Source organism: Hemicordylus capensis, chromosome 2 (assembly GCF_027244095.1).
Source record: "Hemicordylus capensis ecotype Gifberg chromosome 2, rHemCap1.1.pri, whole genome shotgun sequence".
Lineage (NCBI taxonomy): Eukaryota > Metazoa > Chordata > Lepidosauria > Squamata > Cordylidae > Hemicordylus > Hemicordylus capensis.
The window spans coordinates 154,177,864-154,455,416 of record NC_069658.1 but is presented as its reverse complement, the minus strand read 5'-3'; the positions used below and the strand labels follow the sequence as shown (position 1 = coordinate 154,455,416).

The window sequence follows — 277,553 nt, the reverse complement described above, 5'->3', positions numbered from 1 at the left end:
GCCACAGTGGACCTTTGGTTATTGCACCTCTGCCGTCGTCGCTGGCTCCGTTGTATGAATGTGAGAGTTGAAGAGAGTGGGTGTCCGAGCAGAGGGGTGTGTGTGTGTGTGTGTGTGTGTGTGTGTGTGTGTGTGTGTGAGAGAGAGAGAGAGAGAGAGAGAGAGAGAGAGAGAGAGAGAGAGAGAGAGAGAGAGAGAGAGAGAGAGATTTGTTTGGGATAGGGAGGGAGAGGTGTGGCTGGTTGGTTTAAATTTCTGGTAGTTTTTAGTTTTTGCTTCTCTGGTTGAATTAGATTTAATTAGATTGGAGTTAGATTTAGTTACGTCTGTGTTGGGTTTCAAAGTATTAATTGGAGAGGGAGGGATTGGGAGGGGTTGGTGTTAGTCTTGGTTTCGTTCTGGTTGTTTTTGTTTATGCTGTTCTCTTTGAGTTAGGTTGAGTTAGGCTGAGTGTTGGTCAGGTATTAGTCTTAGTGTTAGGTTTGAAATCCTTCATTGAGGAAGAACCACGATCCTACTGATCATGTTTATTGCTTTAATTATTCCATTCCATTCCATTTATAAGTCACCTAATACCCTTATCTCAAGGCAGTGTACAAAACTGAAAACAATAAACAAATGTCAATAAAAGCAATTCAACCAATTTTAAAATATCAAACTTTTTAAAATGGTTTTAAAAAACACTTTAAAAGATAGTTTTAGCAAAAGGCCTGAGAAAACAGGTGTGCCTTAAGTGATTGTTTGAAGGCAGCCAGAGATGCAGGAGCTCTTATATGGACAGGGAGCCCATTCCAAAGCCCTGGGTCAGCCACAGTCCTACATTGCCACCAAACAAGCCAGTGGCAGCTATAACTGAACCTCCCCTTGAGTTCATGGCAAAGAAAGTAGGTTTTCACAACAGTGTCTCCATTTGGGTTCTCGCCCTGCCATTCAGATCAGTCCGAGGGGGCTCCTCCTTGGCCATCCAGGGCAGGGTCCTCCAAATATGGGGCCCATCCAGGAGCGCTCTTGGTGTTTCAGGGCAAGCAGCCTCCCTGCTCCAGCACCCACCCCCTTCTTGAGTCTTTTCTAAGGTGTTAAGCCTGTCCTTGGAGGGAAGGGTCTGCACGGCCCCCGCTGCCCCCGAGGGTTTGGGGATCTAATTTCTGCACTTCCTTCAGCCCTGAGATAACCTTTTGGAGATGGGCTGGCCATTGCTGTTCACAGGATCCCAGAAGGGGTTGTACACAAGCAGGCAGCCTGCTGCCCACCGGATTCCTGACCAAGGAGTCAGGAATCTGACTAAAGATTTTATTTATTCATTTACTTACTTACTTACTTATTGTTAAATTTATATACCACCTTTCATTAAAACAATCCCACAGCGGTTTACAGCAAAATTTAAAAACAAGATTGTAAAAAAGACACAATTAAAATATTAAGCTAAAAATATAAAATAAATCTCATTAAAAATTTAAAACACAAGCGTAAAAGCAATACAGAGTACAAAGAACAGCAGCAGAGGCCATCATAGAAAAGCCTGGGTAAAAAGCCATGATTTAACAATCTTTCTAAATGCTGTGATGGAGACTGAGGAGTGGATACCCACTAGGAGAGCATTCCAGAGTCTGGGGGCAGCAACAGAGAAGGCCCTGTCCCATGCGCAGGACAACCTAGCCTCCCTCATTGTTGGCACCTGAAGCAGAGCCCCCTCAGATGACCTTGTCAAGCAGGCAGAAACCCTTGGGAGCAGGCAGTCCCTCAGGTATCCTGGGCCCAAACCGTCAAGGGCTTTAAAGGCCAAAACCAGCACCTTGAATTGGACCCGGAAACAAACTGGTAGCCAGTGTAGCTCTTTCAAAATGGGTGTGATGTGCTCCCACTGGGCAGCTCCAGATAAAACCCTAGCTGCCGCATTTTGCACTAGCTGCAGTTTCTGGATATTCTTCAAGGGCAACCCCATACAGAGCGCGTTACAGTAATCCAGGCATGACGTGACTAAGGCATGGGTAACCATGGCCAGATCTGCGTTCTCGAGAAATGGATGCAGCTGGTGCACTAGCCGAAACCGTGCAAAGGCACCCCTGGCCACCGCCTAAACCTGAGCTTCCAAAAGCAGAGCCAGATCCAGTAATACCCCCAAGCTGCGTACTTGCTCCTTCAAGGGGAGTGCAACTCCACCCAGAAACGGTAAAATCTCCTCATCCCAACTGGCTCTCCTACTGACCAACATTACCTCCGTCTTGTCTGGATCCAATTTCAGTTTATTAGCCCACATCCAACCTATCACGGCCTCCAGTCCCCGATTCAGGACATCCACCGCCTCCCTAGGATCAGGCGACAAGGAGAGATAGAGCTGAGTGTCATCCGCATATTGCTGACAACTCAGTCCAAATCCCCGGATGACCTCTCCCAGCAGTTTCATGTAGATGTTAAACAGCATGGGGGACAAGACCGAACCCTGCGGGACCCCAATGGCCAAGGAGCCGAGCAGTAGTCCCCCAGCACCACCTTCTGGACCCTCCCCCCAAGAAAGGACCGGAACCACTGCAACACAGTACCTCCGATTCCCATACTCAAGAGGCGGCCCAGAAGGATACCATGGTCGATGGTATCGAATGCCGCCGAGAGGTCCAACAGAACCAACAGGGACACACTCCACCTGTCTAGTTCCCAGCGTAGATCATCCACTAGAGTGACCAAGGCAGTCTCAGTCCCATATCCAGGGCAGAAGCCAGATTGAAAAGGGTCCAGCTAATCCATATCATCCAAGACCCTCTGCAGCTGGGACACCATCACACGCTCTATCACCTTGAAGGGTGATAGATTGAAGGGTGCTTTAATCTAGGAATTAACTGAAGAGTGCTAGTCATGTTTAGCTTCCCTGCAATTCCCCTCCTGGCTGCTCTGCAGGGGTTCCCCTCCCCTGGACTCCCTCCCCCCACCCAACATTTCTGCCCAAGGGACTCGTTCTCACCATCTCCCTGCTCTCTTCTAGGCTGGGCAGGATCCGAGCCTTCCTGGCCAAAGGGACAGGTAGAGTGGCCCCCCTAGATGTCCCAGGGAAGCCTGCAGCCTCCCAGCCAGCTGCCGGCCCATGGTACTTTTGTGGGTAGAAGAACCGGGTGGCCCCTGCTCCCACCCTACTTTCTCCCTCACTGTCCCCAGCCGGGGAGAGCAGTAAGCCAGGACCTTCAGAGCCCCCTGTGCAGGATGCTTAAGGTTAGGAGGTGCCCCAGTTTCCAGGGGATTTGGGGGTCAGGGAGGTGGGGGGAGAAGGTGAGGGTGGTGGCCTGGCTGGAAAGACTCACGATTCTGTCTTCTCCAACTCTTCCCCACTCTGCAGCTTTAACACTCTGCCACCTGATTAATGCCAGGCTCCAGCAGGTGAATCGGGCAAAAACACTGTGAAGGCGCAGAGAAGGCATGGAACCACCCTCACCCAGAATGTCCCCTGGGAAGCCCAGAACCTTGTCCAGGGTACTGAAAAATGGCGGGATGGCAGCCTCTCATAAAAGGGGGCCTGCCTTGTCCGTTCCAGAGAAGGGAGGGAGAAATGCTGTGCAACCAAACATCCCCATGCTTGCCCCTTTCAGAACTGGAGGGCCTGTATCAGCTGCCTCATGGCCCTCATCCAGGCCTGTCAGGAAGCCCTCTGGAGAAGGGAGTGATGCCTTCCCTTCTCCAAAGGACTTGCAGACCAGGCCATGCTGGTGAGTCATTTGGGGCAGGGACATCTGGGACAAAGGGACTGGCTGGGAGGTGTGGATGGGGTGAGCGGAGTGGAGGCAGCCCTTGGAACAGGGCAGTGGGCAGATCTGGGCAGGACTAGGGAAGCCCACCAGGGGCTCTGGGGTGACTCCATCCTGCTCTCTGTTCCATCCCAGGAGGAGATGGACTATATTTGGGAAGGCCCCGTGCCCCCCTCCACCTCATCTCCCTTCTGCGATGGAACATCCCTGAAGAGGCCATCACCGTCTTGAGGTACATGATGGGCAGGCTAGGTCTGGAAGAGGAGGGGAGTGGTGTGGACCGTGGTGGGATCCCCCAGAGAATTTCAGGGAGGCCAAGAAGAGTCCGGGGGGCGGGGGAAGAGGCAGGAGGAAGCCCAGGGGCCAAGCCGGGGGAGGGACCAGCCTCTTGGCCACATCCTTAGGCATCAGGAAAAGGACTGGTGAGGCCCAGAGAGGAGCTTTCTCCACCCTTCAGTAATGCCCCCCCCCCGGGCTTTTGAGAAGTTGGCCTCCCACCTCAGGACAGACAACTTGAGTTCCACAGGATCCAGCTTTCTTCTCCTGCCTTGTGTGCTGGGGAAACCTCAGATCAGGGGGCGGGGGTGATACCTTTCCCCTCCTGTGCCAATTTTTTGATGGCATTCTCTCCCCCACACCCTTCCTGCCTGCCCGCCCGCCCACCTAGGCAGAGTCTCTGGCTGGGCCTGTGTTTCTTCAGTAGGGGAGCCTGCATAGCCCTGTGATGAAGACAGGCGCCTTGAGCCCCCATGAGGGAAAAGGACAGACAGGATGCTTGGGAGGCCCAGAGGAGCCTTTCCCCCTCCCTGAGAAGGGGCTGGGAAGCCCCTCAGGCCACAAGCAGGCAGCCACACTCTGGCTCTCTTTCTCCATTTCAGAGTCTGTTTCTGCCCCCTGAAAAGGTCCTACCGAATATGCTCAGAGGACTGCTGTCCCCAAAGCCCTGCCTGCCTCACCTCATCCAGGTTGCAGATGTAAGTGGAAGAGAGGGTGGTGTCTTCATGCTAAGGAGAGATGGCCCCATGGCCAGGCCAGGGGGTCAGAAGTTAGGGTCTCTTGCCTTGTCCTGCCCTGCTGGGTTAGTGTTGGGCATGTCAGTGGGAGAGGCCTTGACTCCCTCCCGGTGGGAGGCATTCATAAGTGAAGCCCCCTTACGGCACCCTGAGGTGCTGCTGTAGCAGCAACATTGGAGAGAAGTACCCCTCTCGGTCTTTCTCCATCTTGGGGCCCAGCTGTCAGCAGCCTGGCGAGGGGGCTGCTGGTGTGAGGATTTTGCCCAGGGCTGTGGCATTCGGAGGGACTGTATGCACCCCAAAAGAAGCCACCACCATATAATAGCCTAAAAAGTTATGCTTTAGAAGTATGCATGAACTTTGGAAAATTATCAATGCTATGGATGGTGGAAGTATGCAATACCTTCAAACACCATGGAATAAGAAGACAATATAAAGAAAAACATTTAATAAACACTAATAAGAACATTTAACATGAAAGACAATGTTTTTCATTGTTACATGTATTTACTTTTGTAATATTTGTTGCTCACATTGATGGGTTAAATGAAATTGCTTATTTGATGTTTTCTTTATATTATCTTTTTATTCCATGGTGTTTGCATACTTCCACCATCCATAGACTTGATAATTTTCCAGAGTCCGTGCATACTTTTGAAGCATGTCTTTTAGGCTATTATATGGTGGTGGGTTCGTCGGGTCCATTTGCATACTTGGCTGAACCCACCCATGTCCTCTTCAGCTTTTCATTTGGAGTGACTGTTTCATCCTACAGGCCATTGGTGTGGAGATGTATAGCGAGGATGAGCGGGAGGTGGCAGTGGTGGAAAAGGCTGGCCTTTCCCTCCTGAACCTGGCTATTGGGACCCCCTTCCACTTCAAGGTAAGTCTCCCCATGCTAGCTTGGCTCTGCTCCAGCATCCCCCAGCTCCCCTCCTCCAGGTTTCAGGGTCCCCAGAAGAGCTCTGACAGGCCTTCTTTTCTTCCTCTCTCAGGCAGATACAATAAAACCACTGCTCCTGTTGGTGATTTGCCAGGTGGGGAGGATGACAGCCCAGGCCAAGGGCGATGGCAGCAATTCCTCCAGTGAAGGTAACATCCATCCCCAAGCAAATGGGTACCCAGCCATACATAGAGAGCTCCCTCCCTGCTCTGGGCCATGGTGACTCCCACTCTATGCCCGCCATGGGTCTCTGAGGAGACCACGTCCTTCCTCTCCCTGGCCTCCAAGTGCCTTCCCCAGAGCCAGGGCCTGGACATCCCAATTCCACTCCAGGGAAACATGGACTTCCTGAGGAAGGCCTTGCTGCCAAACTGCAGCTGGGGAAGCCATCTCTGCTGCTCCCGCTTGGGAATTCCCATCCAGAAGCCTCCTCCTTTTCTTGGGGACAGGCAGAACCCTCTGCTCCTTTCCAAAGTCAAGCTGGGTTGTAATTAATTCTCTTGTCTTCTCCCCAAACCTGAGAGCTCTTCCAGCGAGCTCTCAAATTCTGGGGCGACAGAGGGCAACTAGCAGGCTTTGCGGCCAAATTCAGGTGGGGAAGCCGTTTCTCCTGTTCCCTTTGGGAGCATGTGGATTGGCAATTGGACAGTTGGTTTTGGAGGGAAGAGAGATTTTTTTAAAATGGAGGGAATTTTAAGTTGAACAGATTGGTTGAGTTGAAAAACTGTTGGGCCAGGAAAGTATATATAGAGAGAGTTTCAGAGAGTTACAGACACAGTTGAGTGAAGTCAAGTCAGAGGAAGAGTCCTGGAAGACAGTCACAGTTGAGCTTGGAAGCTTTGAGAGAAAAGGTCCAGATGGAGGAGTCAACAGTGAGCACTGGGCAGTCAAGAGTCAGAAGTCAGCAATCAAGAGTAAGCCGTCAGCGAGAAGTCTGGAGGAGGATCTGTCTGCAGTGGAGTTGGTCCATATTCAGTGAAGTTGGCAGGAAAACCCCTCTGAAGACAAGAGCTGAAATAACAGAAGAGCCAGGTTGCATTGAGCCCCAGACCTGTGCTGAGACCAGGGCATTTTCCAGATTGCCCACTCTTCAGTGGTAGTTTACTTCGGTTTGGCAGGCAGTATCAGCATGAAACTGTAAATAAATGTTGTTGCGCAAAGCCACCAGTAGGGGGGAGCAGTCTTTTCTAGCTTGCACAAACCATCCTGCAATAGGAACATTGTTGTTTTTTAAATAACATTTCAGTACTGTAACACAAAAATAAAACCTGAAAGAAGGCATTGGAAATGTGAACAGCACCTTGCTGACAGCACAGGGACTGCAATGTTGACACACAGGCAGTATGGAAACACACTTAACGGACATGTAGTGATACTGCTGGAGAGTGTAATCTGGAAAGTTCCCAGCAAAAGAGACTGCCCAGAAAGTCAGACGCTAAGAAAGTAGAAAATACAGAGAACTCTGTGTAGGGGCCAGTGTTGGGTAAGGTAGTGAATAGGGGTGTGCACGGAACTGGCTGGTCTGGTTCGGTTTGAGTCCGAACTGATCCCAAACTGGACCAGGCCAGTTCAGTCCGGCACCCCCTTGAAACCACCCCACCCCCCGGTCCAGGGTTCATGAATTTATTTTTTTTAAAAAAAAAAAATTTACACTTAACCCCTTCGGGGGAGTTGTATGAGGTGGCGGGAGGGTCCATGGAGGTTCCCCCTCCCCCCGATGGCCTCACTTATTCCAGAATGACCAAAGCCACGCAGAGGCCTATTGCGCAGGTGTGGCAGCCTCCAAAATGGCCGCCATGCAGAGAAGGCCAAAAACCAGCCAAATAAGGGAGGCCAGTGGGAGGAGGGGGAACCTCTGCAGACGCCCTGCTACCTCGGACAACTCCCCTGGAGGGGGTAAGTGTAAAAAAATTAAACTTAAAAAAATCACGAACCCCCAGGGGGTTCAGTCCAGGGGTCGGACCGAACAGGGGGTAGTTCGGTTTTACCCCAACAGTGGAACCGAATCAGTTTGACTTCAAACGTGTTCAACGTCGAATCTGTTTGCACATCCCTATTAGCAGATGTGGTTTTTCCAGCCTTTTATTTCCCCTGGTATGTTCTCTTGGTAACTGTTTTGAGTTTACATTTTTTGCTGTAAAAGTAGTGTTTTAATTGAACTGATTTTTTAAAAAGTAAACTTGCTTATTCTATAAAGATTAGAAGCTTGTTTATTTGTCTCCACCCCACGCCCATGAGCCTTCCCACTCTACTGCAGGTTTTTGGTTTTTTGTTTTACTTTGGGTAATTTTTGACAAAGGCTGTTCTAGTGGACCCAGCCATACAAAAATTCTATTTGGTGGCTGCAGCAAAATGTTCGGAGGAATAGGCTGTTATTCCTCCACAGAAGTCATCGAAACCAAACCTCATCCCAACTGAGGAAACAAGATTTTTAAAATGTGTTAGAAAAGAAAGTTTTACTGAGGGATTCAGTTTGACCACCCATTAAGCAACACTTAGCTGGTTAGATTACTGAGTTCAAAGTCCTTGATTTAGTAAAGTTATACACCTGATTAATCTGGGAGTAGAGATTTTAAAATGTGAATCCTAAAGACAGTGACCAGGGAGCAATAATAAACGTAACAATAAATTTTATTTCTTAGCTGCCGCATAACAAATTGTTCTCTGAGTGGCTCACAATACAGCATTCAAACACGAAATAAAAACACATCATCATGCATTAAACCATAATAGACCAAAAGGGCAGGGCAGGGCGGGGGAGAAATGACGAAATACAATACGAAGCAATTTACAAACTCTTTTAAAATCAGTTTAAAAATCTGGGGAGGATTCACTGGAGCAAACCCCATTGAATAGAAGTAGGATGAAGGAAGAGGCACAAGACTTTTTACAGAATGAACCGGATCTCAGGGATACTAGAGAGATGGGATCACCCTGCCTTCAAGTCACAGGCAATTTATGGAACCTTTTCCCCACTCAAAAACTAGTGCCTGAAGTTTTTGTTCGGGGGGGGGAGGGGAAAGGGGAAAAAAAAAACACCCTGAGGGGTTCACCCTTGTTTGTGGCATAATGGCACGGAAGAGGTTTCTTTCTTTCTTTTTTCCTCTTACACACACACACACACACACACACACTTACTTTTATTGTTAATGCCGCAGCTGAGAAAGTTTCTGAAGGAATGAGAGAGCTGGTCTTGTAGCAAGCATGAATTGTCCCCTTTGCTAAGCAGGGTCCATCCTGGTTTGCATTTGAATGGGAGACTTCATGCATGAGCACCGTAAGGTAGAGGATAGGGCTGCTCTGGGAAGAGCATGTTTGCATGCAGAAGGTTCCAAGTTCCTTCCCTGGTAGCATCTCCAAGACAAGGCTGGGAGAGTTTCCTGTCTGCAACCTTGGAGAAGCTGCTGCCAGTCTGTGTAGACAATCCTGAGCTAGACGGACCAAGGGTCTGACTCTTTATATGGCAGCTACCCATGTTCCTATGAGAAGCATCCTGATCCAGAACAAGCTGAAGGGCCGGGCAGAAGGCTGTCCAGAATGCAGATTTCAAAATATGCATCCCAACCAGTGCTGAATCTCGTATATTGAGCCTAAAGTCCTAGCTAGTGAAAAGCTGTAAGATGTCTATGGGCATCATTCCCACGAGGTCTAGAAACGTGGCTTGCTGTTTCCAAATATGAAAGTGTAGGGAGGAAGCTGGACCACATTCTGTCTCGGTTGGAGGGAATTCCATCAGCAGATTGTTCCTTACAGCAAAAGCCATGAATCTATTATTTATTCACAGTCACTGGAAGCTGGACCACATCCCACAACTTCATTTGCAATGTACGCACAGCCCTCAGGTCAGATGCCGCTTCTGATTGGGATTAGAAATATTCATACTTGCTACCACAAGAACAGTTCAGAATAGACCATAGGAACATGGGAAGCTGCCACAAACTGAGTCAGACCATTGGTCCATCTAGCTCAGTATTGTCTTCACAGACTGGCAGCGGCTTCTCCAAGGTTGCAGGCAGGAATCTCTCTCACTCTGTCTTGGAGATGCCAGGGAGGGAACTTGAAACCTTCTGCTGTTCCCTGAGCGGCTCCGTCCCTTAAGAGGAATGTCTTACAAATAGCTCTTAGTCTGCCATTCATATGCAACCAGAGTGGACCCTGCTTAACTAAGGGGATGTCATGCTTGCTACCACAAGACCAGCAATCCTCTTCCTAACATAGTAGGAAGCTATTGAGTCAAAACTTTCGTCCTCTGAGCTCAGCATTGTCTACTCTGACTGGCAGCAGCTTTCCAAAGTTCCAGGAAGCTGTCTCTCCCAGCCCTACCTGGATAAGCTGCCAGGGAGTGAACCTGGGACTTTCTGCATGCAAAGCAGCTTAGCTTACAGCCCCATCCCCAAAGAAGCTGCTTTCTACTGGTCCATCTGCTGTCGCTCAGCATTGTCTGCACTGACTGGCAGTGACTTCTCCATAGTTTAAGTTAAGAGTCTCTTTCAGGCATCTGAAGATCAGAGGCGTAACCAGGGAAAATAGCGCCTAGGGCAAGCACTGAAATTGCATCCTTGTCCAAACAGGAATGATGGGACTTGTAGTCAGCAATATCTGGAAATCCCTGTTAAAAGGAACACTGTACCATCTAGAGTAGAACACTGTACCATCTAGACATGGTTGTTGATCAAAACCTGAAAACATGAGCCATCTCTGTAAAAGACTTAGAACAGCAGTCAGGAGTTATGTGAGGATTCCAAGTGTCATTTTCTCTGTCTCATCTCATGCTTTTTAAAAAACATGACTTTGTCCTAGACTAGAGGATCATCTGCCCAAATAGCCACTAGCAAAATAGGGGAAGAAGAAGGTGGTGGGGTGTGTGTGTGTGTGTGTGTGTGTGTGTGTGTGTGTGTGTGTTATAAACCAGTGAATGATTCCTGCCAGCCTTTGTCTTATGATGACTGTTGGCTCATGATGGGGTATGTGTGCATTCACCACACTAGTGCTTACTTTGACACCAGGAGGGAGGAGGATACGATAGTTTGCCACACTAGATAGAGGCATTTGCAACAGGAGCAGACAGCCAAGTTCTGCCAGGGCCAAAACCAGCCCCTGCCCAACTAAGAAATCATTGTAATTTGCCTCTTCCCATCACAAGCAGTGTGCTGTTCTTTTATTATTAACTCTAAATCTCAGATATCCCAGTCATGGATGGAAAATTCAAGGTCAGTTTACAAGAGACACATTTTCTACATGGAAGTTTCTTCTGTGCAGGTGTTGTGCAGAAACCCATGTGTAGTGACCGCCAGGGGCATAGCAAGATTGGAATGGGCCCAGAGATGAGATTTTAAAATGGGCCACCAGCCCCTCAATGTCCAGGGCCTCCACGCACACCAGGCCCCCAAGGATTTAAGTCTGATATTTCAAAATAAGTATGCTGCCTGGAAATACATTTCACTGAATACACACATGCACACTTCACAATATATAGTGATATACATTGAGTACTATACATTTGTGCTACTTTTAATGCCTAGAACACACCAGAAACACTAATTATTAAAATGGCCCCCTTGCTGCAGATTAGCAAAGGAGACTTTCAACCATGCAGGGTGAGCCTATGTTTGTTTTCTCAGAATTCTTGAACAAATTCAGTAAAGTTTGATTCCAGGAGGTTTTTCACATGAGGCTTTTAAAGCCCTTTAACACACATCTCCTCTGGAATGGAGGTTCTGCATTCACATGTTGGCCAGATGTACCCTGAAGTCCTGTGAGTTATTGGAGAGCAGTTCACACACAAGAAAAATAAAATAAAATAAAATAAAATAAAATAAAAGCACAACACATGCTTCACAGTTCTCACTCAGACCTTCTGGGTTGCAAAACAACTTCAACATAAGTGCATTTATACATGAATGAATGAATGAATATAATATTGTTTGTTCCAGAAGTTTTTGTAATTTTCTGCCATGAAACAAGCAACAGGCCTTTTTAGATAGTAAAAAGCCAGAAATTTAAAGCCAGAAATTTTTCAATCTGTTTTAAATTAAATATTCAGAGACTTCTCAGTCTCCCCCCCTCCGCATATCAAAGCCCTATGGCAAGCAGATCCCTATATACCTGTGGTGGGGGGAGGGTAACCACAAAAAGGAATTCACTGTCTACCTTGCAAAAGCTGTGCTGGATGGTCTGGGCAGAGAGTCTGCTGCAGAGAACTCTTCCATCCTGCCTCCTTCCTGGCTTGCGGGGGAATGCCAAGTTCAGGCTTCAGGGAGGCCTACATAGGCATCTCTGGAAGCCCCGCCCACCCACTGATCAGCTGAGAGGCAAGGAGAGAAGAAGAGCTCTGTGCAGTTTGCGGGCCGCTTGGATCCTAGGCCAGAGCCGGAGGGCAAGGCAAGCAGGATGGCAAGTGGCTGAGGGGCCCTGGGGCCGGGCCGGTGGGCAATGGGGTGGGGGTGGCAGGAACTGGTGTGGCGCCCCCTCCTCAGTGGCACCTAGGGCACGTGCCCCGGCTGCCACCCCAAGTTCCACCCTTGAATGCAGGTGGTGTGCCTTTCTCTTGACAAGATGCATCCTTTCTTGCCTCGTTGCAGGCACTGTCATGGTTAGGTGTGCAGTGGCTTGTGATATCCATGTTGAGATCTGATTTGGCAATTTTGCTGAGCCAAGGCAAAGGGATGTGTATTAGTTGCTAGGCAACAGTAAGGGACTTTCAGCTGCTGATTTGTTGGCTCCCTGACCCCTGGGCCAAATATCCCATTTACTTTTGGAGTTGGCCCTGGGCTGGCATATATTGATACAGCTATGAACTATTCCCTATCAGAAGAAAAGAGAGAGAGAGAGAAACTATTTGCTAAATGTGCTTTCAAAATTCAGCCATCTGGTCTTGGCAAAATAAGGAAATTCTATAAAAGTAGTTCCATTTTTATTAAGGGGCATCCAAAACAGTCATATCTCCTGGAGCTGTTTATTTCCCTTAAGTTAAAACAATTAGTAGACTAAATGTTGGTCACTCTGGCCAGGAAATTGAATCCTTTTAAGAAAATTAATGTATGACCATCCAGTTAGCATAATGTTAATAAAATGTAATAATGGTGTCAGGATTACAGAAACTCTCTCTTCACTTTTAAAAGGAAACTGACCTTGAAGATTGGATGATATTCCTGACTCATTGCCAGAGTATCAAGCTTGTTGCCTAGAGCTGTCTGAATCAGGCGCACCATTTGTCTGAAATCACCTCTTTGCATTACTGCATTCATGGGCACAGCACTCCCATGGTGATGTGTTGTTCTAGGTGCAAACATTCAGCTCAATGTATCCCATTAAGAAGGCATCTTCTGTTGATTCTAATGATTCTTCTCAGTGCATGCACAATGAGCCTCAAGAGCAAACATATTCTTGTCCTTACACTTGACCATCTTTAAGGGCTGTTAGAGATGGTCAAAGACAGGCATTCGACCACTAAGTGGTCCCTGCATTGCTGTCTTATTTAATTGTCATATCAAATCTAACATCTGCAGTGACAAGTGCTGTCTTTCAGGCTTTCCTTCTCTCTTCTCCAGCAGAAAAACAGCCTGGAAACTAGAGGTTTGCATTGCTGATCCTGCATTTGGGAGGAGGCCTGCTATGTAGGGGGCCTCTTCATTCTCTTTCCCTGAAGTATTAGCAGGGATGGATTGCCCTGGGTGGAGGTCTGATACAGAGCTCTCATGATATAAAGGTTGTCTCCTTGGGTTCTTCTGCCAGAGTACAAGCAAGGCTGGAAGTTCCTGGGAGGTGGCCTGATATGGAGGCTGCCTTTTTTTGGTTCTTTCCTGTCATGCTCTACAGAGAGCCACCCCCACAGCTTTTCTTCCTGAAAAGGAAATGGAGGTGCCACCTCCTAGCTGTTCCCCCAGGGCCAAATCAGTCACTCAGTTTGACTCCGCCTGGATCTAAGCCTCCAGCTGCTGCTTTGGCTCTTGGTGGAAAATAAGAGGGCTGGAGAATAACATTTGGCCTCGAACTTGGGCCTTCCAGCTGTTGTTTGATTACAGCTCCCATAGTCCCCAGTAGTCGCAGTAGCCAATAGTCAGGGTTGTTGGGAACTGTAGCCAAACAGCAGCTGGAGGGCTGGAGTTGTGCAGCCCTGCCCTAAATCAAGCTTCCTCTTCCGCATCACCATTCCATCCTCTTCCACACTGGGCAGATCTCTCTTCAGGGCCAAAATCCAGCCTCCTAGCCATACACGTTAGGGCAGACAAGCTCTGTATGAGCCTCCTGGCAAGGAACTGTCTACCTTGAGCTACATCTTGAACTTCTCAAACATCTCTTGGCCCTGAGTGGACTGGCCAAGAGAATCTTTTCTGTAGCTGAGTTTGACCCAGAGGCGTAACTATAGGGGGGGCAGGGGGGGCACGTGCCCCGGGTGCCATCTTTTTGGGTCACGTGGGGGGCACCGCCATGACCCTTTTAAAAAAAAAATTGTTAATACACATTTCTCCTGCTCAGTGCAGCAGCGCTGCAGCAGTCAAGGGAGCGTGTCGGCGCCCCCTCCCCCACTAGCGGTCCCTTCCACGCCGCCCGTGCCCCCCCCCCATTGCTTTGCTGGTGGCCAGTCAGTGGCCTGGCTTGGCGGTGGCGGGCGCCGCGGTGGGCGCCTTTAATGCTGCTCACTGCGCCTGCCCACCCGTGCCCCCCCCATTGCTTTGCTTGCGGCCAGTCAGTGGCCTGGCTTGGCGGCGGGCGCTGTGGCAGGCGCCTTTCATGCTGCTCACTGTGCCTACCCTTGGCTGAGGCTCGCTCGCTCCGTCGCTCGCTTAGTCTGGAACAGCCAGAAAGAGGCCCTCTAGTGGCTTGCCAGCCAGAGGGTCTCTAGTCAGTGACGTACGCGCTACTCGGCTGGCGTGCCGAGTCGCACTGCGCATGCGTGCGGTGCATCCGTCCTCCTCTGTTCGCCTGCACGTGGTGGCGCAGTCGCCGTCGCGGAGGAAAGCGTCGTTGCTGGGGCTGGGGCTGCACTGCAGCAGGCGCAGGCAGGATGACGAGGACACACACGGACACCCGGCACGGAAGTAAGGATTCGGCAGCGGGCGGGTGGAAGCAGCAGACCAAGTGTCAGGGTGAGAATGAGTTGCAAAAACTACAGAAGCCACATGTGGGGGGGAAAACATATTAAAGAATCAGGCTTTTATTCAGCTGCCCAGCTATGGTCTCAGGTGCCTAACAGGTGTTAATGTTTGCATTATACGCTCCTCTCTCCGCCCCAAAAGAAAGAAAAACAATCATAAAGATTCTTTGGCACTCAATCTTAAATGCATGCATGTATATGGAACTGAGAGTCAATTCCCACAGCCTGGGTAGTACAGCAGTGTGAGTTGACTCAAGCAGTGTAACATAGCTGCCTGTGCATTGTTACAAGGTGTTTCAAGAGAGTTTTACCATGAGTTCTGCTTGCTGGCATGCTTGTTTTTGCACTGTGAAAGCTTGCCTTGTGATCTCAGTTTACGCTGAAGTGCTCCTATAACAGCTCCATCTCAGAAAAACCTGCACTGTTAGCTTTAACAAGTGCCTGTGGTATCCTGCTAAAGACACAAAGTTTGGCAAGAAAAATGGGGGAGGGGGTTATACAGGTGAAACTCGGAAAATTAGACTATCGTGCAAAAGTCCATTAATTTCAGTAATTCAAATTAAAAGGTGAAACTGATATATGAGACAGACGCATTACATGCAAAGCGAGATAAGTCAAGCCTTAATTTGTTATAATTGTGATGATCATGGCGTACAGCTCATGAAAACCCCAAATCCACAATCTCAGAAAATTAGAATATTACATGGAACCAATAAGACAAGGATTGAAGAATAGAACAGTATCGGACCTCTGAAAAGTATACAGTGTACTGTGCTTGATTGGCCAGCAAACTCGCCTGACCTGACCCCATAGAGAATCTATGGGGCATTGCCAAGAGAAGGATGAGAGACATGAGACCAAACAATGCAGAATTGCTGAAGGCCGCTAATGAAGCATCCTGGTCTTCCATAATACCTCATCAGTGCCACAGGCTGATAGCATCCATGCCACGCCGCATTGAGGCAGTAATTGCTGCAAAAGGGGCCCAAACCAAGTACTGAATACATATGCATGCTTATACATGTGTGTGCAGGAGGAGGATACTTAACTTGCAACGGGGATGGGGGAGGCTCCAGCAAGGGGAGCGGGCTCCAAAGGACTTTAGGTCCAGGCTCCAAAATTACCACAAGACCTCTCCTCCCTTGTGCCCTGTGACACCCCCACACACACACACATACACCAGAAATTGAGAAGTCTACGCCCCTGCTGTAGGCCTTTCCCTGCTGACCAGCCAAGGCTTTGTTCATCAGCAAGGAGCTTCCTTTCCCTTCTCTGCTCTGAGTGAGGGACAGGAAAGAAGTACTTAGCTGGAGAACAAAGTGCTGGCTGGCCAGCTGAGACAGGCTAACGGGTCACAGGTCCATGCCCTGGTGTTGGCCATGCCTCCTACATTGCTGTGCTTCTGATGCCGGTGCAAGGGGGGTGGCAGGTGCAGGCACCTGGTCCAGGGTCACTAGCAGCCTGACCTACAACCCTGGTACTACCCCATTAAAGGGGTGATAATCTTCCTGCAATCTCCCTTCATGAAGCCTGGACAAGCAACCTGGAGCATCCCTCATCCCATGAGTTGTCTGGCTGTTCTTTCTCCATGTTTGCTTTTCTGCAGAGGTGCACCTAGGTAATTTTGGAGCCTAGATCTAAAGGCCTTTGGAGGGGGGGCCCTTGATGGAGCCTCCCCCATCCCTGCTGCAAGTTAAGCATCATCCTCCTGCACACACATGCACACCATGATACACGCAGTATTTTTCAACACATGGTTTCTTGAGATCACAAACAGCAACTGAACTCACAAGGATGTAAAAATTAGGGATGTGCACGAACCGGTCCAGAAGCCATGTTGGAGGCCTCCGAACCGGTTTGGAACTGGGCCGGTCCGGCGGTCCGGCACTGAGGGGGGTCGAACTTTAAGGGCGGGGGGTAGTACTTACCCCTCCCGCCGCTCTTCCCCCTCCGACGCTGTATTTAGAAGTGAAGTTTTGGGGGCGGCAGCGTTCCTCCCTGCCGCCCCTGCTCCCTTCGTTGCCAGGAAGTAGTGTAAATAGCAGCACGCATGCGCCCGTCGCGGCGTGCCGCATACGTCACACACAGCGTGCGTATGACGTATGCGGCATGCGCATGCACGGCGGCGACAGGCGCACACGTGCCGCGACGGGTGCATGCATGCTGCTATTTACACTACTTCCTGGCAACGACGGGGGCAGGGGCGGCAGGGAGGAATGCTGCCGCCCCCAAAACTTCACTTCTAAATACAGCGCCGGAGGGGGAAGAGCAGCGGGAGGGGTAAGTACTACCCCCCACCCTTAAAGTTAGACCCCCCTCAGTGCCAGACCGTGCCTCCGTGGTTCCGTGCACACCACTAGTAAAAATATAAAACAGGTATATTTATGCAAATATGCATTAGCAGAAACACTTCAGCATACAACTTCACATATCCCCATCCCACATATTTCTTTCCCCACTCCCCGCTGTGTCTCTAAAGCACCCGACATGGGTTATAACCACACTTGGCTGCCCAGCACAGTGTGGGCCAGTGGCAAGCACACCACTCAGGACAGTTTAAATAGGATATGGGGGGTCCAGGCTGTGTGGAGGCCCCGGACTTCGGCCCCCAAATCCAGGAGTAAGAGCCCCACTGTTTCTGCCTACCCTGCTACCTTAAATCCTGATTGCATGTGTATTTCCCTAGGCAGCAATACAGTAACTGCCTACAGACATATGCATGCAGTCAGGGTTGAAGGTGGCTGAGGAGGAAAATGAAGGTGGAGAAGGAATGGCAGGACAACATTGAGGGATGGAGGATCTTAAGATGTTTGTCTAGGGCTCCAGGTGTAAAAGGACATTTCAGGAAGGCTAGAGCTACTAAGGTTCTGACAAACAAAGCTGGAAGTGGAATGCTGATCAGGGACAGGGAGGGTTATGGAATGAGATGTGCAGACCTCCACCAGCCTTTCTCAGTACATCTGGGTACACTGCCCATGAAAAACAGTCTGAAGAAGAAGAATTATTTATATACCTCACTTCAACCACAGTTCTTAAAGGGGTTTACATCGAAAAATAAATATTACATAAATAAGATGGTCGCCTGTCCCCAGAAGCCTCACAATCTAAAAAGAAACACCTGACAGATGCTAGCAAAAGCCACTGGAGGGATGGTGTGCTGGGGTTGGATAGGACCAGTTGCTCTCCCCCTGCTAAATATTTAAGAGAATCTCCCCTTTAAAACGGTGCCGCTTTGCAGTTAGCAGACTCAGCCAGTGCAGATATATATTGTTTTTTTTAATCCACATGCATTACATATGCTTCAATAGCCACTAGGGGGCACCCTACACCTTTTAGATACAAAACAAAGTGGACTCTGAAGACAGTTTTATGGCCACAAGCCAGTAACAGCATTTCAGAAGTACAGGAAATTAACCCTCGCTGCAACTGAGAGTATTTTAAAATATAAACAGGGCTCTCATAATAACTATGCTGGGGAGAAGCAGTCTTCTGCTTTGTAGAATGCTAGCTAAGACTATGAGCCAGGAAGTCCCTGATACTCAAATCTCACCTCCCTCCTGAATACGGAGTGGTTGTAGGCCATTGACCAGACGTTGGCCGCATATACATGAAACGTGGAACCGGAAGTTACCGAACCCGCGGTTAATTTTTCAAACCATGCATCGCATTGCAGACGTTCATCCAAGCGTGGTCCAGCAACCTCCATTTTCAGGGCAAGGGAGCCCCTCCCTATTCCTGGTCCACCAAGGCCACATCCCAGCAAGCTCCATAGCACTCACGTCGCCAGACTGTGGGCAAGGCATCAGCACATCTCCCGGGTGGCAGCCCTTGGCCATGATCTGGAAGGGGGGCATGCTAAGCACAATCATGCCTTTTCAGAATGGTCCTCTGGCCCTTAGCAGGGAAAGGGCATTTGAATCCCTTTAAATGCCATGCCATGTGAGCCCTTCATCTGACAGTAACTGCACCACTGCCTTTGTAAGAGCCCCAAAACAAAACTGTCTTTCACAAGCATAATTGGGGGGGGGGGTGGATCTTGGGGGGGGGGCACTGTTTTCCTGTTACTCAGGAAAGGGAAGGGAACATGATGACTTCCTAGGAGGGGATATGTACATGAGGGAGGGCAAAGGATCCTGGGGTCTGGCCCATTGTGACCAAGGGCGCGAGGGCTCACCCTGGCCAAGCTGTCCATGCAAATCAGACCACACTCCTACCCCTGTGGCGGCTTGCCACAGGTGGACTAGCACTCTCATGAGAGGGCCAGTCTACCTGGGAGGATCTTCGCCTCGACAACCTTCTGTCTTCTGTCAGACTGCACACTCATGAGTTGAGCTAACCCCCAAAGGGGGGTCCGCTTGCACGGGAGCCCTGTTCTCTCTGGTTATTGATAGAACTGTTGCAAACTTGCAAAGAGACACCACCACCCCTCCAGGGAAGTCTTTGATGCACCCAAAGGAGATTTTGATGGAGAGGAGATTTTTTAGGAGAGGAGAGCTGGTCTTGTGGTAGCAAGCATGACTTGTCCCCATAGCTAAGCATGGTCTGCCCTGGTTGCATATGAATAGGAGACTTGATGTGTGAGCACTGCAAGATATTCCCCTCAGGGGATGAAGCCGCTCTGGGAAGAGCAGAAGGTTTCAAGTTCCCTCCCTGGCTTCTCCAAGATAGGGCTGAGAGAGAGTCCTGCCTGCAACCTTGGAGAAGCTGCTGCCAGTCTGTGAAGACAATACTGAGCTAGATAGACCAATGGTCTGACTCAGTATATGGCAGCTTCCTATCTTCCTATGTTCCTATGCTCCGTGTGTCCGGGAGTAGCCAGGTGGACAGACTGGGGAAACACTGGGACCGGGGATGGATCTTTATTCTCATGCAAATTTCCTGGTTTTAAACTGGTGTTGTGTCATATGCAGATCTGCTGCCATGGGGAATCACAGGAGAGGGCAGTCCCAATTTCCAGCAACACCAGGAGAGTGGGGTTGCCGTTCCAGGCAAAAACAAAGATGGACATGTTCAAATGGGCAGGCGGCCTGGCAGAGGGCACGCTTTCTTCAAGTTTCTTCAACTGTTTTACCAAGAGAGGGAGAGGTGTTGCCGGGCTACCCACCTCTGCGGTTTGCTTGTGTAGAACAACCTAGCTGGGTGGCATCTGCCGTCCAGCCCCCATGTGGGTCTCCATGGCCTGAACTCTTGTGAGAGAGCAGCGGTCCATGGGAGAAGGGGATGTCATCACACATTATTAGCAGTTGGACTCAACACCCCTGTCCCCACAGACAGTTCTTCTTATGAGTTGTGAAGGGGTATCCCCATGGCCTCACACTCTCATGAGTGAGTGGTCCACTCAGGAACAGCATCCATCCTCAGCACAGAGGAGGAATCTCCCCGGCCAATGTTGGCAATGATGATCCTGCTGCCCAGCCCTTCTTATGAGTAATCCTAGGGAACCACACACATTCCCCCAAGGGGCTGCCCCCGCTTTCCCAGCATCACTGTACAAAATATAGACCTTAGCCATTCAAGAATTCCTGGTTGGGGTTGCCTTATAAACGCGACCCATATGTCGCTGTCCCAGCACGTGAGTTTGTGCTTGTGTGCGTACCTCTTTGTTGCTTCATTTTCAGAGAGCAAAGCACTTGGTGCCCGTCTTCCCATCCTGACCCCTTTCTCTCCTAATTGCCAGGAGGGCAAAGGACAGGGTGGGAAGAGGGCATGCCACTGTGTGATTTTGAAGATTGACAGGCTGACAAGCTTGGGGTGGGTTATGGGGGCATCCTTGTTGCTGGGCAACTGCTTTATTGGATCGGAGACAAGGGGCGGGGCACATGTTCAGAGAGGTGTTCAGCAAGAAGTGCCACAGGCATAGAGCAGGTGCAGTCCCAAGCGGGTCTGCATTGCTGCATTGTAATCATGACAACATCCACATTTGGACATAACACTGCTACTGAAAAACCTCAGGCCACAGTGGCAAAACTTACTACAAACTGAAGGTTCAAAAGGAGTCCAGCAAGGCAAACCTCAGGTCCCTTTTGCCATAAAACCACTCCGGAGATGCTGTTTCTGTGCTTGCCCAGTGTCTGGAGGCTGTCAGGGTCTTCATGGGCCAAAACAAGCTCAGACTTAATCCTTCCAGGATGGAGTTACTTTTGCTTTCTCCTCAATCTGGCCAGTTGCTGAGTCTGAGTCTCACCCTGGATGGGGTTGCGCTGTCCCTGAAGGAGGTGGTCTGTGACTTGGGGGTCCTCTTGGACCCGTGGCTCCTGCTTGAACAGCAGGTGGAGGCCGTGGCCAGAGGTCCCTTTGCCCAGCTTCAGCTGGTCTGCCAGTTGCGGCCCTATCTCAACCGGCAGGCCCTGGCAACAATAACTCATGGCCTTGTCATCTCTCGATTGGATTACTGTAATGAGCTCTACCTGGGGTTGCCTTGAAGATAAGCTGTAAGCTTCAGTTGGTCCAGAATGTATGTGGTGGCCCACCTGCTTATGGGTGCTAGGATGATAGTGTGACACTTCTCTTGCAGTCACTGCAGCAGGTTACCTATTTGCTTCCAGGTCCAATTCAAAGTGCTGGTTCTTACCTTTAAAACTCTTCAGGGCTTAGCACCTGTTTACCTTAAGGACTCTCATGGCCAGTCCTGTCCCGTCATGTGAGATCTTCTCAGGTTGCCCTTCTTTTGGTCCCTGGTTGCAGAGAGGTCCATAGTACTAGGGCCCATGGAAGGCTTTTTCTGTTGCTGCCCCTTCATTTTGGAATTCTCTTTTTTCCCCCCCAGATTTGGTCTGCCTCCTCCCTTTCAGCCTTTAAAACCTTGCTGAAGACATTTCTTTTCCGTCAGACATTTGCCCTTTAAATCTTTTTTTTTTTTAAATTCTCTGAAGCTGTTCTTGTTTTGTACACCATCATGAGTCTGTGGATTGGGCAGTATATTAAGTATTTGTATAAAACATAAAACATAACATAGCAAAACATAAACACCGTGGTTGCCCACATTCAGACGTAAAGGAGTCCCAACCTCTGCCCCATTTAATTGCAGTTTTGCATTACATGCGAATGTGGCCATTGACTTAGTATACATCTGGGTAGTGTGCTGCCTTGCTCCCTTTCCCCTCCACCCCATGACTTGTAGCAAAATAATGTAATAAATGACAAACTGTTAAAAAAAAAAAAAGCCAGTGTAATGTATAAGAGTGCTGCACTCTGGGGCAGAAAGACCAAGATTCAAATCTCTGCTCAGCCATCAAATGCACTAGGTGACCTTAGACCAGGCATTATCTCTTAGGCAAGCCTTCCTGACTGGAAGCTACCATGAGACAAATGCATACTGAGCTTCTTGGAGGAGGGCTGGAATGCAAGAGAGATAAAAGAAAATGTACTTGTGTTTGGTATGTGATAGCGGGACCAATGGGTGTGCCCTAACAGATCTTGAAAGCAATCACTACCCTGTCTATACACACGAGAGCAGATCCTGTCTGTTGCTGCTACTGACAGCCCTATGCAGTCTATAAATCAACACCCAGTGGAAGAGCTTTCTATTCGGTAGGAGAGAAATGTGTTTGCTGATCATCTGGTGTGGAGCTCTTTGTCTGTTGTCAGCGAGTAAGTTAGTCTGGCTGTCTTGATACCCTTGTTTGGGTACCTGTGGGATTTGTCAGAGAGTATTTTCTCTTCCAGGCAGTGCAGTGACACTTGCTTTCTTTCCTTTTTGCCATTTGCACAGCAGGACACACACAGGCCCAAATTGACCAGACCCAGAGCCTGGTGGTCAAGGAACAAGAAGATGTCATCCTGACATGCATGAACAGTAACGATCAGATGTACATGTACTGGTATAGGTGGAGCCAGGGAGAGGGACTGCAGTTGATTCACTATTCGCTTGGAAAAGGAGTGGTACAAAACAAATTCAAGGCGACCCGTAATGACAATGTCTTCAATTTGACCATCTTGTCTGTCACAGAAGAGGATGCTGCCACCTATTTTTGTGCTACCGCTGCAGGCACAGCACTTCTGAGTCACCTCCTCTCTTTACAAAAACATCCCCTACCAAGTGCGGTATTTTCTGCAAAAAGAAATCCATATCCGAGCAGCAAGAGTGGGGGCCAGACCAAGAAAATGGCTGACAGTGAAGGGCCACATAGTCTCCTTTTGAAGCCTACGAAAGGGTGGAATGGGCAGTTTCAGATATGAGTATGGCGAGAAAGAGTTTTCAGTGTGCGTACCTTGAGATTCTACAGGGTATTGTAAAATAATAATTATTATTATTATTATTTCTTGTTTACACAGTCAGACAGGTGTTATTGACTGGTTTGTTTTATCCAGACATCGAGTCCTTCCCAAGGACCTGGGATGGCTGAATTTTATCATCAATACTGTTGGTTATTATAGATATCGTCGCAGAATGTAGGCTGTTCCCAGTAAAGCTGCTTTTTGTAACTGGCTGATGGTGATTTCTGTGGCCCCTATGGTGTTGAGGTGCTCTTCAAGGTCTTTTGGAACTGCACCCAGGGCGCCAATGGCCACTGGGATTATTTTGGTCTTTTTCTGCCACAGCCTTTCCATTTCCATTTGTAGATCTTTGTATTTGGTGATTTTTCCTATTTCTTTTTCTTCTATTCTGCTATCCCCTGGTATTGCTATGTCGATTATTTTAACTTTTCTTTCTTTCTTCTCAACTACAGTTATATCTGGTGTATTGTGTGGCAGATGTTTGTCTGTTTGTAGTCGGAAGTCCTATAATATTTTTACATCTTCATTTTCTTCAACTTTTTCAATTTTATGGTCCCACCAATTTTTGGCTACAGGTAGCTTGTATTTTTTGCAGATGTTCCAGTGTATCATCCCTGCTACCTTGTCATGCCTTTATTTGTAGTCAGTCTGTGCGATCTTTTTACAACAGCTGATTAGGTGGTCCACGGTTTCATCTGCTTCTTTACAAAGGCGGCACTTGCTGTTTGTTGTGGATTTTTTGACTTTTGCTCTTATTGCATTTGTTCTTAGTGCCTGTTCTTGTGCAGCCAGTATTAAACCCTCTGTTTCTTTCTTCAAGCAACCATTCTTAAGCCATTGCCAGGTCTTGGTGATGTCTGATTTTCCACTTATATTGTGCAAATATTGACCATGCAGGGGCTTATTTCTCCATTTTCCTGCTCGGTTCCTGACTTGTTCTTTCTTGTAGGCCTGCTTTGTTTCATTGGTGTTGAATAGTTTTGCGTTATTGACCATTTGAAGTGCATCTTCTTCACAATATAAGGGAAGTTACAAGTCTCTGATTAAAGCCAAAAAGGAGGCCCTGAAAGAAAGACAATGGTCAGAACTTATAACGGCCTTTAATAAAAAGGATGAAGCCAGTTTTTGGCGCTTAGTATCCAGGGTTAATTCGTTCCCCAGACAAATTCCAGTGCCAGAGGAAAGATGGGTAAATCATTTCACCAAAATCTATGCTGCCCCACAAGCACACTTAACCTTTCCATCTCGGCCCAGCATCCCCCCGGAGGAATTGCCTGTATGGCCTCCAGTTACCACTGAAGAAGTGGAGAATCTGATTGGACAGCTAAAGAGAGGCAAATCTCCAGGTAAAGACTACATTCCCCCCGATTTCTTAAGGGCCAATGTTAGCTGGTGGGCTCCGCTCTTAGCCTCCATATTCACTCATATAGACCGAACAATAAATGTGCCCAATGGCTGGGGACAGGCAATTGTCGTTCCAATTCACAAAAAAGGCCCGTCTGATGACCCATCGAATTATAGACCCATAAGTCTATTAAGCGTAATTGGTAAGCTATACGCTAAACATCTAAACTCAAAATTGTTGGACTGGATGGAGAAAGAAAACATCCTAGAACAAGAACAAGCGGGGTTCAGAAAAGGAAGATCTGTGATGGATCACTGTTTGATCCTCCAGAGTTTAATAGAGAAATACGTTGAGGGCAGAAAGGCGCCGTTATATGTCGGCTTTATAGACTTTAAGAGTGCCTTTGACTCAATATCCAGGGATGCTCTGTGGGAGAAATTTGCAAACTCTTCTATCGACAAGAGATTGCTATCTCTAATATATAAACTCTACGAGAACACGAGTCTGAGAGTAAAATGTGACCACAATGGCCAATTATCCAGAGAGATCCCTGTAGAAAGGGGGGGTCCGGCAGGGATGCATACTAGCCCCAGCTCTTTTCAATTTCTATGTAAATGGTCTAATCACCTGTCTACGGCAAGTTGAAACTCACGCGCCAAAGATAGGGGACAGGTGTTTACCTATCCTGATGTATGCAGATGACACAGCCTTATTGTCACAGACCAGAGTTGGTCTAAAAAGAGCGTTAGAATGCTTGAGTTTGTTCTGCAATGAGGAATTTCTGGAAATTAACTACACCAAAACTAAAATCGTGAGATTTGCAAAGAAGCAACGGGTTTTTAGATGGTCCATAGCTGGTGCCAGAGTGGAGCAGGTGAAGTCTTACAGATACCTGGGGGTGGTGTTCCAGTTTAATGGTGGTACCTCTACTCACACCAGTGCCGCTAAATTGAATGCCACTCGATCTTCCATGGCAATCAGGAAATTTTTCTGGGCACAAGGTGGTGACTATATTCCGGCAGCTAATAAAGCCTTTCAGGCTAAAGTGATACCTCAGCTGCTATATGGGATTCAGGTTAGACCACCAAAAGACTTACAAGCTTTAGAAAAAGTACAATCGGGCTTTCTGAGATCACTACTGGGGGTACCAAAATGTGTCCCGAACTCCTTAATACGGCTGGAGATTGGGCTATGGAAATTGGAGACCAGGGCCTGGCTGCTCATAATCCTGTATTGGATTAAGACTTATCTTTACCCGGCAGGACTTATACCTCATCTCCTTGCCGCTACCCCACAACCCCGTTGGTGTATGATGGTTGAGGAAAGACTCCGGAAGATGGGCTTCTGCCCAGTACAATTGTTAGAACAGGGCGAGTCAACAGCAAGATCCCTAGTCAAACAAAGGCTTAGGGACATAAATTTCCAGGAGGAAAGGGCCTCCGTAAATAGGCCGCTACAATTCCTAAGCACTAAGAAAGACTGGGTCACAGCCTCTTATTTCTATAGAATCTATTCACCAAAGCTGCGCTGGGCGTTTACAAGAGCTCGCTTGAATGCTTTACCCTCAGCGATGCTAGTAGGGAAATTTGAGAGAAAACCCTATGAGGAGAGACTATGCCTTTGCGGAGCTGCTCCCGAAACACTGACGCATTTACTGTTACACTGCCCACTTTATACAGATGAAAGAGATTTATTTTTATCTCAGTATCTGAAAGATCTCCAAAGCCACTCAGTGGAGACAATTCTTATATGCTTATTAGAAGACAGGGACCCAACAATATCCCTGGCGGTTGCTAAATTTTGTTACACATTGACCAAACTAAGAGAAGCTAGAGCACAGCAATTGGTTACTGTCAAAGATTCCTGATTTTATATATTTGATGACATTTTAGACTTTGTTTCCATTATTTTCTTTTTACTGTGTATATTCTGTGTATATTGATGTTAGATCTAAGATCGTAAATAAACAACAACAACAACAACCATTTGAAGTGCATCTTCTTCACTGTCCTTGATATAGTCTTCAAGGCCTCTTTTCTCCTCCTCTGCTGTTTGATGGGCTTGCAGCATTCCTCTTCCACCTGAGCTGCGAGGGAGGTATAGCCTATCGACATCACTGCGGGGGTGCAGAGCATGACTGATGGTCATGATTTTCCTGATCTTACGATTCAGCGTCTCTAGCTCTGCCTGGGTCCAGTCTATTATTCCTGCAGTGTATCTGATAACAGGTATAGCCCAGGTGTTTATGGCTTGTATGGTGTTCCCGCCATTGAGTTTGGACTTGAGGATTTTTCTAACGCTCCTGATGTATTCACTTCCAATTTTTCTTTTAACTTCAGTGTGTGCAATGTTATCAGCCTGGAGAATGCCCAAGTATTTGTAAGGTTCTTTCTCTTCCAGGTTCTTGATCTTGCTTCCATTGGGCAGTTCTATTCCTTCTGTTTTTCTTATTTTCCCTCTGTTCATTATTAATGCAGCACACTTGTCTAGTCCAAACTCCATTGCTATATCGCTACTGAATATACGGACAGTGTTTATCAGTGATTCGATTTCTGACTGGGACTTTCCATACAACTTCAGATTGTCCATGTACAGCAGATGGTTGATTTGACTTGATGTTTTAGATGTTTGGTATCCGAGGCCTGTTTTGTTGAGTATTTGTGAAAGTGGGGTCATGGCGATTACAAACAACAGAGGGGATAGTGAGTCCCCTTGGAAAATGCCTCTTCTAATGCTAACCTGTCCAAGTGTCTCACCATTGATTATTAACTGTGTACTCCACATGCTCATTGCTTTTTAAAAATAAATATCTGAATGTTTTTGCTGACACCAGTTGTTTCTAAACATTTTAGTATCCATGTGTGAGGCAATGAATCAAAGGCTTTCTTGTAGTCAATCCATGCAACAGTTAGATTGGCGTGGTTGTGGGGCTTGTGTGCTCTGAGGAAGGTGAGAGCTATGCCAGTGGTCCAACCATACTGGACAGGTCTCACCAGAGGAGCCAGACAAAGAGTGCCTCTCCCATCAACAATATGGTGAGACGTAACTTTAATAAATCTATACCGGATCGGTCGTCGCCCGGGTCAACAAGGATCGCACCAGGTGCTATAGTTCCTGGACATCTGGTGGCAAGTTGGCAACAGGACTCAGGATCTTCGGTTAAGCAACCAGGGCTGAAGACAGCAAAGTTACTGGAAGAAACATCGCTTAACCGAAAAAAAATATGAAAAATGCCAACAAGGAAATAATAATAATAATAATAATAATAATAATAATAATAATAATAATAATAATTATTATTATTATTATTATTATTATTATTATTATTATTATTGGGAAGGACTCGATGTCTGGATAAAACAAACCAGTCAATAACACCTGTATGACTATGTAAACAAGGAACAACAACAACAACAATAATAATTTTCTTTCTTTTTTTAGTCAGTTGCGTCATATCCACTACAGAACTCATGTATCACAACAAAAACTATTTCCATGAGGTAAAATGCATAACCTTGCTGAAGTAAGCGAACAAGTTAATACTTCAAGATCTTCATTTTAAATCCTTGAAGTTTTTCAAGGCATCCAAATAATACTCTTCTGGGAATCTTAGGAAGTTCATACTCAGTTATATCATTTACTGGTGTCAGAATTACCTGACATTTCCCCCCTACATTTGGACATAGGATAAATACCAGTTTTGGAAGTTCAACATTTTCATCCAACAGTTTTCAAAATGAGTGTGTGTGCCTTAATCACAAAGGAGATAAATATCACTGGTATCACAATTTAATGAAGCTTAAAGACTTACATAAATAATATTTCTGCCATGTTTTCCCATAGCTACATCAATTTGTCATCTGAGACAAGCTCACCAAAATCTGTTTTCCATTTTTAGACAAAATGTATTTTTTTGTCCAGAGCTATAATTAAACAAAACAATACCAATTATTAATGAGTCCTTTCAGTCTGAGAGGCAGTGTTAGTTCTTCTGCCAACATTGTAGCACTCAATTCCCCATATGTTTGGATCAAAGACCCTACAAGATTCCTAATTTGGAAGTACTGAAACCACATGGGGTTCTGCTCTTCCTTTCCATTTTCTCTACCACATGCCCTGTTGAATTGACCTTAAGGGAAAACACAGAGGAAAGAAAAATGTTGAGTTTTGTTTTGTTCAAATGTTATGTGAAAATATAATTAAGTGCAAACAGGATGTTCACCTGCTTGCATATAGCAGAATATTGAAGAAAGAGTTCATTCTACCAGAGTTTTAAAATTTCAAGTGCTCAAGTCCTTCCTACATATTAACCTGTGATGACTTGTTTTTATGAGAACTTTGCAAAGCTCACAGCATGCTTAAAATCTATGAATGAATGAATGGCAGCATTCGCACGTGACGCGGAACCATGGGTCCAATGGACCCGAAGTTCCTCTCCACCCTCTCGATCCAAATTTGGACATAATGGAGAATTATCTCTCTGCAGTCAGTGAGATTGCAGAGAGGAGGGGGAACTGGCTGTGTGGTTTTCCTTCTCAACTGAAGGACAGCCCGCATAGCTAGTCACAGCTGAGTTGAGGGAGGCTGCATCCAACCTCGGATTGCGGTGACAAAACTCACTAAAACCCGAGGGTTCAATGTGGCATTAGAAATCTGAAACTGCGGGTTCGTCACAGCACTAAACAGCATTTGCACGCATTTAGACATAACACTTTGGGAACCTCTGGCCCATTCAACAGTGGTTCTACATTACATGCGAATGCAGCCAATGAGTGTGTATAGGGTAAGTCCAATGCAACCTGACATGCTTCCTTTCTCACTTTACTGCCCCTTTATCTGCATGGCCTCCCCAATTCTCCCAATACTTTCCTAAAACATTGGTGACAGACCTATTGCTTTGGTTTAAAAAAATAAAAAACATTTGCCGTCCCTAGTCCAAGTTTCAATGGCACAATACCTAGGACTTCCCTGGTTCTAAGCTCATACTCGTAAGCCTAGTTCTCACTGAAGTGGTAAACCTGTGTCTGGGATACTCCATATCACTTAAAGCTGCAGGTGGGCTATTTCCCTGCACAAAGAATATGACCATATGCCAGCATAACCTTCTTCCTAATGTGCCAGTTTACAGTGTGAAGGGAGGGCTGGGTTTGTTGTTTTGCTTTTTTGTTTTTGTTGGTCTAGGGAGCATTCAGACATGTAGCCTGTAATTCCCAGGCACAGGTTTACCACCTAAGAAGTAGGCCTGTGGATGTTAGGAAGGAATTGAGCAATGATACAGCGACACCCAAAAAGTCATACTATGGTAGTGTTTAAGTGGGCTGGTTTCCTTTCTTCATTGCAATGTTGCCAGTTGTCTTACCATGTTTGCATTAAGTCCTATAAGTCCTCACTGCTCTCTCTTTAATTGCAAAGATGGCAGCCTTGGCACTTTTAGGCCCGTTGGCTGCAGAGCAAACACTGTCCTAAATGGGCCTTTGCGTATTACGCTTTTAACATGTACATCTAAGATTTTTAAAATTGTGCCCTTGAGTAACTTACTGAACATAATGACAAATATTATTTACATCTCCCTTGTAATGTCTCGTGAAATAAATTGACTCTGCCAGAAATGTTTGGAGGTCTTCTCCTCCCATATTGTGAACCTTACATAATATGCATTGAATTAATACTTAAAATTAAAGGGGATGGTGGCGGGGGGAGCAGTTCTGTATTCACTATTTTGTAATCCTGTTTTTTTTAAAAAAAACAAAACCCCATGCTATTTTGTAAAGGGTGGACAGTTTCTTGCTGGCTAAACATTTATAGCAGTTATATTATTGTATGTGTGCTATGTGTGCTACCCCTGCTAACTGGGCAAAGAGGCACTTTTTGATGTGGTGATTCTCTTTATTTAGTAGGGGGAGAGTAACTGGCCCTCTCCACCCTCAGCACAGTGCCTCCAGTGACTGTTGCTGGTGTCTATCTTATGATTCTTTTTAGATTGGGAGCCCTTTGGAGACAAGGATCCATTTTATGTATTTATTATTTGTGTAAACCGCCCTGAGCCATTTTTGGAAGGGCGGTATAGAAATTGAATGAATGAATGAATGAATGAATGTTTCCATTTTAATATTTCAATTGATACAAAATTGTGTTCTATATGCTGCAGAATCGGTGTTTTGTTATTTTTAATTCAGAAAACGAATACGTCCAGCATTGCCAGAACTTTCCAATCCACTGCAAGCATCAGCCATTTATTTGGGGCAGGACAAGGAAATGCTGAACATAATAACACACATGCATCTTACACGTACGCTCATCAGAAAACTGGCTGTGGCCCTGTTGAACATATGCTCAGCAAGCCCGGGATCATTGTGTCTTAAGCAGGTTGTGGGTGAGGAGCCATAAGTGCACAGCAGAGCTTGCTGTTGTGTGTGTGCAAAGTCCCAGCCCCAGGTCAGGGGGAGTCAATGTCACCCTGGAACCTAAAGGTAGATCACAGGACAGGGAAGCCTTTAACCGAAAGCCCTCATGGCTTGCTACAGAGCAGGGCAGCACATTCCAAACAGGGAAGCATTCCCTCTTCTTGCCCCAGTAGCTATTGGCACTAGGGTCCTAATGCTAGGTTTAGCAAAGAGGCATCTTTTAAATTAGTGACACCCTGGAATTCAGCAGGAGGCTTTACAGACAGGGCTGTTATTCCAAATCTCCTTCAGAAAAGACTGTGTGCGTTCACACACCAGCCAAACTTACCCTGAAGTCCCTTTGAGATTTCTTGGACCCACTCCACACACAAATTGGGCTTTGTCTTGCAATTTCTAGCTTATCTCGAGTTATTTCTGGGTTTTTTAAATGCTGGTTTTAAGCTACTTTTTCTGAAAAAAAAGGAGCAAATAGGGAGAGGCACTGAAGTAGAATCATTAGCATGATAAGAGAGATACTCTCTTTAGAAATGTAGGTATAGCTCTATAGAATCTCTCCCCCCCTCCCGCTCCAATTGGCTAGAAGGAAAACGTGGAGGCATGTGATGTGAGCTTGCACCAAAACAAAAACCGAGAGCAGAGGGGAGGGGCTCCTTCCCTCAATGCCGCGAGTATAATTTGAAGTGGCTTTGTTCAAAATTTACTCTGCAGCATGAAGCCATGTGTGAATAACTCCCAGGGGGAGAGCAAGTGTCCTGATTCTGCCCAACATAGCATCCCTCCCAGTGACTGTTCCTGGTGTCTCTTTCTAGATTGTGACAGGGAACCATCATCTCATTCCTTTTGCTATTTAAAGCAGTGTGTGTGTGTGTGTGTGTGTGTGTGTGTGCCTGAAAAGCCACATATAAATGATCTAAAAGTAACTATGAGTGGTTTGTGGCTCAAACCTGGATGTTACTTGTGTAACTTGCTGCATTAAGTGCAGTATGACATCTTGCTCCAACAACTGGCAGACTTCTGAAAGATGAAGTGAAGAAATCAGTGTGCAGCAGCATGTCCCACAGCAACCTAGATTTAAATCTCCACTTAGCCACTGTCACTCACAGGGTGCCTTTGGGCCAGCCACTCGCCTTCCACCTACTAGTCTTAGGAACATAGGAAGCTGCCTTATCCTGAGTCAGACCCTTGGTGCATCTAGCTCAGTATTGTATACACAGACTGGCAGCAGCTTCTCCAAGGTTACAGGCAGGAGTCTCAGCCTTATCCTGGAGATGCCAGGGAGGGAACTTGGAACCTTCTGCATGCAAGCATGCAGGCACTCTTCCCAGAGTAGCTTCATCCCCTGAGGGGAATATCTTACAGGGCTCACTCATGTAGTCTCCCATTTAAATGCAAACCAGGGTAGACCCTGCTTAGCAAAGGGGACAAGGCATGCTTGCTACCACAAGACCAGCTCTCCTCCTCAAGAGAGAGTTCTTCAAAGAGTTGCTGGGAGGCCAAAATGGTACAGTGGTACCCCAAGTATGTTGTCCTGAGCTTCTTGGGCGGAAAAAAATGCATAATAAATCACGGGTGCTTTGCCAAGCATTTCCACTGCTGTGCACTCCACACCTGTACCCTGTGCTGAGTGTTTCCTCTTTTAGGTTTTATTTCTAATCGCTTTGGTCAAGGACAATGGAATAAATGAAAAAGGGCATTTTGAGATGGCATGATGGGGGCACATGATTCTCATAGGGCCATTCAGACTTTTTGGACATCCTTTACAGCCGTAAAAGTTGCAGCAGGGGATGGGTGGGTTAGGGGATGCCACTGCAATCTCTAGACCATTCAATGCCACTTAACTATGAAATGGGAGAAGGGAGCAGATGCAGAAACACCTTGTTTTTTTCTCTGCTTCTCAAAACAGGTCAACAGTGACGTACAAAGTACACCCACAAACTTTCCATCCGAAATGTGGTGCGCTGGCCACAACCGGTGCACCTGCAACATTAACCAACAGCTTTCTGCTGATATAGAAGACTCTGTGATAGCATCAGGCACTGAAACCACCGCTGTAGGTGTGACATGTGTGCATGCTGCTATTTCTAACCATAGCAGGAAGGGGGATAGCAGATCATCTCACCTCCATATGCTAATGAAACAGGCATGGCAGTAACTGTTGCTCAAACGATACTGTGGCACAAGCAAATGTCAAGCCACATCCTGTTGTGTGTGAAATGCCTCCTTTGCTCTATTTCTTAAAGACAGAGTCCTGAAGTTAGTTAAATATGTGACCTAACTTCACATATGTGACCTAACTTCAGACAACTTCAGGAGCAGATCGTCCTGGAATGTCCTTCTCCCATAACTATTGCTTCTGATTTCTTGATCTACCCAGCTCCTCTGGTTTCAGGTTAATGCTCTCTCTGGCCAGAATGAATATGTGCAAGTATTCAAAACTTGGCAAATATCCCAACTTTGCCACAAATTTTTAGCGGGGGAAAAAATCCAAATTCAAAATTCACACTCTCATGTTGAGGGTGACATTTTACCTCAGAATTTGACATTTTGGTACTTTAGACTAGTTGGTAGTTGCTAACTGTTTTGGTAAGCATGAAATATGCACAATCTCATAAGCTGCTAGCTTTCAAAAACCAGGCCATGCCATCTATCAAATACAGTCAAATACTAAATATTATTGCTTGCCAGCTATAAAATATGGCTCCTGCATACAAAAGATTCCCTATACAGAAAACCAGTTCACCCTTCTCCTTGACATGCTAGTTTTCTATATGCATGACATCTTTTTTCAGTCAGGAGGTGTGGCCAGCCATGTGAGGAGGCAGAAATAAGAGCAATAAAGTACCCTAACATACTCTGCAGGTCCCCGAGCAATGCCCCCTCACCCCAATTCTGACAATTTCCCACAAAATATTGCAGGAATATATATATATATATATATATAGAGAGAGAGAGAGAGAGAGAGAGAGGGAGAGAGAGAGAGAGAGAGAGAGAGAGAGAGAGCACACCACAAAATGGCCCTGTTCAGCAAAATGGTGACTGGAAATGACAATATATTTCTGGCCACTAGTGTCCACAGATAGGCGAATTTGCACTATTTTTAGAACTGTGTATAACGAGGTTCGGTGTACATGGGCCGACTACAGATATGCAAAACCTTGGGTGCTGGGACCATGGATAACGAGGGCCACCTGTACTCTTGGTCTTATAGTGCAATGATTTTAAAAATAAAGATGGTTTTCACTATTAGACCGCAGTAACAGGAATATTCTTCAGCACACTCTGGTGAAATCTGTTGCGAAAGAAATTTGCCCCATAATAAATACTAGTCTGCAACATTACATTACCTGTGCCATGAACTTTTATGTCTCAACAGCTCAAAAAAGAAACACAAGAAACTCAGTTAAAAAAAACGTGCTGTGACTTTATTAAAGGGGGACATGGAAGAGAATCAAAGAAAGGTAATGGAGGATAATCCAGTCATAATTAAACACTTTACATCCCATTAAATTCAATGGAAGAGTTAACAACATTATTAAAATTGTAATCCTGTGAATATTTACCTGGGAGTAAGTCCCACTGAACCTTGTGGGACTCACTTCTGAATAAACACACATCCTGTGGTCTCGGACTGAAAGCAACAGTAGTATAAGGTGAGGCTGCAGTTCTAAACATACTTGCTTCTAAGAAAATACAGTTAAAATGAAAAAGAAACACCAAAGCCCCCCTAAGATGCTTTGCAATTTTACTAAAATATAGCATTTAAGAGAATCAAAGAGGGGAATTCTTCAACGACTAAGCACAACTACTTTTACAAAACAGCCAAAATGCTACTCTGAACTTTTGAGGGACAAAGCATGCGTTCTTCTTTCTTCATGAAGTTCACCCAACTCAAGTGATGGAGATGTTTTCAGTCAAAGGCCTTCTCATGCTTCAGCTTTCATGGGAAAGGAAAGAGAGCAGAGCAGACTGTTAGTCCTGGGCTAACTGTCTTAACCTTAGCATTAGACGTCAGATGTGTGGCTACCGTGGAGCACGTGGGGATGAGTGTCCTTAGGCCACCGTGACCTGCCCCCACTTTCCCCACACACCTCCGGGGGTTTGCCAGACGCTCGTATTCCCCCACTCTGCCCACACCCATAGCCATGATGGGGACGCTGCCCTTTTGATGCTTTCATTCAGTGCTTTATGCACATGCTGTTGGGGCTGGGTCAAGGTGCATGCTTTCTCGACTCAGAGCAGAGAAACCAATCCAATCCAAACAGTGCACGAACAAAGTGCCGAGTGAAAACAACAAAAGGGCAACACACCTGTCTTGTGACTGGTGGCCATGCCCCCTTGCATATGATGTCATAGGTAGGGGGTGTGCTTGCGCACATGCACAGCAACACAGGGGAGGGGGCCACCAGTAAAAGCTGGTCCCATGGCCACCAGTGAGGCCCCTATGTCCCTGCTAGACAACAAAGCAACAATTAAAGACCCAAAGGGCAAGTTTCCCACAGGAAATCTCCCCTTTGAAATACAAAGGAAGACTGCAGGACTCTGGTACCTTCATGCAAAACAGGAAATGTAAGGAGACTCAGCAGCATGCCATGGTAGGGGCAGAGAGAAAAGCTGCACCTTCTGAGCAGTGTTCCCTGTAACAGGGGTCCCCAGATGTTGTTGACTACAACTCCCATCTTCCCCAGCTGCAGTGGCCTTGGGCTGGGGATAATGGAAGTTGTAGTCAGCAACATCTGGACATCTCTGTTACAGAGAACACTGTTTCTGAGATTCCCTCTTTAACACAACCATGAAAAGTACAGGAATCCAAGTCATCATCCCTGAACTGTTCAGAGTCTTGCTTGGTAAATTTCACACACATCAGAGTGGACCATGTTTATTTTAGTAGAAATAAATGGGGGTGGGGGGGTGGGGGATGGATCATTCAAGACTGAAGTCAACCTGCCATAGGTGGATAACACTTGATTAATCAACACAATAGTCCTATTTTGGACATCATTTTGGGGGGGGGGGGAATCAACAACCTCTAACATAGTCATCCCACAGAAGTCCTACCCTGGCATATCACTCACACACCCCACCTGCACTCTTCAGGTTTACGGCACCAAGTGGCATAACTGTGACAGCAGGCATTTCCGTGATTGACATGCTTGGGCCCCCAAGCCTGCTGACCATGGAAACACCATCATCACGGTTAGGGTGTTTGCCTCTTCAGATGAATGCTGCCCTAACTATGAAGAACCGGGAGTGGGGGACTTCACAGTGCTTTGGCGTGGCTGTTCTTGCACACAGCCTTTTAAAAATAATGTCCAGATAGGACTAATGACCTGCAGAAGAGGCTGACTCTACACAAGAGACAGGAAGTGACAGGAAGATGAGATGGTAGAATAGAATGTACTGCTTTGGACTGGGCGGGGGGGAGATACTACTATTGAATGCCTCCCCCAGTGTTGTAGTAGTAGTAGTAGTAGTAGTAGTAATGATGATGATGATGATAATAATAATAATAATAATAATAATAATAATAATAATAATAATAAACAGACTGACTACAAACAAAGGCATGACAAAGTAGCAGGGATGATACACTGGAACATCTGCAAAAAATACAAGCTACCTGTAGTCAAACATTGGTGGGACCATAAAATTGAAAAAGTTGAAGAAAATGAAGATGTAAAAATATTATGGGAATTCTGACTACAGACAGACAAACATCTGCCACACAATACACCAGATATAACTGTAGTCGAGAAGAAAGAAAAATAAGTCAAAATAATCGACATAGCAATACCAGGGGATAGCAGAATAGAAGAAAAAGAAATAGAAAAAATCACCAAATACAAAGATCTACAAATTGAAATTGAAAGGCTGTGGCAGAAGAAGACCAAAATAATCCCAGTGATAATTGGCCAATTACAAAAAGCAGCTTTACTTGGAACAGCCTATATTCTGCGACGATATCTATAACAATTGACAATAAAATTCTGGCATCCCAGGTCCTTGGGAAGGACCTGAGGTCTGGATAAAACAAACCAGTCAATAACACCTGTCTGACTGTGTAAACAAGAAATAATAATAAAAACGCCCTGCATATCAAAAACTAGGACAAGAGAAAGATTTTATCCCAGCCTTGTGCTGTTTTCCCATTTGTAGGGGCTCAGGAAAATATGAAAATGCACTGTACATTACCTTTTTTCTTAGCATCAAGCCCATCACAAATGCCCCATAAAGAGCACTTTTCGAAATGAGAAGAATATAAATCAGTTTCCCAAGATTGCTGTCTCTGAGATACGGCACTAAAAATCAAGGGTAGGAAGGAAATATAAGTGATCACAGGATAAATAACTTCTCTGCATCATGGCTGTAGTCAGGGGGAGGTCAGTGGACATACTTCTCTGCCCTACCTAAGAAAGTTTCAAACAAGCTTTTGAGAGCCCAATTACACAGTACAGAAACAAGTTTAACAGGTGCCCTTATCAAAGAGGTATATCCCACTTCTGGAGGGATGTACTGGGAGCAGAGAAGCCCCACGGAGGGGGTGTTTAACTCATTCCCTTCAGGCTGCTGTTCTGCTCCAAGCTGGTGCACGGCTACCCCCAACATCCCATCCCATCACTACAATGGTCCAAACAGATGCTCTGCCCTTGCAAGCATGGTTCATCCGCCCCTCCTATGCGAAGCCACCTAATGATGCAGTGCGGAAATGACTTGATTAGCAAGCCAGAAGTTGCCGGTTCGAATCCCTGCTGGTATTTTTCCCAGACTATGGGAAATACCTATATCGGTCGGCAATGATATAGGAAGATGCTGAAAGGCATCATCTCACATGGCGTGGGATATGGCAATTGTAAACCCCTCCTGTATTCTACCAAAGAGAACTACAGGGCTCTGTGGTTGCCAGGAGTAGACAGCGACTCGATGGCACACTTAGTATTTAAATTCCATAGGTGGGGCAGTACTACTAGTATTTAAATACTGCTAGTATTTAAATTGCATGTGAATCCCCCCCCTCCACATAATGACGCATCTGTTGGATGGCACAGCAGGAGGGCCAGTGAAGCATGTACACTCTCGTCCTTTATTACAGGGGCTCTCAAACCGTGGGCCAGGATCCCTCAGGGGGTCCACAAGCAATTTTAAAGGGGGTCAGGAGGGAGCTGTGGGGAGACAGGGACCATTCATGACATTTCTGGGGCATAGGAATGATCACGGGGTAGCAGACAGGGAGGCAGGAGCCGACAATGATCTCGTTCCTCACAAAGGCACGGGCAGGCACAGCAGTGGTGCTTCTTTGGCCGACGAGCTAGAAGAGAGTTATTTATCAGAAGAGGTGCTCTCGTGACTGTCTCCCAAGATGGAACTCTCTTCTGGCCTACCTACCAATGGAGCGCCAGTGCTGTGCCTGCCCTTGGCTTGATGAGCAGCAGAGGAACTGGATGGTTGATCATGGCTCCTGTTTCCCTGTCTGCCCACCTCAGAGACATCACAGCAGCTCCTCAGAGACATCAAGGCGCTTTCCAGATTAGCCGTTCAACAGCATCAAAATGCTTCTGTTCAGAAAAAATCGCATTCAAAACATAAACAATGTTGGGGGGGGGCAGTCTCGCGAAAACAAACAACCCGAAAACAGCAACTTTTTAACACCAAATATACGACGCCATAGCACTATATTGCAGTGATTAAATTCGAAACAAGGCGTTGGAAATATGAATGGCACCCTGCTGTCAGCGTAGGGACTGCGGTGTCACAACACAGGAGTGTGGAAGCAAACTTCAGAGATATGTCATGAACAGGTTGCAGGGTCTAATCTGGAAAGCGCCCAGAGCAGCTCCTCAAAATCACCTGAAGTTCCCAACAATGTCTGTTCCTGAATTTTGGAACAGTGTGCAAGCAAATACAGCTTCCTTTTGCAACACCTTTCTTGTGCGAATAGAGCTTTCAGTAGTGACCACTATAAGGAGCAAATAAGGTGTAGTGGTTAGAGTGCTGGACTAGGACTGGGGAGACCCGAGTTCAAATCCCCGGTCAGCCATGAGACTTGCTGGGAGACTCTGGGCCAGTCACTTCGCTCTCAGCCTAACCTACTTCACAGGGTTTTTGTGAGGAGAAACCGAAGTATGTAGTACACCGCTCTGGGCTCCTTGGAGAAAGAACAGGATATAAAATGTAAAAAACAAACAAAACAAACAAATACGGATCCAAAATAAACTTGGAGGCCAAATATAATGCCCAGGTTTGAAAAACTAAGCAGAAGCAAGTAGGCTCATCCTTCTCACACAAAAGGTAAAAGTGCATTGGGGGTGGGGGTGTCACATTTTTTGTTTATTTTATTTTATTTATTTTATTTATTTTTACATTTTATATCCCGCTCTTCCTCCAAGGAGCCCAAAGCGGTGTACTACATACTTGAGTTTCTCTTTCACAACAACCCTGTGAAGTGGGTTAGGCTGAGAGAGACGTGACTGGCCCAGAGTCACTCAGCTGCATAAAATGCATTGTCTGAATTGGCCTAATGACTCCTAAACCAATTTAAGTCTGTGATGTAGATATACCCCACCTTGATGTTCACTCCCATTTGGCTGTTTCTGGGGGTTAAACTAAACACGAGTGCAAATGCATGCTGCACAGGTGTGCTCCACACCGGAAGCACCTACTGCAAAAGGCAGCTGTGCAGGGCAATCCTTGGGACTGCAGTGTGTGTGTGTGTGTGTGTGTGTGTGTGTGTATGGGGTGGGATTCATTCTTTCTCCTTGCACCTCCTCCTTGATTCAGATTCTGGAGCAGAACTAAAAATTACCACTGGTCTCTACTCATGTGTCAGTGCATAAGAAACTACAGACACAAATCTGCAATTCTAAACATATTGACTAGGAAGTTGAGTTCAACTGGATTACTTCTGAATGAACATGCTTATCGTTAGATAGACAAATGGATTTCCATAGAACACAGACTTGGAAAGAGTAGTTGATTTTGGCTTACCTTGTCCTGGTTTACCGCCACCAACTGCTGAAAGCAAAGGGGAATAATACCTATTAGCTAGTATTTACTTATTTATATATTTATATTTATTTGACATATGTGCATACAGCCCAAAACTTACGTCTTGTCATGGCATGGGAGCAGTAATGATGCAATGATGTTTTTGGACTATGCCTGAGGTTCTAAGATGGAACATGCCTCAAAAGCAAGACTCAAAAAGACTAACAAAATTAGTTCTGAACAGCACCAGGGGCTGTGTACTAAGGAAAAATAAGACTTCAGTGACATGTAAAATAGCAGCCAAAATGCTCATTGCAAAAAAAGAATTAGCAGTTTTTGACTGTAAACTATTCCTCCTACAAAATGAGGAACAGACGTTTGCTTTGAAGATTGATTTGAGGGGGTTTGACTTGTATGCTGATATGTAAATCACTTCACTTGCTCATACACATTTAGGCAGGTCAACGTCATTCTGAAATTTGTAGAAAAGTGGCAAACTCTGGAAATCAGAGCAACACAACAGAAGGCATCCAGAAGCAGCTTTTTTCCAATGTGATAAGTTAAATATGTTAGTCCATGTTACTAGTAAAAATGTCTTGGAGGATGAATATGTAATGAATACAAACTGAATGTATGCAAGAGGGTTTTTCTAAAAAAAAGTTGATTTTGTTTCTCTAAAAAATACTTTAACAAAAATAGTCAGGGCTGCATGTGTGCTGCCGTTCCATAGACAGGACTGCATATGAGAAGCAAAATGTGGTGGTGCTGATGGCAGATTTCAGATCCTTAACAATTGCTGAGTTTTTTGGGGGGTGGGGAACAAGCTTCTGTAATGACAAACTTGAAAGTTTGTGGACAATACCTGGTGAAATCTCAGAATTCGGCAGTGACTGAATAAAGTTTCTAGTTGTTGACAGGGGGCTTCAGTGCACTATATGGCTCATAGTTTCTACAGATAACAATCAGGAGCAGAATAAATTGTGCAAAAACAAGAGGAAATTGTGCTAATTGGGTCAGTTTCAGCAGCTTGCAGAGTTCACTGTTCTTTGGCATAGAATTTGGGTAACTCTGGTAGAGCATTTTGAGTTTTTAAAATCTTTATAAATATAAATCATAATTCCATTAGCATGTTTTGACATGATTAGCAAACTGTACTTTCAACCCTGCCAATCCCTTTCCTGCTTTTATATATAAATATAAAAGCGCTAAATAAATATAAGTGGTATATAAATGTTTGTTGTTGTTTAAGCTTTCCATAAGAGCTGTCACAGACTATAGTTCTTGCATTCCAAAGCAATTTGACTCCACTGCAAGTTTAAGACTATCCATTTAGTTTTCGATGGGGACAATGGGGTAAAAAAAAACAACACCCTGCTAACTGGGCAAAGAGGTACCTTTTAATGTGGTGATTCTCCGTACAGAAATAAGTGTAACAGGTGCCCTTATCAAAGAGGTATATCCCACTTCTGGAGGGATATACTGGGAGCAGAGAAGCCTCATGGAGGGGGTGTTTAACTCATTCCCTTCAGGCTGCTGTTCTGCTCCAAGCTGGTGCACAGCTACCACCAACATCCCACCCTATCACTACAATGGTCCAAACAGATGCTCTGCCCTTGCAAGCATGGTTCATCCGCCCCTCCTATGCGAAGCCACCTATTGGCACAGTGGGGAAATGACTTGATTAGCAAGCCAGAGGTTGCCCGTTCGAATCCCTGCTGGTATTTTTCCCAGACTATGGGAAACACCTATATCGGGCAGTAACAATATAGGAAGTTTCCCACTGCTAGCCTGGCAAAGAGGCACCTTTTAACGTGGTGATCCTCTTTATTTAGCAGGGGGAGAGTAACTGGCCCTTTCCACCCCCAGCACAGTACCTCCAGTGATTGTTGCTGGTGTCTGTCTTACATTTCTTTTAGATTGTGAGCCCTTTTGGGACAGGGATCCATCTTATTTATTTATTATTTCTCTGTGTAAAATGCTTTAGAAACTTTTGTTCAAAAGTGGTATATAAATATTTGTTGTTGTTATTGTTTTAACTCACCTTCACCCTGTATAGTAGCACTATAGGGTGTTTTTTTGTTTTCGTCATAGAAGTCAACGGTGCACTGGAATTCATTCGCTGAATTCTGCCAGTCTGCCTTAATGATTCTTAAACGGCTGATCAGCGAGTATGTCTTCATGGTCTCACTATATTTGACAAGAGTGGGGTTCTCTGTCTTTACCCCTTCTCTTATGTTTTTGCCATTCTTGGACCAGGTAAGATTAACATGATCTGGGTAGAAGCCGCTGGCTAAACACACAATTGTGGCCTTTTGATGATCTTTGAGTTCCTTCTTGGATGGGGCAAATATGGTCACTTTGGGGGGTAAAACCTCTTGGCCCTTTTCTGAAAAAGAAAGTACATGGCACACAGAGATCAGACTGTTCCTTTTCCTAGTGTTTGCTCGCATATGCAGGTTTGTCAACTGATGACTGCACCATCAAGTGACGACTTAGAAGTGTGAAAATGGGCTGTCTTGGTTCTAGCATCACAGGCAGGTCTTTCCTCCCTCCTAATGTCACCTCAGATGCAACGCTTTGTGAGTTCATACATTCAGCTGCCAGTTCGTACACTCAACATTCAATGTTGAGTAATCAAGTGATGTACATTCATGTGTGAAGCAGTCCTTACAGAAGCCCTGATCATATTACATGACTCCCGCAGAGAATCAATGATGCAGTGCACAAGACTGCACCCATCACTCCCGATTTCCACACATTGGTTGTTCCTTTATCCACCGAGCTTATGAATGCACGTAGGCTTTGGACAGAAGACCTGATCATCTTGAAGAGGTCAGGCCCAGGGAGAGAGGGTGGGTTCCTGCTCCTCTCCCCTCCACACTTGGATTCTCCCAGGTCATGCCATCTGAACAGGGTTTAATTCTACAAAGTTCTATTCATATGATTCTCTGAACCCCTGCTAACTTGGCAGAGGCACCTTTTTAACATGGTGATTCTCTTTATTTAGCAGGGGGAGAGCAACTGGCCCTATCCACCCACAGCACAGTACCCCTCCAGTGACGGTTGCTGGTGTCTATCTTATATTTCTTTTTAGATAGATTGTGAGCCCTTTTGGGACAGGGATCCATCTTATTTATTTATTATTTCTCTGTGTATACCATTTTGAACACTTTTGTTAAAATGTGTATATAAATATTTGTTGTTGTTGTTTATGGACACATGCCTAACAAATGGTATTGTCAGCACTATAATTCCTCTCCCCTCCACACTTCCTCTCTTCACACACTTCCCACACAATTCCTCTCTCCCCACTTCCTCCCTCCTCTCTCTCCACACTCCCTCTCTCCTCTCGTCACACACTCCTCCCCTCCACACTGCCTCCCTTCCACACTTCCTCTCTTCCCCCTCCCTCCACACTTGGATTCTCCCAGGTCATGCCATCTGAACAGGGTTTAATTCTACAAAGTTCTATTCATATGATTCTCTCTTTATGGACACATGCCTAACAAATTGTATTGTCAGCACTATAAGTAAAGCACAAATTTTAAACTGTAAAAACCTTTCTGGACACATTCATACAGTGGTCCACATAGTGTGCAGTGATATGAGGGCAGGAAGAGGGCACCCTCATAGAGAGGCTGGAGAGTAACTTTGGCGAAGGCTTGTTCTGCAGCCCACTGAATCCAGTGCACATGAGAGGGTATGGAGAAGTGATTTTCACTCCTCTCCCCATCCTGCACAAGCCCCCTTTTTTTGTTTTCACAAATATATCTTTAAGGGCTGTGTGACCTTCAGGGACATATTTATGCAAGCTAACAGGAGGGAGGGGAGAGAAGCAAAATCACTTCCCCTTCCCCCTCTGCATGCACCAGGGTGTAGAACAAGCCTTTGCCGCAGCTACTCTTCAGCCTCTCCGCAAGGGCAGAGCCTTTCTTCCACCCTCATATCACTGTACAATATGTAGGCCAGTATGTTTTTAAGGGTACACCTAAAAATGTAAAGTCTGAATGCCACAAATGTATTTATAAATAGTATATCATACATACACTTGACAGGGAGCTGGGATTGTACATCATATGTACACTTGTTAGGGAGTTGCAATGTCCAGTGAGGGCAAACTTCTTTGCTGCTGCCTAACGTATTAAATGACCCACCTATTTAATTCTCCAACATACAGAGCTAATTCTACTTACATCCAGCTATTATTGAAATTCTTCTCTCTTTCTATACAAGGAGGTGACAAATGGTGAACCTTAATTTTCACTGTGCTCTTGTGAAGTTGCATTTATGAAGCTGTGAAGTTGCAATCCATTTATGGATTGTTCATTTTTTGGCTTCTCAACCTATCATGGCGATGTTTATCCCTATATTTGTGCAGGTGGAATTGCGTTAAGACAAACTTCAATAAATCCTACTTTCAATTCCAAAAATATGTGGGGGGGGGTGGGTCGGGTCATTTTCAGAGACCATTGGTTCAGTTAGTCCAGTACTGCTAATGTAATAGGCAGGTGTCTCCAAGACTTCAGGGGCAGAAGTGGGTTTTTCCTTGTTACCTGAGAGTCTATTAGCTGGTGACACCAGAGACTGAATCTAGGCTGGGGCCTTCTCCATACAAAGGATGTAGTAGTCTACCACTAAGCCATGGGTTTCCCATGGTGCTATGTTACTCCTGGAGGCAGCAAAGAGCTAATGTACCTTTAAAAAAAAGATGAAGGCTGAATTCTGTAGGGTATTAGTCATGTTTATTCTAAACATAGAAATTACTGAGTAGGTAACATGCAGTTCAGTCTAGTCAACTTTACTAAGAAACAAGTTATTTCAATGGAATTTAGACCCAAGCGAGTGTGTATAGGAACATAGGAAGCGGCCATATACCAAGTCAGACCATTGGTCCAACTAGCTCAGTGTTGCCTACACAGATGGGCAGCGGCTTCTCCAAGGCTGCAGACAAGAGTCTCTCTCAGTCCTAGCTTAGAGATGCTACCAGGGAGGTAACTTAAGACTTTCTGCATGCAAGCAGGCAGGTGCTCTTCCCAGAGCAGCCCCATCCCCTAAGGGGAAGATTTTACAGTGCTCCCATGTAGTCTCTCATTTAAATGCACACTGGGGTAGAACCTGCTTAGCAAAGGGGACAATTCATGCTTGCTACCACAAGACCAACTCTCCTGGTTTATAGGACTATAGACTAAAAGGCTTCAATGACCATTCGGCATTAGTGGTCTATTTCCAGAAATGCACCTGGGCCACTTAATGGCGCAGTGGGAAAATGACTTAACTAGCAAGCCAGAGGTTGCCGGTTCGAATCCCCGCTGGTATATTCCCCAGACTATGGGAAACACTTATATCGGGCAGCAGCGATATAGGAAGATGCTGAAAGGCATAGTGCACAGGAGGAGGCAATGGTAAACCCCTCCTGTATTCTACCAAAGACAACCACAGGGCTCTGTGGTCGCCAGGAGTCGACACTGACTTGATGGCAGACTTTAATTTTGGAGCCTGGACCTAAAAGCCTTTGGAGGCCCCCTTCCCCTGCAAATTAAGCATGTAATTCTAGGCTGGGCGACCACACTACCTGGGACAGACTAGAGAGGATTTGGGGGGCCCAGGGGCTGTGGAGGCCCTGGATTTCAGCCCAGAAGTCCAAGGGTAAGAGCACCACTGTCTATTTCCAACTCTGTATGTAATAAGTCAGTAACAACAACAAAAAACCCACTATAATGGGCAAGAAGGATAGACTGTCCATCATTTGGCAAGTTCAAAGTCTCTCCCTCTTCTCTCCACCATATGAACCATTTTTTAATATTGTTCATTTGAATACAGACCATAGTGTCTAAAGACTGCTTCTGTAACAGCAGTTATCAATGAGAGAGAAAATACTTCAAGAAGTTGCTTCAGGTTTCCCAAAATCACCCACATGCCCCTTTTCAAGTTGCAAATAATGAGAATGGTGGTAATACTTGGATTTTGGCCAGATTTTTGCAGTTTTACTTGACACTTGCATTACTTAAGGCTAGAGACAGGAACATGCTAAACATCTGGTGCAGCTACTGGTTTGTTAAACACATACTTGCCTTGTTTGCCTATAAAGCGGGCGAGGGAGGGTGTCCTACTTTTACACCAAAAGGAGCACGTGGGGGTTGGGAGCAGAATCTGTCTCTCTTTCTTGCTGTACTCAGCTGTTTTTAAGCAGTTTCCCCCGAGAGGTGCTCTTACACCTGGACTTCCAGGCCGAAATCCAGGGCCTCCACACCCCCTGGGGACCCCCAAATCCTCTTTATTCTGTCACAGAATAATATTCTGTTTCCCCTCCCAACACACTCCTTTTGAAGACGACCCCATTATCCACTCCTGTGGAGCTGTCATTAAAGGCTGGCATCATTGGACAGCTGCCACAGGCGGGTTAGGAGCACAGGAAGCTGCCATGGACTACATCTGACCATTGTTCCACCTGGCTCAGTATTGTCTGCACCAGGCCTGCTCAGCTTTGTCCCCCCCCCAGCTGATTCTGGACTACAACCCCCATAATCCCCAGCCACAGTGGCCAATAGCCAGGGATTATGGGAGTTGTAGGCCAACATCTCCAGTAAGGCTGAAAATGAACAGCCCTGGTCTACACTGACTGGCAGCAACTCTCCCAAGTTTCAGGCAGGAGTTTTTCTCAACCCTACCTGGAGATGCTTGGGAGGGGAGTGAACCCAAGACCTTCAGCATGTAAAGCGGATGCACCGTCATTGAGCTCTAACCCACCCCCCATTCTGACTGAAGCTATCCTTGGAGACATTTCCCTCAATACTTCTCATCATATCAAGCCGTTAACATCTCCATGATTCTTCCTTTCAATAGTCACCTGGAGACTGATGCCAAATCCTGGAGGGGCAGCAACATGGCTGTGCTTAAGGGCAGGGTGAGAGTGGGCAGGACCCACTCTTTGAACCCCCATTAAAATTACCTAGGAGGGGGACCTGCTCTGGCTGATTTTCCCCATGCCCAGCACCCTGCCAGGGCTCTCTAAGCACAGCCCTGGCTATCAACCCTATGCCACAGGCCCAGGGCCCTCAGAAGGACCCATTGCTGATCCCCAAGACCACATCTCTGTCCCTAGCCTTCATGGACAGAAATTTCCCATGATCTCCTGGAACATAGGAAGCTGCCGTATACTGAGTCAGACCCTTGGTCCATCTAGCTCAGTACTGTCTTCACAGATTGGCAGTGGCTTCTCCAAGGTTGCAGGCAGGAATCTCTCTCAGCCCTACCTTGGAGATGCAGCCAGGGAGGGAACTTGGAACCTTCTGCTCTTCCCAGAGCGGCTCCATCCCCTGAGGGGAAGATCTTGCAGTGCTCACACATCAAGTCTCCCATTCGTATGCAACCAGGGTGGACCCTGCTTAGCTAAGGGGACAAGTCATGCTTGCTACCACAAGACCAGCTCTGCTACCCAGAACCAGTTTCCCACCCTTGCTTTATCAGCAGACAGAGCAACTACATGTTTACCAACATATTCCTTTGCCCCAAATATCTGGTTTGGCCCACAGATAATGGTCTGTGGGCCAGACCAGATAGTCTCTTCAAGAGAACTAAAATCTGGTAGGATGTTACCCTTTGTGTATACACACATTTCTTTTCCCCATAGTTGCCTCAGGTCAAACCGGTTTTGCAAGGTTTTGAAACAATACAAAATCTGCTTCCCAGAGGCGAAAATGTACACACTAAAAGAAGTGCTCCCTATTTCAACAAACTTCCAACTCTCTGAAAAAGGCTGTCATCACTCTCCAGTCTTGGACTGCTATTTAAATTGCCTGCTTCTCTCCCTGGACACAATCCAGCCACTACTGAACACTTCTAATGACCATTCTATCCAGTTGGAGAAATTAAACCACATACTAAATCCATAGAGTTTAAAGTGCTTAACTAGATTGTACCTGTTGTTAACAAATTGCTCTTTTTCTCATCTTGGGGGGGGGGGATTAACTCAGAGAATCTTTAGTAACTCAGAGATTCCAGTGTCTTATCATATGCTTTGTCTATCTCAGTTCTGGAATTACTCTTAAATGACACAAACAAGATAAAACCCAACCTTACAACCACTCCCAACCCCACCCAGATATCTTAAGAGAAGCATGCAGATGAGTCGCCCCCACCCCGCGTGCACACACACACACATTTCTAGTGAAAATCCTACCTAGGACAGTGAGTCTGGTTCCAGTCCCGAAGTACTGCTCATATCCAGAGCACAAAGGCACAAAGCTGTACGAAAATCCCCCTCCCCTTTTCTCTTAATCTGGATAGCAAACTGCAGATTCCAAACTTTGCCAAGTAGCTTCACACTTAAGACCACATTTCTATGGCAGTCTAGTGGAATTTCCTTGAAAAGATTTACAAATCTGGGTCATCCTATTAAACTAGAACAAGAAAAGCAACTATAGAACCCATGGCTGAGTCTGAACTCCACCACTCCAAGAGGTACCGCCTCCTCCTTCCCTGAATTGCCAACCTAGAGGGGTGAATCCACTTAGACGTGATGGTGGCATGGCCCTGATCCACCACCTCACCCTATCCTCAAAGGTCTAGTTGTCATGGAGGTGATAGACCTGTATCTGGGGTGGACCACTTCAGATGGGGTCAGGGGCATAGCTATGGGAGAGGGAACCCGTGTTCACCCCTCTCCCTGGCAGCCCCTCAGAGTGAGGAAGATAATGAAGAAAATAGGGAGGGGTGGGGCAGGTTCCTTGAACCCATCCGCTCAATTATAGCTACATCCCTGGATGGGGTTCACATGACTGAATGCTCCTCTGAGTTAAGCAAAAGCATCAATCTCTTCCCAGTGAAACCAACAGGGCTTAAATGTGCTTTGCCTTGCCTGGATGGTGTTTTCTGTATTTAGGACTGGCTGTTAATTATACAAACATATGTGAATCAGAACCGAAGAACCTTAGACAATTTCAGCAAGCCACTAAAAACCAGGCTGGAAACTGCTCGTGATTTCATCTAAGACTCCCGCATCCTCACTACAAATGAGGATTTTGTGTATGGATCTAAGTGTATGGATCCTACAAATGAGGATCTGACTAGAGTCCCTGAGAACACTAGACTTTGTGAATGCAAAATGCAGCTATTCCATCCTGAAGTACGATATAAGTTTTATCTCCTTAAATGTTCCAATGCTAAATCCTTCAGACAGAAGAATACCTCTTTATTTTTCTCATTTTTTGGACAAAACTACATTAAGCCCATCATTAGTACTTATAGATTTAACTTTTCTTTTTTTAAAAAAGTACCTAAGGGTGCAGACAGAGGTAAAACTTGAGGAGCAACTCTTAGATTTTTAGATTTTTATTTTTAGCATGAGATGAAATACACTTTTAGGGGAAAGACATGGGTGTAGTGAAGAAGAGAGATATGGGCTACTAGGTTTGGTGCGGAGCAGGGGGCTTTGGTTCATTATTAGGTTTGGTAAAATGCTTGGGGAGGATCTGTGCCCCTAGCGCCATTTTGGGAAGGAGGGACCCAATCCAGATCGGGACTGTGCAGGGGCATCTTAACCTTTTGCCTCTGTCTCTCTGCAGCTGCTATTTCTGAAAGAAAAGTTAAGCCCATCTGTGCTAATGACAGGCTTAACGTAATGCCGACTGTGGTTCTTTCTCTCTGTATTATCTGTAGATTAGTCCTGTTGTGCTCAGTGTCTCTTAGATTTGCAACAATCACATTTTCAGCACACATACACACCCTGTTTTGGTCTGTCTTTCCTTTACTAACCCTATGCCCTGCCCGGGTTCCATTTGCTCATCTCTCTCTTACCTAGGACAGCAAGCCGTGTTCCTTGTCCAAAGTGAAGGTCTCTTCCAGAGCACAGCATAACTTCCCTGTAGGCAAACCTCCTCTGCTAAGAACCTAAAGGCACATCTTCCAAAACACACACACACACACACACACACACACACACACACACACACACACACCAAGGGCCACCTCTGGATTCGTCTGTTTCATCTATTCCTGCACTTGTGCCCCCTTCCAATTATGAACTGCGGGAAGCTCTGCCTCCATCTGCTCTATCTACCTGGCAACCATTGATTAACTCTGCCATAGCTTGCCCTCCACTGCCTTCTGAAGCTGGATGTGTGGGAGATTTTCTCCTGGGGCAAATAGCAGCTGCAGCCCCACATCCCCCAATCTAGCTCAGGATCTCAGCAAGGGCAAAACGTCAAAAGCCAACCTGATGAGGGAGAAGGGCAGCTCTCATCCAGACCATGGCTGCTATTTACATTTTAAAAAAACAACAGTCATGCCCCCATCATGGAATAGGTGCATCATCTAGATTGGTCTAGTAAACCCAAGCCAGACCTAGAGATTGGAATGGGATATTAAAAATGAAATGTAGAAATCTTAACCTTGCTTTCCCCCTTGTAGCACTAATTTGGGGGCTGCAAAGAAGAACTAGCAAGTCTTTTTATTACTAATACAGTTCCATCCACTTTATATAAAATGAGGGGACTGGTCCGTGTTCCACGTGACTTACAATCTAACTACAGACACAAGGGAGACGGCCCATTTCCCACCCCACCCCTGCAGATTCTCCCCTGCAAGTTCCCACTGCTTTTAAAGTGCCCCTTGCTCCCAGGCCCCAAAACTAAGTGAGCTTGACTAAGGGGGGAATGGCCTAGGCCAGTAGTTCCCAACCTGGGTTCCTCCAGATGCTGACGAACTACAACTCCCATCATTCCCAGATACCTGGGGGTGATGGGAGTTGTAGTTCAGCAACATCTGAAGGAAGCCAGGTTGGGAACCACTGGCCTAGGGAAACTTTCAGGGCAGCTTCAGTGGGTGTGGGAAGCATGACTTCCACCCATCCTCCTTGGAAAATGCTCCCTATCCCCACATTCCCATTAGCTCAGCAAGGGCAGGATTGGGACTCCATGCATGCCAAGATGATGTTTAGTCCTGCATTGACCCTGAATATTTTCTGAGAATGTTTGCTCTCACAATAGATCTGGTTGTACACGGTTCAGGACATCTGCACTTCAACACGTTCATCACCACTGACAACCTCGATGGGCAGTTGGGTGATGCCGGTGGTGCAAAGGACGCAATGCACTGACATGTTGTTTCCATGCGTGTGCACTTGCATGCATGTGCATTAGAGTCAAGATGCATCTCCCCCACACCACCCATGCCTTTCAGAGATTTGACTCCTAAAGACCAGGAGGCAGAAGACAGACACTTTTGAAAAGGTACCTCCATCTCCTCAAAAGACAGAGCTTTTCTAGGGACAGGTGCCAGAAAACAGGAACAGCTCAAATGTATATGGATTTCTCTTCCCCAAATGTACATTTAGATTTTTGCCCAGAATCTTTGGGCGGGATCCAGACTAAGTCATGACAAAGCACCACTAAAATGAATGAAACATGCCTATCTGAAGCGCCATTAATTTCAATGGGACATAGGATCCTGTCTAGCGAATACATGAGAGAAACGCCAAGAAAATGCATGGAGCCATTTAGTAACAGAACTGAAGTCTGTCACCTGGAAGAGCCCACAAAGTATGTCATACTTTTAGCATCCCTTTTCACACACGATTTAGTTACACATCAACCAGTTTTTTTAAAAAAAGAAAATCAATACCGAATCCCTCCCTTATTACAGATTTGCTACCCATTCCTTCCTCGATGTCTTGTGGGCTCTTCCTCTCCTAAATATCCTAGTATGAAACCTTTCCTTCCCAAAAGCAGGACCCCTCCATGACTTCCCACCTCTTGCTTTCTATATAGTCAGCTCTGTTGATGAACAACTAATTCAAGGTTTCCACCACATGTAAAAAATTTCTTTTCTTTCTCTACTGACCTTGCATACTCTAGGATTTTAGAAACCAACACAGCATGGGGAAGAATGGGCTATGAGCTGGGAATCCTTGGACCCAAGCTCCCCACTGTCATGAACTCCTTGGGTGGTCTTAAGCAAGCCCTTATTCTGTCCCAGCCTTAGCTCCAAGTACACTACACTGTCCTACCTTGCAGCGTGGTTGTTATAGTAGCAAGAATACTGAGATCACAAGCATTCATCTTCAGCCCCTGAAATGTGCTAACATATGGTCATCATTCCAGAATATCTTACCTAGTACAGTCAGCCGTGTTCCTTGTCCAAAGTTCAGGCTATCAGAGGTACACAGTATATCATCCCTGTAAGTGAACCTGTTCTGGGAAGAGCTTCTGAACTGCTCAGAAGGGGTCTACTCCTCCCCTTTATTATCTATACAAGCTATTTCTGAGCCTTAAGCCTCCCTGTCATCTAAACTTGTGTCTCCCTCCAGGGTTGTAAAGGAGATGTGAGCCATTTCTTTTGCTATAATGAATGAGCCATAGACTTAATCGCATTCTTACTGAAGCTATTCATATTCAGTTCTGCATACTTCTTGAACTGTAATCTAGTTTGCATGATCTGTGAAACCAGTCCACAGAATAAGGCAACCTTGGGGCTAGTCCGCACCATAACTAAAGCCATGGGCATATACAGACTTTTAGAGACCAAAATAAACTAGCAGCTTGTGTTTACTTGGAATTAATTCTCATTCATTTCAATGGGACCTACTTCCAAGTAAATATGTTTCGAAAGAAGAGGGAGATTTCAGAGCTTGCTTCCATGGCAAAAATTTGTCAAACACAAAAAGTAGACCATTATTTTCATCCCACCCCCATGTTGCCAGCTCCTCCAGCTTACCTAAAACAGTAACTCGAGTTCCTTGGCCAAAGTTCAATGGGGAATTGTAATTGCACAGTGTGAAAACGTACTACCAAAGGGAATGTATCTCGTCAAAGACTAGGGTGACTGTCAAAGAGAGTGTGTCGGCTGTATCCTGCTACCATGAGCTTCCTCCTTAACTTTTTATCTGGCTAGCCACAGCTGGGAAGAGAATGCTGGGCTACACAGACCTTGCAGAATCCAGCAAGGCAACACTTCACTCGGGGCGTAACTAGGGGAGAGGGGGCCCATGTTTGCCCTCTCCCCGATGGCCCTTTGGAGTGAGGGAGATATTGGAGAAAATAGGGAGGGTTGGAGCTGGGGGACTCTCAGGAGCTCAGGGCCCCAGTTTCTTTGAACCCATCCACTCAATTATAGCTACACCTCTGACTTCAGTTCAAAATGCTTAGAACTTAAAAACTTGTTCTTCTCACAATGTATTTTTGTGTGCTCACAAGAATTAATTAATTAATTATTCTTCCTTCATGGTGTGCATATGTGGTTCCTTCCCTGTTATTCCCACAGCAACCTTGTGAGGTGGATTAGTCTGTGACATGAAATCATCATCATCATCATCATCATCAAAATAATAATAATAATAATTTTATTTTATTTTATATTTATTTTAAGATCACAAAGCTCCTTGGGCCTAAGGTCACCCAGTGAGCTTTGTGGTTCAGGGGGGCTTTGAACCCAGCACCCTCCCCCAGGGTACAAAGCTCTACTCAATACTCCACAAGCTGGCTCCCAATTGTTCTAGCATACACACCAGCATGGCCATACGTAATGTGTGAACCAGATTATCATAGGTTTAAACAGCCACAATCCCCATGTCCACAGCACCTATCCCATGATCATGGGATTTGCTGGTAGTCTATATTATTTCCTGGCTCACAGAGGTGAGGAATGTTTCTGAAAAATATACAGATTCTAATAGGATCTGCTACAATATTCAGCCGCTGATTATGCTGTTAGACCATTTTGACCACCCATCTACTAAGGCCGACACATTTACAGCTGTCCTCTTTCTCTTCCTCCCTCTCTATGATTATTAAAATTACCCTTGGCCAATTGGGGCTTTAACCTTTGCTCTGTACTTGAATGTCAGATTGCTTGCAAAAATGAAAACATTCCAATATAATCAGCAGTTTAATTACTATAAGACATAGTATGACAACTTGTATTCATATAACAACATGGAGCCAAAGGAATTGCCAATTTTCAGTACAGAAATTCATTAGAAAATGTATTTTCTTACCTAAAACAGACAGCCTGGTTCCTGCTCCAAAGAATACCTGCCCAGTGTTCACACAGCCAGCTGGCTCATGAAATAAACCCCCTGAGACTGCCAGCAAGGAAGCTAATGATTTCCTTTTCTATCTACTACAGTTAAAAAGCCCTTTAATCAACAGATTCCCTCATCATCACCACCACAACTTAATCTTACCCAATGTTGATACAACATGAAAAGAAATAAGGCCTTCTGTTAGAAGGCAGGGACATTGTTCGATTCCTCCTGTTCTGTTGCAAAAATTTCGTTACAGAGCACACTATATCTAAAGCAACTGTTTCATGGCAATATTTATCTCTGTGCTTTCATTTCTTTAGACTGCAAGGCAAATGAGCAGTGAATTGAGAGATCACCTACGTGCTCCCCACCCAAGCATGCAGTTTGCCTCCCTGTAAAGACTGTGATTAAAACACTTAGGACTGGACAATCCAAATGTGCAATATAGCCATCATTTGTTGATGGCAGTATCTAGTGAGGACTTGTATGAGTATGGATAGACCATCACAGATCTTGTGCCGCAGAGAGACATTTCATATAATTTGACTCCATGTCTTATTACAGAATTTCCATATCACCTTGCAGACGATGCTTTCCAGTGAAGTCAGTCCACACATCCAACAAGGTAGACAAAGGGTTCAACCCACACCTCCCAACATGCTGTGCTTTAGATCTCCCCCACCCTCACTTTTATAGTAAGTTGGCAAATATGTATTAGGTCATACAGCCATCACACCTGTCCCTCAGCTACCAGCCACCCAGTGAACAGAAAGTAAGTGTTGGTGAACCAAATGATGGTACACAAACCCATTCCCTACAATGAAAAGTCTTCTTTGAGACATTCCTATGTACATTACTCTTTGTCAGGCTACTCAGCATGACTGAAATAGTTTATTCAAGGCTCATTATGGACATTTTATGTGAAGTTAACTTTGAACTCAAGAGTTCATCCTTGGGCAAAACATCTGTGAGTTCTGAAGGAAGCTAGCTGAGTTTTGATGAGACTAGCTGAATTTCCCATTAGTTTTTCAAGAGTTCCACACACCCCTAAATTGCGCCTGGATTTCACTCAAAGCAAAAAATAAAGTGAATTTGGAGATTCCTCCTCAGGCAAAACATCTAATAATATTCAAGGGATTCCAAAAGAAGTTTGGACAAGACTCACAAAACTTCTTGGAGGGGATAGTGGTGACTTCCATGTCTCTAGTTCACTTTAGATAACTGTTAAATGAGCATCTTCATTCTAGGATCCCCTCACCCGGCAAGAGTCCCAACCCAATGTAACAACTTCATTGTGATTGAAAACACAAAAACCATCGTTTCCCCTTACCAAGTACTGTGAGTCGTGTTCCCTTTCCGAAGTGAACTTCAGAGTAGGAACACAGTGACAGAACCATCACTTAAAAACAATGGTGTTTTCTCAAATGGATGTGGCATCTCCTGGTATTTTCTTCCTTTTCTGGCCTCTCTCACTAGGATTACCTTCAGGCAGCCTGTGGGCCAAATCCACCACCCACCTCCCTTCTTAGGATTTCTGTGTGCCTCCTCAGCTGCCAACCAAACCATGGAAGAGGAATGAGGGAGAAGCAATGACTGTGGAAACAGGACTTGTTTGTCAGCTACTTTGAGGGATGGGGGACTGAAGTCTTATCTCATCCCCATCTCCATTTCAGTGTCCTTCTGGCACAGCTAATTGCTGGCTTTAACTCTAACAGAATGAAGTGGCAGCCCATCCATTTGGGTAAGTCCAGAATTTTGAATGTGCAATTCAGATTCCAGATCAAGACACCTTTTCTTCCTTACACCCACTATCAGACTGGATCCTGGCATGCAACCGGAGGGCCCTATTTATTTGGGTGGTCCAGGCACACATTTTTAGTATTTCATTCATTGCTGCAGGCTGGTTGCCTCTGTGCACAACCCACTGGGAAGTTCTCCTGAGTAAGCTTGTTGAAATGAATGGTAGCTGCTCAAGAGCACCATCGTGCTCATTCATTTTAATGGAGCTCATCCAGGAGAACTTCCCAGTGAATTGTGCTCATGATGAACATAATAATTATCTTCGGAAAACTTACCTAGCACTGTCAGCCGGGTTCCCTGGCCAAAGAACTGTTCTGTGTTTGACACAGTGTAAACAAGGGTTACAAGAATAGATTTCCCAGGACACTTTCCCTCCAAGATCCCTTCTAGCTCTAACTTTCTTGGACTCTAGAGAGATATTGCAGAAGATTCTTGTGCTGAACAAGGTGCTGGACTAGGCAACCTCCAAGGGATCTCCCAAATCTAAAATTATATGATTCTATAAATTATCTAGATAAGACAAATGATTTGGGAACTCGTAGATGAGTTATTTGATTCTATACAAGCCAACACACATATCAGCAAAGTTTTCAAAAAATGACGGGGCTTTTGGCAGGAGAAGAATGTATGTAGTTAATCAGAGGTGCCCATTGCTTCAGGGGCATCCTTCAGAAGATTTCTCTCTCCTTTTCTCCAGAACCTCATTATTTAAACTCTAGATCTAATGTAATTTCAGCTGGACCGCTCTCTGTTTTTCCATAACAACTGCACTTCCCAGGGTTCACTGTGGGGAGGGGATGACTATTACATCAGTTCAAGACATTCTAGAGAGTTTACTTACCTAGGACAGTGAGTCGGGTCCCTTCTCCAAAATGCACAGGATTGTTAGTACACAGTGGTCCCAGGCTTGGTAAAATCATTCACAGCTTGTTCCATAGAACCTTTTGAGAGTAGGATTGTCACAATTCTGTTCCCTCCAGGAGAGACTCCTAATGTGGGCAAGGTTTACTGTGAGGGGAAAGACTGTTACCAAGTGTAGAGTCAAATGAATACTAACTATATGATAGCCACTTAAAACTGCCTGGGCTGAACCTGAAAGCTTTAGGCTCTGTGAGCAACTGCCCTGTGTGGCAGGCTGCGAGAATTGCATGATGGCCACATTCACACATAACACCAAGCTGGAGTTGAATGGGGCAGAGGTTGGAATTGGTGTACGTCTGAATGTGTGAAGCAATGGTTTTGTAACGAAAGTTATCTGCGGTTCCAATTTGATCTTTTGGTTTGTAGTGAGTTTTGCTGCTCCAACCTGAGGTTTGAAAGTGGCAGTGTTATGTCCGAATGTGGACGCCACAATAACCGTGCTTTTGTGCTGTTTCTGGAAGTAGAATCATAGAGAGAGTGGCCCAGACCCACTCAAGAATGCACCCTCTACATGCCTGCCATACTTTTTGCTGGAGCCTCTCTCACTGAGAACTTGACCCGCCCGCTGTCCCCGTGCTCATCAAGTATTGCCCGGCAACAAAGAGGCCATGTTGTCCCATCCCAAGCATCTAAGCCTGTCAAAGGAAGAAGTCATATGGGGGGATGCCCACTTTCCACTGTGTCAATGACAAGATGGGCACTATGTGTTTTGGTCTCCAGAAATGAATCAATAAAAAAGTATGTTCACAAGTACATGCAGTTGTAGTGGCACCATGAACCAGGCAACCTGATTAGATCACTACAAAGATAACATATTGCAGAGCAGGGTCGGGTTTAAAAGGCAGTCTCACCCAGAAATTCTTGAATGGCTCTGCTCTATTTTTTGTACAATAAAGTTGGGGAAGGGGGTCACAGCCCCTTCCCCTTGGGGAAAAGGATGCAGCCTCTGGTGTTACTCATGAGAAGAACCATCCAGCAGGAGCAGTACTGCTCCAGTCACAGGAGAGATTCTTCCTGTGTGAAGATGACGGATGCTGCTCCGGAGCAGTCCACTCTCTCATGAGAGTGAAAGCCATGGAGAGATCCATGCACTATTCACGAGAAGAACCGTCCTGGGGTACACAGGGATGGGGCTGGATAATTAATAATGTGCGATGATGCCCCTTCTTCCAAGGACCGTTCATGAGAGTGAAAGGCCATGGAGACATGCATGTGGGCAGACGGCAGCTGCCACCCAATCTGGTTGCTTGACTCAAGCAAGCCGTGGGGACTGGAACCCCCTGCAACCCATTTCCCTGTCTTGGCAACTGCCATGAAGAAGCAGTCCTAGCAGTCCCTCTGTCCATTGAGTCGTCCTTTGGCATATATTCATGTTTGTTTTTGCTGGTACAGCCACCCTACCTTCCTGGGATCACTGATAATCAGGGCTCCCCTCTCCCACAATTCTGTGCAGTAGCCAATGTGCATATGCTTTAATGCTGGTCCAAATCAAGAAGTTTGAATGAGAATAACAATCTATCCCCGGTTCTGGTGTTTCCTTAGTCTGTCCACCTGGTACCGCCCGGATACATGGAACAGCCACTACTCCTTGAGAGTATAAAAGGTTTGCCTAGAGAGGAGGGAGTCATGGTGTACAAGTTCTATTATTTACCAGAGAGAATGGGCACCCCACACAAGTGGGGGAGCCCTTGATTTGGATGGCCTACCTCATGAAAGTGCAGTCCAATGGAGGCCCAAAGCTCACTGAGCCTCTGGTCCTCTCTAGTGGTCTGGCCCTCTCATGAGAGGGTTAATCCCCAGGCGGCAAGCTGACACAGGAGCAGGAGTGTGCTTGGGTCCAGGAACTGAGGATGCTGCATTCAACAGCATTCTTAGCCACAGTGGACCAGACTCCAGGATCCTTTGCCCTCCTTCATATACATATTCCATCCTAGGAAGTCATCATGATACCTTCCTGGAGTAACAGAAAAACAGTGGCCCCCTGGCATCCCCCGTTGCCAGTAATTGTGGGTGAGACTATTTGGCTGCAGGGCTCTTACAAGAGTGGCGGTGCAATTGCTGTCAGCTGAAGGGCTTAAATGCCATTTAAACGGATTTAAATGCCCTTTCCCTGCCGAGGGAAAGTGATCCATTCCCAAAAGGCATGATCACACATGGCACACCCCCTTGAAGATCGTGGCCAATAGCTGCCGTCCTGCAGATTTCCGTCGCCTTGCACACAGTCTGGCGATACGAGCACTATGGAGCTTGCTGCAATGCAGCCTCGGCAGATCAGGCAAAGGTAGTGGCTCCCCTGGCTTGAAACCAGAAGTTGCTGGGCTACAGTTGGACGAATCTCTGTGATGCAATTCACAGTTACAAAAATTAACCTCCGGTTTGTCTACCTGTTTGCCATTACATGCAAACGTGGCCTACCATTGGACTCAAAGGCTCTCAGGCCCAGGACTGGCCACTATATCCTTCTGAAATAGATGGCGTAAAAAAGACTTCTTGCTTGGGTAGGACTTTGCCTGAGTAACACATTCTCCTTGGATGACTGTTTGTGATGCCTGACTTGACCTCTCTGCTCTGATTCCTGGCTTGTGCTTCAGACCTGGCTTGATTTCTTGGCCCTCATCTTGCCTTTCAGTCCTGACTCCCAGTTTGCTTCCTCAGCTCTCATTCCGGGCCCTGCTCCTACTTGCCTCTCAGTCCTGGCTCCTGATCCTGACTTTCAGCTTCTGTCCTGATCCCTATATCGGCTCCTTGATCCCGGTTCCTTGCATTCTCCACCCCCAACCCCACCTCGTCCTAGCTTCTGCCTGGACTCCCCTTGGGCTACAACCTATGGTCCAACCCTGACAGTTGACTAGGCCAATTACAATCAAGTAATGGAGCGCCATCATGGATGCTTTGTCCAGTTATATGGCAGCTCCAGACTTGACCCAACTCCTCCAGTTACTGCAGACCCTGGTGGCATTTATTTATTTATTTATTTTATTTTATTTTATTTATTTATTTATTTATTTATTTAATGTTTGTTGACATTTTGTATTTTACATACACCTTTCCCTGTTTCCCCTGCACTCGCCCCAGCCTCAAGCCCAACCTTCCTTCCCCTAGCCAGCCTTTGCATACTGCTCTGGCTGGGGGGAGGTGGGAAAAGAAAGGAGAGATAGAGGGAAAGAGAAAGGAGGAGAGGGGGACCAGGAGGGAAGGGAGAGCGGAAGAGAAAGAGATACACACCGTTGCACCAACAGATGTGGGTAAATCAGAAAGGGTGTTTGGGGTTGGTTTTTTGTTTGTGTGTTTTAATTATTCCAAGAATAGTTCAGTAAAGTTATCCCATATTTCTGACCATTTATCCAGTTTATTTACTTTTATGGGGGCCCATTTTTCATGTGCTGCTAACTCGAGCAAGTCATACACCCATTCCTCACTCCTAGGAGGAGTGGGAAATTTCCATCACCACAGTATTAAACTCCTGGCTACCAGTAAGCTTCTCCATAGCCATTGCTTAGGACCTGGTTTTAGTCCCCACTTGGTTGGGATATACCCCAGTACTGCATTCAGCAACTTCAGTGCAAGGGATGAATCCATCACTAAATTGTGAACTGAATCCATCACGCAGAGCCAGCGTGGTGTAGTGGTTAGAGTGCTGGACTAGGACAGGGAAGACCCGAGTTCCAATCCCCATTCAGCCATGATACCTGCTGGGTGACTCTGGGCCAGTCACTTCTCTCTCAGCCTAACCTACTTCACAGGCTTGTTGTGAGGAGAAACCTAAGTATGGAGTACACCGCTCTGGGCTCCTTGGAGGAAGAGTGGTGTGTGTGTGTGTGTGTGTGTGTGTGTGTGTGTATACATATATATACGCCCTAAAAATAATCTTCTGTTGGATAAGGTGCAATTTAAGATCCATTGAGCTACCTTTAACACTACCCCAAATATCCTGCCATTGTGCTGGTGACTGAAGTATACCTTTCAAGCCGAGACTGAAGCAGGGAGATTAGTCACTGTGGCACTCACACCATCAGGATCAGCGATGCAGGGGCATGGCTGCCTCCATGCGAAGCTGTGAGGGTCCCTCAATCAGTGCCAATTACTTTTCCAGATGTGCCCCCAAGCCTACCCAAAGAACACAGTTGGTATGTCTTATGGTGAACATAAGAGACTTATGTTCATTTTTGGAAGGGTGGCATATAAATCAAATAAATAAAATAATATTTTATTTATTTTTATTTATTTAAAATATTTCTATATCACCCAAAACTTGCATCTCTGGGTGGTTTACAATTAAAGTCATTTAAAACATCAAATCAATTATCGATTAAAATCATTTAAAACATTAAAAACATTTAAAACCCAGTAGTAAAATTGTAAAACTATAAATCTAATTAAAAGCCTGGGTGAATAAATGTGTCTTCAGTACCTTTTTAAAAGTTGTCAGAGATGGGGAGACTCTTATTTCAACAGGGAGCCCATTCCAAAGTCCAGGGACAGAGAAGGCCCGTCCCTGAGTAGCCACCAGATGAGTTGGCGGCAACTGCAGACGAACTTCTCCAGATGATCTTAACAGGCAGTGGGGCTCATGGTGAAGAAGACGTTCTCTTAAATAACCAGGGCCTAAGCTGTTTAGGGCTTTATAGGTAATAACCAGCACCTTGTATTTTGCCTGCAAATGTATTGGCAGCCAGTGTAGTGCTTTCTAGCCATTTTAAATTTTTATTGGTTTTTACAATAACTTTTACATTTCAAATTACATTCATTTATCTAATTCTACATAAATAATTATTGACTTCCTGCTTGCCTATCTGCACAGTTCACAACTATACATATAAACCATTGCTATAATAATTCAAAACATACATAGTCACAATGCTACTCGATTTTACCCAACCCAACCTGCTGTTATTACTATATTTCAAACCCTACTGAAAAGTCCATATTGGAAAAATAATTCTTTAAGTAAAGCAAAAATAGTTCCCAATCTCCTTTAAAACATTCCAAATTTTCGTCTCTTATAAGTGCTGTAAGCTTTGCCATCTCAGCATATTCCAAAATTTTTATCAACCAGTCTTCTTTTGAGGGCATTTTAGTGTCTTTCCATTTCTGCGCATATACTATCCTGGCCTCCATGGTTGCATACATTAAAAATTTGAAATTTCTTCTGGAGAACTCTCCTTGAGTTATTCCCAGCAGGAAGGATTCTGGCCTCTTAGGAAATGTCTCTTTAAAGATTTTCTTCAACTCATTATATATCATATCCCCAAAAGCCTTTGCCTTCCCACATGACCACCACATATGGAAAAAATGTCCTTCATATTGTCCACATTTCCAACATTTGTTTGAAACATTTTTATACATTAATGCTAATTTTTTCGGTGTCAGATACCACCTATACATCATCTTATAATAATTTTCTTTTAAAGTATACCATGCAGTGAACTTTAAATCAGTTTTCCATAATTTTTCACAAGCAGCCATATCTATATTATGACCCACATCCTGAGCCCATTTTATCATAGTCGTTTTAACCACTTCATCTCTTGTCTCCTCCAAAAGCAACAACTTATACATCTTAGAGACTAATTTTTCATCATTTTCACACAGCTCCTTCTCAAATCTCGACATTTGATCCACAAACCCAACCTTAAGATCCTTTTTATAAATTTCATTTAGCTGATGATACTGAAACCAATTACTAACCAAGTTTTGTACTTCATTTAAATTTTTTTCATTTACAGCCCTTTTCTTGCAAACATAACAAATCCCTATAAAGTACCCCATTCAGTTTGCATATTTGTCTCTTTACATGCCAGAGCCTCAATCGGGGATGCCCATAGTGGAGTTTTACACTCCAACCATTTTTTACATTTTACCTATACTCCCATCAGACTCCTTCTTACATAATGATTAAGAAAGTCTTTATGCACTTTGCTTTCATCATACCACAAATATGAGTGCCAGCCAAACATTCTATCGAATCCTTCCAAATCAAGTATTCTGGGATTTCTTAATGTTATCCATTCCTTCAACCACGTCAAACAAACAGCATCAAAATACAACCTTAGATCAGGCAGGGTAAGACCACTTCTTTCTTTCGCATCTGTTACATTTTTAAATTTAATTCTTAGTCTTTTCCCTTGCCAAACAAACTTAGTTATGTCTTTTTGCCATTGCTTGAAACAACAGGTTAGCATATTAATTATAGGAAGTCTGAAAAAGAAACAGCATTTTAGGTGAAACATTCATCTTCACAACTGAGATTCTTCCCATTAAGGATAAGTTTATTCTAGTCCATCTTTGCAAATCAATTAGTACTGTATTCCATATTTTAATATAATTATTTGAAAACAGCAAAGAGTTTTTATTTGTCAACCAGATGCCCAAATATTTGATTTTCTTCTACACTTTCAATTCACTTATCTCATAAAGGACTGGGTCTCATGATCAGTGAGACCCGGTTTTGTCCGGTGAGCGGGCGGGGAGCCCTGGGCAGCCGGATCGGCTGCCCACACGATGCCCAGCCCCGAGACAGAGCTGGTGGGGGGTGGGGGGAGCGGGGGCCGCACAGCCTCCGCAAACCCCAGTATACCCTGCGAGAGCGTGCAGGGCATACTGGGGAGACCCCCAAGCTGGGAGGCTGCTTTTAAGCCTCCCGGCCCTGGCCGGGGGTCTACTCATGAGTAGGCGCGGCGCGAAGGTGCGCTGCGGCTACTCACGATCACAAAAAGCAAGTTTGCAGGAGCGCTCGCTCAGCAAACCTGCTTTTTGCCAGGGGTTCTCGAGCGGGTTAGCCACTCCAGAACCACCGGGCTCGGCTGCGAGCCCGGTGGTTCTGACAACCATGAGTTCATGAGAATAGCCCCAAAGTCTATCATTTGATTTCTGATCCATATTTTTTGTCAACACCTTCGTTTTACTCGTATTAATACAAAACCCAGCCAATTGGCCAAATTGTTCTATTTTTTTCCAAGAGCCTTCCAACCTTTCCTAATGGATTTTCTAGAAAAAACACCACATCATCTGTGAAGGCTCTGAGTTTATACTCCTGTTTCCCTATTTTCGGGCCTTGTATTTGATCATCTTCTCTAATGTTTCTACAAAGCACTTCCAGAATTAATATAAAAAGGTCAGTGTAGTTCTTTCAACACAGGATATTCTAGTCTCTCCTAGATGACCCAGAGACCCACCTCGCTGCCACATTGTGAACCAACTGCAATTTCCAGACCACGTACAATGGCAGCCCCACATAGTGCACACAGCAGTAATCTAGCCTAGATTACTGCAATCTAGCCACCGTTTTGAGGTCATTCATCATTATAATAAATAAACATGTTCTCAGGAGTTGCCCTAGCATGGGCCTCTCCATTACTAGAAGCAAATGATGCTGTACTGAGAGATGTCAATCCTTTGTGTGGGCTCTGACAAGTTTCTTTGGGGACTCCAAACATACACATATAGTCTTACAAGCACATCACCAAGACATGTCTCTCAGTATCTGGCATAACTGTGCTGCCTGGTGGCTGGTAGGAAATTAACAATGCTGCACAATGCTTACATTTCTGAGCCCTGCACAATGCTTACAGGACTGAGCCCTGCTATTAAAGACGAGCTTCTCCAAGTGGCCGTGTCTGCTGCATTAGATGAATTAATAGAACTCTGCATCCAGATTGATAGTTGCTTGGCAGAACAGGCCCAAGAAAGGTGAGGAGGAGGACCACAGCTCTTGCCCTCGTCCAGGGCTTCCAACCTAGGGACTTTCCTTATGTCACAACCTGAGCCAATAAAAGAGGATAATTCCCAGACTCCTCTCACTGAGAAATGCCAGAGACAAGTCCACAAACGTTGTCTTTACTGCATCCAATAACAGCACTTTGCAGTGACTCTCCAGAGCAAACACAAAGTTTCAACCTGGGATGTGCACGAAATGGATTTTGCTATTTGTTTCGAGCTCGAAACGAATTGCAAAATCCTTGAATCAATTCATTGAAGCTGGTTGTTTTGAAGAATCAACCTCAAAACACTCAAAACATTTCAAGTACCATTTTGAGGCCTGTTTTTCCAGGGAGAGCTGGTCTACCAATTGGGGTTGGCAGGAAGACCAGTCCTCTGAAGCAGACCAATGTGCTAACTCCAGAGCTGGTCTAACCACTGACCCCAACAGTAGACCAGTTCTCCCAGGGAATACAGGGCTGTTCTTTGGGGGAGAGCTGGTCTACCGATTGGAGCTGGTGAGTAGATCAGCCCTCTGCTCCGGACTTGGGGCATCAGCCCACCTTGGAGGACCAGTCTACCTGCCAACCCCAATTGGTAGACCAACTCTTCCCAGAAAAACAGGCCTCAAAATGGTGCTCAAAACAATTGAAATGTTTCAAGTTGAATGGGATCTATTTTGTTTCGAGCTCATAACACTCAAAATGGCTCATTTTGAGCTTGAATAGATTCAAGCTTGACTCGATCTGCACATATCTGTGCATCTCCATTTCTTGATGCTGCTCCAGATTCTCCATCCTAGGAAAGTACTGATACCTGTGGCGGCGGCAATGACTAATTCCACAGCACCTTCCAGCTCCATGTAGTCTTTTTAACACGTGGGTTCTTGAGGGCACAAACAGCATCTGAACTCACAATAATGTAAGAATGTAAAACAGGTATATTTATGCAAATACTGTATGCATTAGCAGAAATATTTCAACATGCAACTGAACATATTCTCATCCCACATATTTCTTTCCCCACTCCCCCCTCTGTCTCTAAAGGAGAGGTCACGCTCGGCCGCCCAGCACAGGGTCACAATCCCGCTTGGCACGGCGCAGGGCCCACACCACCCAGGACAGACGAAAGAGGATTTGGGGACCCCCAGGGAGTGTAGAGGCACTGAACCTTCACCTGGAGGTCTAGGGGGAAGAGTGCCGCTGCCCACCACCACCACCACCAGAAAGCACCTCATTTTGCCATTGGGAATAAAGTTTGTCTCTCCATGGAGTACCTCTGGTCCACTCAGTCCTCTGCTAAGCTTGATCACTAATATTGGAGGCCCTTCACCATCCTCCAGCAGATCATCACATCCAAAATGGACCTTCCCAACATCATGGAAATCTACCTAGTTTCCATGTCTCCCAAATGAAGCCACTTTGTCAACCCATTCTTGGCAGTAATGTTGGGTGACAGCTTAAGTTGGTGGTGCACTAGAACATTTTCTGCCATGTGGCTCAAAAACAATAATTTTGAAAAGCTCCACACACTTGGAGCCTGCAATTTCTTTTCTTCAGACTGAGAATACAGATGGTCTGATGATGCATCATTCTAACTATATGGACTTATTATCTTTCTCTTATTACTAAAAAGATATCGAAACATTGCTGTTCTTTTGCAGCTATTTCATTGCCAGCTTTCTCTGACTTTGTTCCTCAACCATGGAGGGGGGAGGGAAGGAGGGGGGAGGGAAGGAGGGAGCTGGTTCCGTTACCAGTCTTGGTAGTGCACAGGAACCAAAAGGTTGAGGTTGATAGTGCACGTGCACTGCCAGATACTACGGTAACCACACCCATGTTTCTTTGGTCACAATTCTCCACAGCCCCTTTCAGTGCAGATCCAGGGCCATGAGGAATGTCATGTCTAGTGTATGGCAGAAGTCCATAGCAAGCTACATTACCTTGTTGACTGATGGAGCTTAAGGTCTCTCCTGGGAAGCAGAAGGACATATCTATATCCAGAAGAGCATATCCAGCTAAGGTCTATGCCTTTTATTATGCCTACCTTGCCCAGTGTGTGACGGAGGAACTGGAATACTCTCAGGAACTGTTTGAGCTGAGAGCCTTGGGCTCTGTGAACAGCTGTGGCAGGTTACCAGAATTGCAACATCATTGCTAGCATGAAGGGCTCTAGGTTTCTGGGCTGGCACTACCCAGTCAGGCTGCCCATTGGATCCTTCTGGTAGGATTATAAAAGGCTTCTTGCTTGGGATAGGACTTTGCCTGAGTAACAAGGGCTCCTTGGTTCTGATGTCTTATTGCCTGGGATTCCTGGCTTGACTTCTTGATTCTGACTCTTGGTTCAGTTCCTTGGTCCTGGTTCCCGGCTTGACTCCTGGTTCCTAGTTTGTCCCCTCTCTAGTCCTGACTCTGGACTCTCCTGCAGTTACTGCCTGCCGCTTAGCCCTGAACCCCCTGTGACAACTACAATTGTATAGTTAGATGGTTGCTTGAATCACTCTAAGCAACATAATGGGGATAGTGGTGGCCTTCCCTTTTCTTTATCCGGTGAGCCAAATAAAAAGGTTGATGGGTGCTATCCTGTCATGAGAAATCCCATAAACGGAACCAGCCAAGAACTGACCTTATGCACGAGGTGACTTCAGTTGATGGATTCTGCTCTGCAACTAGAGTGCATACAGTACTGACAGTATCACATGAGTCATTCCATGTTGCCCTTGCCTTTTTCCTTTTGTAAAGTTTATTTTAGGGATGTGCAAACCGGCTCGACATCAAACAGGTTTGACGTTGAGCCGGTTCAGTTTGATGGTCCAGGGTCGAACCGAATCGCCCCCTGTTTAGTCCAACCCCAAACCAAACACCCCCTGACTGTTTGGGGGTTCACGGACTTTTTTAAAAAACTATTTTTTTAAATGTCACTTAACCCCTCCGGGGGAGTTGTTAGAGGCAGTGGGGGGGGGGTCCGCAGAGGTTCCCCCTCTCCTGCTGGCCTCAATGCAGCCCGAACCGGCCCATTTGGCCGGCTCTTCAGCATGTTCGGGCCTTCCCCCTTGGCACAGAGGCCATTTTGGAGGCCGCCACGCCTGCGCAATTAGCCTTTGAGGCTGCATTGAGGCCGGCAGGGGGAGGGGAAACTCCACAGACTCCCCATCACCTCCAACAACCCCTGGAGGGGGTAAGTGGCATTTTAAAAAAAACAGTTAAAAAACAAAAGGTCCGCGAACCCACCTGGACCGAACCGAACCTGGGGGGAGTTTGAGGGGCTGCCGGACCGAACTGGTCCAGTCAGGTTCGAGACTGGTCCAGACTCAAACTGAACCGGGCCAGCCAGTTCCGTGCACATCCCTAGTTTATTTTTAAGAGAAGGAAATCGACAGCCTGAGGAAAATGGAGAGAAGCAGCAAAAGAAGGGGGTGGGGCAGGGGAGAAAGGCAGGCATCTAAATTATTTTGAGCCACCTTACTTTGACTTGAATGTGGAATATCAACTTTGGTAATAAAAATAAATAAATAAAATATATGTTGAAATGTTACAGTTGAAATCCATATTGTAAGGAAAGGCGGGTCCTGGGTCTAAGAAAACGGTGAAAATCCTGCCTGGTTGTCTATACCAGGAGATTCTGGCTATATCCTATTAGCTAAGCCACTGTGGGTTTTTGTAAAGGCCTCTCGGAGAAATGTATCATTGTGGCCCCCTGTCCCCACAATGATTTAGACTCATACAGAAATGGCTTTTCTGTGCACTCTGCCGCAGGAATCGGCAGCAGAACAAGGGCTTGTGTTTCAACTGACTTCAGGAAAAGTGGTAAGATTGGTGGGAGCAATCAAAGACTTCTAAACAGATGGCAGCAGCTCACAGAGAGGCTTTTCTACTCAGGAAGCCACAGTGGCCTCCATTTCCTACTGCTCTGCCAAACTGGTATCTGAAATTGAGTTTCGGAAAATCTGCAAGCGACCTGTGAGTGGCAAACAACTACACAGACAGAGATCTCACCCTACATACAGAAATGCAATTAATTAATCAATCAATCAATTAATTCAATTGATAGAAATGTAATAAAGATAGATAGATAGATAGATAGATAGATAGATAGATAGATAGATAGATAGATAGATAGATAGATAGATAGATAGATACTTCCTCTTAAGAAAGATGTAAATCTCTAGAGAGAAGGTGCACACAACAAACCTCCATCCTGCAAAAGAAACACAATTAAGAGAGCTAGTGTAGTGTGCAGAGACAAAATTGAGTCCCAGCTATGAGGTAGGGATTATCCTCTGTTCCAGTTTTACCTTCTTAGGCAAGCCACTGTTCTCTCAGCCCCAGCCACTCATCTGCAATGTGGAAAGAATAATGCTGGCTTCCCCTACAGGGTTGTTATAAAGGTTAGTAAGGTAATATATGTGAAGTACTTTGAATGCTCAAAAGCACTATAGAACTGTTGCGAGCACTGAACACTCAATGCATTTTTTCCGGGAAGCAAAATATTTGTTCTCCCATACAAGCCAGCTTGCCTTCTTGGATGAGTAGAATACACAATGATTGCTGCTCATCATCTCGTAAGAAGCACTTTTATTTGGTGTGAAATCGCGTTTGCTAATACTGAAACTAACCTGTGATTTCCCTGTGGATGTGGGAGGAGCTATGATCTTGTGCTAGTTCCGTCCTCATTTGTGGCACTGTTTACACAAGTGAGTAGTTATTTCCACATGCAGCAACACATGAACGGACACACAGCAATCACACAAAACTACAGAATAGGGACATGGGCATTCTGGGCACATTCGGACAATAATGAAGGTTTGTGGATGGTAGGCCCTCTTTGTTTCACAGGGCATTGATCAAGTCTGAGCTACTATTGATAACGCGAGTTTTTTCATGTAGGGACATAGTTTTAAAGCAGTGTGTCTCATCTGGAAGTGTCGTCACTGTATTCAGTAAAAGCACAGCCAGAGCAAGCTCCGAAAAGACATTTCTGCAAGCCAGTTGTGGAGGGTACTGCTTGGCTAACCTCGTGTAATGTCATCTCCCCCTACACCCAGAGAAGTTTTATTCTTGTAAATACTAGCATTCTTAACAGGGTGGATAATGAACACAGAAACACACCAAGAATAGTTTTTTGTTTTGTTTTTCCCCCTTTTCTTTTTAAAAGGCAGACAGCCTGCCTGAAATGATGGAGCGTGGGAGAGACAGACTGATAGCTGAACCAGCACTGATCTTCCTTGTGTGTGTCTTTCTCTTGTTTAAATTGCGAAGCTGGGCTCTCACCGTAGAACCCATTGTGACCGCTCTTTAAACGCTACATGTGTCTTCACCATTACTGGCATTAGAAATGCAGACCCCATAGCCCTGTTCTTGTGGGGAGTTCCTGGAGGTTTGCAGCACTGTGGGTTAGAGGCGCAGAAGTACAAAGCAGTGTCCTCGGGCATCAGCTTGGTTATCTGCAGCGAGCAGTGCTTGTCTTGGTCATGTTCTATTTTGAACCTTGGGTCGTCAAACTCCTCTTCAAGCGCAGGGGCTGAATTCCCTTTCATTATGCTGCCAATGAGTTCCAGCTTTCCTTGTGCTTTCTTCTGCCGGTACCAATACATCCAGTTGTGATTTGTGTTGTTCTGGTAGCATTGTATTTTGCCCATGTCTTCTTCAGGCTGCCGTATCACCCACCGGGGCATTTGGGAGAGCAGCACACGCTCTTCTTCACAAGGAACTAACAGAAAGAGAGAGGAGGGGAAGCCAATGGACAGGTTTAGGAGGCTGGTAGGTACACAGTACACAGTAGCATAATGACCAGAATCAAAAGCTGGTAGATGTCAATAAGCAAGACAATCTAACTTCTTTTTGGAAACTCATCATTTCTAGCTTTATCAGTCTGATTTAATTGCCGTTTGCTAAGACTAGTCAACTCACCAGCAGATTGGAAGAGTTACTGCCCATAATGTTTACATACATCTGACTTTCTCCTCAGGTAAACAGGTTTTGTGGATTTCAAAAAACCTGCAAAACCTGTTTAATCAGAGATGACAGTAGGATCAAAGAAATTATGTGGGAAATAGCGCCTCTCTCAAACTACTTCTTTTAAAAGTTATCATTTGTCTCCAGTCTATTTTTGTTTCTGTTTTTTCTTTTACTTACGTAGAGGAATGGAGGACCACAAAAGGAACAGGTACAGTTGAGACATCATTTGCTCTGTTCAAAGTGTCCATCTGGATGACAATGAAGGAGGTGAACTGCTGATAATGATCACTAAGCAAATGATGTCAGGTGCTTCACATTTCCTATACTCTCAGACTGGTTAATGATAGCTCAGCTCCTACCCTTATATAGCTTCTCAGAGTATGAATCACAACGTTAAAAGGTCTCTCTCTTTCTCTTAAAAAAATTGAAAAGGGGTTGCACATTCTGTTGCTTCTCTGATAATAATGCCCAGTATCGATAGGAACTCATTTGGAGTATTTAAAGTGTTGCATGCACAATACATCTTTACAACAGCCCTCTAAGGTTGACTGCTATTATCATTCCCATACAGCAGATATGGGATTGAGGCCAAGAGAGTAACTGAAGCTATTCACATGATGGGACGAAATCAGGCTAGCCTTCGCTAGCCCGATCTCATCCCAACATGGGAACCACCGGGCTTGGCTGCGAGCCCCGTGGTTCCTGAGCGGGTAACCCGCTCAAGTAGCCTGCTCCTCAAACCGGGTTTGCAGAGCTAGTGCTTCGCAAACCTGGTTTTTGGGATCATGAGTAGCTCCGGCACGGCTCCACGCTGTGGCTACTCATGAGTAGATGCCCAGTGGGAAGCTGAAAAGCAGCCTCCCGGCTCAGGGATCTCTCCAGTATGCCCTGCGCACTCACACAGGGCATACTGGAGCTTCTGGGGACCACTCGGCCCCCAATCCTCCCAGCCCCTGCCGGCTCTGTCATGGAGCCGACAGTCGTGTGGGCAGCTGATCCGGCTGCCCAGGGCTCCCGCCTTGCTCGTCTGCGGGGAGACCGGGCTTAGCCCACTCTCCCCGCAAACCCAGTCAAAGCGAGTCTCACTGCTTAGACCTGCCTCAGTGTTTGCCTAGGGTCACCTCGTAAGTTCATGGCTGGTGGCCTAGTTTACAGTTGCCCCACTAAGGGCCAAATGACACCATTGCTTCAACCACTGTGCTTAACACAGAAAAATACCTTCTATGACAAAAAGCAGCCATGGGAGAGAGCCCAAGTCTGATTGGGGCCATGGTGTGCAGCAAGGGGGAAAGGGTTAACTCTTTCCCCTCATGCCATTCTCCCACCACAGTGGTGATGTGCGGCAGACCATAACTGCAGGGGCAAATAGTAAGAAAAGTGCACAAATCAATTTTTTTGATTCCATTTGTGCCCAAAACAAATCACCCCTGATTTGTTTTGTGCCCAAATCTATCCCCCCCATCACCCCAGATTCAATTTGAATTTGCTTTGATTTGATTTGGATTCGGATCAATTTGGACCACTTAACAAGGTCCTAGGGGCACCAAATTTGGGTGGTAGGTGGGTCCCTACCACCCAGATTTTAAGGCAGTGGGAACTTGGTAGATTTTTAATGAATTATTTTAGTTTTTACTGGTTTTGAACTTTCCCATCATAGGAAATAATGGGGATTCGACATTGCCATATCCTAACCCTAACACGGATCTCCAGCTTTCATTAAAAAAAATTAAAAAAATCTAAGCTCTAGCCCTTGAAGAAGTGGAGTTATGGAGCAAAATGTGTGGTCATTATTTTTCAAGTGTTCAGATTCTTTGGTGTATAATAACTTTTGCTCATAATGAATCCCTATGAGGATTGATTGCACACCTCCATTTCTTCTGTTCATTTTGACTGTCACTGGACAGTGCCAACTGTCAACGGCCATGTGCCAACTACACCCCGCATCCACCCCCACCTTCAATGCAGTGGAGTACTCATTTTAATTTTTAGGACTATTGAAATGTTTGGATTCTTTGGTGTATAATAACGTTTCCTCATAATGAATCCCTATGATAATTCATTATATGACTTCATTTCTTCTGTTCATTTTGACTATCACTGGACAGTGCCAACTGTCAACTGCCATGTGCCAACTACACCCCGCCACCCCCCCCCCCCCACAGACACACACTGGGATACTCAATTTAATTTTTAGATATTTTTAAAAATGTTTAGATTCTTTTGTGTCTTCATTACACACCTTCATTTCTTCTGTTCATTTTGACCCCACTGCTTTGCAGTTGGGGGTGGGGAATTAGTGGCATCCCATGTTCCAACTACTCCCCAACCCACAAGCTGCTGGGGACTCAGTTTATATTTTAGGCATTTTTGAGGTGTTTAGACTCATTGGTGTGTAATGAATCCTTATAGGGATTCATTATGAGGAAAGGTTATTAGACACCAAAGAGCCTAAACACTTGGAAAAAAACTTAGAACATAAACTGAGTAGTACCCCACTGCCTTGCGGGTGGGAGTGGGGTGTAGTTGGCACATGGCAGTTGACAGTTGGCACTGTCATTGGAGGACAGCTGGTCTTGTGGTAGCAACATGACTTGTCCCCTTAGCTAAGCAAGGTCTGCCCTGGTTACAAATGAATGGGAGACTAGAAGTGTGAACACTGTAAGATATTCCCCTCAAGGGATGGAGGTGCTCTGGGAAGAGCATCAGAAGATTCCAAGTTCTTTCCCTGGCATCTTCAAGATAGGGCTGAGAGAGATTCCTGCCTGCAACCTTGGAGAAGCTGCTGCCAGTCTGTGAAGACAATACTGAGCTAGATAGACCAATGGTCAGACTCAGTATATGGCAGCTTCCTATGTTCCTATGTTCCACTGTCCAAATGACAGTCAAAATGAACAGAAGAAATGAAAGTGTGTAATGAATCCTCATAGGGATTCATTGCAGGAAAGTTATTATACACCAAAGAATCGAAACACTTGAAAAATAGTGACCACACATTTTGCTCCATAACTCCACTTCTACAAGGCTAGAGCTTAACTTTAAAAAAATAAATAAATCTGGGAATACACGGAAATTAAGAGGAGGGATCCGAATCTCAAATCAATTCAAATTGAATCAGGCATGATTCGATTTGGATCCGAATCTATCCAATGGACCACAGGGGTGATTTGTTTTGTCTCCAAATCACTTGAATCAGCTTGATTAGGATACAAATTGATTTGTACTGAATCAATTTGCATATCCCTACAAATAGTCATTTCAGGAAGGGGTGGCTTTCAGCAGGACAAGACCATCAGGGGGACCTCCATCGTCCCAATAAGAATGGCTTCCCTGGTGCAGCTGCTTTTTGTCAAAGAAGTAGAGTTTCTAGGTTTAAGCAAGCCTCTTTAAAATGCATTTAAGTCAACAGGAGGTTTGGTCATCTCCTAATGCCTAGTTCTCACTGAGGTAATAAACCTGAGTCTGGTTTCACCCTGTCGTGCTAGTTTGTGTGTGTGCAGGGATTGAGGATACGAAGGAACATTCACAGTCACAAAAGCCTCCATCTAGCTACACACCAGCATACATACACAAAGGATTTCGTCAGAGGATGAAGCAAATGTATTTGTTACTGCATATACTGCCATCTGCTGCCATACTGAGACCTCTACCATTTTGATTGCTTTAAGGATGGCTTCAAAAGGGGCTTAGACAAATTCATGGAGGACAAGTCTATCAATGACTACTAGTCTGGTGGCTACATGCCACCTCCAGCCTCAGAGGCAAGATGCCTTTAAGTACCAGTTGCAGGGGAGCAACAACAGGAGAGAGGGCATGGCCTCACCTCTTGCCTGTGGGCTTCTCAGAGGCATCTGGTGGGCCACCGTGTGAAACAGGTTGCTGGTCTAGTTAGGCCTTGGGTCTGATCGAGCAGGGCTGTTCTTGTGATGCAACCAACAGATAGTAGGCCTAATTCATCCTTCAACAGGGGTTTAGAGAAAGACGTGAGATCACCCCATGCTCCAAACCTGTGATGTTATCAACCACCACAACAAATATTTATATAACACTTTGCAACAAAAGTTCCCAAAGTGGCTTACACAGAGAAATAATAAAAAAGTAAGATGGCTCCCTGTCCCCAAAGGGCTCACAATCTAAAAAAGAAACGTAAGATAGACACCAGCAACAGTCACTGGAGGCACTGTGCTGGGGGTGGATAGGGCCAGTTACTTCCCCCCTGCTAAGTAAAGAGAATCACCACTTTAAAAAGTTGCCTCTTTGCTCAATCAGCAGGGGTTACTGCTGGAGGCAGCAAAGAGCTAATGGACCTTTAAAAAGAAAAGAAAAGATGAAGGTTGAATTCTGTAGCGTTTTAAAAATGTATTCATCATGCTTATTCTAAACATAGAAATTACTGTCTAGATAACATGCAGCTCAATCTAGTCAACCTTACTCAGAAGTAAATCTTAGTTATGTCAATGGAAATTTTGTCCCAAGCGAGTGTGTATAGGACTACAGACTAAGAGGCTAAGAGACTAGCAGTCTGCAGTCACTGGCTGACATCCTGAACAATGGACGTCATTGTAAACCGCCCAGAGACACACGTTTTGGGCGGTATAGGAATATGTTAAATAAATAAATAAATAAATAAATAAATAAATAAATAAATGTGTGTGCTTTGAGCCCTTGCGGGCATTCAGTAATAGCCCCCATACTACTCCCCTAGGCCTCTAGCACACGTGCTGTTACAGAAGAGGGCTAAGAAACTGGAGTGCTTCTTCTTCCTGCCCACTGGAACTGCTCTGTAACTTCAGAAACCCGTTGCCGATCTTCAGTGATGTGTTTCTGATCCTACGGAGCAGTTTCAGGTGGGGAAATGGAACTGGAAGAAGAGCTCAGCGTGCACGTATGCACACCCACACTGTGCTTTCAGGGGCCCACCTAGGAAATTTCGGTGTCTGGACCTGAAGGGCTTCGGAGCCCACCCACCTCCGACCACCACATTTTAAAAAAAAAAAAGTTGGAGGGTTTTTTAAAGTTCTTTTAAAAGGGAACCTGCATTTTTTTGAAGGCATCCCATGGACGGCCTCCCCAGAAGCTGAATCACGGCGCCAAAAACTCCAATAATTGTAGCCACCATTGTGCGCGGCTGAGGAGTGGGGGGTGAGCTGAGCAGGCCTCCCCCACTCCCATGATGTCGGCAGCGAGTGAAACAGAAGTGGCCCTTGGGCCCGACTGTTCGGCCCAGCAGCCCGTGAGAACTGTGAGGTACTCCAGTGCGCCTGCGCAGTTGGAATAGAGGGTCGCAAGATCCAAACTCACGGACTTGCGGTACTCTATTCTAACTGCGCAGGTGCAATGGAGTACTTCACAGTTCTCAAGGGCCGCAGAGCCAAATGGTCAGACCCTGCTCCATCTGCCGCCACCACGGGTGGCTCAGTTCACTCCCCACACCTTGGCCGTGCACATGACAGCTAGAATTATTGACATTTTGGGCACTGCAATTCGGCGCCATGGGGCAGCAGCAGGGCGGGCACAGGGTGGGGTGGTGGCAGGAGGCCCCCCCCAGGCCTTTTGAGGCCACCCTGGCCCTTGGAGGCCATGGACCGGGGCCCCAAGGTCTGGGGTAAGAGCACCTCTGTGTGCTTTTAGGAATTTGGCACAACCCACTTTCTAACAAACTGGTTGTGCTGTTGTAATGCATAGTTAGAGTCTTCACATAATTGTCCATTATTAAAGATTCACATGTTTGTACTGGTGGAAGGGCACATATCACATTTTGTTCAGTTGTACAATCTGCCCTAGATTAAATGGAAGGGGAAATGGTTCTGCATGGTTTTTTTTTTTTTTTTAACCAGAAGCTGTCTGTGCATAGGACTGATTGGCTGAAACTAGTGAAGCCCACTTCTCCCTTCCTCTCTACAGAAATTTTTCAGCATTAAACATTGATTCTGTTTTTTGAGAGAAAGGGGATGGGAGAGAATAAATGTACATGTAACACTTTATAAATAAAAATGCAACCATCCTAAAGAGGGGCAAGTTAGATGTCACTGGTCAGTCCCTCTGCTGATTATATTTTAAAGGCTGAAGGAAGCCAAGCTCACCCCTCGGCAGGAAGGAGGAAGCATGTCGTATGCAATTTGTATGCAGAGTCTGTGGTGGGTTTTGCTTTTCAAAAAGTAATTCTTGATACTTCCAGTAGGGGGAAACCGTCAACTGTGATAGATTTGAATGTGCTGATTGAAATTTTGCAGGATGTTCACAGAGAACCTTTCCAAATGGTATTTATAACAGCTTGATTTTTGGCTTTCATGAGCAATATTGCTAGATGGCCAGACGACACGTAGCCCTTACCACATTTTTTGCTGATGAATCGCTTCCAAATTTGTGAGAGATGCTACACCTTCTCAGACTACTTTTCTACTATCTTGAACAGGGGAAAATAATGCAGGAGGAAGAATAATGTCTGCACAGATTCCACACTAGCCTTCTAGGCTTTGCCTGTGGGTAATGAGTGACACATGGGTAGTCTGGTGTTGAAAGTTGCCACCTCACATGCCCCCTCATTTCTGTACCTGAGCACAACTATTGCAGATCGCTACGCAATTACACACAGTTCTTTTTCAGTCCACAAGTCATTAAGGTGTTCTTCATCAATCCCCAGCTATTTGGCACTCTTTAAAAAATACACTCTCTTGAATTTTGCCCAGAAATGTATCAGCAGCCACTGTAGTTCTTTCAACACAGGAGTAATATGGTATCTCCAGAGAGGAGAGCTGGTCTTGTGGTAGCAAGCATGACTTGTCCCCATAGCTAAGCAGGGTCTGCCCTGGTTGCATATGAATGGGAGACTAGAAGTGTGGGCACTGTAAGATATTCCCCTCAGGGGATGGAGCCGCTCTGGGAATAGGAGCAGGTTTCAAGTTCCCTCCCTGGCTTCTCCAAGATAGGGCTGAGAGAGATTCCTGCCTGCAACCTTGGAGAAGCCTCTGCCAGTCTGTGAAGACAATACTGAGCTAGATAGACCAATGGCCTGACTCAGTATATGGCAGTTTCCTATGTTCCTATATGATCCAGAGACCAGCCTAGCCCCCACATTCTGAACCAACTGCAGTTTCTGGACTATGTACAAAGGCAGTCCCACATAGAGCGCATTGTAGTAATCCAGCCTAGAGGTTACCAGCATATGTACCACCATTTTGAGGTCGTTCATCTCAAGAAATGGACACAGCTGGTGTATCAGACAAAGCTGATAAAAAGCACCTCTGGCCACCACATCAACCTGGGACACCAGGGAGAGTTTTGTGTCCAGAAGCACCCCCAGACTGTGTACCTGTTCCTTCCAGGGGAGTGTGACCCCATTCAGAACCGGCAGATCAAAATAGTCTTGCAATTTCCAACCCTGCACAATAAGTACCTCCTCCTTATCTGGATTGAGTCTCAGTTTGTTATCCCTCATCCAGCCCATTACTTCCTCCAGGCAGGCATTTAGGGAGGTTATGCCTTCTCCTTACGGTTGACATGGAGAAATAGATTTGGGTGTCAAAAGAATATTGATAACACCTGGCCTGCACCAAATCTCCTGATGATATCTCCCAGCGGTTTCATTTAGATGTTAAACAATATCAGAGACAATATGGAGCCCTGAGGGACACCATAGGAAAGTTCAGATTTTGAAGAACAACAGTTTCCAAGACACACCATTTGGAATTTGCCTGTGAGGTAGGAGCAGAACCACTGCAAAGCAGTGCCTCCCACCCTCAATCCCCTTAGATGTTCCAGAAGGATACTATGGTCAATAGTAGCGAAAACCGCCAAGAGTTCCAAAAGGACCAACAGAGTCACACTCCCTCTGTCAATTCCCAATTGGAGATCATCCATCAGGCCGACCAAGCCAGTCTACACCGCATAGCATGCCTGAAAACCAGTTTGAAATGGGTCTAGATAATTAGTTTCCTCCAAGACCGCCTGGAGCTGGGAGGCCATCACCTTCTCGATCACCTTGCCCAGCCATGGAAGGTTAGAGACAGGCCTGTAGTTGCTTAACTCTGAGGGATCCAAGGCAGGCTTCTTCGGAAGCAGTCTAATGATTGCCTCCTTTAGACAAGGAGACATCCTGCCCTCCCTCAGAGATGCTTTTATAATCTCTACCAGGCCCTCTTCAACTGCCTCCCTGCCATATAGTATAAGCCATGTCAGGCAAGGATCAAGAGGGCAGGTGGTAGGTCACATGAATCCGAGCAACTTGTTCACATCCTCAGGAGTCATAAACTGAAATTGATTCATCACATGAGAAGAGCTGCTGGACACCTCGTCATCAGACTCTGTAACAATTGTGGAGTTTGAATCCAAGTCAGCCCGAATACAAGAGATTTTGTCCACACAAAAACTCATTTAAAACATCACAGCGAGTAATTGTTGGTTCCAAGTACTGATTCAAGGGGGAAGGGGCGCACATTAGCCCCTTCACAAGCCTGAACAACTCCGCCGGACATGAACTTGCGGATGCGATATGGGAGGAAAAGAATAGCTTCTTTGCTGCACCTGAGCATAGATCTTCAAATGTGCTCTATGTAGCAATCTGTCAGATTCGAATTGAGTCTTTTCCCACTTGCGTTCTAGTCGTCTACCTCACCGCTTCAGCCACCATAGTTCTTCCGTATACCAAGGGGCTAGTTTCAAAGCGGGTTGGAGAGGACACTTGGTAGTGCTTGTGTTCACTGCCCTGGTGAGTTGATTATTCCAATTCTCCACTAGAGTGTCGACAGGGTCACCAGCAGAGCCAACACCAAATCCCTCCAAGGCCTCTTGGAATCCTATTGGATGAAATAACGTTCTTGGGCAGACCATTCTGATTGGCCCCTGCGGAGGTGAGATGTGGTCATAAGTCCAACCTTAACCAGATGGTGGTCCATTCATGACAATGGGGAAATCACAGAAGTCCCCATCCATGGAACACCATCCTGTTCAGAGTGAAAGACCAGATCAAGCGTGTGACCAGCAATATGTGTCGGTTCCAAGACCACTTGGGATAGGCCCATAGTTGTCATGGCCGCTATGAACTCCTGAGCCGTCCCAGACAAATTGGTCCCAAAGTGAACATTGAAGTCCCGCAGCACCACAAGCCTGGGAGACTCCAATGCCAAACTCAAGACCAAGTCCATCAGCTCAGTTACTGGCGATCAGTACACCAACAGAAGTCCCAGTCTATCCCTGGTCCCCAAACTTAGGTACACACATTCAATGTCGTCAGACACTTTGACAGGGAGCCCGGCAAGGGAGATATTGTTCTTATAGACCACAGCCACTCCACCTCCCACCCACTTCCCCTCCCCTGCTCCTCAACAGAGTACTCTGGAGGGAGAAGCTGGGACCAGACTGGGCCACCAGCCTCACCCAACCAAGTCTTTGTAATACATACCAGATCTGCCCCTTCATCCAGAATCAGATCATGTATGAATTCAGATTTATTCTGGACCGAACTGGCATTACAAAGGAGCAAGATGAGGCTCTGTGGGTGGTTAGCATTGCTTTCCAAGGTCAAAGAGCTGGCAGAACAGCCAGAAGGGGAAACAGCAATTAAGTTTCTGATTTCCCTTCCCCTGCAACAGCCTGCTGACCTCTCAACGTTACTTCTTCTATTCCCCACCACCACTGGAATAGCTGCCCCATAATCAGTGGATACACCCCCTGTCTCCCCATCTCCAGACAAACTCAGCCAGAATTTCAAACAGAAGCCCATTTAAAAAGCTACCTACCTTTATACACCATGACGGATCCTGAGCCAGACAGCCTGGCCTTCACCCTCATTATCCCCCGAAGTGCCTCCCCCAAAGGGGCGACAGGCCGTGTTCCTATAAAGGCCCAGAGCAGGGGAGGTGATACCAGGAACTGCTGAGTCACTCACCCCAGCCCCAGTCCTGCACACACTCTCCACAGACGTTCAGCAGGGGCAGCGGGCCGCAGTCCAACAGGGGAGGCAAGGATCAGGCAGGTGACAGCAGAAGGAGCCAACAGAGCCACACACAGAGTCTCTCACACCGGGCAGTACTGAATGGAAAGCAGATGGACTCTTCCTTTGCTCTGCTGGGCCTCTAGCTAGTGAGAAGCACCTCAGGCATGGAACGGATGTGATCCTGGAATGTCTGTGCCGCCGTCTCTATGATTGCACTACCATCTACCCTAGTCCTTCTCCCTATCATGCCCTCATTTGCAGACTTTCCCAATGGATATTACAGAGGGTATCATTGTTAGTGGCCAGTGACTGAAGTGGTCTCCAACTGTATCTCAGTCTATCCAAGAGCAGTTATTTAGCCCTCGTTTGATGGATCTGCAGGGTTCGGTTTTGTCCCCCATGCTGTTCAACATCTACATGAAACCACAGGAAGAGTTCATCCTGGGACTTGGACTAAGTTGTCAGCAATATGCAGATGATACTCAGCTCTATCTCTTCTGGTAGATGTCCTGGATCAGGGGCTGGAGGCAGTGATGGGTTGGATGTGGGCTAATAAACTGAGGTTGAATCTGGGCAAAACGGAGGTGCTGTTGGTCAGTAGGAGAAACAATTGGAATTTTACTGGTTCTGGATGGGGTTGCACACCCCTTGAAAGAGCAGGTTCACAGCTTGGGTGTATTGCTGGACCCGGCTCTGCTTTTGGAAGTTCAGGTGGAGGAGTGGCCAGGGGTGCCGTTGCACAGCTTTGAAAAGTGTGCCAGCTGCATCCCTTTCTCAAGAAGGCACATCTGGCCACTGCTACCCACGCCTTAGTCACATCACAGCTGGATTACTGTAATGTGTTCTACGTGGGGCTGCCCTTGAAGAATATTTGGAAACTGTAGCTAGTACAAAATGTGGCAGCTAGGATTTTATCCCATGTTGAAAGAGCTTCATTGGCTGCCAATTTGTTTCTGGGTCCCATTCAAGGTGTTGGTTTTGACCTTTAAAGCCGTTAACAGTTTGGGCCTGGGATACCTGAGGAACTACCTGTTACCAAGGGTTCCTGCTCACTTGACAAGGTCATTGGTGGGGGGTCTGCTCCACATGCCAATGGAAGAGGCTTGGCAGTTGTACACATGGGTCAGGGCCTTCTAATTTATTGCCCCCAAACTTTGGAACTCTCCCAGTGGGCATTCGCTCCTCAGTCTCCATCACACTTTTTAGAAAACAAGTGAAATCTTGGCTTTTTACTCAGGTTTTTATATGAGTCTTGCTTTTGTTGCTGCTGCTTTCTATTTTATGGTTATATTGTGCATGTTTTTAAAACTTTTAATTAGATTTATATTTTTATATTGCAACTTTAATATGTTTATTGTGTAACTTTTATAGGCTTATATTGCTTTAAATGTTTTGTAAACTCCCTTTGGGATTGTTTTAATGAAAGGTGATATAAACATTTAACAATAAACTAAAATAAACTTCCATTCTTCATCAAGAACAGGCTGGGTTTAGAAAGGTGCATAGAAAAAGACCAGATTTTTGTGTTGCATCATTTGATACAGAAGTTTATAAACGGGCCTCTCAAAAAATTGTGTGCAGCTTTTATAGATATATCCTCGCCTTTGATTTGATAGATAGGCATCATCTTTGGGATAAACTTGCCCAAACTAACATAGACAAGAAATTACTCCTGTTGATATATAATTCATGTTGGGGATTATATACTGATACTAAAATGAGGGTTAGAGTTGGTTATGAGGTGGCACTTACAGATGAAATGCAGACAGCTCGAGGAGTTAAACAAGGCTTTTTGCTAGCCTCTTTCTTATTTAATCACTATATAAACAATCTTGTTACTGAATTGACCTATTTGGATGTTCCCCTCCATCTGTGCAGGGTAGAAAGATGTCTGTTTTAATGTATGTTGATGATATGTTGCTATTATCTCTAAGGTTGGGTTGAAGAGAATGTTAAATAAATTTGATGAATACTGTCAAAATCAATTTCTTACAGTTAACTATTCTAAAACAAAGGTGATGGTATTCAGTAAATGTCCAGTCAGGTATAAATGGAATATGGGCATACATGAAATAGAACAAACATCCTCCTTCAAATATCTGGGTATCTGGGTATCTATTTAGATGAGTCAGGCACATGGAAAACACAGTTGTAAACTATAAAATTGACAGCTCTGAAGTCAAGTAGAGCTGTCTTGAAGTTTCACTGTTTTAGAGGAGGCAGATAAATAGTTCCAGCCATAAAAATCTTTGTTGGAAAAGTTATTGCCTAAATTTTATATGGGATTGAAATCTGGGGTCAAAATCCAAATGTTTTAATAGAGCTGGAGGTCTGCCAAAATAAGTTCCTGAGGACTGTTTTGTCATTACAATTTAGCTGCATTTCTTAGAACTGAGACTGGTCTTCCTTCAGTAGAAGCTAGAGCCATAAAGTTGGTTTTAATGTACTATGTGATAGTATTTGGAAATGCCTGAATATTGCCTTTCCAAACTCTGTTTTAGTGAGAAAAGGAAGAAAGCTTGGAAGAAAGGTAAAATTTTGTTTGGATTTGTTACACTCCAAAGGTATGTCACATGATTGTTTTAATAATCTTGGAAATGAAAACATGTTAAGATAATGGCTTTATGGGCTAGATACCCATCAGGATATGGAATTAATCAGGACTTCAAAATTTTCTTATTGGTATTTTTTATTTAAAATTAATCATGAGTGTGCTCATTATTGGCAAGGTCTTTCTCTTGCTTCATTAAGAATTGCATTTACAGAACTCTGATTTCAAACTATACCCTCTTCTTTTTAGATGGAAGATTGAGGCAAATTCCTAAAGAATTACAGTTTTGTCTTTGTGGCATTTTTGAAGTTGAGGACATAGAGCATTATGTATTCTATTGCTCCCTTTATTAGATAATACTAGAGAAAGATTTTTTTGGACAAATCTACTATTCAGTTTGTAATAAAAATGCTAAGGAGACAATTTGGTGGTTGTTGGCTGATGTTGACCCATATATTACATAGCAAACTGCTTTATTTGCAAAAGTGGCTAAGTGCATTGCATTTCTGGAAAATACTTCTGTAAATTGTAAAGGAGATTTTTAAACTGCTTTGTAAAGTCTTATAGTCATATACAATAAACTGAATGGGTGTGGGTATATATATTATACAGAAATACACTGAAAAATTGTCTTTTGTCATTTCCCCTGGGATTTAGGGTCATAGGGTCCCTCTTTGGAATCTGGAGACATACTAAAATCTTCAATTTTTTTCCATTGTTTCCTATGGGCAAATGCTGCTTTTGTTCCAGGGGAGGAAAAAAAAAATGATGTCAAAAGGGACCAAGAAGTCCATATACAGTGGTCCCTCTACTTACGAAATTAATCCGTTCCGAATGCACATTTGTAAGTCGAAAAGTTCGTAAGTCGAAAAGCGGTTTCCCATAGGAATGCATTGGGAACGGATTAATGCGTTCCGGAGCCTAGAAAAAAGACCCAGACCCCCAGTAAGGCTTGCAAACTGCACAGGAACATTTCTTTTCAAGAATAAACAGGCAGTAAACAGGCAGGCAAGTCAAGGAAACCGCATGTAAAATTCGTAAATCGAGGAAACTCCATCTAAAAATTGGTAAGTCGAAAAAAACGCATCTAAAACCGGATCTAAAACTGCCGTTTGTAACTCGAAAAATACTTATGTCGAGTAGTTCGTAAGTCGATGGACCACTGTACATTTAATATGTTGCTTTTTCTATTCTAACATGACTTCTGATTGCCTTTAGAAAAGATACCCCATGTAAACACAGGAACAGAAACAATTTAGAATTAGAATTTCGCCTCATGCCCCCCACCACCCCGGGTTTGTAGTCCAGGTCACACATCCCAGGCCTAGTAAAGTGTATCCGCCATCATTCTTGGACCTTGCCTAAAGCCCATGAGGTCTGAGATAATCATAAAAAAACAATACATGAAACAGGATTTCTTGTTAGTTAGTATAGATTTAATTCTTTTGTATATGGATATTTTCTATTAAGATGGATTAGATGAGATGAAGAATGTTGAAACCAGAGGAGAAATAGCTGTTTCAGTTAGCTGCAACTGTTTCATGGATCCAGTCGACATAGTTGCAGACCTTGGTGTAGACCCCAGGGTAACCAGCCTGAGCACAACCAATTCCCCATGAAACGACACCCTGGAGCTCCCCATTGCATACCACTGGGCCACCAGAATCTCCCTGTGAGATAAGAGGGTTAGGGAGAAAAGACACAGAGCATTTCAGATAGGCTACCAGCTGCTTTGCTTTGGCTTGGCTTCAATTCCCTCCCTGCTCCCCACCACTTCCCATATTCCTCCGTCACCAAGGTTATTTCCATACGAGGGCTTTTTCATCTGAGCTTCCACAACTTGTACAAGGGGCCTCATGTAAAGTCCCAGCTGGATGTCTATCCCTAGCAATCCTTGCAGTAGCTCATCCTGCTATTTTCTGTCCACATCAGGGGTGGAGCATTGGCTAACATCATAGGTTTGGGTACCTTGCACTGAAGCTTAGTTTTTATCAAAAATATTAAATACTGTCTTGTACACTTATGGTTTAGTTCACTTCTGGCTTATTCAAGCTCTGCAACATCCCCACCATCACTTTCTGCTCCTGTGGAGCTAGGAATAAAAGGAATCATGTATGGATGTACTTTTGATTTCTCCTTGTTTTCTTAATATGAAATTCCTGTCAAGAAATCACTTCCTGAGATCACACTGAATTGTTCCTCTGTCCTCCTGCCCAAAACGACTTGGCTGCAATCCTATTTATACTTTCCTGGAAGTAAATCCCATTGAACTTAGTGGGACTTACTTATAAACATGCCTCTGTTCTGCTGTTGAGATCACAATTTCCTCCTTTTAATTTTTTGAAGTTAAATGGCTGGTTTTTTTAGTCTTTCCATTACTGGAGGGCACAATATAGTGCAAATGATGCTTTTTAATAAACATGTGGTGTACACACAATAGGTAAGCAGAGGAGTAGAAGGAGATGGATCACCTGTCCTTGCCTCTTTCCTCGATGCTTCAGCCATAGGCTATAATGGAAAATCATTAAAATGTTTCTATCTAGGTTTATTTCCTGTCAGAATGGGATAAAATTTGCAGGAATCGTAGGCCTTTGTGGGGCCATTATACCATGTAAATCTCATGCAAGCCATCCTGGGCTTTGTCTGAACATACAGTTTAGAGTTTTGAGGCTTGAAATGAGCCATTTAGATCCCAATCACAGCAAGACAGGGACAATTAAACAGTTGCTGATGTCCCTTTGAAGTGATTTAGATTGTTCCCTGGTTGCAACATAGACTCAAGAGCAGCAGCCACAATCATTTGGAGGGACAAAGTGGGGAGGGGAGAAGTCGCCTTTCCCTAAAAGCTAAAGAAGAGTATAATTGTGCGGGGGGTGGGGGGTGGGAGGCAATACAAATAGTAAAAATAATAAAGGGGGGGGCTGAAACATCATAATATCAAACGTCCTTTATTTATTTATTTTTTAAAAGGCTGAACAAAGTGAGAACTGAAAGAAAAGTGTGTTCAGGTGCAGAAATGAGGGGGCATGCGGGGGCATTTGGGAGCTAATTCTCCCATACATCATCACCTGCACAGGTAATCATTCCTCTACAGGTTGCACTATTGTCAGTCTACACCTTTTTCTCCCCATGTAAAATGTTCCACTTCCATAATCAAGTTAGAAAAAAAGTATTAATGAAATACATAGAGGCAGGTGTGAAGATCAGAATTGGGCCCAATCCCGGCGCTATCTCGGCTTGAAGCCCAGGAATTTATCCCAGGCTTTAACCTGGATTTAAGGGTGCAAGTGCACTCTTAACCCCAGATTCAGGGTTGTGTATGTGTTTGGGCTGCAAATAGCCTGAGCACACACAGAGTCAGGCACCTGTAGTGCCCGATTCAGGGGAGAATCCCCATTGCATTGTGATATATTTATCATTATTATTTCTTGTTTACACAGTCAGGCAGGTGTTATTGACTGGTTTCTTTTATCCAGACATCGAGTCCTTCCCAAGGACCTGGGATGCCAGAATTTTATTGTCAATGGTTATAGATATCGTCGCAGAATATAGGCTGTTCCCAGTAAAGCTGCTTTTTGTAACTGGCTGATGGTGATTTCTGTGGCCCCTATGGTGTTGAGGTGCTCTTCAAGGTCTTTTGGAACTGCACCCAGGGCGCCAATTACCACTGGGATTATTTGGGTCTTCTTCTGCCACAGCCTTTCAATTTCCATTTGTAGATCTTTGTATTTGGTGATTTTTTCTATTTCTTTTTTTCCTATTCTGCTATCCCCTGGTATTGCTATGTCGATTATTTTGACTTGTTTTTCTTTTTTCTCGACTACAGTTATATCTGGTGTATTGTGTGGCAGATGTTTGTCTGTTTGTAGTCGGATGTTGTTGTTGTTGTTGTTATTATTATTATTAATAATAATTTTATATTTTATATCCCAATCTTCCTCCAAGGAGCCCGGAGTGTTGTACTACATACTTCTGTTTCTCCTCACAACAGCCCTGTGAAGTAGGCTAGGCTGAGAGAGAAGTGACTGGCCCAGAGTCACCCAACAAGTATCATGGCTGAGTGGGGATTTGAACTCGGGTGTCCCCGGTCCTAGTCCAGCACTCTAACCACTACATCACGCTGGTAAATAATAAAAATAATAGAAATAATATATCTGGAGGCCAGGCATCCTTCCCCGGCTTCCTTGCTGCTGCGCTGCCTGCTGTGAGCATGGAACAGGTGCTTGTCTGTGAGCATGGTAGTGAGCAGGGTTTCAGCCCTGATCATGTTGGGGAAAGCAGGAGTGATCCTGCCTTTCCCCACCATCCGTCTCTGTCTCCGAATAAAGAAGTTGTGTGCACAACCTCATAATGTTTCATGGTTTAGTAGACAGGCCATGCAAGGAAGCTACAGAAAGTGCAAAATGTCATCTGGATCATCCACAAAATTGCTTGTAAGAACGTACAGTTATGTTGGAATAAATCACTGTTTGGATAAAGACCCAAGTCACATCACTTCTACCTATAGCTTAGTGAAAACCCACCAGTTCCTCCCTATTCCCTTGGCTAATTAATTAATTAATATATTTTCTTGCTCAGCAGACCACGTGATCACTCCTCAAATCCTTCCGCTGGCTTCTCTTTCCCTTCTTTATCTAGCACAAAAATGCAGAGCAAGTACCCAGAAGTCTTGGTCTAATAGTGGAACTGAAGGCAAATTTCTCACCTGGCAGGAGTCTTTGCCACCCTCTAAATATCCAACACAGATCATATTGTTAGTGATCTGCCCTGGGTATGACTCTTCACATTCAGCATCACTTAGAATTGGAGCATTCAGGCACTGCAGAAGGTCAGGATAGTTGACTGGAAAGAAAACAAGAAAGAAAAAGAATAAAAGTTAACTTTGAAATAATCCAATGGTTTGGATATATCATCTTCTATAAAAAGATATTGGGGCTTCACTAGTATCACAATTACTAGGGTGCTTCTGCAATGGACAGAAAGCTTAAATTTGATACACACGTAGTCGGACACTCCCTACGAGCTTCACACTAGTTGTTTTCTCTGTATTTTTTTATCGACTTCAGATCAAATTTGAGCGGAACCACATGCTGCCGAACCGGTTTGGTCAAACCAACTGGCCGGTCTGGTCCATTCTACTGATTAAGTTCAGCAGTTTGGGTGGCTAACAGTTGCAAAGGGGAATCCAGTGGGGATTCCCTTTTACAAGTACAGGGGTGGGGGACCCTAGCAATGAAGGGCTGGCCAGGCTTGGGCGGCAGGAAAGAGGTAGTTAGATTATTACCCAGCCAGCATGGCTGTCGGTGCCACCGCTCATCCCCTACCATCCAAACAATATCATAAATAGCCTATTCCATTCCAATGCTATTCAAATTGTACACCTCTATTTGTTTCTGATTTATAGTGATATCTTTGTCTTCTTCTTCTTATTTATTTATTTATTTATTTACACAGTCAGACAGGTGTTATTGACTGTTTGTTTTATCCAGACATCGAGTCCTTCCCAAGGACCTGGGATGGCTGAATTTTATTGTCAATGTTGTTGTTGTTGTTGTTGTTATTATTATTACATTTATATCCCACTCTTCCTCCAAGGTGCCCAGAGCGGTGTACTACATACTTGAGTTTCTCTTTCACAACAACCCTGCGAAGTAGGTTAGGCTGAGAGAGAAGTGACTGGCCCAGAGTCACCCAGCTACTTTCATGGCTGAATGGTGATTTGAACTCTGAGAATCCCAAGATTTCTGAGAATCCCACTCTTCCTCCAAGGTGCCCAGAGCGGTGTACTACATACCTGAGTTTCTCTTTTCACAACAACCCTGCGAAGTAGGTTAGGCTGAGAGAGAAGTGACTGGCCCAGAGTCACCCAGCTAGTTTCATGGCTGAATGGGGATTTGAACTCGGATCTCCCCGGTCCTAGTCCAGCACTCTAACCACTACACCACGCTGGCTCTTATTTAATGCAGTTACAGTGCTAGTCTGTTGCATTTAAACAAGCAAAATGCTATTGAGAGACATCTGGCAGAAGATCTTCAAGGCAGTTGGTAACATGGCAGGTGAGGCCCCACCATTTCCTGGCTGCACTGCCAATGAGATCCCTTTCCCCCATTACTTTTAAATGCTGCTCCAATAAGGGCTGAACCAAATCCTGCAGTGGGTGGTGGAAGCAGACTGACAAGTCCATGGTGCTATAATGTAGAGGGAGGGAGGGAGGGAGGGAGAAGCTCCCCTTTCCACAGCATCTTATCCAGGTCTGAGGGGGCATATGAATGCTGTGGGCCCCCTCTTCTGTGTGGGGGACATGTCAGTGGTGATACCATTATGGCAGCAGCTGCTTCTCCTGCCTTCAAACCAAGAAAGGTGGGGGAATGATGCAGCACCAGCAAATGGGAAATGGGGAAAAAGGAAGGAATGCTGTGCTGGACTGACGGAATAATATTCATACTCACCGCCACTGCTGAGTGTGTTGCCCCACCCTGAGATCAGGCAGTCAGTACCAGCAGCTGCACACCCAGAGGGCAGTTGGATGGTGTCAGTACGAGCGTTCAGTTCAGCTGTGGAGGCCAGTTTGATGAGCATAATATCATTATCCAAGAGCCAAGAGTTGTATTTTGGATGCCGAATGACTTTTTCAGAGTTGATGAATTGCTCGCCTCCTTCAATTTCCTCAATGTTGTGCTCTCCAAGCCTCACTTGGATGCGGCTGCAAAACCAACCATGCAACACAGTATTCAGTGGGCTGCGTGGTGCCAAATGTCAAATTAAACAAGCAGTGTGGTCTTCCCATGCCACCACAGGAGGGATCAAATCAACATCACCTTTAAAAATGTAAATGGGGAGTTTGCAACTGCTTTAGATCATGCCATAAACCTTCAGGATTCTACAGATACTTATGGATGGGGTTTTTATTCTGGGATTGGCACACCTTGTTCACCAACTCTTTATGGGGAGATTTAACAATGTTGTCACTCATTCATGGTTCACTTGTTTTTCCTCCAAGTTTAAATAATCACATTTATTAACTAAGCAAATCCTACTCTTTTGGTCTGTACAGCTATGCACTACCTATTAGTGTCAACAGGATGTAGTGCAATGAATGCACACCCCCACACACTATTATTATTTCTTGTTTACACCGTCAGACAGGTGTTATTGACTGGTTTGTTTTATCCAGACACCGAGGTCCTTCCCAAGGAGCTGGGATGGCTGAATTTTTTAATCAATATTGTTGTTATTATTATAGATATTGTCAGGGGCTTATCTAGGGTAGGGCAGGCAGGGCACATGCCCCGGGCACCACTTGAAGGGGGGCACCATTTTTAATTTTTTTTTTTAAAAAAATGGCCACCGAAAACAAAATGGCCACTGTGCATGCTCAAATGGCCTCTGTGAGGCCCTAGGCCATGCCAGGCCTTGCAGAGGCCATTTGAGCATGCGTGGCAGCTATTTTGCTTTCAGCACATGCTCAAATGGTCCCTGCGAGGCCCTAGAGGCCAGTAGGGGGAGGGGGAAGCTTTGCAGACACCCCCCTTGGCCTTTGGGAAGCCCGCCAATGAGGCCACAGGTAAAAATGTTTTTTTTAAAAATTCAATATAATATAAGTCACTGTACACATATTTAGTTTGGCACTATGTACAGAGAATCAGGGCTTGTGAATACTGAGCTGAAGCTTATGAGCTGCGATTGTATTCATTTGCTCTTACTTTGCTTCTTGTGATGAGTGAGTTAAATGTGATGTTTTCATAATATGGCTATTAATAGTGAATTTGTCTTTGAATCAGTGTGAAATCCTGAGTATTAAGGGCCACTGGGAGTTTCTTGCTCTCTTTCTCTCATTTTAATTGTCTTTCTGAAATACTAGAATATATTCCAAGCAGTGACACAGTTTAATCTGAATATCCTTTATTTTCAGAGTATCTGGGAAAAGTCCAATTCTCCATTTATTTTAAAAACTTATGTATTTGTGATACTACAAGAGCCCCTGGTGGCGCAGTGGTAAAACTGCCGCCCTGCAACCAGAAGGTTACAAATTCGATCCTGACCAGGGGCTCAAGGTTGACTCAGCCTTCCATCCTTCCGAGGTCGGTAAAATGAGTACCCAGAATGTTGGGGGCAATATGCTAAAATCATTGTAAACCGCTTAGAGAGCTCCGGCTATAGAGCGGTATATAAATGTAAGTGCTATTGCTATTGCTATTGCTACAATGCAAAGTAGAGAATTAGACAGGCACTTCTGTTTAGTTTTCCAAATACACTTCCACATAGTATTTGGGTATTTCATGAGCCCCAGCATACTGAAATTTGTAGTTTTGGAGCATTTTTTGGTCTGGCTTTGTCTACTACTAAATAGTTTTTGAAATATTAAAAGATTAACGAATTTGACTTGTATTTTTGAGCTGATATTATGGTAAAGTTATCTGAAAGATGGGTGTCAGATGTTTGGACAGGGGGCGCAATTTCAGTGCTTGCCCTAGGCGCTATTTTCTCTAGATATGCCTCTGGATATTGTAGCAAAATATAGGCTGTTCCCAGTAAAGTAGCTTTTTGAAATTGGCTGGTGGTGATTTCTATGGCCCCTACGGTGTTGAGGTGCTCTTCAAGGTCTTTTGGAATTGCACCTAGGGTGCCAGTTACTACTGGGATTATTTTGGTCTTCTTCTGCCACAGTCTTTCAATTTCAATTTGAAGAACTTTGTATTTTGTTATTTTTTCTATTTCTTTTTCTTCTATTCTGCTATCACCTGGTATTGCTATGTCGATTATTTTGACTTGTTTTTCTTTCTTCTCAACTGTATTATAAATATAGTTATATCTGGTGTATTGTGTGACACTCATTATTATTTCTTGTTTACACAGTCAGACAGGTGTTATTGACTGGTTTGTTTTATCCGGTGTGCTGGGGCTGAATAGGGCCAGTTGCTCTCTCCCTGCTTAATATAAAAAGGACCACCACATTGAAAAGTGTCTCTTTGCCCAGTTAGCATCTATTTCCAGCCTCAGGTTATTCTCTGCAGCACGACCCAAATACTTGCTTGTGTGTCAGAGGGGGAGAAGATAAGCCAGGATCATCTTCTTTGTGAGATTGGCAACACACACAGCGGGGCCACTTAGCAGCTGCAAAATAGGAGGCTATCAGAGGATGAGTGTGTTCCTTCTTAGCCACCTCAATCCACATTCTTACTCAGTATTTACAAAGTCCATCTCTGCTGAAATGGTATGAACTTAGGAGCATAGGAAGCTGCCATATACTGAGTCAGACCATTGGTCCATCTAGCTCAGTCTTGTCTACCCAGGCTGGCAGTGGCTTCTCCAAGGTTGCAGGCAGGAGTCTCTCTCAGCCGTATCTTGGAGATGCCATGGAGGGAACTTGGAACCTTCTGCATGTAAGCAGGCAGGTGTTCTTCCCAGGACGGCCGCATCTCCCGAGGGGAATATCTTACATTGCTCATATAAGTTTCTCATCATAGAAACTTTGATAAAAGTTTTGATTAAGTTTTGAAACTTTGATGAAACTATGTTCTATCATAGAACATAGATGAAAGTTTTTCATCATAGTTTCTCATTCAAATGCAAACCAGGGCAGACCCTGCTCAGCCAAAGGGATAATTCACGTTTGCTACCACAAGACCAGCTCTCATCCCTTGTGGGACCTCAGCTGCTTGTGGCCGGACAAACACTGCAGTGGAGAAAGAAGTATCATTCACTCACCTTTTGTAACAATGAGCAGCTGACACAACCCATTGGTCACTGATGAGGGAGCCTCCGCAGAAGTGGTAGCCAGAATTCAGTGACACCTGGTAGGGGACAGAGCCTTCCTGGCAGGTATATCCTCCGACAATCTTGTCATCATCGTCAAAGGGGGCGGCAGCTGACAAAAACAGGGAGATCAAAATGCATTTTTAAAAGTGCAAAAAGCTTAGATTCTCCAAAATGGAACCCCAAATGAAATACAACAGCCTGATTTATTTACATGTTCTGTTTTAACACTGTACACAGGTACATATCTGTACATAGGAAAAGTTGTTGACTTGTTACGTTGAACACAGGTACAGTAGCAGACTTCCTATTGAAGCCACTTTGAATTACACTCGCGGCATTGAGGGAAGCAGCCCCTCCCCTCTGCTCTCGGTTTTGGTTTTTGCAAGATCACATAGCATGATTCCATGTTTTCCTTCTAGTCAGTGGGGATGGGGGAAGAGAGAGAGATTACTAAAGAGCTACATCTGCATTTCTAAAGAGAATATCCCTCTTATCATGCTAATGATTCTACATCAGTGCCTCTCCCTATTTGCTCCGGCGTTTTCAGAAAATAGCTTAAAATCGGCATTTTAAAAAACCAGAAATACACTAAGAGAAGCTAGACTCCGGAAAGCAAAGTCCGATTTGTGTGTGGAGTGGGTCCAAGGATCTCAAAGGGACTTTGGGGTAAGTTTGGCTGGTGTGTGAACGCACACACTCTCTTCTGAAGGAGATTTGGGGTAGAAGCCCTTTCTGTAAAGCCTCCAGGTGGATCTAAAAGTATCTGCTAATATCAAAGTGGTCATTATTCATAAATGTCATGCCTTGAAGTCAGAGTGCCATTTAGGAAAGGGGAAGTAGTCCCTGTTTCTTTCTGCTTCACACCGCATACAACTATCCTTCAGGAACACCTATATCCCTGGTAAGCTCACTGGTCCAACACATTGAGACCGACTTCCCATTGAGGTCGTCAACCTGTGTTGGGTCTGTACCACTTGAAATTGCAGTTGGTGACTCACATGATTGAATGCTCCTCTGACTTAAAAAGTTCCTTCCGCATTGAAAACTAGGTGTCAGTAGGAATTGCTCTAACTGAGCCTTCTTCCTGACATGCTGGTTTTCTATGTGCATGGAATTATTGTTCTTGTAAAAAGAAGCCCTCAATCATGTGAGCCCCCTTCAGACCTCTTCTACCTCATTCCCCTGGCATTCCACTGCAAGTGTTTACCTTTCCTAGAAGATTGTAAAAAGAATCAAATATATGTTTTAAAAACCGCACCTGCTGCTCCCAGGAAAGCAAAGATCAAAAGGAATTTCATGGTGTCTTTGTCGATGGACTTGTCCGTTGAAATAGGACTTTCTGAGGATATCTCCCCTTATTTATACCTTCCCCAGGACATTATCTCCACAGCTCAAGGTTCCACAGCTCCTCAGTTCCCAGGATCTTGCTTAAGCCTCAGGAAACATTGTTTATCAAGTACCCAGCATGATAACATGGCTCCAAGTGCCTCACCTGTGAAGTGAATCATTTTAGCAATGGAAAGAATAAACTGATAGCAGTGTGTTATTCTGCCAATGTGTTGTCCTGTCTTGAACCCCATTTCTGTCATCTTGCAACCTCACTAGAGCTCCTGTTCTAAAAGGACTCTCCTTCAGCCAGCCCTTGTGAACGTAGCATTTTAGATGTAGCATTTCAAAAACTCAAGAAATTAAGCGATTGGCAAATATCATGCCCATTCACAGTTGGGCCAAAGTGGGAAGGCAGAGCAGTGCTATACTCTGCCAACACAGTTCTTGAATTTTAATAAAATAACAGAACTTATCTCCACCAATATTTCCCCAAGAATACCTGGGAAGGACAGGGGAAATTTTGGACCCCAAGCTGTGTGACCTCTTGGACTCTGTATATCATGCACAGAAATTCACTGAGGAAAGAAAACAAGAGCTGACCTAGGAATGGAGGGACGTTCAGGCAATGGCACCTCAGTTTGCAGAAGACATTGGCTGATTCTTTCAAACAGGTTTCAGTATTGTTGGGAGGTAACTAAGGCTTCCCTGGAGAACCTTGTTCATTCTCCTTGGTTAGGTCATTCAAAGCCTTAGTTACCTCCCAACAGTATGCAAGAAGAGGTTTGTTCGGCCTAATACTTCTCACTGAGGCGGTAAGCCTGTATTTGAGCCATACCATTTCAGACTGTGGGTGAGTTCAGACATAAGGGAAGCAAGTAAGTAGGGTGCGGGGGGGGGAATCACCAATTCACAGTGAACACATGCTCCCACTTCTGTATTAGGGGTGTGCACGGAACCGCCACACTGCGGTCCAGCACTGGGGTGGGGGGTAGCTTTAAGAGCGGCGGGAGGGTTTACTTACCCCTCCCGCCGCTTTCCTGCTCTGACGCTGTAATGTAATGAGTAATTGGGGCGGCAGGATACCTCCCTGCCGCCCCTTCCCCGATCTTGCTCTACAAAAACTCCCAGTAATCCTTTGCGCGTGCGCACGTCAGTGACATGAAGGATTACTGGGAGTTTTTGTAGAGCAAGATCGGGGAAGGGGCGGCAGGGAGGTATCCTGCCACCCCAATTACTCATTACATTACGGCGCCAGAGCGGGAAAGTGGCGGGAGGGGTGAGTAAACCCTCCCACCGCTCTTAAAGCGACCCCCCACCCCCGGACCGAACCACCCAGGTCCGAACCGGTCCAGGCCCATCCCTATTCTGTATCATATGAGCCAGCCAGTGTTGGGTAGAGAATGTAGATTCCCCTCTTCTTCCCAACATTCATCGTTCAGCACTTGAAGTTGAGCAGATAATGTTGGGCAGGGGAGGGGGCTCGACATTCTCCACGCGGCACTGGCAAGTTCACATGACATGGAAGCAGCAATAGTACCAATTTTCTGCTAGTTACATTTCACTATTATGTCTGAATCCACCCTGCAAGGGGTGGTTCATATGATTAAGTTCCCCCATACAAAAATAATCTCCTCATAAACCTCAGGCATTATAAAATTGCCTTGCTGTAGGTTTTAGACATTATAAAATTGCCCTGCTACAGCAAATAGACAGTTCTGGGGCAAAGAGCTGCTGGGGAGGGCAATTTTTTTTGTCAGGAGAACAGCACAGAAGGAGAGTGCTGCTCACGTCATGAATCCATGTTATGCTGTACAATATACAACAAAATGGTGGTGGTGGTGGTGGTGGTGGGATGGAGGATTATTCTACCCCAGCTAGGGTGACAAAAATGCTTTGTTCCTACCTTGAGCTGAGCAAAATTTTCCAGAGATCAATTTTCTCTTTCTTGTTAGTCTATATATAAAACTAGTTCAACTTTCACTGAGGTCTCCTGGCTCTGTCAATTCCAGATGTTTCTTTCCCAGAGTTGCTTCTATAAGAACAGCCCTGCTGGATCAGGTCCAAGGCCTATCTAGTCCAGTATCGTGTTTCACACATGGCTCACCAGGTGCCTCTGAGACGCCCACAGGCAAGAAGTGAGGGCATGCCCTCTCTCCTGCAACTGTCATTTAGGGGCATCTTGCCTCTGAGGCTGGAGGTGACCTGTAGCCACTAGACTTCTAGTAGCCACCTGTCCCCCCATGAATTTGTATAAGTCCCTTTTAAAGCCACCCAAGTTAGTGGCCATTACCACATCCCATGGTAGAGGATTCCATAAATTATTAGGCACTATGTGAAAAAGTACTTCCTTTTGTTGGTCCCAAATTTCCTGGCCATCAGTTTCATGGGATGATCCCTGGCTCTAGTGTTGTGAGAGAGGGAGAAAAAAATTCTCTCTGACCACTCTCTCTACTCCATTCATAATTTTTATGCACCTCTAATATGTCTCCCCATAGTCGCCTCTTTTCCAATCTAAAAAGCCCCAGATGCTGTAGCCTTTACTCATGAGGAAGGTGCTCCAGGCCTCTGAACATCTTGATTGCTTTCTTCTAGGGATGTGCCTGAATTGTTTCGGTGCCTCTTTGAAGAGGCGCCAAAATGATTCGGCTCCCTGCCGCCAAAACGTTTCGGCACAGGGAAAGGGGTTCCTTTAAGAAGGGGTGGGCAGGTCCTACCTGCCCATCCCCCAAGACTCTGCCATCCCGTGGGCCCCCCCCCCCATCGCAGTACTGTTCCCATCCAGGCTTCTCTGTGAAAGCAGCAGCTTGTGCCGCTTGTGCCGCTTGCCCCTTTAAAGTGCCGTGCCATGGCGACAAGATGCTTCCCCCAGCATCCCTCGCACCACACTGGCATTCAAATGGCATCGACACATGGTTTAAAGGGGCAAACAGCACAGGCTGCCGCTTTCACGGAGAAGCTTGGATGGGAACAGTGCCGTGATGGTGTGGCACAAGGCGATGGAGGCTTGGGGGACAGGCAGGTAGGACCTGCCTGCCTCCTCTTAAGGGAACCCCTCTTCGCCCTTGGGATGGTGCTGAAGCAGTTCGGTGCACATCCCTACCTTCTTCTGCACCTTTTCCAGTTCTATAATGTCCTTCTTAAGATACGCTAACCAGAACTATATTTAGTAGTCCAAATGTGATCACACCATAGTTTTGTAGAAGGGCATTATAATATTAGCATTTTTATTTTCAATCGCCTTCCTAATGTCCCTTAGCATAGAGTTTGCCTTTTTTTTTTTTAAACAACTGAGTCGACACTTTCAACAAGCTGTCCACTATGACCCCAAGATCTCTCTCCTGGTCAGTCACTGACAGCGCAGACCCCATCAGTGTATATGTGAAGTTGGGGAGTTTGCCCCAATATACATCACTTTACACTTTACAAAATGGCATTTGCCATTTTGTCGCCCACTGCCCCAATTTGGAGAGATCCTTTTGGTTAAAGAGCACTGGTCCTAGTACAGATCCCTGGGGGACCCAGCTTCTTACTTCCCTCCATTGTGGAAATGGTCCATTTATTCCCACCCTCTGTTTCCTGTCCTTCAACCAGATACTGATCCACACATGAACCTGTCCCCTTGTCCCATGACTGCTAAGTTTACTCAAGAGCCTTTGCTGGGTATTTTCTCAAGCTTTTTGGAAGTCCAAATATACTATGTCAACCAGATCACCTTGATCTACATGCCTGTTGACCCTCTCAAAGAATTCCAAAAGGTTAGTGAGGCAAGACTTCTCCTTGCATGCTGGTTCTCCTGGTGCAGTGCATTGAAGGATACTGGAGGACTTCCTCCTCCTGCTCCCTGCTCACGTGCAGCATGAGTGACAGAGCCTGACGGGGAAAATAAATTGTGGGGGGGGGACTCAGGGAGGCAGGCAGGAAACTGTCTTTCCTCCAGCCCTGGTCCCACCAACTGTTTTGGTCATGTGTATGACCTTAAGTATTGCTCCCTGGTCCAATACTTGTGCGTTTAGTTTTTCTTACTCAAATACAAGAATTTATATTTGTCTCTCTTGAAACAGCCTCTTAAATCTGGGATGGGACAACAGGAAACATATTAGTACCTTGAAAGGAGATGGGGTATCTGGTCTTCTGCCTAGTTTTTAGGCTCTTTAAATATCATGTGCTCTCTCGCTGTCCTATTCTCTCTTGCCCCCTCTCTTGCCCACTCTTCATTCAAAGAGCTCAGAATGATAGTTTAGAGTGACAGGGGAAGGGAAATCAGTAATTTAATAACTGCTTCCACTTCCAACTGCCTTGTCAACTCTCAGGCCTTGGGGAGTAGCTCCAATTACCCACAGAGTCTGGCCTTGCTCCTCGGCAATGCCAGGTCATTTCAGAATAAGACTGAATTCATCCATGATTTGATCATGGATGAGGGAGCTGGCCTGGCATGTATAACTGAGACCTGGCTGGGGAGGGCTAGTGGTCCAGTATGGGCTCAGCTTCTCCCACCAGATTACTCTGTTGTGGAACAAGCTAGAGGAAGTGGGCGGTGGGGTGGAGTGGCTGTGGTCCATAAGGATACCATTTCCCTTACCAGGACTCCTGTGAGATAGTTGACTTATACTGAGTGTGTATTTTTGAGGCTGGGAACTAGGGACAGATTGGGGATTCGGTGTAGCATCCACCCCACTGCCCAACTGACTCCATAACTGAGCTGATGGAGATGGTCACAGAGTTGGTGTTGGAGCCTCCTAGACTTTTGGTGCTGGGGGACTTCAATATCCACTTTGGAGCTGGCTTGTCTGGTGCGGCTCAGGAGTTCATAGTGGCCATGACAACTATGGGTCTATCCCAGTTAGTTTCTGAAACAACTCATGTTGCCGGCCACGCACTTGATTTGGTCTTTTGTTCGGATCAGGGCATGTTCCATGAGTGGGGGATCTGGTGGTTTCCCCATTGTCATGGACGGACCACTACGTGGTTAAGGTTGGTTTCACAGTCACAATCCACCCCTGCAGGGGTGGTGGACCTATTAGGATGGTCCGTCCAAAAAGGCTACAGCAGAAAAAAGATTTTGGTCTGCGTGCATTGCATTCACAGCTTTGCGTTCAGCAGAGATATCCCAGTTTGTGAAGAGTTTAATTTCTGCTCCTTCTGTGTTAAACCAGTACCCAGAAACATACTGCTGTGATGTTTTAATGGGTTCTTTGCAGACAAAATCTCCTGTATCCAGGCCAACTTGACTACTTTTGCAGGGTCTATGAAGGAGGTCTCCAGCAATCCCTCTTGCAGGATTAGATTCAATCAGTTTCAATCTGTGACTCCTGAAGATGTGGACAAGATGCTATGGGCTGTGCAGGCTACCACTTGTTCTCTGGATCCTTGCCAGACTTGGCTGCTTCTATCTAGCAGGGAGATTGTTGGAGGTGGCCTAGTCAATATCATAAATGCATCACTGAGGGAGGGTAGAGTGCCTCCTTGTTTGAAGGAGGCAATGGTTAGACTGCTTCTTAAGAAGCTTTGTATGGACCCCTTCGCGATGGATAGTTATAAGCCAGTCTCCAATCTCCCTTAGTGATTGAGAGGGTGGTGGCCAACCAGGTCCAGGCAGTTTTGGAGGAAACTGATTATCTAGACCCATTTAAAACTGGCTTTAGAGCTGGCAATGGGGTTGAGACAAACTTGGCCAGCCTGATGGATGACCTTTACCGGGGAATCGACAGAGAATGTGACTCTGCTGGTTCTTTTGGATCTTTCGGTGGCATTCAGTACCATTGACCATGATATCCCCGGTGGGATATCAAGAGCCCCTGGTGGCGCAGTGGTAAAACTGCCGCCCTGTCACCAGAAGGTTACAAGTTCGATCCTGACCAGGGGCTCAAGGTTGACTCAGCCTTCCATCCTTCCGAGGTCGGTAAAATGAGTACCCAGAATGTTGGGGGGCAATATGCTAAATCATTGTAAACTGCTTAGAGAGCTCCGGCTAGAGAGCGGTATATAAATGTAAGTGCTATTGCTATTGCTATTGCTATATCCTTCTGGATCACCTGGTGGCGTTAGGGATAGGGGGCACTGCTTTGCAGTGGTTCTGCTCCTATCTCTTGGATAGATTCCAAATGGTGGAGCTTGGTGACAGTTGCTCTTCAGTACAGAAGCTCTTATATAGAGTCCCTCAGGGCTCCATTCTGTCACCAATGCTTTTTAAGATGTACATGGAACCGGCATGTTCCCTTCCCCCCGCCCCGCTTTTTCCGCGTATGCCGAGGTCAGGTGTCTTTTTCCCAACTGCGGATACATGAATCCTCAGATGTGGAATCCATGGGTAACGAGGTCCATTTGTATACGCTCTCCTGTGAAAGCTCATAAAGTGACTGTGTTTCAGTTCGAGTTCCCAATGAGAATCACACCCAGCTTGACATCCAACGATGACCAGCTAATATACAGTCTCTGGTTCTGATCGTGGTTGAACATTTGGCAGGCTACAAGCACCCAGCCGACACTGGAGCTGGCACAGGATCGCTTTACTGGCTTTCACGGGAGCACGCACACCTCTGCCTCCTGACTTTCCACAGCATAACTTACACAATTGGTAACAAGCATGACTTGTCTCCTTTGCTAAGCAGGGTCTGCCCTGGTTGCATATGAATGGGAGACTACATGCGTGAGCACTGTAAGATATTCCCCTCAGGGGGTGGGGCCGCTCTGGGAAGAGCACCTGCATGCTTGCATGCAGAAGGTTCCAAGTTTCCTCCCTGGCATCTCCAAGATAGGGGTGAGGGATATTCCTCCCTGCCACCTGGGAGAAGCCACTACCAGTCTGTGTAGACAATACTGAGCTAGATGGACCAATGGTCTGACTTGGTATATGGCAGCTTCATATGTTCCTATGTTCTAGGCCTACAGGTTCCATTGATCAACTACATACAGCAGTGTGGAGAGTTGATTGCCCTCCTGCCCTGCTTGTGGAACTCCCAGAAACACCTGACGGCTGAAAACAATATGCTGGACTAGATGGACCCTTCAACTGATCCACCAGGGCAATTCTTATGTCCTTATGGAGGATTCGAGATGCTATTTAGATTTGGCTTAATTTTATGTAATGGCTGTACAACAGTCATGATGCATGGTATAATGTCGATGTTTGTTGCAGTTTTTCCAACACAAAAAACAAAATATGGAGAAGGATTATTCACATGTGGAAATTTAATGGCTTCTGGGGGGAAAGATAGCACATCATATCTGTCTTTACTTGTCTTGTTTCATATTTCATAGTCATGCTGGATCATAGGGGAGAAAAGGAAAATATTCCAAGAAAAGCGAATTGATGGTGGATATCTCAGTTGGCTGCAATTGTTTCTTGGATCCAGTCAACATAGTTGCAGACCTTGGTGTAGACGCCAGGGTAACCAGCCATAGCACAACCGATTCCCCATGAAACAACACCCTGGAGCTCCCCGTTGCATTCTACAGGTCCACCAGAATCCCCCTGTGGAGAAAGGAGATGGTTAGCCTTAATATGCAGATTGGTAGTCTCGATTTCAGGATATCGGCTCTATTTGGATTTAACTAATAATAATAAACTCAATCTTTAATCCAACCAAGGCTATTTTGTTGTTATTGTTGTTGGGAGGGAGGTTTTGTTAGGAAGGAGATTGTTAGCACAAATATCATGTTCAACACTTCTCAGACCTAACTGGCACTGCTCACCTAGAAGGGACAAGTTTAAGTTCCAGATAGTCACATCAAATCTATGTCTCTGTCCCTTCCTCGGATACGGAAATTTCTCCCAAGCCCTCTTCAGATGTTATTGAACTAGGTACATTATACCTAGATCAAGGGGAAACGGGAGCCTGCTTACTGCTTGCTTATGAGCGCTCGCTCTGCAAACCTGGTTTTAGGGGTGGGCTACTGGGAGCCACCAGGCTCGCCTGCAAGCCCGGTGGCTCCCATGATCAGGCAAAATTGGGCTAGGCTCTCCTAGCCCGATTTTGCCTGATTGTGAGAATAGCCTCAGGGAGTTATTCACACATGGCTTCATGCTGTGTGGTAAATGTTGAGCGAAGCGACTTCGAATTACACTCGCAGCATTGAGGGAAGCAGCCCCTCCCCTCTGCTCTCGGTTTTTGTTTTTGCAAGTTCACATGGCACGCGTCTGTGTTTTCCTTCTAGCCATTTGGCGGGGGGAGATTACTAAAGAGCTATATCTGCATTTCTAGAGAGTATTCCTTGTATTATGCTAATGATTCTATGTCAATGCCTCTCCCTATTTGCTCCGGTGCTTTCAGAAAAAGTAGCTTAAAACCAGCATTTTAAAAACCCGGAAATACATTGAGATAAACTAGAAAAGCCCGATTTCTGTGTGGAGTGGGTCCAAGGATCTCGAAGGGACCGGGGTGAGTTTGGCTGGTGTGTTGAGCAGGCCTGCACTACACCATGCTGGCTCACATGACAATTAAGCTTTCCGAATCATGGCAACCTGTTGAATTCTAGTAACCTCCTGGATCTGATACATCCCAAAGCAGTTCTTTCAGAAGTATCTGCAGGCCACTCTATCAGCTAAACTTGTCATGCCTTTTTACCCATCCTGCCTTTCAGTATCCACTTGAAATCTTTCCCTTTCGCTGTGAAGTTTGTTCAGAGCAAACTTCAATATAAACTAGTCACATCAAGGAGGCGCACCTATGTCAGTCTCTCCACTTCCACCTGCTGCTTAATGCCCTCGTTATGTCACGTCTTATGCTCCAACATGGCACTCTTTTGCTAAGCGTATTCTTTGTACTTCAAGGCGTCATTTTCTGTGATTCATTCTCCACGTGGTTCTTCTGACACAGGAACGAATACAGCACAGCTCTGTCAAAACAGAAGAAAGTCAGGAAAAAAGAACCTCACCTCACAGGAATCTTTGCCACCTTCCAGGTAACCCACACACATCATATTGGAAGTGATGCTTCCAGGCAGGGCGCCCTTGCACTCAGCATCTGATAGCACCGGAGCATCCAAGCACTGGAGGAGCGATGGGAAGTTTTCTGTCACAAGAGGGGGAAAGAACATTAAGGAATGTCGCTATCAGCCTAGAAATCAGAAAGAAATTAAAGCTATTGGTCTACTGCATCTGGTGGTCTACTACTACTACTACTACTACTGTTTATAGACCACTCTTCAACCAAAGTTCTCAAAGTGGTTTACACATAAAAATAAATAATACATGAATAAAATGGTCCCCTGTCCCCAAAGGGCTCACAATCTAAAAAGAAACCTAAGGAAGATACCAGCAACAGCCACTGGAGGGATGCTGTGCTGGGGCTGGATAGGGCCAGTTGCTCCCATGCTAAATGTAAGAGAATCACCACTTGAAAAGGTGTCTATTTGCTCAGTTAGCAGGGGTAAGGTAAAGTGTGCCATCAAGTCGATTTTGACTCCTAGTGCCCACAGAGCCCTGTGGTTGTCTTTGGTAGAATACAGGAGGGGTTTACCATTGCCTCCTCCCACACAGTATGAGTTGATGCCTTTCAGCATCTTCCTGTGTCTCTGCTGCCCGATATAGTACCAGCGGGCATTCGAACTGGTAAACTTTCTGCTTGTTCATCAAGCATTTCCCCGCTGAACCACTTAAGGTGACTTTAGCAGGGGTAGCAGATGCAAAAAAAGAAAAAAGAAAAAAGATAATGTGATGAGCCCTTTTGGGACAGGGGACCATCGATATATTTAATTCTCTTAGGCACTCCTGTCGTTAATCCCATGCATGGCAGCTCTCGTGAGAATGCTGCCGATTAGCTGCCGACGGGGGACCGTGGGGGAGGGGGAGAAGCGGCTACCCAGAAAATAGCCAGCCGTGGAGGGAAGTGGCAGCCCGATGAATGGCCGGCTACTGGGGGGAGCAGGGAGAAGATGTGCGGCTGGCTGACAGGTGAGTGGCCCTGGCAAGCGGCCAGCCAGAGCGGCCACAACTGACGAGCGGGCCCAGCAGATGGGCAGCCACAAATGGCAGCCGCTAACAGCAGGTGGGCCTGGCAGGCGGGCGGCCAGAGTGGCTGCAACCAGTGGGCAGGCCTGGCGGGCAGAGTAGCTGTAGCGGCCATGACCAGCGAGCGGGTCCACAGACAGGAGGCCATGACCGATGGGCGGGCGGGCGGAGCGGCAAATGGCGGGCGGCCGAAGCAGCCGCGAATGGCAAATGGGCCCGGCAGGTGAGAGGATGCAGTGGCTGTGGGGGGGGGGAGAAGAAGAGGGGCAGCTGGGAAGAAGGCGGTGGTGGTGGCAAGCAAAAAAGTGATGGGGGGACTAGGGGCGCTGATGCTCTGTGCCGGATCAGCTAGTTTTATTTATTTTATTATTTTTTATGTAAATTGCTTTGAGAACTTTTGTTGAAAAGTGTATAAATATATATAAATATAATATAAATATTTGTTGTTGTTGTTGTTGTTGTAGCAGACACCTCTCCTGGGATCATGCCACTGCCGATAAGGGAGCTATGATATGGCAGGATATTTCCCCAATTATTATTTTTTTAAAAAAAAAAATCTCCATGCACATAAAAAAATTGCATGTAAGAGAAATGGGTTCTAGCCTAATCTTCTCCCTAACATACTACATGTCTATAATTAAGCAAGTCTGTTTTATATGGTGAGGCATTCAAATATGTCATTCCTCCATTGCATTCTGAAATTGTATACTATCGATTGTGAAACCACAAGAAAGGAAGTATTAAGCACACACGCACACAGAGCCATTCCTCCTGGAAGCAGCCTTCTGCAGTGACTTCTCATTTTTTTAAAAAAGTTGGGAGCCTGATGTACATTATCTCCCATGTAATGTCTAGTCTGGCTTCAAATCTCTGCAAAAAGTTGGGGGGGAGGGGCGCAGGCACTCTGTGCTTTGAGCCTGAAATGCTTCCATACTCACCTCCATTACTGAGGGTGTTGCCCCATCCTGAGATCAGACACTCGGTCCCAGCAGTCACACATTTGGAAGGCAAGGAAATGGCTCGAACCCTGGAGTTCAGCGTGGCAGGGGTAGCCAGCTTGATGAGCATAATGTCATTGTCCATGGAACTTGGGTTGAAGTGAGGATGGGGGATTTGCTTCCCAGCTGCAATAAACTCCTCAGTTCCTTCCAGAACATCTATGTTGTTCTCCCCAAGCCGCACCTGGATGCTGAAGCTGGAAAGATGTCGACATGGCACACAGTGAGTGACAGGGATAACTGCATGTCAGGTCGCCAGCTGTGGAGTTCTCTGCTTGAGTTCCACATTTTAAATCTAAATAATGAAATGCAATCCAGTTGATTCATGGTCACCAGATACAATGTCCCAGAAAAGCCACAGAGACTCTTGGATGGACATATCCAGTAGGAGGAGGAGAAGCAGCAGCTGGTGCTGGTGCTGCTCACGACTGTCTGACATCTCTGAGCAGCTGCAAGCAGTGGCAGCCCATGAACAGGCCGCTGGGGGGGGGCGGTGGGAGGCACCTTTAAGAGTCAATAAATCTGGTGCTTAACCTCCACTCCTGCCGCACCTGAATGCTGTTAGGCAAAGCAGCATGTCGCCCAGCAGCCCCTGCGGTGGGGAATCGCCTCCTCCACTCACCTGGCTTCCACGGAGCCGAGCCCCCGCCAGCGGCCAGGTGAGTGGCGGAGGTGATTCCCTGCCGCAGTTGCTGCTGGGCGACATGCTGCTTCGCCAAACAGCGTTCAGGTGTGCGGCTGCGGAGGTCAGCACTTAATTTATTTACTTTTAAAGGTGCCTCCCGCTGCGGCCCCCAGCGGCGTGTTCATGGGCCTCCACTGCTCCAGTGGCTGCTAGTGTCTACCTTGTGTTTCTTTTTAGATTGTCAGCCCAGGGAACTATCTTATTATCTATCTATCTATCTATCTATCTATCTATCTATCTATCTATCTATCTATCTGAACCACTTGGTTTACACAAAGTGCTTCATTTACATAAACAGTTGAAAAGTGCTATACAAATATTCATAGCAATAATAATAATTAAAATCATCATCATCATCATCATCATCATCATCATCATCATCATCATCATCCTAACATCCTCCCAGTGCATTCCTTTATCCTATGGAGGGGAGATTCATCAAAACCACATTGCACACAATCCAAATAATAACTCAAGTTAGTATTTGGGTCACATATAGAGTAATGATTCAGATAAACCACCTTCCCCATAGAAAAAAGGAACATGCCTGGAGGACATCAAGATTACAAAAGTCATCAGGACGGGTGCACTTTTGGCATATCCCCCTTTTAATCTTGTGGGCCAGAAAAATCACATCCAAATTGGCCCAGGATGTAGGAATGCCCCACCCCAGAAGATGGAGCATTTGACATTGAAGTCCACGCCTGCAATCCAAAGCAGTACAAGTAAGACACAGCTAAATTGGACCCGTGGTTCCGTGTTATGTGTAGCTACCATACACTCCAGTGCAGATGAACTCCATGTCCTTGCCCGCACTGTCTTATGTCCAGCACTTGTTTGCAAAGGCAACACCAAATCCAAAGAGAATTGGGTTCTAGAACCTGCATTTTAGAAGCTCAGCCCACCAGAATTCTAGAATGTGAGGAGAAACTCCTGGGGTTCAGTACTTGCCTCTGCAGATAGACATTGAATGTCGGGAGAGTAGGGAATGAATAAGTTCTAAAGCTAGAGCACCTTTTGCATAGCTGAATTGGTCATTGGTGACTCTCTATCTCATCCCAGTTTCGTTAGTTCTGAAGCAGCAGGACAATTCCATATAAGCAAGAATTAAGCACACTGGAAATAGCTTTGGATATTCTTCACTTACGGCTGGTAGCAGTGAGCAGCTGACAGAACCCATTGATCATTGATGAGAGAACCCCCACAGTAGTGGTACCCAGCATTCAGAGACACCTGGTAGGGGACTGAGTATGGTAGGCAGGTGTCACCTCCCACAATCTTGTCATCATCATCAAGGGGCACAGCAGCTAGAAGAGGCAAGCTCAGAGTCAGCCAACTCAAATAAGACAACAACCTACCTTGTGTGTTGTTTGCTAGATGCCTGTCAACTCATTGAACTGAAAAATCTTTTGTGTGAGACAGTTTTGAAGATCAGTTCTGAAGATCCATTTTAATTATCCCGTTTCACACCACAAAAGATAGCACTATATTTCTTCTGGATTAAACAGAGTGAGAGGACAACTTGGTTTGCTCTAAGTGTTGGGATTTTCTTAGCTGCCGCCACTATTGGCATTAAAATCCCAACCTATAAAAGTCCACCTCTCCACCCATAGAGATTAACAGTTTGTCACAATATTATGTTCAGAGCAGGAAGAAAAGAGTAGCAGCAGCCTCTAGGAAGGCAAGAGGGGAAAGACTGAGAAAAGAAACTTTTCTACAGATCATTTGTTTATCATTTCTAGAATGCTCCTTTGTATACAAAGCATTTTAATGTTTGTAGCACATTTCTCCTCAAAATCACTGACTCAAAAAGGTAAGTTAGGCAAACGTAGAACCTGTTGGAAGTGAAGGACTCTGCGCTGCCTCATGTCTCAGTGACAGAGGGGGACAGACTAGTGAGTCAGAGGGCTAGAGGGGTCAAGACATTGCTCATTCCTCCTCTCTACTGCTCTGACACTATCCCTTTGATATGTAAATTGCTGCTCTCAGGGACTTCCTTCCTGCCTCCCTGCCTCCCTCCCCTTTTTCTCCCTATCATACACGCTCTCCCCTCTCTCTGCACCATGTGTGCAGAGATGCAGACAGCATCTCTCTGCATCCAGCTAGATAGACTGATTAGAGATACTGTCTCTCCACTTTCCTATCTAGAATGGAGTTCTCCAATAAAGACTCCTCATATTGTTTTGAGACTATGAATTGGCTCCATGTTTCTCTTGCTCTTAGCACACACACATGCCTGGGCAGACTCCGCTGTGTTTTGCCTCTGTGCACTCTGCTGTAATAGAAGGGTATCTCTTACCAGAGAGAATTCCCAGCAGAACCTTGGCCAACCATGCAGTGAGCTTTGGAGGGGAGCAAGCACTGTTTTCACACAAGGTTTAAAGCAGCTCTTCTTCAAAAACCTCTTGGAAATAAAAATGTTAAATCTGCCCAGAATAAGGTGATTTAAGCCTCCCATATGAAAATGCCCAAAGATAGTGTAGAGGTGCTGAGAATGATGTGGGTGGGCATGGGTTTTGGCTGGGGGTAACTTTTCTTCAAGGCACTGCAAGGGGAAAATGTCTGAAGCTTATTTGCTCATTCAGTGGCTGCCATTCCAGCTGTGAGCACGGATGTGCTGGTGTCAGGGTTCAAGTCCCCATGTAGGCATCGTTCCTCTTCAGTAAAGTCTATTGCTCAGCAGTCGAGCGGATCTTTTGAATATTAAAAATGCAGATTACATACCCATCTCTGATCTGTTGGCAGCCTATGAGAGCTGCTACCAATCAGAGTAGACAGTACTGGGCCATATGCACCAATTATCTGACCCTAGGGTGGCCCACCAGTGGCTTTAGGTTTCCGGTTGCCCTTGGCAAACTGCCCTCCATGGACCCCCTCCTACCTGGTTGCCTCTTCCCAGTGTCCATGATGAAGCTTACCTTGGAGGATTATGGGAAGGGAAAGCGAAGGCAATGAAAGAGTACCTCTCTTGACCAAGAAGGACACTCCAGCCCAGAGTGGCTCAACTTCAGCCCTCCTGCAGAGGTTGGTCTACAACTCCCATAATCCCTGGCTATTGGCCACTGGGGGACCTTAGTGGAGCAGGCCTGCTCTAGGCACACTGCACAAAAGCTGTGGGCACAGAGGTGGTCTCAGAATTTGCAATGCGCCCCTCTGAAGGCCCTGGAGAACTGCCCAGTGAGACTGAGCCCACGACACCATCCCTGAGTGCTGCTCTGGCAAGGTGACAAATAATCTTTGTATGCTGCTGACTAGTTCTAGTAGTGCCTAAGACAGACCAAACAAGACATAGGATTTACTGAGTTCTGTGGAAAGCCAGAGGAAATAATGTCAAAGCACCCACCAGCTGCTCCCAGACAGGCAAGGATCAAGAGGAACTTCATCGTGTCTCTGCCAATGTTCTCTCTCTCTCTCTGCGGGCTCTGAGAAGAATTTCCTGGCAAAGGCTTCATATCCTAAATACTTGCCTTCAGGGTTTATCTCACCATGTCCCAAGGTCATGCCAGCTTTTCACTTCCCAGGCCCTTGGCACAACTTGGAGCATTTTATCATGTCCAAAGTGATAAATGCATGCCAGCTCCAAGAATAGAAAGTGCATTTTTGCAGCTTCAGAACTCTGTTGGCCACCAGACTTGCCTGTTCTTGAGCACTGATTTCAACTGTACTGATAATCCTCCTCCACAGCTCTGCAAAAAAAACCTCTGGAGTATGCTTTTTGCAGGGAACTGGCTACACCGGAAGCACCCCAGAACTTGGAATTGCATGCTTCATCCTATTAGGTGAGCACCCTCTGAACTGCCGCCCAAGATGTCTGCTTAGCTTTCCTTTATCGGAGAGCCTGCATGGATGGGGTGCAGATGTACAAATGGCACAGGGGAGAAGGATGAAAATGGGAGCATCTTTCCCACCATCCTGCAAATCTGCACGTTGCTTTCTTCCTCCCTCACTTCCAGGGAGAGCCTTTAAAGGCTCCCTCTGCTTGAGAGGTGAGAGTACTGGAGACTTATAGCATTGTTTGGTGTGTTTTTTAAATTATTATTTAGTAGGTTTTCAAGCCATGATCTGGGCTGGCTCGACCTCGAGATGAATTAGGCCATCATCTAGGGTGGAAAGGGGGAGGGGCACCACAGCCTGGGCCACATGTGACCAACACTAGTGCCCACCCCTCTGCGGGTGGGCTCCTGAGCAGCTAGGCGCTCCCCATCCCAGCCGTCCACTGGGCCACTTGCTCTTTCCTCACCATCTGCTCCCGCTGCGCAGGCCTGCTGCAGCACATTATAACCCTGTGCCATGCGACAACATCATGATAACATGCAGAGGCGTAACTATAGGGGGGGCAGGGGGGCACGTGCCCCAGGCGCCATCTTTTCTGGTCACGTGGGGGGCGCCGCCATGACAAATTTTTTTAAAAATTTTTTTGTTAATACAAATGTTTCCTGCTCAGTGCAGCAGCGCTGCAGCAGTCAAGGGAGTGCGGCGGCGCCCCCTCCCCCATGAGCGGTCCCTTCCGCGCCACCCGCACACACACACCCCCCCATTGCTTTGCTGGCGCCTGGCGGCCAGTCAGTGGCCTGGCTTGGCGGAGGCGGCGGGCGCTTGTGAGGAAAAACCTAAGTATAATGTAGTATGTTGGGGGGGGCGGGGGGCGCCATTTCAGTGCTTGCCCCGGGCGCCGTTTTCCCTAGTTATGCCTCTGATAACGTGCCATGGCAGGCTAAGGGGGGGCAATGGGGGTAGGGATGGACCACCTGCCTGCCTGCCTGTCCATGTGCATCTGCAGCTACTCATGCCACTCTCCTGATGATGGAGGCCCTTTAAATCTTCTCGGCAGCCAGCCTGCTGCAGTATTAGAATAGGAGTACTGAAAGGCCAGTGTGCCCTGAGAGGAAGGCAAGAAAGGAGGCTCTTGTCCTCGGCTCCTGAAAAGACCAACGGCCTGAGATGTTTGATTAATCTTCTGTAATTTGCTTCTTTTAATATTGTAAACCACTTTTGGTTGCCTTTGTCAAGGCAGAAAGGCAGTATACGAAGGTAGCAAATTAATAAACAAACAATGACATTGCTGTGTCAAGCGGTGACATCGTTCTAATGTGCTGCAGCAGACCGCCTGCCTGCCTGGCCATGTGCAGTCACTACCATTGCATATTATAATGACATTGCAGCATAGTGAGGATTTTATTTATTTATTTATTTATTTATTGGATTTATATACCGCCCTTCCAAAATGGCTCATTCTAATATGCAATTAGAATGTGCAGCAGCCAGCAGGGCAGGCATAGCACACGCATGTGGCGAGGTGAGCGAGCAAGTGGGCGGGCGTTCCGTCCCTGTCATCTTCATTGTTGCCTGCCCACTGGGAGGCACCTGCCCGCCCACATGGGCAAAGGGGGCACCAAAGCCAGGCTTCACCTAGGGCGCCCGCAATCCTTGGGCCAGTCCTGAATACAATACAGCCGCCTTGCGGAAGCTATGCAGGGCTTGGTGTGGTCAGTGCCTGGATGGGAGACCCATGTATATGCCATCTGTAGAGAAAGGTGTCTATTCATCCCAGTCACCAGAACCTTCGGCCTGGTTCTTATGGGTTTTTAAATACTGGCTTTAACTTAAACGCCTTGCTTTAGAAGCTAAAGTGTCACGTAACCTTTTCCCTGTTTTTACTCTGGATCATTTGGTGCTAATTATTGTCATCCTGAGAGACATTAATGTAAACGAGCTGGGCCGGGCACAGAGCATCTGCACCTCTAGTTCATCTGCCGCTGCTTTCTCCCCCCAGCCCCGCTGCCACCTTTTTGCCCACCTGCTAGCCGCCGTCTTCCCCCATCCACCCACCCACCCCCATCGGCCTTCTTCTTCTTCTTCACCCGCTGTCCATCTTCTTCACCTGCCACCCCCGCCACCATCTTCCTCCCCTGCCCGTCCCCACCTCTGCCGCTGGCAGTGGCCGTCTTCCTCCCCCACCCACCGGCGGCGGCCATCTTCTTCTCCTGTATTGGATAAATAAAAACAATTTCCTAACAAACTGCTTATCTTCAGTAGACAGGGGAATTGGTGTGGGGGTTTTTTAAAGGTGTTGAGAGTGGTAAGTAAAGATGCCTCAACACCTTTCCCCCCTCAAAATGCCATCCCCCTGTCTACTGAAGAGATAAACAGACAAGGTTGTTAGGAAATTGGTTTTATTTGTTGTAAAATAATTTTATTTTATTGTCAGAAGATGGCACTAACAACTTATACAAAGTACTTGAATGTCATGTGGACATCTCATTGTATCTCCCATAAGAATCTGCAGAGAAGTTGAAATAAATTACAATCAATGGTACAGTGCCTGATCAAACCTCCGTCTTCAACAAGGAAGGAACAGACTCGGCTAGGTAAATGCTATTCTAATTCAATAGGTTGTCTGTTTAGCTTTGTAAATGTTGCATGGCCCAGTCCGATCTATTCCCACACTTTTCTTTGTTTCAGAGTCTTTCCTGGTCTTCTGCAGAACAGTTATAATTTCCCTTGTCTGCATTATGTTTTGTGAGCTCTCTCTCCCTCTCTCCGTCTTTCGTTGCAATTATATTAGGCTTATTCACACAATTGTTTGAATATAGGCTTAATGTGGGTTACCAACACTGAAGTGATTACGTAAACCCATGCCAAGGTGGTTTGTGGTCTGAGATTCCCACCTTGGCATAGATCCACAGATCCACTTCAATGTTGATAACCCACATTAAACCTAGTTATAAACAATTGTTTGTACAAGGGCAAAAACATTGCTCCAGTTCATTGTTCCAAAAACATTGCTTTAATCTGGGCAAAAATGTTCCAGTCCTGCACTTCCTGAAATTATGGTAAGATGGTGGGGAGGGGGAGGAGCAAGAAAGTGCAAGATAGCGGGGAGTGGGGGGTGGGATTTAAGCCTGCCATGGCTTCCGATTCATACTGCAATGCCCCTCCATACTCACCAAACCAGAATTGAACCCAGCAGTGGGGAAACCTACTCAAAACAAGCAAGAGGCGATCGCCAGGCTGGCAGGGCAAACATAAAGACCTCGATTCTCACCTACTGATTCTCTCTTGTGAGAAAAACAGGGATGGGTGTAGAATGCAGAGAGGGAAGAGTTGCAGCACCCAAGAAGAAACCAGTGAAGTATAATTAAGAACTTATTAAAGAAATTGCTCTGGTTCTTTTTCATAGCAAGGCAAACACAGACTGCTCTCCTGTTCTACTGGAGTAAATAGTAAAGCACCATTCAAGAGTTGGCCTGGACCAAGGAATGGATGGACCAGAAACATCACAATGGGTAGAACCCCATATCTCCCTCATAACATCTAGTTCTGCCATCTCTCATACACACCCAAGCACACACAGAGACGAGACGGGGTGGTTTTTGTGGGAAGGGGTGATTACTTTGAAGCGCTGTGTCTAAACTGCTTGCACAGAAATAGACAGCCGAGTCCTCTAGCTTCACAGATGAAATATTCAGGATAAAGCGCTCTGTCTGGGGCCACTCAGCTGTGAAACGGGCAGGAAGGTTGCTTTTCTCTATTTGTGTTTTAGACTGAAAATAAAAGAGGAACTGCAAACCCTTCCCTTTAACCTGCCGGTACCAGTACATGTACTGATGGCCATCAGTTTGGATGCACTCCAGCTTGACACCTTCGTTTTCTGGACACACTGAACTCCATGGCTGGCTGATCTTGGCATTTGAAGATCCTGGGACAGAAAGAGAAAAACCTCATAAGAAAACTTCATTTAAAGCAGTGTCTCAGGTTGGAACTATTAAAGCAGACTGTATAGAATCAAAGGGATTCTGAGCCCTGGACTTGCCTACTTCCAGAAGACTAAAGGCCACCCACCAGCCAATCCACATCTTCTGAGCTGTGAGGAGGCTCTCGCCTTTATGAGGCTGAGGTTACTTCTTTCTTGGCTCCATCAAACTGGCCCCACTTATGACATCACAAGGGGGCGGGAAAGGGGCTCCCACTTCTCATTGCTCTAATCGATTAAATAAGATGAAAGCCTTTTCTGGTTCCTAAGCAGGGGCGTAACTATAATAGGGCAAGGGGAGACAGTCCTCTGGGGGGACACTGCCTTGCCCCCCCCCCGAGGCAAGTCACATGTCTGACTCCCCCAGATGCACACCCGCCTGGGCTTCCTTCTGTTGGGAATTCTCTCTGGTAGAGAAACCCTTTTTCATTATAGCAGAGTGCACAGAGGCACAACACAGCGGATTTAGTTAGGCATGCGTGTATGCTGAGAGTAAAGTAACTTGGAGCCAGTTCATAGTTTCAAATCAATATATATGGCATTTATTAGAGAACTCCATTCTAGATAGGAAAGTGAGGAGTTAGGATCTCTAATCTAGCTAGCTAGCTGGATGCAGATGGATTCTGCATCTCTGCACACATGGTGCAGGGAGAGGAGCTTGCTTGCATGTTGCAAGGTAGAAGGAACAGGAAGAGGAGAGAGAGAGAAAGGAAGTCCCTGAGATTAGCAATCTACATTCCAAAGAGATAGTGTCAGAGCAGTACAGAAGGGATGACCAATGTCTTAACCCTCTAGCCCTCTGACTCACTCCTCTGTCCTCCACTGTCATTGAGACAAGAGACAGCGCAAAGTCCTTAACTTCCAACACCTTCAGTTGTATTCATCCTCTGCAATTGATGGGAATGTTAAGACCTGGAGCTACCAGAACACCATGTCTTTCTCTAGTACCATTAAATGATTTGCATCATCCACAATTTACAAAACCTTTAAAAAAATAATTTAGGATGAGGTTCTATTGTGGCACATAGGAGAGATATAGATATAGATATAGATATAGATATAGATATAGATATAGATATAGATATAGATATAGATATAAGTTTCACTATGCTTATTCAGCCTCATTTAAGATTTCTTTACTTCATGAGCTGAGCTTCAGTGAGGGGAGGTTCCATTTTAAAATTTTGTCTCTGCTCCCACTCCGACCTTGCTACGCCCCTGTTCCTAAGTGCAGTTTCATTTTAACTGGTGGCACAGAAAATAAAGTCCGCCCCCTCCCCAAGAATGCTCACAGCCTAGTCCTAAACATGTCCAGAAGCAAATCCCCCTCCCCCGAGTTGAATGAGGTTTACTTCTAGGCAAGTGTTCATAAGCTTGCTGCTTTTGAGCATATAACTCCGCTTCAGGCCCTGGAACCTTTAGAGACTTCTTCTTCTTCTTCTTCTTCTTCTTCTTCTTCTTCTTCTTCTTCTTCTTCTTCTTATTATTATTATTATTATTATTATTATCATCATCATCATCATCATCATCATCATCATCATTATTAACACAGTCAGACAGGTGTTATTGACTGGTTTGTTTTATCCAGACATCGAGTCCTTCCCAAGGACCTGGGATGCCAGAATTTTATTGTCAATGTTGTTGCTGTTGTTATTATAGATATCGTCGCAGAATATAGGCTGTTCCCAGTAAAGCTGCTTTTTGTAATTGGCTGATGGTGATTTCTGTGGCCCCTATGCTGTTGAGGTGCTCTTCAAGGTCTTTTGGGACTGCACCCAGGGCGCCAATTACCACTGGGATTATTTGGGTCTTTTTCTGCCATAGCCTTTCAATTTCAATTTGTAGATCTTTGTATTTGGTGATTTTTTTCTATTTCTTTTTCTTCTATTCTGCTATCCCCTGGTATTGCTATGTTGATTATTTTGACTTGTTTTTCTTTCTTCTCGACTACAGTGATATCTGGTGTATTGTGTGGCAGATGTTTGTCTGTTTGTAGTCGGAAGTCCCATCATATTTTTACATCTTCATATTCTACCACTTTTTCAATTTTATGGTCCCACCAATTTTTGGCTACAGGTAGCTTGTATTTTTTGCAGATGTTCCAGTGTATCATCCCTGCTACCTTGTCATGCCTTTGTTTGTAGTCAGTCTGTGCAATCTTTTTACAACAGCTGATTAGGTGGTCCACTGCTTCATCTGCTTCTTTACAAAGGCGGCACTTGCTGTTTCTTGTTGACTTGTTGACTTTTCCTCTTATTGCATTTGTTCTTAGTGCCCATTCTTGTGCAGCCAGTATTAAACCCTCTGTTTCTTTCTTCAAGTTGCAATTCTTAAGCCATTGTCAGGTCTTGGTGATGTCTGATTTTCCACTTATATTGTGCAAATATTGACCATACAGTGGCTTATTTCTCAATTTTTCTGCTCGGTTCCTGACCTGTTCTTTCTTGTAGGCCTGCTTTGTTTCATTGGTGTTGAATAGTTTCTCGTTATTGACCATTCTAAGTGCATCTTCTTCACTGTCCTTGATATATTCTTCAAGGCATCTTTTCTCCTCCTCTACTATTTGATGGACTTGCAGCATTCCTCTTCCACCTGAACTGCGAGGGAGGTATAGCCTATCGACATCACTGCGGGAGTGCAGAGCATGATTGATGGTCATGATTTTCCTGGTCTTACGATCTAGAGTCTCTAGCTCTGCCTGGGTCCAGTCTATTATTCCTGCAGTGTATCTGATCACAGGTATAGCCCAGGTGTTTATGGCTTGTATGGTGTCCCGCCATTGAGTTTGGACGAGGATTTTTCAAACTCTCCTGATGTATTCACTTCCTATTTTTCTTTTAACTGCAGTGTGTGCAATGTTATCAGCCTGGAGAATGCCCAAGTATTTGTAATGTTCTTTCTCTTCCAGGTTCTTGATGTTGCTTCCATTGGGCAGTTCTATTCCTTCTGTTTTTCTTATTTTTCCTCTGTTCATTATTAATGCAGGACACTTGTCTAGTCCAAACTCCATTGCTATATTGCTACTGAATATACGGACAGTGTTTAGCAGTGATTCAGTTTCTGACTGGGACTTTCCATACAACTTCAGATCGTCCATGTACAGCAGATGGTTGATTTGACTTGATGTTTTAGATGTTTGGTATCTGCGGTCTGTTTTGTTTAGTATTTGTGAAAGTGGAGTCATGGCGATTTCAAACAACAGAGGGGATAGTGAGTCCGCTTGGAAAATGCCTCTTCTAATGCTAACCTTTTCAAGTGTCTCGCCATTGATTGTTAACTGTGTACTCCACGTGCTCATTGCTTTTATTATATATATATATATATATATATATATGAATGTTTTTGCTGACACCAGTTGTTTCTAAACATTTTAGTATCCATGTGTGAGGCAATGAATCGAAGGCTTTCTTGTAGTCAATCCATGCAACACCTAGATTTGTTTTTCTTCTCTTGCAATTTTCTAAAATCGTTTTGTCAATCAGCAGTTGGTCTTTTGTGCCTCTGGTGTTCGGGCAATTTCCTTTCTGTTCAACTGGAAGCTGTTTGTTAGTTAATAAGTGTTGCATCACTTCATCTGCTATTATTCCAGTTAATAATTTGAACATGGTTGGCAGGCAGGTTATTGGTCTATAATTACTTGGAACTGCACCTTTTGCTGGGTCTTTCATGATGAGATGAGTTTTCCCAGTTGTTAGCCATTGTTCAATATCACCGCCTTCCAAAATGTGATTGAACTGTTTTGATAGTTGTTTATGAAGGCTTGTTAGGTGTTTAAGCCAAAAGCCATGCAGTTCATCATCGCCTGGTGCAGTCCAAGTTTTCATTTTCTTTGCTCTTTCACTTATTAATTCTGGTGTTCTGATTAGATCTTGCATTTGTTGGTTACATTTTTTGACCTCTTTCATCCAGCCTGCTTTTTTATTATAAACTATTGGATTGTCCCATAATTTCCCCCAGAATTGCACTGTTTCTTCTTTATTTGGTGTTTCTACGTTTCTTGCAGTTTCTCCTTCTATGCTTTGGTAGAAACGTCTCTGATTCGACTGGAATTGGAGATTCTGCCTGTGTTGTGTAATTCTGGCTTCATACCTGCTAATCTTCTTTGACACTGCTGTTATTTGCTGCTTTATTATTTCCAGGACTTCTCTAATTTTCCTTGAATCTAGGTGGTATTTTTGGATCAGATACTGTGTGGTGTTTTCATTCTTCAGCTTCTTGTCTTTCATATCTTTCAATTTACTAGCATCTGATCTAAGCCTGGCGATTTTATTTTCTAATCTAATCTTCCATTTAGGTGATGTACTGCTTTCTTTTTTACCAGGTCCACTGATCTTATATCCGAGCTCTTGTGTTGTTATTGTTGTTGCACTGTACATTAGTTGGTTTGTTTCTTGCAAATTCTTGGTTGTTATTTCTGCAAGTGCAGCATTGACATCTTTTAATGCCTGAGCAAGTTGTATTTTGGCAACTGTTTTTAGAGCTGGAAGTCGAACCCTGGTGGTTGTTTGGTTCATGTGCTCAGTTATTTTTTGCTTTAGTTCTTTTTGCTTTTCTGTTAAATGGCATTCAGGTTTTTGAGGTGAAGGCAAAGGGGAGGTTGCCTGGTTTTGATTTTGAAATAGTTCAGCAACAGTGGCACCCTCTATTTCCAACACCTCCTCCACCTGTGCCTGAGCAAATTCTTCAGTTGGTGGTAATTCTTCTTCCATATCTTGAGCCTGTGTTGCTCTTGGCAGTTCTTCCAGCTCAACTCCTGTGAATACTTTATTTCTTATTATGAATCTTCTCTGGTCTGCTAGCCTTTGTCCTGTTATTTCTGTATCTGGATGCTTCTCTTTCCAAATCTGGTACATTCTTTTAAATAACCTCTTCTAGTTGGATTATTATTAATAATAATAATAATAATAATAATAATAATAATAATAATAATTTTGAGAGAAATACACATGACATTGCAAAGCTAGTGCTTGGTAGCCCACCCAGCCAAAGGCAATTCATTCACCTATCTGAGTGCAAAAAACTTCAGGGTCCCAGGCATCTGGCAGACCACAGTGGGCTGTATTTGCTTTGGTTGGTCGCAAGTTGTCCAAACCTAATACAGTCTCCTTGAACTCCAGGAAAACATTTCATAACACTTAGCACTGTGCTGAAAGTGAACTTTTGCTGAAAATTAGAATTGGGGATGAAATTCAGGAGGCAATTGGGGGCAATTTCACAGGTGGCAAACTTAAAGAGCAAACCTCTGAATGAGTTTGATCGATCCCACTGGTTTGATCGATCTGTCTAAAAATTGAAGGATTTCATTTGCCCTGTGGGACCTTTGCTGGTGGACCTACCATCAGGGCCTTCCAATCAATGAAATCAAACCATGGTTACCAGAGCATAAACAGATCTGTCCTCAGATAATCTGTTCCCAAAAGCCCTTTTGGCCTCAAAGCCCCCGAGAGAGATGGTAGGCCATTTATTGACAGGATGTCCCTTGACCAAGCATATGTGGGAGGCCCAGAGTGCAGAGCTAAGTTGGCCAGGTCTAAGAGAACAAACATAGGAAGGTATTGTCTCAGGCGGGGAGGGTTATACGGAGTTGAAAGGTCTGCAGTCTAGGCCAGCAGTCTATATTTGCAAGTGACCCCCTTCCTGGGTTCTGTTGTTTCTGAGGTGTTCTGAGTGTAGATTCTCTGGTAGTATATGAGATTTTCAACGACAAACCATGAATCCACTCTCATATGCTACCAGAGAATCTACACTCAAAACATCTCAGAAACAACAGAACCCATTACCCCATGGGTTAGCAACCCATGGGGGTGGTTGGCAACCTATGTGCTCTACACCACCACTTGCTCTGGGCCACCCTGGTGCCCCCCCAAGTGCAGTTATGGGGCTGCTGAAACCTCCATCATTCCTTATGGGGAAGAACTTTAAAGATGCATAAACTCCATTAAATCTTTAAAAATCAGCCCTCTGCCCAATCCCTTTGAAATAATTCTGGCAGCTTCCTTGCCCCCACTGGGCACTACCACCCACTCTACTCTTCTCTGGGCCACCCCTTTCCCCCCAGTGTGAAGCTATACTTTTGCTGAAACCTCCATTATTCCCTTTGGGGAAAATCTTAAACTTTAAAAATTCACCAAAAACCAGCCCTTTGCCCAATTCATTTGAAATTTGGGTGGTAGCTTCCACTCCCACCCCCTAGTTTTTCCCCGGGGCTATATTTTAAATCCAAAATGTTTCAGATTAGGATTTTGCAGTTTCAAACAAAGAACAAAATTGGGGTGTTTCGGATTTGGGCCAAAAACAAAACAGAAAAAAACCAAAATGCAAACACTACTTTCAAGGTCTCTCTGTCCAAAGATTGACCCTTTACTTCCCCCTCCTCTGTGGTTGCCTCAAAGGAGCTAAGGCTAATCCTCTCAGGAGGAAAACAGATAAGGCACTGTGAACACTACTCCCTTCCCCATCACAAAAGAGCTAAGTGGGCAATAGCAACTCAGGAGATGCACTCATTAAAATTACTGATTGTATTACTGGGTCCTTCTGGCCTGACAGATACCATCCTTGCATGGTACATGCATGGTAAACCACCTGTTTTAGTGCTTGGCAACTTGTTTTGCCAAGGAGAGACTCGGAAGGGGAGTTTGACAGCTGTGTTCCTTATTATTGGCTTTCCCAACTGTGGCTAACTTTGCTTGGGAAGAATCCAAGTTGTTATTGAAATGGGCTAAACGGAGAGCCAGTGCCCTTTCAGAATCTGTAATGAGAGAAATATAGCAAAGGGCTTTGGCCACTGGAAGTACTGCTTGCTGTGTACTTCTTCAAGGCTGCCTTCCTTCCCCCTCTCCCATAACCTGCCTTGTCCCAGCAAGCTGGATGGAAATCAAAGGCTGGAGGGGAGAGCAACTACCTGTGATCAATCATGTGGCTCTGGCAGTGTTTACCTAGAACGGAGCATGGGCAAAATTGAGCCAGCCACACATGCTGTCGCTGGTGATGGAGAGGCAGTGTTGTGGTGTAGGGAGCACAACTTTCACGGGTAGGCTTTGGGCAGGGGGAGATCGCATTTGCTTCTCGCTGTGCTAAAAAAAAGTTTGGTGAACCTAGAAAATCTGTTCCAGGCTGGGTTCAGAGAACAGTGTTGGCAAGTAGTGGTGGTGACTAGGGATGTGTGTTTCGTTTCGGATACAAAACATTTTGTGCACAAAACAGGCCATTTCAGCTGCTTTGTAGCCAAAACAAAACACCCAATACTCAAAACAGAAAATGTTGTAGCCAAAACAAAACATCCCTGTTTCGGATACAAAATGTTTTGTTGTTTCGGCTGTTTTGGAACTCCATTTTGCAATCGCAAAAAGTCTTTCTCCTTCAGTCTCCATTTTGAGTTTTGACATCTGTTTGAATTTCCAGCCCTTCCAGCCCACAGATTGGCCAACGAAAGCATGGGCTGATCTGCTGGCAATTGCCTCCTTATTACTTTTAAGCAAATTTAAGGGTAAATTTTACCCTCATTGGCTAGTGGGGCAGTGTGCATTTCATTGTTGTTGTTTCACACTGTTGTGTATAGATCAATTGCATTTCAGGTGGTGGTGGGGATGTGCATGACCTTTGGAAATCTGCCTGATTTTTTCCAAAGCTCTGCTGTTGTTGATGTGTGATGTTGATGTTATTTGGGGTGGATGCGGGGCAGAAAGGGGGATTTGGGGGCAGAAGAGTAGTTCAGGTGGTAGTGCCCCAATGAGTGCCTGCTGCCACCCAGATTCCAAAGGAATTGGGAAAAGGGCTGATTTTTAAATAATTTCTGACGTTGACATGTCTTTGGGGCAGATTCGGGCAGAAAGGGAACCTGAGGGGCAATACAGTGCGTTGGGTGGCAGTGCCCCAAGGGGTGCCTGCTGCCACCCAGATTCCAAAGGAATAGGCCAAAGGGCTGATTTCTTAGGAATTGTTGAAGTTTATGTTTCTTTAAGGTCCCCCCCCCCGGGAATAATGGAGGTTTCAGAAGACCCATAACTCCACCTGGGGGGCACTGGGATAGCCGGGAACGAGTGGTGGTGTAGTGCATATAGGGTGCCAACCACCCCCATGGGTTGCTAACCCATGGGGTGCTGGGTTCTGTTGTTTCTAAGGTGTTCTGAGTATAGATTCTCTGGTAGCATATGAGGTTTTCAATGACAAACCATGAATCCACTCTCATATGCTACCATAGAATCTGAATCTACACTCAAACATATCAGAAACAACAGAACCCATTACCCCATGGGTTAGCAACCCATGGGGGTTGTTGGAACCCTATGTGCTCTACACTACCACTTGCTCTGGGCCACCCTGGTGCCCTCCAAGTGCAGTTATGGGGCAGGAATTATGCAGGTCCATCATTCCCTATGGGGAAGAACTTTACAGACGCGCAAACTCCATTACATCTTTAAAAATCAGCCCTCTGCCCAATTCCTTTGAAATAATTCTGGCAGCTTCCTTGCCCTGACTGGGCATTACCACCCACCCTACTCTGCTCTGGGCCACCCCTTTCCCCCCAACATGAAGCTATACTTTTGCTGAAACCACCATTCTTTCCTATGGGAAAAATCCTATACTTCAAAAATTCATCAAAAATCAGCCCTTTGCCCAATTCCTCTGAAATTTGGGTGGTAGTTTCACCCCTTGGGCACTACCACCCCCACCCACTAGTTTTTCTCCAGGGCCATTTTTCAAAATCCAAAACGTTTTGGATTCGGATTTTGCAATTTCGAACAAAGAACAAAATTGGGGTGTTTCGGATTCGGGCCAAAAACAAAATAGGAGAAAAAATGCACAATCCTAGTGGTGACCCTTATAAAGAAAGGATTGGTGCAAGGTTTGTTGTGGGGGCCTAATGGAGGGGATGGCTTTCACTGTGTGTTGGAAACTCAGAGCTTAATTTTCAAAAATGAGAGGTGCTGGGACTCAAGTCCAGGACTTGGTTGTGACCACAACAGCACTCTGCACATGCTCAAAGGGGACTTTTTCCTTGCTTCACATAGTTTGGAATGGTTCTAGGTGGGCCCTAGTACTAATTAAGCCCTGTTGAAATGTGAATTGTCAAGAAGTCAGCCCAGGCTAGCATCTCTCCAACTTCTCATTCATTTTTGCAAGTCGAGAAAGGAAACTTTGGGATAATGCATGTCTGTGGTGGGGAAGGAATAGCTGAAAAATAGAGCCCATTGATTTTGTTCACATGAATAAATTATCATAGAGGATCCCTCAGTTGTTATGTATGCCATAAGGATAAAAATGACTAGTATTTTTCAATAATGTTTTCTGATGGACTGGATAATAATTTTTTATTACTCTGTCAGATTTCAGTTTTTTACAATTCTGGGGCAAGCTTTTCTGATGGGCAATGGGTTATTCATTCATTCATTCATTCATTCATTCATTTGATTTCTATACCGCCCTTCCAAAAATGGCCCAGGGCAGTTTACACAGGTTTTATGATGGAACAAGACTGAACCTTTTCATTAACCTGGCAGATTTCATTACTGAGGTAAGCTTTCCTGATAGGTGATGTTTTAGAATTTACTAAGCCGTAATTTTTCATTAATCCTTCAGATTCTGGTACCAAGGTAAGCTGTCCTGTTGGTTTTTCCCCCCTGATGGACTAGAACATAATTTTCCATTACCCTGTCAGATTTCGGAACTGGGGTAAGCTTTTTCAATGGGTAATATTTTCTGATGGACTGGACCATAATATTTCATTACTCTGTCAAATTTCAGTATTTTCTAGTAATGTTTTCTGCTGGATTGGGCCATAATTTTTCATTACTCTGTCAGGGTAAGGGCACTGGCTACAAATGGAGAGCCTGAGCATGTCCTTCTCTTTCCAGCTCTCCAGGCATTTCACAGCACTTTAAATTTGCTCTAATAAATATTATTGTAGTTGTTCCCTATTTGTATTTCAGAATTATTTAGGTACCAGATAATACAAGCAACAACATCTGATGCTTTTCTGTAGATCAGTTTTGTTCCCATTTTGAAGAAGGTAATAAAATCTGACAGGAAATGTGGGCAGAAAAAAGAAATACTGAGTATGTCTTTTGCAGTTGAACATGTTCAGGATGCTCATACATTGGATAAGAAAATCTGATAGGCTAAGGAAAAGGTTCTGTACAGAGGCAATGCATCAGCCACCTCCATGACCTCTTCCAGAAAGGAAGTACAAGCAATGGAGGCACCTGCACAGAGCGTGAGAGAGCTTCTAGTCTCACCTAGCTCTCTGCTGTTTCCAACTTCATAGGTGCTGCATTATAATATTAGAGACCTTAGAAAACATACATGATTATTTTTTGGGGGAGAGATCATATGATTTAGTTTAATTATCAAAAGGTTCATTAAGAACCGCACATGTTGTGTTAGATATGATTAATACAGGGTTTTCATTTTTCTCATCTTATTCTATTCTATTTTACTTCAATTTTATGTAAGTAAGTGTGTGTGTGTGTGTGTGTGTGTGTGTGTGTGTGTGTGTGTGTGTTCATTTGTAAGGACCATTTTATCTGGGTTTGGACTGTCTATTTGATCAATGACCAAATCCTGAAAATACTCCACAAATCCCATTACTATCACTGTATAAGAGAAACACAGGGTTGGGTCTCCACATCTTCTCTCATAACTTCTAGTTCGGCCTCCACACACACAAGCACACAAAGAAATGAGAAGAGGAGGTTTTTGTGGGAAGGAGAGGTTACTTTGAAGCGCTGTGTCTAAACTGCTTGCACAGAAATACACAGCTGAGTCCTCTGGCCTCACAGCTGAAATGTTCAGCATTAATCGCTCTGTCTTCGGACGGTCAGCTCTGAAATGGTCAGGAGCATCACTCATCCCTTGTTCAGTTGAAAAGTAGAAGTGAAAGAGGAGCTGCATACCCTTGCCTGCGTCCTGCCGGTACCAGTACATGCGTTCATGCCCATCAGTTTGGCTGCACTCCAAACTCGTACTATTGCTTTCCTGCAACACTAAACTCCATGGCTGGCTGATCTTGGCATCTGAACCTCCTGGGAGAGAATGACAAAGTCTGTAAGAAAACTTCATTTAAAACAATACCTCCAATCACAACTATTATACAGTAACAACTGTGCAGAATGAAGGGGGATTTTGAGATCACGACTTGCCTACTTCCAGGAGGGAAAGGGCCACACACCAGCCAAACCACATGGCTGCTCTTTTGAGCTGTGAGGCAGCATTTGGCTTCTTATAAAGATACAGTATTTTCTTCCTTGTCTGGCTCCATCACATAGACCCTGCTTATGACATCACAATGGGGGTGGGTACCAGGGGCGTACGAATTTTAATAGGTTGGGTGATCCAATACATCTTTCAGTGTGGTCCAAGTTAACTGGTGTGATTGAAAGTTCAGGACGTTTGTTTGTTTTCTGCAGATAAAGGTAAAGTGTGACGTCAAGCTGATTTCAATTCCTGGCGCCCACAGAGCCCTGTGATTTTCTTTTGGTAGAATAAATTAGGGGTTTATCATTGCCTCCTCCTGCACAGTATGCGATGATGCCTTTCAGCATCTTCCTATATTGCTGCTGCCCAATATAGTACCAGCAGGGATTCGAACCCGCAACCTTCTGCTTGTTAGTCAAGCATTTCCCCGTGGTGCCTTGCATCTTATTTATTATATTGATCTATTATATATTTTGAAGAGTTTGATTTTAGGTGTGTTTGTGCAAAAGACAGTCATACTTCCCAATTACCTACAGATAACAAATTCTGCAATAAAAATTCCTACTACTGAAAGTAGCTGAATGCACTGCTGGAATATAAAGCTGTAAATAACCTTTTTAGCCTACTTTCCTGTAGGATTATGAGATTACCCGGCATTGTGTGTGTGTGTGTGTGTGTGTGTGTGTGTGTGTCCATGTGCCCCCTCCCCATCAACTTCGCAACACCTGGACCAATATGAACCAAATAGGGTACAGTTGTAGAGACACATAGGGACACCTCAATGGTGTAGTTTGTGATGATGTCATCCACCCTGATCCAAGATGGCAGACACATAAACTTTTGAGGCACAAGTGGGCTAACTTGTGAACCGCCTAACCAATTTGAACCAAATTTGCTACAGATGTAGTGACACATAGGGAGGCCCAAATGGTGTGGTGTGTGATGATGTCATCCACTCCAATTCAAGATGCCGGCCATGTGAACATCTGAGGCACAAGCGGGCTAATTTGTGGACTATCTAACCATTTTAAACCAAATTAGGTACAGTTGCAGTGAGTGACACATATTTATTTATTTATTTGATTGATTGATTGATTGATTGATTGATTTCTATACCGCCCTTCCAAAAATGGCTCAGGGTGGTTTACACAGAGAAATAATAAATAAATAAGATGACATCTCAATGGTGTAGTTTGTGATGATGTCATCCACCCTGATCCAAGATGGTGGATGCATAAACATTTGAGATCCAAGTGGGCTAACGTGAACGACTTAACCAATTTGAACCAAATTTGCTACAGCTGAATGGACACATAGAGATGCTCCAATGGTGTAGTTTGTGATGATGTCACCCACCCTGATCCAAGATGGTGGATGTATAAACATTTGAGGCACAAGTGCACTAACTTGAGGACTGTCTAACCAATTTGAACCAAATTTGGAACAACTGTAGTGAATGACACACAGGGACACCTCAATGGTGCAGTTTGTAATGATGACATTCACCCTGATCCAAGATGGCAGACACATGAACATTTGAGGTGCAAGATATCTAACTTGTGGACCTCGATTTGCACCAAATTTAGTCCAGATGTAGAGACAGTGAAAGGAAAGTAAGCTGATTAGTTCTTACTAGAACAACTTATTTTTTATTATTTTTCAGATGAAATTCTGAATATATTAATCATACTTTATTGTCCTGAACAGATTTTTAACACTCACTAATCAGATACATAATTCAAAGATGACATCATGCCCAAGAGAAACAGAAGATCTTTCTCAGATTCAAATTTTCTCTGATTCAAATTGATCATCATGGTAATTATTCAATAAAACGAATAACGACTAAAGTTGAAATCCTACAAATTTCATATTGTTCTTTTATTTGCCTTTTGTAAGCACATTATAAAAACAATAATTACATATATTTAATTTCTTCAGCTGTCCTGTACATGTAATCTACACAAAATGACTTTGCTCAGTCAATGACGGGCCTCCCCTGCAGGTTTGAAATATTTCTGCCCCACTCCTCCAGGCAGCACACTACTGCTCCAGGCCCCTTAAAATAGACAAAAAGGCTAAAAGAGTTCAAAATTGAAAAACCAATTAAAACCAGATTTAAACTACCTCTTAAAAGAGGAGGGTGTTCTTTTTAAACCTCATCAGGGAGTGAGATTGGTGAAGCTCCTCTGAGAGGGCATTCCAAGTTGGGGCCCACTGCTAAAAAGGCCCTGTCCCTGGTCCCCACCAACTGGCTCTGTTTCAGTGATGGGGCCGAGAGCAGGGTCTGCAAGGAAGAGTAGAGCGCCTTGGCAGATTCATATGGGTGAATGCAGCCCAACAGAGACCCCAATACTAAGCCTTGAAAGGGGTACACAAGTTGTATTGTAGCTTTGAAGATAGTATAGAAGTCACGGGCAGAGCTAGTAGCGTTCTGATGCATGCACGGAACACAGGCTGTTGGGGGGGGCATCGTGGGGCCCCCATTCACCTCCACTGTACCCCATATCCTGCCACTGTCATGAAGCCCTTGGTGGCCCCAGTGTGCCATACTCCTTGTGTTTGGCAGCCTGGTGCTTGCCATTCCCATCAGCACCATGCTCCTCATACCTGGCGGCTCCATGCTCCTCATCCCTATTGGTGGTATGGTCCTGCTGTGCTCATGCTCACAAGCTGGCTGAGAATGGAATGAGCATATTCCGTGCGTCCCAACCAGCTCAGGGTCAGGGGGTGACCTTCTGAGGTAAGTAAGTGGGCAGGAGGATGGCGTTGCCAGGGATAGGGAGCACAGTGCACATCACTGCTCATGTAAAGCCAGACCGCGTCTTCCCTTGCTACACCACTGATGCAAGTTATTTTGCCCCCTTCGCCAGTTTCTCTTTGTTATGTTTGGTATGGGGGTAAAGAAGCAAGATAAATTAGGAGAATATTCTCTCCTCCTCCACTTCCTCTCCCACTCTCTGAAGTGGATATTCAGACAGGGCTGGTTCTTGTACACTGAAGAAGAGGCTCTTAACTACTGTGTAAGCTGCTGGCACAGAAATACATGGCTGAATCCTCTGGCTCAGCAGAAGAGATATTCAAGGGGAAAACACCTGTCTGCAATCGCTGAGCAGTGAATCTTGTTGCTGAGGTTTCTCTCGACTCAGAACGTACACCAGAGGAGAAATAGAGAAGCTGAAGTCCCATTCCCTGGCGCTGCTGGTACCAAAACATGCGAATATGTTGGTCATTTTGCTTGCATTTCAGTGCAGCTGTGCTTCCCTTCTCCACAACCAAAAACGGTGACTGAATAATCTCTCCATCTGTGAACCCTGCAGGAACAAAAATGATGTACCAAGAAAAGGTAATTACTCAGATAACAAGAGCATTAACTTTTCTAACTCTGAGCATATCCTCCCTACACACACGTCAGTTTCATGGTGTTCTTATTGCAGTGGCATCCCCCAAGAAATCCTGGGAATTACTGGTTGTTGAGTGTTCCCAGAATTCGATCAGACATTCCTAGTCTGCCTACCCTCTTAGTACTGCAGTTTCCTGGATTTTCAGCAGTGAGGGGAGAAAAATATTAACCTATTTTGTCTGTATTAGGTATGCTCTCCCTCAAAAAACAATATCAGTCTTAATCTTTCAGAGCAGAATTCACAGGGTTAGTGAAACAATGCCTTTATTACAGCGATATGATTTTCAGAAAGCAGTGCTCACACGTTAGCGATTTGAAGTCTTCCAGAGGGAATGTTTAGGTCACAAGTTCTACGCAAAAGATCAAACCCAGTATTGAGAAAGCAAGCTATCCGTCTGTTCCTAGGGGGGGCCACCTCATAGGCTAGACATCAGAAAGATTCCTTTATAGGGTGCAGTGTAAGACGAGGCACCTGCAGTTGCTCCTGCCTGTTCCCTCTTTAGTCCTTCTGTTGGCCCTTCCCTGATCTGTGGCGCGGCCCACCTGGATCACTCATCTCCCAAGCAGGTGAGGGATCCATGGATGAGAGGACCACAGAGTTAGGGGAGGAGGAACTCAAGCTGCCTTTTCCACCACTGGATGTGGAGAATTAGAGGTCTCCCTCTAGCATCTGGAGAAAGTGGTGGGAACCACGGAAGCTTCATTTCTTCACCCATGCCTCCTTGTTCTCCTCCTGCTCTGTTGGCACCAATGTAACAGAAAGGTACTAAGATCTGAGTTCATTACTCTGCATTCACATTTCCAATGTTGTATAATGACTTAATAAAATCTCTATTTTAAAAATTAATTTGAAAGAAAGAGAATAAAGATGTAGTCCTTCATTGTGAAGTATTCTTTCATCAGCTAAAAGCCCACCTGCAACCCAGAGAGAAACAGCCACACACCAAGTGATCTGTGCCTTCATCGCTGCCAGTTTGCTTTTTCCTTTTGTGGCTGCAGCATGAAGCCTCAAGGGCTAGATTTTCTCCTCCCTCAGAAATAGCAGACTCAAAGACTCCCCCTGGGGGACGGAAGGCACATCCTGCACAGCTAGTTTGGAGGAGAAGGCAGACCTTTATGTACAATCAGAAGTCAATCCATGTGGGCAATGCAGCACTCATAGTGAGCACCATTACCCATGTAAGCTCTGTGCCATGAAAGCTGGTACAGCTTTCACACACTACACTGGCTTTACAAATTACACACAATGTACCCACACTTTAGGAAACACCTATATCAGGCAGCAGCGTTATAGGAAGATGTTGAAAGGCATAATATCATACTGTGAGGGAGGAGGCAATGGTAAACCCCTCCTGTATTCTACCAAAGACAACCACAGGGCTATGTGGGTGCCAGGAGTCGAAACCGACTTTACAAATTATGCACAAAGTACCCACACTTTGGGAAACACCTATATCAGGCAGCAGCGATATAGGAAGATGCTGAAAGGCATCATCTCATACTGTGCGGGAGGAGACAATGGTAAACCCCTCCTGTATTCTACCAAAGACAACCACAGGGCTCTGTGGACGCCAGGAGTAGAAATCGACTTGATGGCACACTTTGCATTAGTCTTTCAGCTCAACATTAGGTTGGAGAAGGATGGATCCAGGCAGAAATTTGAAAGGGGCAGCTTCCACAATCATTTCCTAATATGCCCATGATGAATTTCTGCCTGATGCATCTGTAGATGGCACAGTGCTTTATCAAAATGCCTCTGACTATGATAAATGTTCAGACAGAAGTTCAATAGACACACAATCCATACAGAAACGTTTAGTTGAACCTCCCAGTCATGTGCACCCCCTGTATGAAAGTATGAAATGGTACCATCCAGGAACAGATCACCATCCTCATTTAATGTAGGCGAGAAACAAGCCTAGGAGTTGCTTCAGAATGTGATCCCTGTTTATTAGACAATCTCTGACTTAACCCTGCCCTGCTATGCTTTCTGATATATACTGCAGTCCTACTCCCCACTCATCAAACTGTGAGTCTAGTAGTAGGAAAATCTACTAAAAACAACCAGAGAGGGGATGTCGGGCAGATCAGGCAAACAAAGACCTCATCCATCATTTCTCTCCTGTAAATATCCCCAAATCTCCACATAAGCATTTACTGGTCAATGACCGAATAAACTTATAACTAAATCCACATAAGCATTATGAAACAAACTCAGGTTGGGGAACCACATATGCATCTCTCATAATGTCGACTCCGGCCCTCACACAAACAACCACACACAAAGATGAGATGAGGAGGTTTTCGTGGGTAGGAGAGGCTACTCTGAAGTGCTGTCTCTAAACTGCTTGCACAGAAATACACCATTGAGCCCTCTGGCTGAAATATGTAGGTTAAAGCACTCTGTCTGGGGCTGGTCAGCTCTGATATGGCCAAGCGTACTGCTGCTCCCTTGTTCCTCTAAAAGGTAGCAGCAGGGGTGTAGCTAGGGGAGAAGGGGCCCATGTTCACCCCTCTCCCCTGAAGGCCCCTCAGAGTGATGGAGATAATGACGAAAATAGGGAGGGGTGGATCTGGAGGGGCGGGTTCTTGGAACCCATCTGCTCAATTAGAGCTACACTCCGGGGTAGTAGTAAAAGAGAAGCTTCCCTTTACCCTACCAGGTGGTACCAGTATATGCTGTTATGCTGGTTGGTTTGGTTGCATTCCACCTTGACACTTGCATTTTCTTGCACACCAAACACCATTTGGCATTTGAACATCCTGGGAGAGACCGAGGCAAACCTTGCAAGAAAATTCCATCTAAATCGGTGGAACTGTTAAAGCAGCCACTAAACCATCTATGTGTGGGCGGGGCTTGAGCCCAGATCTTGCCGGTTTCCAAGAGGCTACAAAAGGCTATACACCAGCCAGTCTTCATCTCTGTTCTTTTGACCTGTGAGGACAGGAGACTTTTGACTTGGCCTTTTTGAGGAAGCAATGTCTACTTCCTTCTCTGGCTCCATCAAACTGCCCCTCCCCCCATGTATGATGCCACAAGGAGACAGGAAAGGACTCCTGCATTTGTTAGGAACATAGGAAGCGGCCATATACTGAGTCAGACCATTGGTCTATCTAGCTCAGTATTGTCTTCACAGACTGGCAGCGGCTTCTCCAAGGTTGCAGGCAGGAATCTCTCTCTCAGCCCTATATTGGAGAAGCCAGGGAGGGATCTTGGAAGCTTCTGCTCTTCCCAGAACGGCTTCATCCCCTGAGGGGAATATCTCACACATCAAGTCTCCCATTCAGATGCAACCAGGGTGGACCCTGCTTAGCTAAGGGGACAAGTAATGCTTGCTACCACAAGACCAGCTCTCCTCTCTAATTGTTCTAATTGATGGATTGATTTTATTTATCTAAAATATTTCTGCCCCACTGCTCAAGCACACTGCTTCTCAAGCCAGCTCCCAATAAGCAGTATTGCTGGTACTGAGCTGAAGCAGGACAGTTCAAGCTTGAACCCGCTCACACATCCCTAAGTGGGGAGGCTGAACATTTGGATACAAATACATATATGTGCAGTGTTTAGGGGGACCACTCTATACAGTTGGTGGGAGCAGCGCTGTCCATGGGAACCTTAATAATACAGGCACTTCCTTAATTCATCCAGGGAAATCAGTGCCCTGCTGACCGACCACACTCCACACCCACACCTTAGAAAGGATGCCTTGCTGGGCAGCCCCACTTGATCAGGCATGTTATTAATGGAAGAGTTCCTTGCGTGTGCAACCCCCCTTCCCCACCCCCCCTTCCCCAGATGGACGCTGTCCAAACGTCTTGTATGGAAACTGCAATTAAAGGTCCTGCGTGCTGGGCAACGTGCCAAGCTGTCGGTTGCAGGTTGCTCAAGTAACACAAGCAAATACAGACAGGAGATTTGTGGAGATACCTGCTGTCTCTTTCTTTATATGACAACAGGACCACAAGAGGTTTTCTGTGGATGGGGTTTCCATGGGTTTCTGCACTGGGTCGACACATTGGTATTTCTGCCAGTCAACATGGAATCTCTCCCTTGGGATGTGTAATCTTTGTTGGGGAACAACCAAGTTGCCCAATTCCTGGTGTCACCGGAGCTCCATGTGTTTGTACACATACTACTGCAGTCCTTGATTGCTGGAGACCTCTCTCGCTGTGCCTATCTTGGCATCCCATCCTTTTTGTGCAGATTGACAAAGAGAAGATCATAAGAGGCAGTGGGAAGTGGGCTTTCCCCAATGTGGTTCTCTCCCTTTAAATCAGGGCTGCTCAACTTCGGCCCTCCTGCAGATGTTGGCCTACAATTCCCATAATCCTTGGCTATTCATCACTGTGGCTGGGGACTATGGGAGTTGTAGTTCAAAAACAGCTGGGGGGGGCTAAGCTGAGGAGGCCTGCTTTAAATGCATTGAAGTTTGGGATGTGGCAATGCGGCAATCCCTGTTTCCAGGCAAGGGCAGGAGGAATGTGGAGACTGCAGAGGACGGCGGGGCAACTGATTGGCAAGGCAGTCAGCTAGAATCATGGCAGGCACAGAACTGACACATTTCTGGGAAGGTCTGAGCCACCATCTCAATGGTTTCAGGAGCAACCACAGCACAAAACCCGATAACTAAGGCAGCAGAATTTGGACTACATGATGCGACCTTCAAACCTGATTCCAGTAGTGAAACTCACTACAAACTACAAACCAAAGGTTCAGATTTTGGTTCAGAAAACCTCGGGTCGGTTGGGTGATGAAACCACGGTTTCATGCATTCGGACAACCACAAAATCAATCCTCTGGCACGGTTGCCTCCAGTTTGGCGTTATGTCCGAAGGCGGCCATAGGCTTCCTTTTCAGACTGTCATCCCAATGCATAGGATAAAGTGTTGGGTGGGGGGGATGGATGAAAATGTCAGGGGGTGGGATGGTCATGCAATCCCACTGCCCCTCCATATATTCCCCAAATCACGGAGTGGAGTGTTTTAAATATGTATTTATTTAAATATGATGGTATAAAGTGGTGAAGTCCAGGAATAGGTTACCAACCTCATATAATATTAGTGAGAAACAAGTCTAAGAGCTGTTTCAGATCGCAATCCCTATTGATTAGGGATTGTCTTCTGATTGGCTGAAGATCACCCATGGGAGTAAGACAGGATGGACAAAGAAGCAGTATGAAAAATTGTGCCAAAACAATAGCAGAAGCAACGGCAGTGATAGCAGAAAGTGTGACTATTCAGTCAAGACTTAAAAAAAATATATTCATGTGTCTCCTCAAGGAACTCTTTTGGGCCCAGACATCAACATGAGAGAATATTATGTGCATTCCTATTGGCCATACATCTTGTTGGTACAGCACCTTAAGTGGCACAGCGGGGAAATGCTTGACTAACAAGCAGAAGGTTGCTGGTTCAAAAGCCCGCTGGGGTATGTTTCCCAGACTATAGGAAACTCCTATATTGGGCAGCAGTGATATAGGAAGATGCTGCAAGGCATCATCTCATACTGCGCAGGAATAGGCAATGGTTTACCCCTCCTGTATTCTACCAAAAGAAAATCACAGGGCTCTGGGGGTGCCTGGAGTCGAAATTGACCTGACAGCACACTTGGCCTTTTACCTTTACCTGAGCAAACCTCCATCCTTTTGTTCTTCACAACAAAGAAACAGACTAGGCTAGGTAAATACTATTCTAACTCTGTTCAGTTTTATAAATATGGCTTTGCCCAATCAAATGTACTATCTCACTTTTCTTTCTTTTCTCAGGGTTTTCTGCAGGACAGCTGTCATTTCCCTTGCCCACAGGTGTCATTAGGAATGGCCCATGGGTCCCAAATTAATTGCTTAGAGCTTCAAATCACATCTGTAGCAACATCTGTAGCAAATCACATCTGTAGCAACAAAACTGAAATTTTTCTGTACCCATTCACATTTCAAAACTGGAGTAAGCTTTTTTAATGGGTAATGTTTTCTGGTGTACTAGACCATAATTTCTCATTACTCTCAGATTTCAGTATTTTTCAGTAATGTTTTCTGGGGGACTGGGCTCTGAAAAACTGGACCATAATTTATAGTCTGGTGGCTATAGGCCACCTCCAGACACTGAAGCAAGATACTACTAAATGCCAGTTGCAGGAGAGCAACAGCAGGAGAGAGGGCATACCCTCACCTCTTGCCTGTGGGCTTCTCAGAAGCATCTGGTGGGCCACTGTGTGAAACAGGATGACATGGACCATGCTTATGACATCACGATGGGGGTGGGGAACAGGGGCTGCTATTCTCATTCATTCATTCATTCAGTTTATATACTGCACCTCCTAATGTGGCTCAGGGCAGTTTACATTGAAATCAAAAACACCACATAAAACAAAATTAAAAATACATTTAAATGAGATTAAAATTAAAATTAAAACTAGGTATCATTAAACCCAGGCTAAAAAGATGGGTCTCTAAGGCTCCCCTGATGGCCTCCCAAGAAGATAATCCTCTTACACCCACGGGGAATGTGTTCCACAACCTAGAGGCGACAACTGAGAAGGCCTCATCCCTGGTCGTCTCCAGATGAACCATTGGCACCTGAAGACGGACCCCTCCTGATGATTTTAATGAGCAATGGGGATCTTGTAGAGAAAGGTACTCTCTTAGGTAACCTGGACCTAAGTCTAAGCCATTCAGGACTTTAAAGATAATAACAAGCACTTTGTATTTTTCCTAGAAACATATCGGCAAGCAGTGTAGCTGTTTTAAAACAGGTCTTTCTGAGAAACCCCAGTGACCGTTTTGAACTAACTGAAATTACTGAATGACACACAAAGACAGGAATATATACCTTTTTTAAAAATGTGAATGAACAAGCATAGGAGAACATGGCCTTCTGGAACATGATACAGCCATCAGGTACAGATGACTCCTGCCATACAAAGGCTCAATATTATGATGGTGCTCGAGAAGTCATAGCCCACACCCCATGCACTTCCTTGGGAGTAAGTCCCACTGGATACCATGGGTCTTATTTTGGAGTAAACATGCATAGGATTTGGCCATTAGGTAGCCCATCCTAGGCACACTGAACCCAGGAATGAATCCCATTGCACTGGGTTAGGGGAGAGAGCTGTCTGGTAGCTTCCAGGGCTGACCATCATGTGAGCTCTGGGCATGCACCTCCCACCCCCACCCCCATTGCAAGGGCAGAGGTCACTTGAAGAACGGACATGCACAGGAGGTGCTGGACTCCCCCAGAACTCTGTCCACGGCACTGACAGTCATTTAATGTGAGAGGATTTCCGATGAATGTTAGAAGCAGAGCCTATTCACTTTGATGGGGCTGGATTGCATTTATTTGTGTACATGCTTAGTTAGCATTCTCTTTTCTTTCCCATGAATAACCTTTTTCTCTTACATTAGGCTTGTAATTTATACATCTCGGACTATTCTGTGACAAGCAAAACTGGGCCTTCCTGTCGCTTTTTAGATCATTGTATACAATGAAATTCCAGGCACATGGAAAGCTAGATATTAAGGAGAAGAATTCTAGCCTGCCCTCTGACGTGTTCTTCCTTTGTGTAGAGAATATTTAAATGGAGAAATTTCAAATCACGTGCGCCTTGCATCTGCAGTATGAAGTGGTACAGCCCAGAAACAGCTTACCAACCTCATGTAAAATTTGTAAGAAATAAGTGCTTTGAGGCAAGCACTCTGTAGATACACAAGGCTCCCTTCCAAGCAACGCTTATGCCTAGTGGATGATAGTACTCGTTTGTGGATTTTGTTCCCCCTTTTGGCATCCTTGGACGGGGGCTGGGGAGGTGCACCATGTGGCTACATTATGTCGTGTGCTACACTAATTTGGCTTACCAGGATCAAGAGAAAAAGAGAAACTGAATGGTGACAACTTCATGTACCTTGTAGCATCAAAATCCATCCCTAAGAACTGCCCTGGTGAATATGGCAAAAGGTGTGTATTTTACCTTTCCAATTGTTGTATAGGACAAGTTCTTTTGTGGTATCGAAATTATTCTGCCTTCTTCACCAGTTTCTCATTGTTATGTTTGGTATGGGGTAATGAAGCAAGATAAAGTAGAACATTCTCTCCTCCCCTCTATCTCCTTCTCCCTCTCTTTGAAGTGCTATTCAGATGACAGTAGTATGCAGAGCATCCCTAAGAGTTGCCTTGGTGATGGGCTTTCCCAATTTTTTTACTCTCTCAAGTACATTTGTAGTATGGAGGTTATTCTGTCTCCTTCCCTAGCTTCTCATTGTTATGATCTGTATGGGGTGAAGAAAATAACTTAGGAGAACTCTCTCCCTCTCTTCCAGTCCGCTCTCTCTGAAGTGGTATGCAAACAGAGTTGGTTGTTGTGCACTGACGGAAATACTTGTAACTAGTGTGTAATCTGCTAGCACAAAAATACGTGGCTGAATCCTCTGGCTCGACAGAAGAGATATTCAGGTCAAAGACTTCTGTCCCCAATCAATGAGCAGCGAATCTTTCTGAGTTGATTTCTTTTGACACACTACTAGATGAGAGAGAGCCAGCGTGGTGTCGTGGTTAGAGTGCTGGACTAGAACCGGGGAGACCCGAGTTCAAATCCCCATTCAGCCATGAAACTAGCTGGGTGACTGTGGGCCAGTCACTTCTCTCTCAGCCTAACCTACTTCACAGGGTTGTTGTGAGGAGAAACTCAAGTATGTAGTGCACCGCTCTGGGCTCCTTGAAGGAAGAGCGGGATATAAGTGTAAAAATAAAATAAAATAAATAAATAAATAAATAAATAATACAGAAGCTTCAACCCCATTCCCTGATGCTACTGGTACCAATACATGCAATCATCTTGCTTGTTTTGCTTGCATTTCAGTGGGGCTGTGCTTCTCTTCTCCACAACCAAATGTGGTGACTCAATAATCTCTCCATCTGTGTGCCCTATGGGGACAAAAATGATGTACCAAGAAAAAGTAATTATTCAGATAACAAGAGCATTAACTTTGCTAACTCAGAGCATATCTACAGCACAAAGTTACACCAGCTGCACAGGACTCTAACTGCAATGACGTTTTTAAAAAAAAAATCCTGGAAACTGCATTGGTGATTATTCTCAGAATACCTAGCAATTTGCCCCAGTCCCTGCTCTCAGCAGTGCAGTTCGCAGGGTTTTCGGGGATAAAGGAGGACAAATATTAACATATTTTGTCTCCATTAAGTATGCCCTCACTCAAACATAATACCAGGGTTGATCTATTAGGACACAATTCACAGGGCTAGTGAAACAATGCCTTTATTACAGCTATGCAATTTTGAGAAAGCAAGGCTCAAATCATTTTGGTTTGAAGAATTTCACAAGGAATGTTTAGGTCACAAGTTGTACCGAAAAGATGACACTCAGTATTGAGGAAGCAACCTGCCCCTCCATTCCTAGGGTGGCCACCTCCTAACCTAGACACCAGGCAGAAACATTTATCTCTCCTGGTGGTTTTATAGACAGGGCTTTCCCCCGAATCCAGTCCTGATTGGAGTGTGTCAATCCACATATTCCTTGAATTTAATCTGACCTCCTGCCAGACAGACAGGACTTTGGTTCTCCCCGAATGGAGGCTGCGAATTCTGGCTTAGCCCGAGTTATGTCTGGGGTTAAAAAAATCCTCTAGTTCCAGCAGCTTTTGGGGGAAAACTCCGGGGCTTCTGCTTTCTCCGAAGGTGTTGATGGAGGTGCTGATGGCTATGTGAATGGTCCGTCGAATCCCTTGAATTAAAATGCCTCGAATCTGCTGCAAAGCAGATACCCCGAGGCATACAGCCATGTGTGAAAAACCTTCTGGAGCAGTGGAAGGCAAGACAGCTCTAACCACTCCTGCCCACCGTTTGCCCTTCCCTGAAAAGCTGTGCGGCCCACCTGGAGCCCTCATCTCCCAAGCAGGAGAGGGATGCATGAATGAGAAGACCATGGAGTTATGGGTGGGAGGAACTGCAGTTGCCTTTCTTCCCACTGGATGTGGAGAATTAGAGGTCCTCGTGATCTGGCATATGGAGTAAGAGGTGGCAAGCATAGATGCTTCATTTCTTCACCCATGCCTGCTTGTCCTACGGACACAAGGAACTGCCATATACTGAGTCAGACCATTGGTCTCTCTAGCTCAGTATTGTCTACACAGACTGGCAGTGACTTCTGCAAGGTTGCAGGCAGGAGTCTCTCTCAGCCCTATCTTGGAGATGCTGCCAGGGAGGGAACTTGGAACCTTTTGCATGCAAACAAGCAGGTGCTCTTCCCAGTAGATGCCCCATCCATTAAGGGGAGTATCTTACAGTGTTCACACATATTGCCTCCCATTTAAATGCAAAATGGAGTGGGCCTGCTTAGCAAAGGGTTCAATCCATGCTTTCTACAACAAGACCAGCTCTCTCTCTCTTTCTTCTCTGTTGACATATATGCAAGAGAAAGGTACTAAAATCTTAATCAATACACCATCTTCACATTGGTAATGTATAAATATTTAATAAAAACACAGTTTTTAAAAAAATAAGAAAGGAAGGAAGGAAGGAAGGGAGTCTAGAGTTATCTTTTTAGCTAAAACCCACCTGCAACCGAGAGAAAAAGGACCACACACCAAGTGATCTGTGTCTTCATTGCGTGGTGTAGTGGTTAGAGTGCTGGACTAGGACTGGGGAGAGCCGAGTTCAAATCCCCATTCAGCCATGAAACTAGCTGGGTGACTGTGGGCCAGTCACTTCTCTCTCAGCCTAACCTACTTCACAGGGTTGTTGTGAAAGAGAAACTCAAGTATGTAGTACACCGCTCTGGGATCCTTGGAGGAAGAGCGGGATATATATGTAATAATAATAATAATATTTGTTTTGGGTTTTTCTTTTTCTTTTGTCGCTGCACCATTAAGCTTCAAGGGCAAGATTTTCTCCTCCCTTAGAAATATGCAGACTCAAAAACTCCCCCTGGAGAATGGAAGGTACATTCTGCACAGCTAGTTTGGAGGGAAAGGCACATTTTAAAATAAATTCAGAATTCATTCCAGGTTGGCAATGCAACCCTGACCGTCAGGGCCATTTTTATCCATGTAAGTTCTGAGCTGTGAGACTCATACAGTCCCATGTACTACACTGGCTTTAAAAATTATGCTCAAAGTACCCACCCTTTGCATTGGTCTTTCAGCTCAACATTGGACTGAGGAGGAATGGATCCAGACAGAAATTCAATAGGTGCAACTTCCACAATCCATTCCTAGAAATTACCTTTTAAAATTCTTCCTGATGCATCCATAAATGGCACAGTGCTTTCCCCAAAAGCACCATACTATGGTAAATGTTCAGATTGCAATTCAACAAGGACAGAACCCATAAACAAACACTCTAGCTGAAACTCTCAGTCACTTGCACTGCTCTCAGCAGAGGCATTCTTACCCCTGGACCCTGGGGCCCCGGACCGTGGCCTCCAAGGTCCGGGGGGCCTTCAAAGACTGGGGGCCTCTTGCCACCACCCCACACCCACTCTGCCTCTGCGCTGAACCGCAGCTTTTCTGTAATTTTAGCCACCATGTGCGAGGGTGGGGGGTGAGATGAGCAGGCCTCCCACCCCCCACCCGAGGCGGCAGGGGCAGAGGGACCTGTCCGGTGACTGCACAGTTCAAATAGATCGTCGCAAGCGTGTGATGTCATGGGCTTGTGATAATCTATTCGAACTGCTCAGGCATACCTCACCGTTTTCAAGGGGTGCTGGGCCGTCCGGACAAGCCCAGTGGCTGCTCCACCCACTGCCGCCAAGTTGGGGAGGCCTGCTTGGCTCAACCCCCACCAGCGCATATGGCAGCTAAAATGACAGAAAAGCCACAGTTTGGCAGGGCTGGGCTTTGTGGTGGCTGGGTGTGTGTGTGTCTTGCGGCAGTGGCAGTGGCAGCAGTCCGGGCGCCAAAATCCGCTAGATGCTCCACTGTCCCTCAGCAGTATGAAATGGTACCATCCAGGAATACAGCACCAACCTCATAAAATGATGGTAAGAAATCAGTCTAAGAGGTGCTTTGGGGCGCGCACTCTGAAGATGCACAATGGTCCCTTCCAAGCAACTTGTATGCCTAATAGATGCTCGCATTCTGTGCATTTTGCTACTCATATATGCATCACTAGCTGGGGGCTGGGGAAGTGACTCATGTGGCTACATTATGCCATCTGTTGTGCTTATTTTTGGCTTACCAGGATCAGGATTAAAAAGGGGAATGGAGTGGCGACAGTTTTGCGTATCTTGTAGCATCCATGAGCATCCCTAAGAGTTGCCTTTGTGATTGGCCTTTCCAATGGTTTGATGCTCTCAAGTACATTTGTAGTATTCGGCCTCCTTCACCAGTTTCTCATTGTGATAATCGATATGGGGTGAAGAAGTAAGATGACATAGGAGAACTTTCTCTCTCTCTCTCGACCTCTATCCCACCCCCCTTCTCTTTGAAGTGGTATTCAGACAGGGTTGGTTCTTGTACACTGAAGGAAATACTTGTAGCTACTGTGTAAACTGCTAGCACAAAAATACATGGCTGAATCCTCTGGCTCGACAGAAGAGATATTCAAGTGAAGGTCTTCTGTCCCCAATCGATTTGCAGAGAATCTGAGCAACTGAATTTCTCTTGACACAGAACTAGATGTGATAGAGAAAAAGAGGAGTTTCAACCCCACTCCCTGGTGCTGCTGGTACCAAAACATGCGATCATGTTGGTTGGTTTGCTTGCATTTCAGCAGGGCTGTTCTCCCCTTCTCCACAATCAAATGTGGCGACTGAATAATGTCTCCATCTGTGTGCCCTGTAGGAACAAAAAAATGTACCAAGTAAAAGTAATTATTTAAATAACAAAAGAGTTAACTTTTCTCTCTGAACATATCTACAGTAGAAAGTTACACCAATTACACAGTGCTCCAAACTGCAATGACTTTCTTTTAAAAAATTAAAAATTTAAAAATCCTGGAAATTGCAGTTTGGTGAGTGTTCCTAAAATTAGATCAGATATGCCCAGTCTGCCAACTCTCTCAGCATAGCGATTTGCAGGGGTTTTGAGAAGAAAAAACTTTAACCTAATTTGTCTGAATTTGGTAATATGCCCTCACTCAAGAACAATAAGATCTATTGTCTTAATCTTAGTGATACAATATCTTTATTAAAACAACATTATTTTCAGAAAGCAGTGCTCAAACTATCGATTTGAAGAGTTTCAGAGGGAATGTTTAGGTCACAAGTTATACACAAGAAATACCTCTCAGGACTGAGGAAGACACCTGTCCCTCCCTTCCTAGGGTGGCCACCTCCTAACCTGGACACCAGGCAGAAACCTTTATATCTCCTGGAGCAAGTGGAAGGCCAGGCAGCTCCAGCCACTCCTGGCTGTTCCCCCTTTAGTCCTACCATCTGCCCTTCCCTGGTCTGCGGCACGGCCCACCTGGAGCCCTCATCTCCCAAGCAGGAGAGGGATGTTTTTAGCTTAATACTTTTAACTGTCATTTTATTATATGTGTTCTAACTTTTGTAAACCACCTTGAGATTGTTTTTAATGAAAGGCAGTATATAAACAAATCTAACAATAAAACAAAATGAGAGGACCACAGAGTTATGGGTGGGAGGAACTGCAGCTGCCTTTTCTCCCACTGATTGGGGAGAATTAGAGGTCTCCCTCTAGCATCCGGAGAAAGTGGTGGGAACCTTGGAAGCTTCATTTCTTCACCCATGTCCCCTTGTTCTCTTCCTTCTCTGTTGCCACCATTGCAAGAGAAAGGTAATTAGATCTTAATTCAATACCCTAATGTTCACATTGGTAATGCTGTATAATTATTTACTAAAACCACTTAATCTGAAAGAAAGAGAGAAAGAAGGATCTGGTCTTCCATTGCTGAGAGATCTTTCATCAGCTAAAAACCCACCTGCAACCCAGAGAGAAACAGCCACACACCAAGTGATCTGTGCCTTCATCGCTGCCAGTTTGCTTTTTCCTTTTGTGGCTGCAGCATGAAGCCTCAAGGGCTAGATTTTCTCCTCCCTCAGAAATAGCAGACTCAAAGACTCCCCCTGTGGGACGGAAGGCACATCCTGCACAGCTAGTTTGGAGGAGAAGGCAGACCTTTATGTACAATCAGAAGTCATTCTATGTTGGCAATGCAGCACTAACTGCAGTTACCCGTTCCATGTAAGCTCTGAGCCATGAAAGCTGGTACAACCGCATACACTACACTGGCTTTACAAATTATGCACACTTTTAAGTGGTACAGCAGGGAAATGCTTGACTAACAAGCATGAGGTTGCCAGTTCGAATCCCCACTGGTATGTTTCCCAGACTATGGGAAACACCTATATCGGGCAGCAGTGATATAGGAAGGTGCTGAAAGGCATCATCACATACTGCGCAGGAGATGGCAATGGTAAACGCTTCCTGTATTCTACCAAAGAAAACCACAGGGCTCTGTGGGCGCCAGGAGTCAAAATCTACTAGACGGCACACTTTACCTTTACCTCTGCCCACACTTTGCATTCGTCTTTTGGCTCAACATTTTGCCCACACTTTGCATTAGTCTTTTGGCTCAACATTTGGCTCAACTGGAGAAGGATGGATCCAGGCAGAAATATGAAAGGGGCAGCTTCCACCGTCATTTCCTAGGGGTGTCCATGATGAATTTCTGCCTGATGCATCTGTAGTCAGCACAGGTCTTTCTCAAAATGCCACTGACTATAATAAATGTTCAGACAGAAGTTCAACAGGTACATAATCCATGAACAAACATTTAGCTGAACCTCCCAGTCACTTGCATCCCCTCAGCAGTATGAAATGGTACTATCCATGAACAGATTATCAAACACATATAAATGTTGGTGAAAAACAAGCCTAAGAGTTGCTTCAGAATGTGATCCCTGTTTATTAGACTATCTCTGACTTAACCCTGCCATGTCATGCCCTCTGATTCTTACTGCAATGCCACTTTCTACTCATCAAAGCAGAAATGGGAAGCCAGTTGGGATTGTCAGGCAGGCAGGGTAAACCTAAAGACCTCATTAACTGATTCTCTCCTGGAAACATCCCCTGAATCCCTACATAAGCATTATGAAAGAAACACAGGGTGCAGAACCCCACATCTCCTTCATAATGACTACTGCACACACACACACACACACACACACACACACACACACATATAGAGAGAGATTTTTTTACTGATTTTGCATATTTCCACCATACGAAATAATGGGAATTCGAAGTCACCCTATCCTAACCCTAACATGGATCCCCAGCTTTAATTTTTTTTAAAAAAAGCTAAGCAGAAGAAATGAAGGTATGTAATTAATTATCATAGGGATTCATTGAAGAAAAGTTATAACCAAAGAATCCAAACACTTGAAAAATAGTGACCACAAATTTTGCACCATAACTCCACTTCTACAAGGGCTAGAGATAAGTTTTGTGGGTTTTTTGTTTTTTTAAAATGAAAGCTGGGAATCTGAGGGAAATGATAGGAGGAATCCAAATCTTGAATTGATTTGAATCGAATCTGGCGTGATTAGCTTTGGACCCAAATCTAGCCAATGGGTGGTGACCACAGGGGTGATTTGTTCTGTCTCCAAATCCCCTGAATCAGCTAGCTTTGGGTACAAATCGATTTGTACCTGAATTGATTTGCACATCCCTAATTTGAACATCCTGGACATTTTCTGGACTACAAGATTTGCACCAGTTAAAGCATTGAATAGTGCAACGGTTTCAAACTGAGAGTTAAGGGTTGTTGAATGCTTTGTTGTAGGCTGGTGGCCATTCATATTTTCCGTTCACTGCAACGTGATTTCCAGGCAGGAGGTGTCCATATTCTCCTTGAAATGCATTTATCTGCCCCTTCTCCTGCTGCATTTGAGCCAATGGGGTTGCGGGGTGTGTGTGTGTGTGTGTGTGTGACATTTATTTTTTTTAAATAAACATTCTTGGCTGTCTTGTGCAAACCCACCAGCAGGGGGAAGTGCCGTTCCAAAACAAAAATCTAACTTTGTCTTCCATCATTGCAGCTTTGTGCAAGCATTACCCCCGGGAGGGGGGGTTTAAAGGGATGGGGAGTGGGGTGCATGAGGAGATCCTTTGGAGTGACAAAACAAGGGAACTCCTTATTGGTGGGGGAGTGAAAGGGAGTCCTGTGGTGAGCCAGGAAGGGGGAAAGACAGGAACTGGAGCGCCTCCAGAGAAATAAATATATAAATAAAATAGGAGGGTGGAGGTGGAGGGGAGGCAAGTGCTCCTCCAGTAAGGGCTGTGGGATTGCCCAGAAGTAAAAGATTCAGTTCAATGGGCTTCCTCATCAGTAAAAATGCATGAGGAAGGGTTGGATTCAGAAATCTGCTCAGCTGCACTAGAATGAGTCTCTGGCCAAAGTAGCAAATTAAAAGGGGAATGCACAAAAGAACTCTGGTGGGAAAATAATAATAATAAAATCCCTCCAATCTCCTCCCTCCTCCTCCATCTCCCTGTTTCTCTCTCTCTCCCACTTGGGAAAAAAAGGCAAATGTGGCTGAGATGTGGCAGCAGCAGCAGCAGTGAAGTTTGCAAGTACCCCCCCCCCGCCCCGAATCTTCTGGGGAGAAGACAGGACCCCCACACAAGCCCTCTGCTAGGCCAATCATTTGGGAAGGGGAGCACAGCAGCAGAGAGCCGGGGAAGGGAGAGGGGTGAGCCAGGGCGGGCTGCTGCCTATGAGGGAGTCCTTGCCAGGCGCATCTGAACGGGAAAGGGGCTCCATAGAAATCAACAAATGGTCATGCTGTGATTTGAACCATCCACACAGCACTACATTGCAATGCACAAACTAAGGGGCAAGCCTCCTAAAACAGAAAAATACAGCTACTTTCCTGCAACACATTTATAATGTTATAGGGCTAAATCGCAGCTATAACATCCAAAACAGGGCATCAGAAATGTGAATGGCACCCTGCTGACAGCATAGGGACTGTGGTGTCACAACACAGGAAGTAGGGAAGCACACTTAGCAGATACATTCTAGGGGTTAATCTGGAAAGCGCCAAGGGGGAGAATGACAAAGTCTGTAAGAGAGAAAGAGACCAACCTTTTCAGAAAATTCCATTTAAATCAGGGGGACTGTTAAACTGCTAAAGCAGCCTCTAAAGAATAAAAAGAGGGTTGAGCCCAGGACTTGACTCCTTCCAAGAGGCAAAAGGTGACACATCTCTGTTCTTCTGAGCCATAAGCCAGCATCTGACTTGGCCATTATGAGTCTGTGATATCTACTTCCTTCTCTGGCTCCATTAAACTGGCCCCACTTACGACATCTCAAGGGGGCGGGGAAACGGGCTCCCACCTTTAAATGCTCTAATTGGTTGAATAATCCACTTATGCTTTTTCTGATTCCTGAGTGCAGTTTTTATTTTAATTGGTGGCACTGAAAGTAAAGGTCTGCTTTCTGAGATTACTCACAGCCCAGTCCTAAACAAGTTTGTGAGCAAGTCCACAGAGATGGATGAATGGGGCTTAATACCAGGTTAGGGGACATAAGCTTGTGGCTATTGTGCATATTGCCAAGTTAACCCCTGCTAACTTGGCAAAGAGGCACCTTTTAACATGGTCATTCCCTTTATATAGCAGGGGGAGAGTAACTGGCCCTATTCACCCCCAGCACTGTACCTCCAGTGACTGTTGCTAGTGTCTATCTTATGTTTCTTTTTAGATTGTGAGCCCTTTGGGGACAGGGATCCATTTTATTTATTTATTATTTCTCTGTGTAAACCACCCTGAGCCATTTTTGGAAGGGCAGTGAATAAATAATCATCATCATCATCATCATCTTTCCAACACCTCCTCCACCTGCTCTGCATCCCTGCAGTGATGTAGATAGGCTATACCTCCCACGCAGCTCAGGTGGAAGAGGAATGCTGCAAGTCCATCAAACAGTAGAGGAGGAGAAAAGACGCCTTGAAGAATATATCAAGGACAGTGAAGAAGATGCACTTAGAATGGTCAATAACGAGAAACTATTCAACACCAATGAAACATAGCAGGCCTACAAGAAAGAACAAGTCAAGAACCGAGCAGAAAAATAGAAAAATAAGCCACTGCATGGTCAATATTTGCACAATATGACAGGAAAATAAAACATCACCAAGACCTGGCAATGGCTTAAGAATGGCAACTTGAAGAAAGAAACAGAGGGTTTAATACTGGCTGCACAAGAACAGGCACTAAGAACAAATGCAATAAGAGCAAAAGTCGAAAAGTCAACAACAAACAGCAAGTGCCGCCTTTGTAAAGAAGCAGATGAAACAGTGGACCACCTAATCAGCTGTTGTAAAAAGATTGCACAGACTGACTACAAACAAAGGCATGACAAGGTAGCAGGGATGATACACTGGAACATCTGCAAAAAATACAAGCTACCTGTAGCCAAAAATTGGTGGGACCATAAAATTGAAAAAGTGGTAGAAAATGAAGATGTAAAAATATGATGGGACTTCCGACTACAAACAGACAAACATCTGCCACACAATACACCAGATATAAATGTAGTCGAGAAGAAAGAAAAACAAGTTAAAATAATCAACATAGCAATACCAGGGGATAGCAGAATAGAAGGAAAAGAAATAGAAAAAAATCACCAAATACAAAGATCTACCAATTGAAATCGAAAGGCTGTGGCAGAAGATGACCAAAATCATCCCAGTGGTCATTGGCGCCCTGGGTGCAGTCCCAAAAGACCTTGAAGAGCACCTCAACACCATAGGGGCCACAGAAATCACCATCAGCCAATTACAAAAAGCAGCTTTACTGGGAACAGCCTACATTCTGCGACGATATCTATAACAACTGACAATAAAATTCAGCCCTCCCAGGTCCTTGGGAAGGACTCGATGTCTGGATAAAACAAACCAGTCAATAACACCTTTCTGACTGTGTAAAGAAGAAATAATAATAATAATATCCCCCCTTTGGCCCCTGGAACCCTTGGTGCCTGCTGCATACAACTAGTGCTGGATTTGGGATGCTTAGATAGCTATCACAATTATGGCTTATAACCAGTGTTTTTTGTATGTGTATTACTATAATGATTTTTAAAAGGTATCTTGGTTCCTATTTTGCCCCCATGGCATGCAAAGGGGGCATGGTCAAACTCTGGAAACGCCCAGTGCAGAGCTTCGGATCTCAGCACCTGGCAGGGTTTTGTCCTGGTTCCCTGCCTCCCTGACACACCTCCAGAGCTTGGCCATGCCCCCTTGGTGTGCGACACGCCCATTGCACACAAAACAGTGTGTGAGCAAGCTCTGGAGACGCCCCTGGCTGGAACCTGGGAGAGTTGCTGCCAGTCAGTGTAGAAAACAGGGTCAAAAGGCCTGACTCCGAATAAGGCAGCTTCGTTGAGGGACCCGAGCTCAGTGGCACAGCACCCTGTGTGTGCCATGCAGAAGATTCAGCTTTCACCTCTCTGCCCGTCTCTGTCTGAAGCTTGGGTCACCCTTCTCTGCCGGTCAGTGCAGACAGTGATGTAAATGGATGGTCAAAAGGTCTGACTCAGTCAAGGCAGCTTCATCAACCTCGAAGCTGCGCTCGGAAGACTCCTACCTGAAAGCCGGGGCTGTAAGGAGGAGGGAATCCCCCTGCACTGGGGAGGGGATTGCAAGGGGAGGGAAAGAGCTCCTCTCCAGCTTGGGAGAGGAAATAAGAAAGCCCCCCCCCCCTTCACCCCCAGGAGGATGCAAATTCCGTCACTACCCTGCGCTGCCGGGATCTAATGATGTGACCCTCAGTCCAGGGTTGCTGCTTCCAGCCTGGAATAATTACAGCCTTCCTTTGGGGCTGGCTCTGTCTGTAACTCTCTGTACCCCTGCTAACTAGGCAAAGAGGCACATTTTTAACATGGTGACTCTCTTTATTGAGCAGGGGGAGAGTAACTGGCCCTCCCCACCGCCAGCACAGTACTTCCAGTGACTGTTGCTGGTGTCTCTCTTACATTTCTTTTAGATTGTGAGCCCTTTGGGGATAGCGATCCATCTTATTTATTTATTACTAGTATTTTTAAGCCCGTTATAATAACGGGCGCTAGCTTTCCCTTGCCTGTGTGTGTGTGTGTGTGTGTGTTTCTTTGTGTCGCTTGGGGTTTGTTCCCCCCCCCCCATTTTCCCTCTCTCTCTCTTTCTCTCTGGTTTTTGCTCACTGTCTCTTGGTCTTTGTTTTCCTGTACCCTTCCCCCCCGCCTTCCTCTCCCTTGTCCTTGTTCTGTTTGCCCCTGTTTATTTTCCCTTTTGTCCCTGTTTACTATCCTCTCCTTTCCCCCTTTCCTCTCCCTTGCCCCCCCTTTTTTTGTTCTTCCTTCTCCCTTATTTTGTTGTTACATACTTATGAGGCTATGAGGCTATGTTTTGTGTATTAAGTATTCTTTATTTTTCTTGGTTACTCCCCCTCCGCCCTTATAGTATTTCGTTATACACCACATTCTTGGTGAATATTTGTTCTGAGTCTGGTATTAGTCTTCCTTGTTCTGGCCCTTCCAGCACCCTGACCACGACGTCTTTAAAACTTTGCACTCTTGATAGCGCGACATATAATTGTCCGTGGCTGAACACGGGTTCAGGCAAATAGATGCCGACCTTTTCCAGGGTTTGTCCTTGTGACTTGTTGATTGTCATCGCGAATGCTAATTTTACAGGGTATTGTCGTCTTCTTAAGGTGAATGGCAGGTCAGTGCATGTTGGTGCCAAATCAATTCTTGGGATGAAGACCATGTCTCCCTGTGCTGATCCTGTAATAACTTCTGCTAGTATGATATTTTTTTCCAGGTGTGTGACAATTAGGCAGGTTCCATTGCATAAGCCTTTTTTTGTGTTTAGGTTTCTTAGAAGCATTATGATTGCGCCTTCTTTCAAGGTGAGTGTATGTTTTGGCATTCCTGCGGGTGTTTGGTCATGTAGGAATTCTGCTGGGTAGTTTTTGGCATCTTCCTCAGTGGTGTCATCTATGGAGTCTGAACTGAGATAAGTTATTGGTTCACCCTCTAATATGCGGAGCACCTGGTCATTGATGCTGTCTATATCACTGTTTTTTGGACAAAGGATGGATCTTTTTGCTATGTTTTGGACGTTCTGAACTTGTATTTTTTCTCTGAAAATTTCTCTTACGATTTCTGTTCTGCATATGATGCTTGATGGGATCTCAGTGATGTTTTCTTGTAATCCCTCAATCTGTGGTGTGTCTCCGTTGCCTACTGTGATTAGCCACTTGCTGAATTCTGGGTCTTTTGATCTTATATTGTTGTGAAGTTTCAGGATCTTGAATGTGTGCCACAGTGTATTGTTTTTTATGCAGGCCTCTACAATATGGGTTTGGGTCCCGTGCGGTACTACGGGAAGTGTCTGTCGGAAATCTCCTCCAAGTAAAAATAGCTTACCACCCATGGGTTTGTTGTTCTCCATGATTTCCTTCATCAGTTTGTCTACTGTTGTTATTGCTTGAGTGGGTGCCATCGTTGATTCATCCCAAATGATTATTCTGGCTTTTTTGATGTTGTTTGCATCTTGGGAATTGAGGCGTATGTTAGACACGGAGTTCTCCAGTATTGGTACTGGCAGTTTGAATTGTGAGTGATATGTTCTGCCTCCTTGTAGAAGGTTTGCTGCTATCCCTGTGGAGGCTACAGGGAGTGCGAGTTCACTCCGGCCACGTATTGTGTTGAGTATGGTTTTGTATAAGTATGTCTTTCCACTGCCTCCTGATCCATCAAAAAAAAAAAGCAGCGGTGTTCAAGCTTATCATTTTGGCTAGCTGTTATAATTTCTTCCATGGCTGCTCTTTGCTCATCATTGAAGGTTTTTGACATATGTTCTGCTGTTTGGTTTTCATAGGCTTGGTTGTATGTTTCTGTAAGGTGCTTGGTATTATGCTTGTTGTATGTCAGGCCGTAGTCTGTGCATCTCTTTCCATGGAGTGTTAAAAATTTTTCAATTTCCTGCAGGGCGAGGTCACGGCAGACTGTGCATTCTTTATTGTGCTGTAGATGTTTATGGGCATAATCCTCGATGAGGTAGTCTTCATATTTTGTAAATAGCTCCTGCATGTTTTGGAGGGATGCAAAGACACAGATGTAGGTGAAGAGTTCTCTGATTTGCGTGGGCATGTTGTACTGTGCTGCATCTTCGAGTGTGCTCTCCCACACTGTTTCATCATTTATAAGTCCTCTTGCTTTTGCTGCTTCTTGGAAAGTTGGGTATTCAATTCCATCCACGCTTCTGAGGTTTCCATAGGATGTTGCTCCTGACACATGCAGCAGTAGGAGGCGCAGGCAATAGCGCTCCTGGTCTGTTTGCAAATTCGCAGAATACATTCTGCCAATCATTTTTTCTGCCCCACGCTGTCTATTTTTCCATGTGTTGTTTGTTTTGTCAAAGACATAATATACTGGGATGTCTGTGCATAATATGTGTCTTGCCTTCTCATCTTGCTGGTTTAATTTGAACCATGCTGTCAGTTGTGTTTCACAGCTTGCTGCTCTGTCGGTTGCTGCGCCAATGTCTTCTGGGTTGAAAATTACTGCTTGTTCGTCTGGGAGATGCACTGGCAGTCTGTGTACTGTATGGGATTGGTAATGCATCTCGAATCCATTTAGTCGCCATGCTGCCTCTGGCGCGCTGACATACCTTGCATCCATGTAGGTTGTGATCTCATCATGGTGCAAAGTGTCTGGTTCTAGGATTTCCACTTTTGCGCAATCGTGGCCTTTGTATACATATTTGAATAGATATTTTACACTTCTGACTGATGCGCAGACTTCGACATTGATGTGACAGTTATACCTTAGGGCCAGGAAGGGATTATATGGCACAACCCATCTGTTATCTATTGGTTTTTCTCTCTGCATTTTGCTGTTTCCGGAGTTTCTTCTTCTATATTTGGGGTATCCGTTGATGTTTGCAATAGTCTGTTCTTGGTACTGTTTCGGGAAATCTTTTGTGCATTTTTCATTTGACATACATGGTGAATGTCGATTGTGAGTACCGCATGGACCGTGGATCATATGCTTTGTAACTATTTCATGCAGACGTGGTGTTGTTTCGATGTTCGGGATTTCTGCAGATACTATGTTATCGATGGATGTTTCAGTTTTTGGCTTATAGTGTTCAGTTAGGATGAGCAATGTGTGGGCATGTGGCAAGCCTCTTTTTTGGAACTCTATGACATATACAATGGCTGTTGGTGGGCCAAATATATGGTTTTTGCAGATGTCATCTATTAGGGATCTAAGTTTCAGGTGGAAGACTCTTGCCACTATATCTGGTCTTGCTGCAGCAGTTTGGCCCTGTTCTAGGTTGTCTTCAATTTCTTTCCACCTTGGGTTGCATGTCGTTGTAATGAAGAGGTCTGGTTTTCCGTATTTTCTGACAATAGCCATGGCATCCTGATAGTTTTGCAGCATGTTTCTTGGGCTACCTGCAAATGAGGATGGCAAAATAAATGTTTTTCCTGGAAGTTGGCCTGTTGTATTGGCTGTTTCGTTTAAGTGGTCCATCAATCCTGAGTATTTTTCAACTCGCAATTTTGGCTGATTGTGTCATACGAAGTTGAGTCTGTTGGCCTCTGTTTTTACATATGCATCAACCATGTATTGCTGCGTAAGGCGGCCTGCATTTAGGAAAGCGTTAAATTTGTCTCTGATGGATAGACGGTGGCCATAGTACTGCATCTGGCTGACTCGTACTCTTGGTGCACATGGTTGCTTTGATAAGTTCTTTAAGACTTGTGGCCTAAGTTGTAAAGGTATGTCTATCCCCCAGCTTTGTTCTCCACTGGGGAATAGTAATGGGTATACCATGGGCTCTAGGTTGGGATCGAGGACACTTATTCTTTGTGTTATGTTATGGTCTGGGATGCCTGCTCTAGGTTTACAGTGAATTAGTAGGTCTCTTTCCAGTGGTGGCTCTCCGTCATTATTTTTGAATATAAATGCGACCTCATTATGCTGCGGTGCATTATATCGTCTTTGGTCATTTTCTCGGTCTTGGACTATGGTCATGGTTACTTCCCTAAGTGCATCGCCTATCTGTTCTGCATCCTCTTGACACTCTGTTTCTACGTGGTGTAGCATCTTGCAAGCCTCAGCAAAGGGATTGTTTTTTGCAAAATGTGTACTTAGAGCTTGCATAAGTTGTGGGTTGATTTCTGTGTTGGATTTATTATGTAATCTTCTTTCTGCGGCCTCTGTGGGGTCTAAGATGTATAGTTGCGCATATTGTCTGTCTTGGCCCTGCTGTGGGTGCAGCGTGCCTGTTCAGTGGCAAATTGTGCTGTGTATTCGAAAGCAGTATGGCCCATGGCCTGGTGGTGGCACTATGTTTGCTCCCATGGAGGCAAATGCTAGCGCACTGTTTATCGATCGGACATTCTCCATGAAGTTTTTGCTGTGTTCATGTTGTCCTGTCATCAGGTGCTGGATGAGTGGGTTGGTTCTAATAGGGGGCAGGCTCACTTTTCCCTTTGAGCAGCATTGTGTGAATTTGCGGTCTGTGGGTCTCTCTCCTATGAAATGCTTATCATTGCAGAATTCACATTTTTGGTCTAAGTTTCCACATGTATGTGGTTGGATGTTGTCTTCCTGGATGTTTGCTGTGTTGTTTATTGGTTTTGTTGTGTTTATTGCTGCATATATCAGTTGTTGTCGGTGTTTATGTTGGCTTGGGGCGTTTTTTTCTTTCCTTTGTTTTTTTCCTTCTGTCTGCGTCTTGTCTGCATTGTATTTGTTGCTCCTCTGGAGTCTGGTTTGCTCTATTTTCTTTTCGTCTTTGTACATTTCTTTGATGTTCTTTTTGTTTCTCCTCCATGGTTTTATGTGCTCTTCTTTGTTTCTCTCCTGTGTTGTTTTTTTTTCAGCTGTTCCCGGTGTTCTGTTGTCTCCATCTCTCTTTGTTGTGTGTCTATGATTTCTTGTTTTCGTTTTTTGGGTTTGGGTTCTTGGTCCTCTCTCTGTGTTATGTCAGTGTTTTTGTTTTGCACTAAATTTGGAAATGTGTGTGTGGCAATATTGTTATTCATCATCATTGTTTTGTCAATTGGAGATGTTGCGCAGTACGGGTTTTCTTCTTCACTGTTTATTGTCTGACTAGTGTTTTCTAGCCCGTTGTAATAACGGGCGCTAGTAGGGGAGAGTTTTTCTGCCTTCCGCTGCCGTCTCTGCCTTCCCCGTAGCCCCTGCCCCCGCCCTCACCCTCTCCCAGCCGGCCCCGCCGCCTCGCCGGGCCCCCGCCGCCGTTTTCCCTGGCCTTCCACTGCTGGGCCTGCCGCCTTCTCCGGGTGAGTCCGCGACTCTGGCTGGGCCCGCCGCCGCCTTCTCCGCTCGCCTGGCCTTCCCCCGCCGCCTCTTCCGCTCGCCGTCCACCGCCTCCTGCAGGCTTCGCTTCTTCGGGGCGGCCACTCACCTTGCCGGGCCGCCGCCACCGTCTTCCCTGGCCTTCCCCTGCTGGGCCCGCCGCCTTCTCCGGGTGAGTCGGCGGCTCCGGCCGGGCCCGCCGCCGCTGCCTCCTCCGCTTGCCTGGCTTTCCCCCGCCGCCTCCTCCACTCGCCGTGCACCGCCAGGCTTCGTTTTTTCGGGGCGGCCGCTTCTGGCTGCCCAAGATGGCCACCGGGTGCCGGTGGTCGTGTCTCCCTTGCCCTGTTCTGCGCCTGCGCTTCGCGCAGGCGCAGAACAGGGCAGGGAGGCACGGACACACGCTTGGTGTCCGTCCACGGACGGACACCAAGTGTTTTATTAGAGAGGATGTAATTGTTGCTCTGCAGCAGTCTTCAGTCTTCTTCTTGCTCTTTCTGCTTCTGCATGTATCTTTTGCTTTAGTTCTTGTTCCTGTGGGCTCTGCTTTTCTTTTATTGTGTTGCGTCTTTCCTTTGCTCTGTCCTTTTGGGTTTTTTTTCTTCAGTTGTTCTGGTTGCTCGTCTGTGTTTCTCTCTTGCGGCCTTTTTATTTGTATGCTGTATCTGCTGTGCTATCTTTTTTTCCTCTGTTTGTTTTTTATTTGTTTTGTTGTTTTGGTTTTTGAGGTTTAACATGTATGTCCTGTTTGTGGTCTTTGTTGGCCATATGTGCTCGTTATTTCTGGATTTTGTGTCTCTTATATGTGGCTTACTTGTAAGCTTGCTTATTGATTTTTTTTACGGTTCGGCAATTGGTTTCTTTTTTTGTGTGTAATAAGTTATTTCCTTGGCTGCTGGTTTCTGCTGTAATTGACTGTAGGGTGATTTTCCCTTCAGAATTGTCTTTTTATTATTGGCTTGGTGTATTCAGCACAGCAGTGTCAATTTATTTCTGTATGGTGATGGGGTGTTTGTTTGAGGTTTAATTTAGAATTGAATATTGTGATAGTTAGGTTTTTGTTTTTGTTTTTTGTGGCTCGGATTTTTTCGGGTTGGTAGGCAGAGTCAGTTGGGATGTTGGGGGTGGTATGTCTATGATATCTTTCGCCTCACCTGAGCGTGTCAAGATAGCCTTATCCTCTGTCTTGCCTGCTCTCTGGTATTTTGAGAAGTAGGGATCTTTTTTGGAGTTTGTAGTATGTTTTGGTTTCTCAGGTATGTTGCTCGTCTACTTTGTGCTAAGTGCTCTGAAGGAGCCCTGTGCTGATGACCGTTAGTCTGTCAGACTGTGGGTGTGTGCGCAAATAATGGTCCCCCCCGCCGCCGCCTCTGGCTGCGGGTGGGGGAGTTGCTGTGAGCTGGTTTTTCAAGGGGGGTGGGATGTGGGGACCGTCAGTGGCCGTTGCTGTATTTTTATTTTTTTATTTTTGTAGTGTTGTGTCTTGTGCTTTGTGTAACTGTCTGGTATTTTTAGTTTGTTCTGGGTGTTGGTGTAGTGCTTAATGCAACTTTTGTTTTTAGTTTTGTTTGCGAGGGGGATTCCTTAGAAGAAGAGAGGAGCTTGCGAAAGGAGCTCCTCTCTATGCTAGGCTGCTTCCCAGACTGCTGTAATGGACGCAAGTGACGCAATAGGCGTCCCTCACGTCCATGCTGGCAGTCTGGGCAGAGGCTTACCATTGGGAGGAGCTGTTTTGCTAAGCTCTGCATTTTTTTGTTTTGTTTTGTTTGTTTGTTTGTTTTGGATGATTGCCGTGGGCTGCAGTGGGTAAGTTGGGTTTGGGCAGCTGGTTGGGTGGGAGGGTGATAGGTGGGGGCGGCGCAATGAGGAAGGGTGTTTTCTGTGGTTTATTTGGGGGGGAATGCGGGGAAGTTGGCATGTGGCTCCTTGGTGGGTTTTGGGTGGCGCGGCAGTCCTCGTTGGTGGCTTCGCCGCCACCTCGTTCTGCTGCCCCATCCTCTGTTGTGTGTGCTGGCCGCTGTCCTTGTCCCTGGCTGTTTCGGGGTGGCCGCCTGTGGCTGGATCGTCCTGCTGCTGGTTTTTTTATTGTCCTGCCGCCGCTAATGCTCTCCCCCTTCCCTGCATTCCCGGCTTCCTGGGGCAGCCCTTTCTGGCCACCCAAGATGTATGGCGGCTTCTGCCGCTCAGTCCTTTGCCGCCAGTAATGGCGTCAGTCTCCCCCTCCCCCGCATTCCCGGCTTCTTTGGGGTGGCCGCTTCTGGCTGCCCAAGATGGTCGCCGGGTCCTGCCGTGCGTTTGTCCCTTGCTCTGTTCTGGCCATGCGCTTCGCGCATGCCCAGAACAGGCCAGGCATGAACGCACACTTGGTGTCCGTCCACGGACGGACACCAAGCGTTTTATTAGAGAGGATTCCTCTATGTAAATGGCTTTGGACACTCTTGTTAAAAAGCAAGATATAAATTTTTTGTTGTTGTTGTTGTACCTTACACAATCCAGTCTCCAGGTGACTGCACACAGATTCGGGCAGAGGCGGGGTAAATTGGGAGTATTTGGTCGGATGGCCCTCCCTGATTTCCTAGAGGGCATGCCAGCAGTGCATGCAAATCTTCTTCCCAGGCAGCTGGGTGTGAGTGTCCTGCTCCCACTTGTGGAAACTTCAGAAGGTGAGCAGACGCCTGCTTGCTTTCTAGGTAAGGGGCCCGTGCGTTGGTTGGTATCCTGTTGCTGCTTGTTCCCTGCCTGTTCCCTCTTCTCCTTCTCTTACGGCAAGATCAGGAGGAGTGGTTGGGAATCTTCTGCTTCTTGAAAGATAAAAAATTGTGAAATGGACTCCAAGGCATGGGTGGGAACTTGCTTTTGGGGAAACCAAGGCCACCTCTGCCTCCTGGCTCAGGTTCGGGCCCGTCACATGCGAACCGGGCAAGGCCAAGCTCCAGAAGTGCCCAGAGCAGCGCTGCCGAGCTCCTTTCCCAGCTGGGATCACAATGCAGCTTTGTCTTCATTTTGTCTTGGTTCCCTGCCTCCCTGCAGGGAATGAAGACATAACCCTGCCAGGTGCTGCGATCCCAGCTGAGAAAAGCTGCCAGTACTCAGTACCAGCGAGTACTGTCACCAAAAAAGTACTGATTACAGCATTAAAGAGTTCACATCTTATGGTTGAGAACAGTATATAGAGATGAATATAATCCTATACATTATAATTCCAGGATTCAATACATAAATAAAAACCATTTCCTAGCAAACTTTTCCAGTTTGCTAGGAAGTTCTTTAGTTTTCTTTAGTTTTTACAGTTCTCAGTTTTTAGCTTTGAAAATAACTTTTAATTTGAAACTTTTTTTAAAAAAAATGTAATTTTAAATGTGGTTTTAGCATGGTCTTTTAACTTGTTACCATACTTTCCAGTAGACTTATGAGATCATCCAGCATTCTGTGTATGTGTCCATGTGTCCCTGCATCCGTCGGTGCGTGTGTCTCCCCACCCCATCAACTTTGCAGTGCCTGGACCAATATGAACCAAATTGGGTACAGTTGTAGGGAAACATAGGGACACCTCAATGGCGCCATTTGTGATGATGTCATCCACCCTGATTCAAGATGTAGGATGCGTAAACCTCTGAGGTGAAAGTGGGCTTAGTGAACTGCCTAAATTTGAACCAAATTTGCTATGGCTGTAGTGATACAAAGGGATGCCCCAACGGCATAGTTTGTGATGCTTTAATCCACCCCAATCCAAGATGGCAGACGTATGAACATTTGAGGCGCAAGTGGGCTAACTTGTGGGCTGTCTAAGTGATTTGAACCAAATTAGGTACAGTTGTAGTGAGTGACACACAGGGACACTTCAACAGCATAGTTTGTGAGAATGTCATCCATCCTAATTCAAGATGGCAGATGTGTAAACTCTTGAGGCCGTGCATGTTTGCAGCGCAAGAGGGCTAACTCATGCAACACCTAACCCATTTGGACCAAATTTAGTCCAGTGGTAAGATAGTGGAAGAAAAGTAGGCAGATGAGTTCTTACTGGAACAACTTGTTTAACTTAAATTTGGTTATCTTTATTAGTCTTATTTTACATTGTATCTTTTCATTAATGTTGTTAGCTGCCCCAAGGAGTAGTGTACTGGAGCGGCGAGGTATACAATTTGTCTGTTTGTCATATTTAGTAGACAGAGGAATGGCAATTTTTAGAAAGGTGTGTGGAGGCACCTTCACTTACTATTGATGGTGCAGTAGTGACAAAAGGAAGTAATTCTTTTAAAATTCTTTTAAAGTAAGGTAAGGTAATTCTTTATGTGATCACTGACTGGGGGTGGAGTGGGGAGCATACATCAAATATAGACAAACATGAAAGCATACCAAACTACATCCAACAACTATGATACAAAAAAGTTAAGAGGCTGCAGAAGAGATCATAACTTGTCTAATCCTATTAGCAGTCAGAAGAAATTTGGCCACATTAAATGTAACCTCAACATCTCGATCCAACAGTAAATAGCTTATACAAGATTCAACTGAACAGCCAAAACAATTTCTTAAATATGGAACAATAAGAGCAATCTAACAATCATTATAAAATGTAAAGGTAAAGTGTGCCGTCAGGTCACTTTCGACTCCTGGCGCCCAGAGAGCTCTGTGGTTTTCTTCTGGTAGATTACAGGAGGGGTCTACCATTGCCTCCTCCCACACAGTATGAGATGATGCCTTTCAGCACCTTCCTATATTGCTGCTGCCTGATATAGTACCAGTGAGGATTCAAACCGGCAACCTTCTGCTTGTTAGTCAAGCATTTCCCCACTGTGCCATTTAAGGTGACTAGTATAGGAAAATATGAGTAATTGACTCAACCACTTTATCACCACATGGATAAAAATGCACTGAATACGGGGCTTTTCAATATCTGCCCTCCAATACCACAGACAGAAGTGCATTGAAGCGAGTAAATTTTCACCACCGCCAGAAGTAGAGCTCCCTAGGGCAACTGCTGGCCCACAGCTGCCATTTCTCTCTCATAATTCTCCAGACAGATCATTGTTCTTGGTCATTAAAGTTAAAGTAAAGTTGTGCTGTCGAGTCGGTGTCGACTCCTGGCGACCACAGAGCCCTGTGATTTTTCTTTGGTAGAATACGAGAGGGGTTTACCATCGCCATAGGGCTGTGCCAGCCTGGGTAAGGCTGCTTGTGTGAGCAGCCTCACTGTCTGGGCAAAAACATTGTCCCAATCCTGCTTTTCATCTATCTTCCCCCCTGATGGAATTATAGAAGGGTGGTGGAGAGCAGCAGAATGAGCAGGGGAGAAGAAGCTGGTGAAGCTGGGGCAAAGGGAGGGCTTTAACCCCGTCAGTCCTTTCCAGTCCTATTGCAACACCTCTCCCCACTCACCAAACCAGAAATGAGCCCCGCAGTGGGAAATCTCCTAAAAACAATCAGAGAGGAGATTGCCAGGCAGACACAGCTAGCAATGGTGCTATTACCCCTGGATTCCAGGGATGAAGTCCAGGGCCTCCACACCTCCCCCTGGGGCCCCCAAATCCTCTTTAGTCTGTCCTGGGTGGTGTGGTCGCCGCTGGCCCACACTGTGCCAGGCGGCTGAATGTAATTGTGACCTGTGCCAGGTGCTGTAAAGACAGAGCGGGGAGTGGGGAAAGAAAAATGTGGAATGGGGATATGTTAAGTTGCGTGTTGAAAGGTTTCTGCTCATGCATATTTGCATAAATATACCTGTTTTGTATCCCCATATATCCCCGGAATGACCAAGAGTCACCTAATGACGCAGCAGGGGAGTAACTTGCCTAGGGAGCAAGAGGTTGCTGGTTCGAATCCCCGCTGGTATGTTTCTTGTGAGCTCAGTTGATGTTTGTGCCCTCAAGAACCCACCTGTTAAAAATACTGCATGTGTCACGGGGTGTGTGTGTAGGGGGATGATGCTTAACTTGCAGTGGAGGGGCTCCAGCAAAGTGAGGGGCTCCAAAGGACATTAGGCCCAGACTCCAAAGTTACCTAGATGCACCTATGACAGCAAGCTCAAGGACCTCCGATCTTGTCCACCAATTCTCTCAAGTAAATACTGCTGCCCCCAAACCCCATCACCACCATTAGCATTATGAGAGAAACACAGGGTTGAGCTCCACATCTCCCTCATAACGTCTAGTTCTGCCCCTCTACACACACAGAGAAATGAGCCAAGGAGGTTTTTGTGGGAAGAAGATACTGCTTTGAAGCGCTGTGTCTAAACTGCTTGCACAGAAATACACAGCCGAGTCCTCTGGCCTCACAGCTGAAATGTTTAGTCTAAAGAGCTCTTTCTGGGGTTGATCAGCTTTGAAACGGTCAGGAGCATCACCTGCCCCTTGATCTTTTAAAAAGTAGAAGTGAAAGAGTAGCTGCAGACCCTTCCCTGCGTCCTGCCGGTACCAGAACATGACATCGTGCCCATCGGTTTGGCTGCACTCCAGACTCATAGGATTGTTTTCCGGCAACACCAAACTCCATGGTTGGCTGATTTTAGCATCTGAAAATCCTGGGGGAGAGTGACAAAGTTTGTAAGAAAATTTCATTTAACACATTGCCTCCAATATGCACTATAACAACCTATGGAGAATGAAAGAAGATTCTGAGGAAGGGCTTGCCTATTTCCAAGAGGCAAAAGGCCACACACCAGCCAATCCACATGGCTGTTCTTCTGAGCTGTGAGGAGGCATTTGAATTGAGTCTTATACAGAGAGGGGGTTTCTTTCCTTGTCTGGCTCCACCACATGGACCCTGCTTGTGACATCACAATAGGAGTGAGGAACAGGGACTGCAAATCTAATCAGTTGAATAGTCCACTACATCTGTAACCAGTGCTTTTGCTGATGTATCAATGTGGTCCAATTTAACTGGTGTGATTGACAGTTCAGGGCATGTTTGTTTAATTTTTTGCAGATGCATGCATCTTATATTTCTGCCCCACTCCTCCAGCACATGGCTGCTCACAGCAGCTTACAATAAGAGCAACAATAAACTACAATAAAAATAAACACCGTTTAAACAAACAGCGACACAAATTAAAATTGTGCAAAACTGGAGAAACCAGATTTAAACCACCTTTCAAAAGAGGAGGGGTTTCAAGTTTTTTTTTAAGCTCTCTAGGGAGGGAGATTGGTGAAGCGCCTTGGGGAGGGCATTCCAAGAGGGAGTCACTACTGAAAAGATCCTTCCCTTGTCCCCACCAACTGCCCATGTGTCAGCTGTGGGGCTAAGAGAGCACCTGTGAGGAAGCGGGAAGAACCTTTGCAGAGTCATATGGGTGAAAGCGGCCCAACTGATACCCCACAGCCCCAACCCATATAGATCTGTGAAAGTCAGAACCAGCATTTTACATCTGGCCCAGAAGCAAACTGTCTACAACAGGCTAGGTGTGATGTGACTACCTCCCACAAACATCTTTATGGCAGCATTCTGGACCAGCTGAAGCGTCCTAAGCATCTCCAAAGGCAACCCCATGTAGAGCACATTTTTATTTATTTATTTATTTATTTATTTATTTATTTAAATAAAATAAATAAATTTGGTTGCACATTGCATCCAAATCAGTTGAACCAATGCATTCCTGGATATACAACACTACCACCTGGACCTTTTTATTGTGGTGGAGGTTATTCTGTCTCCTTCACCAGTTTCTCATTGTTCTGTTTAGTATGAGATACAGAAGCAAGATAAACTAGAAGATTCTCTCCTCCCCCCCTCCACTCTCTCTCCCTGTCTTCCCCTGTATCTCCTTTTCCCTCTCTTTGAAGTAGTAGGGCTAGTTCTTGTACACTTAAGAAGAGGCTTCTAACTACTGTGTATGCTGCTAGCACAGAAATACATGGCTGAATCTCCTGGCTCGACAGAAGTGATGTTCATGTCAAAGGTTTCTCTCAGCGATCGAAGAGCAGTGAATCTGTCTGATTGGGTTTCTCGCGACGCAGAGCCAGTTGTGTGAGAGTAAAAGAGAAGCTGCAACCCCATTCCCTGGTGCTGCTGGTACCAATACATGCTATTATGTTGGTTGTATTGCTTGCATTTCAGTGGGGCTGTGCTTCCCTTCTCTACAACCAAATAGGGTGACTGAATAATCTCTCCATCTGTGTACCCTATGGGAACAAAAATGGTGTACCAAGAAAAGGCAATTATTCAGATAACAAGAATGTTAACTTTTCAAAGTCAGATCATATCTACTCTACAAACATATACCAGTTGCATGGTATTCTTACTGCAATGAATTCCCCCAAGAAATCCTGGGAATTGCAGTTTTGGTGAATGTTCTCATAATTCACTCAGATATTCCTAATTAATATCTGCCTCCCTCCCTGAACTCAGAAGAACAGGGTACAGGGTTCTCAGAAATAAGGGAAGAAAAATATTAAGCGGGTTTGTCTATCTTAGGTATGCCCTCAGTCAAAAACAATACCAGTCTAAATCTTATAGAACACAATTCACTGGGCTGGTGAAACAATCCCTGTATTACAGCTATGCAATTCTGAGAAAGCAAGGCTCAAACATTTTTTGGTTTGAAGAGTTCCAGAGGGAAGATTTAGGTCACAAGTTGTACACAAAAGATGCCAGCCAGTATTGAGAAAGCCGCCTGTCCCTCCCTTCCTAGGGTGGCCACCTCTTAGGCCGGACACCAGACAGAGACCTTTATATCTCCTGCAGCAGTGGATGGCAAGGAAACCACAGCCGATCCTGCTGTTTCCCTCTTTAGTCCTGCTGTTTCCCTTCCCTGATCTGTGGCATAGCCCACCTGGAGCCCTCATTGCCCCAAGCAGGAGAGGGATGCATGGGTGAGAGGACCATGGAGTTATGAGTGGGAGGAGGAACTGTAGCTGCTCCCCCCTCCACACACACACAAGGGGATATGGAGAATTAGAGGTCTCAATCAGGCCTCTGAGGTAAGAGGTGACAACCATGGAAGCTTCATTTCTTCACCCATGCCTCCTTGTTCTCCTCCTTCTCTGTTGGCATCAATGTGAGAGAAAGGTAATAAAATCTGAATCCACTCCTCTAAATTTCATGGTGGTAACATTGTATAATTACTTACTAAAACCACCATTTCAAAAATGAGAGAGAGAGAGAGAGAGAGAGAGAGAGAGAGAGAGAGAGAGAGAGTTTAGTCTTTAATTGCAGAGAGTTGTGTTCTCGGTTAAATACCCACCTGCAACCCAGAGAGAAACAGCCACACACCAAGAGATCTGTGCCTTCATTCCTGCTGGTTTGCTTTTTTGTTTTGGTGCCTTCACCTTTAAGCCCCAAGGGCAAGATCTTCTCCTTTCTCAAAAATAAGCAGACTTGAAGACTCCCCCTGGAGGTCAGAAGGCATATCTGCACAGCTGGTTTGGAGGAAAAGGTAATGTTTTGCCGTCCTGTCGGTGTCGACTCCTGGTGACCACAGAGCCCTGTGGTTGTCTTTGGTAGAATCCACGAGGAGTTTACCATTGCCATCTCCCGTGCAGTGTGAGATGAGGCTTTTCAGCATCTTTCCTATATCACTGCTGCCCTCAACTCCTGTCTGTGGCTTCCAGCGGCATCTGGTGGGCCACTGTGCAAAACAGGATGCTGGACTAGATGGGCCATGGGCCTGATCCAGCAGGGCTGTTCTTATATTCTTATGATATAGATGCTTCCCATAGTCTGGGAAACATACCAGCGGGGATTCAAACCAGCAACCTCTTGCTCCCTAGGCAAGTTACTTCCCCACTGCGCCATTAGCTGGACTGTAGGAAAAGGCACCTACTTAAATAAATTCAGCAGCCATTACATGTTGGAAATGCAGCACTGACAGTCAGTGCCAATTTTCTCCATGTAAGTTTTGAGCCGCAAAAGCTGTAAAGACTCATACAGTCTCATATACTCCACTTGCTTAACAAATTATGCTCAATGTACCCACACTTTACATCGGTCTTTCAGCTCAGCATTGGACTGGGGAGGGAGGGAGCCAGGCAGAAATTCAATAGGTGCAGCTTCCACAGTCATTTCCTAGAAATGGCCTTTTAAAATTCTGCCTGATGCATCTGTAGATGGCACAGTGCTTTCCCAAAAGGCCACAAACTATGGTAAATGCCCAGACCGCAGTTCAACCGGTTCCCAACCCATACACAAACCTTTAGCTGAACCTCTCAGTCACTTGCACCACCCTCAGCAGTATGAAATTGTACCATCTAGGAATACAAAACCAACCTCCAATAATGATTGTGAGAAATCAGCCAAAGAGGTGCTTTGGGGCGAGCACTCTGCAGAAGATGCACAATGCTCCCTTCAGAGCAACTCATATGCTGTCCAATAGATGACAGCATTCTGTGCATTCTGCTGCTCCTGTTTTTATCATTGGCTGGGGGCTGGGGAAATGTGGCTATATTATGTCATGTGTTGTGCTTATTTGGCTTACCAGGATCAGGAGGGAAAGAAAAATGGAGTTGTGACAGTACTGTGTATCGTGTAGCATCTAAGAGCATCCCTAAGAGTTCTCTTTGTGATCAACCTTTCTGACATTTTGAAGCTCTCAAGTATGGTTGCAGTAAAAAGTTTATTTTGCCTCCTTCACCAGTTTCTCATTGCCATGTTTGATATGGGGTGAAGAAGTAAGATAACATAGAATTCTCTCTCTCTCTCTTTCTCTCTCTCTCTCTCTCTCTCTCTTTGAAGTGGTATTCAGATAGGGTAGGTTCTTGTATGTTGACGGAAATACTTGTAACTACTGTGTAAACTGCTAGCACAAAAATACGTGGCTGAATCCTCTGGCTTGAGAGAAGAGATATTCAAGTCAAAGACCTCTTTCCCTGATCGATGTGCAGTGAATCTGTTTGACTGGGTTTCGTTTGACACAAAACTAGATGTGAGAGAGGAAAAGAGGAGCTTCAACTCCATTCTCTGATGCTGGTACCAATACATGCTATCATGTTGGTTGTTTTGCTTGCATTTCAGCGGGGCAGTGCTTCCTTTCTCCAGAACCAAATGCGGTGCCTGGAAAATCTCTCCACCTGTGTGTCCTGTGGGAACAAAAATGATGTACCATCAAGGAAAAAGCAATTATTCCGATAACAAGAGTGTTAACTTTCCTAACTCTGAGCAGATCTGTGCTACAAATATATACCAGTTGCACAATGTTCTTTCTGCAATGGGAATTGCAGAAATCCTGGGGATGCAGTTTGATGAGTGTTCTCGGAATTCCATCCGATATGCCTAGTTTGCCAGCCCTCTCAGCATAGCGATTTGCAGGGCTTTGGAGAATGAGGGAAGACAAAAATTAACCTACTTTGTCTGCATTAGGTATGCCTTCACCTAAACAACAATACCGGTCTAAATCTTTTATAGCACAACTCACAGGACTAGTGAAACAATGCCTTTATTACATTTGTGTAATTTTGAGAAAGCAAGGCTCAAACCTTTTTATTTGAAGAGTTTCAGAGGAAATGTTTAGGTCACAAGTTGTACCCCAAAGATGACACTCAGTATTGAAGAAGCAACCTGTCCCTCCATTCCTAGGGTGGCCACCTCTTAGGCTAGACACCAGGCAGAGTCCTTTACAACTCCTGGAAGTTTTTCACATGGGCCTTTTAAGGCCCTTTAACTCGCATCTCCTCTGGAATGGAGGGGGTACATTCACATATCGGCCAGATTTACCCTGAAAGTTCCTGCAGGTAATTAGGGAGCAGTTCACACTGCACGTTAGAGTGTAGCCCAGTTTATATCCAGGATTTAAAAATCCACTTTTTGCATCAGTTTTTTGGGACAACTTTGAGTTCGCAGTAAAGCCTCCCGGTAAACTCGCGGTAAAGCTTGCTGTGTGTAAACGTCCCAGGGTCAGTGGAAGGAAAGGAAACTGCTGCTGATCCTGCCCATTTCCCATTTAGTCCTGAGGTTTGCCTTTCCCTGATCCGCTGCGTGGCCCACCTGGAGCCCTCCTTGCCCAAACAGTGTTGGTTGAGAGGGATATATGGGTAAGAAGTGGGAGGGACTGCAGCAGCCTTTTCTCCCACTGATCATGGAGAATGGAAAGTCTCCATGATCTGGCCTCTAGGGCAAGAGGTGGGAACAACGCAAGCTTCATTTCTTCACCCATGCCTCCTTGTTCTCCTCCTTCTCTGTTGGCATCAATATAAGAGAAAGGTACAAGATCTTAATTCAGTACTCTAATGATAATGTTGTATAATTATTTACTAAAACCACTATTTTTAGAAAAGACAATCTTAATTTGAAAGAAAGAGAAAAAGGAGGATCTGGTCTTCCATTGCTGAGAGATCTTTCATCACCTAAAAACCTACCTGCAACCCAGAGAGAAACAGCCACACACCAAGTGATCTGTGCCTTCATCGCTGCCAGTTTGCATTTCCTTTTGTGGCTGCACCTTTAAGCCTCAAGGGCAAGATTTTCTCCTCCTTCAGAAATATGCAGACTCAAAGACTCCCCCTGGGGGACAGAAGGCACACACTGCACATCTAGTTTGGAGGAAAAGGCAGACCTTTAAATACAATCAGAAGTCAATCCATGTTGGCAATGCAGCAATCACAGTGAGCACCACTTTTACTCATGTAAGCTCTGAGCCATGAAAGTTGTAAAGACTGGTACAGTCGCATACGCTACACTGGCTTTACAAATTATGCACAGTGTACCCACATATTTTATTGGTCTTCCAGCTCAACATTGTGCTGGGAAAGAATGGATCCAGGCAGAAATTCAACAGGTGCCGCTTCCACAATCTCCTGGTGGTGCCGTGATGAATTTCTGCCTGTGGCATCTGTAGATGGCACAGTGCTTTCTCAAAATGCCACTTACTATCATAAATGTCCGGACAGAAAGTCGACCGGTACACAACCCATAAACAAGCATTTCATTGAACCTCAAAGTCATTTGCACCCCCTCAGCTCTATGAAATGGCACCATCCAGAAACAGATTATCAACTTCATATAAAGTTGGTGAAGAACAAGCTTAAGAGTTGCTTCAGAATGTAATCCCTATTTACTCAACGATCTCTGACTTAACATGTCATGCCTTCCCATTCATACTGTAATGCCCCTTTCGACTCATCAAATCCGAAGTGAGTCCAGGGAGGTTTCCAGACTACACGCTGCAACAGTTTTGCAACGTGTCCTCTAAGTATGCTTCTGTACTGCCTGCATTCCGACATCACTGTCAGTAAGGTGCCATCCATATTTCTGATGCCCTATTTTGGTTTTTATTGCTGTGCTGCAGCGGTACAACGTTGCATCTGCATTGCAGGAAAGTAGCAGTAATTCTCCATTGTAGGAGGTTTGCAATTAGGGGTGTGCATGAATCAATTTTTTGTTTTGATTTGTACCCAAATCAAAACACCCCCAATTTGTTTTGGGTCCAAATCTGACCCCACAAATCACCCCAGATTCGATTTGTACCTGAATTTTCTGAATCTGAATCTGAATAGATTTGGATTTTTAAAGGGTCCTGGGTCCAAAAGAGTGGGTGGGAGGTAGTGCCCAATGGGTGGAAGCTGCCACCCAAATTTCAAATAAATTGGGCAAAGGGGTGTTGTTTAAAGAATTTTTGAAGTTGGCGCATCTTTAAGCTTTTTCCCATAGGGAATAATGGAGATTTCAGCGATCTTATAGCTCCATGAGGGCGACACCAAGGTGGCCCAGAGCAGGTTGTGATGGGAGGTAGTGCCCAATGGGTGCAAGGAAGCTACCACTCAGATTTCAAAAAAGTTGGGCAAAGGGGTGATGTTTAAAGAATTTTTGAAGTTGGTGCATCTTTAAGCTTTTTCCCACATAGAGAATGGGAATTTCAGCAGCCTTAGTTATAGCTCCCCGGGTGAGGTGGCACCAGGGTGGCCCAGAGCAGGTTGTGATGGGTGGTAGTGCCCAATGGGTGCAAGGAAGCTACCACCCAGATTTCAAAGGAAATGGGCAAAGGGGTGATGTTTAAAGAATTTTTGAAGTTGGCATGTCTTTGGGGCATATTTGGGGCAGAAAAGGGGTTTCAAGGGCAGAGGAGTGGATCAGGTGGTAGTGCTCCAATGGGTGCCTGCTACCATCCAGATTTCAAATAAATTGGTGAAAGGGGTGATTTTTTAAAGAATTTCTGAATTATGCCCATCTTTTCTGAGGTTTTCTGAGAGTAAATTCTCTGGTAGCAAATGAGAGTGGATTCAATGACAAACATTGGAGGTCCGAATTTCCAAATTTTTCAGATCCGAATGGTGGGTGATTTGTTTTGTACCTGAATCTGGGCAATTGAGGACATGGGTGGTTTGTTTCGTCTACAAATCACCCGAATCAGCCAGATTCGGGTACACATCATTTTGTACCCGAATCATTTCGCACATCCCTAGTTGCAATGATGTTTCCGCAGTGTAAGTGGTGTGGATGACTCATTCAACCAGGGAAGGAGATCTGTCCATATTGCCCCTTCACACTTTGATTTTATTTTTATCTTTTTATTTTATCTTTTATTTCTTATTTGCCCACTGGAGTGCTCCCCCTCCTGCCTCCCCAGGGCTCAGGTGACAGCTCTTCTGAACTCTCTGGAAGCAAAGTGGCGATGGCAATGGTGGCTCATTGCAAGGGGGCTCAGCACTTTTCAGGGGCAAAGCAAGAGGGACAGCTGCCTCGACTCCCCTGCCGCCACCCTCTCCGCCATAGTTATTGTTTGTTTGTTTTTGCTGGAGCACTTGCACAAGGGTGCAACACTGAAATTAAATTTTTGTTTTGGAATGGTGCTTTCTTGTTGGCTTTGTGCAAGGCATCCCAGAAAGAAATTTTTAAAGGTTTTCATGTCACACACACACACACACACACACACACACACACACCACCTCTTCCATGACCCCACTGGTCCAAAATGGAGCAAGAGGAGGGGGCAGAGAATGCATTTCAGGTAGGATATTGATACCCCCTGCCTAGAAAACCGGTTGCAGTGGATGCATTGAAAATCGCAGTTTCAAGCCATTGCCTCATACCGTCTGTCACAACCCTGTTCTCTCCACAGCCATTCTAATTTTTTAATGTTAATTTTCACCATCACCAGAAGTAAAGCTCCTCTTGGCAATTGCTGGGCAGCATTCAATACCATCAACCATGGTATCCTTCTGGATCACCTGGGGGAGTTGGGGATAGAGGGCACTGCTTTGTAGTGGTTCCGCTCCTATCTCTCAGATAGATTCCAGATGGTGGAGCTTGGTGACAGATGCTCCTCAAAATGGCAGCTGTTATATGGAGTCCCTAAGGGCTCCATTCTGTCACCAATGCTTTTTAATATTTATATGAAACCGCTGGGTGAGGTCATCAGGAGGTTTGGTGCTGGGTGTTATCAGTATGCTGATGACACCCAAATCTACTTCTCCTTTTCATCTGCATCATCAGGAAATGGTTTTCATTCCCTAAATGCCTGCCTACAGGCAGTAATGGGCCAGATGAGGGATAACAAATTGAAACTGAATCCAAGCAAGTTGGAGGTGCTCATTGTAGGGATTCAGAATCTGAGGGATGAGTTAGATCTTCCTGTACTGGGTGTGGTTACACTTCCCTGGAAAGAGCAGTTACAGAGCTTGGGAGTACTCCTGGACCCAGGCCTTACCCTGGTATCTCAGGTGGAGGCTATGGCCAGGAGTCCTTTCTATCAGCTTCGGCTGATTCAACAGCTGTGCCCATTCTTTGAAGAGGATGATCTCAAAACAGTGGTGCACGAGCTGGTAACCTCTAGGCTTATCTACTGCAATGTGCTCTATGTGGGGCTGTCTTAGTTCGGAAACTTCAGTTAGTTAAAAATGCAGCAGCCAGATTGGTCTCTGGGGCAACACAGAGAGACCATATTATGCCTGTTTTGAAACAGTTACACTGGCTGCCAATATATTTCCGGGCAAAATACAAAGTGCTGGTTATTACCTTTAAAGCCCTGAACAGCTTAGCTCCAGGTTATCTTAGAGAGCACCTTCTTCTGCATGATCCTCACTGCACATTAAGGTAATCTGAGGACGTCCATCTCTATCTACCATCTTTGCGTCTGGTGGCGGCTCAGAGGTGGGCCTTCTCTGTAGCCACTCCTGGGCTGTGGAATTTCCCTGCAGAAATCCATAATTTGAATTGTGTATTGGCCTTCAGGAAAGCCCTCAAAACCTATCTGTATGGCCTGGCCTTTGAGGGTTTTTTAATTGTTGTAAATGGTTCTAATGTTGTAACCTGGTTTTTAAACTGTTTTGAATGTTTTAATCATTATTGTTTTATGGGGTTTGATAATCTCTGTTTTTGACTGTTAATTGTAATTGAAAACTGCCCTGAGCCATTTTGGAAGGGCGGTATAGAAATTGAATGAATGAATGAATAAATAATAAATAAGTTAAAAAGAAATCTCATTGGCCACTGTAGCTCCATCATTGCTAATTGAAGTAAACCGTGATATAGTCATGTGCACGAACCCAAAATCACAGTTTGGTTCAAATCCTTTCGAATTCAAACTGACCCACATTCCACCAAACCGGTTCGGTCAAACCAACCAGCCAGTCTGACTGAACCAGTTTGAGTGGCAATACTTGTAAAGGGGAATCTGGTGATGATTCCCCTTTACAAATCCACCAAAGCGTGGGGCGGGGGGGGGGAGGTGAAAAAAAATAGTCTAAGGTTCTTACCTACCTGGCCCAGTCCAGCCTATCTACCAGACCACCCACCACTTTCCACCCACCAGTGCCGCCCCCCAAGTGCTGCCCAATTACTGGATTGTTCTGCAAGCAGGCGGCCTACGCGACAGCAGTGCGGTTCCAGCCTCTGCGGATGCACGGAAGCCGGAACCCCGCTGCCGCAGGGGTGGGCTGCTTACAGGGCAATCCAGTGATTGGGAGGCAGTGGAGGGTGGCAAGCATTGGCTCTGGAAGCTGCGCTGGGCTAGGCTGTCGAGAACCTTAGACTACCTTTCTTACCACTCCCCCATTGCCACCCTTCGATATTGAACCACTCTGCCTGAATCAGCCTTGGCCCAGTTCAATCGCAGACCGAAACGGACCTGGTTTGGTTCGCGATCAAGCTGCCGGTTCGACATCGAATGGTTTGTAAACACCCCTACCCTGATACTCAGGGCTTTTCCCGATGGTAACTTATGCCAACTTCTGTGCAACTTCCCATTGGAGAATGTGTTCTAGGAGCGGAGTGTTGTAAATATGGTGTTATAAAGCAGGGAGGTCCAGGAACAGATCATAGAACTGGAAAAGGTACGAAGAGGGCAACCAAAATGATCGGGGCATAGAGCACCTTCCTTATGAAGCAAGGCAACAACACCTGGGGCATTTTAGTTTAGAAAAAAGACGACTGCGGGGAGATATGATAGAGGTCTATAAATGTGGAGAAAGTGGATAGAGAGAAATTATTCTCCCCCTCCCATGACACTAGAACCAGGGGTCATTCCATGAAATTGGTTGCCAGGAAATCTAGGACCAACAAATGGAAGTACTTTTTCACACAATGCATAATTAACCTATGGAATTCTCTGCCACAAGCTGTGATAGCAGCCAACAACCTGAATGGCTTTAAGAGGGGTTTAGATAACTTCATGGAGGAGAGGTCTGTCAACAACTATTAGTCTGAGGGCTCTAGGCCACCTCCAGCCTTAGAGGCAGGATGCCTCTGAGTACCAGTTGCAGGAGAGTAACAGCAGGAGAGAAGGCATGACCTCAGCTCCTGCCTGTGGGCTTCCCAGCGACACCTGGTGGGCCACTGTGTGAAACAGGACGCTGGACTAGGTGGGCCTTGGGCCAGATCCAGCAGGGCTGTTCTTATGTTCACAGATGACCAACCTCACATAATATTTATTTATTTATTTATTTATTTATTTGATTTCTATACCGCCCTTCCAAAAATGGCTCAGGACAGTTTACACAGAGAAATAACATATAAATAAGATGGATCCCTGTCCTCAAAGGGCTCACAATCTAAAAAGAAACACAAGACAGACACCAGCAACAGTCACTGGAGGGTTACTATGCAGGGGTGGATAGGGCCAGTTACTCTCCCCCTGCTAAATAAAGAGAATCACCCCTCTTTGGGGGTGCCTCTTTGCCAAGTTAGCAGGGGTGAGCAGGGTATAATGTTGGTAAGAAACAAACCTATGAGTTGCTCCAGAACGTAATCCCTATTTACTAGACGATCTCCAACTGACTGGGGATTATGTATTGGACTAAGAGAAGATGGATAAGGAAGCGACAACATGGAGGAGAAATGGTGCCAAAGCAACATCTGAATAGTGAACAGTGAACAAAGTAACAGTGAACAGGATAGTGGGCAGGATGAATATTCAGTAAACACTTATGAAACAAAATGTTTCTGTCTTATCCAACAGCTCTTTTGGGCCCAGACATCAAAATGGGAGAATATCCTGTGCATTCCTATTGGCCTGCTGCTACCTCAATGGTACAGTGGCTGATCAAATCGCCATCCTTTTGTTTTTCACTGTGAAAGAAACAGACTCGGCTAGATAAACGCTCTTCTAACACAAAAGCTTGTCTGCTCAATTTTGTAAACATGGTATGACCCAGTCAAATGTACTCCCTCACTTTTCTTTGTTTCAGGGTATGCCTTTGCTGCATGACAACTGTCATGTCTCTTGCCTGTATTATGTTATATGACATTCCTCTCCTTCCCTCCCCCTCACGTCATGCTCTTCTACCTCAGTAATAGCCCAGGGCAAAAACCTGGGCTACCTAGCAGGGCAATGCTGGGACTGGGCTCGATCCTGGCGCTCCACAGTTTCCATTCATACTGCAATGCCTATCCCCCCTCACCAAACCAGAAGTGAGCACAGTAGTGGGAAATCTACTTAAAACAAGGGTGTGCACAAAACTGACTGGCCCAGTTTGGTTCAAGTCCAAATTGGACCTGAACAGAACTGGGCTGGTTTGGTCCGGCATCCCTTCAAACCCACCCACCCCCAGTTCAGTTTGGGGGGTGGTGCAAACAAGTCTTTTTTATAAAACAACAACTGGGTCATGATCAGTAGTAGTGTGTCCGAACCGGTCCGGCGGCCATTCCAAAGAATGGCCGAACTGCCGGACCAGTCCGGCCCTGCCTGGTCCGGGTCCGGGTGGGGGGTATGCCTTTAAGGGCGGGAGGGCTTGCTTAGCCCTCCCGCCTCCTTGCCCCCGCCAGCGCCCGTATTTTCCAGTATAGGGGCGCTGGAAACCAGCCGCGCCCCTGCCGCTGCCGCTGCGGCGGCGAAAGAACTCCCAATTGTACTACCAGCCCTCCCGCCCTCCCGCCCAGCTAGCTGCCCGCCCGCCCGCTCACCCGCTCACCCGATAGGAAACGAGAGGAGCTCCGGCACAGAGCTCCTCTCGTTTGGAAGGACTCCGGCATAATGGTGTTTTGCGCACACATGCGCGCGCCGCAAAGCACACCGTTCGCCGGAGGCCCGGTCTACCTGCCGGGAAAGGGCCAGGTAGACCGGGCCTCCGATCGCTGGGTAGACCGGGCCTCCGATCGCCATTATGCTGGAGGCCTTCCAAACGAGAGGAGCTCTGTGCCGGAGCTCCTCTCGTTTCCTATCGGGTGAGCGGTGAGCGGGTGGGCGGGCAGCTAGCTGGGAGGGAGGGAGGGAGGGCTGGCAGTACCATTGGGAGTTCTTTCGCCGCCGCCGCGGCTGCGGGGGGGCGGCTGGTTTCCAGCGCCCCTATACTGGAAAATACGGGCGCTGGCGGGGGCAAGGAGGCGGGAGGGCTAAGCAAGCCCTCCCCGCCCTAAAAACAAGGCCCCCCCTTCGGTGCCGGTCCGGACTTCTCCGGACCGTGCACATCACTAATGATCAGCCACCCAGAGGCCCACTGGGCATGCATGGTGGCCTCCAAAATTGCTGCTGTGATGGGGGTGAGACCCAGAATGGGCCGAAGACCATCCAAACAGGGTGATTGGCAGCATAACAGAGGCCACCGCGGGGGGAGGAACCTCTGGAGAGCAGCTCCGTAAAGTCCCCTGTACGAAATGTGGGGTGTTTGGTTCGACACTGGACTGTCGAACTGTACAGGTTCAATATTGAACCTGTTCAACATCGAACCAGTTGCACACCCCTTCTAAAAACAATCAGAGAGGAGATTGTCAGGCAGACACGGCAAGCTTAAGGACCTTTTGTCTCACCCAGCAATTCTCTCCTGTAAAGGCTGCAACTCAACTCCCCCATTAGCATTAAGAGAGAAATACATGCCTGAAGTCCATATCTCCCTCATAATGTCTAGTTCTGCTTCTACAGAGAGAGAGAGAGAGAGAGAGAGAGAGAGAGAGAGAGAGAGAGAGAGAGAGAGATGAGCCAAGGAGGTTTTTGTGGGAAGAAGATACTGCTTTGAAGCACTGTGTCTAAACTGCTTGCACAGAAATACACAGCCGAGTCCTCTGGTCTCACAGCTGAAATGTTTAGTCTAAAGAGCTCTTTCTGGGGTTGATCGGCTTTGAAACGGTCAGGAGCATCGCTTGTCCCTTGCTCTTTTAAAAAGTAGAAGTGAAAGAGGATCTGCAGACCCTTCCCTGCATCCTGCCGGTACCAGAACATGGTATTATGCCCGTCAGTTTGGCTGCACTCCAGACTCATAGGATTGTTTTCCGGCAACACCAAACTCCATTGCTGGCTGATTATAGCATCTGAACATCCTGGGGGAGTAAGAAAATTTCATTTGTAAGAAATGAAAGAAAATTAAGTAAGAAACATGGTGATTGTAAGAAAATGTGTAAAAAAATTCCAAATGCCAAACACAACACACGTAAGAAAATTCCATTTAAAACATTGCCTCCAATATGTACTATAACAACATATGAAGAATGAAAGAGGATTTTGAGGAAGGGCTTGCCTATTTCCAAGAGGCAAAAGGCCACACACCAGCCAATCCACATGGCTGTTCTTCTGAGCTGTGAGGAGGCATTTGAATTGAGTCTTATACAGAGAGGGGGTTTCTTTCCTTGTCTGGCTCCACCACATGGGCCCTGCTTATGACATCACAATGGGAGTGAGGAACAGGGACTGCAAATCTAATCACTTAATATATCTTTAACCAATATATCAGTGTAGTTCAATTTAACTGGTGTCATTTTGAATACCGGGCATGTTTGTTTATTTTTTTGCAGATGCTTGCATCTTATGAATTTTATTTATTTAGAATATTTCTGCCCCACTCCTCAGTTTACAATAAGAGCAACAATAGGAACATAGGAGGTTGCCATATACAGAGTCAGACCATAGATCCTTCCAGCTCAATATTGTCTACACAGACTGGCAGCAGCTTCACTAAGGTTGCTGGCAGGAATCTCTCTCAGCCCTATCTTGGAAATGATGCCAGGTAGGGAACTTGGAACCTTCTACTCTTCCCAGAGCTGCTCCATCCCCTAAGGGGAATATCTTACTGTGCTCACACTTGTAGTCTCCCATTCATTTGCAACCAGGGCAGACCCTGCTTAACTAAGGGGACAATTCATGCTTGCTACCACAAGACCAGCTCTCCTCCCATAGACCAGGTCTTCTCCCTGGTTGAGATACAGATGCTTACATCTTATAAATTTTATTTATTTAAAATATTTCTGCCCCACTCCTCCAGCACACGGCTGCTTACAGCACCTTACAATAAGAACAATAATATACAATAAAAATAAACACCGTTAGAACGAAGAGTGAAACAAATTAAAATTGTGCAAAACTGGAGAAATGATTAAAACCAGATTTAAACCACCTCTCAGAAGAGGAGGGGTTTCAAGTTCTTTTTATACCTCACAGGGAAGCGAGACTGGTGAAGCGCCTTGGTGAGGCATTCCAAGAGGGGCCACTACTGAAAAGATCCTGTCCCTTGTCCCCACCAACTGCCCATATGTCAGCTGTGGGGCTAAGAGAGCTCCTGTAAGGAAGCACTCTGTTTTAGGTATGCCCTCAGTCAAAAACAATACCAGTCTAAATCTTTTAGAACACAATTCACCAGGCTGGTGAAACACAATCCCTGTATTACAGCTATGCAATTTTGAGAAAACAAGGCTCAAACATTTTTTGGTTTGAGGAGTTCCAAAGGGAAGATTTAGGTCACAAGTTGTACACAAAAGATGCCAGCCAGTATTGAGAAAGCCGCCTGTCCCTCCCTTCCTAGGGTGGCCACCTCTTAGGCCGGACACCAGACAGAGACCTTTATATCTCCTGCAGCAGTGGATGGCAAGGAAACCACAGCCGATCCTGCTGTTTCCCTCTTTAGTCCTGCTGTTTCCCTTCCCTGATCTGTGGCACAGCCCACCTGGAGCCCTCATTGCCCCAAGCAGGAGAGAGATGCATGGGTGAGAGGACCATGGAGTTATGAGTGGGAGGAGGAACTGTAGCTGCCTTTCCCCCCAATGAATGTGGAGAATAAGAAGTCTCCCTTTGGCATCCAGAGTAAGAGGTGGCAGCCATGGAAGCTTCATTTCTTCACCCATGCCTCCTTGTTCTCCTCCTCCTCTGTTGGCATCAATGGGAGAGAAAGGTAATAAAATCTGCATTGAAAACTCTAATGTTCACGGTGGTAATGTTGTATAATTATTTACTAAAACCACTATTTTAAAATAAGGAAGGAAGGAAGGAAGACAGACTGATTAGTCCTCCATTGCTGAGAGTTGTGTTCTCAGTTAAATACCCACCTGCAACCCAGAGAGAAACAGCCACACACCAAGAGATCGGTGCCTTCATTCCTGCCGGTTTGCTTTTTTGTTTTGGTGCCTTCACCTTTAAGCCCCAAGGGCAAGATCTTCTCCTTTCTCAAAAATAAGCAGACTTGAAGACTCCCCCTGGAGGTCAGAAAGCATATCTGCACAGTTGGTTTGGAGCAAAAGGCACATACTTAAATAATTTCAGCAGCCATTCTATGTTGGAAATGCAACACTGATGGTCAGTGCCATTTTTCTCCATGTATGTTCTGAGCCGCAAAAGCTGTAAATACTTGTACGCTCTCAAATACTCCACTAGCTTAACAGATTATGCTCAGTGTACCCACATTTTGCACTGGTCTTTCAGCTCAGCATTGAACTGGGGAGAGAAGGATCCAGGCAGAAATTCAATAGGTGCAGCTTCCACAGTCATTTCCTAGAAGTAGTTTTTTAAAATTCTGCCTGATGCATCTGTAGATGGCACAGTGCTTTCCCAAAAGGCCACAAACTATGGTAAATGCCCAGACCACAATTCAACAGGTACACAACCGATACACAAATCTTTAGCTGAAACCCTCAGTCACTTGCACTGCCCTCAGCAGTATGAAATTGTACCATCTAGGAATACAAAACCAACCTCCAATAATGATTGTGAGAAATCAGCCAATGAGGTGCTTACGGGCGAGCACTCTGCAGATGCACAACGCTCTCTTCAGAGCAACTCGTATGTCTAATAGGCATAATAGATAGCATTCTGTGCATCTTGCTACTCATGCATGCATCACTGGCTGGGGATGTGACTCATGTGGCTACATTATGGCATCTGTAGATTGTGAGCCCTTTGGGGACAGGGATCCATCTTATTTATTTATTATTACTCTGTGTAAACCGTCCTGAGCCATTTTTGGAAGGGCGGTATAGAAATCGAATTAATAAAATAAATAAATAATAAATAAATCTGTTGTGCTTATTTGGCTTACCAGCATCAGGAGGAAAAGAGAAAGGGAGTGGTGACAGTTTGGGATATCTCATAGCATCTAAGAACATCCCTAAGATTTGCATTTGTGATTGGCCTTTCCATTGTTTTGACACTCTCAAGTACGTTTGTAATATAGAGGTTATTCTGCCTCCTTCGCCATTTTCTCATTGCTATATTTGGTGTGTGGTGAAGAAGCAAGAAAACATAGGAGATCTCTCTCTCTCTCTCTCTCTCTCTCTCTCTCTCTCTCTCTCTCTCTCTCTCTCTCCCCTCCCCCACTCAGCCCTCTCTGAAGTGGTATGCAAGCAGGGTTGGTTTTTGTACATTGGAGGAAATACTTGTAACTACTGTGTAATCGGCTAGCACAAAAATATATGGCTGAATCCTCTGGCTCGACAGAAGAGATATTCAAGTCAAAGACTTCTGTCCCAAATCGCTGAGCAGTGAATCTGTCCGATTTGGTTTCTTTTGACACAATACTAGATGTGAAAGAATAATACAGAAGCTTCAACTCCATTCCCTGATGCTGCTGGTACCAATACATGCAATCATCTTGTTTGTTTTGCTTGCATTTCAGTGGGGCTGTGCTTCCCTTCTCCACAACCAAATGTGGTGACTGAATAATCTCTCCATCTGTGTAGCCTGCGGGGACAAAAATGATGTACCAAGAAAAGGCAATTATTCAGATAACAAGAGTGTTAACTTATCTAACTCTGAGCATATCTATGCTACAAATCTATACCGGTTGCACAGTGCTCTAACTGCAATGGCTCCCCCCAAGAAATCCTGGGAAATGCAGTTTGGTGGATATTCCCACAATTCAGCCAGATATTCCTAGCTCCGCCCCCAAACCTCACAGCACAGCAATTTGCAGAGTTTTTAGGGATGAGGGAAGAAAAATATTAAGCTATCTTGTCTGCATTAGGTATGCCCTCACTCCAAAACAATAGAACACACATATAGATTGGCCTTTCACAATACTCTTGATCTTAGCCAAAAGACCACACACACAATATTAACAATATGAAATGAACACACAATAGAACTTTTAGAACACAATTCACCAGGCTAGTGAAATGATGGCTTTATTACAGCTATGCAATTCTGAGAAAGCAAGGCTCAAACCTTTTCAGTTTGAAGCGTTTCTGAAGGAAAGTTTAGGATACAAGTTGTGCACAAAAGATGACAGCCGGTATTGAGAAAGCAGGCTATCCGTCCCTTCCTAGGGTGGCCACCTCTTAAGCTGCACACCAGACAATGACCTTGGGCAGTGGACGACAAGACACCTACGGCTGCTCCTGCCCATTCCCTCTTTAGTCCTGTCACTTGCCTTTCCTTGATCTGCCATTTGGCCCACTTGGGGTCCTCATTGCCCAAGCAGGGGAGAGATGCATGGGGGAGAGAACCACGGAGTTAGAGGTGGCGGGGGGGGGAACGGGACTGCAGATGCCTTTTCTCCCACTGGGTGTGGAGAATTAGAGGTCTCCATCTGGCCTCTGGGGTAAGAGGTGGCAACCACAGAAGCTTCATTTCTTCACCCGTGCCCTCTTGTTCTCTTCCTTCTCTGTCGGCATCAATGTAAGAGAAAGGTAATAAGATCTGAATTCAATACTCTATGTTCATTTGTAATCTTGTATAATTACTTTTTACAACCACTATTTTTTTTTAAAAAAAACTTAATTGAAAAGGAAGGAAGGAAGGAAGGAAGGAGGGTGAAGTCCTTCATTACTTAGAGTTCTTTCTCACCTAAATACCTACCTGCGACCCAGAGAAAAAAGGCCATATACCAGGTTCTCTGTGCCTTCATCTCTGCTAGTCCGCTGCTAAGCAGTCATACCCTTTTCTTTTGTGGCTGTACTGATAAGCCTCAGGAGCTAGATTATCTTCTCCTTCAGAAATGGCAGACTCAAAGACTCCCCCTGGTGGAAGGATGGCACATCCCACACAGCTAATTTGGAGGGGAAAGGCACATATTTAAATATATTCAGAAGTCGTTACATGTTGGCAATGCAACACTGACAGTCAGTGTCATTTTAAGCCTACTTTCCTTAAGGAATGTAAGCTAATGAGATCACTTTGCAATGCCTAGACCAGTATGAACCAAATTGAGTATACTTCTCAATTGTAGAAGGACCATACGTGTAAGGACCATAGGGACGTGTAAGGACCATAGGGACACCTCAACAGCATAGTTTGTGATGATGTCACCCCACCCCAATTCAAGATGGTGGACATGTGGACATTTGAGGCACAAGTGGGCTGACCTGTGGACCATCTACCCGTTTTGAACCAAATCTGATACGGTTGGAGTGGCACACAGGGACGCATCAATGGTGTAATTTGTAATGATGTCATCCACCCCAATTCAAGATGGCAGACACATGAATGTTTGAGTCACAGGTAGGCTAACTTATGAACCACCTAACTGATGTGAAACAAATTTGCTACATCTGTAGGGACACACAGGGACAGCTCAAGAGCATAGTTTGTAATTCAAAATAGTGGGCGCATGAAGATTTGAGGAGCAAGTGGACTAATTTGTGGACTGCCTATCTGATTTGGACCAAATTTGATGCAGTTGTAGTGAGTGACACAAAGGGACACTTCAATGATGTAGTTTGTGATGATGTCATTCACCCCAATTCAAGATGGAGGACATGTGAACATTTGAGACACAAGACTCACTTGTGATTACTCGTGAATCACCTAACCGATGTGAACCAAATTTGCTACTGCTGTAGGGACACATAGGGACACCTCACTGTGTAGTTTGTGATGGTGTCATCCACCCCAATCCAAGATGGCAGATGCATGAGTGTTTGAGGCTCAAATGGGAACTGATTTGGACTAAATTTGGTACAGTGTTAGAGACACATAGGGACACCTCAGAGACATAGTTTATGATGATGTCATGCACCCCATTCAAGATGTCAGACTTATGAACATTTGAGGCACAAGTGAGCTAACCTATGAACTGCCTAACAGATTTGGACCAAATTTAGTCCAGTTGTAGGAATAGTGAAAGAAATGTAGGCAAGTTAGTTCTTACCAGAAGTACCCATGCAAGTTCTGAGCCATTAAAGCTGTAAAGACTCACACAGTCTCATGTACTACACTGGCTTTACAAATTATACTCAAGGTACCCACACTTTGCATTGGTCTTTCAGCTGAACATTGCGCTGGAGAGGGATAGATCCAGGCATATTCAATAGGTGCAGCTTCTACATTCACTTCCTAGAGATGGCCATGATGAATTTCTGCCAGATGCATCTGTCGAAAGCACAGTGCTTTCCCAAAAGGACACCTACTCTGGGAAATGTGAAAATTGTGAACTGCCCGGGAACTTTTTGTATAGGGTGGTATACAAATGTACTAAATAAATAAACAAATAAAGGTCCAGATAGAAATTCAACAAGTACACAATCCATACATAAACTTTATTTGAAGGTCTGTCACTTGCACACACACACACACACACACACACACCATTTGCAGTATGAAGTGATACAGTCCAGGAAGAGGTTACCATTATCATTTAATATGTGTGAGAAATAAACTGAATAGGTGCTTTGGGGCTAGCACTCTGTAATGCTCCATTCAATGCTCCATTCAAAGTAACTCTTATGCTGAGTAGGTGACAGCCCTCCGGTGTATTCTGCTGCTCTCATTTGCATGATTGACTGGGGGCTGGGGAAGTGCCACGTTATGCCATGAGTTTTGCTGATTTGTTTTACCAGGATCATGGAGTGGTGACAGTTCTGCGTATCTTGTAGCATCAAAGAGCATCCCAAAGAGTTGCCCTTGCAAGCCACGTTTCCTATTATTGGATGCTCTAAACAACTGTTGCAGTATACATGTTATTCTGTCCCATTCACCAGTTTCTCATTGTTATGTTTGTTGTGGGGTAAAGAAGAAAGAAAAGGTAGGAGAACTCTCAGCCCCCACCTCCCTCTCTCTGAAGTGGTATTGAGACAGGGCTGGTTCTTGTACACTGAAGAAGAGGCTCTTAACTACTGTGTAAACTGCTAGCACAAAAATATGTGGCCGAATCCTCTGGCTCGACAGAAGAGATATTCAAGGGGAAAACATCTGTCTGCAATCGCTGAGCATTGACTCTTTCTAATTGGGTTTCTTTAAAATCAGATCTCACTCCAGAGGAGTAATAGAGAAGCTGAAGTCCCATTCCCCGGTGCTGCTGATACCAGTACATGTAAGTATGCTTGTTGTATTGCTTGCATTCCAGCAGGGCTGTGCTTCCCTTCTCCAGAACCAGAGATAGTGACTGACTAATCTCTCCATCTGTGTGCCCTATGGGAACAAGAAGACGTACCAAGAAACAGTCAGTTATTCCGGAAACAAGAGTGTTAACCTTCTGAGCACATCTGCATTTCAAACATATACTGGTTGCCTGGTGCTCTCACTGTATTGGCTCCCCAGCCCCCACCCCAAGGAAACCTGGGAATTGTATGTTGTGAGTGTTTCCAGAATTTGATCAGCTATCCCTCTGAGGTTCACAGTTGCCACCTTCTAGGAGGAGCACCAGGCCGAGACCTTTACGTCTCCTGGTGCCATGGAAGGCAAGGCAACTGCTCCTGCTCCGCCCGTCCCCTCTTTAGTCCTGTCACTTGCCATTACCTGATCCACTGCGTGGCCCACCTGGGGCCCTCATTGCCCAAGCAGGAGAGGGATGTATGGGTCAGAGGACCACAGAATTACAGGGGGAGGAACTGCAACAGCCATTTCTTCCACTGAATGTGGCGAATGAAACGTTTCCTTGATCTGGCATCCGGAGTAAGAGGTGGCAACCACGGAAGCTTGAGTAATAATTATTAATCGGAAACTTCTTTTAAAAAATTGTAATTTTAAATGTGGTTTTAGCCTGGTCTTTTAATTTAACTTTCTTAATCTTTTATATTACCTTGTATATGTTTTATTAACGTTGTGAGCTGCCCCAAGCAGTAGTGTACTGGAGGGGCGGGGTATACATATTTTAAATTAAATAAATAAATAAGCTTCATTTCTTCACCCATGCCTCCTTCTCCTTCTCCTTCTCCTTCTCCTTCTCTGTTGGCATCAATGTAAGAGAAAGGTAATGACATCTTAATTCAATACTCTATTGTTCCTGTTTACAGTGTTTTATAATTACTTAATAATTATACAACACTGTATAACACTTAAAAAAAACTCTATTTTAAAAAAACTTAATGAGAAAGAAGAAAGAAAGAAAGAAAGAAAGAAAGAAAGAAAGAAAGAAAGAAAGAAAGAAAGAATTCTTCATTATTGAAACTTCCTTTCTCAGCTTAAAAACCCACCTGCTGCCCAGAGAAAAACAGCCACACACCACCAAGTTATCTCTGCCTTCATCGCTACCAGTTTGCTGCTAAGTAGTCTTGCTTGTTTTCTTTTGTGGCTGCACTGCTAAACTTCAGCGGCAAGATTTTCTCCTCCCTGGGAAATATGCAGATTCAATTACTCCCCCTGGAGGATGGAAGGCACATCTTGCACTACTAGTTTTGAGGGGAAAGCACACTTTTAAATAAAGCCATAAGTCATTCCTAAATAAATGCAATGGAACAGTGAATCTCCGTGTCATTTTTACTCAGTCACACTATGCACAGCATACATTCTACAATACTGTCTACCACAATGCGCACAAAATTATGCCTAGTTGTATTTCTAAAATCCCAATCCCTACAAGTTAGGGAGACTGTGATGTGTTATCTGGGAGAAGCATTGGCTTTTCATTTTGGCTTGGTTTTGCATAAACTATAGCATTTGTTTTTTATCTGTTCAGAGCTGCCTTTAACACCAGCTGCAATACAGAACACACTCCTAGTTGTTTTATATTATATTTCTAGAGGCCTATGCACATACATCAAAACACACATATGTGCTTCACCCCAAATGTACTGGGTTCCCAGTGTGTTCAAGGAGATCAGTACACCAGTTGATTTTTAATGAATTCTCTTTTTTAAAAAGTTAAAAGTGTTTGTGTGTGTGTGTGTGTGTGTATCTATCTATCTATCTATCTATCTATCTATCAGATAGATAGAACTGATGAACTGATCTCCTTGAATGTCCACACATTTAATGCTACTATTATATGCTAGTACCATATGAATATTGAGGACTTTCCACCCAGCCATTCTAAAATTATAAAATGGGGTGCAAAAATGGGAGGACTACTCTTTTTATATGAGGGCAAGAGGCAGTTTCCTCCAAATGAACCTTGAATGAGAGACAGAATGGGGGGTTGGATTCCAGAACTTTTTGTAACTTTCTGCCATGATACAAAGCACTTTTGGCACTTTTAAAACAGTTTTTTAAAACCTTTTTTTAAAAAAAATCTATTAAAAATCCAGTGAATCAATACAACTGAAAGTCCAAACAATTAATGCTATCATTGTGTAAGAACACCACGTGCAGCCATTTGAGAATTATTAATCTTTTTTATTTTCCAATTGATCCCTATGGGGACATTATTCGATGGGGCTCATGTTCATTTCTTGCACACAAGCCCCTTCAGAGCTTGTTACACACAAGGGCAGAGCCACCGTTGTGCACGTGGGTTCAAAGAACCTAGCCACCATTAGCCACTCAATCCACTCTAACCACACCCCCTGCATCTGACATCAGACAAAGGGCGTGGCCATAAGCAACAACGGGCCTTGTTCGCAAAGTGCTTCAGCCAGTGCTGCATCTCCAGCCCGCCTGGGAGCGCCTTTCCCTGCTTTGAAAGGCAGAGAGACGCATTCCCAGACAGGCTAGGAACCGAGCACTGGCTGAAGCATCTCATGAATGTGGCCATAAGCAGAAACAGGGCCATGCAGCCCCATTTGCGAGATGCTTCAGCAAGCACTGGATTCGTAGCCTGGCTGGGAATGCATCTCTCTGCCTTTCAAAGCAGGGAAAGGCACTTCCAAGCGGGCTGGAGATGCAGCCCTGGCTGAAGTACCTTGTAGACGAGGCTGTACTGCCCCATTTATGCATCTGGCCATGCCTCCGTGCCTGATGTCAGATGCAGGGGGCATGGCTAGGGTGCCTAGAGGCTATCACTGGTGGGTTGCACCTGCGCCACTACCGGCTTCCTATGTGCCTGGTTACACCCCTGCCCCATGGCAGAGGCTTGTAAAAATAAGACCTGAAAAGTCAATGAGGACTTTTTAACAGGTGAGCTTGCCCAGCGTGCATGCCACAGTCTGACTCCAAATTTTCTTCCTGGTTTACCACCCGTTTAATATAATCTATATTTTAAATTGTTTAAATTGTGTTGATATTTTAATTATTGCTGTGTTTTAAATTGTAAACCACCCAGAGGTTTGTATATGGAGCGGTATAGAAATGTGCCAAATTAATGAAAAAATAAGAATAAGAATCGCACCAGATCCCTGTGCAGTGGGGCACTATATTCCTTCCCATAGGTGAACAACTGCCCTTCTCTTTGGTGGATGGAAATAAAGAGATGCTCTTGGAGGCAATATAGGGACAGGTGGTTCTCTGCTCCTGTTGACCCCACCCATTAAGGAGCAAGCCTGCTGATATTTTGTGCATCTGGGTTCTGCCTCTTAGTCAAACTAGAGTGTAGGAAAATGAGGACAACATCCTTGTCTTCTCTCCTCCTTTCTCACCTCGATGCGATAGATAGATAGATAGATAGATAGATAGATAGATAGATAGATAGATAGATAGAAGTTTGCCTTCATGGCTGAACTGTCTGCAGCAAGCAACTTCTTCCTCTCAGTGATGACCATATTGGCAAATCTACCCTCCAAATTACAAATCGTTGACCTTCTGTTTTTTCTCTTGTCATCTTGTTGACAGATATTGGAAGTTCTTGGATATATAGTGGCTGTGTCAGCACATCACATTGTGACGTCAGGGGCTTCCAGCCTAGGCATTTACTCTTGAATTGTCACTTTTTGCTCACCATATACATAAGGAATATATATGCACCGTGTATAGTTATCTATTCCAAAACTCACACACAGAGCATGTGAAATGGTTATACCAAAATTTATACCAACATTACAATTCAATACATATTTTCAAATCAATTAATATTTGCAATTGATCAAATGTATAAATGTTTTAACCCAAGTAATCAACTTAATCTCATGTAATAAATTTCTATTTCATGAGTCCCAAATAATGTTACTTGTGTTGGAAGTGAAGGACTTTGCGCTGTCTCTTGTCTCAATGACAGTGGAGGACAGACTAGTGAGTCAGAGGGCTAGAGGGTCAAGACACTGGTCATCCCTTCTCTACTGCTCTGACATTATCCCTTTGGAATGTAGATTGCTACTCTCAGGGACACTTCCTTCCTTCCTGCTTTGCAATTCCTCTCTCCCTTCTCCCTTCCTTCTACCTTGCAACATGCAAGCTCCTCTCCCCTGCACCATGTGTGCAGAGATGCAGAATCCATCTGCATCCAGCTAGACAGATAGATTGGAGATCCTTCTCTAATAAATTCCATTTATATTGATTTGAAACTGTGAAGTAGCTTCAAGTTACTTTACTTTGGTTAGGCATACACACATGCCTAACCAAATTCCGCTGTGTTGTGCCTCTGTGCACTCTGCTATAATGAAAAAGGGTTTCTCCCACCAGAGAGAATTCCCAACAACTTGAAGGTCCATTATTGTGTCAAAAGTTCCTTTATGCATATAAAATGCTATACCCTTGTGGTTCCTTCAAAGTCCTTGTTGGTCTTTACCCTCGTAGATTCTTGCTCAGATTCTTGCTCTACAGGTGTCCTAGGTAGCTTTTAACCTGTTTCCTCCTGCTTAGGCAGGACTTCATCAGGAGAAATCTACAGTGAACCAAATCACAATAATACATATATCACCTTAGCATTGAAATACCTTCACCAAAATTTTTATATTTACTCAAAGAATTCATTTATTTCTTACTACTTACATTTCTCATTTCATTAGTGTCTCTGTACCTACCAGTGGTTTTGCCTTGAAACTCCTACTAATTGCAAGGTTGTTCTAACTTCAAATAATGCTGCTTAATATACCATACGGCATCTGCCAGATGTTTTGACTCCCATTAATTACAAGGAATGTAATCCGTATCCAAACATGTGTCTCAGTAGCCATTTTTACTAACAATCCGCATGCATGCGGAAACTGAACTTCAAAAGGAGCCCTGGGCTTTTTTCCCTTAAAGTCTTAAATTAATATGGAACTAAAATACAAAAGTATGTGAAAGCTACTTAGACTAGCTGGCTACTTAGACACATGGTCTAAAATTTTGTAGAAGATAATTACTGATTGTACACACACATATTAGTTAGGCACATTATACTACACTTAGAATCGGAAACATGTTTTTAATGTGGATTATTTTATACTGATGAGCAATTTTCTATAATAAAGCCCATTGAACTTTCTGTGTGTGTCTCCCTCTATCTCTGTTTGCGCGCCCAGATCCTACATGGTCACCATCTCCAAGAACCAATTCAGTTTGTGTATGATGTGGCTTTGCCTCTTTCCCTCTGAGCATATACAGAGTGAGAAACCAGGTGTAGTTCACAACAAATGCTGAAACAGCCAATGTTCAGGCTTTTTTTCTGGCCAGCACAAAGGGCGGGGGTGGGGAGGCTGTTATCTCACCCTGGGAGATAGGCCGGCAGAGTCAAGGCCCTTGACTCACTCCCTGGTCTTCTCTTTAGGGATGGTATAGGGACAAGGAGGACTTTGCACAATTCTCAGAAAGTCTCTTCCTAGCCAACTCTTGCGCTCTGAGAAGAACCCACCCTTTCCCTGTGTCACCATAAAAGTAGTAATGAAAAAGGGTGGGTTCTTCTCCAAATGCAAGAGGGGCTGGCAGGTGGCATGGAGAAAATGGTGCGAGGTCCTTGCTCAGTTTGTGTACGGAGGACAAGATGGCACTAGGAAGTAGCAGGGAAGCTTGCTGAAGCGTGTGTGTAGGGAGTAAGATCATGCTTAGAACGTGCGTGAAAGCTTGGAACATCCCACTATTTAATACCCCAAGACAGAGCGGTGGGGGATTAACCCCCTCTTGCCTTCCAATTCATGCTACCAGTGTCCTTCTTCCAAACCATGCCAGCTGCAGGAAAGTCTTCTAAATACAACCAGAGAGAGGATCGTCAGGCAGACAGGGGCAGGCCATTTCTCTTACCCACCAGTTCTCTCCTGTAAACATCCCCCCAAATCCCCCCATAAGTATTATGTAAGAAACACAGGGTGGGGAACCACACATCTCTAGTAACATCTAGCCCCGCCCTCACACAAAAAAGCACACACAGAGAGAGACGGGATGAGGAGGTTTTTGTAGGAAGGAGAGGTTACTTTGAAGCGCTGTGTCGAAACTGCTTGCACAGAAATACACAGCCGAGTCCTCTGGCCTCACAGCTGAAATCTCCAAGTTACAGTGCTCAGTCTCGGGCCTCTCAGCTGTGAAACGGTCAGACACATTATTTCCCTTGTGTTGTGTCTCATACTGGAAGTACAAAAGGAGCTGCAGACCTTGTCCAGCATCCTGCTGGTACCAGTACATGTAATCATGCTTGTTAGTTTGGTTGCACTCCAGTTTGCCATTTGTGTTTCCCTGCAACACCAGACTCCATGGCTGGCTGATCTCGGCATTTGAACGTCCTTGGAGAGAAAGAGAAAACCCTTTTAAAGAAAACTTTATTGAAAACAATGAACAGACTATTAAACTATTAAAACAGTCTAGAAAGAATATAAAGGGTGTAAAAATAAAAATAAAACCTCAGGACTTGCCTACTTCCAAGAGACAAAAGGCCACACACCAGCCAATCCACATCTCTGTTCTTCTGAGCTGTGAGGCAGCTTTTGACTTGGCTTTTATGAGGCAGCAATATCTACTTCCTTCTTGGCTCCATCAAACTGCCCCCACCCCCGCTCACTCACACACTTATGACATCACAAGGGGGCAGAAAAGGGGTTCCCTTTGTGAGAAATAGATAAAAGATGTACTTTGGGGTGAGAATTCTCCAGATGCACAATGCTCCTTTCAAAGCAACTCGTATATGCCTAATAGATGATAGCACCCTGTGCATTTTGCTACTCCCGCATGCATCATTGGCTGGGGGCTCAGGAGGTGCCCTATGTGGCTACTTTATGCCATGCGTTGTGCTTGTTTGGCTTACCAGGATCAGGATGAAAAGAAAATTTGAGTAGTGACAGTTTTGTGGATCTTGTTCCATCAAAGACGATCCCACAGGGTTGCCTTTAGATTGACCTTTCCAGTTTTTTGATACTCTCAAGTACGGTTGCAGTATAGAATTTATTCTAGGGGTGTGCATTTCATTTCAGATACAAAACATTTTGTGCCCCAAACAGGCCATTGTGGCTGTTTTGTAGCTGAAACAAAACACCCAATGCTCAAAACTGAAAATTTTGTAGCCGAAACAAAACATCCATTTTGTTGTTTCGGCTGTTTTGGAACTCCATTTTGCAATTGCAAAATTTGCTGGATTCTGTTGTTTCTTCCTAATGTGGACATTAGGTGAAACCGAGGCAGAGAGCTTTATATCTCCTGGAGGTTATTCACACATGGCTTTATGCCTTGAGCGATCTGAAGAGTGAATCTGCTTCGCAGCAGATTTGCAAGATGTTTATTTCAGGGGATTAGATTGACAGTTCACATAGCTGTCGGTTCCTCCCCTCACTCCCTGGCAGATCTTTTTCCTGTGCGTTCGCACCTACCTGGTCCAGGTTTTCCCTCCAACCAGTCAGAAATCACACCACAGAGGAAGAGGTGATAGAGCTTTTTAAAAATAGTTTGTTTGACAGCTAAGAGCGCAAGACCAGCATAACAAGTTGCCAAACAGCTGGATCGAACAGCAGGATGCTTAACCCTTGCCTTTGTGAGTGGCTGCCTTCATCACATTATGTTTACACACACACACACACACACACACACACACACACACACACACCCAATAGAATTCAGCTTAGACAACAAAAGGGTTCAGGTTACATCTATTCTGCATAGCTAAAGCATATGTAAAACATAGCAAGACACATTTTGCAGTCTGCGCTTGTGTTTAAATCAGGCATTTCTCCCTCCCCCTCCCTCAACAGAGCATCAACCAATCTGCAACACTCCTCGTCCCCAGCACTTACAATTGCAAATCACTTGGAGGAGACCATACCCCAAACAGCTGTCAAACTCCCCTTGATTGAGTTTTAGAAAATGCCAATTTACTGGCATGACCACCCCAAACATAACAGAGAAAATTGTAATTTTTAAAAACCGGACATACTTTGGGCTAAGCCAGAATTCACAGCCTCATTTCGGGGGGAAACAAAGTCCTGTCTATCCTGATCCCTGATAGCCCACAGGGACCTCAGGGTAAATCCAGCTAAAATGTGGATTGGCACACTCCAGTCAGGAGTGGATTCGAAATAAAAGCCCTGTATGAAAAGCCTCTGGTGCAGTGGAAGGCAAGAAAACTTCACTCACATCATTAGCTGTGGGAGCAGTGCTAATGTCATTAGCTAACTTATTCAGCTTCCCAGAATCAGGAGGGGGAAGGAAATGGAGAAGAATCCTTCATGTATCTTGTGGCACCTATAAGAGCACCCATAAGAGTTGCCCTTGTGACCCACCTTTCCAATTCTTTGACACCTTCTGCTACTGCTGTAGTATACAGGTTATGGTGCCTCATTCACCAGTTTCTCATTGTTCTGTTTGGTCTGGGGTGTGAGAGAAAATGTAAGAGGACTGACACATACCATCCCCTCCTCAGACTCCCCCCCCCTCTCTGAAGTGGTATTGAGACAGGGTTGGTTCTTGTACGCTCAAGGAGAGGTTCCTAACTACTGTGTAACCTGCTGTTGGCACAAAAATACTTGGCTGAATCCTCTGGCTCAGCAAAAGAGATGTTCAGGTAAAAGACCTGTGTCTGCAACCGATGAACAGTGAATCTGTCTGATTGGGTTTCTCTCAGCTGAGACTGAGGACCGACTCCAAAGGAGTAATAGAGAAGCTGAAGTCCCATTCCCCGGTGCTGCTGGTACCAATACATGTAATCATGCCGGCTGATTTGCTGGCATTTCAACTGGGTTGTGCTTCCCTTCTCCACAATCTGATATGGTGGCTGGTTAATCTCTCCATCTGCATGCCCTGCGGGAACAAGAAAAGATGCACCAAGAAACAGTCAGTCAGTCAGTCAGATAACCAGAGTGTGGACTTCTCTGAGTGCATCTACACTACCAACATATACTGGTTGCATGGTGCTCTGACTGACTCCCCCACCTCTGCAAGGGAACCTGGGAATTGTATTTGGTGAGTATTCCCAGAATCCGACGAGATATCCCTCTCATGTCTGCATTGCCAGTTCATAGGCTGGACACCAGACAGAGATATCTCCTTTATATCTCCTGGGGCAGTGGAAAGCAAGGCAGCTCTAACCACTCCTGCCCGTTCCCCTTTAATCCTACCATCTGCCCTTCCCTGAACAGCTGTGCAGCTCACGTGGAGCCCTCATCTCCCAAGCAGGAAAGGGTTGCATGGATGAGAGGACCACGGAGTTATGGGTGGGAGGAACTGCAGCTGCCTTTCCTCCCACTGGATGTGGAGAATTAGAGGTCCCCATGATCTGGCCTCCGGAGAAAGAGGTGGCAGCAACCCCAGAAGCTTCATTTCTTCACCCATGCCCCCTTGTTCTCTTCCTTCTCTTTGGGCACCATTGCAAGAAAAAGGTAATTAGATCTTGATTCAATGTTCACATTTGTAATGTAGAATTTCTTAAATTTCTTCATTTAGAAAACATAATTTCGAAAGAAAAGGAAAGAAGATTTAGTCCTTCCTTGTTGGGAGTTCTTTTCTCAGCTAAAAGCCCACCTGCAATCCAGAGAAAAAGAGCCGCACACCAAGTGATCTGTGCCTTCATTGCTGCCAGGTTCCTGCTAAGCAGTTTTATTTATTTCTTTTGTGGCTGCACCGTTAAGCCTCATGGGCAATATTATTTTTCTTCTCCCTGAGAAATCTGCCGACTCAAAAGCTCCCCCTGGAGAACAGAAATCACATCCAACACAGATGGTTTGGAGGAAAAAGCACTCTTTTAACCTGGATCCCGAGTCATGATTTTTTACTCACAAAAAGAACTTACTTACAAGTAGTCCCATTGGTTGCATTAGATGCCCCCTAACTTTTCCAGAATACAGAACCTATAATAATTTTATATTACTTCAGCAGAGTGCAGCAGTGGCACCCAAACTCCAAGACACATTTATGCCACAAGTGTAAAGTGGTGCACATTGGGATGAAAACCCCCAACTTACGCTGATGGGATCTGAGCTGTCAGTGACCGACCAGGAGATGGATCTCGGGGGTCATGGTGGACAGCTCGTTGAAAGTGTCGACTCAATGTGTGGCAGCTGTGAAAAAAGCCAATTCCATGCTAGGGATCATTAGGAAGGGGACTGAAAATAAAACTGTTAATATAATGCCCTTATACAAAACTATTGTGCAGTCACACTTGGAGTACTGTGTACAATTCTGGTCACCACATCTAAAGAAGTGCATTGCAGAACTGGAAAAGGTGCAGAAGAGGGCAACCAAGATGATCAGGGGCCTCCAGAGAACCTTCCTTATGAGGCAAGACTACAACACCTGGGGTTTTTTATTTTAGAAAAAAGTCAACTAGGGGGAGACATGATAGAGGTCTATAAAATCATGCATGATGTAGAGAAAGTGGATAGAGAGAAATTTCTCTCTCTCACACAAAGCACTAGAACCAGGGGTCATCCCATGAAATTGATTGCCACGAAATTTAGGACCAACAAACGGAAGTACTTTTTCACACAACGCATAATCAACTTGTGGAATTCTCTGCCACAAGATGTGGTGACAGCCAACAACCTGGATGGCTTGAAGAGGGATTTGGATAACTTCATGGAGGAGAGGTCTATCAACGGCTACTAGTCTCGAATGAATAAATAAATAATAAATAAATACTCTGAGAGCTCTAGACCACCTCCAGCCTCAGAGGCAGAATACCTCTGAACACCAGTTACAGGGGAATAACAGAAGGAGGGAGGAGAACTGGCTTCCAGTGGCATCTGGTGGGCCACTGTGTGAAACAGGACGATGGACTAGATGGGCCTTGGGCCTGATCCAGCAGAGCTATTCTTATGTTCTTAACCCCAGATATGTTGCCCTGTGTGACTGCGCAGCTCCTCAGAATGTGAGTCACTACCTAAGAAAAAGGAGCATTCCAGACACAACACTAATGATGTTCCAAATGGCAATATCTCAGTTCTCAGCATTTCAGTTGAAAAGATACACTATGACTTTTCTCCCAGAAAACCAGGAGATCTGACTACCAGCTGGGATCGGTGGGTAGACCAACCCTCTGCTCCTGACTTGGAAACTTGGTCTACCAGCTCTCCGAGGCAGACTGGCACTAAGCCTGGAGCAGAGGGTTGGTCTACCCACTGATCACAATTGGTACCATAGGCCAGCTCTCCTGGCTTTCTGTGGAGAGCTGGTCTTGGGTCTGCCAATTGGTATCAGCTGGTAGACCAACCCTCCATTCCAAACTTCGTGCATCAGCTTGCCTCGGAGAGCTGGTCTACCTACTGATCCCAAGTGCTAGACCAGCTCTCCCCGCCATTTTGAGACCCATTTCCCCAACAGAATAGTCCTCAAAATGGCACCCAAATCAATTTGGCTCAATTTGGGGGTGATCTATCCTGAATCTGGCCCATTATTTCAGGGTAATTTGATTCAGGGTAGAATCATTGAATCATCCCCAATTCAACCTGAATCGATTCGTGGTCGGATCAGTTTGCACATCTCTAGTTTTTAATCTTTTCCAGCCCTGCTTTTAATTCCAACAGCAACATGCAATACACTCTTGTTTTACTGTATATTTATTTGCACCTCCTCTAGCCCTGTTTGGGCATCCATCCTCTATGGATGCACTGAACACATGAATAGCAAGTGAGAGCAGACTCATTGGCCCAGTTTCTTTATGTCCATGTGTTGGTGTGAAAGTTTGAAAGAGGGGTCTATGCACATTAGGCCTGTGCATGTTTGCAAATGTTGGGATTGGATCAGACTCGATCTAATTCAAACCCACAAATGTTGTGTCGGGGTTCTTTGGACCCTTCAAAATGTTGAGTTCAGGATCAGCTATAGAATTGGGTTTGGAGCCTGGATCAGAGTCAGAATCAGGATCAGGTTTGGAACCAGGTTTTTTTCTGGCAACCCCCCCCCCCAAAAAAAACCCACCACCATACAAGTCTATGGGGAGAGTTTTTAAAAATCACCAAAACAAAAAAACTACTCAGTAAAAGGGGGGCTCTATAAAGCACCCCATGGATAAGTAAGGATGGCCGGAATCCATGTACTTAATTACAAGTGATTTTGACCATGCTTTGATTTTAAATTAAATTTTAAATGTAATCGGGAAATTGTACTCACTGTGAAACCCAGAAGAAAGCTTGTGCTACATCCAAGAATATCAGAGGGAGCAATGTAACATCAGAGAATGTTTCAGAGAGAAACCTGGAAATCGGTTACTTTATTTTCAAAACTGTAACCAAAAAAAGGCTAAAAACCTTTTTTTTAAAAGAGGAAATAATTGCATGGGTTGGCAGGTGGACAGGAAAAGAGCAGAAGATTTTTAATTTTATTTTAATTTAATTTTATTTTATTTTATTATTTTATTTTATTTTATTTTATCTGCCACCATTTGGAGCTCTGGAAAGCTCCAGTTTTTATCAAAAGAGATATGAGAAGTCTGAACTGAAAGAGGCTTCCCTAGTTCAGATTTGGAACTTCTCTGACCCTCTAATTGGTGAATTTTGGAACAAAGTTCCCAACTCCAACGTGCACAGCCCTAGTGCACTTTCATGTGTACAAACATATGCACTCCACTCAGACAGTAACCTCAAATGTGTGAGGATCCCAATTGCAAAGAAAAATATCTGGGTACATTTTATTGCTCCACTATATCTCCACTATCTCCACAATCTCCATTATCTCCAATATCTCCACTATCTCCAAGATAGGGCTGAGAGAGATTCCTGCCTGCAACCTTGGGGAAGCCACTGCCAGTCTGTGAAGACAATACTGAGCTAGATAGACCAATGGTCTGACTCAGTATATGGCAGTTTCCTATGTTCCTATGCACTAAGCCACCTAATAGTGGAGCGGGGAAATAACTTGACTAGCAAGCCAGAGGTTGCCGGTTGAATCCCCACTGGTATGTTTCCCAGACAATTGGAAACACCTATATCAGGCAGCAGTGATATAGGAAGATGCTGAAAGGGCATAATCTCATACTGTGCGGGAGATAGCAATGGTAAACGCTTCCTGTATTCTACCAAAGACAACCACAGGGCTCTGTGGTTGCCAGCAGTGTTCCCTCTAACAAGGATTCCCAAATGTTGTTGACTACAACTCCCATAATCCCCAGCCAAAGGCCACTACAGCTGGGGATGCTGGGAGTTGTAGTCAACAACATCTGGGAATCTCTGTTAGAGGGAACAGTGGTCGCCAGGAGTCCACACCGACTCAACAGCACACTTTACCTTTTACTCTTAAATTTAACATGTGTACACAAACAGATGAAATGAGGAGGTTTTTGTAGGAAGGAGAGGTTACTTTGAAGTGCTGTGTCTAAACTGCTTCCACTGAAATACACAGTTGAGTCTTCTGGCTTCACAGGTGAAATATTCAGGTTAAAGCGCTCTGTCTGGGGCCGCTCAGCTTTGAAACATTCACACATCCACTATCTTGAATTGGGGTGCAGGACATCATCACAAACTATGCTGTGTAGGTGTCCCTATGTGTCCCTACAACTGTACCAAATTTGGTCCAAATCAGTTAGGTGGTTCACAATTTAGCCCACTCATGCCTCAAATGTTCATGCGTCTGCCATCTTCTATCAGGATGAATGACATCATCACAAACTACACCATTGAGGTGACCCTGTGTGTCACTACAAGTGTTCCAAATTTGGTCCTAATCGGTCCAGGCATTACAAAGTTGATACGCGCGCGCGCGCGCACACACACACACACACACACACACACACACACACACACACCACAGAGAGAGAGAGCTGGGTGATCTCATAAGCTTATTTTCTGTAAGAAAAGTAAGCTAAAACTGTTTGGTTTAACACAGGAGTTCCCAAGCTTGGATCCCCAGATGTAGTTGGACTATAACTCCCATCATCCCCAGCCATAATGGCTCAAGGACTGATGGAAAATGTAGTCCAACAACATCTGGGGACCCAATTCTAGGAACTCCTGGTTTAACATGTTATGTTAAGGCCTTACCACATTCTTTCATGGTCAAAATGGCAGAAAACCTGAGCTTGTTCTCATGACCAAACGGGGGGGGGGGGGAGTTGGAGGGAAGGCAGGATCCTACCTGCCTCCTCCCAGTTGATCAGAGCCTGCTCTGGGCTCTGTTGCTTGTGTGCCCACATGACTGGAGATCTTCTCCAGTACTGAAATCGGAAGCTGGGTCCTCCAGCTATACCACAATGCATTGTGCAAGCAGCAGAGAGGCAACCCTCAGTATTGCAGCACCTCTGCTCTATCTGCAGAGGCGTATCTAGGGAAAATAGCGCCTAGGGCAAGCACTGAAATTGCGCCCCCTGTCCAAACTTCTGACACCCATCTTTCAGATAACTTTACCATAATATCAGCTTGAAAATACAAGTCAAGCTCATTAATCTTTTAATATTTCAAAAACTATTTAGCAGTGGACGTAGCCAGACCAAAAAATGCTGGAAAACTACATATTTCAGTATGTGGGGGCTCATGAAATACCCAAATACTATGTGGAGGTATACCTGGAAAACTAAACAGAAGTGCCTGTCTAATTCTCTGCTATGCATTGTAGCATCACTATTATATAAGTTTAAAAAATCAATGGAGAATTTAACTTTTCCCAGATACTCTGAAAATAATTAAAGGATATGCAGAGTAAACTGTGTCACTGGTTGGAATTTATTCTAGTATTTCAGAAAGACAGTTAAAATGAGAGCAAGAAACTCCCAGTGGCCTTAATACTAAGGATTTCACACTGATTCAAAGGCAAACTCACCATTAATAGCCATATTATTAAGACATCACATTTAACTCACTTATCACAAGAAGCAAAGTAAGAGCAAATGAATCCAATTCTAGCTCATAAGCTTCAGCTGAGTATTCACAAGCCCTGATTCTCTGTACATAGTGGCAAACTGAATATGTGTACAGTGACTTATATTATATTAATTTTTCAAAAAAAAAATTGTACCTGTAGCCCCTTTGGGGGGCTTCCTAAAGAAAGTTGGGGGGGTCTGCAAAGGTAACCCCTCCCCCTGCTGGCCTCTAGGGCCTCACAGAGGCCATTTGAGCATGCATGGTGGTTATTTTGTTTTCGGCAGCCAATTTTTAATTTTTAAAAATGGCGCGCCCCCTTCAAGTGGCGCCCAGGGCACGTGCCCTGCCTGCCCCACCCTGGATACACCCCTGTCTATCTGACCCCTCTTTCCACCCAATTCTACGATAAAGATGGCCACCAGCAGCCAGGAGCAGTTTAAATTATGCTGGTGCTGCCAGCATCCAAAATAAAAGGTAGGATGGGGTCTCTTCATATCCTGCTGTTTTTCTTTTCCATATTCTAGGCCTCAACAGAAACTAAGCTGGGGAAGAGGAGATAATAGGTACAACTACAACAAGTGAGTGGGGTGGGGGAGGCTGGTTGGGGGAAAAGATCTGTTTTTCTGAGGAGTTGCTGGAAGGAATAGGGCAAACACACAGTGGAACAAAGGGGGACAGAATTAAATGTTATCTGTTTGCCATTTGCTGGCAATGGAGGTGGAGTATATTAGGTCTGTGGAAATTTGGATTCAAAAATTCAGATTTTATCTGAAATTGCACAAAATTAGTCAAAATAGGTAAAATACAAATCTGATTCCCCACCTCCACCCCAAATCGGATCAGTAAAGTTGGGATTAATTCTGAAATATCAAAATTAATTTTGGAAATAAATCAAAATTTCAGAATTTGCAAAATGGCAACCATGACACATTTTGGCAGGACTGTCACCCAGTCTTCAATAAAATGACTAAAATCAAGTTCCAAGGTATATTTTCCATGGGTTTTTTAGGGGAGAGGAAGCTTGAGAAAAATGCAAAAGCCCAATATCCTCAGAGGAGCACTGCCGCCATCCTAAATTTCTTCTGAGCAAAAGGAGCTTACTACATACCTGCAGCCTTTAAACAATTTGAAACTAAATCACTGGCACAACTCCTCTGGGCTCAGCTGGGTCCTGTGTTCCAAGTACCCCACGGTCTCTCTAATGCCAGTATTCGACTGGAAACAGGCCTGGTGAAAGTGGAAGCCAGAGTATGGCTGACCACACTCAACTACTGGCTAAGACTATCCTCCTCTCCAATGGGCCTAGCCCCTTAATGTTGGAGGATGGCCATCAGTCCATATGGAAGTGAACCCTGTTGATGAAACTATCATCACTTGGGCTGTCCGCTTCCTCACCTACTTTCTTTGGGTTGTGAGCTGGCCAGAACACTCCTTAAACAGCGCATAACAGATGCAGAACATAGAACTGGCCAATTCTATGTCTCCCTACTACTCTCTAACCCCTTCATAACACGTAATGTTGCCAAGTTCTGTGCAGCAGCATATAAAATCCATCAGGATCTGACCACCATAAAGAGCTAACCAGACCTGACACAGCTTACACCTGTACTGTTGTCTCTTACTTCTAGTTAGTCTTATCACGTTTACTGTTGCAGCTTATCCCTTTAGCTTTTCAGATAGCACACAGCATCATCTTATCATATCATATTTTACCTTTATTACAGTTTATCGTTATTGCTTAATTTTATAGCTTTTTGCAGCTTCTCAAACTGTTAAAGCAGCCACTAAAGAATGAAAGGGGTGTGTGTGTGTGTGTGTGTGTGTGTGTGTGTGTGTGTGTGTGTGTTGAGCCCAGCCAATCCACATCTCGGTTCTTCTGGGCTGTGAGGAGGCATCTCTGACTTGGCCGTTATGAGGCTAAAACCTCTACATCCTTCTCTGCCTCCATCAAACTGGCCCTCCTTACGGCATCACAAAGGGACGGGAAAGTATTTCTTAACTTATTTGGTTCTCTTATGTAGGTAGGATATATCTTTGGGTACAGTTGTGACTTGGTGAACCCTTCTAGTTTGTGTTTCTCAGTTTCTGTTGACCTGTGTGTGTTCTTAGTGCCATCTATTGACAATGTGGAAAAAAGATGTGTGCCTACATAAACAGTTTAAGAGTTCATTTGATATGGCCATAACATACATACATACATACATACATACATACATACATAAATGTGTGTGTGTGTGTGTGTGTGTGTAAACCCTTGATTTGTAAGACAGAAAAAAGGAACGGAAGGAAAGAAGATTCAGTCCTTAACTGTTGAGAGTTCCTTTCTCACCAAAAAACCCCCCACCTGCAACCTGGAGAGAAGCAGCCACACACACCACTCTCCACACCAGTTGTGCTGGGTCCCAGGCTCATAGAAAGACTGCACACATATACTTGCATGGACATAGCTTCCCTGTTAGACCTTCATCCTAATGCGTGGAGATAACATGCTGGGGTCTGAGGATATGGCAATATCAGGCGGAGAAATGATGACTGCCATCCCCCTTCCCCTCCTTTTGTTTCCCAAATGCATGGAGTGGAGCACTGTGAACATGTTGGTGAGAAACAAGCCTAAGAGTTGCTTCAGTTTCTAATCCCTCTTTACTAAACAATCTCCAACTTAACCTGTCCCTTCCATGCCCTCCGATTCGTACTGCAATGACCCTTTCCACTCATCAGATCAGAAGTGAGTCCAACCAGCAGTGGGGAAATCTATCTAAAACAACCAGAGAGGGGAGGGTCAGGCAGGCAAGGCAAATGTATTAACCTCAGCTCTCACCCACTGATTCTCTACTGCAAATACCCCCCAGTCCCCCCCACCCATTAGCATTATTAGAGAAACCGAAGGGTGGGAACCCCACATCCCTCTCTTAACATCTAGTTCTGCTGCTCTCACAAAGACAGAAATGAGACAAAGAGGTTTTTGTGGGAAGGAGAGGTTACTTTGAAGTGCTGTGTCTAAACTGCTTGCACAGAAATACACAGCCGAGTCCTCTGGCTTCGCCGGTGAAATATTCAGGTTAAAGCGTGCTGTTTGGGGCCGATCAGCTTTGAAACGATCAGAAACATTGCCTCTCTCGCGCTGATCTGTATTATAGAAGTGAAAGAGAAACTGCAGAACCTGCCCTTTATCCTGCCGGTACCAGTACATGTTGTTATGCTGGTAAGTTTGGCTGCACTCCACCTTGACCACTGCATTATCCCATGACACCAAACTCCATGACTGGCTGATCTTGGCATCTGAACGTCCTGGGAAAGTAAGAGACAACCCTTGAAAAAACCCTGCATTTAAAACAATGTCTCATATGGGAACTAATAAAACATAATGAATGGAAGGGGATTTTGAATGAAGGACTTGCCTATTTCCAAGAGGCAAATGGCCACACACCAGCCAGTCCACATGGCTGTTCTTCTGAGTGGTGAGTAAACATTTGACTTGGCTCTTATACAGATACAGCGTTTCCTTCCTTCCTTCACTGACTCCATCATGCTGGCCTTGATTATGACATCACAGTGTGGGGTGGCGGGCCAGGGACTGCTAATTTAAAAGACTGGACAATCCAAGCAATCCAATCCAATCCAATGAAATAGGTCCAATGTCATTGGTGCACCTTAAGTGGCGCAGCGGGGAAATGCTTGACTAACAAGCAGAAGGTTGCCAGTTCGAATCCCCGCTAGTATGTTTCCCAGACTATAGGAAACACCTATATCGGGCAGCAGAGATATAGGAAGATGCTGAAAGGCACCATCTCATACTGCGCAGGAGGAGGCAATGGTAAACCCCTCCTGTATTCTGCCAAAGAAAACCACAGGGCTCTGTGGGCGCCAGGAGTCGAAATCGACTTGATGACACACTTTACTTTACTTTATTTTAATTGATGGGACTGAGAGTTCAGGACACATTTGTCTAGTATTTTCTGCAGATACTTGCAACCCAATCCTATGGATGGAGCAAGTCTCACTTAGCTTAATGTGGCTGTTCGGCATTTATTTTCTTATATCCTTTGTTTACATTGTATTACTGTATGTGTATAGACTTCTTCTTTTTTAACGTCATAGTTGTTAAAATCATAGCCTTGACTATTCCATGACAAGCAAAGCCATGAACCTTCATTGCCACCCTGAGAATGGGACGTAACATTAATCTTGAGCAGGGCATGGATGACATTAGAAATGCCTCTGTGCAGAGGTGTAGCTAAAATTGAGCAGATGGGTTCAAAGAACCCAGGGCCCCAGCTCCTGAGGGCTCCCCAGCTCCATCCCTCCCGATTTCTTCATTATCTCCCTCACTCCAAGGGACCGCCAGGGAGAGAGGCAAATATGGGCCCCATCTCCTCTAGCTACACCCCTGCCTCTGTGCTAATAAAAAATGACTTAGATATCAGATCAAGTATACTTAAATCATGGTACAAATATCCCCATCTGCATGGATATATATGCGTGGGGGGTCAATTAAGGCCCTGGGTGAGGCTTGGTTAGAATAATATCTCTTAAGTGTTAATTGTCACCTCATAACTTCGTCTCAGTGTGAGAGGAAGGTTGCCAATTTTGGCTTTTGAAAATTATGGCATGCCGCCAGTCAGAACACCTCTAGGACAATGTACAATGACTTTCCTTAGTCAAAGGGACTAGGTTCTGCTCTTTTCTTTTATTGGAGCTACCTTCACATTGAAGCACCTTAACCTTCAGCTCCTTCAATAAGACAGTGCAACTTTACTTTCTCATTCCTCCCATATTTCTGTATGTATCCAGGCTCCTCAACTCAAGGGCTGTGCTCCATCATGGTTTCTCTTCAGCATCTGTTTTATTAATCTCCAAAAGCAATATGGGTTTTTTAAAGTTCCTCTTCACAAAGTCTTTGTTGGCAGTATATCACCCTCCAGTGTCAATGAAGTTGAAGATAGCATGCACTTGTATTAACCATTTTCTTCCTCTTTGGAAATCCCATGCACTGAACAGCGTGTATGCCCCAGAGTATGTTGATTTTGCATCTACTGAGAATCTGGTGGCTCATATAGGAGCACGTAAGTGGACTCGCGGTTCCACTCCTCCCCACCCCACCCTCCTGTCTGCATTTGCACATAATGGACAGGAGGCTCTCTGCAGACAGGGAGACTGCAGAGAGGAGGGGGATCTGGCTATGTGGGTTTCATTCTTGACTGAAGGACAGCCCTGGCAGCCAATTGCAGCCGGAGTGATGGAGGAATTTCCTCCCTCAACTCCAGCTACAGCAGAGTGGGACAGTGGTGCATCGTTTGGCTGTAATGCTGGCATCGCCAAACCGCAGGTAGGGGCAGTGAAAGCCACTAAAAACCAAAGATTCAAACTGGAGTCTCAGAAGGAAAACCTCAGGTCACTTTTGAGTCCGAATTGGGGTTGCACGCATTCGGACCTACAAACATTTCAACCTGAGCCCTCTTCAGCTCTGGTTTCACGCTATGTGCAAATGGTCTCTCATACAACTTATGATTAAAGTTTCATAGAAATATCACAGAAATGTGAAACAGCAACAAAAATCAAATTATAAGAATGTGGAACATTTTCAGATTCCACTCTTGAAATGCATTTTTGAGGGCCACTTTGAATAAAACTCTTTCCAGAGAGGTAGCCATGTTAAGCTTTCCAGCAAAAAACCCAAAACAAAACAAAAAACCCAATCAAAACAAGAGAGAGTATTGTGATACCAGTTAGTCTTCAAGGTTCAACAAAAGATAAATATTGAATTTTAGTTCAGTATCCATTTGCCAGATTCAGTACTTTTTATGCCTTGGCTTTCTTTCTAAATTCCTAAGCCCAGTAGCAACCATTATTGAGAATTTGGGGTGGGGTGGGGTGGTGGTTCAAATCAAATCAGGAAAATACAAGCAGGACTCAAACAAAATATTGCCGTCATCTATCTCCAGCTCCTAAAAGAAGCACTTTTGTTTTAGGGCTCCTGCCAGCCAAAAACATGCATGGTATAAAGCCTGAAGAGAATGGGCCAGTGGAACAACCCCTTAAAAATCAAACTGGATCCTTAAAACAATGGGGTGTGTTAGTCAGTTGAGAGCAATGTTTCAGAACAGAATCCTTTCCAATAGAACACTTTTATCAACCCCTTTGTGGCCAGCAATAGGCCAGAACAGCTGGAATGGCCCCCTAACAATTGCACTGGAATTGAGCAGTTCCGCTTTCTGTTTATTGCTTATTAATATTTCACCACCCTTATGGAGCAGCAGGCCTATCACTTCTCTGTGGAATAAAATGGAGGAAACTAGGAGCTGAGCAGTTCCACCTTCTCTGTGTCACCTCTTAACATTTCACAGGCCTTCCATCTCCTTCATCTTACTTCCAATATACCTCGAAAAGCCCTTTTTGTTGCTCTTAGCATCCGTTGTCAGCCTCAGTTCATTCTGAGTTGTCACCTTCCTAACACTGTCCCTACAAGTCTGAGCTACTTATCTGTATGTGTTCTTGATGATCTTTCATAACCCCTGCTCACTTGGCAACGAGGCACCTTTTGACGTGGTGATTCTCTTTTATTTAGCAAGGGGAGGGTAACTGGCCCCATCCACCCCCATCACAATACCTCCAGTGACTGTTGCTGGTGTCTATCTTGAGTTTCTTTTTAGATTGTGAGCCCTTTGAGGACAGGGATCCATATCATTTATTTATTATTTCTCTGTGTAAACTGTCCTGAGCCATTTTTGGAAAGGTGGTATAGACATCAAATCAATCAATCACTTCTATTTATAATGTGTCTCCCCCCACCCAGCACATCACTAAGCTTTTCATGCAAGCACATGGGCTTCTTCATATGTCTCCCCTTTTTCTTTCTCATCGGAATTGTGATGGCATCTTTTTCAGGAACTACCACTCATTTCAGGCTCCTTTCCCTATTAGTTTATCTAGCTATACAATTCGATCTAGTGCTGGATAGAATTTTATAGCTAGATAAACTCCAAAGAGTAAGAAAAATGGGAGACGTTAAAAAGCCCATGTGCTTCCATGTAAAGCTAAGTGATGATCTGATTTATTTATTTTTAAGGACACACATATAAGTAGAAGCTATGACAGCTCATCAACCTTGGATTCCAGAAAAGTTGATTTTAATTATTAATGCATGATTGATTCTGTTTTTCTTTTCCACCTGCTGTTGATAAAGACCCAAGTACATGTTTCCAATGTTTCCATTGTGTATTTTTCCTTTGCATGAAGTCCTTGGGATAGAGATAAAGTCCGCCTGAGGGGATAAATACACAGCAATTGCTCTGATCTTCCCCACTGGGAGGAAAACAGAAAACACCATGAAATTAATTTTGTGTTTAGCCTTTTTGGGAGTGGCTGGTAAGTCTGGGTTTTTCATTGTCGTTTGCCAATCCAATATGGGCAACTGGATCCCGATATTACTCTTCCTACCACTTGGAATCCCCTTCTTATTGCAAGACAGAGGAGACTGTAATTCTGTTGACCTTCACCCTTACATGCATGCCCCTTGCTGAGAGTGAGGGCTGTTTCTGTTGACTCTGATGCTTTGTAAGACTTGTATATCAGTGCCAAACTCCTCAGAGGAGGCCCAGGTCTGGAAACATGAATATAGGGATTCAAGAGGCATCCCAGATGCAGGAATAGGGTCTATGATGGAGGAAGGCAGTGAAAAACAGAGGCCTGGGTAGAAAGGGGAGCCCCAAGTGAAACAGGTCAAGGGTAGTCGTCTCCACCTGTCAGCTGGTTCCCTTGATCCTGACTTGAGAGGCCTTTTCAGAAATAATAACCTCTTTGTGAACAAAAATTTGTTTGTGGTACGGCTGGTTCCTGGTACGGCTGCCCATAGTCCAAACTGGCCTTGACACACATGAAGAGGACACTGAACTCATGTCTAGTATTCACACAGTGCAAAATAGGGCATAGGTTTCATGAGGCCTGGGCTGGAGGCTGGTGTGTTTTCCTGAAACTGTTACCTGAGTATCTGGAATTCTCTTAGATCTCTTTATCCTTTACCCAGTTGCCTTCCCCATCAGTGATGATGATGATGATAAGATTGTGGGAGGATACACCTGCCAGAAAGGCTCTGTCCCCTACCAAGTTTCCCTGAATTCTGGGTACCACTTCTGTGGCGGTTCCCTCATCAACAGCCAATGGGTTGTGTCAGCGGCTCACTGCTACAAATCGTAAGTAAAATGGATTTGCCATCAGCTCCTTGCAGCACTATTACTTTGAAACGTGTGTATTTCTTTAGCAAATATTATTGAAGAGCAGGTCTGCTCTGACAGTCCACACTTGATATAATTTGAGGGAACAGTATTGTTTTGCTGAATATCTTTCAGATGTTTGGCAACATAACATAAACCCCTGCTAACTTGGCAAAGAGGCACCTTTTAACGTTGTGATTCTCTTTTATTTAACAAGGGGAGAGTAACTGGCCCTATCCACCCCCAGCACAGTACCTCCAGTGACTGTTGCTGGTGTCTATCTTATGTTTCCTTTTTTTAGATTATGAACCCTTTAGGGACAGGGAGCCATCTTATTTATTTATTATTTCTCTGTGTAAACCGCCCTGAGCCATTTTTGGAAGGGCGGTATAGAAATCGAATGAATTAATGAATTAATAAATGGAGTTCAAAACCGCATTATTATTATTATTATTATTATTATTATTATTATTATTATTATTATTATTATTATTTCAATTTCTATACCACCCTTCCAAAAATAGCTCAGGGCGGTTTACAAAGAGAAACAACAAATAAATAAGATGGCACCCTGTCCCCAAAGGGCTCACATTCTAAAAATGCATTTGAATTATGCAGAGAAAAGCCTCCCCTTCCACCCACCCCTGCATCCACTCTCCTATTGCACCCTGTCCTTATTCAGACATTACGTTGCACGTACATACTGATGTCTGTAGGACACAGGTACATGTTTTTATGTGAACGACTGTACATGCATTCATTTTAAAAATGAAGCTGAGTACAGGTCCCCTGAAATGCACATACAGAGAGGACATGTGCTGCTGTATATGCATTCAATACAATGTGTGAATAACTGTAGCCACCTTCAGACATAATCTCCCTCAACTTCAGTTCCATGAGAGTGAAACTGTGGTGACCGCATTTGAATGTAACACTGGTGCCGCAGAAATGGAGTTTCCAGTGGCAAAACTCGGGGAGTTTGGGGAGAGAAACGCACATCCCTATCTGCCCTAAACTCGGGTTACCCACATTTGGTTGTATGGCGACAGAAACCAGTGGTGAAGGGACCTCCGATTTCTGTTACATCCAGATTCGGCCACGATGTACATACAGATCTGTAGGTGCATGCATGGACCAATATCCTGCCTAATGAAGCATGAGTGCTTTGTGAGAACTGCTGCTGCTGAGTTCAGCTAATGCAACACCAGTGTGTGGGCATGGAGGGGGTGCATTTTGATGACCTCCCCTTTCCTTGGACATATAAGAGCCCCTGGTGGCGCAGTGGTAAAACTGCCGCCCTGTAACCAGAAGGTTACAAGTTCGATCCTGACCAGGGGCTCAAGGTTGACTCAGCCTTCCATCCTTCCGAGGTCGGTAAAATGAGTACCCAGAATGTTGGGGGCAATATGCTAAAATCATTGTAAACCGCTTAGAGAGCTCCGGCTATAGAGCGGTATATAAATGTAAGTGCTATTGCTATTGCTAAGTGCTATATATTGATTTATTCTGTGTTGTGTGCCTGGATGTGTGTGGATGGATTGGTAGGTAGGTAGGTAGGTAGGTAGACAAAGAGTCACCTTGCAATTTAACCCCTCTGTCAATAGTCAAGCCACTTTGAACAACTGGTTGCTTTCGAGAGCAATGATAATCATGAGAATGGCTTTGGAAAGTGTCGGTTATTATAAAGTTTTGGATGGTGGTGAGGATGATCAAAGTGTTCTTCTTTCTCTCAATCCAGACGTATCCAGGTGAGACTTGGGGAACACAGTCTGACTCTGAATGATGGTTCCGAGCAGTACATCAATTCAGCCAAAGTCATCCGTCACGCCAGCTACAACTCCCGTACATTGGACAATGACATCATGCTCATCAAGTTGGCCACACAAGCCACCCTCAACACCCGTGTCAAAGCCATCGCTCTGCCCACCAGCTGTGTGTCCACCGGGACACAGTGTCTGATCTCTGGCTGGGGCAACACCCTCAGCAGTGGCAGTGAGTCCTCTATGTGTTGTTTGTCAAAATGTGATATATTGTATGTCGGCAGGTTCAACAGGATGTTTACAGACTGAAAAGGGATACTTACATCTTAGTGTAAACCTGACCAGTTCCACCATTTTCTTCAGGTTCTATTCCTTGAAATAAATTCCAGTTCCCTCCAAAGTCCCTGGTAAGAGCCATCCAGATCAACAAGGATTGCTTGACAGGGGCCTGCATGTCACTATTTTCAAATCAGCTTCATGGGGCCCTGAACTGGATTGGGACTATGAGTGGATTTGTAACTCTGTCCCCATGTGGTCCTGATCAGGAACTCTCCCCCATTACCCATTCCTGCCCTATAGCACCAAGGATCACTACTGGAACGTCCTCCCCCAAAACTCATTCCTGAAGGCTTTTCCCAGTTTACTGTGCATTTCATTCACTGTGACAGCAAACCTATGTTCACTTTTCTGGGAATAGGGTCCGTTGAACACAGTGGAACTTACTTTTGAGTAAACATGCATAAGATTGCACTGCCATTCTCTATTAGCCTGTACTGCACAGACTAAATGCAAAGTTGTGTATTCAGGCAAACACAAACAAATGCACAAACAGAGTACCATTTCCCAGCTGGTATGCCGTGGGACATTGGCCAGTGTGCAGAGCTAACTTGCCCCATAATGCACTGGGAAGTATACATTTTGGAGAGGCAGCAAGCCAGCTCCAAAAGTGGGAAAATTTAACTCTGCTTTTGGAGCTGGCTTTAGAGATAGATAGATAGATAGATAGATAGATAGATAGATAGATAGATAGATAGATAGAATTACATAGTGACTTTGCTGTTGCCACAAAAAAGGTGGAGGAACAGCATGCCCACCCCCTTTTAATTTAAGTGTGCTTCAGGATGAAAAAAGTTGGTGACACCAAAATACAGGATCAAGTACTTTGCTTGGGAGTAGTACACGTGAAAAGGATTTGCTTCAGGAGTTCCATTCAGTTGTACACAGTTACAATGTCAATAGGAACAAGTCCTATCCCCATGCCAACACGCATGTTGTTGTTTCTGTTGTTTCTGAGGTATTCTGAGTGTGGTTTCTATGATAGCAAATGAGATTTTCAATGAGACACCATGAATCCACTCTCATTTGCTATCATAGAATCCACACTCAGAATACCTCAGAAACAACAGAACCCTGTACGCCATGGGTTAGCAACCCATGGGGGTGGTTGGCACCCTATGTGCACTACACCACCACTCGCTCTGGGCCACCCCAGCACCCCCCAAGTGCACTTATGGGGTTGCTGAAAGCTCCATTATACCTTATGAGGAAAAACCTTAAAGATGTGTAAACTTCAACAATTCACCAAAAATCAGCCCTCTGCCCAAATCCTTTGAAAAAATTCAGGTAGCTTCCTTGCCCCTACCTGGCACTACCACCAACCCCAGACTGCTCTAGGCCACCCCTTTCCCCCTGACGTGAAGCGATACACCCTCCATTATACCTAATGGGGGAAAACCTTAAAGACACGTAAACTTCAATAATTCACCAAAAATCAGCCCTTTGCCCAATCCCTCTGCAATTGGGGTGGTAGCCTCCACCTGTTAGGCACTACCACCCCACCCCACTATTTTGGCCCAGATCCCACGTTATGCCCCCAATCTCCCCCAAATACACTAAAACTTCAAAAATGCACCAAAAATCAGCCCTTTGCCCAATCCCCCTGAAATTTGGGTGGTAGCCTCCACCCATTGGGCACTACCACCCAACCCCACTCTTTTGGCCCCAGGGCCCATTTTTTAATCTGAATCGATTCAGATTCGGATTAATTCAAATCCGAATTGAATCAGGGGTGATTCAGATGGGCCATATTCGGATACAAAACAGATGGGGGTGTTGCGGTTCAGATCCGAATCGAAACACAGAAAATCCTAATTGCACACCCCTACCAAATTTGGTCTGGCCCTCCATAACATTAACAAATAGAGTAAATTTGAGACATTGGCATCCTGGTGTAAAGGGAGAGATGAACATTTGTCCAGATCTGGTCCGTTGTGGGGAGCATCTAGGCAGACAGAATATTATCGCCTCCCACCCCAAATCAGTACAACACCTACTGAAACCTTAGGCTCAGAAACAGAAAGAGAACTTGTAAGGAAATAGGGAGAGGCAGCTGGCTTGGGGTGGGGGTGGATGCATCTGGTGTACTAACATTTTGGAGAAAGGGGCAAGTGTACACGCTATCGCTGTTGTTCTTAAATATTACAAATGGAATACATTCAATGCTCCAGCAGGGGGGGAAAGCAAGCAAAACAAAAATGAGTTGGGCCATTTCAAGATGTTCAGTTCTCCACAGTTCAATTCTCTTTCTTCTCATATTCCATAGGCAACAGCCCTGACCTCCTGCAGTGCCTGCAGGCTCCTGTGCTTTCCTCCAGTCAGTGCAGCAATGCTTACCCAGGGCAAATCACCAAAAATATGATTTGTGTGGGATTCCTGGAAGGTGGCAAGGATTCATGCCAGGTAAGCCCTCCCTCTCACTCGCTCCAGGCTGGACTTTGTGATTCCATTTTAAGCAGTGCAGAGCTCTCTAGGCGGACTGCACAGAAGCCAAGAAGACAACTACCACTTCACAAGGGCCATACAGTATTTTGTATTGAGGAAGAGAGCCAGGAGGGATAAGAGAGGGTAGAGGGAGTCTTGGGATCTGCCCCTGGGTGTTATGAGAACCTAAGAACTGTTAGAGGTTGTTAATTTTTACCCTCAGTGGGTAAAACAGCGGAGCACTAAGGAATGAGCACACACTCCAGTTACAGAGTAGGTAGCAGAGGATGGTTTAGTTGTTGCAGCTATTTAGAGAAAATTCACATGAAGATCCTGTAGAACGAAATACTAAGTATTTATTGGTTAAGTACACTTGGATAGGAAAGACCTAAACCGAATCTAAAGGACTACATAATGAATAGGTAAGGAGGGAGAGAGATGTTTCCATCTTCTCTCTAGGAGGGGAAAAAAGGATTGTGACTCAGCACAGGAAGTGTGGAAGAGTCAGGTCAGGGTCATAGAGTAGAGACAGGTAGAACAGTTAGGGAGACCCTTACTCACTGCCTTTACTCCCAATGCCCCTGGTGGTCATTAGGATAGTTGGTGCAAAAGGTCAATGCACTGGAACTCCATCTCCAGCAAGAACAGACCTGCTGGATCAGGCCCAAGGCCCATCTAGTCAAGCATCCTGCTTCATACAGTCGCCTACCAGATGCCTCTGGGAAACCCACAGGCAAGAGGCTTCCAGCAGCATCTGGTGGGCCACTGTGCGAAACAGGATACTGGACTAGATGGGCCTTGGGCCTGATCCAGAAGGGCTGTTCTTAGGTTCTTATCAGCTAAGGACATGCCCTCTCTTCTACTGCTACTCCCCTGCAACTGGTATTTAGAGGCATCCTGCCTCTGAGACTGGCGGTTGCTTTTTTCCAGTTGCTTTTCTCAAACCTCCGTTCAAGAAGTCAGTTGCTGAGACCTTAGCTGCTGAAGTCTCCAGTTGCTTTTCTCAAACACAGAAACCAAGGACCCAAGCTACCTTCACACAGGTGGTTGCTTTATTCACAAACAATCTGCCTTGCAATCCACATTTCTCCTCTAATCCTGTGCTGGGCACTTTCCAGATTGCATGCTACCGCAGTGTCATGACATATCCCTTAAGTGTCCTTCCGTACTGCCTGTGTCGTGACATCGCACGTGTGAACTGCCCAGAGAACTTGCGTTTTGGGCAGTATAGAAATGTGTTAAATGAATGAATCGCAGTCCCTGCGCTGTAAGCAAGGTGCCGTTCACATTTCTGATGCCATCTTTCAGATTTTATTGTTGCTTTACAGCCCTATAACGTCGCATCTGTGTTGCAGAAAATAGCTGTATTTGCCCATTGTAGGAGGTAACAGATTTCAACTGCAGTTTTAAATCGGCACCGCAAAATGTCGCAGTTTACACCAGTGTTCCCTCTAACAGGGATTCCCAGATGTTGTTGACTACAACTCCCATAATTCCCAAGCAAAAGCCGTTGCAGCTGGGGATTCTGGGGGTTGTAGTCAACAACATCTGGGATTCCCTGTTAGAGGGAACACTGGTTTACATCACTTTTTGTGGTGTAAAGCTCGCTATCTGGAAACCACCCTGGAGCCGTATGGCTTCTCACCCAGAAATGGTGGCTTCTGAGGGCCAGTTGATACAAGAAGCAGAATGAAGAGGAGGAGCATTTTCTGGACGTAACCACTTCATGCTGCAACTGAGAGAGGCTACATGTCTGAATGCTCCTCCATGAAGCAACCCCCTGCCCTGGACAAAAAGCAGGGGAAAGCAGGGGAGAGAGAGAGAGAGAGAGAGAGAGAGAGAGAGAGAGAGAGAGAGAGATGTGGAGAGGACAGTGTGTGTGGCGGGGGGCGGTCCAACAAGCATGTTCTGCAATGAGAGAAGGGGAATTAGTCAGAATTCAGTCAGATCTTCCTCCTGTTGCTGCAGAACCCATTCTGATAATGCCCAACAGAGGACATACCCTGTTCACCGAAAAGTAAGACCTACCCCGAAAGTAAGACCTTAGCAGTAATTTCTGATGTACCGCTAATTGCCCTAGTGCATTTTGGGGGGCTAAAATTAATATAAGACACTGTCTTGTTTTCGGGGAAACACAGTATCAGGTTTGACATGTCTGTCAGACGGACCTGGTTGCACAGCCCTTCTATCTATACTGCAAACTACTTAAGTATAATACTGTTTTAACAGTTATGGTTTCCCTCAAAGAATCCTAGGAATTTTAGTTTGGTGACAGTGAAGGGTTGAGCGGTCTCTCTTCAAAATCTCCCGCCCCACATCAGAATTATAAGGGTGCCCTGGGCCTTGCTCCAGAGGTGTTTGCCACAGCTTAGGCCTTGATTTCATCTGGATTCTTTGAGAATTATATGACCACTGACAAGCTGAGGCAATGACTTTGATCAGTTTAAGTTTGTAGTGTGGATGCTCCTTCTTAAAAATTGTTGCCTGCTTGTCTCCCCAACAAAAAATTAGGGTCATACACATGATCTCACTAATGGTAATTCTTTCATCCCATTCTTTTACAGGGAGACTCTGGTGGCCCTGTCGTCTGCAATGGGCAGCTCCAGGGAATTGTCTCCTGGGGCATTGGATGTGCTCAGAGAGGCAATCCTGGAGTATACACCAAAGTCTGCAACTATGTCTCGTGGATCCAAAGCACTATCAACTCCAACTGAACCTGGAGCTTCCCTCTTCTCTCTTCACTCATGAATCAAACTGGCCAATGATATCAAATGTAGGGAGTAAATGCACAAAAAATAAACCACAATGGTGTTCAGTGCTGCAATCGTTTCTTTCCAGTGTCTCTTAAATAAAGGAGGTGCAAGAAGGGTGGGAAGTGCCGAAAGCTGGATTGGAGGCTGGCCATTTGTGCTGGTTTTACTGAGGGAAATGACTCTGGCCCTTGAACAAGAAGCACAGGCCCTCTGCAGAATTCCACTCATCTTTAGACCAGCTGTTAACAGTGTGTGGTTAGGTGGTGTTTTTGAACCAGCCTCGGTTGGTGCCTCTCTCTCACACAAGCCGCACCAGCTGCAGGGCCAGATGTGCTTCACCCAACATTTCCCCCTAGAAGAGCCCCACTTCTTTGGCCTGCCACAGTGTAAATGGAGCCACTGAAGAGAGACACTTTGCTACTTCCTGTAGGTGCCGGAGTTTGAGGGAAACATAACTGACACCCACTGCAGAATAGAGCAGAGCAGAGAGCTGCCTAAAGCGGTGCATTGAGCAGGGATTCAAAGGGATGCTCAGACTTCACTCATCCATGTTCATGGCTTGATGTCTTGCCTGTGTCTCTGAGGCATCACAGATCTGACACCACTAAGGAAGCTTTCCTACCCCACCCCACCCCCAGCACAGTTACTTCCAAGGGAGGCCGTTCACACATTCAGCTACAGGTTATCAAGCGTCTTGTGATTCGGTGATGAATAATCAGATGATGTGCATGCAGATATGAACCAATCAACCCCACATTTGCCCTTAGAGCCCAATGAAATTTTAGAACATAGGACGGTGCCATATACCAAGTCAGACCATTGGTCCATCTAGCTCAGTATTGTCTACCCAGATTGGCAGTGGTTTCTCCAAGGTTGCAGGCAGGAGTCTCTCTCAGCCCTATCTTGGAGAGGCCAGGGAACCTTCTGCATGCAAGCATGTAGGTGCTCTTCCCAGAGCGGCCCCATCCCCTAAGGGGAATATCTTACAGTTCTCAAACAGCTTGTCTCCCATTCATATGCAACCAGGGCAGGCACACCCTGCTTAGCAAAAGGGACAATTCATGCTTGCTACCACAAGACCAGTTCTCCTCCAAGTGAACAAGTGTTCTCAAAGTTCCACATTTTCTATTTTATTGAGTCTCCATGCTGCTGAAAATGAGCTTCACAAATTCTAAGCTTCAGACAGAAGAATGGAAATGTGTACCTAAGATTTGCACTGGATAAATATCACTTTGGGGCCTATAGAATTTGCACTCCAGTCTCAGGCTTTCCATCAGGACATCTTATGGCTGCCTGCAATACCTGGAAAAGAAACAGTCCATCATACATTTCCCCCCATATTTAGTAACTGTCAAAGGGGAACAGCCAACAGCTGACTTTTATCTGTATTGCTATTTCATTGGGTTTCATGGGATTTTAATTCACACAAAAGCAAAACAACCCTGGCCCTCTTGGATTTTGATCACACATTTTCTTCAGTTAGGGACTGGCATGCATGCACTGGGTATGTATATTTCATCCCCCCCGCTTCCCCATTTTAACCTGGGGTAAATTTGTTTTTATCCAGGGATAGCTACCAACTGCCCTAAAGCAGAAGAAAGCTGCAGACACCCTATGGCAGATCACTGACTAGAAATAAAGGCTCTTCTTCCACTGTTCTTCTTCAGCATATGGAATTCGTTACTACAAGTTGTGATGGCCAGTGGCTTAGATGGCTTTTCAAACGATTTGCCATAGAATCCATTGGACCTCCATGTCCTGAGCATGGGATTGAAAATGCAGACAAAAGCCAGACAGCACTGACCTTAGGTTGCTGAAGCAAGTCAATGTCTAAAAAGAGTCTAGGTTTACTTCATTTGGGGGGTTTTCACACAGTGAAAAGGACCATAGCTCAGTGGCAGAGCATTTGTTTTGCACCCTGAACATCCTAAGTTCAGAGAGAGGAGAGGGGAGCTGGTCTTGTGGTAGCAAGCATGACTTGTCCTCCTAGCTAAGCAGAGCCCACCCTGGTTGCATTTGAATGGGAGACTAGAAGTGTGAGCACTGTAAGATATTCCCCTGAGGGGATAGAGCTGCTCTGGGAAGAGCAGAAGGTTTCAGGTTCCTTCCCTGGCTTCTCCAAGATAGGGCTGAGAGAGATTCCTGCCTGCAGCCTTGCAGAAGCCACTGCCAGGCCTGCTCAACGTAGGCCCTCCAGCTGTTTTTGGACTACAACTCCCACAATTCACAGCCACAGTGGCCAATAGCCAGGAATTATGGGAGTTGTAGGCCAACTTCTGCAGGATGGCCGAAGTTGAGCAGCCCTGGTAGACAATACTGAGCTAGATAGACCAATGGTCTGACTCAGTACATGGCAGCTTCCTATGTTCCAAAGTTCAATCCCTGGCCTTTCCAGGTAGGGCTGGGGAAGGCACCCGGTCTGGAACCCTGGGGCACTGCTGCTGCTAGTCAGTGTAGATGATCCTGAGCTAGATGGATCCATAATCTGACTTGGTACAAGCCAGCTTCCTGTGTCCCTGTGCAAGTGTGCCCTTCATTCCCTCCCCCTCCCCTATTTATCTGGGGATAAATTGGTTTTTATCCAGGAGTAATTGCCAGATGCCCAACAACTACAGAATCCTACAGTCACTTCAAAGTAGATAACAGAGATAGGCTGATCTCATGTTATTCTGCTTCTTCACAACGACTTATGGAGTTCACGGCCACAAGCTACTAGCTTAGAAGGATTTTTAAATACTGTAGCTTAGACGCATTCCTAGAAGTCAGCTCTGTGAATGGTCACCATTCAAAGAATCGATCAGATCTTTCTGCTGAGGCCAAACTACCTCTGAATACCAAGTACTGGCAATAAACAGGCCCAAACAAAAGAAAACAAAACCCTATATGGATTCAACCCTATATGGATTCAATTCAGTATACGATATTTGGATTCCCTCTTGATGCATCGATAAACAGGAGACACCTATCATTTTGACATCCTGCTCGTGAACTTCCAAAATAAGTCTAGCTGGCTGCTGTTAAGCTGCATAGACCGTTGGACAGATCACACGGGGCTGTCCTTATATTCTTAAGAAAGAAGGTGCTCTTCTCTAGAGTAGGGGTTCTCAATCTTTGGTCCCCAGATGTTGGACTACAACTGCCATCATTCCCAGCCACAATGGTCTTCAAGATGATGAGAGTTGTAGCAGCCCCAAAAATACCTGGAGGATTTACACAGATGGCTTTTAACACAAATCCAATCTGGCTTGCAGTGTGCCAGCCCACATATTAGTTGTATTTACCCTGACCTCTCTGTGGGCTATCATGGGCCAGTATAAACATGACTCTGTTTTCCCCCAAATCGAGGCTGGGCATTCTGGTTTACCCCGAAGGGTGTCCAGCTTTCAAAACTCCTGTATTTCCAGTGGCTTTTGAAGAAAACCCGACGTTTTCCTTTGATGTGCGGAGGGGCCATTGCTGACAATTTGGCTTACTCACACTTCTGTGTCTTAAAAAAAAAAAAGTCTGCTGGGTGGATTCTCATAAACCCACCCAGGAGTCAGCAAAGGGAAGTTTGACAGCTCAGTCGTCCTGCAGCAGCCATCCGGGAGCTGTAGGGGGTGGGGGAGGAGACGCTAGAGGCTAGAGGACTCCTCTCCCAACAGGAAACCTTTTCGCTCTCCCTCCCTCCCTCCTTGCTGGGGTTGGAGGGATCTTGTCAATTACGCACCCACACGCTTGCTCGCTCACTCTTCTTTTGCAAAATGCAAGTGTGGGTGTGGGGAGGGCGGAAGGCTGGGAGTGGTGACTCAAGGGCTCCTATCTTTGTAGATCGGGATGGAGCAGAGTTTTAAATGGGAGAAGCTGGAAATATGGGGGCATGGGCGGATGCACGGGCACATACATACGCACGCACAAATATGCGCCATGATTAATTGCCGCAGGCTGCTGCTGCCTGCCGCCACCGCTGCCACTTCTAAATTAAATGTTCTAAATTAAACATCCCCCCCCTTCCTCCCTCCCTCCACCCCGTTCTTTTCTAAATCAAGCAGCACGTGATGCTTACTGAACCAGGCTCAGAAATAACGATGATACCCGTGACGCTGGCTATGAAACTTTTTAAAAAGTAATACTGAAGGGAGGCATCTCGCACCTCCTCCTGGGATGTGATTGCTTGGAGGGGGGAAATTGAAACCAGCAGAGGGAACGCACATAGTAGAAAGATCACAGGGAGTGCGGGAGGGGCAGACAGCTATGTGGACTGTCAGTTTTATCCCCCGAAGGAAACAGTTTGTGAATCTGCTGCGAAGCATGCTTTGAATGCAGAAATGGTCTAAGTCAGGGGTCCCCAACCTGCAGCCCTCCAGATGTTGCCAAACTACAATTCCCATCATCACCAGCTACAACTTATTGTGGCTGGGATGATGGAAATCGTAGTTCAGCAACTTCTGGAGGGCTGCAGGTTGGGGACCCCTGGTCTAAGTGTATAGAAGGTTTATGTGTCCTGCACTGCCCCCTACTGGAAGTGATTTGAGAGAGCATCTGATCAGTATACCTGCAACAGACCAATGAACAGATCTGAAAGCTAGTTCCAAAAATACACACCATCCTTGGAACACAGACCTATCACAAAAAGGCTGGATACTATAATAGGTGGTGGTGGGTGGGGAGGGGGAGCAGAATTTATTTGTTTGTTTGGTTGGTTGGTTGGTTGGTTGGTTATTGTTAAATTTATATACTGTCTTTCATTCAAACAATCCCAAGGCGGTTTACAGCAAAAATTTACACAAGATGGTAAGAAAGACACAATTAAAATATTAAGTGAAAAATATTAAACAAATCTGATTAAAAATTTAAAACAAAAGCATAAAAGCAATACAGAGTACAAAGAGCAGCAGCAGAGAATCAAATAAATGGCTGGGCAAAAAGCCAAGATTTTACACTCTTTCTAAAAGCTGTGATGGAGACTGAGGAGCAAATAGCCACTGGGAGAGCATTCCAGAGTCTGGGGGCAGCAACAGAGAAGGCCCTGTCCAGCGTGCACGACAACCTAGCCTCCCTCATTGTCGGCACCTGGAGCAGAGCCCCCTCAATGACCTCATCAAGTGGGCAGTAACCCTTGGGAGCAGGCCGTCCCTCAGGTATCCCGGGCCCAAACTGTTAAGGACTTTAAAAGTCAAAACCATCACCTTGAATTGGACCCGGAAACAAACTGGTAGCCAGGGCAGCTCTTTCAAAATGGGTGTGATGTGCTCCCACCGGGCAGCTCCAGATAAAACCCTAGCTGCCCCATTTTGCACTAGCTGCAGTTTCCGGATATTCTTCAAGGGCAGCCCCACATAGAGCACGTTACAGTAATCCAGCTGTGACGTGACTAAGGCATGGGTAACTGTGGCCAAATCTGCCTTCTTGAGAAAGGGACGCAGCTGGTGCCTTTGCACTAGCCGAAGCTGTGCAAAGGCACCCCTGGCCACCACCTCCACCTGAGCTTCCAAAAGCAGAGCCAGGTCCAGTAATACCCCCAAGCTGCATACTTGCTCCTTCAAGGGGAGTGTAACTCCATCCAGAACTGGTAAAATCTCCTCATCCCAATTGGCTCTCCTACTGACCAATATTACCTCCATGTTGTCCGAATTCAATTTCAGTTTATTAGCCCACATCCAACCCATCACAGCCTCCAGCCCCAAATTCAGGACATCCACCGCCTCCCTAGGATCAGGTGACAAGGAGAGATAGAGCTGATTGTCATCTGCATATTGCTGACAACTCAGTCCAAGTCCCCGGATGACCTCTCCCAGCGGTTTCATGTAGATGTTAAACAGCATGGGGGACAAGCCCAAACCCTGCAGGACCCCACAGGCCAACGGCCATGGAGCTGAGCAGTAGTCCCCCAGCACCACCTTCTGGACCCTTCCCCCAAGAAAGGATCGGAACCACTGCAACACAGGACCTCCAATTCCCATACTCGAGAGGCGGCACAGAAGGATACCATGGTCGATGGTATTGAACGCCGCCAATAGGTCCAGCAGAACCAACAGGGACACACTCCTTCTGTCTAGTTCTTGGCATCGGTCATCCACTAGACCGACCAAGGCAGTCTCAGTCCCATGTCCAGGACAGAAGCCAGACTGAAAAGGGTCCAGATAATCCGTATCATCCAAGACCATCTGCAGCTGGGATGCCACCACACGCTCTATCACCTTACCCAAAAAGGGCAGTTTAGAGACTGGTCTAAAGTTGTCCAGATTGGAGGAATCAAGGGAGGGCTTTTTAAATAACGGTCTTACCATGGCCTCCTTGAGGCACGATGGCATCCTGCCCTCCCTTAATGAGGCATTAATAATCACCTCCAACCATCTACCTGTCCCCTCCCTAGCAGCTTTTATTAGCCACGAAGGACAAGAGTCAAGAGCACACGATGTCGCCTGCACACTGCCCAGGATCTTGTCCACATCATCAGGCTGCACCAACTGAAAAATATCCAACATAATAGGACCAGATGGTACCAGAGGCACGTCTGCCGGAACTGCCAAAACTCTGGAGTCCAAATCAGCATCGATGCAAGAATGAAGAGATGAAGAGAATGGGGGGGGGGATAAATCAAAAGGAAGGGCTGTGTGTAGGTAACAAAGCAGCAAATTATGGAATAAGTGTTTCCTGTTTACCTTTCCAGAGCTTCAATAGCCAGATTCAGACATTATGCTGTACAAGTGTATGGATGTTTGTACTAGGCCTGTGCGCATTCAGAAAATTAAGATTCAGATTTGGATTCAACCTGATCTGACTTTGACAATGTTAGATTTGGATTCTATGGGCTCTGGCGATGTGAGATATTGGATCGGATTCAGAATCTGAATCCAAATTCCGACTTAAATTTGGATTTTTTATCATAATGGTAAATGGGAAAATTTTAAAAAATCACCAACTTTCAGGGGATGGTCCTAGGGATTAAATATTGGGCACACATGTGGAGCTAGATAACCAGAGGCAATGTATGCATTTGAAGCAGATTGGGCAATCCTGTGATTTTCCATGGATTTTTAATTTTAAAAGAAATCCAAGAATTGCCAGAACTGGCTTGTTTTAAGGCAGAGAACTACAAAAACCTCTGGAACTGAATCCCCCTCTTGAACCCTCATTCCACCCCATTTGTGTCTTCCTTAAAAAGTGGCTTCATTAAAAAGTGCCTTCATTAAAAAGGGTAACAGCACCCTTATTATGCCAACTCTTTCTGAAATGGCTCAGCATAGAGCTCTGAAACTGGCCAGAGAGATTGTCCTTGATGGCAGGCCTCTGGGGTGCTTTCCTCAAGGAAGCCAGTCAAACCGTTAAAAGATTCTTTACAATCATTTGGAAAACTGTCAAAGGAAAAGATGCCAAAAACGGGCAGTGCATGGAGCACCACCTTGCTTTTCAGTGCAACCTGCAACATTTTAGGAAAGGCTAGGTGGCCATGGAGTGCTGAAACTGTGCAGAGCAAAGCGCCCTGTGGTGGACAGAACTTAGAACTGGCCCGCGGAGCCCAGAGAGCATTAATGGTGATTCCTAGTGGTGTTGGTGGTTGATTGGAGCTCGGCTTCAGGCAAGCAGGCGAGCGGGCAGGGGGGCAGAGAGTGGTGGTGGTGGTAGTGGTTGGAGCTTGGCTTCAGGCAGGCAGGCAGGTGGGCTGGCAGGTGAATGGGCTGGCCAAGATTCAGAGGTGCTTCGGCTTGGCACTGTACTGCAGGTGGGCAGAATGTCACCCTGTGTTGGAGAGCACTCAGAGTTGGTCAGCGAAGCCCAGGTAGGCGAAGAGCGTTGAGGATGGTGGGGCTGATGGTTGGATCATGGCTTCAGGCAGGCAGGCATGGCTTTTGCATTTTTCTCAAGCTTCTCCTTCTCCCCCCACAAACCCCCATCAAAATACACTAAAGAACATTGTTTTAACTACTTTATTGAACTCTAGGTGACAATCCCACCAAAATGTGCCATGGACGCCATTTTGTGAATTCCAAAATTCCAACTTATTTCCAACATTAATGTTGACATTTCAGAATTAATTCTGACTTTAAAAAAAAAAAAAAAGTTGGATTCTGATTTTACCAATACCAATTTTTCACAGTTTCAGATAAAATCCAACTTTTTGAATCCGGATTTGCACAGGCCTAGTCTGTACACTCACACACATGTTTGTGTAAATGACTGTGCCTGTGCTCATTTTCAAAAGTGAACCTGGATACGGCCCTTCAAACGCATGGCATGGTTAGGAAGTGTACTTCTGTACCTGTGTTCCTCATATCACGTGAATGACTGTACCTGTGTATAGATCTGTACGTGTGTACAATGTGCATTCACTGTACGAGTGTTAAACATAACATGTGGATGGGCCTAGTATCTCCATTGTATCAGTGTCATTCCATACCTGCTTGAAGAAGGGAGTCAGGGATGGTGACGCAGGGCCCTGAGCCCAGTGACCTCCCAGAGAAGCACTGTGAGGATCAGGCAGGGCCAGGAAGGCAGTCAAAAAGTGTAGACCTTCTGGCTCAGGGTGCCTGTGGCCAGTGGCTGAAGTGCAGCAAGCTAAAGACGCTGCTCCGCTGACCAGACAAAGGCAGATGACCAGGTTTGCAGAATTATTTATACAAGTCTGATCAATCCCAAGATTCCCTGTTCCCTCCCAGTCAGAAGAGGTGATGCTATGAGGCTCTCAGCATGCGCAGCTCAGCAGGCCAGGCTCCAGAAGCAAAGATTCTGTTCTGGGTTCAGGTTCTGCTGCAGCTGCCAGTCCCTTTCGCCTTGCGCAGTAGTTGGCAGCTGGAGGGACAGGCATCACCCCTCTCAAGTGGCTAGCTTTGGCCCATGGGCCTCCAGTGGCTGGTCCTTTGATGAAGAGGGAGGGGTGAGAATAGCAGACAAGGGAGGGGAGAAAACAGAGCTCTGGCGACAGCGAACAGAGGGGAAAGTAAAGAAATAAGGGAAGCATTGAAATGAAACTGATTGGGGAAATGGAGGGAATTTAGAAATGGTTTGGATTTGGATGAACTGAAAAGGAGAAACATAGGAATGGCTGAGGTGAATAAGAGAGAAGATAGTGTGCAGGGTCTTGAAGCAACTGCATTGGCAGAGAACACGAATTCAATTACATCAAAGATCTGTGTAGGTGGGCAACGGCAGAGATGGCCTTTCATGCTGTAAGTACTGCCAAATGGAAAAGGGGGAGAAAGATCATTTGGAGCCATGCAGCACAATCTTCTGGAATGTTCTTCTGGGAAAGCCTTATTGCAGTGAATGGGATCTACACAAAAGGACCATCTGGGCAAATTTGACGTGAGACCTTTGCAAGGCAGTACCAGGCAGTGCAGACAAGACTGACCTTTAAAAAGACCAATGATCTGCCTCAGGAAAACCATGTATCTCGTACCAGAAAGGTACCTATCCCTCTCACAGCTCCCACCCACTTCAGTGAGGTTTGTGCAGGATAACACCCATAATAATGGATTATGCCCCAGGAGGTTTTATGCACAGCAGATTTTACAGCGGGTTTACCGGGAGGCGTTACTGTGAACTTAAAGCTGTCTCAAAAAACTGCTGAAAATAGTGGCGTTTTTTATTCTGGTGATAAATCTGGCTACACTCAGGCAGAGTGGAAAACCCAAATTGCACGTGTGGACTGCTCCCTGATAACTCACAGGGACTTCAGGGAAAATCTGGCCAATATGTGTACTTGCACCCTCCATTCCGGAGGAGATGCGAGCTCAAAGCAAAAACCTCACAGTAAAACTGCTGTGCGTAAAACTTCCAGGTGAATTAATAGCAAGGGGTTGCCAGCAACTTGGATTTTTTCCCTCTGGCACCAAAATATCTTGGGGTGGCCTTGTGTAGCAGGCACTCTTGGGCATGCTTGCATTTCTCTGTGGAGAGGTTTCTGCCTGGTTTCCTCACCAGTTGCCTCACTGTGTGATCTTGCTTTGCACAGAAGTAAGTGCCAGCATCTCCCGGCTGAGCGCTCTCCAGCAACAAGGACACCGCGTAACCCTTCATCCCCTTGCTTTTGAAACGGTCTCGAAATGCTGCCGCAATATCATCCTCTCTGTGGAAATCGTTTAAGAAAAAACCCACAAGCTGAAGCTCTGTGTCCTTCTCGCTTTGCTGCTTATACCAGTATATGTAATTATAAGTGGTTTTTCTTTGGGAGCAGTTCAGGGATACTGATCCCCCCTCCTTGACCACCAAGTCTGGAGACTGATCCACAGCACAACCTAGAAGAATAAAATTAAAATAAAATAAAGTCATGTGGATGGGTGGGTGGGTTGCAGCTTTAGAAACAGAATGTTGTATATTTCTAAAAGATGAAGGTCTACTAAACATGATGAATCTTCAAGTGTATTATTTCTATTAAAACATTCACAAATTCAAAACTGATAATAGAAGGAAATAGCTCAACGTTCACAGCATGAGATTTTCTGTCTCTTAGCAAACTGCAAACACCTGCAGTTCATTCAGAGGTTGTTTTAAAATGATTGGTCTTCTTTGTGACCCACAACTGGGCTGTGTTCTCCCCACCAAAAATGGTTCACATCAGTGGCACTTTCTTATGAAAGATTTCAGAAATCATTTCTCTTGCAGGAACCTGGTTTACTAAGACAGCAGCGGGACTAAGGTAACTATGTACACTGTGCGGATTGTTGTTGTTATTTATAATAAATGTATAATCAATTTATATACTGGTTTTCAAAAACAAATTCTCAAAGGACTTTGCAAAGTTAAAAGACTGGAAAGATGATTCCCTCAACTCTCAACTGTACCTCCCCCAATTCCCTTAAACCCAATTGTCCTTTTCCAGCCATAAAGAAAATAATGAAAAAGGAGTTGCCATTCTGAAAAGGTTGCAGACCGTTAGTTTAAATTATGATTAAAGGACTTACCTGAGGAAATCAGTAAAATGAACATATAGTGGCTGATTGGAGTAATAGGGCATCGAAGCAGACGTTTGCCTGATGGAGACAACTGCAGATACAGCAACATCATTGATGCCCATAAAGTGACTAACGCAACTAAACACAGATGTGTGAACAGGAAGTCATGTAGGCAACAGAGAGGAAATGAGAGAGCAACACCTCAAGTGAGGAGGCCAAAAAGAAGCTGAATCTCCCCCAAACCATGCCAGCCCTCAGCCTACCCCCCCCCCCATTTCTCTGCCTGTATCTGAATTATATTAGGCTTTAGGAAGATTTAATGCCCACACATATGTTAGTTAGGCACATTACACTACACCTTGAATCGGAAACATGCTTTTAATGTGGATTATTTTATCCTGATGAGCAACTCTTTATAATAAAGCCCATTGAACTTTCTGAGTGTGTGTCTCTCTATCTCTGTTTGCACGCCCAGATCCTACATGGTCATCATCTCCAAGAACCAACTCTGTTTGTGTATGATGTGACTTTGCCTCTTTCCCTCTGAGCATGTACAGAGTGCGAAACCAGGTATAGTTCACAACAATGTGTGAACAGGAAGTCATGTAGGCAACAGAGAGGAAATGAGAGAGCAACACCTCAAGTGAGGAGGCCAAAAGCAAGCTGGAATTGTACAGTGCAGGACAATCACATATGAAAAAACAGTCCATTTTGGTTGCTGGAAGAGGATTGGTGCACATGCGTCCATGGGAATTGCCAGGGCCAGCCAGTCAGATGATGTGGGGATACTCAGTGCTGTGGTTGCGGGGGGGGGGGGGGGCAGAGGCACAGGACCACAATGTTTTGTGAGGTGCCCTGCACCTCTCCCACCTAGCTTCTCGCCACACCTGTCTTCTCAGCTGCCACCGCAAAGACAGCAGCAGAGGAACTAATGAATGCTGCCATCAGAGTGTGAAAAGTGATCTGGGAAATGACAGCATGTGCACATGAGCCACTTCCTGGCTGACATTTTGCACACCAGACAGTGGTGTGCTGTTTAGGTTCATTGCCATTCCACCATCTTGAATTGAGATGGATGACATCACCACAAACTATGCTATTGCAGTGTCCCTATGTGTCCCTACACATATACCAAATTTGGTCCAAATTGGTTAGGCAGTTCACAAGTTTGCCCACTTCTAGCTCAAACATTCACATGTCCACTATCTTGAATTGGGCTGGATGACATAATCACAAATGACGCCATTGAGGTGTCCCTATGTGTCCCTACAAATATACTATCAAATCTATCCAGGCACTACAAAGTTGAGAGAGAGAGCAAGAGAGCTGGGTGGTCTCATAAGCTTACTTTCCTTAAGGAAAGTAGGCTAAAAATATATTAAGATGGCTGTCACATTTTTCTGGAAGAAGATGCATGGATTCTTCTCTATAGGATTTTCTAGAGCTGGCCTTACAGCTAGGTGGAATGAGGCAGATGATTTGGGAACACACACAAGACAGGATATGTCCCATTCAGTGGCGTAGTGAGCTTTCCAGTGGCCAGGGGATAAAGTGCAGCTAGGGGCCCTCCTTGTTTGTCCATTGCACATGCAAAGCGTGCATGTTCCCCAAGCCACACCCCCTGTGTCTGACTTCATCTGCAGGGGCGGGGCCAAAAGGGTTCCCATGCCTCTGTGCAGGCATGCAAGTGCCCGAATCTCCACCCCCGTTCCCACTGCAGAGTCACTATGGGCTGCTGCCAGGAGCCCCAGCATATTTCTACCCATTGTGAACACAAACCACGCATGCACCCCAGCTGCAGGGCACTAGCACTCAGCGGAAAGAGCGGCAGCAAGGTGCACCCTGAGCCAGGGAGAGCCTTGTGGGGCTCCCTGGCCCTCTGGGCCTGGGGACAATTGTCCCCCCTTGTCCAATCAACACTGCGCCCCTGGTCCCACGATTTTGACTATTATTATTATAGAATATTATTATGCCAGCATGGGAGGCATTGGCTGTTCTGTCTCAGGGGCAATCCCTGGGAGTTCCCATCATTCCGACTGTGTGTTCTGAGAGTTGGGGGTAAGCCACCTTGGCTGAGAGGCAGGAACACATTTTACACCAACACCTGTTCAAGAGCGAAGAAGTTGCCTTAGAAGGCAAGGCAGACACTTGGGAGCCGTGATGGGAAGCTTTACGGAGGGAGAATTACACAGCAAACATGCTGTAGAGCAAAGTGACGTTAAAAGCAAAGAGATGGAGAGCAATGAGCAAGGCTGCCACTTCTGGTATATATAGGTATCAAATGGTCATCCCTGAAGCTGCAGGGGCACCTCTGGGTTTCTAGAGCATGTAGAAAGAGTTGTGGTTTGCAGGGACAAGGCAGTGGAATATTAACAGTTTAATGAAATATATATTATGTACCGAAAGAGGAAAGTGCAGGCTGCTTTTCAGTGCTCTTGCTGCTGGCTGTTTGTTAGCCCCGCCTCTACTCCAGGACTGGAAAACAAGTAACTAAAGCCCCATTCAACAGCTGGCCTGGACCAAGGGATGGGTTAACTAAAAACACCACAGAGCTCTGGTCCAATTCCATAAAATTATCAGGGCTTATTTTATTTTCTCCCCAGATAGTATGTGTGTTGTGGGGGAAACACCTTTCTCAGCAATCAGGCTATTTTCATGCACCGTGGAAACCAGGCTAAGAAAGCCCAGCCCAGTTTCCACCACGCTGTGAACCATAGGGGTGTGCACAAAACCACCTGGTTCGGGTTCGGTTCAAGACCCAGACCGCACCGGGCCAGTTTGGTTTTCCCCCCTTTCGACACCACCACACACCCACACCCACATACCCGGTTTGGTTCAGTTTGTGGGGGGGTCATCAAACTTGTTTTTTAAAAAATCTTTTTTCTTTTTAATTTACCCCCTCCGGGGGGCTTCTCTAAAGTGGCAGGGGGGTCCCACTGACGTTTCCCCTCCCTCCACTGGCCTTCATTTTTCCAAAAATCGCCCGGTTCAGGCGTCTTCAGCACTTTCCAGGCCTATTCCTTGGTGCAGCAGCCATTTCGGAGGCCGCCGCGCCTGCACAGTCCGACCCTGCGTGGCTGGGTCATGACCCACTTGGAGTGTCTTCCTCAGGCATCAAAATATCTTCGACGCTTGTGTATGCTTGCATTTCTCTACGAGGAGGTTTCGGTCTGGTTTCCTCACCAGTTGCCTCACTGTGTGATCTTGCTTTGCACAGAAGTAAGTGCCAGCATCTCCCAGCTGAGCGCTCTCCAGCAACAAGGACACTGCGTAACCCTTCATCCCCTTGCTTTTGAAATGGCCTTGAAATGCTGTCTCAATATCAGACTTCTGGGATAAACCTTCCATGAAAAAACCCACAAGTTGAAGCTGTGTATCCTTCTTCCTTTGTTGTTTATACCAGTACATGTAACTATAAGTGGTTTTTCTTTGGGAGCAGTTCAGGGATACTGATCCTCCCTCCTTGATCACCATGTCTGGAGACTGATTCACAGCACAACCTAGAAGAATAAAATAAAATAAAATAAAATAAAATAAAATCATGCAGATTTTATCAAATTCACTTGAAATGAAGGGGGATGCTACTACTTCAGAAATGAGATGTAATTTTAAATGTTGAAAGTCCATGAAACTTTGATGAGTCTTACAGTGACTCATACATATGATTTCTCTTACAACATCTGCAAATTCAGAAACTGGTAAGAAAAGGAAATATCCCAAATGAGCGGTAATAAGGACAAAGATGAATTATTTCACAGCATCAAGTTTTCTGTCTATTGGCAGACACCAACAGCTCATTCAGATATTATTTTAAAATGATTGGTCTTCTTTGTGACCCACAACTGTGCTGTGTTCGCCCAACCAAAAGTGGTTCACATCAGTGGCACTTTCTTATGAAAGATCTATCCATTTGCAGGAACCTGATTTCCTGAGACAGAAGCAGGACTAAGGTAACGATTCTAAATGTTGTTGTTGAACAAATTTTTATACTGCTTTCCAACAAAGAATTCTCACAGCACTTTGCAAAGTTAAAAGACTGGAGAAACGATTCCCTAAATTCTAAATGGTTCCATCGCCCATTCCCTTAAACCCAAATGTATATCTCCAGCCACAAAGAAAATAATGAAAAGTGTGCTGCCATTCCGAAAAGACCATTCGTTTAAACTATGATTGAATGACTTACCTGAGGAAATCAGTAAAATGAGCATATAGCAGCTGATTGGAGTAATAGGGCATTGAAGCAGACCTTTGCCAGATGGAGACAACTGCAGATACAGCAACATCACTGATGCCCATAAAGTGACTAACGCAACTAAACACAGATGTCTGAACAGGAAGTCATGTAGGCAACAGAGAGGAAATGAGAGAGAAACACCTCAAATGAGGAGGCCAAAAACAAGCTGGAGGGGAATTGTACAGTGCAGGATAATCATATATTAACTTATCAGGAGAGCTGGTCTTGTGGTAGCAAGTATGAATTGCCCCGTTTGCTAAGCAGGGTTTACCCAGGTTTGCATTTGAAAGGGAGATTGCGTGTGAGAAAGTTCCAAGTTCCCTCCCTGGCATCTCCAAGATAGGGTTGAGAGAGAGTCCTGCCTGTAACCTTGGAGAAGCTGCTGCCAGTCTATGTAGACAATACTGAGCTAGATGGACCAAGGGTCTGACTCAGTATATGGCAGCTTCCTATGTTCCCATGTTCCTAACAGTCCAGTTAAAGTGCTAGAAGAGAAAATAACAGAACAGAACACACACACACACACACACACACACCCCACTTTTAGACAAAAGTTCCCAAAGTGGTTTACAGAGGGAAAATAATAATACATTAATAAGATGTCCCCAAAGGGCTCACAGTCTAAAAAGAAACATAAGGTAGACACCACCAGCAGCCTCTGGAGAAATGCTGTGCTGGGGCTGGATAGGGCCAGTTGCTCTCCCTCTGCTAAATATAAGGGAGTCGCCACTTTAAAATGTGCCCCTTTGCTCAGTTAGCAGGGGTTTGAGGATCTGTGCAAAAGTCTCCATGAGTAGTGCCAGGGCTAACTAGTCAGATGATTTGAGGATACTATTTGTGGGCGGCAAATTGTCAGTTATGTGGATGGCTTTTAGATTGTTACCATTATGGAAGGGGGATCTCTTGGATGTTTTGCTTCAAGCATCAAAAAGTCTTGGTCTGTCACTGTGAGTTTCTTTCCCTACCTTCTGAGTAGTCATGTCCTAGTTTTGGAACTCCTGTTCTCTCTGTCACTGTCCTCTCTGTTGCTGGAAGGCATTTGAATTCTTAGGAAGAAAGGTGAGGTACACCTTTTACAAAATTAAATTAAATTAAAATACTGCTTTCCAGCATCTGGCAAAATTCCCTGGGGAGGGGATTGGAGGGGTTTTATCAATATTATTATTATTTCTTGTTTACACAGTCAGACAGGTGTTATTGACTGGTTTGTTTTATCCAGACATCGAGTCCTTCCCAAGGACCTGGGATGCCAGAATTTTATTGTCAATTGTTATAGATATCGTCGCAGAATATAGGCTGTTCCCAGTAAAGCTGCTTTTTGTAATTGGCTGACGGTGATTTCTGTGGCCCCTATGGTGTTGAGGTGCTCTTCAAGGTCTTTTGGGACTGCACCCAGGGCGCCAATGACCACTGGGATTATTCTGGTCTTTTTCTGCCACAGCCTTTCAATTTCCATTTGTAGATCTTTGTATTTGGTGATTTTTTCTATTTCTTTTTCTTCTATTCTGTTATTATTATTATTATTATTTTTCCACCTGGGTTCTTTTGTGCAGTACCCTTTGTGCAGTCTGGCTACTTTGGCCGGAGACTCATACTAGTGCAGCTGAGCAGATTTCTGAATCAACCCTTCCTAGTGCACATTTACTGAAGAGGAATCCCATTGAACTAAATCATTTACTTCTGTGCGATCCCACTTGCTTACTACAAGGCAAATATGGACAGTGCTGCCTTGAAAACACATTGCAAAGGACAAAAAAATATGAATGGCCCCCAGCCTACAACGAAGCATTGAATAACACTTTAGTCTTGGTTTTAAACTGTTGCACTATTCCGTCACACTTTGCAATGCTTTACCCATTGCAAATCTTGTAGTCTGGGAAATGCCCAGAAGGGTATTCAGACAGCAGGCTTTGCCGTGAGTTTACTGTGAGGCTTTACTGTGAGTTCAAAGTTGCCCAAAAAACCTGACACAAAAAGTGGATTTTTTAAACCCGGATATAAATCGGGCTACATTCTAACATGCAATGAAAAACCCAAATTGTGTGTGAAGTGCTCCCCGATAGCTCGCAAGGACTTCAGGGTAAATCTGGCCGATATATGAATGCACACCCTTCATTCCAGAGGACTAGCCAGGAATGATAAACTTCCTGGAGCCTTTTCAGACAAGGCTTCCAGCTCTTGGAGCATCCAGCCAGCAAAGCCACTTTGAATTAGACTCGCAGCATTAGGAATGCAGCCCCTTCCCCTCTCTACTCCCAATTCTCTTTTGTTTAGGTTCACACACAGCCCACTTCCATGTTTTGCTTGTGGCCAATGGCTTCCTAGAGGAGGCAGGACACCAGACCTCCCCTTTTTCAAAGGGTTTAGTACGGGAATTAAAATGTTCTCTGGAATCTAGCTCTGTTGAGGTCCATGCACACACACACACACACACACACACACACACACTTCTGCTTAATTAGCCATCAGCCTTGGCTTTCTATTCCCCCCAACACACACACAAGTTCCCAGCATGTGTCAGCCTCGTGCAGTGTCACCCCCTTCCTAGTTTGGATTGTATGCTCATTTTCTGCAAAGAAATGCTCGTTTTCTGCAAGGAAAGCCCTCTGCAGACTACAAATCCTCTCCTCCCTCCAAAAACATTCAAAGAGCAGAAAGCCTGAAAACTGGCTTTTCCACTCTTTACCTTTGGAAAGCTTTCAACAGCATTTGCATTCCATAGGTGTGATTTGCTATTATCATCATCATTATTATTAATAATAATAATAATTACATTTCTATACCGCCCAAAACTTGTGCCTCTGGGCGGTTTACAATTAAAATAATTTAAAACATCAATTCACATAACAATTAAAAACATTTAAAACATTAAAAAATTTAAAACATTTAAAACCCAGTATTAAAAAATATATATATATCATGTTAATGTGAAGCCTTAAGTCAGTGCTTTACTGCAGTTTATCCCCAAAACTCTGGTAAAACACAGGATTTTAAAAACTCTGACATAAATCAGGATGATGTGAAATCCGGAAGGAAAAGCCCAATTTGTTGGGTGGGTAGCGGGTGGGTTTGCTTCCAAAGACATTGGATTAACCTCAGCAGGAATCTAGCTGTCGTGCGAATGCACTCCCTCCCCTCCAGAAGAGATTCAGGATAAAGCTCCTGTGTGGAAAAGCTCCTGGTGACCACTGAAAGCAATCCTGTAGACATGCATGGATCGAAAGTATGGAAAAGACTGGAAAACATATTGACGGGCAGGGCGGTGGGGGGGGGGGGAATCTCTAGGAACTGTTTCATTCAGAAGTGGTCACCCTAGCTGCTGAGTCTCTGTAGGTATCCATTCATTTACGTTTTATTTTGTTCGGTTTTAACGTATATGCTGCTTTTCATCTCACATCCCCAGCCGGTTGATATCTTCAGGGCTCTGGTCCAATACAGAGACAGAAGTAATAACAAGCATCTGGGTATGCATAGCTCTCGCACAGCTTCCCAACATTCGATGAGGCTCAAGCTGGAGAACGTTCCTCTGGGTTGTGGCCCTTGTTAAATAATGGGAGGGGCTGCCACCTGGATCTTCCACCACATCCATCAAAATGTCTGGGACATTCCACAAATAGCTAGTGCAACAAAACACAGATGTATAATCTGGAAATAATATGGGCAAGAGAGAAAACTGGGAGAGAAACTCCTGAAGTGAGGAGTACAGGCAGTTGGTAAAGTACAGGCAGTTGGGCGGTGAACTCGGAGCAATGAAAGAAAATAATTAATTAAATAACTGTCTAATTTTGCTGGAAGAAGACATATGGGTTCCATCATTATGGGATCTTCTAGGCCCTACAGATATGTTGGGCACGGCAGATGATTTGGGAGCCTCAACCAAGGACAGCATATGACCCATTCTTTTGTCTATCATTTGCTTAATTTAAAAAACAAACAAACAAGAAAAGCATTGGATGTTCTGTCTCAGGCATCAAAAGGTCTTAGGTAATCTCTGGGAATTTCCTTTGTTCCCACTGTTTGTTTTGGGATTTGGGGGTAGGCCACCGTGACTGAGAGGCAAGTACACATTTTACAAGAATACTAGCCAACCCCCACACAGAGCATCTGTGTGCTCTTTGGGGACAGGTACCTCTCCCCCCACCACACCTGCCCCAGTCTCTGGCTGAGTCCCACCGCGGCCGGTTCGGCCGCCACCACCACACGTGCTGCCGGGCCGGGCCACCCCTGCCCCGCCGCTGCCGCACCACCATCACTGGGCCGCTGCGGTTGCGGGCGGCCCCAGAGTGCCGCTGCAGGCGGCCCCAGAGTGCCGCCACCATCATGGCTGGGCCCGCCGCCAGGCCCGCCGCCTCGCCTCCGCAGCCCGCCCCGGCCCGCCCTGCCCCGCCGCCTCGCCTCTGTGGCCAGGTCCGGCCAGGTCACCCTACTGTGTGCATAGCATCACAGATGACAAGAAACACACTCCCCACCCACCCGTCCCATGTCATCGCAGCCCTTGTCCTTTTGAGAACAGCAGTGGTGATGCAGGAAGAAGTGAGGCAGGAGAATTTGTTAAGGGTTCTTCGCTCTCTTTGCCTCTGTGGGCTTTGCTGCAGGTGCAGAAGAGAGTCTGGGATGCAGTCGCATTATGCACCACCAGTTTGAGCTCCGTATCACTAACACGTTCCGCCGAATACAAGCAGCCTTTCCAGGTTGTGCTGCCCTTCTCCCCCGCCCATCTCACAGAAACCAGGAAGGTCAGCTGGCCTTGGTCGTCCTGGATATACCAGCTTAGATATGGGTACGAAGCATCTTTCAATGTGCAGGTCACAGGGGTGGGTGAGTCTTCGCTCACCATTATGTACTGAGGTGATTGCTTGACCAATTCTTGACCTGCAAGACAAAAGAGGCCACACTGAAGAATGAAAAAAACAACACCCATATCTGTGTAGAGTGAGGGTCACATCTTGGTATTCCAGTATGCATGCTCCTAGAGTCACCTGAGCCGCTACCAGCCAGCAGGCTAATCCACACACAGAGGAGCACCAGCATCTCCACAGCAGGATATGTGTGTGTGTGTGTGTGTGTGTGTGTGATTGAAGTGCCCAAGAGCCCGAAGGGTTTGTGGAAACAACATTCATCCACCTGCCCTCAGTTTCAGGAAGAGGTGTGGCCAGAAATGTAGGCCCTAGTTTTGGCTTATGATTTATCCTTCTTTGGGGCTCTGTTCTTAGTGACAGCAATTATCCTTATACCATGGCAATTAGATGTGTGGGGCAGGACTGGGGAGCAGAGGTGCAGCGAATATGTATGCAGGACAGGGCCTGATGGCTGACCGCATCCAGGGTCAGGAGCTCCTTCTCCTTGGAGGCTCAAATGGCCTCAGTCTCTGCCTTCTGGTGGCTGGATGGAGAGAAAAATGGTTGTTCCACCAGGCATTTGGAGATGGAATTTCAGTTGGCTGTGCTTTGTTATGGATGATATATTTTCTCACACCTGCTGTGCTCATTGTGCTCATTGTTTTCAAATTGTTTTAAACATGTGTATTGTATTCTATGATGTGCTGTACACTGCTTGGAGGCACACCCAAACAGCAGACTATAAAGGTGTAAACCAACATATTTGGGGGGCACAGAAGAACAGGGGGTGGGGAGTTAAGGACCAGCTGCTCCTCTGTTACAAATGCATTTCCCCAGTCCCCCCTAACACCATGCTAACCACGCAAATGGCGCCCACGCATGTGTGTGCCAGCACCACACGTGGGTTCTTGGGATGAGCACCGCAGCCGCAGGAAGCTGCATGTGGTGGCAGAGAAGAAGGAAAGGACCTGCTCTCCTCTTCTTTAAAGATCCTACTTGCCATTCCCCTCCCAACGGCCCTGAACCAGAGCACGAATCTCAGTTCCTGTACATCCCTAAATAGCTGTACTGTATGTCTATCAGGGGGCACTACAGAGTCACATGTTCCCTCAAGCTGGCCTAGGAGCAGGATCATCTGCTATGCATTTATACAAGACTGCCCTCTACTGGAGAAACATCTGACAGATATCTGCATCAGACAACTGAGCAGACACCACAGCTATATTTTTGAAGATATATACATACACCATCCCCAGAAGTTGTAATAAGAGGGGCCAAACATATGCAGAATGAAAAGGCAGGAGCCCTATTCACATGTTATGTTCAACACTCGTACAGTGAGTGTACAATGTATCCAAGTACAGATCTGTACACTGGTACAGGTATTCACACATTATGCTGAACACAGTTACAGCAGCACCCTTCCTGTTGGTACCATGCATCTGAAGGATCTGCACACAGGTTCATGTTTAGCATGAATTTATTTATTTATTTCTTCATTTCATTTCTATCCCGCTCTTCCTCCAAGGAGCCCAGAGCCGAGAGAGGAGAGGAGAGCTGGTCTTGTGGTAGCAAGCATGACTTGTCCCCATAGCTAAGCAGGGTCCACCCTGGTTGCATCTGAATGGGAGACTTGATGTGTGAGCACTGCAAGATATTCCCCTCGGGATGAAGCTGCTCTGGGAAGAGCAGAAGGTTTCAAGTTCCCTCCCTGGCTTCTCCAAGATAGGGCTGAGAGAGATTCCTGCCTGCAACCTTGCAGAAGCCGCTGCCAGTCTGTGTAGACAATACTGAGCTAGATGGACCTATGGTCTGACTCAGTATATGGCAGTTTCCTATTTTCCTATTTGTACTACATACTTGAGTTTCTCTTTTCACAACAACCCTGTGAAGTAGGCTAGGCTGAGAGAGAAGTGACTGGCCCAGAGTCACCCAGCAAGTCTCATGGCTGAATGGGGATTTGAACTCGGGTCTCCCCGGTCCTAGTCCAGCACTCTAACCACTACACCATGCTGGCAGGTATTGTCATTCACCCCAAAACATGTACCTGTGTATAAACATCTGTACACTCATAGAACATAATGTTGGAATGATGCTAGAGATAATTGAGGAAAAGCGGGGAGGATATTTTAAAAAGGGAAGGCAAATTGTTGTGGCTGTTGCCTAAGGAGCTTTCCTGAGCACAACTGTCTCCATTTAATTGATGTCATTCTATGGTGGTGGTGAACCATTTTGAGACGGGAGTGGGGCAGGTGGGGGTGAACAAAGGACCTAAGAGCCAACCCCAAAGTGGTCTGCTGACAAGACTGTCAGGCCCAGATCTGGGTTGCGTCAGTGACCATGACAAATCTAGACCTTGTCACTCAGGGCCCCTGAAGTGCAGCAAGCAGAAGACGCTGCTTCGAAGACCAGGCAGGCTCCTACTATTCATCCCTGATGACCTGACCAATCTAAAGGCTTCACACTACCTGCTCATCACAGTGGATGCTGCTGCAAACCCCTAGTCCCTTCTTTGCTTGAAGACAGTTCTGAGGGTCAACATACATGTGGTGTTAGAAGCATCGTTAGAGCTTTGAGGGTTGGGTTTTTTTACATTAAAATTGCAGCCTCAGGGGTCCTGGTCAAGATCAGGGCCATGGCACATGGGAAGGAGGTCCTAAATCCTTTCCACTGGTGCTGAGCTCCAAATGAAAATGCTTCCCCCAGCTTGAAGCTGCTATTAATTCTGAGAGGGAAGCTCTCATTTGCACCAACCCTCCATCTGGTGCTTGAGTTATACAGAGGGGGAAAGGGGCCCTTAATAAAACCCACCCCTAGACTGCCTCCCATTTGAAACAAATCATGCCCCCGTTACCTTCCAAACACCAAAGCCAAGAGGGCGGTCACTAAACAGCTCCTGTAATGGAAGCACACTGAGCACTGCTTCTGCACCTCTCATTACCCTTGGCGTTAGGAAGTACAAGGGCTCCTGTAATGCGCTGATGCTCAGGCAGTTGGATTAGGTTCAGGGGCATGCCCGTTGGGGTAATCAATGAAAACAGATGACAGAGAAGGCAAACAGAGCTGATGAGCGGAAGGGGAAGTGACAACCAAGAGCAAGGAAAGGAAGGAGTAAAAAGCAAGGAGGAAATTTTGACTGGGGTGGGGGGAACTGAGGGGCAAAAAGGCTTCGGGATATAAGAGAAGAAAAATAGGAATGGGTGCAAGGAATCAGAAAAAGAGGTGTGCAGGGCCTTGAAGTAGCTGCCGTTAGATTAGGATGAAGCACTCATCCTTCTGAGGCAGGGATCTGTTCAACTAACATTTGACAAGGAGGCTTGCAGATTAGAGGTACCACTTCTGAGCCATGGGGAACGACGACAGTGACAATGATGATGGTGGTGGTGGTGTTTATATACCACTCTTCAACCAAACAGAGATTGATTATGTATGTATGTATGTATGTATTAGCCACCCCATAAGAAATGGTTCTCTGGGCAGCTCGCAATCCTCCAAAATGTGCTCTGGTGCAAGCCCCATCAAAATCAATGGGTGCTGCACCAAAGCAGAGGCTGGAAAAGAGACCTCTGCCTAAGATCTTGGGGAGATGCTGCCACAATGCCAGGCAAGGTAGGGAATATGGGGCTAAATGGATAATCGGTCTACCTCAGGAGCAGCATATCCTTATTTATTAGGCCTCCATCGATGTTTCTGGCTTTTGCACAGCTCCTGTTGTTCATTTCAACAGTTTTTGTGCCGGAAGACTTCACAATAGATGGTGTGACCCCCGTGTTAGTTACGAGGAAGAAGAATCCCACCTGGATTCTCCTCCTCAGGCGCCAAAAGATCTCGGGCTGTTCCTGTGTGAGAGCTGTTCTCTGGTGTGCCTGCATCCTTCTGTGAAGAGGTTTGTGTTCGGTTTCCTCAGCAGCTGCTTCACTGTGTATTCTTGCTTCGCGCAGAAGTAGGTGCCCACGTCTCCCGGCTGCACACTCTCCACCACCAGAGTTGAGGCGTACTCCTTCATCCCTCCGCTCTTGAAGTGGTCTTTAAATGCGCCCTGAACATCGGACTCTCCATTGGAACCCGCCACTGAAAAAATCACCAGCTGGAGCTGTGGGTCCTTCTGCCCTTGCTGCTTGTACCTGGACATGTAAGTGAACGTGGATTTTATTTGGGAACAGTTCAGGGTTACTGGCTCTCCCTCTTTGACCACCACGTCTGGCGACTGATTCACAGCCCCACCTATAAAGATCAGAAAGTAAACCAATAAAGCAGATGAGGTTTGCAACAGAGGAATGATAAGGGAGATGTTGCAAGATCAAAGAGGATGCAATTCTGTCTGCCGAAGGTAATATGGTAGCAAGTTGAGCGAATATGATAAAATGAAGGAAATATCCAAAAGGGATCAGAAATGTGAATGAGGACTTTAATAAGTCCTTTCTCATTTTGAAGTTCTCTGTTCATAAGCCCAAATACCTGCCATTTGCTCGTATGTTTCATCATTGCTGTTCCTGGCATCTCCAAGATAGGGCTAAGAGACCCCTACTTGCAACCTTGGAGGAGCCGCTGCCAGTCTGTGCAGACAATACTGATTAGATCGACCAATGGCCTAACTCAGTATATGGCAGCTTCCTATGCTCCTATGTTCCAGCAGCACCAGCAACACTTTCTGCTTAATTTTCAGAGGAGGAGAGAGGAAGAGGCAGGCAGAGAGGAGAAAGCGAGGGGAGAGAGATGCGGAGCGTGTGTCAGAGAAAGATCAGCATAGGCTGAAGACAGTTTTCTGAGAGAATTGAAATAGTCTCTCAGAAAATTTAGAACCATCTTTGCCCTTGGTCTGTGCAGGTGCAAAATGGTCTCTGTTCACAGATTCTGCAGGAAACCGTTTGAGCCAAGGCAGCTGTGGGATAAACACACGAGTATATACACCACAAGAAACAGGACCTCGGTCGTAGCCCCTTCCACTCGCTTCGAACTATTATATCTCCAGTGATGCCATCCCGAGTTTCAGGTTGGGATTAAAGGGGGGTCCTCTTTGAAGGGGACCACCAATTTGAATTATGGTGAGTCACATACCTGAGGAGAACAGCAAAGCAACAAGCAAATGGCAGCTTCTTGGGGCCAGGAGGTGTCTAAGCAGGCATTTGCCTGACTGAGTCAGCAGCAGGCACAGCAGCATCCTTGACACCCATCAAGTAGGTAATGCAGTAACACCCAGATGTGAGATCATGTAGTGTGGGAAAGAAAGGAAGTGAGGCAGAGGCAGCTGGGAAGGGAACTCTTTTGGCGGAGCTAACATGAAATGACCGTCTGCTTCAGTGATGGAGTTGCCAATTCAGTCGTGCAGAGGGCGCTCTCCATGACAGCCCCCATGGCCATGCCCTCCCCAACAGCCAGAGAAGCCGAGATGTACCGGCGCTCCATCCCTGCGCGTCCCCCTTCCACTACACCCCTGCCTCTGCTTTTTCTGGATGTATAAGCTCGTTTCCATGGGAGGTTAAAGAGCCAACCACATTATTATGCAGACTGAGCAAGCTGATGAGGGTCCCACTAATGTCTCGCAAACTGTTCATCGTTTTGTCTATTATTAAAAGGTTTTTACCACCATAGGAAGGTGCCATTTGGATTTTCTGGTTCAGGGGCCAAAATGTGTTGTCAGAGGCACTCTTACCCCTGGATGTCCTGGCCAAAGTCCAGGGCCTCCACAGTCCCTGGGGCCTCCCAAATCCTCTTTAGTCTGTCTGTCCCAGGTGGTGTGGTCACCTGGCCGAGCATGATGATGCTTAATTTAGAGGAGAGGGCAGCCTCCAAAGGCCTTTAGGTCCAGACTCCAACATTACCTAGGTGCACCTCTGTGTATTGTGGGGAATCTGCTTTTCCCAAGCAATATAATTAGTCCAGGGGAAATTCAGGTTTCCCTAGCTTGATCGTGGCAGTTTCTGTATTATATTGCAGAAGTGTCACTGGTGCCTTTTTATTGGTTATTGTTTTTCTTTGTTACATTTCTACTCTGTTCCTCCTCAGAAAAACACTGAAGTCCTTCTCAAGACCAGCCCTACCAGAGTATGGCAGTGCTAGCCTGGGGAGGGCTGGGCTTCAGAACCGTCAGGATTGCTCCTGAAACCTGGACTAAAAGTGAGGTAGAGAGATGCGTGCACACCTCCTACCTCCCTGCCCAGACGTGTGCACTGACGGGGCTGTAAAAACAGCCACCAGGAGTGGCGGCCATAGAGCCCTGACTGCAGTGTGGCCAGGGAGAGAAGCCCTGCTACATTGCAGTAGGCTACCTCTTCACTGCCCATGCAGTGCACTGTGGGATGTGGGAGGACTTCCGATCCCACCTCAGGCAACCGCCACCATGCTGGTTGTGTTGGTGCATGAGCAGCAGTGCCCCGAAGAGGAGGAGACTGTCTGAGGGAAGGGTAGGTATGATCCTGCCTTCCCCCCAGTCATCCCTAGCCCCAGTTGAGAGAACAACCTCACTCTTTTTTTCGCTTGAGAAGTAGGTTAGGCACACAGAAAGTCCAGTTGCCCAAGGTCACCCTGTGGGCTTTGTAGCTCAGAGGGGGCTTGTACCTGGGATTCCTTCCCATGGCCGAGCCCAGGCTTCTAGCCAGTCCATGGCACCATACTGTGTGTGTAGCATCATGGCTGACAAGTGACACACTCCTCCGACATGTCTCCACAGCCCTTGCCTTCGCCCTTGCCCTTTGGAGAACAGCTGTGGTGATCAGTGGTCCCTTTTTCCAGCTCTGTGTGTGGAATGAGTTTTGTTCTGGGCAACACTATCAAGGCAGTGTGTGCACATGTGCATTCAGAGTGGGGCCTTCCTAGTTCAGCCTGAGTGGGAGCTAAAATTAACTGAGCAGACATTTAAAAACTTGTGAGTGCGTGCACATGCTGACACCTTAGAGGGAATACTGGTGGTGATGCAGGAAGAAGTGAGGCAGCAGAATTTGTTAAGGGTTCCTCGCTCTCTTTGCCTCTGTGGGCTTTGCTGCAGGTGCAGAAGAGAGTCTGGGACGCAGTCGCATTATGCACCACCAGTTTGAGCTCCGTATCACTAACTCGTTCCGCAGAATACAAGCAGCCTTTCCAGGTTGTGCTGCCCTTCTCCCCCGCCCATCTCACAGAAACCAGGAAGGTCAGCTGGCCTTGGTCGTCCTGGATATACCAGCTTAGATATGGGTACGAAGCATCTTTCAATGTGCAGGTCACAGGGGTGGGTGAGTCCTCGCTCACCATTATGTACTGAGGTGATTGCTTGACCAATTCTTGACCTGCAAGACAAAAGAGGCCACACTGAAGAATGGAAAAAAAAAACCCCACCCATATCTGTGTAGAGTGAGGGTCACATCTTGGTATTCCAGTATGCATGCTCCTAGAGTCACCTGAGCCGCTACCAGCCAGCAGGCTAATCCACACACAGAGGAGCACCAGCATCTCCACAGCAGGATATGTGTGTGTGTGTGTGAGAGAGAGAGATTGAAGTGCTCAAGAGCCCAAAGGGTTTGTGGAAACAACATTCATCCACCTTTCCTTGGTTTCAGGAAGGGGTGTGTTTGGAAGTGTGTGTCTTCAGAGACTAGATCTATATGACTTCCATCTCTTCTCTTTTCTTCATATTTGAAGATATCCCTTTACTGGAGCAATGAGACTCAAAGTTTGGTGTATTCTGTAAATTAAGCATTTGCATTGTGCATTTTACTATCAGCTGAAGCAGTATGGAGCATTTGCATTGTGCTTATTTAGCACTGTGCAAAGTAACGTAAAGAACCCAGAAAAGCAAATTTTAAGTTACTCTGAAAACACTCTAGGCTGGTTCACATGGTTATAAATAGCATAGAAGGCACATCCTACCCAATTAGGGAAGCTGTGCATGCACCTGAGTTTTGATCATCTGTGCATAAATAACAAGGCAGGAGATGGCGGTAGTGATGGCCTGCTAAGCAGCAGCTGGGTCAGAGGGCTTTTCTTTCTACCTCATTAAAAAGCTGGGTGCAGCTGGTGGGTAGGACAGAGCCCTCTAACCCAGTCGCTGCTTAGCGGACTCTAAGGTCATTCTCACTACCATGACAGGAGCAGCAAGGGCGGAGGGGGGAGGGATGGACCTACCTTCGCCCCCACCCAGATGATTGGTGATGTCCTCTTCAGTGCGCTGGTGAACACCTGCACAATCCATGCTGCTCCATGCAGTGTAGGACTAGTTTCCCCGGCCTCCAGGAATCCCACAATGCACGATGCAATGAGCACAGTGCATTAGGGGATTCCCTCAGGAGCTGGGTGCTCTAGGTGTCAAAACTCTGTGTATGATCAGGCTGCATGTAGCCCAAGCATACTCACAACCCCAAGTCTGGGGTAAAGGGCACCCAGGTAGATTCCTTGGCTTGTAGAGGAGGCAGCGCTAGGATCACCCGCAATCCCGGCACTGAACATGAGCAGCCAAATTTGGCTGCTCATGTGCACAGCCTCAATCTCTCCTCCCCTTCCTACGTGGCTTTTAAAAAATTATTATTTCTTGTTTACACACTCAGACAGGTGTTATTGACTGGTTTGTTTTATCCAGACATCTAGTCATTCCCAAGGAACTGGGATGCCAGAATTTTATTGTCAGTTGTTATAGATATCGTCGCAGAATATAGACTGTTCCCAGTAAGGCTGCTTTTTGTAATTGGCTGATGGTGATTTCTGTGGCCCCTATGGTGTTGAGGTGCTCTTCAAGGTGTTTTGGAACTGCACCCAGGGCACCAATTACCACTGGGATTATTTTGGTCTTTTTCTGCCACAGCCTTTCAATTTCAATTTGTAGATCTTTGTATTTTGTGGTTTTTTCTATTTCTTTTTCTTCTATTCTGCTATCCCCTGGTATTGCTATGTCGATTATTTTCACTTGTTTTTCTTTCTTCTCGACTACAGTTGTATCTGGTGTATTGTGTGGCAGATGTTTGTCTGTTTGTAGTCAGAAGTCCCATAATATTTTTACATCTTCATTTTCTACCACTTTTTCAATTTGATGGTCCCACCAATTTTTGGCTATAGGTAGCTTGTATTTTTTGCAGATGTTCCAGTGTATCATCCCTGCTACCTTGTCATGCCTTTGTTTGTAGTCAGTCTGTGCGATCTTTTTACAACAGCTGATTAGGTGGTCCACTGTTTCATCAGCTTCTTTACAAAGGCGGCACTTGCTGTTTGTTGTGGATATTTCGACTTTTGCTCTTATTGCATTTGTTCTTAGTGCCTGTTCTTGTGCAGCCAGTATTAAACCCTCTGTTTCTTTCTTCAAGTTGCCATTCTTAAGCCATTGCCAGGTCTTGGTGATGTCTGATTTTCCACTTACATTGTGTAAATATTGACTATGCAGGGGCTTATTTCTCCATTTTTCTGCTTGGTTCTTAGCTTGTTCTTTCTTGTAGGCCTGCTTTGTTTCTTTGGTGTTGAATAGTTTCTTGTTATTGGCCATTTGAAGTGCATCTTCTTCACTGTCCCTTATATATTCTTCAAGGCCTCTTTTCTCCTCCTCAACTGTTTGATGGACTTGCAGCATTCCTCTTTCACCTGAGCTGCGAGGGAGGTAGAGCCTATCGACATCACTGCGGGGGTGCAGAGCAAGGAGAGGAGAGCTGGTCTTGTGGTAGCAAGCATGACTTGTCCCCATAGCTAAGCAGAGTCTGCCCTGGTTGCATATGAATGGGAGACTTGATGTGTGAGCACTGCAAGATATTCCCCTCAGGGGATCAAGCCGCTCTGGGAAAAGCAGAAGGTTTGAACCCCCTGATCTGTCTCTTCCGCACTTCCTGTGCTGAGTCACAATCCTTCCTTTCCTCCTAGAGAGAAGATGGAAACATCTCCCTCCCTCCTTACCTATTCATTATGTAGTCCTTTAGATTCAGTTTAGGTCTTTCCTATCCAAGTGTACTTAACCAATAAATACTTAGTATTTCGTTCTGCAAAGATCTCCATGTGTTTTCTCTAAATAGCTGCAACAACTAAACCATCCTCTGCTACCTACTCTGTAACTGGAGTGTGTGCTCATTCCTTAGTGCTCAGCTGTTTTACCTACTGGGGGTAAAAATTAACAACCTCCAAAAATGTGCTCAGTTCTGTGCAGCCCCAGCATTCACACGACTGGGGACCTGGTTGAAAGAGCATGGACTCACACCCTTTAACACAGGTAAAAGGCCAGGTAATATTACTGGGCTACCCAGGGAGGTGGTGCCAGGTTTGGCCTCAATCCCAGGGCTTCAAATGAGCCTCCCTACCCTGGTAGGGCTGCCCAAGCCTGCATAGGGCTGCTTGTGTGAACAGCCTCATTGTGTAAATAGGATAGAGCGGCAAACTTGAGTGTATTTTCCAGGGTTGTCCTTCTCAGGGGCGTAACTATGATCGGGCAAAGGGAGGCAGCTGTCTAGGGGCCCTGGCCTCTGGGGGGGGCCTCCAGAGACGTGTCACGTGCCTCCCCCCCCCCCACCGCCTGCCGCAGCTCCTTCAATTTGAATTATTTGATTTTTTAAAAAAATTCCTCCATGTTCATTTGAGCGCGCCGTATTTCCTTGCCCTCCTCCCCTCCCTCCTCCCCATCCCCACCCTTTCCCCTTGTCAGCTCCTCCTCCTTCCCCATCCATTGGCTGGCGGCACCCCACATGATAAAGAAAGGAAAGGCAGGCACATGATTGGGTGGTTCGGCTCTGCTTCCTGGACGCCCAATGAGAACAAGGAAGAGAGGAGGTCAATTGTAGCTTCTCCAGCCACCAGGCTAGCCAGCCACTTCTAAGAAATTCAGTTCTTCTGTTATGGAGATGGAGGAGCTACGGCAGCTTTAGAGTGCTGCTCGTGTTGGCATTGATTCATTTAGGGGCATTATGGCCCACTCCCCCCCCCCGCCTGCCCACTGCATGTCTGGCAGTGGGAGTGGGCATATTAATTCATTATTTGGGGCATTATGGCTGCCCACCTGCCCAGGCTTCGCTTCTGTTTCCCTAACGGGGGGAGGGGAGAGGAAGGGGAAGGGCGTCGCAAAGGGCCTTTATTCATTTTTAATTGCAACGCTCCACTCCCCCTTCCTCCTCCCATTAGGAAAACAGAAGTGGGGAGGCACACACAAGCGAAGAGTGACAAGTGTGTGCTTTTCACAGTTCCTTGGCTCCGTTTTTCAACCCCCTTTTAACATCCAAGGCTGTTCTTTGACTCTTAATCACTTAACATGCAAAGTTAGGTAAGAGAGTGGAGAAATCACTCAAACATTACAGACCTGTCCTTGGCACATGAGATCCTATGGGTCTTTTAAAAGTATACATGATGAAGGAGAAGAAGCTTCTCTTCCTAGCTCTCCCAAATTGGAGAAAGGTCAGTAGTTGTGCAAGGTTCCATTCATGGCCATTTCATTTCCTGCATGATTATAATCTGCTTTCTGCCCGTTCTGTATCTCATCCCATCCAGCCTCACATTTATTTGAGATACCTTGCCTCCTGAGATTCCTAATGCCCCTCCCTTCTGTCCTTTAAGAAACTTCTGAAAATTTATCTATTCTGCCAGGCTTTTAGGGGTGTGTGTGTGTGTTTCCCCCCACCCCACCCTGCTGTTGTTGTTTTAATTATGTAAACCGCCTCAAGTCTAAGGGAGTCAGGCAGTCAATAAATTTGGTTCTGCTGTGCTGTAATTTACACCTTTTAACTAGTTGGGCTAGTTAGCAGAGTCTACATTGGGCCAGGAGAAGGAGAGGAAGGCGGTGACGGATGACGGGTGGTGGTGGGGGGCCCATTTTAAAAACTTGTCTCTGGGCCCAAGCCAACCTTGTTACGCCCCTGGTCCTTCTGAACACATCCAGTGGTTCAAGAGATATCCCTGGAATTTCTTCTTGCAGATTACAGGACAATCAGAATCCCCCAATCAGAAAATGAAGAAATTGAGGTCAGAGAAGAGACAGATCAGGGGTCATAGGGTAGAGACAGGTAGATCAGCTAGAAAGACCCTGACTCACTATCTCTACCCCCAATGCCCCTAGTGGTTATTAGGATAGTTGGTGCAAAAGATAGATGCACTGCAACTCCATCTCCAACACACCTAGAGTGCCCGGCTCACAGGGGAATCCCCCAGTGCACTGGGCTCCTTGTGCCGCGCATTGCAGGATATCTGGAGGCCAGGATGCATTTTCCCAGCCTCCAGAATGTTGCATAGCTCGTGACAGTTCCAGTCGTGTGGATGTGTGAGGCACGAGGCTGAGATTGCCACCAGATTATCTGGGGGTGGGGAGGTAGGTACTCTCCTGCCTTCCCCCACCCTCCCCGGCCCAGCAGAAGGTCGTGTGAACGGCCTTATTATGTTCAACCCTTTTACAATGAGTGTATACAGTGTACACAAACACAGATCTGTACACAGTTACAGTTAGTCACACACTACGTTGAACACAAGTACAGCAGTAAACCTCCTGTCTATGTCATGCATTTGAAGGACCTGTACCCAGGCTCAGTTTTTAAAGGATGCAGGTACAGTTGTTCACGCAAAAGCATGCACGGGTGTTGTACAGATATCTGTACACTCGTGCAACATAATGTCTGGAAAGGGCTTATGTCTGATGGATCCAAAACACTATCAGAGCCACATGAGCCTGATCACCAAACCTTCATGTTTGAGAAGATTTTCCTCCTTTTTTCTTCATCCAAAGAGCAGTTTTTCAATAAATTCAAATTTTGAGGACTGAATCTGAAAATGCACAAGTATGATGATGTCCCAGCATGAAATCCTTTCTTTCCAGTGTCTCTTAAATAAAGGAGGTGCAAGAAGGGTGGGAAGTGCCGAAAGCTGGATTGGAGGCTGGCCATTTGTGCTGGTTTTACTGAGGGAAATGACTCTGGCCCTTGAACAAGAAGCACAGGCCCTCTGCAGAATTCCACTCATCTTTAGACCAACTGTTAACAGTGTGTGGTTAGGTGGTGTTTTTGAACCAGCCTCGGTTGGTGCCTCTCTCTCACACAAGCCACACCAGCTGCAGGGCCAATTATGCTTCACCCAACATTTCCCCCTAGAAGAACCCCACTTCTTCATAAATGAAGCCGCTGAAGAGATGCTTTGCTACTTCCTGTAGGTGCCGGAGTTTGAGGGAAACATAACTGACACCCACTGCAGAATAGAGCAGAGCAGAGAGCTGCCTAAAGTGGTGCATTGAGCAGGGATTCAAAGGGATGCTCAAACTTCACTCATCCACAGAGGCGTAACTAGGGAAAATGGCGCCCAGGGCAAGCATTGAAATGGCGCCCCCCGCGCCCCCAACATACTACATTATACTTAGGTTTTTCCTCACAAGCGCCCACCGCCGCCGCCAAGCCAGGCCACTGACTGGCCGCCAGGCACCAGCAAAGCAATGGGGGGGCGCGCGAGCGGCGCGGAAGGGACCGCTCATGGGGGAGGGGGCGCCGACGTGCTCCCTTGACTTCTACAGCGCTGCTGCACTGAGCAGGAAACATTTGTATTAACAAAAAATTAAAAAAAAAATTAAAAAAATTTTTTTTTGTTATGGCGGCGCCCCCCATGTGACCAAAAAAGATGGCGCCCGGGGCACGTGCCCCCCCTGCCCCCCCTATAGTTACGCCTCTGCTCATCCATGTTCATGGCTTGATGTCTTGCCTGTGTCTCTGAGGCATCACAGATCTGACACCACTAAGGAAGCTTTCCTACCCCACCCCACCCCACCCCACACACAGTTACTTCCAAGGGAGGCTGTTCACACATTCAGCTACAGGTCATCAAGCATCTTGTGATTCAGTGACGAATAATCAGATGATGTGCATGCAGATATGAACCAATCAACCCCACATTTGCCCTGGCAGGGTGCAGGACCTGAGGCAAATCACCCAATATGGGACTCCCTTTTGATGGGGGTTAAAAGAGCAGGCCCCGGGGCAATTGACCTGCCCGCCCTGCCCTAAAGACAGTTGTTGAGTCTCTGGGCTACTGAAAATGAGTTTCACAAGTTCCATACCTGAGGCATTAGAATGGAAATGTATACCTAAGACACTAGGAGGCTATTCACACAATAGGAGAAAATCGAGCTAGCAGAGGCTAGCCCGATTTCCTCCCATCATGAGAACCACCGGGCTCGGCTGTGAGCCCGGTGGTTCTTAAGCGGGTCACCCGCTTAAGTAGCCCGGCACTTAAACCAGGTTTGCGGAGCAAGTGCTCTGCAAACCCGTTTTTTCTGATGGTGAGTTTTCGTGGCACAGCTCCGTGCCGCAGCAACTCACGAGGAGACCCCCGGAGGGGAGGCGAAAAGCTGCCTCCCAGCTTGGGGGGGGGGTCTCTCCAGCGTGCCCTGCGAACTCATGCAGGGCATGTTGGAGCTTCCGGGGGCTGCGCGGCCCCCCAAACTTCCAAGTCCCCCGCTGGCTCCGTGATGGAGCCAGCAGTTGTGTGGGCGGCCGCTGCAGCCACCCAGAGCAGACTGACTGCTCATCCCACTGATCATGGGAACCACCTCTGGGTCTCCCAGTGTCATTTTCTTTCTCTAAAGCAGCTTTGCCTCCCTCAGTTTGAATCAGGGCCATGATATTGGCAAGGACGTTAAGCTATTCTGTCCCAACAATTTCTTGACCTAAATCCCCTTCACCCCAAACCTACAGAAAGGGGGGAAAGACAGCTACTCCGTTTGTACCTTTTAAAATCTCCATAACTAATAGCAGCTCAGGGATAGTGACTTAAGCTGGAGAAATGGTGTGGGGAGAATGGTTAAACTCCGCTTCACCAGTATCCTGGTCCTGATCTGAATCACTCCCCACAGCTGTTTTAATGAAAGAAAATGATGTGAGATCCAGTCACGGATCTCCTGTATCACATGTAGCCCTCATTAGGGTTAAAGGCAGGTTCATATGCCCTGCATTTATACAGCACTGCCACCTACTGGAAGTTATCAGGGAGAGCATTTAGTAGGAATATCTGCATCATTAGAACAACGAACAAAAATCTCATACCAAATTTTAAACACACACACACACACCATCCCTAGAACACAGCAAAAAGACTGGATGTCATAAAACGCAGAGGCAAACAAACAAATATGCAGCATAAAAAGACAGAAAGAATGCATTAATAGTAAATAAGAAAATTCAGGGAGGCAGATACTAAGAGGGAAATGTGGCAGGAAAAAATGATTTATTTATTTTTATCCCCTGATCAGCTTTTCTGAGTTTCATTGTCTCCATTTGATCAGTGCTTTTCTTTGGCCCGGGTCAGCAATTAATTTGAGACGGGAGTGTGAAGACTGGTGAGCAAGGCCTTCCGTCACACCCCCAAGAGGCCTGCCAGCAAGTCACTCTCAGAGCCATGATGCTGCAGCTGTGTCGATGGCCATGATGACAAACCCAGACATTCCAGCTCAGGGCCCTTAGGTCAAGGCATGGGTCCCTGAGGGGCTCATTGCTCTAGCTGCCATTTCTCCACTTCCCCATTTTGCTTTAGGGTTAGCCATTGGAAGGACAAGTATCATTCCCTCAAAGCGCTGGATTCGTTTCTGGAGTCCCAAGCCGGTTATCGCTATGGCAAGGAGAGAAGAATGAAAATAGCTAACAAGGAGAGAAAACCAAGGGGAAGAATAAGCTGCAGAGGCAGGAAGGAGGAAGGGAAGAGTACGTGGTGTAGTGGCTAGAGTGCTGGACTAGGACTGGGGAGAGCCGAGTTCAAATCCCCATTCAGCCATGAAACTAGCTGGGTGACTCTGGGCCAGTCACTTCTCTCTCAGCCTAACCTACTTCACAGGGTTGTTGTGAAAGAGAAACTCAAGTATGTAGTACACTGCTCTGGGCTCCTTGGAGGAAGAGCAGCATATAAAATGTAAAAAATAAAATAAATAAAATAATAAAGATGATGATGTTGTGTGGAAAGAGACAGACAGAGACCGTAAACAGTGAGTTAAAGGAATGTGACAATTCCTGACTAAACACCCTGTCTGGAAGTTCCCTGCGGGGAAACTGAGGGGATAAAAGTAGTTCTGAATATAATTAAGAGGAGAAAAATAGGAATGGCTAAAAGAATCACACACACACACACACACACTACACAGAGCCTTGAGGTCATTTCTGTTAAATTAGGGTGAAGTGCTCATTTGTCTGAGACAAGGATCTCTGACTCACATTTAACAAGGTGACTTGCAGATTTAGAGTACCAGTTCTGAACCATGATGGGGCAGAATCCCCCAGAAAGTGCTCTGGGGCAAGCCCCATGGAAACGAATGGGAGCTGCACCCAAACAAGGAATGGCAGCTAGCCGGGGAAAAGGGCTCCGCTGAGACCTCGGAGAGATGCTTCCAGGCCGTGTGGACAAGACTGGACTATATGGAGCAACAGTGTGTCTCGTTAGTGATTGCATCGAATAAATCAATCAATCAGATAAATAAATCAATAAATGAGTGGCCTATTCTTATTCGTAGACCCTCTGTCAAGCTACTTGGCTCTTGCACAGCTTCCAGACATACATTCAAAGGGGCTTGCGCTGAATCATTTTCCTGCCGATTGGGCCCCGTGTTGATTCATGGGAAGGGGCTGCCACTTGGTTCTTCCTCTTCATTCAGAAAAAGATCTGGGGCTGCCTTTGTTGAGGAGCTATTATCCTGTGTGCTTGCATCCTTCTGCAAAGAGCTTTGTGCTTGATTTCCTCAGCAGTTGCCTCACTGTGTAATCTTGCTTGGCACGCAAGTAGGTGCCAGCGCCTGCCCGCTGTACGCTCTCCACCACCAGAGACGATGCGTACTTTTCCATCCCTCTGCTCTTGAAGTGGTCTTTAAATGCTCCCTTAACGTCAGACTCTCCAGTGGAGCCTTCTGAGGAAAAACTCACCAGCTGAAGCCGTGTGTCCTTCTGCCTTTGTTGCTTGTACCAATACATATTGAAATGTTTCGTTCCAAGCTGGGAACAGTTCAGGGTTACTGACTCCCCTTCCCTGACCACCACATCTGCAGACTGGTCCACAGCACAACCTATAAGAATAGAAAATAGGAGGATTTCATCACATGGATTAGAAACAAAGGTGTATGACACAACTTCAGAAACAGCATACCTTTTCTTAAAGGTGAAGCTCCACTAAGCAGTGGAACTCTGACACTGTTTAAAAAGAAAATAGAGACGCAGAGACTGTTATTCTGCTATGCACAAGCTAAAGTGTGGAGTTCCACAAAGCTCCATACTATCTCCAATGCTTTGTGACATCTACATGAAATCACTGGGAGAGATCAAGAGAGAAGAAATTAGAAAAGAAACACCTCAAGAAAGGAGGCTAAAAGAAGAGGCAGCTGGGAACGTGGTGGGAATAAAATAACTAGGGTTGTGTGGTTTTTTGTGGGTTTTTTCTGTTTTGTTTTTGGCCTGAATCCAAAACACCCCCATTTTGTTCTTTGTTTGAAATTGCAAAATCTGAATCCAAAATGTTTTGGATTTTTAAAAAATGGCCCCAGGGCAAAACTAGTGGGTGGGGGTGGTAGTGCCCAATGGGTGGAAGCTCCACCCAAATTTCAGAGGAATTGGGGAAAGGGCTGATTTTTGGTGGATTTTTGAAGTTTAAGATTTTTCCCATAGGGAATAATGGAGATTTCAGAAAAAGTATAGCTTCATGTTGGGGGGAAAGGGGGTGGCCCAGAGCAGAGTAGAGTGGGTGGTAGTTCCCAGTGGGGGCAGGGAAGCTGCCAGAATTATTTTTAAGGAATTGGGCAGAGGGCTGATTTTTAGAGATTTAATGGAGTTTACATGTCTTTAAGGTTCTTAAAAGCATTGGTCCCAGTACAGATCCTTGGGGGACCCCACTTCTCACTTCCCTCCACTGTGAAAACTCTCCATTTATACCTACCCTCTGTTTCCTGTCCTTCAACCAGTTAGCAATCCACACATGTACTTGTCCCCTTATCTCATGACCGCTAAGTTTCCTCAGGAGTCTTTGATGAGGAACTTTGTTGAAAGCTTCTTGGAAGTCCAGGTATACTATGTCAACTGGATCACCTTGATCCATACACTTGTTGACACTCTCAAAGAACTCCAAAAGGTTTGTGAGGCAAGATTTACCTTTGCGGAAGCCATGTTGGTTCTCTCCCAGCAGGGCCTGTTCTTCTATGTGCTTTACAATTTTATCCTTGGGATGCTTTCCATCAATTTGCCTGGAACATACATTAAACTAACTGGGCCTGGATCCCTTTTTTAACATCGGTGTTACATTTGCTACTTTCCAGTGCTCCGTTACAGACAGAGCCTGATTGCAGGGATCACTTACATATTTTAGCAAGGATATCGGCAATTTCACATTTGAGTTGATTGAGGACTCTTGGATGGATGACATCCGGCCCTGGCCATTTGCTAGTTTTCAGTTTTCCTAACAGTTTAGAACATCATCTCTTGTCACTTCTATCTGACTCAGCTCTCTAGCCTCCATCCCTAAAAAGCCTGGTTCAGGAACAGGTATATGCTCAGTATCCTCTGCCGTGAAGACGGATGCAAAGAACTCATTTAGCTTCTCTGAAACCTCCATATCCTCCTTAATAATCCCTTTCACTCCCTCATTGTCTAATGGTCTAACTGCCTCCCTGGCAGGTTTCCTGCTTCTGATGTATTTAAAGAAGTTTTTGTTATCCCCCTTAATACTTTGAGCTAAATGTTCCTCAAACTCTCTTTTTGCCTCCCTTATTGTCACCTTGTATTTCTTTTGCCAGAGTTTGTGTTCCTTTCTGTTCTCTTCATTTGGACAGGCCTTCCAATTTCGGAAAGAAGTCTTCTTCCCTTTTATGGCTTCCTTGACGGTACCCATGAGCCATGCTGGCATCCTCCTGGACTTAGTGATACCTTTCCTCCTTTTGGGTATACAATCTAACTGGGCTTCTAGTATTGTGGTTTTGAGTAAACTCCATGCACTCTGGAGCAAAGTGACTGTACTGATTTTTTCCTTTCAGCTTTCTTTTCATTTTGGAAAAGTTTCCTCTTCTGAAATTCAAAATGTCTTCGTTAGGCTTCCTTGGTGATTCTCTCCCCGCATGTCTGCTGAATTTGATCGCACGATGGTCACTGTTCCCTAAAGGGTCAATGACAGGCGTGTAACAACGATCGGGCAAGGGAAGACAGTTGTCTGGGGGCCCCACTGCCTGGAGGGGCCCCCCAGAGGCACCTCACGTGACTCCCGATTGCCCCCTGCCCAGCCCCAAGGCCCCTCAGCCGCTTGCCCTCTTCGCCGTCTCTCCAGCTTCTTCTCCTGGCCGGCCATCCAGGCAGCGGACAAGCGGCAAAGAGCTCCTTTTCTCCCGCCTCTCAGCTGATCGGCGGCTGGGCGGGGCTTCCAGGGAGGCCTCGTGTAGGCCTCTGTGAAGCCTGAACTCCAGTAGGGCCCAAGCCAGCCAGGAAGGAGGAGGCAGCCAGAGTGGCCACCCCTGCTCTCTGCAGCAGAAGACCCCTTGCTGCCCTGCCCAGCCCAGCATTGGCCAGGTAGAGTGTGAACTCCTTTTTGTGGTTACCTTCCCCCCCCCCGCCCCGGATATATAGGCATCTGCTTGCCATAGGGCTTTGATAGGGGGTGGAGGGACTGAGAAGTCTCTGGATATTTATTTTTAAACAGCTTGGAAAATTTGCTGGCTTTAAAAAAAACTATCTAAAAAGTCCTATATGTGGCTTGTTTCATGGTAGAAAATTTCAAAAACTTCTGGAAGAAACAGTATTATATTTATTTTATTCATTCATTCATTCATGTATAAATGCACTTATGTTCAAGTTGTTTTGCAACCCAGAAGGTCTGAGTGAGAACTGTGAAGCATGTCTTCTGCTTTTATTTTATTTTATTTTTCTTGTGTGTGAACTGCTCCCCAATAACTTGCAGGGACTTCAGGGTCAATCTGGCCAACATGTGAATGCAGCACCTCTATTCCAGAGGAGATGTGTGTTAAAGGGCTTTAAAAGCCTCCTGTGAAAAACCTCCTGGAATCGAACTTGACTGAATTTGTTCAGAATTCTGAGAAAACAAACCTAGGCTCACCCTGCATGGTTGAAAGTCTCCTTGGCTAATCTGCAGCCAGGGGGCCATTTTAATCATTCATCTTTCTAGTGTGTTCTAGGCATTAAAAGTAAAACAAATGTATAGTACTCAATGTATATCACTATATATTGTGACGTGTGCGTGTGTGTATTCAGTGAAATGTATTTCCAGGCAGCATACTTATTTTGGAATATCAGACTTAAATCCTTGGGGGCCTGGGGTGTGCGGAGGCCCTGGACTTTGAGTGGGGGGGCCCCATTTTAAAATCTCCTCTCTGGGCCCACTGCAACCTTGCTACGTCCCTGGTCAATGACACTGACATTACGCACCAGGTTTGAAAGGTGCTCCTTTGTCCTGTTAGCATGGGTTAAACTTGGAGCTAGAGAAGTAAATTTATCTTACATAAAGACAATATAAGAACTCCAAAGCTTTAGAAATAGAAGCATGAGAGACTGAAAGCATCAGCATTGTTATAGGAATATGAGCTGAGCTTCACATAGCCCCAAGCACTCTGTCTGGTGGTGCTTGTAATAATTAAGGCATCTGAGTGTTGTGATAAGACTATTATTTGCAAATAAGATGTGTCTGCCACTCCAATCTCTCCCTCTTCTGTGGATGGTGACTCCTTTCCCCCAGCTGCTGTGGGGAAGAGAGTCTATTGTAACTGGGCAACCTTTGTCAATATTATGTCACCGGGAGGCGTGACCAGAAGTGTGCCTAGGTAATTTTGTAGCCTGGACCTAAAGGCCTTTTGGAGCACACACACCCTCTAAGTTATGCATCATCCCCCTACACACTCACACTGACACATGCAGTATTTTTAACATGTGGTTTCTTGAGGGTACAAACAGCAACTGAACTCACAAGAATGTCAGAATATAAAACAGGTATATTTATGCAGAAACATTTCAACACTCAACTTAACATATTCTCATCCCACATACGCCTTTCCTACTCCCCCCTTTGTCTCTAAAGCACCTGACACAGGTCGCACAGGGCTGCCTGGCGCAGTGCGGGCTAGCAGTGACCACACCACCCAAGACAGACCAAAGGGGATTTGGAGGCTCCCAGCGGCCACGCCCAGGGGGTGTGGTGGAGGCCCTGAAGTTCAAGGGTAAGAGCACCACTGCACATGACTTCCAGTGGTCTTGATTTCCGCAGGGATTGCATGCATGTTGCATTTCTTCTCTTCCCCCCTCCCCAAACTCTGTTTGTAGCTAAATGAAAATATTGATTAGTGCTTGTGGTCATGCTTGCTGCTTCTGTATCAGAGTATCTTGCTTAGCCAGTGAGGAAGCTGCTTATGCAATAAATACAGAGTGAAGTTTGTCCTCAGGGTTGTTAGATGTGCCTTTTCCAAAATGTGTTCCTTACAGCAGAATACAATGGGTGCCTTCATTTTATAACTGATGCCTCCATGGAACATAATGGATGTTCCTTTTTTAGACCTTGTAGTAGCCACCTAATGGCACAGTTGGGAGATGACCTGCCCAGCAAGCCAGAGGTTGCCGGTTTGAATTCCCGCTGGTATGTTTCCCAGATGATGGGAAACACTGATCTGAAAAATGGGTGTCAGATGTTTGGACAGGGTTGGTGGGGTGCAATTTCAGTGCTTGCCCTAGGCACTATTTCCTCTAGATATGCCCCTGGTTTTTGCCGAACCAGATACTGCCCAGCTCCCATCGGCAATTCCCCAGGCATCATTTTAAAAGCTGCACTGCAACCTTTTTAATTTTAAGCTCCAGCAGTCTGGTTCCATCTTGGTTCAAGTGCAGTCTGTCCCTTTTGTACAGGCCTTGCTTGCTCAAAATGTATCTCAGTGCCTAACAAATCTAACCCCCTCCTCCCCGCACCAACGTCTCATCCATGCATTGAAACCCCTCAGCTCTGCCTGTCTCACCGTACCTGCGCTTGGAACAGGTAGCATTTCTGAGAATGCTACCTTGGGAGTCCTGGGCTTCAAAACGCTACCTATCAGCCTAAATGTGGCTTCCAGTACCTCCCGACTACATATCCCCACATTGTTGGTGCCGACGTGCACCACAACAGCTGTCTCCTCCCCAGCACTGCCTAAGAGTCTACCTAGATGCTGCGTGATGTCTGCAACCTTCGCACCAGGCAAGCAAGTCACCGTGCGGTCAACACGCAGGTCACAAACCCATCTCTCTATACCTCTAATGTTCAAATCACCCACTACAAGGAGGCCCCCACCCCCTGGAGGAGTATCCCCTGTGCGAAAGGATATGGGCTCATCAACCATGGAAGGGGTCCCTTCTAAAGGAGCATTTCCCTCTTCCTCAGACCAATGTCGTCGTTGCCCGAGACCTTCATTCTCCCTGACAGCAGAGGAGCTATCAGCCCTGGAGTGGGATGCCTCTATCACGTCCCTGAAGGTCTCATCCACATGCCTCTCTGTCTCTCTGAGCTTCTCCAGATCCACCACCTTTCACGAATTTGTTCCCTGAGAGCCAGGAGCTCCTTACACCGAGCACACACCCATGACTTCTGCCCATGGGGCATATAGTCATACATGTGGCACTCTGTGCAATACACTGGGAAGTGCCCTAGATGACTCCACCCCCTCCAGGCAGGGACAAACTAAAACACTGGAGTTTGCTAGCCCTGGGAAATGATAGCCCTGGCAAATAATACACACAGACACAGATACACAGAAAGAGAGAGAGAGAGAGAGAAAGAGAGAAAGAGAGAGAGAGAGAGAGAGAGAGAGAGAGAGAGAGAGAGAGAGAGGGAGAGAGAGAGAGAGAGAGAGAGAGAGAGAGAGAGAGAGAGAGAGAGAGAGAGAGACTAGGACTTATCCCTTAAAGAGAAACCAGCCCCTGAAAATCTCTTCTCCTCCTGTTAGTTAGTTTGAAGGGGGAAAGGCTAGATGTTTAGAAAAGCTTGCTCACCTCCCCAAGCTGTGTCTGCTCTTGACAGAGTAATCTTCCAACTGATCCCCTATTACCTTGTAGGAGTAGATTGTCTTAACTACAGGTGAAACTCGGAAAATTAGAATATCGTGCAAAAGTCCATTAATTTCAGTAATGCAAATTAAAAGGTGAAATTGATATATGAGACAGACACATTACATGCAAAGCGAGATAAGTCAAGCCTTAATTTGTTATAATTGTGATGATCATGGCGTACAGCTCATGAAAAACCCAAATCCACAATCCCAGAAAATTAGAATATTACATGGAACCAAGAAGACAAGGATTGTAGAATAGAACAATATCGGACCTCCGAAAAGTATAAGCATGCATATGTATTCAGTACTTGGTTTGGGCTCCTTTTGCAGCAATTACTGCCTCAATGCGGCGTGGCATGGATGCTATCAGCCTGTGGCACTGATGAGGTGTTATGGAAGACCAGGATGCTTCATTAGCGGCCTTCAGCTCTTCTGCATTGTTTGGTCTCATGTCTCTCATCCTTCTCTTGGCAATGCCCCATAGATTCTCTATGAGGTCAGGTCAGGCGAGTTTGCTGGCCAATCAAGCACAGTACACTGTATACTTTTGGTATACTAATGGTTCCTAATGTGTTGCATCACTGTGATGCAACAGCCCCCTCTTTAGACTGTCTGGCCTAAAAAGAAGTTAAAAACACAAAAGAAAAAGAAGCCCAAGATACTAACCACTTCTCAGCGGATGTTTAGATTGATGTGTGGTGTTTATGCTCAGCATCCCAGTGGTGTCCTGTTGTGCTCTGCATTGCTGGTGCCTCTGGTTCCCTCCCTGATTTCTGGGTTAATCTTCCACTGCATCTCGACTGATCTGTACCTGTGTTATACACCTAGCCCTTGTTGGTTTACTTCACACAGCTGATGAAGCAGGATTAGCTACACTGGGTGGGAATCGGTTCTCTGTCCAGTACAGGTTAGGTTTTGGTTTTTTCCCTTTGGGAAATTAAAGTACCAAACACACACTCAAATGTATAACATGTTAAAAATGAGAGTAGGGGTGGGTGGGTAATAAAGGAGCACACCTGCACAGATTAAGGCTTGGTTCTGTTCAGGTTCAGTTGCTTTTTGGCTCACTCAATCCTCCTAAAAGTAATTTGGTCAGAATGAATGTGAATAAAATTATCTTATCTATAAATCCTGATCCAGCTATAGTCATGACTAAGACATAATGGATTAAATTAGTCCTGACCAACTTAAGCCCCATCAGTATAACTTAGTTATGGCCACATTTTAAGTTGGTTTGCAGTCATTGTGAGTGAGGAGCTCCTTCAATTCCAAGTTGAAAACAATGCATAATGAAAGTGAATCACAGCTGTAGGTTACAGTACACAGTGTGCATTTTATTTTGGAATAATTAACTTGAAATGTGGAAAACATGGCTTAGCCTGACAAAAATACTCAAACCGGCAAAAAACACACACACAGGAAACATCTTTTTAATGTTCCCATATTGGTCTCTTGCTACTGAGATTTTTAAGTTTTTGCTATCAAATAGGAATTCTAGTCCTTTAAAAGATTATAATTGAGGCATTCTGGATTCTAACAAGTGATGTAGGGCCTTCAAACCACAATGTAATTTCTCTCTCTCTCTCTTTTATTTCAAATAAGTTTACAGTAGTATGTATATAACATAATCAAGGATAAAAATTATATATGGGTATAACTGAAAGTGGGGGAGGAAGAGGAAGGAAGGAAAAATAAAATGAAAAGATCCCTTAAGCAGAACTTCTTAACATTATAAAGTAAAGTAAAGTTGTGCTGTCGAGTTGGTGTCAACCCCTGGCAACCACAGAGCCATGTGGTTTTCATGGTGGGATTTACCAATGCCACCTCCGGCGCAGTATGAGATGATGCCTTTCAGCATCTTCCTATATCGCTGCTGCCCGATATAGGTGTTTCCCATAGTCTGTGAAACATACCAGCGGGGATTCGAACCAGCAACCTCTTGCCTGCTAGGCAAGTTACTTCCCCGCTGTGCCATCAGGTGGCTCCTAACATTGTAAAGTACAAGCTACCAAGAAAAAAGTGGGGGGCAAGGATATATTTCCAAACTTAACACTTCATTAAAATTCAACCAATTTGCTGAATATTTCTCTTCTTTACCTTTCAGTCAGGCGGAGTGGGAGTGGGATGGGGAGGGCAACAACCCAGTTCAAATGCTGACTAGGAACACATATCAGTTCTCCAAAGTTGCAATTCAGCAGTAAATTTGTCCCTTCACTGCTGTATTACAATCCTTTTGGCCACTCCTTCCAGCATGAAGAATCCACCATTCTTGATGTGATGCTAGATTCCATTTGCTGGGGATGTACCCCAACAAGACATGAATGTCCTTGACAGGCAATGATTGCTGCAAAGTCGTGTTAATAAGTGTATGGATTTCAAATAAAAATGGAACAATAACTGGACCGGACCAAACCAAATGCACAAATTCGAGCAGGTGTGAGGAGGTGGGCATGGAGGTAGGATGGCAATGGTCTATAAGAATACCATTTCACTCACCAGGATCTCTGTCAGGGAACTGGCCTATATCGAAAGTGTGTGTCTAAGTCTAGGGACAAAGGATAGATTGGGATCACTCCGCTGGATAATGTCCCAAAAAGGACATTGAAGCCCCCCCAACAACCATCTGGGCCACTCCAAGGCCAATTCCGCAACCAGGTCAGTCAGCTCAGTTAGGGACTCTGTTGCCCTAACTGAACTGACGAACCTGGTTGCGGAGTTGGCCTTGGAGTGGCCCAGGTTATTGTTCAAGGGGAACTTCAATGTCTATTTTGAACCGAGTTGTCGGGAGTGGCTCCGGAATTCATAGCGGCCATGACGACTATGGCCCTATCCCAAGTGGTTTCACACTCTCAGTTTGGTCTTTTGCTCTGATCAGGGTGGTGTTCCATGGGTGGGGACTGCTGTCATCTCCCCACTGTCTAGCACAGATCACCATCTGGTTAATGTAGAACTTGCAACCACAACCCACCTCTGCTGGGGTGTAGGACCCATTAGGTTGGTATACCCAAGAAGGTTATTGGATCCAATAGGATTCCAAAAAGCCTTGGAAGTGGGCTTGTGCATTTCAATTCGGCAACAAAACGTTTTGTGTCCAAAAATGGCATTTTCAGACATTTTGTATACAAATGGAAATGAAAAAATTAAAAGCAATTTTTTTGGTATACAAATCGAAACAACCCCATTTCGGAGCTGAAGTTTTGTTCTTTGGAAAAATATTTCGGACCTTTGCTCTCCTGACTGCAGCAACTAGCGAGGCAGTGAGTGTCTGTCAAGAAGAGATTAGCAGAACATAAGATATGCCACAAGCAGGCACAACATCCCTGAGGAAGCTCATTTCCTTGGAATGTGTTGTATTGTGATGCAATTATGTGCTAAGAAATTCTGATTAACCATTGCCAGCTCTAACAAACAGTGCCCTGTTTCCACTCTGTCTGGGCTGATTGCTTTGGTGGGGGGAGTTTGGTTCAATTCATCAACTAGTTAGTTACTCAGTCTCTTGCTTCTGCCTTTCTGGCTGCCTCATTCAAGAGAAAGAGAGAAAGAACTGGTTTTGCATTGCATGTCTAAACTCAAGTTTCCATGATACCGTGCTTGCCTTGCTGCCAGCCTGAGCCCAGCATGCAAGCCTGCTATGGCTACTGCATGCTACTACATGACAGCCTGGGAGTTGATTAATCTGCTGCTGTATTGCTTGCCCCCCCCCCACTGCCGCCGCCAGAAGATATTTTTTCTCACCCCCTTGAGAGAATCACTGCCTGACTGTGCTCTGTGTCAGCAGCCACCAGTGTCCTGAGTGAGTGGGGAGGCATGTTGGAGGGAGGTTTGGGGTTACCATTGAATTTAAAAAGTTCTGTGTTGTGGTTTAGTTTAGAGGAAGTTTAAACAGGGGTTCTGTATGGGAGAATCTAGCTATTGTGTAGCTATAGTTATATTGTGTATCTCTGTTCCCTTACTGCTCCCTATTTAGTTACAATGTATTTGTATAGTGTGTTTTTGTGTGTGTGTGTGTGTGTGTGTGTGTGTGTGTGTGTGTGTGTGTGTATACACGACTTGGACTCCACTATTTCTGCAGGGTCTGTGAGGGAAGTATCCCACGATCCCTCTTGCAGTGTTAGGTTGGATCAGTTTCAATCTGTGACTTCTGATGAAATGGACAAGCTGCTTAGAGCGGTACGGCCTACCACTTGTTCTCTGGATCCTTGCCCAACCTCGCTGCTTCGACCTAGCAGAGAGATTGTTGGAGGTGGCCTAGTTAATATCATAAATGCATCGCTGTGGGAGGGTAGGGTGCCTCCCTGTTTGAAGGAGGCAATAGTTACACCGCTTCTTAAGAAGCCTTCCCTGGATCCCTCAGCGATGGATAGTTATAGGCCAATCTCCAATCTCCCCTGGCTGGGCAAGGTAATCGAGAGGGTGGTGGCTAACCAGCTCCAGGCAGTTTTGGAGGGAACTGATTATCTAGACCCATTTCAAACTGGCTTTAGAACGGGCTATGGGGTTGAGACGGCCTTGGTCGGCCTGATGGATGACCTTTACCGGGGAATCGACAGAGGGAGTGTGACTCTGTTAGTCCTTTGGATCTCTCGGCGGCATTCGATACCATCGACCATGGTATCCTTCTGGGTCACCTGGGGGAGTTGGGGATAGGGGCACTGCTCTGAAGTGGTTCCGTTCCTATCTCTCGGGTAGATCCCAGATGGATCCCCAGCCTTGCAAAAGCTATGCTGGATGGTCTGGGCAGAGAGTCTGATGCAGAGAACTCTTCCTGCCTCCTTCCTGGCTTGCTTGGGAATGCCAAGTTCAGGCTTCGGGGAGGCCTACACAGAGGCCTCTCTGGAAGCCCCGCCCACCCGCCGATCAGCTGAGAGGTGGGGAGAGAAGAAGAGCTCTGTGCAGTTTGCAGGCCGCTCCGATCCTAGGCCGGAGCCGGAGGGCAAGGCAAGCAGGATGGCAAGTGGCTGAGGGTCCCTGGGGCTGGGCAGGTGGGCAATGGGGTGGGGGGGGGCAGGAACTGTTGTGGCGCGAAGTGAAGGAGGGAGGAGGCTACTGACGTAATAGTGCAGCAGTCAACCACAGAGAGGCCGCCACAAGGGCCTTTCTTGTATCCCTAATCTAAATCAACCTTCCAAGCCTTTTGCCCACTCCCCCTTTTTAGTTCTCTGAGAGACTAACCTGTTCAGAGCTTTATAGCTTATAGCCAGCACCTTGTATTTTGCCCTGGAACTTATAAGTAGCCAGTGTAGTTCTGTCAATGCAGGAGTAATATGGTCCCTCCGAGAGGACCCAGAGACCCATCTGGCAACCCGTCCCGACTGCAGTATCTGGACTACATACAAAGGTAGCTCCACATAGAGTGCATTGCAGTAGTCAAATCTGGAGGTTACCAGCAAATGTAAGCACCGAGGTATATGTAGCAGCATATGGACCACCATTCTGAGGCCATTTATCTCAAGCAATGGACACAGCTGGCGTATCAGCCGAAGCTGATAGAAATCACCTCTGGCCACCGCCGCATCCTGGGACCCAAAGGAGAAGATTCTATCCAGAAGCACTCCCAAACTACGTACCTGTTCCTTCTGGCAAGGTGTCACCCCATCCCGGACTGGCAGATCAAAATCACCCCCCGATTTCCGAAGAGGCACAATAAGAGCCTCCGTGTTATCTGAACTCAGTCTCAGTTTCTTATCCCTCATCCAGCCCATCACCATCTCCAGGCAGGCAATTAGGGAGGTTATGTCTTCTCCATATGAAAGTGGCAAAGCAGAGCCTCCCACCCCCTCAGACACTCCATCACCAAAGATGATGATTTCATTATGACAGCAATAGTAGTGCAATAATTAGTTTGAGAATGAGATGCAAAATCAAGCTGTCTTGTGAACAGGGGCATGGCAGATTGAAGTGGGCCCTAGCTAAAAAGTGAAGATTGGCCCCTACCCCCTCTTCTTCAGAGAGGCATGAGCAGGAAAGCAAAGGACAAACTGTCACCAAAGCCAGCTGGTCCCTCTCCCCCTGGGGTTCAGGGACATTTATCCCGCATTGTTCAATTGTAGCCATGCGCCTGCTTGAGAATATTTGATTGAAAAAACAGGATATTAATAATGCTTCTAAACAAAAGATCTATAGCTTCACTAACTAAGTCTTTGTTGGATGTCTGCCTTACACTTGAAACATCTATTCATTTATAAATTCCTTCCCACCAAAAGAGTTAAAACACTTTTTTAAAAAAAGTCTGTAGAATTCCAGATTTATTTATTTTTTTTATTTTTTTTTTTTAAGTAAGATTGGTAGCCCGACCTGCTCTATGCTGCCTCCTGGTGGGCACATGATAGCATTGCCACACTCTGGAAAGAGCAGAGGACAGAGCCAGTGTGGGGGAGGGGGGAGAAAGCAATCAGGTGTGTGTCCGTGCAGGTGTGAAGTAGTGTCAAGATGGCACTGAAGGAAGGAGTCCTTGTGTCTTGCAGAAACAAGAGCAGACCTCAGCCACAAAGGTAGCTGTTTGGATGAATGGCAGTGGATGGAGGTGTGGGTGTCTGCTATGAGGGACCTGTGATGGTGTTGCTTTAAACATGGTGGTCAAGAGAGCCCTCTGATATCTCAGATAAACCGACATTAGAACATGAAGAGTGAGGTTTGAAAGAACTTCTTCTTCTTCACCTCTTTTTGACACAAGTTTCCAAAGCAGTTTACACAGAGTAATAAGAAAGAAAGGAAGAAAGAAAGAAAGAAAGAAAGAAAGAAAGAAAGAAAGAAAGAAAGAAAGAAAGATGGATTCCCTGTCCCCAAAGGGCACACCACAATCTAAAAAGAAATATAAGATAGACACCAGCAACCATCACTGGAGGGTTACTGTACAGTGGGTGGAAAGAGCCAGGTGCTCCCCTCCCCTGCTCAGTGAAGAGAAGACCCACTTTAAAAGGGGGCCTCTTTTCCCAGTTGGCAGGAGATGCCTCCAAGTCCTGAAAGCAAGAGGACCAAAGGTCATTGTTGAGGCTTATGACACATCCTCTAGAGGCAAGAGGACCAATGGCCATTGTTGAGGCTTATGACACATCCTCTTTCATGACACCTCCGGGGCTCAGCTGCTCTTTGTGGGAGAGTTAGGCGAGGAGGGAGGAGGTGAGGTGGAGAGGAGCTGGAGAGATAGAGAGGAAAGAGAGTGTTAGAGAGTCCGTTTCTGTATCTGTCAAATCTATCTATCTATCTATCTATCTATCTATCTATCTATCTATCTATCTATCTATCTATCTAGCGATCTATCGATCTATCGATCTATCTATTTATCCATCCATCTATTTATCCATCTATTTATTCATCCATTCATTTATTTATCAATTTATTTATTTATTCAGTGTTACAGTTAGTGTTAGTGTTTGTTATTTTGTTGTTTGTTTGTTTGTTTGTTTGTTTGTGGTGGTTTTGGGAGGGGTCTAGGGGGGAGGGAGGGACAGTCAGCTTTTAGTAACAGGAGCGACAGTTAGTCGGGGGGGGGGAAGAGTTAAGACAGGGAGGGAAATGGGGGAGAAGATGAGGAAAGACTTCTTCGCAAAGTAAGTAGGATTACATAACAGCTTTGCCTTTTTCCCCTGAGTAGGAGATCCTCAGGATGGGTAGTGAACTGAGCATGCTCGAGACAGAACTGGACCACGTGACTTGTTTGTGGGCATAGCCTCCGCCGTCCTAACCCCAGTTCCAGTTCTGTCTTGCTCGGGATAGCAATAGCAATAGCAATAGCACTTACATTTATATACCGCTCTATAGCTGGAAGCTCTCTAAGCGGTTTACAATGATTTAGCATATTGCCCCCCAACATTCTGGGTACTCATTTTACCGACCTCGGACGGATGGAAGTCTGAGTCAACCTTGAGCCCCTGGTCAGGATCAAACTTGTAACCTTCTGGTTACAGGGCGGCAGTTCTACCACTGCGCCTCCAGGGGCTCATGGATAGGATGTTTTAGGAGAGAGCTCCTGCAGTTAAGCCTTTGCTTCAGTTTGTTTTATTTATTCTGCTTCATGACCAGCCTCTGGCTATGGAGGGAAACAGGAGTCACCACTCTTTGGGTCTGTGCCTGCCTGGTGGTTTCCCTCCCCCTCCCCCCCTTCCTCTCCGCTTGGCTCTGAAAGGGTGGGGAAGGGAGCTGCCTCTCTTTGGAGCCAGCAAACAAACAAACCATCAGATAAGTTTTCCTACTCAAGTTAATCCTTTTAGCTTGCATTCAGCTTGATTGGCTGCTTACTAAAGTATTTGCATTTGAGAGCTTTATAGGTTATAGCCAGCACCTTGTATTTTGCCCTGGAACTTATAAGTAGCCAGTGTAGTTCTGTCACAAAGATGCTTTTCTGTCAGAAGGTTCAGATTTCGTAATAGTGTATTATATAGGAAAGTATAACAGGATGGTATCGGAGTTCTAAACTTAATGGCCTACTATGAAGCCTCGCATCTTAGGGATATTTTGTGGTTAATAGTAGTTCTCTTAGAGCCAAGTCTAGCTTAGATTGTACACAGTCGGGCCATAGCAGTGGGCGTGGCTGTATACAGGTCATCTTGGCTTAGGACCCGCAATGCTGATGATAATTCTAAGTTTCCTTTGATTACTGCTCCATTTGTGGGAGCTACCCCTTTTGGTCCCACTTAGACCCAGTTTTTGGTCAAAACATGGGATAAGAGTAGGCCATGCCTTCTCCACACAGAGAGCCCAATGGGCCCCCCATAGTTGGTCCGGTTCCCTTTCACCCTTACAGGCAACACTACTTCACTCCGATTCCAGCGGTACAGCTCTCTGCCGGGAGGCTGAGTGTGCGGACTTAGTGGCCAAGGGCCACAAAGATGCTTTTCTGTCAGAAGGTTCAGGTTTCGTAATAGTGTATTATATAGGAAAGTATAACAGGATGGTATCGGAGTTCTAATCTCAATGGCCTACTATGAAGCCTCGCATCTTCGGGATATTTTGTGGTTAATAGTAGACCTGGAAAGGTTCTGGGTGAAGATGAAGGTTCCCGAGGAACATCTTGATAATTTCAACAACCAGTTATTGATGTTTGAATTTATTAAGAGTTCTAAATCTGTTACAAATCCACCTTAAGTACCACCTTTAAGATCTGGGGGATCTGGCATAAAATTTTTGCCCTCCCATATTTCCCCCATATTTCCCCTTGTTAACCATTTGTAGTCATCCCAAATTTCCAACTTTGACTCTCCCTCCCGATTACTTGATGTCTGGGAGGTGTCACACAATAGATGAAAGGATTTTTATTATTTCGATACCCCAATTGATTAGAACCATTTTGGGAGAAGTTTATGAATAAGCATTGCTCTTGGTTAAAATTTTCTTCAGTTTCACTCCTCTATTTTACATCCTGATATAGTTAAGCAAGCTAATAGGAGTTTGACTATGTTTGTGGAATTAATATTAAAGGCTTCAGAAGACTCTAAGGGCCTGATTTCTAGATTCTAGGAGATTTTAATAAGCCAATCATCTGATCCATTAACTGGCCTTAAGTTGGCTTGGGAAAACGACCTACAGCAAACTATTAGCGACTTACTATGGAAAGGAATACCAAAATAGAAGCTGGTGTTTTCTACCTCTTCCTGAATTAGAGGGTATTCTGTTAAGCTCTCTGTCAGGTGGTATTTGACCCCTTCTAGAGCAGCCCACATCAATCAGAGTTGGTCCCCATCATGTTGGAATGGCTGTTGTGATAGGGTGATAGGGTGTTGTGATTGAGAATACTTCCGTTTATGCTGCTCTCATTCTGCTTTGGGGCAGAGTTGCCTCTATCCTATACCATAAAATGCTTGGGCGTGCGGTCGTGCTGCCCGTGTCTTTTTGGGCTGTTCTGAGCATGCGCGTGCTCAGAACGGCCCAAAAAGACACGGCCGCCCAGACACGGCCGGCCATCTTCTTTTAAATATTGCGAAGGACGACTAAAAGGCCTAAAATGCCCCATTAAAATGCCCCCGCGGCTGTCGCCGCCAACCGTCCGCCCCCCTCTCCAAGCTTTAAACCCCCACCCCCACGTTTAAGGACCAAAACGGCCCTTGAAAATGCCCCCGAATGCCCACGTGGCTATCGCCGCCAACCGCCCGCCTGCCCTCCCAGCTGCCAAAACCTGCTTACCAACACAACTCTCCTCCCCGGGAGCACGTCCTAAAATCGCTTGCATGACCAACGTAGAGAAGGAGAGAGGAGCTCGCGTGCAGAGCAGCTCCCTCCTTAAAGCCTCTTCCTGCACTGCCGCTTTGGCCGAAAAGGACGCCTATTGCGTCCTTTTCGGCCAAAGCGGCAGTGCAGGAAGAGGCTTTAAGGAGTGAGGAGCTCTGCACGAGCGCTCCTCTCTCCTTCTCTACATTGGTCATGCAAGCGATCTTAGGACGTGCTCCCGGGGAGGAGAGGTCTGGGCAGCTGGGAGGGCTGGCGGTAGTTCGGCAGCGGGAGCCCCGGGGGAATGCTCATGGGCCGTTTTGGCCCTAAAACGCGGGAGTGTGGGTTTTTGCTTGGAGGGGGGGTGGCTGGTTGGCGGCGGCAGCCGCGGGGGCATTTTAATGGGGCATTTTAGCCCTTTTAGTCATTCTTGATAATATTTAAAAGAAAATGGCCGTCCGTGTCAGGGGGTGGTGGAAAGGAGGACTTGGGAGGGCGGGCTGCCATAACACACAGTTGCACAAGCAAGTAAGTAAACACAGTAAGCCCCTTTCCCCGGCCAACCAATCACATATTGCGAAATTCCCCCCCACCCCTTCCAACTAAGGGCGGGAAAACAGCCTGCAGAAATAATGGCTGCACGCAGCAGCCGAGTTCACTAACGGTCTCCACTTCACCGTTAGAGGAGATTATTCCGAGAGCAAAACAGGACGCTTATTTCTGGCTCTTCATTGCCAAAATTAGCTCATAACATCCAGGAGTGGCTTTCTATTAGTGATTTACAACCAAATACTGCCAGGAGTCTAAACTCCCTGAAGGGAGTCAGCACACCAACCGGCAGGGAAGCCCTCAGAACCAGAGAAAGTGCTTCTCCACTCACAGTGGAGCAAACTTTGATCTTTTATTTAGCAAGCTTAACAGAGCACAGCACGTTGATGATGACTGTCACCACATTGTCAAAATTTACTAACGAGAACCATGATATCAGGCTGCAGTCACAACTCCCTGAGGGGAGACAGCACACCAGCCGACAGGGGAGCCCTCACAAGCAGAGAGAGTTCCTTTCCACTCACAGTTCCTTTTCCACTCACAGTGGTGTATAAATAAATACTATGAGGGCAGAGGGGGGAGAAATACACAAAATTACTTAAACCAAAAATAAAAATAAAAATTCATGAATATGTTAGAACAACGCAAGGGAGAAGAAATAGCAAAACACAAAAAAGGGGGGGGATACAGGAAAACAGTAAAGAGAGTAAGAGACAGAGAGATAAAGAAACAAACAGAAAGATTAAACCAAAAAAAGGAAAAATAAATAAAGGGAGGGTAAAAGCTAGCGCCCGTTATTATAACGGGCTTAAACACACTAGTTACATATATTTTCGGAAGTTAGTTTGACATGATCACCTAAGGATCTTATAGTTTTTATGTTAACTGAGGCTGGATTTTCCATTGCACTATGCTGGAAGCATAAAACTATGTCGTTGACTTCTTGGAACCAGTCTTGTGGCACATTGCCATATCTGGGGGAAAAATTGACTCATATTATTCGTCTTCGAACAGATCAAGCTAATTCTCGCTCCAAAATTACTTAGGTGCACCTCTGAGCAGAGGCGATCTTGCCAGCAGCTCTTTCTCTTGGGGGGTTGTAATTTTTATCCCCCAGTTAATTAGCAGAGCACTAAAGAAGCTACCCATTCCAGTTACAAAGTAGTAGCAGAGTTTAGTTGTTGCAGCTATTTAGAGAAGACACATGGAGATTCTTGTAGAATAAATACAAAGTATTTATTGGTGAAGTATACTTTGGTTAGGAAAGACCTAACCCTAATTTATAGAAGAACATAATGAATAGGTGGGGGAGAGAGAGAGATGTTTCCATCTGCTCTCTAAGAGGAAAGGAAGGGATTCTTTCTGACTCTCAACAGGAAATACCTGAAGAGTCCTATCAGGGGTTATAGAGTAGAGACCGATAGAACAGTTAGGGAGACCCTTACTGACTATCTCTACCCCCAATGCCCCTAGTGGTCATAAGGCTAGTTGGTGCAAAAGGTTGATGCAATGGTAGTCCATCTCCAACACTTTCCCGGGCTATGCAATGTAGTCCTCTACATTCCTCATTTGTGTCTTTGTTTCTTTTAGTTGGCAAATCTCAGCTGCGTAAGGTAAGCAGAGGCAATTTTGCCATCTGGTCTTCCTAGTGCTATGCAATGTGTTCCTTTTCATTCCTCATTTGTGTGTGAGTGTGTTTGTTTCTTTTAGGTGGCAAATCCCAGATGGGTAAGGTAAGCAGAGGCAATTTTGCCATCCGGTCTTCCTAGTGCTAATCAATGTGTTCCTTTACATTCCTTGTGTGTGTGTTTGTGTGTGTTTGTTTTTAGGTGGCGAATCCCAGCTGGGTAAGGTAAGCAGAGGCAATTTTGCCATCAGGTCTTCCCAGTGCTATGCAATGTGTTCCTGTTCATTCTTCTTGTGTATGTGTTTGTTTTAGGTGGCAAATCCCAGCTGGTTAAGGTAAGCAGATGCAATTGCCATCAGGTCTTGCCTGTGCTATGCAGTGTGTTCCTTTTCATTGGGGGTGTTGTTGGGCCTTGTGGGGTGCAAGGTCTCCATCAGATTGATTCTAGCCCTGTTTAGGGGTGCCAGTCGGTCTGGCCTCATAACTCCTGAGGTCTTGGCAATGTCCTAGGCTAATGCCTCCACAGGCGTTCCTTTGCCTCTGTCACCTGCTGGAGACTTGACTTCCCAGAGCTGTCTGCCTCTTGAAAGCTCTCAGCTGTCTGCCCCTCATCACAGGCCAGGCCATTTTATATAACCCTGAAATCTCACAGCAACTCTCACGAGACCTGGCGATCTCACTAGTGATCTCGCGAGAGTTTGGAGTGTGATCTTGCAATATGCTAACAACGTCCCACGAGACCACGTCAGTGTCCGGTGACACTAGGTCACCCGACCACGGGAGCCAGTAGGGCCTGCCGGTCTCAGCAGGTGGGGGTTGGGACCCATCTGAGGGCGCAGCATTCCCGCCCTGGTTGGGAACGTTCCCACCGGAACCCTCTGGACATGGGAGGTGGCGGCTAGAGATGTTGGGACCCTGACAGGTGTGTACGAATGGTTCAATAGCAAACTGGTCTGCTGTGAACCAGGCTGGTTCGATGGTTTGATCGCGAACCAGACAGGCCTTCAGGAAAGGTGGTCCAGTCCAAGATCAAACCAAATCAGCCCTGACCAGGAGGACATGGCTCCCATTTGGCCATCCTCTGTGAGAAGTGACTACATGTATGGGATGGCCAATGGGGTCAGTGTGGTGATGCCGCTACTTATGCGGCACACATGCTTCCTTCCTCCAACTTTGCAGGCTTTGCGGCTCCCGCCCACCCTCCCTAGTTCAGTGAGAGATTAGCTGGTCGCTTATGGGCCGAGTAGGAATTTTTGGTCTTCACCTGATTGGCTTTGTGTGGAGATTTTTTCGCCTACTCCTCACTGACCGTGTTTTAAAGGGATTAACCCCCCTTTTAGGGGTGGGAGTCTGGTTGCAGGTTAAGTGGTCACTTTGGTAGGTGAGTGTGGCTTTGGAGGTTAAGACCTTGATTAGTGCTCAGCCATAGGTACCTTTCAGGTAGAGATGGATTCATGGAACAACCTTTCAGGGTTTTGTGGACCAGGGTGTCTGAGGTGGCCAGAGCCTAAGGGGTATACTCATGGGTCAAATGGACCGTAAGCTAGAATTTGGCTTTTAAAAAGCCAAATCTGTTCACCTAGCGAATGAACCACTTTTAGGGCACTGTTCAGCTGACCCACTCAGAGCTTTGGGGCTGGAGGGGTGGTGACCAGTGTTTCCTCTAACAGGGATTCCCAGATGTTGACTACAACTCCCAGAATCCCAAGCTACAATGGATTTTGCTTGGGGATTATAGGAGTTGTAGTCCACAACATCTGGGGATCCATGTTGGAGGGAACAATGGTGGTGACCCTGGTGGCTACCTCCTTGACACAGTAAACTGTGTGGCTTGGTGGGGCTATGCTGAGGTTTCATATGGCATCTGCCAAGCCTGGCTGCTTTGCCCAACAGTGAGAGGAGCTCAGCCCTCGCTAGGAGGCTGTGCCTACCCGTAAAGGGGATTGGAGTTGCCCACACTCTAGTTTAGGGAGGTTATAGTTATACCTGTTGCAGATCTCTGCATAGTTTATAGTTAATAAAGTGGCCCTAGTTTTCATCCATACACGTGTGTCCTGTCTTCCTTTGGGGATCTGGGGGCAAAGACTTAATGGCTTCGCAATGCTGTCCATCGAGAAGCAGATGATCAAAGAAATTCTGGACTTCAGTCATAGAACCATCAAATTGCTTGTAAGACAGAAAGAGTGTCAGACCAATTTTCTTTAAAAACAATAATAAGAAATGGCACTTCTCCAAACAACCAAATGGAGGATATTCCGGTCAGAAAAAAAGAGGCAGCAGAACAGGCATTGTTGCCGGAGCTGAGCTACTTTATTTTGCACTCATTGCAATCAAAACCACCTTTTATTTCTTTGAGAAGAAGAAGAAGAAGAAGAAGAAGAAGAAGAAGAAGAAGAAGAAGAAGAAGAAGAAGAAGAAGAAGAAGAAGAAGAAGAAGAAGTTGAAGTTGTTCTATAGCAAATGTTAATTTATTAAATAAATAATTACATTTGCCACATGCTGCCTTGGCTGAGTATTTGAAAATATACATCTTTCTTCTCACCTAAGTTGTTCCTTAGTGCAGAGAAGCAGGTTGTGGAGATACCTTGCTATTGGCAATTGGATGCAGAGGCGCTCTTACCCCCGGACCTTGGGGAAAATGTCAGGGGGGCCTCCTGCCACCACCCCGTGCCCACCCTGTTACAGACCAGGCCCGATCTATATACCAAACATGCTCATTAGCCAGTATACAAAACAGGTCTGGACCATAATGTCACCAACGTGACCTTGTTCTTTTATATTGATGACCACGTATGATCTGGATTGCAAAGAAGGAAGGAGATCAAACTAGTCCTCAAAGAGGTTCAATGGGCTTTATTGAACATAAAAGGCTGAAAAACAACCTAGCAAAGCAGAATTGCTAACAGTATTAAAACAGAACATCTAGCCAGTACCAATATTTTCCACCCAGTGTGCCTAAATGACATATGTGCGTGCAATTAAATCTTCCTAGAGCCTAGTACAGTTTAGATATAGGCGGAAAAGGGGGGGGGAGGAAGGAAGGCTCAGGGCTGGTAAGGTTTTTGGGGGATCAGAAATTAGTAAGGGGACGAGGGGAAGGGAGCAGGAGAAGGGGAAGGGATGAAGGAATTCCAGGCTTGTAGGAGCAGCATATTTACCAGGCTGGAGAATGGTGGAGATTTCAGCTGAAGAGGAGAGACTGTAGCTGGGAACAGCAACAGAGCGATGGTCTGGCTTCTGGTGGTCAAGCAGACAGTTTGCTCAGAGCGAGGCAGAGAGTGAAGGTGCCATGGCTGGGGGAAAGTCTTGACTTCTCACTGCGCAGTAGAAGTCACAGGCAGTTCCTGTCCATGAGCAGAGTTCCTGAGCAAATCTTGCTGTGGGCACAAGATAGCTAGCGTGTGAGCAGAATGCCCGTAGGCACAGAACTGCTAAACTGCCATGTTCAGAGACTCCTTCTTATAGTGGTTCCTTCCTTTGATGTCCCTTTTTAGTCTTCTGGATAACAAAAGGCATTTATTCCTCCTATCCTTGGAATATTGTCTTTAAATATCAAAATTAGCTCAGGATATTTGATCAGTCCAAAGAGATCTCACTCTCATCTCCTGTTAGGCTGTTATCTTGAGGAGGGGAGAAAGTCCAAAAGCAAATCTGCATCCCAGATGTGCTAGCCTGGTCCCAGAAGGTGTTAAAAGTTAGCAATTAGTGAGAGGGAGTTAATTCTATTTGTGTGAGACATTATTTCTTGTATACCTCTACCTAGTGTGTAATTGCAACCAAAGAATATTCAAAGTAACATCAAAAGGGTAAGCATGAGTGAGGCAAGTTAATCAACACCTTTGACTTAAGGCAGAAGCATCCTGTTACTGGACACAGGTTAATTTCAGCAGTGTGAGACTGGTAATTAAGCCTGACCCATTGTCTCAGTGAGTTTCCGCAAACCCTGATAAAGAATGCTCCATTCCCCTGACTCTAGAAATCATTGACCAGGCAGTCATGAGATTCACCTCCAGTTCAGACATTGAACTGAACTCTTAAAATAAATCAGACACAGGCCTATATTTCATCATGCTTCTGAGTTGGTACCTCTGGTTATGATGGGTTATGACCATTCACAACAACCCTGCCGCTGCCCGGCTGCGCTGAACCTCAAGTGTTTTTCATAATTTTTGCTGCCATGTGCGTGGCTGGGGGTGGGGGGTTGATCTAGCAGGCCTCCCCTCCGTGGCGGAGGGCGGAGCAGCCCTTGAGAACTGCGAGGCACTCCAGCGCACCTGCACAGTGGGAGTAGATCACCACAAGCCCCTGGATGACAGGCCCAGCGGCTGCTCCGCCCATCGCCTCCACCACCATGGAGGGAGGCCTGCTTGGATCACCCCCAGCCTCACCGGCCATGCACATGGTGGCTGCAAAAAGGTGGCGAAAAGGGCAAGGAGTGGTGCGGCGGCCAGGGCAGTGGTGCGTGCAGGCAGCATTGCAGGAGGCCCCCTAGGTTTGCACTGAAAATGTCCAAGGGGGGGCCTCGTGGCAGCAGGGGGCTTGTGGCAGGGAGTGTGTGCCTCGTGGCGGCGGGGGGCCCCTCTGAAGCCCTTCAGGCCTGGGCACCAAAATGGGCACCTAGGTGTGCCCCTGGTTGGATGAAGGATTGGTAAACCTAACTGGGAGGTGAATTGAAGATCAAGAAGCAGGCGTCTTGGGAATTCAGCACCCAGACAGCAGACAGGTATACCTTGCCATCGGGTTACCCACTAGAGGGATGAAAAGGGAAGGGATTGGAAGCATTAGGTGTACTTAAACAATGCCCAGCAACTAAATTCCAGCAAACAATCCCCAGCAACACTGCCTAGAGATTTCTATATCAGGCAGTATAGAAATTCAATAAACAAATAAACCAATAATAGGTTTGATGTTGCTTTGCAGAAGAGCCGCTTTCTGTTGATTAGGGCAGGAAGAGAATTCCTGCTGTAATACTCTGATGAAGCAAAGGAGAGAGAGAGAGAGACAGAGGATGTTGACACACAGACCTCTAAGCAGGGTCGGCTCTAGGGGATCTGGTGGCCATATGCAACATTCTGTTTAGCGCCCTTAGGTATCATGAAAAATAAAAATTCGAAATACAATTAGTCTGTATTCAAAATTTAATACACAAAGATTTCATGTAATTATGTATATAACACTTTATAAAATATAATTATGCATATAATATATATGGACTTTGAAGAAGCCAGATAGAAAAAGCATCGACACTTTTGAACTTTGGTGCTGGAGAAGACTTTGGAGGATACCATGGACAGCCAGGAAAACAAACCAATGGATCAGGTTGGGATCATGATACTAAGGTTTCAACCTCAGCTGAAGGAAACTTAGTTGAGTCAATGTCAGGCTGCTCATTGTTAACGCTGCTATAATAGGCTGAGGCAGGCAGCTCCTCCCTCAAGAGCAGGGAAAGGGGAACCTGTTTCCCACTCCTTCCAGGGCGCAGCTCCTCCACAGCTTTTCACCCTGTCTGGTATCATCTGCTCAGGCAGCTCCGTCCTCCCTCAAGAGCAGGGAAAGGGGAACGGTTGGACCCGCACGCAGGAAAACAAGAGAATTGGCTTGGTTGGTTGCTGCTGCTTGTTGTTTAAACCTCTCCCCCCCCAATGCCCGCAACAAGCTCAGAGGGGAGTCACAGCAAGCACAGCGTCTGGAGTGCGGGAAGAGGAAGGAGGCGCCAGCGGGAGATGGTTGGGATGCTGCACGCAGGCGCCAGGCAGGTCCACGTGATGCACAGTAACAGCGGCGCCAGCAGCAGGGCGTGATGATCGGGTTGGAGCGGAGGGACCAGGGCCGGACTGGGGGCACTGAGAGGGCGGGGGAACATATGTGGGCAGGGCGCCAGGTTTTCAGCAGAATGGGTGGGTTTCACAGCCCTTTTTTTGGTTTCATTTAATAGTTAATTTATTTCCTGTTCACTGTTGATATCTAAACTCTGTTTTCTGTTGTTGTTGTTTTTATTAACATACTAGTATTTTTAAGCCCGTTAAAATAACGGGCGCTAGTACCTTCCCCCCCCTTCCTTCTCCCTCTCTCTCGCCCTCCTTTCCTTCCTTTTTTCTTTTTCTTTCTCTCTCTCTCTCTCTTTCATTCCTTCCTTTTCTCTCCCTCTCCTTCCTTTTCTTCATTTCTTCCCCCTCTTCTCCTTCCCTTCTTTCTTTTCTCTTTCTCTTTCTCTCTTTCCTTTCTTTCTTCTCTCTCTTCTCTCTCCATTCCTTCCTTCTCCCTCCCTCTCGCCCTCCTTTCCTTCCTTTTTTTTCTTTCTCTCTCTCCCTCTTTCCTCCCTTCCTTCTCTCTCCCTCTCCCTCTCTCTTTCCTTCCCTTCCTTTCTTCCACCTCTTCTCACTCCCTTCTTTCTGTTTTCTTTCTCTTTTCCTCTTTTCTACCTTTAACGGGCTCGCTCTTTGGGGCTGGCTGCATGAGAGCACTGCCAAAAAACCTCTTCATTTCCTTTTAGTGACTTCTTAGTGCCCCCAGTTCTAGTTTAATAGAAAAGGAAGGACATGATGTAGTTTTAATGACAGGAAACCAATGCCTTCCAAAGGAATAAATTCCATCACTGGCTGCCACAAAGTGTGCTAATTCTTTTCGTTGATAAATTAAAAGCCATAAAAGTCTCTCTAAAGCGTGCAGTTTACAGTCATGGTCTGCGCTACTGCTGCACTGAGAGTTGATATAGAACTGTTTATTTTAATGTAGTAAACACTCCCTTTTTTTGGTTTAGCTAGGATATCTTCTGTGTTAATCAAATACAGTTTGTGTTAATTTGGCCTTATACGAAGACAGTCAGTGAATCAGAAAGTTATGACGAACCCTTCTAATCAGGTTGTCAAGTGATTTTGTGAATATTGTGTGTAGACTCCCCAACAGGGGCAAGCAGCTGTAGGTTGGGGGGGAGGAGTCTGAATCAGGACCATGGCAAGAGCAAAGAGTAAAGCCCCCCTCCCCCATTCTGTGATCCCGATACAGATTAGGTCTGCAGCTATTATTTAGCAAAAAGCAAAAGAATAAAGAAAAGGAAAAGCAAAAAAGGTTCACATGCCAGGGCCAATTGCATGCTTGATGTAACATCTTTTTTGATCTTGGTTCATGTTCTCCCTGATGTATGCACACATTCCGTTCCATTCACACATTGTTACATTCATTCGAATGGAAGGAGCCGGTCTCTGTGGATCCAAAGAATATACAAACAAATGTGCTCCCCTCATTAAAAGGAATAAGAAAGAGGTTGCAGGGCGAGGGTTCATTTCTACATCAGAGCATTAGCATGTGGATTTGAAGTCTGTTGTCTTTTTAATGTCTAATGTCTAGTTAATTTAATTATTATATCATTACTTAAGGTTTATATATGCTCCCTTTTCACCCTATCAAGGGCTCCCAAGACAATTTGCATTACATGAAAAAATGAGTCAATTAAATCCAAAGATCAAGACAATGCAGTTTTTAAAAAGTGCAGTCAAAAAAAGTGGTTTAAGACCTGGTATGCTCACCTGCCTACCTCCGAGGGGGGGGGAAGGAGGGGAGTCGCTGGGGCGCTTAACGGGCGCTAGAAGAGCTGTAGGAGAGCAGCTTCCCCAGCAGGCTCATCCGGGCTCTTCCTTGCCGGCTCTCCTGCAAGTCAAGGCCGCCGCCGGTGTCCAAGAGAAGCAATCCGTCCCCGGGGGGGGGGGCGCTGAGTTCAGGAGGACCCTGCTCCGGCTGGACTCTACATCCTTCATGCCATCGCTGCTGCCGCCGCCGTGGCACGCATTGAGCTGCTCTTCAGCCAGAGCCCGGCGGAGCCGCCCTCGTCTTCTCCTCCGCTGTGGCTGCGGTGCATGGCATCACGGCGGGGGGCAAAAGCAACAGCAGCAGCGGCGGCGGCGACAGCAGCAGCAAAGGGTGCCGGCACCCGCTTGGCTGGAGGTGGTGGGTGGCAAGCGGCCTTTTCCAGGTGCAGAGGGATGAAGCAGAAGAAGGCGGGAGAAAGACTGGGGCAGGAGGCGCTTAGCGCTTTCCCCACAGCTCCCGCCAAGCAGGAAAAGGGCAGGGGAAGCCGTGGGGGCCATCTTGCTAACCCACAACAGGGAGTGCATGTGTGCGGGGCGGGGGGTCGGGTGAGAGAGAGAAGAGGCGACGGCGGCTCCGCTCACACGCCTTCCCTTTTGGAGACTCCAAAAGGGGCCGGGACACTGGTGTCGGTGGTCGGGCGAAGAACTGCTTAATTTCAGCGGAAGAGAGGTGCTCGCAAGCAGAGCTCCTCTCTCTTGCAAAGCCTGTGCCCGTACTGTCAGTTTGGACGCAAAGGACGCCTATTGCGCCCTTTACGGCCATAGTGTCAGTTCGGGCAGAGCCGTTGCAAACAGAGGAGCTCTGCTTGCGAGCTCCTCTGTCTCTCTGGATTTTAGGAGTTTTTTGCCCGACGGACATGGCCGGGGTAAGGAGGGCTCGGCAGTTGGGAGGCAGGGCGGGCGGGCGGCCAACGGCAGTGTTGGGTGGGAAATGGCCGCCCGTGGGGCCGTGCATGGAGAACCGGGGATAGGGGCGAAATGGCCGCCGGTGGGCCCGGAACGGTGGTGGCGGGAGGGCGGGCGGGCGACAGCAGGAGGTCGAGTGTTTGGTGGCTTTGGAACACTGGCGTTGGGGGCCGGGTGTTTGTTGGGAAAGCGGGCGGGCGGGCAGCGATTGGCCCGTAATGGGCGCCTGTGGAGCCGCGGCGAGAGGCCGGGTGTTTGCTGGCTAATGGCCGCCCGTGGCTTTGGGACACTGGTGTCTGCGGTCCTGTGTCCCTTGGGCTGTTCTGGACCTGCGCTTCGCGCAGGCCCAGAACAGCCCAGGGAGGCAGGGACGCAGATCCCCAACGTTCCAAGGCCACGGCCACTCACTTATATAGGATTATATCCCGCTCTTCCTCCAAGGAGCCCACAGCGGTGTACTACACACTTGTGTTTCTCTTTCACAACAACCCTGTGAAGTAGGTTAGACTGAGAGAGAAGTGACTGGCCCAGAGTCACCCAGCTAGTTTCATGTCTGAATGGGGATTTGAACTCGGCTCTCCCCAGTCCTAGTCCAGCACTCTAACCACTACACCACGCTGGCTCTGTTACTTATAGGTTACTATTAATACTTCCAATGAAGTATCACTTGTAACTATTAAGAAAGCACCATTCTATGCTAATGAAATAGTTTGGATAGATGCGTTCCTGTGTAGCCCAGTTCCTGCAGGATAGTTAGAAACTGAAGTGGATGGCATCTTAATTCACTCTATAAGTCACTTGATAATCTTCCCTTCAGTCCTACAATAGCACTGTTTTATTTTCTCTCTCCCCACCAGTTTCTATGAGATGCTGCCCTCCCACCAGAGTTCCCTCTAATTCTTACCATCAGTGAGCAGAAAGAGTTTTCTTCTGGGCAGCACTGCACTATCAAGGCAGTGTGTGCACACCACTCTCTTTCTCACACACACACACAGACACATTTAAGGGCCTGTGACGGGGGTTTCAGGCAGATTGGGTGGAAGATACTGCATGGGACGGAAGTCTTAGGAAGAAGGCTGAAGATGGAGTCAGAGCTGAAGGAGGAAGGGCAGGCAAAGAGCTAAGGTGCCTGTTCCCTTTCAGGAAGTCAGTTTACCAGGGAAGAGAGTCATTGCTGGCTAGATACTGATGACCTGGGGAATGGCTACCCAGTTTTAAGAGTTTGATTTTAATTGTTCATTTGTTTTCATTGTTTATCATGTTGTGAACCGCCCTGAGCCATTTTGGAAGGGCGGTATATAAATCTGACAAATAAATAAAATAAAATAAAATAAAATAAAATAGAGAGAGACCAGATTGAGGACTGCAAGAATTCAAGCAAGCCATCAAGGAACAGCAACCAAGCCTGTTTGAAAAATTCAAGGCTAAAGAATCCATCCCAGTTGTCAGAAGGCAGGCCTGGCTTAGAACCATCCAAGGCCTGTGGCATTTAAAGGGATAGCACACCTTTGTCATCAGCTTCTGTGATTGCCACTTGAAAGGACAATTCGGGGGAACTGATGGAAATGTCAGGTACAGATTCAAACTGATACAACAGAAGGAGAGCTGGTCTTGTGCTGGCAAGCATGACTTGTCCCCTTAGCTAAGCAGGCTCCGCCCTGGTTGCATATGAATGGGACACTTGATGTGTGAGCACTGGAAGAGATTCCCCTCAGGGGATGAAGCTGCTCTGGGAAAAGCAGAAGGTTTCAAGTTCCCTCCCTGGCTTCTCCAAAGATAGGGCTGAGAGAGATTCCTGCCTGCAACCTTGGAGAAGCTGCTGCCAGTCTGTGAAGACGATACTGAGCTAGATAGACCAATGGTCTGACTCAGTATATGGCAGCTTCCTATGTTCCTACATGCAAATAATGCGCCATGCACAGTGTGGCAAACAAAAACATTATATCTCACCTCCAGACCCTCACCTCTGGCTCTGACTTTACAAGAAGTAAGGTCTCCAGGATAGCTGAGAAGAGAAAAGTATCTGCCCCTCAAGCTATATTATTTATGGCATATAGAAGAACAGGTTCATTTCTCATGGGGTTATGAAATCTCATGGCTCCTCTGTCCCTTACAGATTATTATTACATATATATCCCGCTCTTCCTCCAAGGAGCCCTGAGCGCTGTACTGCATACTTAAGTTTCTCTTTCACAACAACCCTGTGAAGTAGGTTAGGATGAGAGAGAAGTGACTGGCCCAGAGTCACCCAGCTATTTTCATGACTGAAAGGGGATTTGAACCCGGGTCTCCCCAGTCCTAGTCCAGCACTCTAACCACTACACCACATTGATACATATGCTACATGGAAGATGCTAAAAGGCATCATCTCATACTGCGCAGGAGATGTCAATGGTAAACCCCTCCTGTATTCTACCTAAGACAACCACATGGCTCTGTGGTCACCAGGAGTAGACAACAACTCAATAGCACACTTTACCTTTACATGTCCAGAACTGAATGAAGAGTGTGTGTGTGTGTGTGAGAGAGAGATCCGTATGTATATTCTTTAAACTAAGGTGTAACATATAAGTAAGGTATTCATTTCACAGCAATTCACTGGCCAGCATGAACAACCACCTTCACAAAATCCTTCTTACTCCCCTCTATCTCATCATTGTAACTTACACAATATCACACACAGGCTTTTTCCTTTGTGCCAATTAA

The 277,553-nt window shown here is 45.7% G+C and overlaps 4 protein-coding genes, 2 long non-coding RNA genes and 2 gene segments (V, D, J or C); 2 read left to right on the top strand and 6 right to left on the bottom strand.

Moving 5' to 3' along the window:
* Positions 1-6,414: 6,414 nt before the first annotated feature.
* Positions 6,415-11,914, bottom strand: LOC128343212 (uncharacterized). Its single transcript, XR_008315387.1, has 2 exons — positions 11,838-11,914; positions 6,415-6,893 (listed from the first exon to the last, which is right to left on the bottom strand). It is a non-coding gene; the product is annotated as an uncharacterized LOC128343212 (long non-coding RNA).
* Positions 11,915-34,150: 22,236 nt separating this feature from the next.
* Positions 34,151-112,928, bottom strand: LOC128346630 (M1-specific T cell receptor beta chain-like). The segment is given in 6 exon segments: positions 34,151-34,684; positions 36,940-37,046; positions 39,730-39,756; positions 41,771-42,115; positions 55,080-55,115; positions 112,721-112,928. Coding segments are annotated over 6 exon segments (750 nt in total).
* LOC128346631 (T cell receptor alpha variable 13-1-like) lies at positions 69,402-70,440 on the bottom strand. The segment is given in 2 exon segments: positions 69,402-69,877; positions 70,303-70,440. Coding segments are annotated over 2 exon segments (492 nt in total).
* LOC128346626 (anionic trypsin-like) lies at positions 84,072-94,664 on the bottom strand. Of its 5 annotated transcripts, none has more exons than XM_053300109.1 (6): positions 94,531-94,664; positions 93,625-93,858; positions 92,316-92,475; positions 89,057-89,310; positions 87,313-87,449; positions 84,072-84,277 (listed from the first exon to the last, which is right to left on the bottom strand). In XM_053300109.1, the coding sequence occupies exons 2-6, from the start codon at positions 93,662-93,664 to the stop codon at positions 84,128-84,130; spliced, it is 741 nt and encodes a 246-aa protein (XP_053156084.1). In that variant the 5' UTR covers positions 93,665-93,858; positions 94,531-94,664; the 3' UTR covers positions 84,072-84,127. The 5 variants fall into 5 exon arrangements, with proteins under 5 accessions (XP_053156084.1, XP_053156082.1, XP_053156083.1 ...); XM_053300107.1 differs by lacking the exon at positions 94,531-94,664 and adding an exon at positions 94,296-94,480; XM_053300108.1 differs by lacking the exon at positions 94,531-94,664 and adding an exon at positions 94,195-94,312.
* On the bottom strand, positions 100,866-108,750 carry LOC128346628 (cationic trypsin-3-like). Of its 4 annotated transcripts, XM_053300112.1 has the most exons (5): positions 108,671-108,750; positions 106,475-106,634; positions 104,583-104,839; positions 102,570-102,706; positions 100,866-101,166 (listed from the first exon to the last, which is right to left on the bottom strand). In XM_053300112.1, the coding sequence occupies exons 1-5, from the start codon at positions 108,708-108,710 to the stop codon at positions 101,017-101,019; spliced, it is 744 nt and encodes a 247-aa protein (XP_053156087.1). In that variant the 5' UTR covers positions 108,711-108,750; the 3' UTR covers positions 100,866-101,016. The 4 variants fall into 4 exon arrangements, with proteins under 4 accessions (XP_053156087.1, XP_053156090.1, XP_053156089.1 ...); XM_053300115.1 differs by lacking the exon at positions 106,475-106,634 and having other exon boundaries at positions 108,671-108,724; XM_053300114.1 differs by lacking the exons at positions 106,475-106,634; positions 108,671-108,750 and adding an exon at positions 106,102-106,135.
* Positions 109,019-126,098, top strand: LOC128346632 (uncharacterized). Its single transcript, XR_008317095.1, has 3 exons — positions 109,019-109,106; positions 111,605-111,695; positions 125,981-126,098. It is a non-coding gene; the product is annotated as an uncharacterized LOC128346632 (long non-coding RNA).
* Positions 126,099-149,312: 23,214 nt separating this feature from the next.
* LOC128343682 (uncharacterized) lies at positions 149,313-151,184 on the bottom strand. The gene is made up of 3 exons (XM_053293116.1): positions 150,407-151,184; positions 150,158-150,283; positions 149,313-149,977 (listed from the first exon to the last, which is right to left on the bottom strand). The coding sequence occupies exons 1-3, from the start codon at positions 151,182-151,184 to the stop codon at positions 149,313-149,315; spliced, it is 1,569 nt and encodes a 522-aa protein (XP_053149091.1).
* Positions 151,185-199,080: 47,896 nt separating this feature from the next.
* LOC128346627 (trypsin I-P38-like) lies at positions 199,081-211,118 on the top strand. Of its 2 annotated transcripts, none has more exons than XM_053300110.1 (5): positions 199,081-199,132; positions 203,698-203,863; positions 205,623-205,876; positions 208,247-208,383; positions 210,969-211,118. In XM_053300110.1, exons 1-5 carry the CDS (start codon positions 199,090-199,092, stop codon positions 211,116-211,118), a joined length of 750 nt encoding a protein of 249 aa, XP_053156085.1. In that variant the 5' UTR covers positions 199,081-199,089. The 2 variants fall into 2 exon arrangements, with proteins under 2 accessions (XP_053156085.1, XP_053156086.1); XM_053300111.1 differs by lacking the exon at positions 199,081-199,132 and adding an exon at positions 203,000-203,039.
* The last annotated feature ends 66,435 nt before the right edge of the window (positions 211,119-277,553 follow it).

Bases quoted from the DNA above. Each gene is read 5' to 3' on its own strand.
- LOC128346628 (XM_053300112.1), bottom strand. From the start codon at position 108,710: ATGAAGTTCCTCTTGATCCTTGCCTGTCTGGGAGCAGCTG. The intron at 102,707-104,582 runs GTGAGTATGGAA...CTCTTGTGACAG, and splicing joins CAACACCCTCAGTAATGGAG to AAAACTTCCCATCGCTCCTC. The intron at 101,167-102,569 runs GTGAGGTTCTTT...CTTTCTCCACAG, and splicing joins GTGGCAAAGATTCCTGTGAG to GGGGATTCTGGTGGACCTGT.
- LOC128343682 (XM_053293116.1), bottom strand. From the start codon at position 151,184: ATGGACCACTTAAACGAAACAGCCAATACAACAGGCCAACTTCCAGGA. The intron at 150,284-150,406 runs ATGTATACAAAG...CAGCATGGCGAC, and splicing joins TGTAAAATATCTATTCAAAT to TAAATGGATTCGAGATGCAT. The intron at 149,978-150,157 runs GTGAAACACAAC...ATTTGCAAACAG, and splicing joins AACCGACAGAGCAGCAAGCT to ACCAGGAGCGCTATTGCCTG.
- LOC128346626 (XM_053300105.1), bottom strand. From the start codon at position 93,955: ATGACAGAAATGGGGTTCAAGACAGGACAACACATTGGCAGAATAACA. The intron at 92,476-93,858 runs GTGAGGCACTTG...TGTTTTTGTCAG, and splicing joins TAAAATGATTCACTTCACAG to CTGCCGCCCCCTTTGACGAT. The intron at 89,311-92,315 runs GTGAGTGAATGA...TTGGTTTTGCAG, and splicing joins GCTGCTCATTGTTACAAAAG to CCGCATCCAAGTGAGGCTTG.
- LOC128346627 (XM_053300110.1), top strand. From the start codon at position 199,090: ATGGCCACACACCAGCCAGTCCACATGGCTGTTCTTCTGAGTG. The intron at 199,133-203,697 runs GTGAGTAAACAT...TCCTTTACCCAG, and splicing joins CATGGCTGTTCTTCTGAGTG to TTGCCTTCCCCATCAGTGAT. The intron at 205,877-208,246 runs GTGAGTCCTCTA...CATATTCCATAG, and splicing joins CAACACCCTCAGCAGTGGCA to GCAACAGCCCTGACCTCCTG.